The following is a 229,212-nucleotide window of genomic DNA, read 5'->3' as shown; positions in this document are numbered from 1 at the left end:
GTAATGACTGAGAGGTGCTTAGTCACTGATGAAAAAATTAGGCACTGGTCTAAAGCATTCCCAGGCATCCTTGATGAGTGCATTGCAAAACAAAGGAAACTGATAGGCATGGATGGAGACATCTCACTGCCATGGCTGCAACCAACTTTAAGCCAAGGTTAGGTGGGGACCATGGACAGAAGCAGGCAGAGTGGGCACCAAGCTAATGCTAAAATAAGCAATTTCATCGCTCCCCCCAGTCTCTCTAGGTGGAATGGAAATGGAAGCTTGTGTTACCTACCAGGGGGTTTAAAAATCATTGTATATGGTTAAGCCTGAGCTGCCTAGTTTAACACATTCACAGGGTCACACCATGGGAAACCATATGATGTATTTGGTTTGACTTTTAGTGGAATGCATCAGTGGAAATATTGTAAATCATGGTTTTTGGCCGAGGGTACTATTTGAATCCTGTCATTAGATCAGTTCTGTGAAAAATTGCTTGTTGTCAGCATGACTCAGCAGCTTCTCACCAAGAAGCCAAAATGTGTTGGCTGTCTGTTCCTATGAATCTTTATGTCTTCAGTTTGCTTGAGATTCCATTTGGCATCTTGTTTTGAAGCAAGAGTGGCCCATTGAGAAGAGAACCAGCAGGAATTAACTGTGCATGCTAATTGTTGTTTAACTGGTTGCCCACTGCTTCTTTAATCTATTATTGTGTTTATTTTTCCTGATGTTCTCTGGCCCCACCACTTTTTATTAATGTGACCATCAGCCCCACAAAATTTGACTGAACTAGGAAGACACAACAGCCAAGTAAGATGCACATTGCTAGTTGTTCCTTTTATCCTGTTTATTCTTACAGGCATTAGGGGTAGAGATTCCAAGCAAGGGATTCCCTCATTGTTCCTCTCTTTCTCACTGTGCTTCTCTCTGCTTGGAAATGTTGGCCTCATGGGGTAAACCACATAGGAATCACAGCCAGATGAGCTAATTCTACTTTATTGTAAAGCTACATTGACAGAAACTTGCAAGTCTGAAAGTACATTTCTTCCCCCCCCCCCCCCGCTTCTGAGCCTCTTGCCCCACCCGCTATCCAGCCGTGGGCAATGCTGCCCCTTATCTGACTGTTCCCTTGGCAGAGTCTCTTTGCCCAATCTCCCAAGGTTTTTCCCACATACCATTACAGGGAGATGCTCTCCTCTCCTTCAGCATGTTTTCACACGAAAAGAATACCATCTTCTTTTCTTCTTCATTCCCACCAGGAGGACCAAAAGCTTGGAGGTGCAACCTTTATGTCAGAATGTATAATTTCCTTAATAAACTTTACTTACTTGGAACTCATACATACTTTTAAGGGACTTGATTCTACTCATACAGTCTGCTCTGCTAAATACAGATCTCCGTGAACAAACTGGAGGATTCTAATGTCTACATTCTACATTTTTCTCTCATTTTCTTCTTCAGTCTCTATATTAAACTATCCTTTAGTTTCTTCTTTGGAGCTGCTGAAATGTTGCTGATTCATTTATATAGGGAAAATCAGCCCATCCCAGAGGTTTGGTGATGGTAAGGAAAAGACTGGCATAAGCTGAAAAGGCTCTGGCTACTTGGACAGTAATGATCTAAGAGTAAAAATTGACATATTCTTCTTTCTGACTATGGTTAGTATGGCCAAGAATGAGAGTTTCAGAGAAATCAGAAAGTCTTGCTTAGTATCTCAAAAAAACAAGATTTTTTTCCAGTCACATATTTCAATGCTACTCACTTTATTTCTTATACATGTATAAAAGCTCACTAATGTGGTTGATACAGTAACATTATTTCAGCTCACCTTAAAAATATTAGCAATCATACAGACTCTTTTCAAAAATTAAAACTTACACTCCTAAAACAATTGCGACTTTTCAGAAATCCAATTCAAAACAGAAATGGAAGTCCTTGCCAGGCCTAATACATTAGCCTAATAGCTTTACTGACAGTCTAAGGATGGAGTGGAGGAGAGTTTGGGAAATGGGCAAGAAAGTATCACTGCATTTCAGAAATTAAAAGAAGAAAGATGGATAGCTTAGTGAAGGAAGTCTGGGAACTTTGGAAATGTCCTGAAGCACCTTTATAACGCTAAATGGTTTTGTTAAAGAATGATGTGGGATGCTGGTTGCTTAACTAGATGTAGGAGAAGATGTTTCATAAATCCAACTGCTTACATTTGACTCTTTGAGCTGAACAATCAATCAGTTACGGCTACCCAGCTGTGGCTTAATGTGCATCAGGTTTTTCTTCTTTGCTGAGTACCAAAAACTAGAAGGGGATCAGGCAGGCCACCATATATCTGCTACATGGTCCAGCCAAAGCCTTGGTGGAAGCTTGGAATGGGAGAGTCTCTGCAGCTTTGAACTGGATCGTGCCTGAGCAGTCTCTCTGCACCCATGGATCCCAGAACTCTCTGTGATTTAGAGACAAGCTGAGGGAGATGAAGAGGGCAAAGAGACGCCTACAGCATCACTGGAGAATGTCCTGTTCAGACTATGAGGCGGCCAGGCAGAATTATTATCAAAACTCTTTATTTAAAACAACTATTTACAGTAATAGAGTCCTGGTGAAATAATAAGGCAAGGTAGTTCTAATCAAGACCACCCAGGCAATGACGGACGAACAGGCAAGGCTGCAGGGTCAGACTGTGGCAGAACAGCAGGGCAGAATTCAGCTAACTCTCTGATCAAAGCTGTCAGGCTCGGTGAAGCTAGAGTGCGTGGCAAGGCAGAAGCTGGAGGCAAGGATCTGTGAGCTGGCATGCAGATAGGGCTGGACTGACATGTGGAGGCTAGGCGAGATTGAACTGGAACCACTGGGCAAGACTTGGCTCTGGAGACTAGGCTGGGCTTGGCAGGATATTCTAGGCAAGGCTGAGAACTGGAAGCAAGGCAACACTGGACTGGAGATCCCAGGCAAAGCTGATAGCTGGAACCCAGGCTGGACTGGACTGGAGACTCGAGGCAAGACTGAGAGCTGGGAGCAAGGCTGGGCACACACCTGGATCACGCTGGAATGCGGCAACGAGGCCCAGAGCTAAACGCAAGGCTGTGCTCAGCAGGGGTGGAAAGAGGAGGATCCCCTGGAGCAGCTTGTGCAGAAGGCGATTCCTTGGAGGTAGAAGATGCTGCCGCTGGTTCCACTCTGGCTACAGGCGAGGCATCCGACACAGGTAAGGACTCTTCCGCAATGGCTGTGAGCTCGAAGGATCAGTTGTCCCTGGCAGCTTGTTCTTTGCGCGTCTGCCTTTTATGCCGATCCCTTCTGCGCCTTTTCTCTCCAGCAGCCAATCAGGCTGCTTTCTGATTCACGCGCTTCTCAGCTCTCCTGTCTCGTGTGCTGATTGGAGAGTTCCAGAGCTTGTCCAATCCCCATTTGCCATTTTTCCCGCTCTGCTGAGTCACGTCCTGGTTCTGCTTTTTCAAGACTCTCCTGAGCACTTTCGGTTTCCCCCTCTGACTCCGGATAAGTTTCGTTTTTGGAGTCAGACGTGGGCTAATACCTCACAGTAAACAACAAAGAGCAAAGACGATCAAACACAAGCTAGAGTCGCTATTAGACCCTACCTCATGGTGATAACGGCGGCAAAATGTAATTATTTCTCCGCCCTTATTGTGTCCACAGATAGCCTCCCAACGGCCCTGTTTTGGGTGACCGGTCCCTCCTTGGAGGGAGTAATACTGGAGGGAGGGAGCAATACAGGGTTGCTGTGAGGAATATGCTGCACATCTAGTGGATAAAGTTGCTCGGATTCACTCTGCATTGGACTCCAGCCTTAGGGCAGAACCAGTGGAGGTTACAGGGGCTGCGTCTTATCTGGGAGGAGTTCGAGTCCATTGAACCTGAGGAAGCAGACAGGGTTCTTGTAGCTGTTAGTTCGGCCACTCCTGAGTTAGATCCATGCCCCTCCTGGAGAGGACATGTGGTTGGGTCTGGGGGGGTTGGTTAATTCTTCCTTGCGGGAGAGGGTATTCTGGGGCATCCTTTTCAGGATATCATCTTTCAAAAGCAAAGAGAAAGAGCCCAGTGAAAGGAGGTGGCTACTAGCAGGGAGGGAGGCAGCACAAAGTCTGTACAGCAGGTAGCCAAATTGTAAGCAATTATAAGGCAAATCAAGCACTGAAGCTCCGCACAGTTTCAGAAAGTGAGCTCCCTCTATTGCCAAACCAAAATGCTGGAAATAAACCACACAAAACCCAAGGTGGCTATATATATTATGCCAAAGCTGTGTATTAACCTCCCTCATAGCTGGACAATCAACAACATCCAAATTGAGCAAGTAAAGGTCTTTAAATACCGAGGTATCTATTTTCAGGCTTCTGACTCCTGAAAACCTGAATCCTCAAATCTGATGCCCCACGCACAAAAAGCTTTTAACACAATAACCAGATATGCAAGCTATAAGGGAGACAACTACTGTATATGTCTGCAGCAATTAAACTTTCAAAGCAAAGTGCTAAGTATTTTGCTGTATGGTACACAGTGCTGTGTGTATAACACTATTCTTGTGCTAGAAGCAGTTCAGACCAAATGTCTGGACTCTGCTTTGAGTTCCTTGCTCTATCACAAATGTAGTTCCCCATCTAGAGTTTGGCTGCAGCTCAGTTGGAATTCTTCTGAGGTTCCAGCCCTTAAAATACTAGCTCAAACCAATAGATGGGAATTGGTTTCTATTGGAAACTATGGAAGAAACCAATAACATCAGTCTGGTCCACTGTGGGCTCTTCCCCCAATATCTATCTAATCTGGGCTTAGACAAAGCCTAGAGTGAGGCTAGCAGAGAATCTTTGACCTTAATGTGCAAAGGGGTAGATTTGACACCTCACCCCTCTCCCACAAATAAGTTCATCTATCTACATTCACTATCCCCAAATACTTTTGTTACATACTTGCATCCCCACATAGGAGGGCACTCACACCGGCACCCTTAAACACTTTGTCCTCCATGGTATTGACTGGGAGACTCAGTAATATCCCCTATCCAAAATGCTTCTGTGTATGTTCAGAAGCTGAAATTGAGATGGTTACACAAGTACTCTTGAAATGCCCTGCTTTTACCCTGGGAAGATGGAACTTTAAGTGGCTAAATGCTGTGCCATAGCAATGGTGGTCAAAAACCACTGGTTCTGGAGATGATGCAGGTATGCTTAGATCCTGCTGTGAAGAGGCTTTTTTTTTATCCTGGACATCTTTTATTTTAACATTGTTGTCTTCCTTTTTTGGTCTATAATTACATATTCTTTAATAAATAAATAAAACTAGTTAGGTTATGGCATGGAGTGGCCGGTTCTCTTGTTCTTGGTTTCAGGCAGCTCATTAAAATTCCTTGTTCTTGATAATAGCATTAGCTCTAGTTTGAAAAGAGTAGGCTTCATTGAACACAGTGGGATTTCTGAACAGACGTGTAACGTCATTAATTGGCCAGTCCTCCTGCTAGTCCTGCCAAATGTACTTCATTCTGACGAACTTTCACACACGTATATATGAACATATGGGCTTGTGTTCCCAAATGTTGAATAATGTGGGAAAGACAGTGCCTGTTTTGTAACGCTATAATGTTCAAAAAAAGAAAAATATTGCAATAATCTATAAAAAAAAGATATATGAAAAAATGGAAACAAAAAAGAGGAAAAGAGAGAAGAAGTAAAGATGTACAGATGCATATATAAAAGCAATTCATGCAGAAACCACAAATCGAACCTTGAACACATGGAAAATCAGCCGTTCCAGCATGTCAGTGAAGAGCTAATTCAAAAGGCAGAGAGTGAGCATTGATAACTAAGCCCTATGGATAGCTCAAAGAATTATTCTTCAGTGTTGAAAAGATAAACAAATGGACCCAATTACTCAGTAGTACGTAGAGTTGGTATTAATAGCAACTTACAGAAAGGCACTTACTGATGTAGAATAGTTATTGATGATTACAGCAAATACAGCTACCACCTGTTGAAATGCTTATGTAGAACTTTTATCCACCAGTATGTACCCTTTATGGTTTTTCTGAAGTTTTAATTTGCTTTTTCCTCTCTGTATAACTTTGTGCATTGTTTATTTTTCTTTCTGGGGTTTTTTTTTTTGCATTCTATTAATAAAGGCTAAACAATTGTAAAAAACCATAATGTAAAATTGTCAGTATATAATTCAATATCAGATTAACGTCTTCAAACTTTTTTTCACAATCCAAAACGTATTAACAAAAAATATTAAACCAAAATGGGACAACTCTTGAAAGGCCCATATCATATGTGTCAGAATCCACTCAAATATATTACATTTCAAGCATTCAAAAGTTGCCACCCAAACCTTCTTGATATCTACTGAGGTGACCAATACATATGAAAAAGAATCTTTTGATGTATTCATCATAATATTGTAAGAATAATATTTAACTTTCTTTACAGCATAAGACCTTTGAGTTGTTAAAAGAGTATATTCCATTCTTTTCTTCCAAAGTTTTTATAAATTACCAGTATCACTTTGATTACACTCTTTAGCTACCTGATAAACTATAGATCTTGCAAAACAGTTTTCAGTGCTACAAAGTGTTTGCGAGTTTCAGAAGCTGCTAAGGTGAAATGCTTACCAGAATATACTACTATTCAGAGGTTTTAAGCAACCCAAATTCTCACAAAATGTCAAACATCCTGAAAGACTGATTAAAAAACTGATCTAGAGTATTAATACAAATTTGGTTCAAGAGTTCCAGGAAAAGGATTTACCAATAATTCCAATTTTAGAATTAACCTACAGTGCTCATTTTTCAAGTGAACAAATATCAAATTCTAAATGACCCAATTTTTCCAAAGTGTTTCACAGCCTGTAATGCTGGAAGAACAGGTAAAATTCAGTCCTTACCCAGATATCAAAGAGGTCAGGTTGTAACTTGCTTGTTATGGTCATAGTGATTTTTATGAAAAATCATTTCAATTTCACAAAGAATTAGAAGTCAAAATACAACATGCTTATATGGCTGGAAATCAGGAAAATTTAGTATTTATTTTCACAAGAAAATCACAATTTAGGCTAAAAAACAAAGCCTGAAGGACTTTCCATTCGATAAATACATTCTAAGTAACATCAGTCTGTTCAAAGGACATAAGTTATATGAATATGGGAATCCCTTTTAGTAGACATATGAACATTTTAACATTTATTCTTCCCCATAAATTGGTAGGAATTTTCAACCATCTATTTATATTATTGTTAATCTGAGAAAGACAGTTCAAAATATTAGCACTGACAATGAAATGTTCCTAGGAATAATTATTCCAAGATATTTAAACCATTCAGATAATACCCACTGCAATTTTTTACAGGTTTCCTATTGATATTTGAGAGCACACTGAACAACCATTTGTGTTCAACTCTAGCCACCTTTATACTGAGAATGTCCAACTGTCTAGTGAAACAGGCCAGTAATTCCAACACTAAATTAAATATAAGAGGAGTCAAGGAACATTCCTGGTGAGTTCCATGGAACATCTTGTGAGGTGAAGAAAGAATTCCATTTGCAATAACTCTAGCTGACAACACCACATTTTAATCTAATTAATGAAAATCCATGTTTCACAAAAACAAGTTTCAAAATTTTAATTTGCACCATATCAAAGGCCTTTTCCACATCCAACAAAGCCACCACTGCTGAGTCAAGTTTTTTCTGACTGTGTTTCTTAAGAACCAATGAATAATCTATTATTATCTGAAACCAGTTGCCTTTCTAGAACACCAGAGTGCACAGAATGAACTACTGAAGATAATATGGTTCATCAACTCCTTGCCAGCATTGTTGTCAAGATTTTAGCATCCACATTTAGCAAAGAAACAGATAACAGCTTGTACTCTCCACCAGATCTTACCAATCTTTCATATTTCAGTTATATAAATCTCATCACAAAAAGGAAAAATGTATTCACAAGAATAAATCTTTATAGACTTCCTATGACATAGGATCAAAAACTATGTATGTCTTATACCAATGCCTCACTCATACTTTTACAAAATATGTCTTTTAACAATGACATGTTTAAATTCAGTCAGTAGGTCAGTAGAATGAACTTCCCTAAAAGCCATTGATAATGTTACCGGGGAATGGCTGAATATAATAATAGTACTTCAGTTGATATTAATAAACATAATAAATAAATTATCAAAACAGGAACAGGTCTGATGACACACTGGAAAAAAAAAGGTAGGGAAAGGTAGTCCCTGAATGAAATCTATAAGCCTTGAGCTTTGAGTCCACCCAGCCTCCCAAATTCCCAAATCCTATAGCTTTTGCTGTTGGTTGCAAACAGCGTGGTAGCAATTTTCTTTGCTTCTTCATGGAGTCTGTGCTTTGTGTATCTCAGCAGGTTGAGCTGCTTTTTGCTTCTTACACTTGTTTCCCTCTTTATAGCCATCATCCTTTCAGTCACTGCTCTGAAAACTGCATCTAGTGCAGACAGAAATGGACTCACCCTTAAAATCTGAGAAAAAGAGTATCAGCCCACATTCCTTGCAAAAACAAACAAAACTGTTTCTGGAATGGGAATTGCTCTTTCTGTTCAGAATCAAGCATGTCATAGTCATACTAAAAGAAAAAAATGTTCAAAATCTTTCCAAACTGTTATACATATTAAACTGGCTATACTTGGCAGAATTATCAAAGGTGCTTTTGCAAATGTTCAGGAAATGTTAATGAATCTCAAAAAAATACAGTTGTGATGTTGAGCTCTGATATATAATCATTCCTATTGTATTGAGGTGTTTTGTCTGTTTACAATTCTGCCTGTAGATCATCTTACCTGTAAAAAAAATTCTAGTCAGTGATTCATGACATGTAATCCATACTGCAAATATGAAATGGTTTCAATGTATTTGCAAAATGTGACAACTTATTTTCTAAGGTTGCACTCCTACATACATTTCTTCGGTGGTAAGCCTCGTTGAAGTCAGCTTGATTTTCTTCTTAGTAAAAAGTCATAACATGGCAGTCAAACTGTTCATGCAACACTTTTAACTGGGTCAGGTGGGGAGAGCAGGCTGTGCAAACTCCAAAACTGAATTAATTGACCTCGCCAATTAATCCTGAGGATGTTAGATTTAGCCCCAAATAGTTTCGTTTGGAGATAAACTAATTCCCTGCCCAATCAACTAACACCTCCTGTGTCAATCTGTGCTGCTCATAGCCATCATAAATAGCTGACTTAGTTGAACTACTTACTCCAGAGTTAATTGCTTTTCCAAAGCCCATGATCAAGAGGAAATCCTAGAGAGGCATCTTGAAAATGGGCTTCCTCTAGGCATTTTGTTTCTGTGGTTGTTGTTGTTGTTTTTAACACAGGTATACACAACCACATGAGAGCCAGTTTGGCATAGTGGTTAAGGCATCAGCCTAGAAACTGGGAGACTGTGAGTTCTAGTCCTGCCTTAAACACAAAGCCAGCAGGTGATGGACCAGTCACTCTCTCTCAGCCCTAGGAAGGAGGCAATGGCAAATGACTTATGAAAAACCTTGCCAAGAAAACTGTAGGGACCTGTCCAGCCACTCACCAGGAGTCAACACTGACTCGAAGGCACACACACACAACCACACTGCTTCCACTGTAGCCTCCTACACAACTAAGAGCAAAAACAGGTGAGGAACAACCTGCCCATGCCAGTTTTCTGCTCTGAATATTTTTTAAAAATATTTGGGAGACCATATAAGAAAATGGAAGGGGAAGTGATTGCCTGTCACCTGTGGTTGTGGCAGCTGTAAGACCAAAAATTGCCACTGTGTAACTGCCCTCATTATCCCCCATGATTAAGAAAAACTAATCGGCTAGGGGAGAGGATGCCTTGGATAACTACATCATGCAAACACAGCAGGGGGAAGGGTACCGATCATGACCAAACATTACGAGTTCCCAGAGGCGGCATCATTATCTTCATCGTCATCATAGTTGATCACACAGTCAACCAGATGTTCAGACTGGATCTGGCATTTTTGTTCACCTACCAAGTCTTTCCCAAGGACCTGGGATAGGCAGATGTTGTTGTTGTTGTCTTCCTTTCTTTCCAAGAATTGGGAGTGGTTTATCTCATCTCCACAGAATAACATGAGATAACTATTGGAGACGTCTCCAACTTAATGCCCCCAGATGTGTTGGTTGAACTCCCATCATACTGGGAGTTGCAATTCACCATTTGGAATGGATCAGGTTAGGTCTAGAAATTAACATCCTATCTGAGTAGTGACCCACACCCTGTCCAAGTTCAACCCTCTTCCCATGGCTACCCAGTGGCTTTGTGTTGATTATCAGGCTGGTGCTGGTAGGGCAAGCCTTTGCTATGACAACAGTTCATATTTTAAAATGCCCTACTTTCTCAATCAACAATGTTCCTGGGTTTGCAACATCTTAAGTCAGTCATCTCAAGCCACAGCAGATTTCATAATCCATTGGTCAAAAACTTTGCATCCTTGGGTTCCATAGGAAGACTGGTAGGTAAGAATCCTGGAATGCAAATTGAATATTTTTCCCAACAACATCACTATCCTCCTGATCAGACAGAAGCTGGTTGGAGTAATTCCAATCAGCAGATAAAACCATCAGCTCCCTTATCCCTTCTCTGCCACTACGGAATGCATTTAGCTGTCATCCCATGTTTCTGTTTTCCTTCTGTTCTTTCTACCTTGTTATTCTGCTGGTTTATTAATCTAGTTACACTGACTTTATTTTTAGGATGTCTATTGTGACAGCAATCTTAGAATTACCTTTGGTGTTGTCTAAAAATGGCCATTACCAAATCATAATGCCTAACCAAATGAAGTCCTAGAAGAGCCCAAGGCAATTACGAGGCGACTTCAACAGCTGCCTGCCTTTTAGTCGTGCATACCAATTCCCACCTTGGCGAGGACCCGACAGCATTATCAGGAGTGCAGGAGGAGGGAAAGGAAGGAGCATCTTTATTAAAATTTGGATTACAGCTCAGCAAAATGATCCTTACTTTATTTATGAAGGATTTTAGTTTGCACATTAATAAAGCTACTCCCTCTGCCTTTTATTGGTAAACTATGTAAAATGCAAATGATCTGGAATCCAATTAATTCCTAGAAGGTTGCAGCTGTTTTGAGTTCTATTCACAAAGACATGTGTGTAGATGTGTATGAATGGGCCTGCATTTGATTGCTAAGAAAATCAGGCCTTATTATGAAAGCCCTGACTTCCAAAATTTGAACGATTGTTCACCAGCAGTGCCTAATGCAAACAGATAATATCCAAATTCTTTTGCTTCTTATTAAAAGGGGTGTAAAAATGTGGCTTTTTCCAGGCCAAGTCAAAGTATAGAGCCACAAAGACATGTAGAAAGTTCTTCATCTGAACAAACACAATCTCTGTTCCAATATGTTCAGAGGCATTGATTGCCAAGGTATTCAAGAGGGAACATTTAAAGTTTCATTTCAAAATGGGCTGAATATTCTTTCTCCTTCCAAAGGACCATTCATTGCCTGCATACACAAAATGCTACAAATGTTCAGGCAGTGGGAAACTCTGACTGGTTAAAGATGAGATGGCCCCAACTTTTTTTTTTCTTTCCCTTTGTTTTTTCCTAGAGACATTCTGGCCCAAGAACATGAGCTCAGCCATCGGATGTCTTTTGTTTGTTAGTTAGTTTGTTTTAACAGCTGAAAAAGAATGAAAACACAACATCAAATTTTCAATCAGTTACCTTTTAAAAACAAAACTGCCCCACTCCTAAAAACTTAAAGTTTTACTCCCCAAAAAACTACTTTGATTTTCAGGAATGTCTTCACATTGCCTCCTCTGCCTGACTGCACCCACAGTTGAAAAAAATGAGAAAATATTAAAATCTACTATTTATTTCATGAAAGGACTAATGCATGAGCCTTAATGACACAAAGTTCAAGCCTATACAGTGTGTGTTGAGTGCTATGTGCACTCCTCCATTCCTATGTTATATATAATGGCATCAGGGGTGTGTGTAAAAGCAGGATAGGACAGCTTGGCCAAGACAGGGCAGGAACACTCTCAGCATTCTGCAGATGACAGATTCTCTATTGCAGATGTGCAACTCAGGGAAGCTATGGTGCAAGAACTGATTTCAGCACTGGGAAAATATTAAATGCTTACATTTAATTTAAGTTAAAGAGAGTTAATATAGATTCTTTCAACTGAGACTTAATGTCTAATCCCACTTCAGCCGTGGAAGCTCATCACATAACTTTGGGCTAGTTGGTCTCTTTCTCAGCTCACCTCCCTGAGTTCTGTTGTTGGGAATAGTAGGAAAGAAGCGCTCCATGTATAGCTTCTGTATGAAAGACTGGATATAAGTCTAACTGACTGACTGATTGAAATTTATGATTTGGTACAGTAGTGCATTTGTGAAGTTTTCAGGGGCCACATGTTGCCTTAAGGCAGCCTTTCTCAACCTTTTGACCCTGGGGGAACCCTTGAAATATTTTTCAGGCCTCGGGGAATCCCTGCACATTCAGGCTCAAATATAGGCCAGAAGTTACAAAATGATTATATTCATTTCATGTGTAGGCCTGTATATATATGCATTAACAGTGTTCTTAAACTAAAAAATAAAGAATGAAACTTACCTCTTTAATGTGAAGTTGCCCGAATTTGAAATAACTTTTTAAATAAATCATGATCTCAGTGACCACTTGTGGAACCCTAGGGTTTCATGGAACCCTGGTTGAGAAACCCTGCCTTAAGGTCTCAAGTTGTTCACCATGGATCTTCACAGTTCATGTGAATCTCTGGAACTGTCACAATGTAACCAAGTCTTATTCACTAGGTAATGTGTAGAAAAAAACCACAATCACATTCTCTACATGATCCTTAGATGGGATGAGAGATATTGTCCTCATGTCCTGGGATGTCATCATAAATACAACATTTCTGATTGATCTAGATGTTCACAGGATTTATCCAGAGTGAAGAAAGAGCTAATATTCATAGGGAGAAAAATGCCACTGTACCTGAAGTGAGTAGAAAAATTGATACTTTCCCAGCCCACAGGAAGGATGAGGAATATTTCCACAATCATTAGTTTTGAACAAAAAAATCAAAATGCAGGAACGTCCAGAACACATCTAAATGGAACATGATTATATCTGCCAGGGTGGTAAAGTTTCTCAAAAGTGGCTACCAGATCAAGTGGGGAGGAAAAAGAAGATGTTGACGGGAGTGAGATGCATAACCATTGCATTAACTGGAGCCCATATTCCATAGATGGAATTTGAGGAGCTAATGAGCATTTAGCAGATTTAGCACATCTCATTTTCTTCTCTGTCAAAGCTTTCTGTGCTTAAACCATTCTTAACTTCCTGTTTTAGTTTCATTTTGAGTATTTCAAAGTGACTAGATTAATTTTGTGCTTCAGCAGATCAATTAGAGTGTCCTAACAGTCAGAAATCACGCTGAGACGAGGAGTAGGTCTCTAGTGTTTATTACTGCTACATTAGACAGAAAATCCTAACAAACTGAAGAAGCATGGGAAAAACCCAGACAGATAAACCCCAAAAGTTAAGGCGGGTCTGATCTGTGTCTCTTTGAATGGCTGCTTAATTCCTCAGTACTACGCATGCATTTTCCCCCCTGGATAGGGGCCCCCTCCTGCTCGCCATCAGTACTCATGACATCGAGTCCCTTAAATCACTGAAATGTTATGTGATACATTTGATATTTATTAATAAATATTTAATTTATTAAAAGTATGAGATGCTTATATAAAAATTCTGAAATGCTTCTCTCTCTCTCTTTCTCACTCTTTCTTTCAATAATGTCCCCCTACTCTTCTTGGAAAGAGATCAGGTAAACTTGATAACCACTGTTTACCCTTACCACACCATAATGTGGTAGATTAAACTGGAAGGATATAATTTCTGTCCCCAACAGTAACTTGTACATAAATGAAATACCTCTTCTGGGAAAAGCAAATGATTTGGGGCTACTAATAAATCTCAATTCCTTGAGCTTTGCAGAACTTCCCCTCCTTTTTGAGAGGGGGAGGACAGATGTTTCTCAGGCAAATTACATTTTCTTGAACTTGCCAATATTATGAGATCATACTTGGCTTTTTTCAAAACGAAGGAACAAGCCAGCAAGATCCATTGGAGATAAAGGGCAGGCATGGATAAAAGTATAGAAAAAGTTTCAGCCTCAGGATCCATTAGATTTGACTATAGGTGCTGGTCTAAATTCAGGATGCCAGATGGACTTTTTGCACCTCTCTTGACCACTGGAGACCGTGAGATGTATAGAGTTAAAAAAGAAATGAAGAACTGCCTACCATCATATTCCTTGCAGGTTGCTGCACCACTATGTTCTAATACGTACTTTTCCCAGATTTCTGATAATAAATGAAATGGGCTTATGGCAAACTTGCCATGATTGATTGTTTGATTGATTGATTATGTGCCATCAAGTCATTTTCAACTCCTAGTGGTCACACAGATAGATTTTCTCTGTGGTGAGATGTCCATAACTTGTTTTTTCAGGTCTTTCAACAAGGCACCCATTGCTGCTGTAACTGAGTCCATCCACCTTGCTGCTGGTCATCCTCTTCTTCTCTTTCCTTCCATCTTTCCCAGTATTACAGCCTTTTCTAGAGTAAAAAAACACAGTGGAGAGCTTTATTGCTTTATATGGTCTTATCAGTGTATGTGTTTTTATTTTGTTAACTGCCCAGAGTTCCCTCTGTACAGGGCAGCTACATTTATTTATTTATTTATTTATTTATTTATTTATCAGATTTGTCACCGCCCATCTCCTCCAACCGGAGGGAGTTCGTTTAACAAATAACTAACCATTGGATGTCAGCTCTGAGAACTGCCAGCTGACATAAACAAAATCCAGTACTTTTAGAAGGCATAAAATTAGGGAACCACAGCTAGATGGACTAATAGTGTGACTCTATATTAAGTTTATGCATGTTGAGCAAGAACCCAAGTCTAGACATGCTGCCCCAGAGTAAGTCTGTGTTGTATATAACATGTGAAGGACTTCAGGCTGGGATCACTTATTTTCTATAAAATGTTCCTTGGAATTCTCACTCTCCCTTTTTTACACTTCTCATTTTTTAAACAGCCCCAACCTGCAATAGGCAGGGAACACAAAACTTTCTAAGCAACTGTAACCTTTCTCTGAGATATGTATCCCCTTTTCTGAAGGGTGAATTTCATGGCAGAATAAAGCTCCTCACCAATCAGAGCATCCAGAATTAAAGGGGAAATAGGATTCTCGTTCAGAGTTCCAGGACTATTACAACCTCCCACATTACTTCTGGTTCATTTGCAATCAGCTTTTTCATTATCTTTCAGCTACACCAGTCCAGAATTATGTTAATTGCCCATTAACTACAGTTGGGTGATTCACTTATTCTTTTAATTTAGAGTATCAATAATGGATCTAACCTCTATTTTGCTTTTAAAACTTTTCTAAAATACAGTCTGTACCATCCATAAAAGCAAAAGCACAATGGTCTGATTTGGCTATAAGCCAGAATTGCTGTGAATTCTGGTGTACTATGAGTAACCATGCTTTTCATCTGTGTTGTCTTTGCTTCTCTTGCAAGTTCAGAGAAGCTCTGCAGACCAAGAAACTGATATTTCTTATTTAGCTTTTTATCTAAGAAGCCAGAAAAATAACCCAATGTTTATTTTTCACTTATCACTTTGTCTTGTCAGGAGCAAGCCAGGAATTATATTGTGGATTTTAATTCTATAAGCTACTGGGAGTCACTGTGTGTAAGTTGGGCGGCCAGATAAATTTATTAAATAAATAAATAAATTTCAGTTCAAATACAAAGCAGGCCATATTTGGTCTGCAAAATTATAGATGCCCGCCACATGGCAGCAAAGAGTTGGGTCTCTTTTGGGTCTCTAGTGGGCATCTGAATTTCTGCAACCATAATATGGCAGCTTTTGCAAAATACATTGCAGTTTCTTTGGCTGCTTCTACTGGCAGGAGGAACCTAAAAGGAGCAATTAGTAGAATGCAATAACACATTTCCTCAGTTGCAATTTTCTCAACAATTCTAGCTTATTGTGAACTGAAAATTTGGCCTACCCACCATTGCTACTTTTTACAAAGAGGCACAGGGCATTAGAAAAATGAAATATCAACACATTTGAGTGTAACAAAAGGGCAATAATTTGATTTTTGTCTTGGTACTATTTTATACTCATTCCAATCATGGATGGGAAGAGATGCTTGTGTAGATTTTCTGTTTGGCTTTAGGTATGAGTCATTCTGAATCAGGAAGGTCTTTGCTGCTGGTCTCAGGAAAAGAAAAATCTTGGATCATCTCTGACTACGCAGCTTCTGTATTCTTGGTACAGGCAGGATTGCAAAATGAAGAAAACAACAACATGAATAAACTACATGATGTATAAAAATAGCTTGCTATGAAATGTTTTCAGACATCTTTTAAATATGTGCTATTTTCTCCCAGCCTGAAGCATCTTTGAGTTTTTCATCATAAAGTGACTTGGACAGAAAAGAAATTAAGAGCCATATTCCTTCCTAGCTTCTAGAGGTTAATGAAACAGATGATAGAGCCATTGTAGAGTGATGATTAATCTGTTGGTCTTGTAGAGGCAGATCTCGGTACAAGTCTCACTCAACCATGAAGCTTCCTGGCTAATTTAGGAACAGTTACTCTGATTCAGCCCATCCTACCTCAAAAGAAGGGGAAATGACAGAAGACCACTCTGAAATCTCAGAGAAGAGACAGGATGTAAATGCACTGACTAAATGAATAACAGAAGTCAGGAAAATATACTGTAAATCCAAAGCCTGAGCTTTGCCTGAACATTCAAGAAAGGAAACACTAACTCTTTATAGACAGTGTACTTAAAAGATGGAAAGATTCAATTTTTAAATGACTTACTTAGTGACGGTGTTGTGCAAAAGTCACAGGCATCATCCTTTTTATTTTTTCCAAGTTTCAAGCCAGAGTTCTGTAACACTTTCACCGCAACAACTTCAGCACTACCAAGTGCTTGCCAGTTAAGGACTCTTACAGTTTTAAATACAGTACATGTACGTGCTATTCTAGTTGTATCATGAGATGTTTAGGCAGGTTTATAATTGTTTTCATAGCTAGAATCTCTATTCTGGCTAGGCACAAAGTTAAAAAATACTTTCAGAATAGGGATGGCTTGATGGAAAATCTAACACATAGTGTGAATCAAATGATTTGGCAGTAAATAATATTACAAGACTGCATTTTAGAAGAATGTTTAATGCATTAGCTCTTCTAGTGATTCATTAGAAAATGGGCAGATTTTGCAAAATATTCATCTGAATTTTCAGTTCAAGAATTGCTTATGATAATATTTGATGCAAATTACCTCTCTAGATATTCTTCCCCAGTTTAAATGGTATTGATTACCCTCCAAAATTAAAAGAAATATCAGAATAACCAATTAATGCACCCTATCTCTCTACTATTTATTAAATCTACTTTGTTGCCTGGTTCTTTAAAACCAAAAGCATCCTTTCCTATATGGATACATATGCAGTCATATTGCTAAATATACAAACATGTTTACTAGCAAAGAATGTTTGGGTTGTACCCTGATTTACCAGATAGAATAGTAAATTTATAAATTAAAAAAAAATACATATCTATTAGGAATATCAGATCTTGGATGTGAAAATATGGATGACCACTAGATCTAGAAAAGAGATTTTTTTTTTAATCAAATTATTTGCTGCCATCTAGTGGTTAATCAGCATCTTTGCAGTCCAGATTAGGTACCCCAGGACAATACATTTCTACTTTAGAATAGTAGAATACTATTAGATTAGAATAGTTTAGGGACTACTAGTTCTACTGGTTCTACCAGTCCCCCATCTAAGAGAGGATACACTGCATGCTTGCTGTGGAATAAGTCTCATTGAATACAGTGGCTTGAATCCTAAATTATTTCTCCATTCTGATACAGCTGAAAGAGAATTTACCAACATTCCCCTTCAATCAGTAACAACTTAACTGTCACCTCTCACACTGTTCCTTAGAGGAGATTTTTAAGGGACACAGGAAACTTTAGAGGGTAAAGAAATCCCTTTAGCCAGCGGGAGTTGCCCACAAAGAGAATTCCAGTCATGACAATTTGTAATCCAAGGCTATTGGACTAAATTTGCAGTAAATATGCTCTGATTGTGTCATATGAAGATTATAAATAACTGTTTTCCATGCATACGATAAAATACAGCAATCAGATAATTGTATACAAAAAATACAGTGGAAAAGTAATAAAAAATCTTACTAGGTGTGGTGCACATGAGTTAATGTGGAGATTTTCTCTTTAGAGCTTAAGTTTCTGTTTAATAATGTTTTTTAAAAAGTCTCTCTTTTTTTTAGGCCAAAGCCAGAGTCAAAAATATTATTAAAAGAAAAAGAAAAATGTGTCATCCAGATAAAATTTACATCTGTTAAGGTAAATTTTGCTTTGTGGATTAAGGTACTTCATTAAATAGTGACCTGAATGCTAGCCTATTAACGTTTACATAATAACAAATTTATTAAAATTTGCATTCCTCTGTGAGGGCACTTTTACATTTAAATACTTGAATTACTTATTCATTATGTCTTCTGATTTAGGAAAGGACATATTTGTGTCTCTTTTCCAAATTATTAAAAGCTAGCAAAGTTTACAGAAGCAGCAACGCTAAATAAATCTGGATTTGGTTGTTTTAGAGTATGCTTAGGCCACCCTCTGCTGGAGAAGGAATAAAATGTGATATATATTTTTTTGGCAAAATATTATTATCTCTGTCCTTCTGATTATGCCTTTCGGGATTTCACATTTTCTGAATAACTGGACATTTGTTTTTGGCTTGACTGATGCATCATATTGTTTAGATTCAAAAAGTAATGGAATATTTGCAAATATAGGAAGGTCCTTTCCTGCAAACATGTCATAAACTAAATAAGAATGTTTGTGTCTGTCAGAATTTTTAATGAACAAAACAGGGAGTGCTTCAATAAAAGTTAGATGCATTTGTAGGAGAAAAACATACTAAGTTGTCTAAATAATTGTGTTATTCTAGCACTACTACATGCAGAGATTGCAGGAGGACAGTCAGGAGGAATCTGGTAGCACCTTTTCTGACTAACAATCTGTATTAAAAGGCGTAAGGTTTTGTGGGTTGCAGCTCACTTCATCAGATGCTTACATCTTTTAATAAAATTTGCTAGGGAAGGTGCTACCTGACGCTTTCTGGTTATTTGCAGAGCTGTCAGACAGAACTAAAAGAGCTTGACTGGTATATAATTTGGACGTACATCTCCAACTCTCCAGTGAGACTCTGCCATGTCTAAATCAGGGTCAAGCAACATGATGCACTCAGCAACTCTTGAACTGTGACTCCCATAAGCTAGTGTGGTAATGGCCAGGCATTCTGGAAGGTAGAGCTGAAAACATCTGGAAGCCTGCTCTTGGCATAATGCAAATCAAGCCAGTGGCATGGATGAGTTGGAGATTTGATTTGTATGGAAAAATGTCTTAAATGTAAGAGCAGTTTGATGGTGAAATTAATTACCTGGAGACTCCCCTTCACCGGGTGGCGTCAAGCAGGGGCTCGGCAGCTATCTGCTGGGGATAATTTAATTTGGATTCCTGCACTGAGCTGGGGGCTGGGTTCAGGGTGCTAAATGGCCCTTCCAGTTCTAGGAGTCATTGATTCTACTATTCTGTGTATGTAACTGCATTCCTATCAAGAAATATGGTTATGTGTATGTAACCATATCTACACACACACAGTTGAAACTCCTCCCTCCTCTACCCACAATTGTTTTCCTCCCAGAGAGAGGGACCAGTGAAGCTATGCAGAAAAGGCATAGCCTGCTGATTTAATACTGACTATCTCATCAGGCACTGATAAAGAATGCTCAAACTAATCGAAGCGAATATTTGTAGCTCAGAGTTGAACTGTGGAGTCCTTGGTGCTCTCTGAGCCTTGTTGTTTTCTTGCAGACGTTTCATTGCCAGGCTAGGCAACAGAGCAAGGCCCACTCCCTCTTCGCACTGAAGATGCTGCCTAGCCTGGCAATGAAACGTCTGCAAGAAAACAACAAGGCTCAGAGAGCACCAAGGACTCCACAATGCTCAAACTACTGAACAATTGCACTTATTTCTTACTGCACTAAGAAAGTGGCTCGGATTTTACAATCCAGACTTCAACAGTACATGGGATGAGGACAGTCAGATGAGACAGTGGCACCTGAGATCACATTGCTAACATCCAGGGGATAAGGGAAGAAGCAATGGAGTTTGAAACAGTTGTCTATTTTTGCCTTATTGATTATATCGAGACTTATAGATAGCCCTTTAAAAGATGGGTGTCAACAGCCTATTGAAGAAATTGGATAAAGGCTAAGAAGCAACAATTAGAATGGAATATGGAGCAACTAAATGCTTTAAAATTGGGACACCAAGGTAATACACAGTCACTTTATTTAATCTATATGCACAACATATGAGAAATGCTAGCCTAGAAGAATTGGAAATTGGAATTAAAACTGGGGGTGGGGGGGAACAATGACAACTGCAGTTAGGCTGATGATACTATTTTTGATGGCTGGAAATGAGGAACTCTTAGGGAATCACTTGCTGAAGGTGAAAGAACAGAGTGCAAAAGCCAGTGTGCTGCTCAGTATCTTTTTTCTTTTTTAAAAAAAGCCCTAAGGTAGCATCAACAAGTAATGCAATCCAGTGCAAATAAGCAGAGAGGATGAAGTAGTAGTCCGGCTTTCACAGCCAGATATTGCAACTGAGAAAACCATGGCCTTGTACGTATCTTTTTTTTTTGTCACTGTGATATCTCTGGATTTTAATATTTTGTCTCAGTCTGTCATAATCTTTCTCCCAAGTGGCACATTCATGGCACATTCTCTCTATTTCATGGCTACAGTCACCATATCTTTGTATTTTTGAGCCTAGGCAACTTAGGAGAAAGAATATGACAAGTGTAGACAAAATATTAGAGTGCAAAGACATCATATTGACAGTAGAGATAAGTATTGTCAAGGCCATAGTTTTCCCATATGGCTGTGAAAGCTGCTTCATCAGAAAAACCGAACAAACTAAAATAGATGGCTTGGAATTATAGTGCTTGAGAAAATGGTGAAAAGTATCTTGGACAGCAAGAAGAACAAATCACTCGTTGCTAGTTAAAGTAAAACCAGACTGCTCACTGGGCCCACTCATAACGAAATGGAGGCTTAAATATTTTGGACACATAGTGTGAAGGCAAGAGACATTGGAAAAGACCTGATGCTTGAAGGTCAACAGAATGAAAAAAACCCAAACAAAATTCTATTACTAATGACATGGTGTAGAGGACTGCAGAGGTAACATTAGTGAAGGAATGTGAGAAGTGTTAGCAGAGCCATTAAGAGAAAATAGAAGAGAAATGCGAGAAAGAGACTCAAAATCACTCTGCCTCAATTCTGGAGGAACTCTGGCACAGGCTTTCAAGATTCTGTCATTATAATATAATATGGAGCAGGGGTTTTTCAGCTTCAGCAATTTTAAGATATGTGGACTTAAATTCCCAGAATTCCCCATTCTGGTTGAAGAATTTCGGGAGTTGAAGTCCACACATCTGAAAGTTGCTGAGGTTGAGAAACACTGATGTAGAGCTCCAGTACTTTTGCAGTGTTTGTTTCCTGACCTGGCCTACCGTGAAGGGCTGACACAGAAGCATGAGCATATAAGAATTCAAAGAAGCAGTTACTGGCAGACAATCCTGACAAAACGATGCCCATCAGATCATGAAGAATCCAAAGCAACTGAGCATCTTGTCAAAGGATTTTAGCATAGATTGTTTCCATAAAACTCATTCCATTTAGGTAATTTGTCTCCCTGAAGGGATTGATTAGGACTTTAAGTTTTGCCTAAGCTTCTTGGGCCATCCTATGTAATTATCATAATATAACATATGCTTTCTTACTGCAAGATGATTAAAGCATTATAAAAGTTATAATCCTAAATTGAGAGCCAAATGTGCCAGTTGGAAGTCACCTGACTTCAGCAAGTCTTGACTCATCAGGTCCTTAAGAAATGAGTAATAATTTTAGAATGAGATAGTAATTCCAGTTCATTTCATACCTTAATGTACCATCTTTATTTAGAGTGTTCAAGCCAACTATATGCTATTTCCTTTCGTAACGGAACATTCCATTCCATTCTTCATAAGAACCTAAGAATAGAGCATAAGAACAGAAGCAGCGCCCCACAGGATTGTAGGATGAACCCCTGGCCCATCGAGTCCAGCAGTCTGCTCTCACAGTGGCCAACCAACCGCACAAGGAAGCCCACCAGTCTCCCAGCAGCTGGCCTTCAGAGGCAGTCCCACTGCCATCAAGGCTAACAGCCATTGATCCCCAGCACTTCCGTAAATTGCTCCATCCCATTTTTGAAGCCAGCCAAGCTAGTAACCAGCACCACATCTCCTGGCAGCAAAGTCCAAAGTCTAACTGCATGTTGTGTAAACATATTTTCTTTTGTCTGTCCTTCATCTTGCAGCCCCTCACCTCTTTTCTTCTTAATCTGCCTCTCAAACATAAGGTTTGTGGTGTTGGATTATTAAAGAATAAAATCTTTTTCTTAACAGAATCCCTTCATTTGCATATTCATCTGGAAGTGGGTTTTTGAAGCATCCAAATCAGAATTTGCAGAGGACGTATGTCTTCCTATCACCTATACAAGTGCCCTATATGAGGTTTGGACATTGCCACTAAATGTTATTGGTCAAAACCAGAAGTTATTGCACAACTGGCTGATATTTGTGTGCATGTGTTATTTTTTTCTCTTTTCTTTTAATACTTGTATACGACCTTTCCATGTAGGATCCTCAAAGTGGCTGAAGGACAATCAACTGTAGCAAATGTAATTGTAAAATGATTAAAATACTAATATAATTCTTAAAATGGCAAAGATGTTCTCAGCTTGTGACAAACTATCACTAAAACTAAGCAGACCTGATTGTTCTGAAATGAAATAAAATGAGTTACAGAACTTTTGTCTACATTTTGTACCATCTTTTTGTAACGATCAAAATTCATCTGAACTAAAATCAAGTTCTACGCAAGGCTTGGGACATTATTTCTATGGAGTCCTTGATGCTCTCTGAGCTTGGTGGCTTGCTTGCAGACATTTCATTACCCAACTAGGTAACATCATCAGTGCGAGTGAGTGTGGAACTTGCAGCTACTGTGTATAAGCAGGGAGCAGACCCCACACTCACTTGCAGTGATGATGTTACCTAGTCAAGTAATGAAATGTCTCCAACCAAACCACCAAGCTCAGAGAGCACCAAGGACTCCATTGTTCAACCCTGAGCTACACATATTCTCTTCTATTGGAACATTGTTTCTAATTTCTGAGACAGAAACAGTTCTTTTTGTGAGATTCCAGCCAGCCTCTGACTCAGTAAATGAAAAACTTGCTTCAAGTTTCCAGCCGTGTCCAGAGTCTCCAGTCCAGTCTCATCGTGCTTCTAGTCTGCTGCCTTGCCTCGAGTCTTCAGTTCAGTCTTGCCATGCTTCTAGCACCCAGTCTAGTCCAAAGTCTCCAGTACAGCTTCATTGCGTCTTCTATCTCCAGTCCAGCCTAGCCGTGCCTCGGTTGCATGACACTGTTCTGGAGTTTCACACCTATCCTGTTGTGAACCAGGTTTGCAACCTTGTCTAGAACCTGTGGTCCAATCCTGCCATGCCTCGAGTCTCTTGCCTAGTCCAGAACTTCCAGTCCAGTCTTGTCTTGTGCCTAGCTTCCAGCCTCACCAGGAATCTTCAGCCAAGTCCAGCCTTGCTCTGAATCCTCAGCCTTGCTTTGAGTCTGTAGTCCAGAGTATCCAGCCCAGCCCAGTGCCTCCGGCCGAGTGCAGCCTTGCTTCAAGTTCTCAGCCTTGCTCCAAGTCTCTAGTCCAGAGTATCCAATCCAGTCCTGTCCTTAGAACTAAGACTTATCCAGAGGGCTCCGTTCAGCCTTGCCCAGCGTTCCGGTGCCAGCCTAGTTCGAGTGGTGTTCCAGTTTGTGGTCATCTGATCCCAGTTCCAGTAGCGCCACATGCCCTAGCTTCTCCCAGCCTTCCAGCCTCTGTCAGAGAATCCCGCTCCGCCATTTTGCTACCGTCTTTCCCTGGAACTTTACTGGTTTCCTTGTTGCTGCCCAGTTGATCTTGATCAAAACCAGTTTACTTCTTGATTCTAAGGACTTATTTATTGTAAATAGTTATTAATAAAGAGCATTTTTTGATATTAAATCTGTCTGGCCGCCTCATAGTCTGATCAGGACACTTTTATTTGTTTTCAGGTTCCTGCTGATAACTTTTCAAAAGCTGCCAAGTCTTTCAAACTTACAGGTTTTCAGGCACAGTAATATGTCAGTGGCAGGACCCTGCCTCACCTAAACAGCAAGAAGTATCTAAATAGGAAATGCTGAGTATGGTTTCTGAAAGCAATGAGATTATTTCCAAGCCTTTTGGCTTAAGCATCTAACTTTAAACAAAGACAAGAAAGGCAGGCAATGGACAATGAATTAAATCATATTATTTAACAGAAGGTGACATTTAGAAAGCTGTTTTCTAAGGTAAGCATGAATTAAAGGGGAAAATGAATAAAGTAAGATGAAATTATTCAGCCGTATAAGTGGGGGGAGCTGCCAGTTTCACAGGACAGTCAAATAAGATCAGCTGTGGAGTCCTCGGGGCTCTCTGAGCCTTGTTGTTTTCTTGCAGACGTTTCATTGCCAGGCTAGGCAACATCTTCAGCGCGAACCGGCTTTCTTCCACTAGTGCTCACATGGTTACAGTAACTTAGGCAAATTGAGTTGCTTTCTGTGTCCCAGTTCTTTTGTTCAAAACATTTCTAACAGAAACTGCTTCTTTTATAGCAAACGTAATGTTCAGAAAAACAAATATAATTTACAAAAACATCAGCAAGTGGAGCAAAAGCAGTTCAGAAAGATCAGAAATTTAGGATATAATATCTGAATGGAACACAAGTCATTTTTAACACATTTGTATTTATTTCTGAAATTTATAAAAGCAAAGGTGAAGCCATTGATCCAAAAGTTTTGAAAGCAAGAAATAGACAGTTGTACAGTAAAACTCCAAAGAAAGTCTATATGGCCCATTATGTATATAGATGCATCCCAATCTTCATGATAACCAGGCCAATCATGTCATTCCTGATTATGTTATTTTACTGATCAAATACGTTAGAAGTAACTTATTGCCTGAAAGTAAGCTTGGCTTTAACAGGCATTTTTTTTTCTCCATTGACCTTTTTATGTGGCTGGCCAAAATCCATCTCTTTACAATGCTTTTTTTTTCTTCATCTGCCAAATTTCATATAAGCTCAAAACTTCACAAGGCATTTTACAGGTGAGATATTTGCTACCCCAAATTCTGATAATAAGAATTGACTCGAAAATGACTCAGCCACATAGGTAATCTGAAGATTTTATTGCCTGAGTTGGGGAACCAAATAACTGTATCCCCTCCAATTCATTGTACATTGCACCAAATTTGGCAAGCGATATAGAAAATCTCAGCAATAATAAACTTAAGTGAAATAAATTAACAATGTATTGCCCTTTCATGACTCACCAATCTGCTAAATGCAAACTGGGAGTCCTGCAGATTCAGACTTCCGATTACTATGGTATTTCAGAATGCAGATTTGAATTCAAACTTTCTCTGTGGGGGGATTTAAACTATTAATGCCAAGCCCTACTGGAGGTCTTGATCTTTTCTGGGGGGAAATAAATAAATAAAGCTGTTTTCAGAGCACTCAGCTTTTGTTTGCCAAACAGCATTGTCTCAGGCCTTGATTAGTGTTATTACATTGAAGGAACAGATTTTACAGGAAACTAATTGTTTTCATAGAATGTTTTACTCTTCTATGCAGAGATTATTGTGTGTCCCTTTGGTAACTATGCCCATCATCTCCTTCAAACACCAGGATATTGTCTCTGTAGTAAATAGATGATTGTTGTTAATGGCTGTTTTCCTGCAGTTACAGCTACAGCAATTTCAACTACTTAACATGGAGAAGGAGTAGTGAGGAAGAATTGAGCATAGATTTGTCTTCATTAATGGAATCCAGTATTTGGAAACAAGGAGGAATCATCACACAGTTTTCAGACATCCCTTGGGGATCTATGAACATCTGCCTATCATGCTGCTCTCTTGCGACAAGTGATTCCTACCATCACAATTTCCATAGAGTTATACTGGCAGAATAATGCAAACCTCCAGGGGCTGAAGTTACAGTATTTGTTCTTCAAAGGAGAAGCCTACGACATCTTTGATGACTTCAGAAGGAAAATGACCCTGATGTTCTATGAGCAGCATGCTCCTAAACAATTAAAAAATATGAACATCATATAAGTCAAGGCCAAAGTATGTGTGTGTGTGTGTGTGTGTGTGTGTGTGTGTCTCCCATATCTTAAAATTAAAAAACAAACAAACAGCAACCAGACTTTGGAAATATCAGTGCCAAGGTTCAATGGAATCAATCATATCTATGAATCTTTAAAGATCTGGGGAAATCATAAGCCTATTGTGATTTTATCCCTTTTTTCCTTGTCCTTTAAAGGGGCATTTGCAGAAGGGAGGGTCAAAAAAGTCAAGTTGGCATCTGTAACCATGTAATCAAAGTCCTTCCCCCTTTGTATGCATATCATATGTAAAAAGGGGTCAGGGCTTCAATGATATGGTTACAGCCACTATCATGACTTTTCAAACCACCTCCTCCCCACCCCTCCCCACAGATGTCCCTGGTTCTTTACCTTTTATATGAGATTGTGCAATCTACCTTCAGGACACATTCTTATGCAACATTATCAGACACGCTGTGTTCATTTCAATCAGCTGTTCAAGAGGGGGAATGAGATGTGGACTGGTTTTGCTTAGAAGAAATATATTTGAAAAACTGATGTTGTTCACCTCAAATAACACATTGTAAATTATCGCAATAAATTTCTTATAGGTTAAAACCCCAGCCCTTCAAATCTGGCATAATCCCAGTTCTTATTTAAAATCAATAGTAAAATGACCATTTCTTTTCATGAAGGTAGATTATATTGGCTTTGTTTTATTGATCCTAAATGCTGCACTTCTAAGATTTACTGATGACAGCAAGAAAACTGCACATGTTTATTTTTAAGGCAGCAATGTTATGAACACTTACCTAGGAAAAAATTCCATAGAATGCTATGGGATTTCTTCTTGAGGAAATTTGCAAAGGAAACTGCATTTTAAATCTCACTGATTTCAATGGCTGTTAAAAATGCTTCAAGTTCTATAAGTCATATCCATTAAAATCATGCTTAATTCTCCCATAGGATACTCCTGGGTCTTGAAGTGCTTAACCTCAGCCAGAATTCCATCTAATGTTGTTATTATTATTATTATTTATTAAATTTATATCACCGCCCATCTCCCCCAATGTTCACAGTGAAGTAGATAGCATATCCCTGATAGACATACTGTGTAGTTTGGTGCTTTAAGCTGTGAATCCTATTCAAATACCCTGTATCATTCTAGATTTACGGAAATGAACACAGACACAGACAAATCTTATGAAGGTCTTTAGAAATGAGCTGTATTAACACATTAGCCTTAAAAATTCTTAATGATGCTCTTAAAATGTTACCATCTTTCTGTGTAGATCACATCTCTTTATGAAAGCAAGCCAGTTGGATTTAATCCTAGTTGATAATTAACGTACAGTGGTATTCAGCCAAGATTAATTTTGAGCTAGGTTACAACATATGGAATAATGCCTAAGCTGCCATCAAAGTCAAATATTGACACATTATCTCCTCCCTTTTGGAGAATATAATGTTCTAGTAACATCTGATGTGTTCTGAATGCATGCCTACACTTCACTGAGAATTTCTAAGAGCTCACAGATGTGTTCCTCGGCACCTTTTGTTAACATCTCTTTAGAATTCTGCTTCTAGTTCTTCTCATGAAACATTAACATTCATTATTTGTCTGTCTCAAGATTCAGCCTAAAAATATACTTTGAAAAAATTATGAGAGGACACCTGGAATATTAACAGCCGGATAAGTCTTCAAAGCAGCCTTCAGAAATCCAAACTTATTCCATGTTTATGTAGGTAAGAAATAATTTATTGAAATTTTAATTTGTGTGTGTGTGCATGCATATGTGCATACACATGCAAGCTTTTGAAGCTGCTGCTTACAGTTAACACAAGCATAGTCGTTATAAAATATTCAACACCTCATACATATCAAATAGACTGAGATATAGTTACTAGGTCAATCTTTTACAGATCCAGTAAACAAATAGTGGGGACTGAATGTTATTCTAATTGCAGAGTAGGTCTCATTTTTATGGATTACTTGGTCAAGTGGACTTAATCTTACTGAGGTCAGTTTAAGAGGCAAACATTTCAGCTAAGATTCTATTCACTGGGTGTTCAGAATGCACCTGCTTTTTAGCTGATTTTTGATAAGCAGGACAAAGCTATAATCAGCTATGGATGCTAGCCAAGCATTGTACACCTCCTCTATTAGTGAAACCTTGCATGTTCCAATTCATATCTTAATTTACCTTGGAAAGAACTGTTGAACAGTCACACCCTTGAAGTACACATCTTTGTATAAAACTCCATGAAAAAAGGAGGAATAATTTTCTAATTCTTCCTTGCAGACTTTGGGGGTCAGACAGTAACTTGGAGATGGTATTCTAGATTTGGATTCCAAAAATCATATTAGTATGATTCTCTCAATTAGCAGTGAAACTGTGATAGAAGTTCTAAGTATGAAGTTGCTTCTATAATTGGTCTGACATAGTAATCATCTTTCCATTTTTCAGGTAGAAACATCACACATAATAATCATGGCTTGTTTCATAGATTAAGTACATTCTCCAGAGAACTCCAGATAATAAAAAAGACATTAAAACTTGATAAAGAATAAACATTTTTACCTTGTGAGGTTTCAGGCTAAAACACTAGCAACGTTTTAATTAAATATATATCTACAAATGTCAATACTACCCCTAGTTTTTTCTATGTGATTAATTTTCTGCTGAAATCTGTCTAGAATTTATTTAAGACTCATGAGCAATCAGGAAATAAAATTGAATGTGATCACTGGAAAGCACAGTCACACCGTTTTTCTGTTAAAGAAATTAAAATTAAATTGCTTCTAGAACAAAGACAGTGCGCTTCTTTCAGTTGCTGCAATCTTCTACCAAATTGTGATTATTTTGGCAGCTTTAAAATTATTAGAAAAAAAAATTAAAAATATTTTGTTGAGGGAAAAAGCAAGCTGCAATCTTAGTGTAGATTTACACAACAGAATACCTGAGCTAAGAATGAATAAAGAGTTATAGTAATGGTTATCAGCTTTCCCCAAACTGATGCTTTCCAGATACATTCCAGAGTTCTCAGTCAACATGGGCATAATCAACACTAATCATCTGCATGCATAGACCCCCAGATTTCAAGGGGATCCTTGGTTGGGAGACTAGATGCTAAGTGATTGAGGGATATACTTTTCAGGTTCAACTATACAAGATAGTCACAGTAGTCTCAAGGTCACCTCTCTCATAGCTGTAATATGGGGTGGAGCTTTTAACTCATTTCTCCTATGTCTTAATTCAGTTTGTAGCACTGGCCATTGTCATATTATTTTGTGGATCACTTGAGCACGCTCTGTAGATAAGTATGGCTTTCCTTACTTATCCTGATAAATGTAATCTTCACCCACTGCAGGCCCGTCTTAATTATTAGAAAACAGTTGGACAGTCTTAACCTAGCTTCCTGATTCTTTCACGTCCAGAGATGACAGCATTTCTAAATCAAGTCATAGACAGGGAATCCACTGATGAGATTTTTTTTAAAGAAGTAATTGTATTAAGCTTTAAAAACATTACAATTAACATTGGTTTAAAATGCATTTATTAGTTTGCAATTATGTGTGTGTATGAATGATTATATATTTTAAAGAAAATTAACCTATTATATAAAAATAATGTAGCAAAAAAAGAGAAATAAAAAACAGGAAAAAGGACTTTAAAAACCCTAAAAAAAAGAAAGAGAAAAGAAAACCTATTCTAAAATATCAAGGGGGAGGGGAATATGGAAAAAAGATTTTTAAAAACTTCGAAAGCAAACAAAAGAACTTTTAAAACAACTGAACTAAATAAAACTAAAAACTAAAAAATATCCACCTACGTTATATCTATTTCTAAATATAAAAGAAGGAAAATATATGTCTGGCTACTAAAATTACATAACTTTCTTCAACTGCACCATTATAATTTAGTTTTTAAACAATAAATTAAACCTAATTTCTTGGTCTTGCTTCTCTTTAAAGCTAATTTAAAGGATAAAAGCTGACAACTTTTGTTAAGCCAATTTGTAGAGACTGGAACACAAGCATTCTTCCAGGAGGCAGATTGTTGCTTGTCCAGCTAAGGTAGCCCTCCTAACCTGGCACTCTCCAGATGTTTTAGAACAGGCACTCAGAGAATTTTGGCCAGCATGATCAAAAGCCGAGAATTCTGGGGGCTGTAGTTCTGGAGATGATATACCAGGAAGGCTGTTTTAATAAACTGATCTTTTTAATTAAAAACACACGATAGTGATAATGGACCAAGAAAATCATCAAGGATTTGCATGCATGAAAAAAATCAGGTTGAAAAACATTTTCTTTGTGCTCATTTTCTTCTTCATATACAAATCCCTTTTGTACACTACAGTTCCTACTTTCAGGATAAAAATGAGTCCAATATTCTAAGCAACAATCATTGATTTTTTTTTCATATACATAATCAGGAAAACTCTTTTTTAGTTTTTTCTAGTCCTCAAATCAATGAAACAGAGCTTAGGGGAATGTCATATTCAATTTGCCTTTTGAAGTATATGAAAATGTCTTTTAGTTAAATTGGGTGATTACAGGTATTTAATGTTTGAGGGGACAAGTATGATGAAAGGCAGAGATGAATCTGGTTACCTTTATATTAGGAATATTCAGATAACATAGTCAAATAAATATTCTAAATACAGAATAAGGTTAGTTTTTGTTAATGCATAGTCCATTAGCTAATTTAATAATATGGGAGGGGCACAAAAGCAAAATACACCCCCTACTCTTCTATCACATTAATTTTAAACAGTTAGAATAATCATTTTTCCAGATGGCAGCATTTAAATGGCTTACAATTAAAACATTGTTTTAGAATTGGTTTCACATTTTCCAGGGTACTGACTCATAATTCACATGCTAGCTGAAATTCATTCACATTATCTCTTTGGGACTCCCAAATAGTCTTGTTAAAAATGAAAACTGGCCTGGCCACTCAGAAAAACAGTGTCATACCAGTTGGTTCCTTTTCTCTAATGCGTCAAAAGCAGTGTATCGGGCAGAAACCAACTACTTTCCTTTGAGAATGAAAGGCTTCTGTCTGCAGAATGAGGGAAGGTACAATTTTCAACATTTTTCTGAAATTGGGGGCTCCATTAGAGCACAGGTGGACTAAGGGACATTGGTGCTACAAGAGAAATTGGTGAAAATTAAAACGAATTTCATGTTGGAAGAACATTTGTCAGCAGGGAACAACTTGGTTTGTTTGTTCTGACATTTCAGAGGCCAGTTGTGTTTGCTAGTAAGAAAAAGAGCAAAGCCCAGCTGGATCAGGCCAACTGCCCATGTATTTCGGCACTATGGGTCATACAGAGGCCAATTGGATTGTGCAAACAACCACAAACGTGGAAAGTGGCAGAACTTTCTCTTCGCTGCTGGTCCCAGCACTGGTTTTCAAGGAATGTCTCTGGGGGCTCCAAAGATAGTGAACAGCTGTCTCTGTCACTGTGAGAGGCATCAACTGTTCTAAGGCACAAGCTTTGACCAAGTAGAAATCTGGTGCTTCGTCATACCATGAAAGTGTATTATGTAGTTTATGTGAGAACTGTGCCTTCTTTAACAGGTGACACCCCTTCAGTAGCACGTCCTTCTCTCTTTCCTATAGTTTCTACCATGAAGAAGCTATACCCCATTAGTTTTCTTCATCCCATCGAATGGGATGGACACCTAAGTGTCCTGGCTCAGGGTGTCCTTACAGGGTATCTTCCCCTGTTTTTTTCTGGCATGCACCTTTACCTCTATCATTTTTTAATTGACTGTAATTATTTCCTAGATTTACACCTGGAACTATCAGAATAATTCTCACTTCCTCCTTCAGACAAGATTCTCCCCAGGTCAGAATTTCTTCTTTCTGTCAGCTTCCCCCTGGGACAGGTTTAAATACTGTTTTGCAACCTTTTTGATATTAAGTATTTTATTTATTTATTACTCATATTTAGCCACCGCCCATCTCCCCCAGAAGAGGGACTCTGGGCGGTTTACAATAAAATTCCCCATAAAACATAAACATTAAAATCACATAAAACAATTATAATAAAACCCAATAAATAAATAAAATCCAAGAAAAATGTACCTGCAGTCTGATAACTTCCTGGTTCAAATGGTGCTGTTCGTAGGTCTGATTTGCCTCAAAAGATATCCTAGTGCCAGATACATCTAAAGATCTCCTCCCAGTTTCATCATCACATAAATACCCTGAAATGGCTCAGCTGTTCAACCGCTAAGCCCTCTTGTAAGGCGTGCCCTAGTACAGCTAAGAATATCACCAAATCCATGTTTTCCAATTCCTTCTGTGTTTTCCAATTCCTTCCTAACTACCCATTGCTATTCCCAATAATATTGGTTTAGGGTTGTTTGGTGCACTAAAACTTGAAAAGGGTTTGGTTCCTTTTCTCCATTTCCACACTCACTTTGGGACAACTATCCAATGCTCAGGACTATTTGTCTCTGACTGGAGTGTCATTCCCAATTACTGCAACCAAAGAGCCTCTTCCCCAGAAAAGCAAACTTTTCCTCTCTTCAGATTCCATCAGAGTTTGGACAGCAAGCCAGAGATCTGCAGAGGCCTAGTAATTATTTTCTTTGATTGTGACTAGTGTCAGAAATGGACTGCTACTTAGACCCACTACGTTGTATTTCTCTTTGCACTGAGAATCTTTATGGTGATAGCTTTTGATGACTCATGCCAAGCCAGCGGACAGAGTGTAAGTTTGAACGACAGTCATTTTATTTGTGTATTTAATATTTCACAAACATTCTTCAATGTGTTCAGTCTGCTTTGGTGTTGATACCATCTTTTAAAAACCTCTATGAAACACTGCGTTGGAGAGGAGAGCAGAAGGATACTATTACCCATTAACGTGGTCAACAACTCATCTCTTCCTTAGGGTTAATCTCTTTATTTTACTGCAACATACTGAGCATGCTTTTTCAGACCAATCTTCATACACATTTTAACCTTTTTCTGCACTTATCACCCCTGAAGTCAAAACCACTAAAAGTAAAATTTACTCTTGCCTGGAAAACTAAGGGGGAGTGTGTTGATTCTACTGAGTGCATACCATTATGAATAGGTATATTTTCATTCGTCTGTAGTTTTGTAAGGCTTAGTACAAATTCCTCCATATGACGTTCACTTGGATTTCCAAATATCCTCCCATTCAACAGAATTTACTGCGGTTTTTGGAACTGATGGAAATAATGATTGCATTTTGTTCCGAAATTCATTCATCTAAAAAAAAAGATAAATAAATGAAAAATCACCACATCAGATCATAAATACACCACAATGTTAGTACTCTTGCTCTCTTCCCCCTCCTCCATTTTGAGTAAACATACATACAAATCCAAGATTTGTTTGCAGATATTTTATGTTGACATATTTTATTTCTTTTTTAACCAACAGGAACAAAATAATGCATGTACACATTTGGTTATTTGGTGTAACTATGACATAGTATACTCCTGCTTGGAGCTAACCACAATGAAAGACAAGCAAGAATGTGAATTCTTGTTATAAAAATTGTAAGTTCTTATAGTGGGTTTAAACTCCTGGCTATAACGAAACCTAATTAATATCACCTATAATAAATATGTGGTTGCAACTTAGCTTAACCATGAAAGAGATCTTTAAAAATGTGCAATAGAGAAAAGGATCAATCTCTTAATTACAAATAAATACAAAGCTAGTATTCAAAAGTTGTAAGTGTTGCTCCTGCACTATCGTCAAAATTAGAGGCCCAACTGACCTCTACGATTAGGATTACCAACTACCAACTTTGACTGATATACCAACTACATTCTTTCCTGGATAGGGACAGCCTAATTATTATCCACGCGCTGGGAAACTCACACTTAAATCATTATAATGCATTCTATATGGGACGACCCTTCAAAAAGCTGCACTGTGCAGACTATGTTAGGCTGGTTAGTGAACTCAGTGCATATACAAATTACAACTCTTTTGAAACAACTGCACTGGCTGTTAATTAACTAGCAAGTCAGATTTAAGGCATATAAGACACTGAACAACTTGGGTCCGGGATACCTGATAGACTCTCTTTGCTACTTTGGGGCCTGGGGGGGGGGGGGGGGGCAGGGTCCTACTGCATGTGACTTGAACCACAGAGTGACCAATTGCATGCAGCTTTCCTCTATAGTGATGCCTAAACTCTGCCCTGGTCCTTCCCCTGAGATTTGTGAGATGCTTCTCATTAGATGGTTTGGATGCCTGTTGAATACCTCTCTCTTCATCCAGGCCTTCTCCACATGAACATGGGATGAATGGCTTTGTTGTGGCTATTTTAGTTTTCCTTTCTCTCCTCCTTACCATGTGTGTTTGTGAGTGCTTTGGTATAGGAAAGGACATCAAAATATATGAAATCATCATCATCATCCAGTTTCAAGCCCAAAGGTATGCTTCAAAAGGGAGGAATTAGTAAGGTCTAATTGGGTGGCTTTAGCAGCAGCCTTGCTGAAGCTCAGGAATTAGGTTCAGGTCAATAGCTGAACAAAACAATGGCTGGAAACTTCATGGATTCCACTTGAAATGGCACAATGGAAGACAGGATGTAAGTATATAGGAAACCAATTAGTAATTAACACAGGAAAGCAAAACATATCTCTCCCTAAAACTCCACTAAAAAGTGAGCATTAATTTTATTACATTCCCTGATGAAACCACCAAAAATGTGAACCCCATCGTTATTCCTTAGTTTAGGCTGATGTGAATTATTTGCATCCCACACAACATTTGTTCTAATCTCAGTAATTTTGAAGACAACTTTCTGAAGTGAACCTCACTTTGCGAACTGACATTTTTCTTATATTGCCTAAAGAAAGAAAGAAAAATCATAGTTCGTTTCCTTGGAAAAGACATACAGAGAACAATCAATCCATTTCAAACTGTCAATCTTTTTACCATAAAAAGGATTTTACTTACTTTTAGCACATCAGAATCTGCAACCGTTAGAGATCACCATTATTTTTCCCATTTTAACCAAATCAGCAGACAAAATAAAGGCCCTCTAAAAGCACTTTTATTCCATTCTGCCTTTTAAAAGTAGATAAGTGGTACAAAGCAGGTGAAGAGAACCCAAACTGTGTTTTGCAGAGTAATTAGGCATCTGTTCATACTAGCCTGAATGGGGTGGAAGAGTGAGAAAGAGGCTCCTGGAATGCTAAGGAGTTGCTCACCCTTTATGAAATTCTGCAGAGGCCACCATAGATCTTCGTAACTTTTATTTCTTTCCCAGTGAAATTAGTATTTCAGTTTCAGTTGCACTCCAGCTCCAGGGCTCGGAGCAGGTGACAAGATTTTTTTAATGACAAAAACAAAATCAGATGCTAATTAAAACAGAATTAATTAGCCAATTACCTCATTTTAAGGTAAGCTGTTTAACATAAGCTGATGAATGCCAGACCCCAAAGGGAAAATTATCAGGCTTGTAAATCTGGTTAACCCCTAAGAAAAAAGAGCTAGGTAAGAGAGAGAGAGAGACAGCAACTGACACTGCGCCTTTGCTGCTGAAGCTCTGCTTGCAGGCGGGTGATACAGCCAAGAATAAGCCCTCACTTCACCTTGAAGATCTATGTGGAAGGTTAGGTATGGGAGGTCCAAGTCACCTGGCGCTTGTTATATTTAAAACAGCACTCTTGAATTGAGTCTAGAAGAGTCTGGGATACAAACTCATGTGCTGGTTCCCTGACAGGACATGCCATGATCACAGCTTATGACTGCAGCATGTTTTTCTCCTGCCTAGGTCAGCGATGACATCAAAGCCATGTGGAGACCAATGCCAATATAGGTAGTCCTCACTTAACGACCACAATTGGGACCGGACTTTCAGTTGCTAAGTGAAGTGGTCATTAAGTAAATCTGACCTGATTTTACGAGCTTTTTTGCAGTGGTCGTTAAGTGAATCACATGGTTCCCCATTGATTTTGCTTGCCAGAAACCGGCTGGGAAGGTTGAAAATGGCAATCACATGACCATGGGACACTGCAACGGTCATAAATGCTAAGCACCCAGATTGTGATAAATGTGACTGTGGGAATGCAGCGACGGTCATGTGAGAACCAGTCACAAGTCGGTTTTTTCAGCATTACTATAAGTCCAAACCATCACTAAACAAATGGTCATTAAGCAAGGACTACCTGTACTGGCATTTGGCACACATAGTACCTGCTGTAGAAATGCTATTTCCTGGCTTTCAAAAACAGTGATTTTTCTTTTCTTTTTTAAAAAATGTTTTGATTCTTAAGTCATGGGGAGATACTTTGGTTTACCAAATTGGGCAGGCTGTAAATAATAAATAAGGTTAAGCAATTAATTTCCCTTTTAATTAGACACAGTGGAAGTACACAATGCCTTCCAACTCACAGCAGTTCTAAAGGTTAATGTATGTATACAAAACAAAGACATTATGAATTTTGTCACAAAGATGATATATTATAAGGTCACAGAATCCCTCCCCACCCTGGTTTGCACCCACCATCTGTATATGTGCAGTTCTCATAGTAATTTGGTTTTTTTTTACGATCATAAATATTTTATGACTCATCCTTGCTATAAAATAAATGATAGTATCTGCTTTGTGAAGTGATTACAAAATTGATTTATGCAGACTATCATAATCAAAAGAGCCTTTATTACTTATTTCATGTTGCTTTCTAATTGCTGTGGACCACTACAAATTATGAAAGCTATTTTGTTTCTTCTTTTTTTATCTTTAACAAAAACATTAACCAGGAGAGACTAATAGGGGAAGTTATGCTTCTATGGCTGGCAAGTGTTACAACTGCAGCTTTAATTAAATACAAAGACACATTGCTTATTTCCTCTGGCTAAAAATAAATTACAACAATTCTGCTATAACTGCTGGAAAACTATTACACATTTCTATCAAATGGTCTTTCTGTTGATATAATGTAGCTATTATCATTGTATGACAACTAAATTAAAACTGGCACAAAGATGGTCACGATTATGTATGTTCCTTTAAAGTAACAGATTTGTGAAGATCCTTGCAATTAGCCCACAATTATTCTGAAAGGGGGGAAAAAAAGACTTTGTACTCCTTTGCTGACAGGAGAACTTTTGTACAGTTCATCTCTCACTCTTTCACAGTAAATTTTCAAACAGACTGACCCTGTCCTAAATATTATGGGATGAACAATTCTGGACAGCAGAGGACTGTGTCAGGCAAAAGCAGGGAAGTTTTACACTTTGGATTCAGTGGACACTTTATTCTGATTTTAGCAATACAGGAGCTTGACAAACTTTAACACAAGTCCCTGCCCTTTACAAAAAACTATACTAGTCCATCAGGGTAGAAAAGAGGTAAAGTGTCGGTATCCTTTATTTCCTACTTCTCAAACCAATATAAATGTCAAAGCCAGCATGAGGCTACAGGACAAGGAACTAAGAGAGAGTTTGGCCATCTCACAACCCAAATTCAACTTTGGGAACTTACACTTTCCATTTACTCAGCGCATGTACCTCCATGCTACTGGTGGCCGGAAATTTGTGTCAGCTCAATGTACCTGTTATAGTATCATAATGTTGCTTATATCTGAAAAACAAATTAACTATAGTAAGGTAATGTATTTACTTGCTGGCTTCTTAGTGTAAGGCTAAATAATGAAGGTGTCTCAGGAACATTTGTTCCTACATTCCACAATTCCCTACTTTTGCCACAGAACACAACATACCAAATTAGAGAAAAACTGCTCTTTCAAATAAGCTAATCATTAAATGGACCCAGTTGACCAAGACTAAAAACATAACCAAGAGACAGAAGGAAGAATCATCATAATTTAACAGCCAGTAAATTAAAAGATTCTTAGAAAAGAACTGCTTTCAAATGCCAGAAGACAGGAATAGAAGAATACAGATTTGCTTCTCAAAGAGGGAATTCCATATTTCAAGCAGTGGAACAGAGAAAGTTCTCAGCTACTTTGCTATCAAATGTTCCTTAGCAAACAATAGCATTAATAAATGTGTACCTGCCATTAACAGACAATTAAAGATAGGCAGATCTACACTATAGAAGATACTTCAAGAAGTTAAGAACTCCAAGGGTATAAGGCTTCCGGTGGGAACATGGCCAACTGAGCAGCTGTGTCCATGGGCTCTGCAGGCAGAACTGACAATGCATGCTTTTTTGGGGGGCACGGGCCGGCTTTTTCCTGGAGCCCAGAGCTTTTTTGTGAGTAAAGAAAAAGCTCGGAATCACCCCATTTGCATTCCTGAACACCGTCTTGCAGCCAGAGAATCACAAATGGTTCATGATGATCTGGTAAGAGATGATGGGAGGTGGGGACGTCACCATTCCAAGCCACGTTTGTAGCCTTAAAGGGACATTAGGTCGAGCCACCCCATTTCTAAACCATCCAATTTATAATTTTTTAAGTTGATGTACTCCAAGAGAGGCTTTCTACAGTAACAAGAAGCGGACTCTCTTGGTAATTGTCCTGTTCAGACTATGCAGCCAGGCGGAGTAATATCAAAAATACTCTTTATTACAATAAATAAGTCCTTGATATATGAAAACTTGGGTTCAACGAACCCAACTGGAACACAACAAGGCAGCAGACAGGACTTCTGACTGAAACTGGAGGCTGAATGAGACTGGAACACTAGGTACTGAAGACAACAGTTCTTGAACTGGAACAATACTGGAACTGCTCTGACACTGGAGCACTGGGTAGCTGAAGACTTGCGCTGGACTGGAAGCAGCAACTTGAACCTCGAAGCAGGACTAGGAACAGGGAACAAGGCAGAAATTGACTAGAGACTCTGCACGGGGTTGAAGACTTGAAGCAAGACTGGAACTTGAAGCAAGGCTCGACTCGATGGAGATCTCTGAACTAGGCTGAATTCTCCAGACTGGAGACTTGGAATGCAACTGGAAACTAGGAACAAGACTGGATTAGGCTGGAAGCCCCGGACTAGGCTGGATCCTCTGAACTGGAGACTTGGAGCAAGGCTGGGAACTTGGAACAAGACTGGACTTGGCTGGAAGCCCCGAACTGGGCTGGACACCAGATCCTGAACAAGATAGGTGTGAAATGCCTGGACGCAGACTGAGCACACAAAGCAAGGTTGGCAGAAACCAAAGTCATGCAGCGGCGCTGGAGTTTCAAGGCATGAGGAAGCCACTTGGAAGATCGCAGAGTTTCAAGGACGAAGAAAAACTGAGACTGCTGGGCTTGGGAAGCGAAAGATCCTCGAAGGCAGCAGCAGGATTCAAGTCCTCTTCAGAGCGGAGCAAAGGCGCTGATTCCTCTTCAGCCACAGATGCTGTCTCCGATGCAGGTAAGGACTCTTCCGGAAACACTGGAGGCTTGGAGATTGGTTGTCTCTGGCAGCTCGCTCTCCGCACATCTGTCTTTTATCCTGATCCTTCACGCACCTGGACCCTTTTGCAGCCAATCAGGCTGCCTTCTCCTTTGCGCGCTTTTCTGTCTGTTGTTGGCGTGTGCTGATTGAAGGATTCAAATCCTCCCCCAAATCTTGACCAATCAGCGCCTTGGACTCTTCCCGCGCTGCTGACTCATCCTGGAATTTCGTTTTCCTGGTTTCAGCCCAGTAAGATTCCAATTCCTCCTCTGACTCTGAAAGGGTTTCATTTTCCGAGTCAGAGGCAGGCTTGACTCTGACAGTGCTTATAGTTATTTCTGGATTAAATTTCTAATTTTTTTTTTAAGTTTTAGTTTGTTTTCCCATTTTAAGACTAAGGAGAACTGAAAATAAATAATTGCCTTCCTGCTATCATTTTTGTACTGAATTTGAAGGATAGAATATTTTCCTACACATTGGTCTTTTGAATCTTCAGCTTTCTGTTCACTTTCACTGGGACCTGCTTGTCAGCGCACTTTCTCTTGTGCCAATTTCATTCCAAACTTTTCTATTAACTCATCAACTCCTATCTGCGCAAGTCAAGTATCTAGGGGGCACCATAATCTACTGCCTGAAACATGGAGGATTTCAAAGAGGATTTTTCAGAGTTTCATTGTGAGTTTAACCAGACCTTCAAAGAGATCTTTTCAGAGTGCTGTCAAGCTCTTCTGCAGAATATTCAGGACACTGGGGAAGATATTATCTCTAAAGTGTGTCATCTGGCTGAAGATGTTATGCAGGAAGATGAAGATTTTGGGAAAGATGGAGATGTTTCCGCTGTCAGTGAGATTGAAGTAATGCCAGACGGAGACTACATTTTGGTGTTGAAGGAGTTAAAACAACAGTCTGAGCTGCAGATTACAAGGAGAGCTGTTTATCTGAGGGATTGTTATGGTTTTCTGGGGGAATGTTTTGGGAGAGAAGAGAATCTGCTTGTGGGAGTTTTTTTGCTGAGAAGTCTGAGTTGCTAAGGGAGGCAGTTGGGCTGTTTTATTTTTGCAAGAAAAATGCCTTATGTGTAATAGGGAGATATGTAAATGCCTTGGTATACTTTGAAGTGGGGTAAAAAATTAAGAATGTGTAATTGGATTGATAATGAGGTTATTATGATTTCACTTTTCTTTAATGGTTTGGATTAAGATTTACTGGACTTCTTTTAAGGTTTGTTTGATTTGCAAGATTTATAAGTTATCTATAAAATATAAGAAATTGCTTGGTTTTTAGGTTTAATAGGGTTAAGATTATTGTAGTATTATTAATTATAAAAGTAGACAATTTATATGTTTTTACAATGTGATTATTATAGTGGACAGAAATATATAGAATACTGGTAGAAAGGAAATAATAAAATAAATGTTTTTTGGGGAGAGGGAAGTTGATTTAGAAACACATACTGTATATATATAAGGGGAAGGAGCAATTACATTAGCGATTTGTATATGTGCTAATGGAAGGATTCATAGAAATAATGTGATTTTGGTTTGAGCAAGGGATTGATTATGGAAATTGCTGAATATTCTTCTTGAAAGTTGGAAGTCACTTCTTTATGTAATCTTAAAAACTCTTTTTTCTTGTGTTTCACACTTTTTTAGGGTTTTCTGTAGTTTTTTGGATTTTTGTAGTTTTTATCTTTGTTTCAAACTTAACAAAATCTTTTATTTTAAAAAAAAAAAGAATTCTAAGGGTAATCAACATCTTGCCATAAGCAGAAGTGGCCAAGACACACTGTAAAGGGATCACATGAGCTCAGCATTTTGCTGCCAAAAGGATTTGAGGGAGATGGCATTCTCAACTGCTGTAGCTAGAACTTCTGAGGCATCTTCTACTCTATGGGAGCACTGCAGAGTCCAGTGAAGAAGCAACTCATGTGGGTATGATTATGACCAGATCTAGCCACAAAAAGTTTCAGCAGCTACACTAGCAAAGCTGGGGAAAAGCAGTCCTCCGAGAGCCGACATCACAATATTGGATAGTAAAGCTGAGTACAAGTTTACATCCCAATTCTGGTCCAGTAGGGTGTTTTTGTTTTGTTTTTTGACTCGTAGCACCTCTTCCTTCTTTAGAACTTTTTCATCTTCATTCATTTGAAATGGAAAAAATGGTTAAACAGGTCTATGACTTCCCACTGTTCCAGCATCTTCTCCCACAACAATTTACTTTAGTGGAAAGCGCCCACTTTTTAAAAGTTTTATATCTAGTTAAAAAGGTAAAGGTAAAGGTTTCCCTTGACGTAAAGTCCAGTCGAATCCGACTCTAGGGGGCGGTGCTCATCTCCGTTTCTAAGCCATGGAGCCGGCGTTGTCATAGACACTTCCGGGTCATGTGGCCAGCATGACGACTCGGAACGCCGTTACCTTCCCGCCGAAGCGGTACCTATTGATCTACTCACATTTGCATGTTTTCGAACTGCTAGGTGAGCAGGAGCTGGGATTAACAACGGGAGCTCACCCCGCCGCGCGGTTTCGAACCGCCGACCTTCCGATCGGCAGCTCAGCAGTTTAACCCGCAGCGCCACCGCGTCCCATATCTAGTTAATGCCTTGATTTATTAAAATTCTGAATATTGAAAGTATAATAATCTTCCCATTAATCTGTTACGTTGTATGAGATGACTAAGAAAGACAATGCATCAAAATCTAGAACAAAAGAAAAAAATAAACATCTGTGAAAGAGAGTCCTACAGCTGGTTCCATTTCCTCTCCTTCCAGCAAATGTAGCTGTAATGCAATAAAGGACTTTCCAAGGAGTCTTCTTCAACTGCATCCAAGATGAATTCCTGAATCATTCCTTGTTTTTATTTTTCACCTTAATGTTGATTTCCTTGTTGCGACCTCTTTTACAAACAGCTATTTAATGATAAAATGGTAATGGACACTATGCTCTGTCTCCTAGGCTGTCTAAGGCAATCAGAGCATGTACAGTTATTCTATCCAACCCCAACATTTGTGCCAACCGTAGCGATGAGTAATGTCTTTAGGGTTTGGGCTGGGGACCATTCCAATTTTCTTTCTCATTACCTTTTGGTTTAAACAGCTGTTGTAATCATTGTGCCTCATAATATAACAAGTGAATATGATTGTTAAATGTCTACTGTTAGCCAAATTATTTTTTTTTCGGAGTCCTACCTCCATTTGACAGATAGTCGATTTGAAGAACACCAGATCCTTTCTTATATGATTTTACAAGTATTGCTCCTTGTAAGTCACATCTCCAGGTTCAGCTGGGGATAAGTGTATGAGATCTCTACGCTGCAGTTATTTCCCTTGATCATTTTAGAATAGCTTACATCTCAAAGGTAGAACTTTAGGGGGCTTCTTGTTTTCTCTCTGTTTCCTATACTAGAAGATGCATACGGAGACTGGATTCACATATCATGCTAAATGTTTGTGTCATCCATGATTTCCTGAATAAAGCACAATTGCTGGGTTCACGTAACATGCTAAATAAAAACAAAAGAAAACCTGTTATAGTTAAGCACTGTGTGAATCCAATCTAAGATCACCTTCACATGCAGTCTTTTTGCCATTCTTGGATGGACACAGCTCTGCAATCCCACTTCATCATCTCCACTGGACAGCTGAGATGACTTCAGCCTTGTGAAGGTGATTTTGGGCTGGAATGCTGTAGTCCTGCAGAGCCCAAGTTTCTAGTGGTGGAACTCCTGCCCCAGCCTGCCTTCAGGTTCTTTTCCTTGTCCCAATAAAACTCCATCTGTGCCACACCATCGTTTCAAATGAGCAGAGGAGCAGCTCTTATACACCCCTGACACAGTGACCCTTCAACCTTTCCTCAAATCAGCGAACAAGCGTAACATGAACTACAAATGTAAAGAGTGTGGGGCACCAGGTGGATGCCAGTTTCTGCTGGAGGGAACGCTGATCAGCTCCTGTGAATTCCTGGCATTTCAGTTCAGCAGCAGTGAGGATCCCTTTGAGCCAGTTAGGACCTTTTTCTAAGACTCTGGGGAATGAAAACTGTATGTCAAGATGTTCAAATTGTGTTTTCATCAGAGCAGCTAATGAAACTTTATAGGATCAGCTGCTTTTTAGAAATGTATGCTGATGGCCCTGAGCAACAAAGCTTACCTCTTCCCTAGAGCATTATTATTTCCATAATGTTTACTACCACAGAGAACAATACATCAATTTAATAGACCTGATTTCTTTTTATGAAATAAAAAGTGAACTTCTGACACCCCCAACGCTCTTATCCAGGAAAATGCTTCTTTTTGTTTTCATGTCTGACAAAAAAAAAGTACGTGCGGCAACATCCTTTTTATTGAAATCATATTTTCTCCTTTCAAGATTTTTCTAAATAGTCAAGGTAATCTATGATGATGTAATCTGTTAATTGTCTCTTCTTAATTCCTTAGGGGAAATCTGCCTGTGTCTTTTGTACAGTATTTCTGGCATGCAATTGAGTCCGCTAGTTCGCCTACCCATTTGGGGCAAATAACAATTACTCCCAAAGCAGTACCTGTAGCTAATCACCATAGTCTATGTCTTAGGTGTAAAGTCTTGCATACAAACATCTCACTCTTTTTTAAGATTTACAGGGCAAGTAAAATAGATGCACTGTACCAATAACACAGCCATGTGCACTACCAAATGCAGTGCAGTCCTCCAGATGCTGCTGAACTACACTTTCCAGCAGCTCCATCCATTGTAATAATTGGTGAGGGATGCTGGGAATTGCAGTTCAGCAACATCTAGAGCACCACAGGTATTTATCTTTAATCTGAGTGGTGCACAAATGGCTATTCCTGTCCAACGACTGACAGTGGGGAAAATCCCACAGAAGTGTCTCTTTGCTACATGCCTAAAAGCCAGCGACAATGGAGCCAGAAGAAATTTATTGGAGGATATTTGAATTTCTCTCTGCCTTGCTGCTGTGTTTTGCTACAGTTCTAGCATTTGATAAATGTGGGGAAAGTATAACACAAGATAAGAGAAATGGACACCATATTATGTTGCTTCCCACATGTACTGTTTCAAAGTACCAGAGAAGAATTCCATAGTACAGCATTTCAGTATTGGGCAGAAAGTGTATTCTAATGGCTCATCCCCAAAGGTTACAGAAATTCAGTGCTTATCAAATTATATCACACATTTATATACCACTCAGAGTCATTGCTGTGAGATAGGGGACCATATAATTTTTTAAAATAAATTAACCAAACTCTGCAAGTAGACATTTTTCATAAGGATACTTTTTTGATTTGCGGGATAGGAGTCATTAGTCTGAATCTTGCAGCCACTGTTATACTCCCCTGAGAACTATATAATTACTGCTAAGAAATAACCTTTACAAACAGCTTCTAGACAAAAAATACTGTATTGCTGGCAACTCTCCCCCTCCCCAAGAACTGCTATACAATTCAAATTTCCAGTTCTTGCTTTAAAAGAGAATTTTGAACCATGTATTGGTATTACAGCTACCAGATCTGGGCAGTCAAAACTGGCCACTAGATGGTATCAAAGAAATACAAAAAAATTGAACTCTTTGTTGCCATCAAGTGATGATCCAGATTTTTATAGCCCAGATTTGGTTGCCCTGGTACAATAAACATTAATAGTTACTGTTCTGCATATTGCACTGCAAAAGGGGGGAAAAGGGGAAGAACCTGAATAAATTGCCTTAAAAACATACACTTATGGGAGGGCTTTAAACTTATCTCACTTTACAGGCCTGGCCTTTCTCGCAGATTTCGACTTGAAGCCTTCTGCAAAACAAAGAGGCCACAGAATACAGGGCCACCTTCATACAATATGTAACCTGGGATGCTGTTCCCAGGCAAACTAGCTTCTATAGTCTGTGTCTAGTTGCCCTTACTTATCTTCTCCTGTTAGCTGGTAAACAAACTGGGAAGCAACCAGCAAGGGAAAAGTTCGTATTGTGTTCAAAACATGTTACTCCCAAGCAAATCAGGAACTGCAAGCCAACTTTCTGATTATTGGCCAATGTAAGAAGCAAAATGCTGAACTGAGATGGGCCTTGGCCTCATCCAACAGGGCTGTTCTTAAGCTCTTAGGGAGAGAAAGAGCAAAAGCCTTTTGTGTGAATCAGTTCTCATTACCTAAATATAAAGAACGCATCACGCTAAACCATGATTTGTGAATAAATCACTATTACCTGGATTCACACTTTGTAGTAAGCCATAAAGTCCTGGTGTTGATTGTCTGGGCAGTTATTTACCCTGGATGTTTTAACTTACTATATTGTAGGACTTTTGCTATTGTAACCCACCAGGAGTCTAGAAAGATCTGGTGGCATGCTAATTTCATCAGTAAGCAAACAAACCACAATAGCTGTGCTCACATACCTAGGCCAAGCCCCCCCACCCAACAATCACATTATAGTTTCCTGCAATGTGCTCAACAAGTCACAATTAAAACAAACAAAAAAACCAGACTATATACATATTTAGCTATTCCCCAATATTTATCTCTTCTTTTTTTTCATCTGGTTCATTCTTCTGCTTTGCCTCTTCTTTGCTGCCTGATAGTTCTCCATTTTACTGAGCAACCCATGCAAATTTACATTGTGAGCTCCCAGGAATGGGACTTACTCAGTTCAGTTTTCTTACTAATTTTCCCTTATATATTAAAAAATTCATACACACAATGCTGCCTACATACTGTAAACAAAAACATGAGAACACTTACTGAATTTATGGAATTTCTGAAGCACCAAACCTTCAACATTGTGAAGATACTTACATTATGAACTCCCAAAGCCTTCCAGACAGCAAAACTGATCAATGCAACTCCGCTCCAGGCATAGAGTGAACCCCATCCAAGGGCCCGTAACGCAAGGGAGGAGCCACTTTCTGGCAAAGCTGCTGTGGCAATTACACCCTAAATAAATAAATAAATATTATTTATTTATTTTCTATATCACCTTTATGATTTTTATAAATAACTCAAGGCGGCGAACATACCTAATACTCCTTCCTCCTCCTATTTTCCACAAACAACAATCCTATGAGGTGAGTTGGGCTGAGAGAGAGGGACTGGCCCAAGGTCACCCAGCCGGCTCTCAGGCCTAAGGCAGGACTAGAACTCACAGCCTCCTGGTTTCTAGTCCATTCCCATAACCACTAGACCAAACTGGCTCTTTCTTCATTAAAATATACATACATACATACATACATACATACATACATATATATATATGTTAATGAAGGGAAACAAATTACTGTGTACATACATAAACACTTTCAGGAAGCATTGAGGAAATCATCTAATGAGAATATTAACTCTCCCGGCTTCCGGTGAGGACATGGCAGACTGAACAGCTGTGCTTGCAGGCTCCATGGCCAGAACTGACAACACGACAGGGTTTTTTGGACTCAGGCAGGTTTTTCCTGAAGCCCAAGAGCATTTTACCAGGAAAAGAAAACACTTGGAATTACCCAATTTGTCCTCCAGAACAGCGGCTTGCAGCCAGGAGACCATAAATGGTGTTCACACTTGACTGGTAAGAGCTGCTGGGAGGCTGGGGCATCACCATTTCCAAGCTGAGCTGTAGCCTTAAAGGGACATTAAGACCAGCCACCCCATTTCTAAATCACCCAATTTATTTTTCTTTTAAGGATGTGTAACCTAACAGAGGCTTTCTACAGCAAGGAGAAACAGTTCTCTTGGTGCTTGTTGTTATCTTTGTGATTAATTCTTTTTAAAAAGCTTTTAAAGCTTTGGATTCTGCTTTCCATCGAAATATTAAGGAGGGCTGAGACTATGTAATCATCTCCCTGTTATTTCTGTACAAAATTTGGAGATTTTAGCATTTTCCTACACATTGAATCTGCTGGTTTGAACTTTCAGCTTTCTGTTGCTACTTTCCCTGGGGAACTGCCTGTTATCATACTTTCACTTCTGTAAATACGTCTCGGAATTTTTCTATTATCTCCCACTTTCACTGGTTAAATATCTAGGGGACGCCATAATCTACTGAATGAGATATGGAGGATTTAAATCAGATTGTTTCCAACTTTCACTGAGACTTTATTTTTATTTATTTTATTTTCTATCCCAATTTTATTATTTTTATAAATAACTCAAGGTGGCAAACATACCAAATACTCCTATTTTCCCAACAACGACAACCCTGTGAGGTGAGTTGGGCTGAGAGAGAGAGACTGGCCCAAGGTCACCCAGCTGGCTTTCATGCCTAAGGCGGAACTAGAACTTACAGTCTCCTGGTTTCCAGCCCATTGCCTTAACCACTAGACCAAACTGGCTCTTTCAACAGATGCTTTCTGAGTCCTGCCAAGCTTTAATGCAAGGTATTCAAGGACATTGTGGAAAACATGAGGTTTAAAATGTGGCATCTGGTTGGGGATGTCATGGAAGAAATTGAAGAGCTTAACGATAGAAATGTTTCTTCTAATAGCAAGATCAGGGCTTCTGTCAAAATGTTGGATGATGATCGGATAGTCGAGCTGAAAAAATTAAAGGGACAGATCGAATTGCAAACCATAATTGGAACTAAATTGCTATTGGAATGTTATGGAAAAGAAGGGATTGTGTATGGGAGACTTTTTGTTGAGAAGTCAGAATTCTTAAGGGGGGCAGTTGGGCTGTCTGATTTCTTTATGAAAAATGCTCTGTGTGTATTGTGGGGATATGTAAATGCTCCGGTTTATTTGAAGTGGGGTAAGGGCTTGAGAATATTTATCTGGATTGCTTCTAGGGTTGGTTTGACTTCATTCATCTTTAATGATTTGGATTAAGATTAATAAGGTATAATAATAAATGCTTGGTTTTAGGCTTAATATGATCATTATAATTATATTAGTTATAATGGCACACAATTTATATGCTTTTTAGTTTGATTTTTATTATAGTAGACAGGAATGTATAGAATAGTAGTAGGAAGGAAATAATCAAATAAATGTTATCTTTGGAGGGAAGTTGATTAGGAGGTTTATATATATATATAGTATGTATGTGTGTGTGCATGTGTGTGTATATATTTCTTCTTTTTCTTTTAACAGAAGGGGATGGAGCAACGGTATTTAGTGATTTTTATACTCTGCCAGTGGAATGATTTATAGAAATAATGTGATTTTGGTTTAATATATTATAAGGGATTGATTATGGAAAATTTGTTGTATATCCTTGCTGTTAAAAGTCAGAAGTCACCTCTTCTTGTAATTTTAAAAAAATTCTCTTGTGTTTTCACTCTTTTTTAGTTTTTTCCTTTTTCCTTTTCTGTAGTTTTTACCTTGGTCTTAATCTAATAAAATTATTAAAAAATAATGAGAATATTAACTCTCCTTTAGGATTGTGTAAAGACTCTTAGTTTTTCCAAATACTATTATCACTAAAAAAAAAAAAGTATGGTTACAGAAGAGAAACATACTCTTTTGGGCTCCCTTCCTCTAAAATACATACTTTTAAAAATCTGTGAATACATTATATGCCAATTAGAGCACATCAACATGTTAAGATGCCAGTTTCCTTTATAAGAGCATTGATAAATTGTACCTTTACAAGGGAGATGAAAATGGGCTACTATTCATAAGTGTATGACCCATGAACGCTCTTATTCTCAGCAGCTTCTTTTTCAGCAGCTAGGCCACTTCACCAGAACTTTAAGGAACTTTTTGAAGAGAGTCAACTTGTAAAAGGTAGTTTAGAGGTACAGTCCAGGGAAGTGGCCAAGATAACACAAATTACTGAACTGGATTACTGTGACAGTGTCTTATATTGCTATTTTAAATGTTCATTTTATTATTTGTTCATGGATTGCCCTCTCCTCTGTAAAAAAAAGCCCCAACAATTGGTTTTGTTACATATAGGATAAGAATCCAGACAATACATCAAATGAAAATTCTTTCAACTTTTTATCATAAAACGAGAGAGAGAGTTAAAATGAAATCTGATATGGAAATGTCTGAAAAAATGAACGCCTCAGAAGAGAGATAATAGAAAACTGCTGACCTGGGTTTATTAGCTCAGGAATGTCTGCTCATGAGAGAACTCCTTGAGGATATAAAATACTCAGATAACTGTGTCATTCATTGTAAAATGCTGTCATATGATGTACACAAAGCTACTTAGACCCTCAAGACAAGTGTTGAAAAATGGCTAGAAAAGACATTTTGGAGCCTTCTCAGTGGTACAGAAACGATCTCATTGATAAAAGGGGGAAGGAGCCACTATTTTAAGAGAAAGAGTTTTAGTCACATGCTTGTTATTATGTGCCTGTAGGACTTTTTTTTTTTAAATCAACTCAGGGCACTTCTGTGTTTTCAAATGAGAACACCACCATCAGTCCTAGCAGAAAACGTGACCAAATAAAAAATATGTGTATTATTTAGTAGCATTTCTTACTTTGAAAGCTTGTTTTGCTCAATGATGGCAGGTCATGGGCAGCAATGTGATGGGAAAAATGTCTAACTTTATTAAATCTCTTTTATGTAGCTATTCTAGGCTATCAGTTTCTGTATCTCTAAGAGAAATATTCTGAAGATTGGGAAGTACATTTTACTACTGCTTAAGTTAGGGTTCTTTACTCTCTTCCTGAAGTCCACTGGTACTCACATAGAGATTTAATCAATTAGCAGAAATCAAAATTAGTGGGATAAGCAACGGGGCACATCATTTTTTTCATGCCTTATACCAGCTGTATGAACCAAATGATCGGTACTTGCATAACAAAGACTTTATACCAGTTCACAACCAATACTGGATCTCCATGAGTCCATGTTTGAGTGCTGAGTTGAATTATTTCTGACTCACCTGTGATATATTTAAAACTACGCTAAAACTAGTAGTTATTTGAGATAGTACAGTTCTGTAGTGTTATAGGCAATCTGCTTCCCCATTTTCAAGAATTCTTGCCTCACCCTACTTACAGCTATCCTAGCAGGTCTTTCAAGAGGAAAGGTGGCTTGGCAGTTTTGCAGCTCTGTATCCCCATCCTACAGGACATGGATCTTTTTTGGGCATACAGTTAGACAAAAGACCACAATATGAAATAAGAATATGGAAGGCTGTGTGTAAGTTATTCATTTTATTTCTCTTTTCCATGGAAACTGGGGTGGGGGGGGAGTGAACCTTTCGTTCTCCAAGCTTATAGAATTTGGGGCAGGATAATTATTCCTTGCTAGTTTTCCCTTTTGCAAGCTGGATCATCATCATCAATAATCTTCAGACTTCTGAGGAATTGGGGAGTGGAAATAGCAGAAGCGCTTAACAATAACAAGCAGCTTCCAGTTAAAACTAGCCTGGATAATTTAATACAGGAAAACACTTTCAGTCATGTGTCTACTTTGGGGAAACATCTAAATAAATAAGTACAAAATATATGCAAGATAAAACAATTGTTTGCTTAAATAGTTTTTTAATATTTTAACACTAGTTTTGCCTCTTCTAACACATAACAACAAAATACAATAGCTGTATTCCCAAGTAAGTTTGAGCTGGAATTCTGGAGAATCTGGACTATTGTTCACAAGCAAACATTCTATTGCATGCATTTAGTTACTCCCACTTATCCACTCCTTCCAATAGTAGCACTAAATTATAGATACTATCAGCATGAAAAAAATGTGGAACTATGCCCCAAACTGCCTTCTGGTTTTCTTCTTTCTAGGAGCTGTAATCCTTGCAAATGGTATTTTTTTTAGTCATTGATGTTTATTTTTCTAAAGATAAATTAATGCCAATATTTGTATTGTCTAGAATTGGTTCATGCATGAATCACTGAATTATTCCTTAGTGAATGCTGGCATTCCATTTAATGCTGAATACATTGTTACAGATCCCATATAAGCAGTTTCAGTATCTAGCATCGCTTACAGTTCTCCCATCTATTTTCTATTTTCAGCATTAAAGTTAAAGGAGTTCATTTCAGTTTACAGGAATCAGCAATTGTAGTTTTATTCCTTTAATTCTGTTGAAAAACAACACTAACATTTGGTCTGAAATAATACATTTGTTCCTCTAAAATATTAGTGCACTAAAAATGGTTTTACTGTTCTTCTATTAGGGTGGATTTATTTTAAAAAGTTTCCTGTTTTGGAATTCATATATTTCTTGAATCAGAACAGGGGGTTTTTTTTGTCCCTTTGCATTACTCTTGGCTCCTGGGAACTACATGGCAAGTCCTGCAGTTTTCTTGGCAACAGTTTTTGGAAGTGATTAGCCATTGCCTTTCTCCTAGGGCTGAGAGAAAATGACTGGCCTAAGTCACCCAGTTGGCTTTGCGCCTAACGCAGGACTAGAACTCACAATCTCCCACTTTCTAGTCCAGTGTGTTTAACCACTATACCAAACTGGCTTTCAGAATGTACATTAATTAGTTCCAATAATAGTAAAATAGTATTGGTTTTCTGCTAACCCACCTTTCATCATATAATTTACATAAAGTGTAGAACAATTTTATCGTTATATAAATAACAATATTATTGTTATTTATATCCCACCCTCCATGGCAACTATCTTCCAAAACAGGGTATAAACAATCTATACCATTACAAGTAAGGTACAATCAATGTTATTTAAAAAGAAACAAAAAGTTAGGATCATTCCTACAGGGCCGTTGGTGGTAATGATCATGAGAGTATTGTGGGGGGTTGGGGAAAAATACAGAATCCTGTTTGGTTTTCTATATATAATTTCCCTGCCTTTCACAACTGAATCTGAGATGAAACCATCTCTTTCAGTTGCAAACCTGATTGCTGTAAGCAGAGCTTGATGAATTGAAAGTCACAGGGCACTGAAGTTCTGATAAAGCTAAACTCCTGTGAACCTGTTCAGTGCCTAGGCAGGAAGCTTTCTCAGAATTCTTTGTACACAGCCTCATGGTAGAAAAAAACAGAATATAAATTTAGTAAATTTTAAAAAATAGTCTGTTACAATGACATCACTGATACAGAACTGGATCTCTGGAATGTTATCTGAACTCTAGCAATAATAAAAATAATACCAATCATTATTCTATTTATCATGCTTAATCTCACAAAACCTGCATTCCACCCATAAAACAAAGAGTTCAACAAAATGCCTTATAGTTACACTGAATCCCATTGTAACTTTAGACTTAACCCTGTTTGTTCCATTTATTTTAGCTTTCATTTTAAACTACATTTTCTTTGTGAATTACAACAAAACTTTTCCAAAGAGCTGTTCTCTTAGCAGGAACCTACAGTAACTCTTCTAGTATGGTATAGTATCGTATTGTATATTTTATTACACCATCAGTAGCTAAGTCATCAGGTTAGAATCCAGGAGACCAGGAGTTCTAGTTCCACCTTAGGCACAAAGCCAGCTGGGTGACCTTGGGCCAGTCCCTCTCTCTTGGCCCTAGGAAGAAGGCAATGGCAAACCACTTCCGAAAAACCTTGCCAAGAAAACTGCAGGCAGTGTCTGAGAATTGGACACGATTATACAGATTAAAAAAAAATCCATTATGACACTGTCTTTAAATATTTTGTAAACCACCCAGTGTCCCTCCTTTGGGGGGAGATGGGTGGTGGCAAAATTTAATAAATAAAAATAAATAAATAAATAATAAAATATCAGAGCTGCACAAAAAGTTCAAATAAACTAACCTTATTGAACCAATTGGGGCTTTTCTTCCTTGTCATGGCAAGTGTCATACCAAAACCTGCTAGCATTCCTGCAGTAGCAACCGCAGCAAGAAAAAGTCCACCTGCCCACAGAGAGAAAGCAAGGAAAGATTAAATGATCAGTCTCCTTTTATCATGAAAAAAGGAGATCCATAAATCTCTATTTGAAAGAAAAGGCTGTGAGTGCTCTCTAGAGGAAAAGCTATCAAACTGTCACAACAACTGCCAAAATATGATGCACATTATAGCTTATTTATTTACTTATTATAAATACATAGGATTAAAACCAACAGAACAAAAGGATATATAATAATAAACACAAAGTGGCATTTTAAATCTCCAGATTGTTTTGGAAACTGTGTTAGGTGGCTATCCCAAGTGTGCTCATGGTACAAATTCTGAGTGCAGAGGTGTGAATTTGGGATGAGTCTGGCTTTCTGCATCTGACAGTAAACAAAGCAACTTTTCTCTGGGAGGAAGAGTGGTAAGAAGTACAATTAATAATAACCTGGCACATTAAAGTGCTTCTGGTGCCATTACTACATACCACTATTTCCTCCTCTGAAGGCAACACCATCCTCACTTTCAGCACACAAGGCTGTGCCATAGAGCAGTGGAGACTGCAGTTTTGATTTCTTTATGTCAGAGAAACTAGTCTTATATGTTCTTTGGGGACCGTTTTTATTCTATGAGATCGGCCCGTCGTGAGAAAAGACAGGCATACACCGATTTCTCAGTGGCTCACACAACCAAGAATCAACAGTTTCCTTGTGATTAAAGACAGTCATCCAAGGGAAAGATCTATCCAACTCTCTACTTTGCCTGCATCCAGTTTGTAAAAGGCACTGCCAGTATTTGCATGTCTGTAACACAGAATCTCTACACAGAAATCATCTCCCCCCTCCAAAAGAAACAGTGTTCCACCATATCTCTGTATCTTCCAAAATGAAGGAACTCAGTTTTTTATTTTTATTTTTCCTTCTGTCTCTATTTTCCATACTGTGTAACTAATTATGGTTTATTTTGGTCAATTACGCTAACACAGATTTATTTAGTTCTGAGGTTTTTTAAGCAGGACATCTGTCCTTTGGAATTCAGTGAAATGCCACGTGTCCTAATGGTATTCATACATAGGAATTAATCAATGCCCAATTAAATTAGAAGCACTTTTTTTCATGGATAAAAATGTTTTCATTAATACACCAAACATTACAACACAACCCTAAACAAGAGCCACAATTTAATGACGTAACATAGGCTTGCAAGCTATTCATTTATTCACATCTTCTCTAGCCATTTCCTAAGGATAAAAATAAACACAAGCTTGATACCTTTGCCTCAACTTTCACAATCTCAACTTTCACAAAGGAGTAGATTTTGAAAGTCATAATATAAAATATCTGGAGGATTCTAGGTTCAGGGACCCTGGTAAAACAGCTGAACGATTAAATCTGAACTACTAAAGCTGAACTATTAAACTATTAATATCAATAAAGGCTGAAATGGTTTCAGCTCCAACACACACTTTTTCTTTTCTTTTTCATCCCATGATGGTGAACTTTACGCTATTAAAAGCAGTAAACAGCCCATGGTCTCCTGCTAACGTCTGGGCTACCCAGATCCCTAGTTCTTACTGAAGCAGGTTTTAATTGGTATCAGGATTCAGGGTGAGTCCTTCGAACACGCGCAGCAACGAAGTAGCCAACCGTTCGCTGTGCAGAAACTGCTCACTGAGGAAACCCGAATAGGATTTCGCCTAAATTCCCGCCCGCTCCAGAGGTTAAGAGCTGGGTTTCAAAAACTCAGGAGGACCCCCTTCAACTCGGCAGCACTGCGCCCCAGAGCTGCCCCTCTTTTTCATGTATTGATAACTTAGCCTGTGGCAGTCAACCTTTGATTACGAAACGTCGTTGTCGCTGCGCGTCTTCTGACGGGGCTGCATCGAGATTATTGCTCCCCGAAGCCTGAAGCGTTCGCGCATCGGCGATCCCCAGAAGGGAACTCCGCGTGTCTGCCTCTGGGGCAACTGGCCCCATGCTCCGAGGAGCTCCAGAGCCTGGATGGGAAGTATCCGAGCTTCCCCTCCACAGCTACCCGGATGGAGATGCGGCTGGAGGCGGACTCGCGCCTTTGTGCTGCCGGGATCAGCGGCGGAACTAACCGGAGCGATTGCAGCGCGTCGGCGGTGTTGGGCGGCTTTTCCTTCCTTGCGCAACTGCAAATGGTGGAGTCAGCCTCGAAGCTTTGGCCGCGGTTTGTTAGGTTCCGCATTGGCGGAGGGGCAGGGAATAAATCCCACTGGAATCACTGGGCCTTACTCCAAGTGTAAGGGATGTAGGATAATACATCCCTAAAGCCAGTCAGCTTTAGAAGGAGGTCCACCAAACTCCGCGCTTCTTCTAGAAAGGTGTTAAGTGGGACTCCCTTTTTCTCGGGGGAAGCAGCACCGCTTTTAAAAGAGCTGATCCTCCTGCAGCAGTTATAATACCAGTAACAACAATATATTTGAAAAGATGCCGATTCCTTTGAACCAAAGGAACCAAAATATGAATACAAAAGTCCTTACAGATCAGTTTCTGCTTTTGAATGGGTACAGAAAGGTCTTTAAGACAGGCAAGGGCAGCCACGGTACTCTAGTGTTTCTTACCCTCAGCAACATGAAGCCTGTAGACTTCAACTTCCAGAATTCCCCAACCAGCATGCTGGCTGGGAAATTCTGGGAGTTGGAAGTCCACACAGCTGCAAGTTGCTGAGGTTGAGAAACCCTGCTCTATGTGCTTATTTCTATGAAATTATTATGAATACAGTACAGAGGGAGAAGGGATGCCCAATATAAGGAGCTTCTCCACCCTCATCACCACCACTTGGTGAAAGAAAAGACACTCAAGACTCAGGCATTTTTACAGGTTCTTCTTTGTGAAGGAAATCCAGATCTTGATTGTGCTTCCACCATAGCTCTGTTAAGATGGACAGATTGTCCCTGAGTCTTGAGGCTGATGTTCTGCCCCTTGCAGTTGGAGGTAAGGACACAAAGGAGACTCTCTCTCTCTCTCTCTCTCTCTCACACAAACACACACAACCCTTTAGTGTATACGCGTGAAGGAATTCTGATCTGAAAAAAACACAGCTTACAAACACCTTCTGATGAAACAGTTCAATTTTTTCCCATTTTATTTGTAACGTATCCAGGACAGAAAACCTTAGTTTCTCTGAAAGACTGCCAGCCCTGCTAGGTAGGCCAAGAAGTCAATACCACAGGAAAGCTAAAACTGCTTTTATTGAGATTGGCTATAATAACAGGATCTTGCAAGCGTAACTGTGCTGCACCTCCTCCCCCTTCTTACACTTCAGTTAACTAGGGAGGTGCCTGCCTGAGCCAAATATTATTTTGTACAGTAGTTCTGGACTTTAAAAATGCATCAGTCCCTTTTGCCTAGATAAGAGTTACTGAATTGTGAACTCTCATGAGCAGGATGATTCTAGAGACACAAGACTCAAAGCATGTTTTTTTCTTTTTGTTTTATTGCTGATGAGGCAAAGGAGACATTCACTAGGCATGTTAGATTGCATCATCTTAGCTATTAAATCAAGAGTTTCAGTAATGTTATTGCTTCTGAATATAATCAGTAATTAATCAAATTCTGCAATTAATGTGGAGAAATGTGGTATTCTAAATCAGACAGACTTTGACTCTGTCTATATCACTTTAGTAAAGAGCTTCTCAAAGTGACATCAAATTACTTGTCACAGTCAGATTGTGATGTGGCTCACGCTTGCTTCCTTACTTTCTTTGATGAACTGCAAGGTCTGAGGGATCATAAGAAAAAATTCAGCAAAATTGTAACTGTAAAGATCATTGAAGAAAATTCAGTCAAAATGCAAACTAAAAAAAAGGGAGAGAATCTGCTGTATCTCTCATCCCACACCCCAATTTCAAAGCTATTTCTGAACTCAACAGAGGAAATAGTATGCTTCCAAAAACTATGATTTTAAAGTAAAGGTGTTTGTTCCTATTTGTGATGACACAATCTATGCATATAAACCACAATTTATAGACCACTCCCATGATTTAAATGAAGTCAATGCAATCCATCCAAACTGCCATTACTTTCTTGATTTGAAGAAACTCAGATCACTTGGAAGACATTACAATTGTGATATGGATGTATTTGAAGCAGGTTTATTTCCTAAAATTCTAGAGTGGTATGAACATGATTATGTGCCATCAAGTTTTATTTATTTATTTATTTATTAAATTTATGTCACCGCCCGTCTCCCCCAATGGGGGACTCTGGGCAGTTTACAATAAAACAACACTAAAAACATAGCCATCTAAATTACCATTAAGATATAAATAAAATAAATTAAAAATCCAAGTGGAGATGGAACACAATCACTAAGAGGTGTTATGGCGCTAGCCATCCCCAGGTGGAGGATTGCTGACTCTTAGTGACTCCATAGATAGACTTCCTCCATGACGATCTGTCTCTAACCTGGGAACTAAATGATATATATATATTTGCACTGTGAGGTATTTTAGACTAAATTCTGGGATTATATTTTGCAACTAGCTGCAACAGTCCAAGAACACATTCTCTGATATCACTCATCGGATACCTTTCCAAGTGTCCACATTGAACAATTTTTTGTTTAGAGATGAACAAAAGAATTTCACTCAGAATAGCCAATATGATGTCTATTTTCTTTCGTAAATTATTTATAATCATCACATAACTGAATTAGAACTGAACCCCTTTTGCCTCTCTATGGTTTGTCTCTAATTTTCTCAAGTTACTATTCAGTTGTTGTGGACGGCACTTTTGCTATGCAGAGCAAAGCAACCTGAATCATTCTCAGTAGCCTGCCTGCCTACCTATTTATCTATCAAATTTTATCACCACCCATCTCCACCACAAAGGAGGGACTTTTTCCAGTTGCTGTATACCATCTGAGTAAACATAGGCTCATCACTTCTTCCTTCCTTCCCAGTGAAACGGCAACTAACAGAGCAAACCATAACATTTTCCAGTGCATTGTATTCCAGCTAGTGATATTATCTGTACCAGATTGAAGTGAAATGATGCATAATTTCTCAGATTTTGCTGCTGGGAAATGTTTTAGCATTAGCTGCATTGACTTTTCTTACTTTTACTGTACAATGTCACTTGGCCTGGATAACTTGTTTAAATACATAGGCACACACCTCTGTTTTAGTCAACAAACTAGCACATGGCACTCTGAGTTATTTTCCTCGTCCCATTCATCCTATCCTCTGACTCACTAATACAGGTAGTCCTTGGGTTCAAGTCCTCTTTAGCTATTTTCAGTTTTTAAAGTAGTGCTTTCTCTCCTCCCCAGACACAATTTTTGCGGTGTATATGATATGACATGCTTCACTCCTGTCTGGTTGCTGATGCAGTCAGGATTGTGATATGCCCAGCTCCTCTTGGCCCCTTTAGCAGCCATGGGCATGTCCCTCCCCACAGTTGCCAAGCACTGTCCTCTGTGGCTATTTTGGCGCAAGCTCTAGGAGAGACAAGAAACATGGTTTCTGTATAGGGTTATGCCTACAAAATGCCTGAATAGCACTAAATTTATTTTTGAACACAGGTTCAGTGCTCTTTTGAACAAGTGTTGGTCCGTGCTGCTGTAAAGGACAGTTGAGATGACCTCAAGGAAGGAATGACTGAACTGTTCAAGTGTTTTCTCTGTGACGCACTATGGAAATGAAAGTTGGATTCTGAAGAAGCAGGAGAGAAAGAGTATTGATGCTTTTGAACTTTGGAGTTGGAGAAGACTCCTGAGAGTACCACAGACAGCCCAGAAAACAAACACATGGATCATTGAACAAATCAGCCCAGAGTTCTCACTCGAGGCACAAAATGTCCAGGCTCAAATTGTCCAATTCAGCCACATTATGTGAAGTTTTAGTCCAATTCAGCTCTCTGAAGAAGGCTCTAGCACTGGGAAAGGAAGAAGGAAAGAGAAGAAAAAGATGACCAACAGCAAGGTGGTGGGACTCAGTTATGGTAGCAATGAGTGCACCATTAGAAGACCTGAAGGACCAGGTTGGGAATAGATTGTCCTAGAAAAAAATTACGTGGTGGCTAAGGATCGACACTGACTTGATGGCACATAATCAAATCATCATAACTTTTCCCTAAAGATTTGCATGAGCCTGTACAAATTTCAGAATCACTTTAAGAGTCCTGGCCTCTCATTGCTGGGATTAAACTTGCAAAGGATGATCTAAGGGAAAATCACATAAAGTACATTATGCAATTTAGAGCTGAAAGGAAGAATGGAGTCTTTGTGAGTCTGATTTTAATTGGGCATTTTCTGTACTGTACAGGTCTCCAATTTATCGCTAATCAGCCTGAGACTTTTGAAATCGTTGCTTAAAATGTATAAGTAAATAAATTATGCAGTAATTCTTTCCATCAGACTTATCTGTTCTTATGTAGAAACCATTATGTAAACTTTCCTTCTTTAGCGAGCCTATCTTTAGTTTCCCAGAACCATTTCTGCTGCCCTGGCTGAAGGTTTCTAGTAAACATTTCATGCTGGCATTGATCAGTGGTTTTATAGCATCATAAATACACATAATGCTTTATCCAATTAAGAGATAAACTGCCTGCAGTAATGTACTTGCTACAGATGGAGTCATCCTATAGTTTTTACATTCAACAGGGGATCATTCTCACTTGGCAATTAAAACAATACAGCTGAGAAAAACAGATAGATACAAATAAATAATTTTTAATTCTATGAACATTTTGTATACAATATTGCCTGAGTTAAGAGGTTTATTTATATTATATTTGATTCCACCCTTCCTCCAGACAGCTCAAAACAGTATGTACCTGGCTCCTTCCTTACTAATTTTGTCCTCACAACAATCCTGTGAGGTAGGCTAGCTGAGAAAAGATTGTTTTTATTCAATTTATATCTCACCTTCATTTTATACAACTCAAGGCAGCAGACTTGATCTTCCTGCCTCCTTTTTGTCCCCACAACAATCCTGTGAGGTGGGTTGGGCTGACAGAGAGCGATTGGCTCAATTTCACCCAGCTGGCTTTCATGCTTACCCAGTGACCTGTGTGGCTGAGTAGTGGGGATTTGAGCTTGATTCTTTTTTATTCTGACATTGGAAGGAACTGGTGGTTCTGACATTGATCTTCCTCCTTCAAGCTTGAAATATCATCTCTAATCTTGGAGAGGGAATTTTGATGCATCCTACAATTGTTGGGAAACTATCCCATAGGTTTGCAGCCCCAGAGTAAGATGTATTATCTGGGAATGAATTCATTTTATTAAAGGATCCTTTTTCTCTTCCCTCAAGTCTTTCTGCTGAGCAGACACTCCACGATGTCTTGCCACATACCACAGCAGAATTATGGGCAGCACCTTGTGACCCATAAAACATTACAGCCATCCTTCATACTCCTTGGAGTTGCTTCTGAGCAGACCATTGCGCAAATCTAAGATCATCTGCTGAAGTGACTGACCTCAATCAGTCCCAGACTGATACCAAAACACACCCAAGGGAAATCAAAATATTACAAAAGATGCGAAGGGCAGACTCATTTATATGTGTTCAGATATAAAGGAAAACAGAAGGGGGACTATAATCTGCACTTTCTACATTCCATTTATCTCTTGTTTCTCTGTTTACACACCTCCAGGGCCAGCCAAGTTTGCATGTGTAGCTACAACTCAGCATTCCACACATCAGATGAACTATATCACAGCCCACCAAAGCTATTCCTTAATAAATGTGTAAGTTATTAATTGCCATATTTCTTGTGGCTCTTCAAGTAATGATATTCGCTGCATGCAAATGCTAGGCTCAACTGTCGTTGAACACTGCATGAAAACGCCTGTCCTTCTCTCAGCAAGACCATGGAAAGTTGACCAACTGGGATCAAATTCTTATTTGCTATTTTCTGCCGATTTAGGCAATGGCTGGATTTGTGCATCTTGCTGAGACATAGGATGGATTAACATCCTATGTGAATCCAACCGTGGAGGGAAGCTGCTGTTTGCCTAAAACCAGGACTGGGTAGCAAGAATTGCTTTATACATGAAAAGGGAAGGAACATACATGCTCAGGATTCCTTCAATAATTTTTATAGCTAGAGATCAGCAGTTGATGAATTATGGTTTGCATTATTTTAGAATATTTCTGCCCTTTCTTCAGCTAGAAAGACTTCTAGAATGCTTCCCAAATCAATAAAATAATTTATTCAATAATTTATTCTCATCCACAGGGGGGATCAAAAAAGACAAGTCCCCTATTTTGGCTTTAAAAAGACACAGCAAAGTAAGGATGGGGAGGGAAAAGGAATCAAGAACACAGGCGCTAATTTGTAACGTTATCTAGGTGGTTCTTTTATAAATCAGGAGGAGAAAAAAAATAAATCTGCCCTAGCTGACCCTTTTATTTCCAAGGGTTCCCCAGTAAAAAATAATCATGATAAAGTACCACTAGTCAGACTGAATTACCTGACCCTCCTTAGTCTGTCCAGCTGGAAATCTCTTGACTCTTCCACCCAGGACATCTCCCTTCAGTTCAGTGCCACAGAAAATTAGAAAGGAAGGTGTTTGAGATTCTCCCGCCAGACCCCAGAAATACAGACATTAACAAGCCTTGTGCCAGTCCTGAAACAGAAGAAGGAGCAAGGCAGTTCTGCCTATTGGGAGAGTTTTAAAGGGAATTTATCTTACTAAGCCAACGAGGCCAAATCTCTAGATATAAAAATGGGAATTATTGAAAAAAAGGGGAATATATTGGAAAAGCAAGGTAGGACAACTATCGCACACATAGATTTCTAAATAAAACCAATATAATCACTGCAGTTAAACTAGTTCCTCTTACCTGCTTGATTAAGAGTTTATGATTCACGACATGTCCAGAGAGTATTGCTAGAGATCATCTGAGCCTCCTGCTTAGATGTGCATAGACAGGCTCTTTCTGTTTCTTCTTCTTCCCCTTCTTGGCCACTACTATCAGTTTTTGTTCAGTATGGAAGATAAATTAATGCTGTTTTGGAGCCACTTTTGCCTTGCCTAGTCTGACCCAGTTCTGATTTCCCAGGTCTGATTAGCAAGTGAGAAATTATCTAGTGACTGACTACACCTTTCTAGAGTTATATATCCACACACTAGTTTTCACCAGTTTTGCCATTGTATAAATGGAATTACATGGGAGAGACTTTTTTGAGGAAAACCAAGATGTTTTTGTAGTTGTGCTATACCAAGCCTACAGGTTTTTGCCATTACAAGAAGTCAGAATGGATAGCTCAAAGACAGGGGGTTCCCCAAACTGCTGATCTCTCAGCTGAGTCAGCACAGTGGCCCTGTTCCTTGGTTCCTCCTCTGCTCCAGCCTGAAGGAATGTTTGATGACATGAGAAAAGCTAAAGCCAATGAAAAAAGCAAAGGCCTTAGAGCTGGTGGTCACATTGAAATACAGCCATAGTGGTTAGCTGGTAATTTAAATCTAGCAAGGTTAAATTAACCATGTGTTTTGAGGATCAAGACAAAAATCTGAATCTAATTTCCATAAATAAAAAAGGGTTAGAAAACTTTAATTAGCATTCTACCTTACTGACATTCTTTATAAAGCCAGGAAAAGGAGGCTGTGATCCTTAGGAGATTAATTAAAGCAAAACTTTAATGAAATCTGGTAAAGACTGCCATCTGAAGTGTGTTTAGGACTCCAGTCACAACTCTTATGTCAGCTTCTGGGCAAGCCAAGTTTTTCTAGAATAAATTTGAGGCATACCCACAATACTGATTTTTAAAAATGATCATCCTTTGACATGTGCAATCACAGTAAAGAAAAATATTGGCTAGGTTGAAACACTGTGCCAAGCCATGATTTCTATTAATTATGATTTATTGAACAAATTAGACACTAGGCTAATGCTAAGCTATGATTCATTTAACCAGATTTATTGAACAAAGCACAATTGGTACTGTTTGCTCAACACACTAATCCATCAACCATGGCTTATGAACTACAATTACTATGGTCACATATTAAGCCAAAACCAAACGTCACATTACTGTTTAGCACAACACATGAAATTATCGGTGTGTGAATTGGCATTTTCTAAGAAAATTCTTCAGTTAATTCCACAAGTACGCAGATACATTTCTAAACATCGGTTATCCAGAACTTGAGATCTGCCATGGATAGAGCTTCCTCTTCATTTCACATCCCAAAACATGGATTAGCATAACATGTTGATGCTGTTTGTTGCCAAGGTACAAGTTTTATATTCTGATAAATTCAAATAAAAAATTAATAAGACCAATTTCCTTTCATTAGATTGTATCTTCTAGCAGCTTCAGAGAATTTACAAATCCTATTGGTAATTCTCAGATTAGGGTAAGCAAAAGATTGGGATTAACCGTTAGATCATTGGAAGAACTGCAGTAATTCAGCAAAGATATTGGTCTCCCAATTGTTCAGTAGCAACAATTAAAATTTCTCCTCCCTAAGTGCCGTGGCTAAAACTTACTGCTTGAAGTAAATCCAAAGTTGCATTTCCACGTAACAGGACTTGTGTACAGTACTTGCTCCTAGTGCCTGGCCAGGAGATGTTCTCAGATGCACTAGTAAGATTCGCACATTGCACGATACAATAATGCTTAGAGCCTCTGGACTTGAGCAGCATATAAACTGCGGCAATTAATGAATTAATTAAGTGATTCATTTGGCTTTAGTTTAATGTGTTGGGTGAGCCCACCCAATTGTGCCATATTCATCTCAGCATGATGCACGCCCAGGGTTTTTCTGGAGTCGAGCAACTTTAAAAATGTAATAAACAAAGGTGACTGGGAGTAGAAATGGCGGACGGAAGACAGCTCTGCAAAAAGTGAAGCTGACGACTGTGGCGGAATGAAGAGCTGGCAAGTAGACCGGCTCGTCTTAATTCCTCTTTGGACAAGAAGAGGACTTGAGATCACCCACAAGTGCTCCAGACAGTTGCTTCTCACAAGACAGCAAGACAGCAGTCTCCAGCAGGTTTAGAGCTCCAGGAGACAAGGGAATCTTGCTCCAACTCCAGTCAGCACCTTTGAAAGGACACTGGGTTTGCATTCCTCCTTTTCTAATCACTTTTGGAAGTTGCTGCTTTTCAGCTGTTAGGAACCTTTGGATTGACAGGTTTTACAGCACCAGGTGAGTTTCCTTCAGTCCTTAGCAAAAGAAGTATTAAATACAAGTTTAAGAACTTAAAAAATTGGGGGGTGGGGGGGAATAAACAGGAAAAGGTGATTAAACTTTGATTTTAGAAAGTTACAAATGGACAAAGGACCCAGATAAATTTGAAATAAGATTTTGGAATTAATTATAAGAATCCTTCCTGTGAGAAAATGCTTTTGTTTTTAATTCTTTTTTTAAAAAAACATAAGAAGATTTTAAAAATTGGACACTAGAGGCAGTTAGAAGGAACTAAAGGTTACAATTAAAGGACAAGAACACTTAAATTTGACTTACAAATACAGAATGGAGCAAAATATTTTAACATTGGACATATTGAGTAATATTTTTGAACAATGGACCCAGAAGTTAATTTTAAGAGTGTCTGCCTCTATAGATAGACTGTGTCTAAAAGATGTAATGGAAGAGGAACAAGTTCTACCTGAGAAGATTGAGACTGAGTTGCAAGTGGATTTAAAAATGACAGGCTACAAGAATGACATGGAAAAAGATGTTATATTGGACATACAAAAGAAATTGGCTGATGTCTTAATAAGTAAAAGGGATATACAAACAACAAATAAAGAGAGTGACCTGGATAATTTTCCTATATTGGATTTACAAAAGAGGCTTGTTAAAGCTTTGAAGAATTTTGTGAGAAGAGACCAAAAAAATATGAAAAGAAATCAAGTTCTAGGACATTATTTGAAGGGACTAAAGATCAAGATTGTTAGAAGTAAAAGGAAGGAATATAAAGTTGGTTTATTTGATCAAGGTTAAAATAGGTATGTTGTTATCTCTGGTAACCATTAATGGACTTTTTTTTGCTCAGGACTGAAATAACAAGGCTTCAAGGATTTGTTTATGGATAAGAGATGGCATATGGGAAGAAAAGATGATTTGTTGTATTTTAAGAGAAGGTGATAAGTTACTAAAATTGTTAAAACTTGTGACAAAGGCGGAATTCATTTCTTTATATATTTTTCTTTTTCTTTACTATATTCTTATTTTTTCTCTTTTCTCTTTTTTCTTTCTTTTTTGCACCTTCTGTTTTATTTTATTTTTATAATTTGTATTATTGTTGTGATTGTAATTTTTAATAAAATTACTATAAAAATAAAAATCTAATAAACAAATAAAAGTAAAATAAAATAAAATGCATGAACACAACCAACATTTTGCAGTTGACTCCAGTGGTTGTATCTGTGTCCTAATTTTAAAAAAAGTAAATCCTGCAAGTACAGATATGCCAAATGATTTGAGGGAAAAATGTTTGAATGCCACACCATTCTGTTCTTATCTCTCTCAAAGTATTTTGATATCAGAATGGACTCTTCAGGCCTTCCTGAACATGTTCTAATCTTGAAATGGGCTGTTTCAACTGCTAGAACTCTTCTGGAAAGATTGGTATAGAATGTTTGAGTATAGAGACATTTTGACCATGAAATGTTACCCCAAATGGTAGTCTAATAGGTTATTCAAGTTTATACTGTAATTATATGATTTCATTTTTGTTTTTAACTTTTATTTTAGTCTCCATAAATGGAATGGCATATAAGTTGATTAAATAAATATATAAATAATAACCCTTTTGCGTACCTCTACCTGCAAGCCTGTAATCTGTCCCCACTTTCTTAGATTCTTTTCATTGTACTCAGAATTGCAAGTGAATGTAGGGATGCTCAGTTTGTCAGTTCAGAACAGAACATATAGAACGCCATGTCTGGGACATAGTGAACTACTTCTGATTTGGAGGATTTATTTCTGGGTATGGCCAAACCAGTCCTGGAACACCATGGTTCAGGAAAGGATGTGGCATGGTCCAAACTCCTCTAGAATGTTCTATTCCTGAATCTGTGAGTTTTGCAAATCCCTAATTGAAAGAAATTCGGAATGATTTGAGAGTCAAGAATCATACTTGCATGGAGAGTAAATTATTGTTTTATTTATGTACATGATACTGTATCTGATTAAACTTATCTTTCCTGCATAAATGAATATTGTGTTATGAATAAAATATTTATGGCCTCCTGGGCAATTTGCTTTAGTAGTATTCGTTTTCATATTAGACTTTTAATTCATATGATACAGGCTAAATCAACTTTTTATATTTCATAGATTCTTAATGAGTTTAATAACCAGCATGCTGTCCTGTTTGAATGATTTAAATTATTACTTTTAAAAGAAACCTATATCCTAAATTAATGCCTGTTAAGTCTTTCTGGCAGAGAAAAGACAAATAGGAGTGAATAATCTCCTTAGGGAGATAAGTAGTGCTGAAATAGCTAGAAGGGATTTCATAACAAAATGTACTGATTTTCTCCCTCCTGTTTTGTTTACCTTCTACTCCTGTTCCTGTTTATTTTTCTTTGCTGTATTTGTACTTTATGATCAATAAGGGAGACTTGGAACAGATTCAGGCAGAAGACTGATAAGCATTTGTCAGGAATGCTTGAATCTGGATTCCTGAACTTTGCAGGAAATTGGACTCTGAAGCTTAAATGCCCTCTTCCAATTCTATGTTTTTATGAACATGCTGTATATCTGGAGTGCACAGGAGTATCATTTGGGGACCCAGTTCAGACTTTAACATAGGACACACAGAGGTTAAGGTGTTGGACTAGGAATGGAGAGCCCACGTTCTAGTCCACCCCTTGCTTTAGAAGCTCACTGTGTGACTTCTATCTCATGTACTCTTGTTATGAAGAAACATCAGAGGAAGAAACACTGCGCATGCCACCTTGAGGTCCTGAATGAATGATGGGATATAAAATCTAATAACTAAATAAAAGGTTTTGTCTCATATATACTATCTCATACATCAAGAAATTAAAGTGTTTCATTTTAATTCTGAAATATTGTCTGTTTTTTAAATCAGAAACATACCATGACCGATTAGAGCTTTGATGCAAGTATGGTAGTAACCTGTTCTTGTGTGGTGTTCGTGTGTGAACATATATATGCTAAATGCTGGCTGGGTTCACACAATGTGCTAAGGAATTGCTGGCTTGTTGAATAAATTTCACTGGCTTCATACAACACGCTAAGCCAAAACAAAACAAGTTGTAATTTGACTTAAATCATATATATATATGGGGTATGTAAGTTGTACCAGGAATTGACTTCTCCTGTCCTGAAAATTAATACAACTACCTTCCAGGAAAGTGTTCATACTCAAGATTGTCTTTTTCCAGGTCAATATGGCAAATTTGTTTGTCTATAAGGTGCACAAAACATCCTGCTTTTGCTGTAACAAATTAACATGCCTGCCACCCTTGAAACAGATTATTTACCATCAGTAATTATTTTCTCCTGTACAAGGAACTCTAGGTCTAGCAGGTAAGAAGGTATGAGATATAGAAAAGCAAAGTTGTACTGTGTCTCAAAAATCTTATCTAACTTTACAGACTTTGGAAAGGTCAGTCAGCAGCTCTCTCTTCAGAATCTCATTTGTTCTGTTCTAGCACTACTTCTGATTGGCTCTGGCAAATCTCACAGGAGATTATTCTATGACAAAATAGGTATATAGATACAGGAAAATAAGTTTTGGTAAATTCTCTCCAGTGTGATATTCAACTAAGCTTAAGATTTTACTCTCATGAGGCCAGATAATGGATAATCTTCCCATTACATCAGAGGGTTTTGTATCCTGGATCCCTAAATGTGCCAGATCTGGATTTTAAACCTACAAGAAACTGATTAGGATTGCACCAATTTGCTTAGTTTTAACTTGGCATCTTGTACAAACTCAACAAATCATAGTTTGGTACAAGGTATGAATCCAGTTACCATAAGCAGACTACCGTATCATGTGTGATCATTAACTGGCAGCAAAAGCTATTGCTCTCTGTAAGTCTTTGCTGCTCTATCTGATGCTTGTCCAAATTTCTGCAGATATGTAGACCTAGCCAAGAGTACCCTAAAGAGTAGTTTAGCTGTTCAGATCCCCAGCCTAAATTAAAGCTTATGAATCATAAAAGTGCTAAAAGAGGTGCTTTTGTTACACCAATGATGGTGTTGGCAAACAACTTGAAAATCTCCACATACCTGCTCTAATGTATGTAAATGTTGTGTATTGTGGAATAATGGTATTAAATATATTTTATAAAAGTACTTCCTGAGGCCTTTGTTTTAAGCATAATTAGTGGGACAAACCAGTTTGTGTGCTGTACCACAGCAGAGCTACTAAATCTGGGCTGCAAAAATTTGTATGACCACTAGCTGACAGAAAGGTGTTAGAGTTTTCTTTATCTCATTGCCATCATCTCATAGTTATCCTGATTTTTGCAGCCCAGATCCAGGGGCTGTAAGTTTTAGTTTAATATTCAAGCTGGTCAATTCATTCCTCCTCTCATAATTGTCAAGTTGGCACTCTGTGTTTAACTCTTACTGGAAAGGGTCTTCAAGGAGCTATCTTCCAATACTACCCCTTTTTAACAACATGTTTATTTCAGGATTGTCTACTTCATCCCAACTGATACCACTCTTGTTAATGGTCCTGTTGTGATTGCTATTTTATCAGCCATCAAACACTTGATTTAACAATTGGAGGAATGATGGCATCAACAATAAGGCCAATCTAGGTTGTGCTATTTCTATTTTGACCCTTAAGTTTTTGGCTCAGCAAGATGCCCTGACAGTCTTAAGTCTTCTTGTACTCCCCTCCTTTAGCAAACAGGTAACTACTAAATTAGCTTATCAGTACCTGCTGAAGTAGAACTACATAGCTTTTTATGCCTGTGGAAATTTACCTTAGTAGTACAAGCAGTGACTAGGCTTTTTTCAGTGTTGACCTAGGATAAAGATCCATTGCAAATTATTTAAACAGGAAAAGAGGCAGCTGAACAAGCTTTGTTTGCAGGTTTGTAAATACATTGACTTAGTTCCATGAGGATAAGGAAAAAATGCCTTCGGGAAAGAGAGTTAAAATAAACCAGTGTTTTTCAAACTTGGCAACTTTAAGATGTATGGACGTCGTAAAGAATTCCCCAGCCAGAATGCTGGCTGGAGAATTCTGGGAGTTGAAGTCCACACATCTTAAAAGTTGCCTAGTTTGAAAAACACCGGAATAAACAGCAAGAAGTCTGCCATATTTTTTTCTTCCTGGCAATTGCTTTGGCACAATTCCCATTGGTGGGTGTAGGTTAGTAAATGTATTTATGTTACAGAGTTATTTATTAGGTGGCTCTGTTGCTAGGATGATGGTAGAAAGAAGAAAGGGTATGAAGACCTCTGCCTTCCCTGTATTTGATGTCAGCCAAACCCTTGTGGCTAGAGCTCATAGTGTGCCAGGCAAGTGAGCGAGCTTGTTCCAGCAGTAGCACAGCCCAGCAGCTAGTCCAGTTTATGCCAATTCTGAATTGACATTTGACTATGTCCATACAACCGCAATGACACTGCTAAATTGGACCGCCTCAGAAATCGAAGACATTTAGAATCTCTTAATCTCCCTTGCCCTGTCAACTCATGCACATGAAACACACACATCAGATTTAATACAGACTCCATTATATCTTGAACAGATTCATTGAAATCAATGGGACCTAAATTGCTGTGAAGCAATTAATTGCAATGGGTCTACTCCACAAATTACTAGTGTCTTCAGACTCATGAACATGCTGCTGAGAATAGCTGGGATAAATTGGTGGCTTCTTTTTACTTAAATTCCAATGTATTTTAATGGATCACATTAATATGAACATTACATTAATCAGACATGAAATGTTTATAGCACCTCAGGTTGCATTTTAATAAAATGAAACTGCAAAGTCAATTCACATTCCAAATATATTCATAACCTTGTAATAACCTGATAGAAGTCTGATTTTATATTTCTGTCCCTTCAAAGAACTCACAGGGGCATTCTGCTCCTATTCCTAATCTCAAATAGTCCAAAATACCAAAAAGGGAGGAAATCACTCTTTAATTTCAGCCATGGGAAGCACAGAGTAGGACAAGTACTGTCATGTGTGTAATGACATCACTGAGCAAATGACACAGACATTTTGCATGTCATTAGGTGTCATTGAGGCTTCTACTGGAAACCTAAGATTTCAGGGATATGCTTTAGGGATTCTGTGGGATTTAAGGGTGGAAATGGGAACCATTTGTTTCTAGAAGCTTCCCATTCCCATTCAATTGCTATGCTTGAAAAAAGAAAACAGAAAAAAAAAACGCTGCTGAAATTTGGCAATCTTTGCCACTCAGTTTTCAGTTGTGCAATGTTGGTATCACATGCCAGAAACTGAAATTAATTTGATATTTTATAGGCCAAACAACTGAACTGAGCAGGATTTGCCCATTTGCATGCATGGGACTATAGTCCTAATCTCTCTAATACACAGTAACTGAAACATTTTAAGAAAATAAAAGGCATTATAGTTAATTTTATTACCACTAAGGCTGACATTGAAAATTAGTAAAATACTTTCCAGTTCCAATTAATGTAGATTCTTGTACTTTGCCCTGTGAAATGAACAAATCATTAAAATTTCTCTGTGTTGTGTGTGTTTAAACTTGACACTTTTAAGATGAGATATTTTGAGCCTTTCTATATTGGGAGAAACATATTTTATTACATCACTATTTTTTGTACAAAGCTAATGTTCCATACAGCATACTTTTCCAAATTACATTAAAATGCAAATTGGAATGGTTGCCTTACATTTCTTTTCACATATTTTGTATTTGAAGTTTTTATTTGATAAAACCAATATACTGAAAATATACTACATGTTAGTATATTGAAATGATCTGTGACTAAACAAGCAAGCATGATCTCTAATTCTTGGAGCACCACAGAACTTTCAAAAACCACAACGTGAATTGCGTGCTGAATTTCTGTCTTTTATTATGGCGACACCACAAGTTATAATTAAAGTGAAAAAGTTGATAATTTTGTGGCTGGAAGATTCAGTTTCTCTCACTTCCATATTTTCTCCTTTAAGCTAGCTCCTTGCTAAATTGCTGCTTCTTCCTGCCTTCCTCATCCTATCCCATAACTATTGAAATTGTTAGCTTTGAGACTAGGCTGTGGTATGGCCATTGCCACAATCAACTAAATAGCATGGCTGGGACAGGATGTTTATAAGGTGTCTATGCCACGTATATCCAATATGTCTGTGCACTTGAAATGCTTGTATTTTGAAGTGTAGCAACACAGCACACTTGAAAGCTGGAGAGGAAGAGTACATTCTTCTTATAGGGAACCTTTTGAATTAAAACTGCAGCCTTTTGGGGCAAGAGTCATAGTTGGCTTTCAAACGGTACATTCCCTAAAAAGGTCGGGGTCAGGACAAACTAATCTAATTTAATTGATTTGATTTAGATGCCGCCTGATTTCAAACAACTCTGGGTGGCTCTCAATGTAACAAAAAAGATAAAATACAACAATTCAAAGAAGACCAACAAAACAAGAAAGACGCAAATAAAAAACAAGACAGTGAATCCAATCAACAACAAAACTCATGACAGGCTCCAGCCACCCTAGCCCAAGTCCTGGGAGGACAGTCAGGTCTTCAAGGCCCCCTGGATATGGGAGGAACTTCATTACAGAGGGCAGGTGTTGTGAGAGACTCCTGAGTCCCAAAAGATGGTACTGTTTAATTGAAGGAACCCAAAGCATGCCAATTCTGTCAGTTCATATTGGCTGGGAGGACACCATGGCAAACAGTCCCTCAAATAGCCAGACTCTATCACATGTAGGCTTTATTGGTCATAACCGGCACCTTGAATCATACCTGGAAGCAGACTGGTAATTAATGCAGCTTGTGGAGCAGAATGATCACATGGGCATACCAAGGCATGCCCGTCACTGCTCGCACTGTTGCATTCTGGACCAGTTGAAGCTTCCGGGTAGTCTTCAAGGGCAGCTGCATGTAGAGCACATTGCAACAGTTGAACGGTTGAGATGACTAGGGCATAAGTGACTGTCTGAAGAGCCTCCTGAATAAGTTTGAATAAACTAAATGGAATCCATGATGTTGCCTAATTATTTAATAGCTTAAAAAAATTAAAATGCAGTTTTATGGTCACTTTTAGAGAATGTGCATTTCTATGTTAGATAATAAGGTTTAAACCACTTCCATCTCATTTGCAACCCTAAGCAACTGGGACTGATATCTTTTGTGATTGAAGGTGTTAAGGGGCAAAATTGGAATCAATGTTTGCTTTAAGGTACCAGTGCAGCCCTTAAAAACCTGCACTGGCCTATTGTTTTCTATTAGATTAATTAGTACCAATTCACCTTTTAAAATTCCCCAACTTCCCCATAGTAAAAAAAAAAAAGGGGGGGGTCTTACCTATTCCAGCACCATCACAATATCACTAGGCAGGTCCTCAGGTATGGCAGATCTTATTAAAACTGCCAGGCTAAAAAAAGTATAGGAAAAGCCCTGAATGGGAATTCAAATGGACAAAAACTCTTGATATTGTCAAATTTTCTGAGCAACACATCAAAATCTTGTGATATTTTGTGATCTCTTGAGATATTTTTTTTTTTTTTTTAAAGAAAGATGTTTATTTTAGGGTCCCTAAACAGAGGCCATCTGCAGTACATTCCTGGACCATCTGCGGTTCCTAGATGACAGGCTGGAAACCACTGTATTAATCAAGCTAGAATTAAATAACTTCCATTATGGCTGAGTGTGATGTGTGAACCCAACCAATATATCATGGAGACATTTAAGACTTTTTGTGTGTGTGTGCCTTCAAGTCAGTTTTGAGTCCTGATAACTGCCTGGACTAGTCCCTGCAGTTTTGTTGGCAATGTTTTCAGAAGTGGTTTGCCGTTGCATCCTTTTTAGGGCTGAGAGGAGTGACTGGCCCAAGGTCACCAATCTCGTCTTTTTGAAACCAAGAGAGATAATTTAACAGCTATCAACTATGAATAACCATAGCCTTGTTGACAGAGAAGCTAATGCATACATTCAAGTGCATGTATTTGGTTCATATATTTTACTAAGCCATAAAGTGTTTTGTTTGGGTATGGCATAGCACTGTGTGTGAATCTAGACACTCTGGTTCATTCCACAAACTATGCCTAAAACAAAGTTCTCAGGAGGTGCTGATACAGAGTAAATGCTTTTCCAAAACATACAATTTTTATATATGTTAGAGCAGCTGTGAGGAGATCCTCAAGTTGCTTATCAACATCACCACTGGTGTAATAAAAACCACCTCTTTTAGCCTTTTTGCAGTGTATATTCTTTAATTTAGATGAGATCTGAACTCCAAAGCTACTGTTTAGGGAACTTTTGGACAGAGATATCATATCTGGGCTGAAAAAATCCAGATGACTGCTAGACAGGAGGAAAAGTTACAGAGAAATCTAACTCCTTGCTGCCAGCTAGTGGTTTTTGGTAGTTTTGCAACCCAAATACAATAGCCTTACTCTTGGCATAGCACCCTCATTGCGTTTTTGCCCTTTATTGTCTGAGATTTTCCATGTAAATTCATATCATTGGGGGAATTAGAGGATCTGGGCTTTTGTTTTTAATAACAATCTGAACCTACATAATGTAAACACTTCCCTCAAATACATGCAACATAACTTTCTTTTCTGGAAGATGTTTTGGTAATCTGTGTGGGCGTAGCATGGCTCAAAATGTAATGTAAAAATTAAAAAGTGTGGGCAAGTTTGTACTGTAAAAGAAAATGGCAAAATTAACATAGATATAATAGGAAATAACATGAGAATAACAGAAGAAACGTGGGGAGGAGAAAACTTGAGAGCAGATGATAAACTGAAAGAACACGGTATAAATAGCATGAGAAACCTTTGTAGGTTCTCAACAGACTTAACACAATCTTATTCAGTTAAACCGGAATAAATTTAATCTGATCCAGATTCACCAGACCCCTCCAGGGACGATGGATTACAATATCCATACTCCAGACAGGTTGGATAAGGCTTGATGCAGTCCAACTGAAACGAATGTTGTTTATTCGTTTAGTCGCTTCCGACTCTTCGTGACTTCATGGACAAGCCCACGCCAGAGCTTCCTGTCGGTCGTCAACACCCCCAGCTTCCCCAGGGATAAATACAAATTGGGCATTTTACGGGGCAAATTGACAGTATTTAGAAAGGGGTATCTATTATTGTTCTAAATTATCTTCCGCTCCCCTTCTGTTGCCCCTTTAATTGCTCATCCCTTTCCCGCCCTATTCTCGCTTTCCTCACACAGGAGACATACATTACCAGGCGATCGAAGAGGGAGGAGCGAGGGAAATGTACTTGGGATTCTGGGATACGTAGTTCCGTTCCTTTCCCCCTTCCCCTAATGGTTTCTTACGAATCTCTCCCGAACCACGCGGAAAAAAGGCCCGGCATACATTTCCCAGAATGCCGCGGAAGAGCTGGCGAGAGAGGGTGAGCCGACCACAGAGGGCGCGGGACCTTGAGCCTTCCGGCGGGTGGCCGCCGGTGGAGGAGAGGCGGAGTTTCCTCTTCGGCGTCCCGTGATCTGCAGGTGGGCGAGCGCGCGAGCGAGCGCGTGCCAGAAGGGGGAGGCGGGGGACAGGGGCGGCAGTGGGGGACGCTTCCTCCGGCGGCCGCATGGGGCGCTGGAGAGTCGCTGTCGCCGGCTGCTGAGGAGAGCGGCTCGGCGATCGTGCGCGCCGGGCAGAGCGACACGACCTCCGCGGTTGCGTGGTTGCGGATAAGGGAAGGACGAGGCGCGGAGCAAGAGCGGAAGGCAGCCGGTCGACGATATAAACCGAGCGGAGGCTGCCCCTGCCATGTGGGGGTAGGCGTCGGTAGACGCGCACAGGCGGCCGCCTTGCCTTCGCCGGCCGAGACTGAGCCCGTGAGGCGGGCGGTCACGGGCAGAGTCGCCGCCGCCGCCTTACAAGCGGCTGACAATGAAAGTGAAAGGCAGGAGCCGAGGAAGGGGAGGCGGAGGAGGCGGCTGCCGCCGGGGTTGCGCCTGCCGCCGCCGCCGGGCTGAGTGATCCCGACCTCCCGGTGCGCTCTCTCGAGGGATTCCCGAAGAAAGCTCCCGCCTTTGCTTCTGCCTCCTCATACATTGGCCGTGTTTTCCTCGGGGGTGCCCACGAAGAGGGTGCGTGTGAACGCTGGCTCGCCTCCTTTCCCTTGTCTGCAGCTGCTTTTCGAGCGGGGCCGCGTGGATCCTGGAAGGCGAGGGGAGAGGCTGCCGCTGGTGCCGCGACGGGCGTTGTGATTCAGGTTGTTTCTCCGCACTCGCCGCTCCCCTTGGCTTTAAGAGGGAAAAGGTAGCTGCTTCTGTTCAGGCTGGCTGCAGGGGATAAGCCTAGATAAAGTGGAAGCGGAAGGCCAAACCGCTTTGCCGTTTTCCTCGACGTTTCCTGTTGCTGCTGCTACTGTGTTCCCTGGAAGACAGGGCTAGGATTGCGGTAGTGTGGAGCATTTTGGGGTCTCCATAGCTTGAAGGAGAAAGGTGGAGATGCCAGCCAATACTCTTACGACTGGAAGATATTTTTGCCTGACAGCTTGAATCAGTAATAAAGTGGCATGAGAACAGCTTTTTTGTTTTTGTATTTTTTTCTCCTTTGAAATTGGTTTATTTTTATTATTAGCATATAAAAATGAATACTGGATTGAAACATGCCATGTATTATACCTTTTTCCAGGGATGGCACTGACCACATTTTTATTTTCTGTTTGAAAAAGCCTTTTATAATGACAAAAAAAAGGAACTAATGCTTTGCCATTGGAAGAAGAAAGAGGCAGTTCATAGTGGAAGAAAATTGGATATTATAGTTTATTTTTCAGTTGCTGCACTTAGAGTTGGTTTTTTGTTCAGAACAATTCATACAAATTCTACTTTTAAAAATTTATATACATTTTTAACAAATCTTTGTGACAAGGATCTTGAATAGAAACTGCTTGCCTGGAAACTTGACCCAAGCATCTTTAAAAAGTGGAACATGAAGTAAAACTGGGCACTTTCTTACACAAAAGGCAGAATGCTTCAAAATTTTAAGTTTTATGATTAATTGACAATTGATTTATATATTAGCTTTTTTAATTCCTATTTTATTCTGTGATTATGCACTTTCAACTTTGAATGGTTTTTATTTAATTGTGAAGAAGGGAAAGACTACTTACATTTCAGAAATGACAGCTTTGAAATCTTCAGTTAGGAATTTTAAAATGCCACGATAAGTTTATTTTAATAAAACACCCAATAGTGTCTTCTCCAAAAGATCTTAGGCAAGAGTTGCTGGAGGAGTTCCTCCTTATTCTCCATTAATGAGTCCTGGAGGTAGTGGTGGAGGACCCATGAAAGACTGTGAATACAGTCAGATCAGCACTCATAGCTCCTCTTCTCCCATGGAGTCTCCCCATAAGAAGAAGAAAACCACTTCCAAGAGAAAATGGGAGGTTTTTCCTGGAAGAAACAATTTTTTTTGCAATGGAAGGATCATGATGGCTCGGCAGACTGGAGTCTTCTACTTGACACTTGTTCTTATTTTGGTTACCAGTGGGCTCTTTTTTGCATTTGAGTAAGTGCGGCTAAAGTTTTTATTTTTTAACCCCTTTCTTACTAACACAACTCTGCAAGAATTCTGTTACCTCATTGATGGTACATTGTATAAGTAAATTACATTGCATCATGATTTATAAGTTTATATTTAATTCTTGGAGACTTTGAAGTTGAATAATATGCTGGTCTTTGACCTGAATATTCCTCAATTTGGTACCCTCGAGACAGACAGGATTTCAACTCTAGTTTAAAAGACATGTTAGTCTTTTACAGTGCAAAGAAGTCTTGTGTCACTTAAAAACTAATATATTGCTTCATAAAATGTTGGGTTAATCTTTAAAATGGTACAAGATTCTCTGGGGTTAGTCTTTAAAATGATACAAAATTCTTTAGTTTATTCAAATACGTTCAGCCCAACACACTTGGCTGCATATCCATAAGAAGTCTGAGCTGAGTGCAAGGAAATTACCAATTTTCATTGAAGAATTTTTAAATTACTAATTTGTCATTTCAGAAAGTTCTGGTATTAAGGGAACTAACTGTTAATGCTTGAGAATACTTCACAATCAACATAGAAGCAATATTTTTCTCTTGCTCTAATAAAAATCTTCTATATTAAGTTGTATATATCAGGTTAATAGCTTGCCAGTAGGAATAATCCATGAGGTTATATAGTAGGTTTGGGCATCATTTGCATGATCTGCCTAATAAGTGACCATTTTGGTTTTTGCATAAAACTTGCTAACTCACTTAAGAGATAAAACTCTAGGCTAAGCAAATATTTCACAATATCCGTTTTTCTTGACTGTTATTCTGTTTTTTCCTCTGTTTTGTTAATAGTACAGGTTTCCCTTTTTAAAGGGGGAAATAATATTTTCTGTAAATGCACTTGTTATCACAGATACCACTTTTGGAGAAGTTTTAACAATAGCTTTTAACCTTGTCTACTTTGAGTCAGACACTAGATTTCTTTTCCCTGTATCCCAGCCACAACATCTAGGTAGTGGTATGTTTATAGAATTTAAAACTGTGTAGATTAGGTTTTATTTTTAAAAAATGAGGAAGAAGTTTGTAAATATGGAAGGTGTGTAATCAACAAATGATCAAATGTGATAAGAAGTTATCAGTCTCATTGCTTGCTTCCATTGTATGACTTAACATGTAAACATAGTGTATTTAATTATACTTTATTCAATTAACCATAGTTGGCCAGTTTCACACAACACTTCTTTTTGAAGTGTGTCTTTTAAATCTTTAAAATAAATAATAATATGCAGTTTAAAAATCACACTGCCTTGGTTCATACAACATCCTAAGTTGAAAACTCTCATAAATCACATTTTGGCTTAGTATGTCATTTGAACATTCCAATATGTTATGTTCTTGATGTCTTGAAGTTATATTCATGGATAATAGCGTAAAGAAAAGTTAATATGTTGTAAATTTATTTTGCAGAGGTTTAAGTATGTATGACATAAGATGCAATAAAAATAGTTATGAATTTCCTAATATATATAGGCTATCTAATGTATGTAAATACGTTTTCTAATAGCAAGCAGGAATTCTGGATCAATACAAATAATTACATTTATTGTGAATCTTGATAATTAAATGAAATAATGGTTTGTTAATCAGTTTAAGTGATAATTTATTATGAGCTATACATTAGGATAGTTTTTTTCTGTTCATGGAAAATGTTTTGAGAGGAAGTAGACAGTTATCAGCTTATTGATTTAACTATGATAAAATGCCAAATTTTAATTCCTGATAGACATTGCGATGTTTCCTCATCTTATTTAAAAACACACAGTATTTACATTTGGCATAAAAGAGTAGCAACTGAAGTTATGGCTAGAATCCTAAACAAACTTCTTAACTGGTACAAACTGGGACTATTATTGGATTGCTCTATAAAAAAATATTTGCCTTGCCTGCAGATGAGGTTTTCTACAGGAGCAAGTTTTTGATAGAATGAAAATACAGATGAGTGGGGTTTTTACATAATCCTGTAATGATGGATAAAAATAGAACGTCTTCAATTTCTTACTCATTTATAAAGTGATGTAATTAATGAGAAGGCAAACTATTGAAAGAACTTTTTGGCAAAATCAACCTGCTTTTGTTTCTAGCTAGGTTACTGCATAAATGGTAGGTAAGTTATTCTGTCTGGGACTGTATGCAGGAACTGAGAGAGTTCATAGAGATCATGACTTCTGGATAGTGGCCACTTTACAGATTATATAATGATCAGTATATGTTGTTGGTCACCCTTTTTTGGGGGGTGTATTTATATACAGTAGTGATGATTACATATTTGTTTACCCAGGTATTTTTTCCCCTCACCTGTATATTAAAGCATGATGGCGTAAATAATCTAACTACAAATCCTTATCCACATAGATGGACATTGCTATAAGAAACCATATTGGTCCAACAGAAATAAGGAAGACAAGCAGTATTCAGCTGCTGGAAACTCTATTTCATTAATTTTGGTATATTGTTTTTAACATAGTTTCATTCTAATTTATTTCCTTCAAAAAGAAAAACTCAGATTTTTCAAAATAGTTGCTTCTTTCTTAGATAATGAGAAGGCATTGCATAGGAAAATATAGTTTTACTTTTAAATAACCAGTTATTTCCTCAGGAGTACGCTGTAGAATTTCTTGTGCAGTACTTTAGAATTCACTGGAAAAGTTATACAATAGAAGAGAAATAGAAAAATAAAATATTGCATTTTGTCCTACTCTGTCAGTAGGTATAACAAACTACTGAGAGGTTAGTAAACCAATAAAAACGATATGCCTGCTTTGTATGTTTCAGCTTCTTTATGAAAGCTAAGGGCCCAAGCATTGGTATATACTGAAGGACATTATTTTATTTCTTACCTTTATTTGGAAACATTTTTTTCTGGGAGGGGTTACATGCAACTTTTGTCTTCCCTGATGCACAGCACATTGCATTGATCAGTTTGGTAGGTTTTTTTGATGTGATAGATTCACTGTTTCTAAGAACTATAATGCAATAGCAATTTACTGGAATTCACGGACGTTTAATGTGAATTAAGTTTATTGACATCCAAATACCTAACATAAAATAGAAATAACTCATTTAGGTATCTGCCTCATATACTTTTGCAAGATTTTGTAGCTTTCTCTAATTTTACAATATTCAGCAGTACAAGTAGTCTTCGCTTAACAACTGCCCAGTTTAGCAACCATTCGAAGTTACGATTGATGAAAATATTATGACTGGTCCTTGCACTTACAACCGTTGCAGCATCCCCATAGTCACATGGTTGAGATTTGACTACTTCAACCAGCAGGTGTTTATGACCATTGCAGCATCCCACGGTCATGTGATCACCATTTGTATACTTCACAGCTGGCTTCCCACAAGAAGAGTCAATGGAAAAGCTGGCAGTAAAATTGCAAGTTGCGGTCACGTGATGTCTTGCTTAATGACTGTGGGTGATTTGCTTAACGACTGTGGCGGAAGTGAGGTTGCAAGTCCGTTGTGGTCACATGATATGTCGCTTATTGACCACGTTGCTTAGTGATGGAGTTGCCAGTTCCAATTGTGGTTGTTAAACAATGACTACCTGTATCTGCTACTATTTTTCATTAGAAGTGCTGATGTAAGCTGTTATCAGTTGAAATGCCTTAATATTAAATGGTCTGTAAATCACTTTTCCTCTAATTAGTTAAATTCTTAGTACAGATGGCTGGACAACTATAATTATAGCTTCCATGAATGCGGTGGAAATTCCATTTAAAATGATGGGTATGTGGAAAAATAGTATTACATAAAGAACAGGTTGCAAAAATAGGCTTAGAAATGTAGAGAGCATTTTGTGATGTGTTTTTGTTACATACCATAGAGAAGCTTTCCTAGGTTCCTTTGGGTTGATATATACTTTGAAATTGTGCACATTAGAAAACCTGTTAACAGCTATTAAAATCTATTTTAAAGTCAGCTATCTAACAAGGTAGAATTACTCTGGGTAGTGTATATTTTCATTCTTTAAAGTGGGAAGCAGGATTTCAAATACTCTGAAGTGACTTTTCTTCTTTTACATAACCCAGAGCCAGGCATATGCCCCAGAAGAATTAATCCAAAGTCAGAATATTTTGGTATCTCTTGTACTGGTAAGAAAACAGAGACATGTCAGTGAATTATTATATATCTACATTGTTAATTATTAAATATTGTTATATAATTTAAAAGTTACCTTGCCCGTAAGTAAACACACAGAACTGGCACCACAAAGTATGACCCATTATTAAAAGGCTGGTTTGCAAAGTCCTGGTTCCTTCTACAGTTTAAAAGCTATTAAAGAGTACTATGCACAACACAACTTGTAATTATAATAGAGCATTTTATTACTATGTAGTAGCATATTTCATCACAGTTTAAGAATTCAAAGCACAATAGGAAATATGTCACATTTCCATACTCTGTTTTTGGACATTTTGAAATCATTGATAATCTTGGTTACGTGTTGAATCAGCTTTAATTTTAAAAATACTGAATGCTTATGTTAATATATGACTTAAATAATTCCATATGCATTTGTGGATCAATAGCATGCTTCAACTTCACAGTTGCTGAGGGAAGGGGAAAGATTACAAATAATAACTATAACTAAGAGGATTCTTCTAAACAAAGTGTGAGATGGATCACCCAAGATTAGATGAAATGGAGAACAAGATTGTTGTAAGGGAGATGGGAAAGGATTGGAAAGACTCCCCAATCTGCATTGGATGGTGGATACCTTGTAGAATATAGTTTGGGGTATGTGCACTGTGCTGCAGGAATGTGGGAATGGGTGAGGTTGGTTGTACAATGCTGGATGAAGTAAACTTTAAAGCCGTCAGGAAATACAGTGTATAATCTAATATAATACATACGAAACATAACACAATTAGAAACAAATATTAACCTTTTTATATTTATAGCTAGGGACGCGGTGGCGCTGCGGGTTAAACCGCTGAGCTGCCGATCGGAAGGTTGGCGGTTCGAAACCGCGCGGCGGGGTGAGCTCCCGTTGCTCGTCCCAGCTCCTGCTCACCTAGCAGTTCGAAAACAAGCAAATGTGAGTAGATCAATAGGTACCACTTCGGCGGGAAGGTAACGGCGTTCCGAGTCGTCATGCTGGCCACATGACCCGGAAGTGTCTATGACAACGCCGGCTCCAAGGCTTAGAAACGGAGATGAGCACCGCCCCCTGGAGTCGGACACGACTGGACTTTACGTCAAGGGAAACCTTTACCTTTACCTATATTTATAGCTTATCATTTCATAGGCTGGGGTTCCTTTAAAGGTCTTAGCTGCTTTCCTTTTCCTAAGTCTCTGCTCCCTGGCTAATGCTGGTACGAAGTGCTGAGTAAGAAAACAGTGCTGCTGGTCATTAACATGTTCTGTTGGTTAAAGGAAACAATGTTCAGCTTACCTACCTACCTACCTTCTAAAGTTGCCCATGCGCCATAACCCTGGGCAGCTTGCAAACAACAGTGAAAACAGTAAAAAAAAAAAAAAAAGCCATGTTCATATAGTTAATTAGAAAATAGTTGGTAGATGTAAGTACCTATTTTAACATCAACATTTTTAAAAAGCACTCCTTCATATCCAAATAGGTCTATTTTCTGTTGTACAATTCATTTACTGCAGGTGATATTTGTTCTTTACCATAATCTAGTTGAGTGTATAATGGGCTCTTTATAGTTGTTCTAGCACAATGGCTGCAGTCCAGGTCATTGTGCAAATAGCTTTGCAATATCCAGCACAACTTGCTGATACATAAACAGCAACTCCACATTTTCTACATCAGTCAGGAAACTGCTCTTAAAATAGATAAATGTTCCTGTTCAAAATACTGGTATAATTATCAATGTCCGATCTCAAATTCTCATTGGGCATGTACAAATGCATAAGGTGCCAGCATTGCTATTTGGTTTGTTGCCTGCTTTTTTACATTTAATACACTTTTTATATGGTTGTCGAGCTCTGCTTTAACAAAATAAATAATTGAACCACTGTAGTTACACAGCTGTATAGTCAGTATTGAACTACCCAGACAGTTTTTGCCTCAGCTCCGCCTCCCAGGTAAATCCGTACTTGTCATGACAAACTTCTGCACTGTATATAGTTTTCTCCTTTCAGAGGCTATATGAATTGCAAGTTCCTTCAGTATTAAGCTACTGCCAGCAAATCTGTTTAATCCCACTAGCTGAGGATATGATTCCACCAGCCGTGGATCAGGGTATATTGCTTTGGTATTAATAAATGTTTTAGTTTCTGTGCAAAGACTTTTTGAATTTCATAACAAGGTGTTTTGGAAATCTGAGGTAATTTGAAGGAATAAAATTTAATTGGCAGTGGGGCTACTGTTCAAATGGATGGTCTAATATTCTTTGGAATGTTTAAGGATACCTGAAATAACTCTGCAGTCTGCACTGTGACCCATTTTGCCTCTCTTTAAAGCTTGTCCTTCAAATTCAGTATAAGCCTAAAATATCAAATAATTGAAAGATTAAGCAAACGCTTGGCTTATTTAATAAAACTTTAAATGCAGATTAATCTTAATGCCATGAATTATAATCTTTTTCTTTTTTCTTTTTTTTTTTTGTGGGGAGAGAAAATAGACTTTACACTGAAATAAGTTGCATTGGAAACTGTATATGACAACTTTAATGTGAACATGTTTTAAATTGAATTTGTTACATCTTAGGGTAAAGTCTCTAAGTCAACCTTGACTCCTTGTAACTTCATGGGTACATCCATGTTGGGTTGGTTGTGTGTGTGTGTGTGTTTAAGAACAAAATGGAAGTGATTTGCCATTGCCGCCTTATGAAATGTTTTTCAACTTCACAGTCTAGCCGTCAGCCCTGGGATTTCCTGTTAGTTTCCTAACCAGGTCTGACTGTGCTTAACTTTATGAGGCAAGATGCTGCTAATTGGCTGAGCTCTTAAATGTTGGTATATTTCAATTTCAGTCAATTTTACAGAATCACTGTAAAACTGTGACCCCCACTCTCAACCCCCTAAGCCAGTCCAGAAGGATACCCCAATCAGTGGCATCAAAAGCAGCTGCAAAGTCCAGGAGGGCCAGGGTGAATGCATGTTGAGTTCTTTGGTTTAGAATACTGCTTCCAGACCCATGATCTAGGAACCACTGGTGGCCTGCAAGGACATTCCAAAGCATATATACTTTAAGATCTCACAAAAATTTTTGATCTTCTTACCTGAAATCTCTTGATTTAAAGTGGGAATTCCAACATATTGTGAGACTTGGTAATCTCTTGACCTTTTCATTCACTGGTTCCTCCTCAGGAATAGGATCACCTCAGATGGCTTCTTCCCTCTTGGCTTTTAGAAAGTCTGTGGAGACTTGATTGTTTCATCAAGCCTTAGGGGCAGGACTGTTTTGACTTAACACTCTGGATGACAAGTTAGCTTGTGTCTTGAATGTTAACTCCTGTTTTTTATACAGGTAGTCTGTTATGGAGATCACAGGTGAGGAGGGAAGGGGCGCATTCCAGGGGGAAAAACACACTCACAGTCTGGAAGACCTTGGGCGCCCGGCCAAGAAGATCAGGCAGGACCCGCCTTAGAGTTTCTGGAGTTTTTCCCTTAGAACCTGCTAGTTTTGCTCAGTTTGGCAAGATTCTGTTTGTATGGTAGAAACAATAAAGAACTAGAGCTTCATTACTGGCTCAGCATAGTTTCTTCGCCTAAACCCTGACATAGTCCTCGACTTACAACTATTTGTTCAGCAACCATTCGAAGTTACAACAGTGCTGAACAAAGGAACTTATGGCCATTGCAGCGCCCCTGCAGTCACATGATCACGATCTGGGTGCTTGGCAACCTGTTCACACTTACAACTGCTTGCCCAGCACCCCACAATCACATGATTTGCAAACTTACCTGCTGGCTTCCCCAGAAAGTCAATGAGGAAGCCAGCAGGGAAGGTTGTAAGTCACTGGGGTAGGTCTCCCTCACCTGCGCACCCTCCCCAGCCCCTTTGCCTTCACACTGTGACAGCCATTTGTGCACCCCCGTGCACCCTTCCTGACCCGCACTGCACCCCTGCGCGTCCTTCCCAACCAATGCTGCACCCCCATGTGCCCTTCCCGACCCATGCTGCACCCTCATGCACCCTTTCCAACTCCCATGGCACCTCGTGCATCCCTGTGCACCCTTCCTGACCCATGCCGCACCCCCACACACCCTTTCCTGACATGTACCACACTGCCACACACCTTTCCTGATCTATGCGGCACCCCTTGCACAGCCCTGCACACCCTTCCTGACTTGCCTTGCACCCCCCACATGCCCTACCAGACCTTCCCCTACCTGCCTGCTGGCCTGGGACTTGCAACCTCCTGCTGGCTTCCCCACTGACTTTGGTGGTGGGAATCCAGCAGGAAGGTGCCTTACCTAACAACCATGGGATTCAGTTAACAATGGCAACCAGGACTGCAGGGATTGCTGTTGCTAAGTGATGAGGTCATGCTTTACGACTGCATTGCTTAGTGACCAAAATTCCAGTCCCAATTGTTGACGTAAGTCAAGGACTACCTGTATGGTTGTTTTACAGTGTAGTTTTTAGCTTTCATCTTAATTTACCAATTTGGGGAACTGTGCTCCATTTAGAGTTGGTTGATTGAAGAGTAATAAGCCGTGCAAATAAAATTTAAGCCAACAAGGAGGGAGTGCAGGAAGGAGACAGATTTCAGGGTCACATGTACCATGCTGGTTACCAATTCCTTGTCTTATATTGGGGTCCTTAAAAGCTTTTGATGGCAATATAATAAACTTTTTTTTTTAAAGGCTGGGAACCACTCCTTTACAATTAGTTTTGAAAGGTTTGTTTTGTCTCAGAATGTCACGATACTGTGTCAAAGTAATTATAACAATATGGTGAGAACAGAAATATGAGAAAAATATTTTAAATATTTACTTAATTGTGGGTTTGAGTTAGGTAAGGGGATGTTACATGTGATTTCATGCCTGTTGCATTTCTCTTGGTGACAATAAAGAGTCGCTGTATTGAAAGGTAAAAGTAGAGGAAGCAGTGGACAGATACTGAATTATCATTTGGAAAATACATGAGCTACATGCTACTTTTATAATTTGCTGATGAAATCAGCCATACTGAAATAAATATGACTGATATAAATGTTTAGTTTGTTAAAGTAAGACTTGAACTATTTCTCTACCTGTATATTTATTCTGCATGGACATGTTAATAGTCAATTACAATTATACTAAAAGCTGAGATTTCTTTATTGCTTTCTGCAGAAGCAACTGGGTGACTTTGGACTAGTCATTCTCTCTCAGCCCTAGGAAGAAGGCACTGGCAAACCACTTCAAAAAATGTTGCCGGGAAAACTCCATAAACTATATAAACTTCATGTATCCATGTAGTGGCCAGGAGTCAACACTGACTGAGAAGCACACCGTCCCCCACTGAAAAAAGGTGTCTCTTCCCCAGGGGAAAGCTGAAAATTGTTTCTTAAAACTGAGTGTGTCGCTCTTGAATTTTTGTCTCTGAGGTTAGCTTTTTTACATAGTTGCATCTGTGATCATCTTTATAGATTAAAAGCGATACAAGCACAAGTGATTCACTTTCTTAGCAAAAAAGGGGGCAACATGTTACCTGCACATATTATTTTGTGCTACTCTTCTAGAAGAACTGGAGTGAACGTTGGTAGTTTTGGTTAGCTATCATAAAGCCTACGGTGGTGGTGGTGCGAACTGGAAGTATTATCTACAGGTATATGAAGACACTCAGATGTCTTCATATACCTGTAGATAGTAATCAGCAAAGGCAGCAAGGTGCTTCTGCTTCACCCATGGCTTGTTGATTTTTTTTTCAAGTCGTTACTTCTCAGTGCAGCAATAGGTTGACTGTATTTTCTAAAAATGGAAGACATCCATTCATGGATAGATTCTATCAGCAATGAAAAGAGAAGCAAAGAATTTATTAGGTTTCTCTGCAATTTAGTCTTTAAATTACTGTACTTTCAGTCTCCCTGTCAGCCAATGGCCAAACAGCTTCCCTTATCATTTTCATATAGTTGTGTGTTTCTGTGTTGTTGTTTATTTTACTATTAATCCCTTTTTTCCATCTTTTATTGTTTGCTTTCCTTTTGTGAAAATGATAAATGCACTGAACACCATGGAATTGACTTCTGACATGGAATTGCATCAGAGGAATATCATTCAGTAATATTGTTCAGTAACAAACAAAACTATTTTCTTAAATATTCTTGAAGACACATTACAGTAATGCTTAAAAGTTTTGTGAACCCATTTGAATTTTCAATATTTCTGCATAAATACGATCTCAAATATGATCAGTTCTCCAGACAAGTCCTAAAACTAGATAAAGTAAATCCAGTTAAACGAATGAGTCAAAAACATTATACTTGTTCATTTATTCATTGAAGAAAATGATCCAAAGCTACATATTTGTGTGACATTTGGAACTGCTTTAGCATATTTGGAATTTTGAAATAACCTTATGCAATTTCAACATGGCTGCTGTATGGGTGTGGCCAATGGCAAAATACCCTTTATCAGAAGTCAAATTTTTGGGGATTTCTGTTTATCACCTAGCACCACTTCCAGGACTGTTGTATTCCTTTTTCTACATTTGTCTTTTTTTTGGCGGGGGTGTGTGTGAAATAACACATTTCCAAAAAACTTTGCTGGATGAAAATTTCCCATTTTTTTTCTTAATGTCTGAAAAATATGGGTGGGTTGAGAACCTGGAGGTCATCAAGAAAAGAGACCCATAGGTGTTATATTGGGTGTCCTGGCACTAATGTATAAGTTGGTAATCAAATGGTAAAATTTCATGCTATATTTCATGGTTCTCCAATTATCTTAGAAGCTCTGTAGTAGTTAATTATATTACAAAACTGAACTTATCCCCTTTGATTCTATAACCTATTGAAACCTGTCTTAAAACATTCTTACTCTGAGTTATTGTTGCAGCCCATCCAAATCCTGAGAATGTATTAGCAACTAAATAATTATGCAAGGAACATATATTCAAATGTATATTTTTTCTTTTAAATTTCCTGACTGCCCTCACAGTGTGATCCACATTTACTAATAAAATGTTTTACAGATTTATTCAGATACATAATACATTGTGTTCAGGTTGATGTGTATAGAGGTGCCAGCATAATTGGCTGAAGATAATTCTTATAATCCAATCATATTTATAGGAAAGAGGGAGAATACTATCTTACTAAGGATGAACAACCATTATAGGAGTGTTCACAGTGATTGTAATGTCAGTGAAGGTCATTGGAAGAAATTCATGAAATTTTGTTCTAGAAATAACTACTGAACTGTCCAACAAAAATGCAAATGCTTCTAGAAGCTAAATGTTCATTAATCATGCAGTTTTAATGTTACATAGTTCTATTTATCATCTATCTGATTACTTAGGATATATTTTAGGTTCTTCATGAATGTGAGAGTAAAGTGCTAAGATGCAGAATGGGACCCATGTTTTCCTACTTTGTCTCTTACCATTGTGCATAGTGAGCTGGTGTACATGATGGTAATTCATTTAACTTTATGAAGTTATTCAGACTCCAGATGCTGGCCTTTTGCTTGTGCTTACCTTGGGGAAAGAAATGAGGGGTTCTGGAAAAACATGTTGGGCATCCCTTTAGTCATGGCAATTGACTCAGTCTTTTGCTGCTGTTTTTGTTTTTGATAATATGCAAGCAGGAAGAAGGACCATTATTAGAATATAATTATAATTTTATTATTAGAATTAGAATTATTATCATTAGAACCATGAAATATAGCATGAAATTTTACCATTTGATTATCAACTTATACATTACTGCCAGGACACCCCATATAATGCCTATGGGTCTCTTTTCTTGATGACCTCCAGGTTCTCAGGCCCACCCATTTTTTTCAGACATTAAGAAATAATAAGAGTCCCTCCTTGTGAGGGGAGATGGGCGGTGTTAAAAATTTGATAAATAAGTAAATACATTTAGGCTTTAAAAGCAAATTACAGTTTATTGGATGGGGGTTGCTTCAGGCAAATGATTATGAAACTGTCTGAAATTATATACACATAGTTCATAACTTTCTTAGATCAAAATCTTATTTAGCTTTTTGCTGTTTATTTCAGATTCTTTAATTTCTTAAGCTTGTAAGTAAAGTTTCCTTTCATTCAGGATTGAAGGCAGACTCACCCAGCATTTTCAAACTTGTCATTCTGAAGGTCTGTAATAGCTTAAAAGTAGTTAATGAGCAATTTCTGAAAGTGATTAGAAAGTGAGGTTTGCAAACTTAGTATCGACTGCAGTTGTGAGCAAGATGCTGATCCTGTCATCTCTTGGCACTCAAACCTGTGGAAAATCACTGTCCTGTGGTCTCCTCATGAGGAGCAGCCATCCAGAGCATATCTCCCATCCTCTCCTTATCCAGAGAGGTTCCAAGGAACTGGTCTACTCACCAGTTCTTTGGGTTTTGCTGTGGTCGTCAGCTCTGCTTTTGCAGAACCACCTTCAGTTTGCCATGCCTCCCCTAGAAGCCTGCATTCAAAATTTATTCCATAAAGTTGGGGGATCATTCAGAATGTATTGGGGCTGAAATGAAGCAGAACATAGTATTTGTACAAGACCAGATATACTCTCACATAATGTGGATTTCACTCTTATTTGCAGTTGGTAAACTTCAGGAGTACCTTGAAGAATTTTAGCTAAGTAAGCTCTTAATAGCTTTTCCCCCTCAGGTCATATTTCCCAAACTTTTTTCCTAATCATTCACTCCCATCTAAGAAGAGCAATTGTAGAACTGTCCTCCTGTATCTCAAAACTCTTACTGCTTTAGCAGTTATTTGTTACAGTTCACCTTTTTATCAGATCTCCCTTCCTGAATACTCTTGCCTCTTTGAAGCATCACCACAAACTCTCTAGAGCTTCCTGCTTCCCTCTCTTCTTTAGCAGAAGATTGCAGGGGGTGCTCCTTTTAGCCACAAGGTCCAATTGCCAAATCTTCAGTTAGTCAACTCCTGGCTGATTAATCTGTCAGTTGTTATTTTCTGACCAGAAGTTCTGACTTTCTAAAATTAGTTCTAAAAGTTCTTAGCATTTTAGAGCTCTGTTTATGATGCTCAGTGGATCCTTGAACATCAGTCAAATTTGTGGATCCCTCCTTGACCAGTCTAAATTTCATATTATCTGGTTCTTAAAGCTGTGCAGAGCATTCGAAATGATGCTTTGAAGAGTTCCTTTGGCTGCTTCTCTGTGTGTGTGTGCATGTAACTTTCATTATTATTAGTTAACCAAATATCCCAGCATAAATTAGAATGCTAAATAAAATTATTAATAGGAATGTGGACTCTTTCTGATTTGAAGGGAAAAATGGCCCGTATGTGGGTAGTCACCTAGCACCCGTTGGCAACATTTTTAAGCAGCTCAAAGCTGTTGCATGATCCCAGAAAAAGACATGTTTGTTATGTGTGTGCCGCCATGCTCTCCAAAGGACCTTTTTGTCTTTAAATCTGAAGCACTGCACAGCCCTATTAATTACAGAGCAGTTTGCTGTATGTATTGATTCACATTTTGGCCCATTCCAGAAACTGAAAGATTAGCACATACATTTTTCTCTTTGTGTGCTCCCTTATTTTCATCATGTTCAGTTTTGGAAATACTCTGAATGGATCCAAATGATGTTGGATTTTCAGCCTGAAAGTTAGGGGAAACTCTTTTTCTCCCCCCCCCCCCCCATGAAATGACTCCATTCTCTTTGAAATTGCTGTCACAACTACTCTATGCATACAGTATAGGTTTCTGCCATAGTACTTGGGAGTTGAGAGTGCAAGAAGAGTATGTATAATGGAAAGCAAGAATGCCATTTTCCTAATGTTTCACTTTCAGTAGACTAAATTCATAAATCATTCTGTTTATTTCACAATAAAGCTTTCAGTTAAATTTAAAGCAAAAGTTGTATATCAAAACAATTTCTGCAACAATTTTTCCAAAACACTGTCTTCAGACAGTTTATATCACTTCTGTTTCCATCATGAGGTAGTCATTAGCTTCTAATCTTCTCATCTGTTTTCCAGGGTCTACTTTCTGTTTTCTTCATCAGAACATTGTATAATTTTCTTTCTCAATGTAAGGTCCTGCATCAAGGCTATCAGAAATATACAACAGAAATACTTTATAGGTGAAATCTCTTTAGGCTGGAACTTCCATACTCCCTTATATTTAACAGAATAATTCTTGTACTTTTTCTACTAGCAGGTAAATTATACATTGAAGAATTTAAAATGACTCCATAAGTAGCTCATTAAATCAAACAGAATTTATAGGAGTCGCTGGGAGTTGGGCAGCATATAAAGTTAAAATATTATTATTATTAATTCCAAACACTTCTCACAAGTGTCTTCTATTCCTCTTTAAAAGAAAAAAACTATATGGATATGTTGCAAAATAGCTGAGGACAGAATATCTTTCTCTTAGTAGCTTTTAATCAGTTGCTTTTAATTTTAAAAGAATAATATATTTTAAATCAAAGGTCAAAAGGTTTTCACATTTTATGTCCTGGTTTGATAAAGATGGAATTGTCTGTAAAATTTTACTGTAGTTCTGTTGCTTTCCCCCAAAATTAAGCAATTAAATATTTTAGGGAAATTCTATGCCAGTTAAATAAATAAGGGTTGCCTCATGGTCATGGATTTTCTTGACATTTTGCACAGTGTTTAAGGGGGAAAAAAAAAAATTTCTAGGAATTTCACGATTCATAATCTCCCAGCTGCAAAAGGGCTTTCACAGAAATGTGCTATCATAGTTTCCTCTCTTTAGTACTGAAAGAGAGGTATAAGAAGTATCTGGGATAGCTATGGCCTCTTGGGATTGGACAGATTGAGTTCTTTGAGCCCATCCTCTTACAGTGTTCATTTTACAGGGTTTTTCCAAGTGTTTTTATCTCTCCATAGTTGTCAAGATGGCCACATTCTCAAATACACTTCTGCGTATTATCGTTGGACTATAATTCTTCGGTAATGCTTTCCCTGGAAGTTCGGCTCTAGATGAGCAGAGTCCTGTATTGGCTGTTTTAATCTATTTTGTCAGCTTGTCATTTTTCATATTTGAGTTATTTTTTATTGTATGGTTTTGGGGGGGTGCGTGTCGAATAAATATTTTTGTTGCCCAAAGTCATGTTGTTTGAGTTGGGCAGCCATGTAAATGTTTGTAATAAATTAATATAACTTTTAATTGCATTTACACACTGTGCATAATTAAAAGTGGTGGCTCTCATTGTGGAAACCTTTAGAATCCACTAGGAAGTGATCAGGAACCGATCAAGAATAAGACATAGATCAACTCTAGAATTGTCAATCTATTCAACTCCTGGAAATACTTTTTAATTTCACTGTCCTATGTACTTTAATCATATACATAATATTTTAATACTTCAGAGTTTGATAGGCTCTAGTAGTAATACTAGGCCGAGGTACTATACGTAGATGTTTGGCTACTGATGCTACATATTCTTGGCTGATAGCATCACATTATGTAGGTGGCTAGAGCTATAATTTTTTATAGTGTTATGTTAGTAATGTTCTTTGTTGTATCTTATATCTTATTCTTTCGGGTGGTTTTGATTTGCTGATTAGCTTTAACTATTTAGGATTTTTTAATATAACTTTTATATCATTTTATTTTATAATATATTCTGCTATAACTTTTATAGTCTTACCAGTAATGCTAACTACAATTCCTAGTGTTAATTTTCTTTTTACAGCGTTATGTCAACAATCCTAACCGTAGTCTTTCTATTTTAAGGTCTAGACTGCTGGAATGGTTGTAGCTCTTATATTCTTGTTATGCTGGTCTGTGACTGAAATAAATATTTGATTTTGAAGTTTAAAAAGAAATGAGATTTTTCAGGAATTCCACCATTCATTCAGTCAATTTATTTATTATGGTCGTAGATCAATACAATTGATTGATTGACTGAATTCTACCATTAGGAATCTCCCAGATGTAAGTAGATCTAAAATGGTTTTGATGATGTTTTACCCAATATATTTCATTAAAATACTTCGTTGCATAAATGATATTTTGCCCTATAAGTTTATGAAAAATGCAGAAACTCCTATTTTTCTTTAATCACTATTGTTCAAAGAAGATACTATCATATATTTATGATATATATACTATATAATGATATATTAAAACATTTAAGACGTTTTAGCAGCTCCTCAAAACATCTTTTAGTCATTCTCAATTTTTAAATCTGTTTGAGGTGCAGTGGGGCTCAGTCCACAGATAAAGGCTTTTCTTTTTAAGTTGGCTATATTTATAGTTAACATACATAATGTGCAACATTTCAGAAAAAATTATGAGTATGGTGCAATTCTCCTTTATGTATCACTGTTGCATCTTAAAATATTTTGTACCTTTTCTACATGTGTGGCTTGTAGAAAAACTTAACGAAAAGGACGTATCAATTTGCTAATTGGCTGATAACCAGTTGGGTATATTTATTGTGAATCTGGTTGAATCAACTACATACTTTAAAGTAATATACAAGTACATGTGGCGTTATCATAGTGATTTAAACTTGAAGCATGGTATTTTTTGAAATAATTATAATTTATTAAAGCTATGTGATTTGCCTAAACTTGGTTTAAAAAAACCAGAAGCAACAAAATCAGCATCTAACCTTGCTGGAAAGTAGTCTTTTTCTGGTGATAGGAAGATAGGTTCTGAAAAGTTAGACTTGGCAGCACCTAAACTTTAGTGCTTGACTTCAGATCTTAATACATATCCCCAGAAATAATTTCTGGAATGACAGGCTAAGTTAGAGAAATAAGAAAACATTGAAGGAAAAGCCTTTTGAAACAGATCTTTGTGTGAAGTTATAAGAAGTGTGTTGATACTAAAAGATTAGGAGATATTTTAGCTTTCTGACCCAGCAAGTTTCATGACAAATAATAGCTGGAAACAAGATCTACTCAACAGTACCTATGCATACTACAGATATTCTCTCTCTAGTAATGGAGCGCTTGGGTGAGTTAGGGGGTATCAGCATATCTGAAGGCCCTAACATCTGTTTGTTTCCAAATAAGAGTATGTATCAGAGTGAGTACCAGCGAAGGAGAAAATGGGGGAGTGAGAAGTGACTCAACGTTAAATGAGCTTGCATCGCATTATATATGTTTGTTCAAAATTCTTGCTGTTGAGTATAACATCAAGTTTATGTATATAGTATCCAAGAATGGATAAATAAGGAAAGAAGATGAAGGGGGGGGGGATTCTCATTCTGTGCTTCTTGTTTCACCTCCTTTCCCTATCATGGATTCACCAGATGTAATTTGTTTGCCTTCGCCTGAATTAGGCATAACTAATGTGTGGATACTGTAGCCAAAATTAATGTTTAGAAACATCTGGCATGTGTGGCCGTTGTGATTTTCATTCTGGATTCAACCTTTTTTTATCTAAACAGAACTATTTATAAATCTTCTGCACATGTTATCCATTTCCTTTTATACAAAATCATTGACTTACACACTAAACAGTGTGCTGGGATTTCAAATATTTGATAATATCCAGAAAAAACTATTTGCTTTTTCCCATGTACCCTTTACAGGATGACCAGTTCTAGCAAAAAGAGAATTTGACAAAAATAATCTCCTGATTTGGCTTATTAGACAATATTTCTATTGTTCCTAGGCAACACCAGAACTATTGAGCCACATGACCGCTTGCAAGATAAAAAAGCATTTGTAAAAATATTTTTAAGATCAACTACAAAATGTCAATATAAACATGGCAAAGTGCTTTTCTTACTGCAAATTGGCATAATTCTTCATGAGGCATAAGGGATGATGTAAATCAAGATAGGACATGTCACATTTTAATTTTTTTTAAAAAAATTAAATTTTTTAAAGCTGATATTAAAATGGATGAGATGATTCTATGGTTCTTACGTAGTTTTCACTGTTAATGAATAAGCTGTAGAAATGGATAACTACTTAAATACCTCAGCTTAAAATATTAAAGGCATTCACTTCATATTTTGAATTTTATTGTAATAGTCACAACTGTAGTGGTAGCTTATGAATAAAATTAAAGTTCTTGCTGAATGAAAACTACAAATGAAAATTTTCAGATACTTGGCTCAAATTTCTCTTGAGTTTTAAAGTTAACTCTCATAATGTGTTGGTAAATAGATTACTGTATTATTATTATTATTTTATCCCACCTTTTTATATATAACTCAAAGCAGTGAACATACCTAATACTCCTTCCTCCTCCTATTTTCCCCACAACAACAACCCTGTGTGGTGGATTGGGCTGAGCGTGTGACTGGCCCAAAGTCATCCAGTGGCTTTTATGCCTAACGGAGGCCTAGAACTCTCAGTCTCCTGGTTTCTAGGCCAGCGTCTTACACCAGACTGGCTAAAAACTAAAAAAGAAAAATTAGTTTTTCTTTAAAAAAGTAAATCATAGATGGCACATTAGCATTATACGAAAATACTGTATACTGGAATGTATTTTGTGAGTCAAGAAAGGAGGGGAAATTGCAGATAGAATGTTGCGTAATAAAAATTATTGCATGTGATACAGAAGTGGGGATGGCTAGTGCCCTAAAATTGCTCCTCCAGTGCAAGGACTGAATTGGATCATAGCCATCTGGACTTTATTTTTATCTGTATTTATTAGTTATTTGTAATTGTATTTTTATATATTGTAATTGGATGGTATATTTATTGTTTTACTGACTATTTTGTTGTAAACTGCCCAGAGTCCCTCTGATGGGAGGAGATAGGCAGTGACAAATTAGATTTTTTTTTAAAAAGTTCAGCATGAGAAGCCCCAAGCATTTAAACAAATAAATATTTAATGAATAAATAACTCTTTTTTAAAGTAATATTTTATTAAAGGTTTTAACTACAATAATAAAAGATAATACAAACTAAAAGAAAAAAATAGAATAAACGTGCAAGAAAGCAAAAAAAAAAAGAGGGAGAAAAGAGAAAAGGAAAAAAAACCTATGAAAGCAACTTCCCACTCTCATCACGACAAGTATAAACAGTTTCATTATCTCTTCACCTCCCCTTAGTTAACAGATATAAAACTCTTCAACTCTTAACTATAAGCAAGTTCAATAAACAGCATTGTTTCCAGTTCAGGTGTCAGCAAAATGTCCAAAGAGCATTACAATAATTAGATTCGTTAACAAAAATAAAACTGATCATTCCATGTCTTTTTTTTAAATCCTGCTTCTTTTTTTTATGGCTAAGTATTTATTTCATTAAACACATACATGCATAGCTTTGTAAACTTATATCCAACCTCTGTTAGTTTTACATATAAATTTAATAGTTATAATTATAAATAAAACCTTAAACATGCACCCCACCCCCAGGACCAATATTTTGCTTAATCATTCCTCTTTCCAGAAATGTAATAATTCTTGTGAAGGTGTACATCCTTTCCCTTTTAATAAGACAAATTCTACAAATATGTCCATATCTCTGCAAAATTGTTTTGGCTCTGCAACCCCATTCTAACTTTAATACTGCACATTAATTTATCATTGATTGCAATATCCCACACTTCTTTATTGTTGTTTATTCGTTTAGTCGCTTCCGACTCTTCGTGACTTCATGGACCAGCCCACGCCAGAGCTTCCTGTCGGTCGTCAACACCCCCAGCTCCCCCAGGGACGAGTCCGTCACCTCTAGAATATCATCTATCCACCTTGCCCTTGGTCGGCCCCTCTTCCTTTTGCCTTCCACTTTCCCTAGCATCAGCATCTTCTCCAGGGTGTCCTGTCTTCTCATTATGTGGCCAAAGTATTTCAGTTTTGCCTTTAATATCATTCCCTTAGGTGAGCAGTCTGGCTTTACTTCCTGGAGTAACACTTCTTTATACTGTTCTTCTATTTGATAATCACCTTGTACCTTCCATTTTCTAGCTATCATTAGTCTTGCCACTGTCAATAGATTTATAATTAAATCTTTAATAGCTTGAGTGCATCTAACCTTGTCATACATTGATAACAATGCTATATCTGGACATACTTCCAAATTTATCTTAGTTATCTCATTTATCTCTTTAAATACCATTGCCAAAACTTCTGTACCTGTTTACAACTCTACCACATATGGAGATGCCAGATTCCTGGCATCCCCTCCAACGTAATACTGAATATTTCTTATTTATTTGATTTAGTGTTACAGGTGTCAAATACCATCTCCAAATCAATTTAAAATAATTTTCCTTTATCCTTGTAGACACAGTTTTTAAAATACGCATATTCCATATCCTACCCCAATTCTGACTACTTATTTGTTGTGTTAAATCATAATCCCATACTGATTGAAGATAATTCTGTTGATCTTCAATTTCTAATATCATCTTATAAATTTCACTTTTCTCATCTTTTATAGCTATATTTTCTTCTTTATCTTCTCTCTCTAAAATCATCTTCTCAAATCTTGTGTAACCTCTACATTCTTTATTTTCATTTATCCACTTCCTAATCCATTTCTCTAATTGTATACAATTAAGCCAAGATATCTTTCTTCCCCTTAGTACCTCCCTTATTCAATCTATACTATTCATTTCTTTCACCCAATCCTTTATCCAAAATATTTTCTTCTGCCTTAATTCCCTTTCCAATTCCTTATTTAAATTTATAGGGAATTTTTCCATCACCACCACTGGGGTCAATGGGGAAATGACTGGCATTAATTTTTCTTTATATTTTGCCCAAATCCTTAAAATAGGTTTTAAAAAGGGATTCTCAATCCTTTCCAACCATTTCTTAGTTAGTTTAAAAATACATTTTCCAATTTCCATTCCACTTCTTGCGTTTCCATCTCCAACCAATTCAACTCTCCTTGTCCAACCATACCATCTGTAATATATCTTATTTTATTAACTATATAATATCTTAAATTCGGGAGCCCCAATCCTCCAGCTTTTTGAGGCTTATACCATCTATTTTTATTCACCCTTGCTTTCTTATCCCCATTACAAAAATTATTAAACATGGTTTGCCAACTCTTCATCTCTCTCTCTGATAGCTTAATTGGTAACATCCTAAATAAAAAATTTATCCTAGGTAATATCTTCATTTTAATAATTGCTGTTCTACCAAACCATGATAATTTAATTTTCCTATATTCCTCCAACTACTTTTTAATCTCTTGCTTTAATTTATGGAAATTTTCCTTTTCCAAATTACCTAGTTTTTTTGTTATATTTATTCCTAAATATTTTGTCAAATTCTTTAACTTAATATTTATTTTATTATTACTCATAAACCATTGCTCTCTCCTCTTACTATAGTTAAATAACATCATTTCTGATTTGGACCAACGTATCTGCAGCCCTGTCATTTCCCCAATTTCTCTCAAATATCCTTCTATTCCCTCCAACGACTCCAGGGGGTTTTCAATAGTTAATAAAGTATCATCTTTATGAAGATCAAATGTCACTAGCCCAAGGTACAAGGCAAGGTTGTCCCCTTTCCCTGATTTTATTTACCTTAGTTATAGAAATTTTAGGCAATGTCATTAGAGAGGATGAAAGCATTAAATAGATTGGGAACAAAGGAAAAATCAAAGTTAGTTTGTTTCCAGATGATACTTTATTAACATCATTCCATATCTCAATTCTTAACTGTAAGCAAATCCAATACACAATGTCTTTTCCAATCCAGATGTCAGCAAGTCCAGAAAGAACCCCCAAAATTACAACATATCCCATATTAACCTTGATCAAATAAGCCAACTTTACATTCCTTCCTTTTACATAAAAGTCTTGCTCTTTAATCCAGTGGAATGATCATGATCCTTTTGTCTCGAATTTCTTCAAAACTTTAACAAGTCTCTTTTGTAAGTCCAGCAGGAAGACATTATTCCAATTACTCTCTTGAATTGTCATTTTTTATTTCCTTCTTAATTTTTAGAGCCTCGTCCAATTTTTTTTTTTGTATATCCAGTGATAAATTCTTGTTTACATTCTCCATAATCATGTCAGTTTTGTTCCAAGTCTTTTTCTATAATAGCATCTTCTGGTGTAACAACTTCTTCTGGGAACAGGTGTTCATAAAAACACACAACATAACTGACATTGTTGATTCAGTCCTTGTTCTTAGCTGAAGTCGTTAGCTTCGCTTTTCACAAAGCTGTCTTCAGTCTGCCTTTTCTTCCCCAGAAGTCCCAATAAATAAGTAATTCAAGATTGAATTATTTTATACAAAGAAAGAAAAAAGAAAACAATATGAAAATGTTCTTTTGATTGATTATGTGCCGTCAAGTTGAAGTCAACTCTTAGAGACCACATAGATACTCTCCAGGAGGATCTGTTCCTAACCTGGTCCTTCACGTCTTCCAATGGTGTACCCATTGCCACTGTAATTGAGTCCGTCCAATCTGAGCCTGGTAATTTGTGTCTTGAGTACAGGTACTCCTCGACTAAGACCACAATAAGGACCATAACATTTGTCATTAAGTGGTGTGATCGTTAAGCAAGGCATCATGTGACCCCACCCAATTTTACCACCTTTTTTGCTGCAGTCGTTAAGTGAATCACACAACCATTAAGTGAATCATGCGGTTCTCTGTTGACTTTGTTTGTCATAAGCTGGCTGGAAAGGTCGTAAATGGTGATCCTGTAACCCTGGGATGTTGCGACTGTCAAAAATACATGCCAGTTGTGAAGCGCCTGAAGTTTGATCACATGACTGCAGGGACGCTGCAACAGTCATAAGTGCAAGGACTGGTCATAAGTCACGTTTTTCATTGTCGTCATAACTTCAGACGGCCGCTAAATGACTGGTCATAAGTCAAGGACTACCTGTAAGTACTCTGGGTTGATTTGTTCAATGATCCATTTGTTTGTTTTCTATCAAAATGTTCTACAGGATGTAAAAGAGATACTACCTATTTTTCATTTACTTTTTTCTCCTAAGATTTCTCAGAGGCAGTATCCAGACTGTAAGGGGGAGGCGGTTGCCCCAGGAAGCTCATGTTACTCTTTTAAATTACACCATTATTGAGTATTAAGGTTAGATGCTGTGTGTTTCCCAATATGGTTTCTGGGAGAGGTTTAGACTGCAACATTAATTATCCACAACAAATATTGCCAATGTTCTGTGTCATTCCTTAGGCACATTTAATTCAGAGGGCTGGACCATTACTTCCCTCAGCTTCAAAAGTTTTTAGAAGGCTCCAGATATAGCAGACTAATCCTCTGGCATTTTCTATTTCCTTCTTACACTCTTTTGTTCAAAAACATTTTTTTAAAACTTAATTGAGTATTAAAGACAAGGAAAAGCAAAAAAAAAAAACCTTGTAGAGATTGTAATTGTAGCTTAATTTACCATCATATATCATACAGGCTAAGGGTGGGAACTTACATCCTTTGAATGGTTGAATCCCATCTTACATCAAATTCTGCCAGCATTGCCAATAATGAGAGAATCCTGAAAATCATAGTTCAGCACCCTTTCCTCACAGTGCTATAAGCTCATGCGTAACTTCTCACTCCCTCTTCCTCTCTCCTATGTAAAGCCATTTTTTCTTTTCTTAGCATTGACTGCTTCATATGTTACATTACGTCATACTGATATATGAATTTGGAGGCGACTTACAACCTCTCACTGAAGTAACCATGACATAGGATCAAATGGTTAGCACCTGAACATTGAAGTATTACCCTTGTGAGCCAGCAGGATACTTCCAATCTCTGTTGAATTTATTCTAATTGTTAGTTTGCTCCTAGCCTGAATTTAAGGGGGTTGTGCTTATTTACCATTAAAGCCCATTGTAGTGATCCCTTGGTTTCACCATATTTCAAGTGCTTTTGCCATGAGATAGGATGCTAACTGTGAGAATTCGGTCCTATACGTTGCTGCTCCACAGTTCTAAAATATTCTGTTGTCCCTTTCTTGTTTTTTTCCCCCCCAAAATGTAGAATTTGTAGATCATTCTTACTCTTGAGGGGATTTTGCTTTGTGATTTATCATCTTATTCTTATATTCTACCAGTCTTAGGTGTTACATGTTTTAGTTGGTATTTGCATTTTAAATATTTGGGTTAGTGTAATTATGGGTTACTATGAATATGAGCAGATTGGGATAAAACAATTTAAATAAATATTTTAAATTATATGTTATTTTAAAAGACATGGTATAGCTTCAGTGTATAAGTAATAAACTGGTTCAGCAAAAGTTTCAATTATATTTGTGAAGTAACTTACAGTTCTTATTACAGTGAATCCATGGTCAGTTTACACATAAAGTCAGAATTCCAGCATATCTTGATTGAACAAGCTTGCTGAAAATGTCATTTGATTGCAGTTGCTTGGTTTCTCATCCTGGCAGGAGTGGTTAAGCATATCAGAAGGCCTGTTTGCTATTTCTTTAGAGTTACTCGCACAGCAGGATTTTTTGTTTGTCTTAATTTAAAGGGAGGATTGTGTTTAACTTGTTTGCAAATGTAGCACAAAGCAAGCCACAAATAAGATTTCCTGGAGTATTTAGTAATTCCTGCTAGCAGGAGACAAGTGACAAAATTAACATAGTACTGTGTGCATTAAACAATTCTAGCTTATTGTTACATATGTACCAATATATCAGCATATTCGTTCAATTCACTATAGACATGTTCATCTGAAACAGTTCATCTGAAGAAGCCATGGTAATAAAACCTGATATTCAACAAGTAGATGAGAGTATTCTGTCAAGCTGATACTACCTTGATAATTTAACCTTTTGAAAAAAATCTAGTTATAAAAATTAGGATATCCCAGAAATGAAATTGGAATTTTCACATTGTCTGATGTATAAATATGTGTAGAATAGATATAATGAAGAGTTAATTGCACCCTTTTCTGCAGATATTTTGATGCTGTGTAGATGCTGGCTATGTTAATTTTTAAAATAATTTTTAAAACATTAATTAAAATGTTAATCAAATTATTTGGAAAATTATTTTTAATAATATTTTTGGAACATATAAATTAGTACTTAAATAGAAGAACTGTTACTTATGCTCTGAACAGCCTTTGTGTGCAATGTAACAGCATCTATATCTTTAAAGCCGAAGGACTGGAGCGAGAGAGATACGGAAAAAAAAATCTACGTTACATTTTAATTGTACTTTCATAAACAGCATTAAAAGTTATTATTTTTTGTCAACAAAAGTCACAGAAGTGCAGAGAGATACAACCTGTATTCCTTATTCTGGGAATAGTCATGAACTGATCTTTACTGCATTTCTCTTATTGTTCCATTAGTGCAAATAGCTGAATCAGAAGATTGCATGTTAATTTGAATGCAGTACTGTATTCACTGAACCCCAGAAATAAGGTGGAAGAATGATGTAAGAGTTTGAAATATTCTGGGGTGTTTTTGTTTTTTTTAGGTGCAATCCAAAGTGAGGGCAAAGTGTTATCAGCAGATTTTCAGAGTTTTTGCTGAAATGTGTATTAATGTAGATGATTTTGAAGTGGTTCATCACCCCATCCCCCACAAGATCAGTTGTGGGTACTTACTATTTTTCTGTATGACATTACTCTTAATATTTTATTTTCCTTATCTTACAGTTGTCCATATTTATCTGAGCAAATTACGCCTGCAATTCCTGCAGTTGGAGCAATTCTGTTCTTCTTTGTTATGGGGACCTTGCTACGTACTAGCTTCAGTGATCCTGGAGTCCTTCCTCGTGCAACACCAGATGAAGCAGCAGATCTAGAAAGGCAAATAGGTAACACAGAAGGTCTGTTGTAGTCTCTCTGTTTCTTGTTCTCATTCTATTTCTCTCTCTTGAATGCCAGTTGATAAGCCTGTATTTAAGCGGATTTCCTAGTCATTCTGATCAATTTTACTGTACTTACCATTTTTACTTTCAGATATTCATGACTCTGTTTCTCTAAATCTGCCTAAATTTTCTATTACATCTTATGCAAAATGTACAGCTGACTGAATGATCTGCCAAGTTAATTTTACGATTTGTGCCTTTTATATAGCCCTAAACTGTTTAATGCGGGACGCGGTGGCGCTGCGGGTTAAACCGCTGAGCTGTCGATTGGAAGGTCGGCGGTTCGAAACCGCGCGGCGGGGTGAGCTCCCGTTGCTCGTCCCAGCTTCTGCACACCAAGCAGTTCGAAAACATGCAAATGTGAGTAGATTAATTGGTACCGCTTCGGCGGGAAGGTAACGGCGTTCCGTGAGTCATGCTGGCCACATGACCCGGAAGTGTCCTATGGACAACGCCGGCTCCAAGGCTTTGAAACGGAGATGAGCACCGCCCCCTAGAGTCGGACACGACTGGACTTTACGTCAAGGGAAACCTTTACCTTTACCTAAACTGTTTAATACTATTGATTTTTATTAGTAGTAGTCTCTGACCACAATAAAGATATTTGATTTAATTTGAATTGAATGACAACATAAATTGGGAAAGAAATGAATTCAGAGTCTCCTATGGAGCAATCAAAAGGCTTACAGGTAGTCCTCAACTTACGACTACAATTGGGACCGGAACTTCCGTCACTAAGCAAGGTGGTTGTTAAGTGAGTCATGGCTGATTTTACGACCTTTTTTGCCACAGTCATTCATTGAATCACGGTCATTAAGAGAATCACATGGTTGTTAAGCAACCATTGACTTTGTTTGTCAAAGTCTAGCTAGTTGGATGACTTTGGGCTAGTCACTCTGTCTCAGCCCTAGGAAGAAGACAATGGCAAACCACTTCTGAAATCTTGCCAAGAAAACTGCAGGGACTAGTCCAGGCAGTTGCCAGGAGTCAACAATGGCTCAAAGGCACAACAACAACAAAGTGTGACATCAACAGTGTACAGTGAAAAGTCCCTTTCCAAACACCTGCTATCTTAACATATACATTAACTTGATCAGTTTCTTCTACTTACTAATAAGTGGCAATTTTTACACACATAATAAATCTGCTTGCCAAAGAGTATGTACTACATGAGATTTTATGAATTATTAGTAAGAGTAATATCAGATTTCATAGTTGTTGGAATCATGACTCATACATAAACCTGTTCAGGCTCCTACCGAGCAGTGCATTCTTTTCTAAATGCTCACATACTATCTGCTTAACAATCCGTTAGAGAGTTTTACCTACTATCATCGCCATGCTGACCAGACTGTATTTCCCCAAGTCCTCAGATAATTGCATGATACATTATTTAGGGTATGAAATTGTAAAAAGAATGAAATGGCAATGAAACTTAAAAGTATGTTGTTAAGTATATTGTCAGCTATGATCTAATAAATGACAGGATCATACATACCCATCTTGCTGTTCTGTTTCAGGGTAAACAGTGTTATGCCAAATGCAAAGAAAGACTAAGACGTAGTCGTAGTCTTTTAACGAAAGGTTAAAAGCAGGAGGTAAATGAAAAGGAAATCTAATTAAATCTAGTTTACACCAACATCATTCACTATACCTTCCCGTGCCTTTTTGTTTTCATCTTTGCTCCCAGTACATCCAAAAATAAGTATATTGCCTTTTGTTCTTTAAAAAGCTTCACCTCTTTTGAGAATCTTTTGTCCTTCTGACCACAGCTTATGGAGTCTTCCCCTTTTTTTTCAACCCCTTTACTCTTCCTTCTTATATTTGTTTTTCAACTCAGGCCTCATTCATTCTTGATCCTATCTATTGTTGTTCTACTACATACACTTAAATAAGATGGACAGCATTGGAATCATAGTCCACTGATGTGGACAACATAATATCAAATTATAAAACAAAATCCATGTAAGGAATAAATTCAGTACTCTTACACGTGAAAGAGAACCAGAGGAACTGGTAGATAGAATGCCCAATGAACTATTTAAAATTGCAGAAGAGGCAGTTAAAGTGCTAAAAATCTTAACAAACATGGAACAAATCTGTGTGATCTAGAAAATAGGTGGGGAAATGGTATACATACCTATACTAAAGAAGGGAGATGTAAGGGAGGGTGCAAATTACTGAACCATTGCCGTAATTCCACATGCGGGTAAGTTTTTATTTAAGATCTAACAAAGAAAAATAGAGTCATAGATGGAGAGAAAAATACCAAGTGATCAGTCTGGCTCCAGAAAGGCAGAGGGACATAAGAGCAGAAAACTAACAGAAAGTGAATAGCAGAATAAGAAAAGTTAAAAAGGTTTATCTTTGCTTTATTGATTATGGCAAAACCTTTAATAGTATAGATCATACCAGAATGTAGAATGTATTAAGTTCATCAGTCTGCTAGAACATTTGATGATTCTTCTGAGAAATCTTTACAGTGAACAAGCTGCTGTAAGAACTGAAGTAGAAGAAACTGAGTGGTTCAGAATAGGAAAGAGAGATTCATATTGTCTGCATATCTGATTAAGTTTGTACAGTGAATATAGTGTAAGAATTGGAAGAGATGACAGCTGGAATGAAAATTAGAGGACTTGGAACAACTCCCTATGAAAGTAAAAATGGAAAGTGAAAACATCTGATTAATGTTAAACATTAAGAAAACAATGTTAGTGAACTTATAGTTGATGGCACAGAAGTGAAGGTGGTAAATAGTTTCATTTGTGGGGCTCAACACTAGTGTTCTGGAGAAGTAAAGAGAAGATTTATCCCAGGGAGGAAGGCAACAATAAATTCAGGAAAAATCATGAAGGGTAATGCAGTGGTTTTTCCAGTGGTAATGTATACTGAAAAACCAGGGCATTAAGAAATAGCAAGAGAAATAAGATAGAGGTCTTGAATTATGGATTTGGAGAAAGTCACTAAAACTAAAAGGAATAGCAAGAAGAATTAATCAGTTAGTCCTGGATAAAATAAGATTGGTTGTTCCCTTGAGATTATGATCAACAAGCAGAAACTGGCATACTTTGGGCATATGATGGAAGTGGATGATTGTCAAGCATAGTCCTTTTTTCCAGTGAAATGTGAAAGAGGAAGACCATGGGCCAGGTAGATAGACAGAATGATGGAGATTTACTAGAATATCTTCAGAAGAGTTAGATACTTTTGCTAGGAAAAGAGGGCAGGCATTTGTCCTTAGAGTTTCTGGGAGTCACCTCAATTTTGTGCCACCAAGCTAATATAGCACATGAAGAATTCTGGGAAGGTTTAGATAAATGTATTTCATAGGTTGTACATGGAAGCAAGCTTAACTATCATTCTTGTAATTTGGGTTGAAATTGATTTTCTACTCTAAAGGCTTTACTGCTTTTTCTGAAGAGACCCGTGAGACCGGACCTTATGACTGGGTTACTTGTCAGACTGCTTATCTCCAGTTATTTCTGCCCATCCTATTACATCACAAGGAGGGATGTGAAGACCTAGCTTTACTGCCATGAATTGGGCCAGGACGGTAATTGAGTCCATTTGGTTAGGAGAGGAAATGTCTGTTATATGCAGCCTCAGCTATGCATGTAATGATTGCGTTTGCTCTACTGGTTTTACATTGGTTGGGTTCTTACTGTTTTTGGTTGTTTTTAATGTATATTGCCAAGAAATTAAGAATTGGGCAGCTTTACAAATTCCTTAAATAACAAAGATATTTAAAAAATTAAAAATGTGTTAATGTTTTATGTGTTTTCAATTAGCACAGGAAAAGTAATCTTAAGGTCCTTGACTGGGAATTGCTATTAAGTATTACCTGCTGCTGATATAGGTGCAACCTGCACATGTAGGTGAGGCTGTGCAAATGGGTCAGATGAGGACTAGGAAGAAAAGGCACTTGGGGGAAGGGGACTCAGAAGGAATTTAAGACTTGTTAGCACCATTGTTAGCACTCTCATATTTTATCCACAAGTTGCCATCTTATGATAATAGGTTAGATCTTATGTTTATTTGTTGAGTTTTGTAACACATTTGATCAATTATTTTGAGAAATTAAGTTTTCAGGTATGTTGGCACATATTAAGAGCATGTTAAACTACAATATTTTGGATTATCATAATTACCTTTTTCTATGACTTGCTAAACATTTATGTTTGTGCAAAAAGGCATATAGACTTAATGTTTTGCACACTGAGTGTGCAGAACATTTTGGGCTTGAAGCACTCCAGGCTGAATAAGTTCTGTTTCAAGTTCAGATGCTCTGTTTCAACCATCTTGGAAGTGTTCCAAGCTCAAAATCCACTTCTCTAGCAAGGAACTATATTATTCCAATGTAAACCGCCCAGAGTCCCCCGATGGGAAGAGATGGGTGAGGACAAATTAGATAAATAAAATAAAATGAAATAAAGTATTGTTTGTTATATTGGAGAACTTTGCTGGATTTGTTTTCCTATCAAAAAAATGTAAAGAAGTTGTTATAAATTAGGTGGTCTAAGTGATGTTAAAAATTATAATATTCCTGAACTATGATTCTGAGTTTCCAGGAACAGAATGACATCTAGAGGTTGGGGAAAAGGGGAAAGGTAATTTTTACTCATTCCCTAAGTGCCTCAATTCCTCTAATTCTATTCCAGAGTTTCTCTCATTATATTTTTATTCCGATATGGTTTATTCTTTGCAGATTGCAATAAGTAGAGTTGTAATGTAAAGTGAACATTTATTTAACAGATTGAAACAGTTATTTGCAACGATGCAGTGAGAAAAGAATTTTAAATATAGCAAAGGAGCATACCATTTCACTTCTACAAGCACATAGAAACAAATAGCATGAAAAACTAAGAATTAAAAAGTATAGAAAAATTCAAGGGTTTGAACACTCGGTCTCCATCTTCCACTCCTGCACAGTATAAAATAATTAACATTATGTCTGCTTATTTCTTAAACTTCTAGTTTCCAAGTAGCTTTTTGGAGAGCACAAGTGGAAAAGAGAGTTTACAAAAATCACCTTTTCCCTTCCTCCTCTTCCACCATTAGAAGTGTCATGTGGGAAGAGGATACTTTGATTCAGCAGATATGTAAAGTTGATTAAAATGAACTACTTCAGATGATTAAAAAAAGAAAAATGGTTGAAGAGCTTTCATTTCCTTTCATGTTTCATGAATGATGCACCTTTTATCCTTTATTTGAACTAGGATCTACCACTTTTTACAGAAGCAGAATAAGCAGAAATCACTCCATGCTTTTTTTTGGAATATCCAAATCGTATCAAGTGTCTGCTTTAATTTGCTTCTTCTGTCTTGATTCTCAAAAGTCTACAGACATGCTTAATTAAAATGTATACAGCAAGTATCATGACCTGATACAGCTTGTAGTATCATTTTTTCCTTCCCATACCCCACCCACACTTACTGGAAAAAAATCTCTTGTTACTTAGGTGGTCCAAACAAAGTGAGTGCTGTACTTTATTTGAATGATCCAAACATGCACATAGTATAATATACATTCCCTCTTTCACGCTGTAAATAATGAAACTACAGATTGAGACTTGGAAATTGAGGTTATTAGGAAGACATGCTTTATGATGAAAGTGTCTATCTTACATCTGTTCTTCCAGTTTTAAAACAAACTGAAATTAGACTGCATTAGACGTGAATGGAAAAAAGCAAACTGTTTTCTTGGCTAACAGCAGAGGTTAAAACTGAAGTGGATTTAGTTTTTTGTTATACAATTTTGAGGGACAAGATAAGGTTAGGAACAGGCAGAGAGGTCTGTGTATTACTTCCAACTAAATATTAGTAGGATTAACCAAATAGCAGTTGTAAGAATGAAGTTTGGAAAATTTAGTCAACAGCTTGCCATAAATATGCAATATGAGATGATTGAGGTCATATTGGTTCATGATAGGCTTCTGGATGCAATTTAACATGCTTGGTTTTATGCATAAAGCCATTTGTGACTTGTTAATTCTAGGACTGCATATACCAACTAAAATTGGCCTTACTGATAAAGTGACTTTGGGGAAAAAACAGGTACTTGTTCCCCATTTCTGGGAAGTTAATTGTAGGGAGAGGAGGTAAAGCTAGAAGGCAGTAGTTTTCAGTGGCAGTGCTGTTCTCCAGAATGGCCTTCTAGCAGAAATCAGACTAGCCCCACTCTTTGACCATATAAGAAAATGTTATTGATTGTCATGATTGGTTAAGGTGTCTTTTTAGTTATTTATGTTTTAATTATATGTATTGGGGATGTTTGCACTGAAACATAAATTAATGTCATTGATTATCTTTTTTTTTTTCAAATAACTTTATTAAATTTTAAAATAGAAAAAGTAAAAACTAACAAAAGCTAATATTAAAGAAAGAAAACAAAAAGAAAGGAAAATTAAAAAAAAGAATAACCAAGGTCAAAAATGTGAAAAAACAAAGAAGGAAAAAGAAAAGATAAAGGAAGAAAAAGAATTGACTTCCAACCCTCCTCACAACAGATATAAATAATAATATACATCGATCTCTTGCTCTACGTTTACAACATAACTTTCATTATTAGTATAAACCCAAATTATTTCTAATAGTCAAATCCATGCAACATAGTTTCATTTTTTTGTTTCCTGAAGAAAGTCCAAAAAAGGTTCCAATTAGCATTAAAATTACATGTCTTTTTTCAAATCAAAGCCATCAATTTTACCATCTCAGCCAACTCCATCAGCTTCACCCTCCATTCTGCCTTACTGCTGTTACCATATATAAGAACAAAATTCCATAAATTTAATAACGAACGTATTTTAACCTTAGTCAAAACTAAATCCATTTTATAATCAAACTTAGCATTTTCTCTATCCATCTTACCCAGTCTTTCCTCTATCTTTTTTTCAAAGGACTTGAATTTAGCTTCGAATGATTGAACTAGTTTAAGATCTAATTCATCAAACATTAATTGAAGTAAACTTACTTTTATCATCTGTAAACTGCATTTTATCATCTAACAGCTGCTCCAAAGGGCTCTTCTAGTCATTTTTTTCCCCCAAAGCAAGCAACCATAGGTATTGTATAAGTGAAAGTAAGCAAACAGTTCACACCCTCTGGTGCCTTTCATGCTGTAATTGCAGGCACACACCAGCAGAAGATAACACAGAGGGCTCAAATTACTATCTTCCTCTGTTTTGAAAATCCAGCCAATCAACAAGCATATCACAGAAAAAAAAAATTATTGTGGAAAAAATCAAATCCAATTAATACAGATGGAGTTTCATAAAATTAATTTTTTAACAAATAAATCTTCCCCTTTCACCATAAGTAACTTATATCTTTTTTGTATTCTCCTTACCTTCCAGCTTTTTGCGAATTATTCAAATTATGATAAAACACTAATTCTTTTAAAGTTATAGTCCCAAGATAATTACTTGTTTGTTTGCAAAGGAAGGTCTCTCTTTCTTTGAAAAATAGTTATATTCCAAAGTGATTTAAAAATGGGGTTTAGCCAGTTCTAGTGTCCATATTTGGGCTATACCACAGCTGTGAACGAAGATGGCCCCCGCCTCCCAGCCGCTCTGTTCGCAAGCTGTTCACAGAAGATTCTGTTTCTGCAATTAGCTTATGAGGAACAGCTGTCCTGGAGACCAAATGGGTTGATTTCTTGCTTCCTCCTTGATCTGGAGCAAGTTGGGCAGCCAACACTTGCTGCTAGCCACCAATCAAGCTGCGGCGTTGTCTCTGCTAACCCAGAAATGACTAAACTGCCATTGTTTCCATCGGAAGTCCATTAATGTCATTGATTATCAAAGGCTGAATGTCACTGATGTCAAGGGATATTCAGGAACATATTCTAATGATAAATGGTTAAAGTTTCATCTTGTCTATTAGTTGTTTGTTTAAGAATGTGTTTATTTGCATACTGATCAAATTAGTTAATTTTTTTTCCTTTTTAAAAATTCTCTCATTATATACAGAAACAAAATAAAGTTATGTGAGAAAAGGTAGCTGTCTTAACTGTGCAATTACTAACAATTTGATATTTGACAAATTGTCTGAATAACTTCATGGTAATGAATGCTGCATCTTCTTTGATGTTATGTGCTTCGATTTGAATTTGACCATTTCAGTTTATTTAAGGATTTCTAGTTTAATGAGCTGATATTTTTTACATTCAGTATTTAAATCATACCAAATAAAATTTTTATTATGATCACCAATCAGAATTCTGTGAGTTAATAAATAATTAAAAGAATTAGACAGTTTCTATTCAAATAAAATCAAGGCAACAAAATTATAACTGGGTCATTGAGGCGATCAGGTGTACCTAGTTTTGCAGACTTTGTAACATAATTTAGCTATATTCAAGGAAATAACTAAGATTTGCACTGGTCTGATAAAAATAAGCATAAATCACAATTGAGTACTTTACCAGATAGGGAGTTAGAAAGTGGGCTCTTGCATCCTCATAGAAGGTGCAATATAGTAGGAATTAGATAATTCTTTGGATTCTTCTCCACAAGGATATAGTTTTACTTCTTAAAAGATCTTTTTTGTATTTGCCCTTGAGAATAGCTATTGGGAAGATCCTGAAATGTGATAATGCTAGTGTTCTTCAGAGTTTAGGGCTTCAGAATTTAGGAACAGTTATTTAAGATATATAAGTATCTTGGCAGGTATATAAGTATCTTGGCAGCCTAAAAAAAAAAGGCTTGACTATTCAAGATCTGTTCCTGGATAAGGCTTCAAAATCTCTAGCATGTTGCTTGAATGCAGAAGTGTTTGATCACAGCCCATCATCAGAATGATGATGAGAACCCATCATTGCAGTTTTACAGGGATGTTTTTTCCATGTTGATTTAGAATTGTCTGCAATGAGCAAAGAGCATGGACATTCTGGAAAAAAACAGTAACTTTAACCAGTGGAGAAAAAACAATAACTAGTGGGCAATAATAAAAATCCATGTACCTGTTTCTGTTATAGTTAAACCTCCCTCCCTCCTTACTTAGTACCACACTAGATACCCATGGGGCCACTTAAAATATAATCCTTAAGAATTTGGACCAACCCTTTCCAGACAGGCAAAGAAGCTATATGGTCCCACCTGACTACCAAACAAAAGCTGCATGTGTGCTTAAGTCAATAAAAGCTTTAATGCTGCTGGGATGTGTTGTGCATCTCTGGTGAAGTGGAAGGATTATATAGTTATCATTGATTTTTGTGCATTTTCGATTACATAGTTTTGGTGTGCATTGCATTTGGTGTAGAGCTATGAAAAACCAAATATTTCCAATTCCAAATATTTAATGATTTTGACTTGCTCTGGCCATTTAGCCTCCAGGCATGTATTCTCGGTCGCTTTGGAAAAATTAAGCTCTTAGTTTTAGTATCGTTAATTTCAAGTGCTTCCTTAGATCAATAAGAGGCTAGGGCACTCAGAGCTCATTTTAATCCAGTTGATGTCTGCAAATGTAAGTACTACATCATAAAATACAATTGCATACAATAAGGTTGCAATATGTTTGTTGACAAGTTTTGGAGGATGATGCTCTAAATTATTTATTTTGGCCACAACAGGGTTGATGTATAAATTGAAGAGGAAGGGAGCCAACATACATCCCTGTCTACAGTGCTGAATTTTAATAACACAGTCTTTGCATAATGCTCCAGTGGATCTAGCTCTGTGATTTGCAATATAGCTTAGTTGAAATCTGTAAACTCAGATTCCCTCCTCCTGCTCTTTGCTAACGTAATTCATAAAAGCAGAGTCTCTGGCCTAGCATTCTTTCCTGAGATATTCCACAAAAGGACTGCCAGAGTTTTAGGAAAAGCCAAAAATCAGTCAGAATTTCCAGTGGAGGACATTGACAGAGATGATGCTTCCTGGATACCAGTAGCATGAGGGAATACTCTTGTCATTAGGATCATCTTTGCGGCAGGAGGGGTAACAATAAGTCAAGATGGGGCATTTTTGAGAACAGCATTCAGATCCATAACTAGGCTTTTGTCTATACATCTTTGCTAAATGGTGAAATTACTGTTCCACTTCTGTATTAGCTTGTTTTTAGAGTCCTCATCTCAGTTCTTGCACTGGTTCATGGCTGGGATGGAATACTTAATTGTGCAAGGTAGTGAAGTGGCTGTGATATAATTGATTTTACTTGAATTATTAAACAATTGGTTAAGATTCCCTTCTTATCCCAGAATGATATAACTATTTAAAAAAGCCTTTCAAAATTAGCTGATGATACAGAATGCAGCATTTGTTTTAAAAATTCTTATTATAAAGGTTACTATTTTTTCTTTGATGACTGTTCGGCATTACAAAACAGGCCATATTAGCAAAGCACATTAGTTATGTGGATTGACATATTTATATTATTACATAGTGATTTTAATAATAATTACATTTCCTCTAAGTAGACACAACTGTTTTTAAAAAGTCCTTATCTGGAAGAAGTATTTTGGTATATAATTTATTAGGGCTGGGCACTCTTCAAAATTATAAAAAAGTGCTTCAAAACTCACAAGAGCACAGTATCTCTCTGCTGTTTGTTAAATAGCTCCTCTTTGTTTTGCGTGTTGGGAGACTTTCCGTGCCAGCCTGATAAAAGGTATAATTACTTTAAGGGGTCACGTTCATGAGTAAACTCCTTAAAGCAGCTGCAATTTTTTTGAGATTAGTGTAGAAGCTTGAATAAGATCAGCTGTTTTAGTAAATAACAAAGGTGCTTCTCTTATTTAAGGTATAAAGCACTTCTGAAACATTTTGAAGGAGTGCACAACCCTAAAATTTAAGCATTCAGAATTTGCTCTGCTACAGCCATCTTGTAATGTCATTGTTTTCTAAGAGGCCTTTGCCTTTATCACTCATAGTACCGATTTAGGGAGTACCAAACAGGATTTAAGTCTTGCTTAATCTCTTAAATGTCATGGTGAGTTAAAAAGCAGTTCAGATGCCTCATTACACAAGAGTTCCTAAAAATCAGAAATATTTCTTTATCTGCTAGTGAAACAAATCTGGGAACAACATGGAAAACTGGAATAATTTTTCCATTATTGTTTAATGTAAAGTTTTTAGAAAAATAGTGGAAAAATCAGTTGTCTTGAAATAACAGGCTAATGCAAATACTAGAAATACTTAAAAATTACAGTAAACTTTGGTGATTTGAAACAGACTGTTGGTCTGCTTGCATATCCTCAGATTACACCAAACTTAATGTTGCATGCAATTCTCTCCAATCCATGCTAAAACAAATTCATGATTTTAATTCACAAAATTGAGGAATTGATATTTTTTGCTTAGTCCCATTTTAGTGATTATAGCCAATAGCAAAATTTCTATTATAAAATATTTAAGGATTATAATCTTACAGTTTCATTACATTTGATTTGTTGACCCTGCAGTGAAGGAAGTTACGTGGAAGTTAAATTCATGAAGAACATACTGTATACCTGAGAAAAAGGACTGCTGCATTGGAAGCTTTCTTAGATAAAGAACAGAATTACTTAAGAATAACCTTTCTTAAATAAACAAACAAACAAATAAGTTACTTCTGCATAATAGGCAAGGGAGTTAATACAGCTTTTTAATGTTAGAAACATGAATATCTCTACAATAGAGGTAACAGTTAATAGGAGAGAGGACTTGTTTATATGAAGTAGACAACCTTGTATGAGATATACCCCCTTTTCAGGATGGCAAATGTCTTAGGAAATTAGAAAATACGTTGTTGGTACTCTCAATATATATTACGCAATTTCAAATAACTTTTCTCTCTAGGAACTAGGAGAAGGGTTATTAGTTCATACTCAGTTACTGCATTTGTCACATCACTGCATGGCTTTTTTGTAAATTAGATGCTATGGGTTCCACCTGGACTTTTTTCAGCTCCTTTTCTTCTTCAGAAGTGGAAACTTACAACCTATATATTAATATATTGGGAGAATGAGCAAAGAGATGAGGCCTTAAGATAAAAGAAATTGAACCTTGAATATATTTAAACAAAGGAGGAGGCAGTGGCAAAGTTGGAATATCTAGAGAAGCAGTTGGATAGAGGCAAAAGTTATAGGTACAAAAATAGACAAAAGTTATAGGTACAAAAATAGAGCTGGATATCATCACTACCCAGTATATGGTTAGTACTGAAATTCATGGGGAGAGATGAAATTTTCTACAGATAAGATATAGAGACAGAAAGCAAAGGACAAGTGATTAAATATAGGAAAGCAAAGAGGCATAATGATTTTTAAAAACTTGGAAAAGAGCCAGTTAAGCCAGATTCACATAAGATATCAAGGAAATAAAATAGGAAAGAATGTTAGGTGTACGAAGGAGTAGAAGATGAATGAATCAGAAAGCTACTTTGTTTACCTGTAGAAACATCAAGCATGCAAAATGAAGAAGGTGGGGAAGAGGCAGGCAAAATTGGGACCTGAAAGAATTTGGAAAGAAGTCAGACACCACTATCAGCAGGACATGATAGTGAAGGGAAGTATAGTTTATATGGAACAAAAGAGATACAGTTACAATTCAATCTCATATGCAGGTTCTCCTGGATCATAGATAATTAATAGACTTTTCCATATGGGAAGACCCAGAGATCAATCACATCCAAGCAGTGTTGGTATACTAAATGACCTTATTAAGAATAGTTCTATGAATTAATGTTTGGACTAAAAACCTGGTGGATTTGCTTTCGCCTTTTCCCCCCTTATTTTTTTAAAAAAACGTGTTTTTGTGTTTGTCATCTGTCTTGTTGATACTGTGCAGATGGAACAGATATTTGTAGCTTTGAAAGTATGAGCGTGTAATCGGGAGAGAAAGTTGCTTATACAATATGATGTGTTTTATAAGAGTTAATCTAGTAGCATTTGGATTGTTTTATATTGACCTCTTAATGATAAATTTATTTATTTTATTTGTTATTCAAATTTTGTTACCGCCTATCTCCCCCTAGAGGGACTCTGGGCAGTTTACAATAAAATTTAAACCACAACAATAAACATTAAAATCCAATAAATGAACAATTTACGAATATAAAATTCAATGTAGATAAATCTAAAATCCAAGTGGCTCTAAGATGCCAATCCGGTGGGAGGGGCTCTAAGGTGCAAGCCACCCCCAAGAATGGCTACCCACCTTCCCGCCCCAAGCGAGATGGCAGAGCCAAGTCTTCAGGGCCTTCCTAAAGGTCAGGAGCGGTGGGGCCTGCCTCACCTCCGGGGGCAAGATGTTCCAAAGGCCGGGGGGCACTGCAGAGAAGGTCTGCTTCCTTGACCCCGCCAGATGAAATTCTTTTTATAAACGGGGTCCGTAACATCCCTCTCTGCATGATTGGGTGGGGCGGGCTGATGTTATGGGGATGAGATGGTCCCCCAGGTAACCTGGCCCCATGCCATGTAGGGCTTCAAAGGCTTTAAATTATTTTTATTTCACATCTAAACACATCTAATTTGAGTTAGGTATTTCTAATTTATATTACAATAATATATCTAAGTCAAACATAATAGAAAACACTCAGGGTTTTTATGTTTGTTTGTTGTTATTTTCTTATCTAGACATTGCAAATGGCTCTAGCGCAGGAGGATACCGTCCACCTCCCAGAACAAAAGAAATAGTCATTAATGGACAGACAGTGAAATTAAAATACTGCTTCACCTGCAAGATTTTCCGCCCACCCCGTGCCTCACATTGCAGCCTTTGTGATAACTGTGTAGGTGAGTAAAAAATAAAAAATGAATCTATACCAGTCTAGATAGCTGTGGCAGAGAATTTATACATTTCTGGTCGTTATATTCATTTGGTATTTCTCATGATGAAGGTACGGCTTTTCTGCTTTGTCACGCTGGCACATCCAAAGGTAAACTGTTAGTCTACTACACTTCTCTGTTTGTGCATCCCAGATTTTAATATGTAACTTCAGCTTCTCTATTTGATCACCTCAAACTTCCTTTCAGCTTGAAATGCAACTGCTGCTCTTTGGGTTGATTCAGAATAAAATGCCATGTCAAAACTTAAGAAATGTGTTAGCAACCTGGAACATACATTTTGCTAAAGATAATACACATTCCAATAATACAGTATTTGCTTCAATGTGGAAGGTAACAGAGATGGCATAATGCTTAATTATATAACTCAAAACATGTTTTTTTAACGTTATAATGGTTCTGGGCTCCCGTGATTAAAAAGGGTGTATGTCTGTATACACTCTTGGGTAAAAAATGGGATAGTTGGTAGAGAAATAGAGATACACATGAAATAGGGATATACATGAAGTTCATTTGTGGGGGGAAGAATATAAATCGAGAATAATCAAGATGAGTAGAATTAATTTAAATTCAATTTTTTTCCTAAATGATGGCTTCATTATTTGGTTTTTGTTGAATGGATGAATCCAGAGCCTACAGTTAGCATATCACTTTTGGTAGAGCCAGTTGGTCCATGTAAATACAGTATATCTAATGCTAAGCCAGCCCCGATGTGGCATAGAAAGTGACTATTTTTCTCCACATCCCTCAAAAATAATTAACTAAGATTGGTTATTCCAATGTTCATATAAGGTAAAGGTAAAGGTTTCCCTTGAGATTAAGTCCAGTCGTGTCCGACTCTAGGGGGCGGTGCTCATCTCCGTTTCAAAGCCGAAGAGCTGGCGTTTGTCCATAGACACTTCCATGGTCATGTGGCCGGCATGACTAAACAGAACGCCGTTACCTGCCCGCCGAAGCGGTACCCATTAATCTACTCACATTTGCATGTTTTCGAACTGCTAGGTTGGCAGGAGCTGGGACTAGCAACAGGAACTCACTCCGTCATGCGGATTCGAACTGCCGACCTTCCAGTTGGCAAGCTCAGGAGCTCAGCGGTTTAACCCGCAGCGCCACCACGTCCCTAATGTTCATATACAGTTGCTTTTTTTAAGTGTTTCAAATATAAAAAGGCACAGAATACTAAAGGCATACAAATAGGAATAAAAAGCATATAAATGAAGAATGACCCCCCCAAATGGATGCAGTTATACATTAAAATCATAGGGCTTCAGAAAGAACCACAAGAAGGCATACTGCCAATAGGCACAGATGTGAATGATCTTTGTTGAATTAGCCAGGCTGTTGGTGTTCCACACAAAAGTCCTTGTGTCTTCTGTTGCAGAATGGTCCCTAACAATGGTTTTAAAGAATGTTGTTTGAATTTTTGTAAACAAAAGCCAGCTCTGTTCATCTGCTCAGTCAGTTAGGAGATTAACCTTCTAGAATGGGTTTTCAGAAAAGGACTATTTGTTTGTTTATTTATTAAATTTATATAGCCACCCATCTCACCATGGGATCCCCAGGCCCTATGAAGGGGCCTTCGGGAAGGCCAATAGGGTTGGGGCCAATCTTACCTTGGTGGGGATAATGATGTTCCAAAGGGTAGGTGCCACAGCAAAAAAGGTTCTCCACCTGGGTCCCGTCAAATGAAACTCCTTGGCCATTCCCAACCTTTAACCACTGTCAGCCCCAGCCCAAGAACGACATAGAACCAATCCAGCCAAACTTCAGTTCTTTATTTGCTAATGCCGTATAAACAGAATCTTGCCAGACTAAAGCTACTCTACCTAACCTAAGGGGAAATAACCTGGGAAAGCTCTAGGGTGGGGCTATTCTGAATCTCTTGGTTTTCTCACAACTGCCCTCTGGATTATGATTCCGCTTATCGCTTCCCCCTTCTTGAAATGTGCTCCCTCCTTCCTGAGAACCAGCGGCACTGCCGAAATCCACCACAACTACCTAGCTAGGCATATTCTGCTTTAACTAATCAGCTCAAGGTGTTTCATTATTTAAAAAGTCTACATTGCAAGAACTTAGGAAACATGTTCCCAAGTTCCTTAGCAATACTATAGGAAATCTCGAGCAAAGCTGTTGGATTCGAGCAGTTGGCTAACATAGTAATAAAAATTTATCATTTTAATAAAGTTTAATTTGCTTATTTAAAACATTTCCACAAATATTCAGTGTATTCTACAGGATGAAAATAATAAAATAAAACAAAACAACAAACAATAGTTATTGAAAACAGAAAATTTATTCAACCAAACAAATGCTTGCTGAAATTTGAAAATGAAGTAAAAATTCTGCTGCCTACCAGAGACAGTCAGAAAGTTGTTTCAAAGCTTATACGGTATAAGCACGGTAGATTCTTGCCACATTTGAACCTACCATAGATGACATTATCGCCGTCAGTTTGAATTACATGAAAGTTTAAAACTTCCAAACCCTTCCCTGTTGAATTAGAGAAAAGTGGGGAGAAAGAACATACGATCATGAAGTTTGTTACAGTTCATTTTGTCATGCTAAGGTATATTTTAGCATGATATTCAGACAAGCTATTTTATCAGTTCTTTATGAGGGCATGGGGAAAAAAGGCTTGATTATCTGATTGTAACTGACACAGTGTAATTGTGTCTTTTTCTCACTTCAATCCCAATCATGGCAATAGAAGAAGTAAAGGCAACCTTACCTGGGATTTGCTAGTGATCAACAGAAATCTAAAAGAAATGCAGGTGGCTATGATAAAAATATAAATGTAAACATGCTGCTTGCTATAATATGTTATTAACATTAATGAGTGATTCAAAAATCAATTTAAATGGTTTAGAAGCAATTGATATACCTAAAGATGATGTAGCTGCTGTAAAAGGAAATAATTATAAATGCCTAGACTTGTAGACCAGTAGAAATTATCTTTCCTGAAATTCAGATAATTTGTCTGTGGAAAAGATCACCCATGCCTAAATTATTTGCTTTCTTTGCACCCACTTATCCTTCTGAAATTGAAAGGAATTATGCTCCAAAGTATCTTTTCTGGAACTGAACCTGTGCACAATTTAATGTTAATGGGGTATGACTGGTAAACAGATAGTTGTATGGTCAGCCTTAATTGTTTCTTTGCTTTCCGAAAAAGATTTTACATATCTGAATTAATAGTAAAAAGCAATATTATACTATTTAATATACTGAACAATTGTATCAATTGAATACTCCAATGAGAAAAAATAATTTAATAAATGTTTATAAAAGATAAAAATTAAAGCAAGTATCATCTCTTATCATGAGGAATAATCTCAATGGAAATAATTTGTATTGGTTCAAAGTAACTGCTTTTTTCTTTGTAGAAATGTAATGCATTTGTTGATTAAATCTCATGATTCTCTTTCAGAACGGTTTGATCATCATTGTCCCTGGGTCGGCAACTGTGTGGGGAAAAGAAACTACAGATTTTTTTATATGTTTATTTTATCTCTGTCATTTCTGACAGTTTTTATATTTGCATTCGTTATTACCCACATCATCCATCGTAAGTATGGTAGTACTATCACATTATGTATGTAGTCATTTCCTTGAGAATTAAATTTTAACTTTAATCTTGATCATTTGGGATATCTCTACCCTTGATAGAAAGCCCCAGTGGTATTCCTTGTTTGGCTTTCAACAGGATTTCCAGCTGTAAAAGCTTGCTTGTTAATTCAGAACCTAGTCAATTCTTTGTCAAATGTTTTTATTTATTAATCATCATGTATTAGCCTTTCTGTAGAATAGTTTATTTATAAGTTAGCTTAGATAAAAGAAGATTTGGCTATTATTGCCAGTTTTCCTGCAAGCTCTTTTCCCTGGGTTGTAGACTTTCAGTAGAAATTCAAGTCCCTCACACCTCAGAGGAGCAATCTTAAAGATCTTAACACATTCTAGTTCAAGTATATAGTTAAGCAAATAAACACCCAGTATGATGTAGTGGCTAGAGTATTGGACTGGAAGTAAAGAGATCCGGCTTCAGGTTCCCACTTGATCATGGAGGTTATTGGGTGACCTTTTATCAAGTGTTATCGTTCAGCCCAATCTATTTTACAGAACTGTTGTGAGGACAAAATAGGGGCTGCTCAAGTATACTGCTTGAGCACTTAAAGATAATAAATAAATGAGACATATGTACTGACCTGTATAAAAAAATCATAAGATGTCTTACTAGAGGTAGAAGCAGCTAGAGTTTTGTTTGATGTTAGCACAATAGCTGACGTTTGTTTGTTTGGTAGCATGAACTGATTTGACACTCTATTTTGGGAGTTGTAGGCAGTGCTATCATAGAGGGAAGAACAGATATATGGCTGAATCCAGCCTCTCATTTTCCAAAATGCTGCCCTGGACAGTTCTTCAAAGGGCCCTCCACTCAGGAATTCCATAGAATGGCCAAGAGTCTTTATTTCAGCAGAATACAAGTCTAATAAATAGACAATACGCTTGGGTCTTTGAATGCATTAAACTGAAATCTTTTACTGGCTGCTCATATCTCCTAGTAGTATCTCCAAAGGAATTTGTAAAAAGCGTGGAATTTGGGTCAAACTAGTTAAAGATCTCCTGATTCAGCCAAAACATTTTTGTTTGTGTGAGAGAGAAAATAAATCACTAAGCACATTTTTATGGAGAAAAATGAGCTTGAAATACTTCGTTCCCATATTAGGATGGAAAAAAGAGGGAAACCATGAATCTTATTTATATATAACTAATGTCTGCAGACATTTATCTGGTGTTACTGAGAAACTTTCCTGCATATGCAATTCTGATTTTACTTCCTCTACTTTTTATTGAAGAGTTTCATCAACATTTTAAGGCTGGGTTAAACAAATTATATAGTATAATTAATTCAAAAATACAATTGTATGTTGGGTTTTGAGATACTTTCACTTATGCTTGTAGTTTCACTTCATTTGACATGTATTATCTTTACAGGAACTCAGAAAACAGGATTTTTAGCTGCACTTAAAGACAGTCCTGCAAGATATCCTTTCACTGAAATACAATTACCCCACACAATGGTGGAATCTTTTTAAAGAATTTAGATATATTTTGGTCTGTTTTCTTCTGGCAGATAATGGATTTTTTAAATTAACAGATATGAAATCATTAAACTTAAGTACTTCCCTTCTGTGAGTTTATATGTAAAATTATATGACAGCTTTACAAGTAATGTATGACGGCTTTCCCCAATGAGTTGCTATTTAAAGCAGCGGCACCTCAATTTCCCAAATCCCCAACTAGCATGACCAGTCTCTGCTGGCTCAGAATTATGGGAGCTGAAATCCAGCACATCAAGAAGGCACGAGATTGGGAGAAGCTGGCCTATGAATTTTAATGACCTGAATATTTTGTATTACAGTTTTAAACATTTTTGATGAGATAATGAAATGAGTTTTCAGTTTGTAGTTTCAGGCTTATCCCTCAGCTTATATAAGAATATCATAGATCGCACATGAGGAAGGTTCTTTGTAGAATAAAATTTCCTCACATAATTTGCGTTAGGTGCTAAAGTATCCAAAAGAAACCCTGCTATACTGCTTATAAGTATTCTCAGAGAATGTACCAGCAAACCAGGAACAAAAAAGGAGGAAACCTCCCAAGAAGTAATGCCTATGCAATACTTTTTGACAGGGTTTACGTGACAATTGCTGTTTTCCGCCTAACACAGTTCTGGTAGTGTTGATTCTGCTACTGTGTTGGAACAGTGAAAATCAGTATGGAAAATGTGTATCATGCCTGGATTTTCAGTTTGACCCTTTGAAGCCCTGTGAATTCAGGAGAAAGCCCACAGGCACACGAGCTGCTTCCTTATAATGTGTACAATACAATTTTTTAGCAATGCATATATTTGGAAATGCTAAGGTAACAGATCTCCACAAAATAGCAAGCATCTAGTGCTACAGATTGTAATGGGAATTATGAAGGTAGCAAATAAAAGTTTTTCAGCCATAACATTGCTAAAACATTACTTTATTAAGCACAAATGCTGAAGCATAAATACCTAAAGGCTTCTGTTCAAACACTGTTTGTAAATAATGTAGTAGCCTCCAATTAAAAGAATCACAATTCCTTCTAATTATGTATTAAGCTTTTCAGTTCCCTGAAAATGAAAGAGCTTTTCATATGTTCTGAACAAAAAGGTTATTGATGCCAAATGTGTTGATTTTACAGGAACAATTAGTGATTCATTCATCATTTGAATTTAGGGGCTAGCAACATCAGAGGGAAAAGAGAGGAGGAGAAGGAGAGAGAAAGAACCTGATATAAGAAATCCCTCCAATGTGTTGTGTTACATAATTTAGTGATTTTCTTATCACTATTTTTCTCTCTCTCTCTCCTTCTATTTTTAGATACATATAACTCCATCACTAATAATAGGGACTTTTTCACCATATAGTCCATTCATTCCTTGTGTAAGCAGAAAGATACAGTAATTGAAGAAACGATCCCTGATTTCTATCACCTTTTCTCCTCCTCAACTCTTTGGAGTTCTATCAGAAGTAATTTTGGAGGATCTTTGATCCTAGAAAATGATTTGAGGAGGATTTAGCAGGCAGCTAGAGTATTTTATTTTGCATATAGTTTGTAGGATTGAGCCATATAGTTTGAAATGATTAATGCTCAGCATATAAACTAAAATACATTTCTGAAGTTTAATAAACTTACCAGAATTCACAAGCAGTTTTTAAACATTATTTGCATATTTCATCAAGTTTATTGCAACAGAATAGTGATTGAGGAAAGAATAGCACTCCATGCTCAGTAAAAGCAGAAGAATTATATTAGAAAGGTTGAAGATATAGTGGATTTGAGACCTTCTCATCAAAGGAGAGTTAAACTTAGAGTAATAGTATCATCTAGTCTTCAGTAGCATATATGGGCTCATGTTTCTATTACTTTTGGCCTCCTGAGAATATTTATAGTTTGTCTTGCTTCTCTGGTTTTGTGACAACATGCTATTTATTTATTGCTCATGTCAGCAAAACTGCTTTGCATTATAATCTAATGCCATTCAGTTCTTCTTTATGCTCATTTGCAAAACATCCAGTTTTGTAAATGGATGGGGAGTAGATGTGTTTTGTTTCATCAGTTTGTCTGTTTAACAGGCTTTTCATATTCAGATTCTTGGATAATCTGCACTAAATGTTGCATCATTACATATTTACATGTTACCGTATCTGCATTTCTCAGTAATACTTGAATAGTATTACTCAATGCCTAGGATTGATTGTTTTGCTCTGGCTGCACCAAGGGTTATTTTGGCCAATATGTGAATCCCAGCGGGAAATGGTAAAAATAAAGCTGCTGATTGTAAGAGGTAACCTCTGCACTGATAGGAAAAAAAGGAAAAAAAATACCCTTTGCCTGATGAGCTTAACCCTATTGTAAGGCCTAAACAGGATTTTTCTCTGTCTAATGTGTAGATTAATGGTTGATAGATTCTGATTAATTCGAAGTAGATGACTGGATTTCTGATACTTATGGTGGGATGGGATGGAGAGAAAAATGTTTTCTTTTCAGAGATAGGCAGCTTGTAGTTAAGAATCTAACTATCACTTCCATCTGGTCCCCAGTACTGTAAGTGCATTAAGTTGAGTTATGAAGAACAGTGCAACTTACTATCAGCAGCTTCACCTCTTGTTCTTGGCGATTGTTAACTAACAAGAATACTGAATAGATGATAGTGGTATACATAAGTGTGGTTGCCAGTACGTGGTATACTATATAAATTATGCAGATATTTAAATGTGAGGTATATTATTTAGTTGTCCTCAGAACTTTGGTTTTTGTGAAACAAATACTAAAATACACAAAAACTTTAGTATCTGTGGCACATAGACTTTCCAGAGTAATCATGTTGGCAACAGGTGTCTGCTTGAAAACCATACAGATACAATGTATTAAATATATCTCAAAAAAATCCAGTGATAAAATATTTGGTCCTTATGTTCCAGTCCTGTTTGCTGCTCCTTTCCTATTCTCCAAAAGATGTTTATTTGTGCATTTCTCCAGCAAAATTTCTTTAAAATGCTGAGCAAACAGGATTTTTAAAATTGCATCTAAAATAATGCAAAACTAACACCACTCTTGTCTGTTGTAGAGAAGCATTTTGAAGTTGGAGCTCCAGTACAAAAAAGACTTACTCTTTTTTTCAAGAATGACACCCTTCAGTTATTTGCAAGAAAGGGACTTGGCCTCTGTTCTACCATCTACTGTGCCTTTTTGATTCCACATTTCAAAGATCAGATTTGTAGTGTACGGTTATCATTTAGAAAATACCATAAAATAAAATACTAGAAGTAGAAAGTTCAGTAATAAAGAAGCATATCAAAAGCTGAGCCAAGGGGAAACACTTTGAAGTTAAAGCCTTTATGGTATCAGATATTACCTCTGCTTTTCATTCATTTGTTCCACTTGCCAGTTTTGTGTAGCTGAGAAGATATATTGGAAGTCAAGTCATATTAGAACAAGCTGTATTTATTTTCTCCCACATACCATCTGTTTAACTTCATATAAGAGCAAAACAGACTGAATGGTAAAGTACTGCATTAATCCAGTAAGAAGACTATTTTCCCCCCTCTGCAAATAATTACGTATGAACTGGAAGGGTCCTCCTATCTTTACTGCCAAGAAGAATAGCAGATGTCATGAATGAGTAGAGATGTAAATGGCTGCAAACATCACTGCTGGAAAGTGTAGATGTCTTTGAAGATTGCCTGAAGCTACCCTTTGCCTGATGAGTTTAACCCTTTTTCAAGGCCTAAACAGGAGATCTTTCCTTTCCTTTCCTCTCCTTTCCTCTCCTTTCCGGTTCAGTTTGCTTCATTTCTACTGAACTTTGGCTCTCACTTCCTTTTCCCTTACCATGGCAGCTACCTCTTTATTTCCCATCTCCTTCTTTCCTTCCTTGTTTTGCTGTTTCTATTAGAAGGCAAGAGACAGAGGTAACCTGCGGATCCAGTGATTTCATCATAATGACAAACCCAGCATTGTGCCATTGTGTTGCAGTCTACCCTCTTTGGTGCATGCATGTGATACCATGATACACCAGAGGGACAGAGCTGGCATCATGATGGCCTGACACTGCTTTTGTCATATGCCTCCTCTTGTGGATCTCTGTATTTGGAACTGTACATGTATGTGTATATGCATGCATGCGCGTACCTGCATGTTTCTATGTGAAAGAGTGGCTTGTATGTGAGATTGGTTGGAATATGCAGGTGAGGAATTCAATTTAATTAAAGGGATTACCTTATTTTACAACCAATTAATTTTAAACAATATTAACTCTTTATTTTATCCCAATCCTTCCCTTTTGGCAGTGTGTGTGTGTGTGTATACATACACGTATGCAGGTGTGTTAAATGCACATATTGGAAGGAAGTCTCCAGAACTGGTTTTACCTGGAGTTCACAACTCTTAAGTTCACAGAGTGGGAAGTTGGGCATTTTAAATAAATAAATAAATTTTATATGATTTTTTTTGTACATGTATATATAAATATACATGTATAGCGATATAAATATGTATTCTTAAATTTATGTTTGTTTTCTTTCAGGTAAATTTGAAATTTAGCTGCATTCTGAAAAGATAAAGTATTCTGCATTTCAGTTTTGTTCCTGTGAACATTATCTGTTGAATATTAATAATTATCTTTTTAAAAATGCCAAGGTCTTGGCCAGATTCTGAAAAATTCAGAATAGAACATTCATTTAACCACCACTCTCATCCCATTTCTTCTTACTGCATCTTACACATCTATTTTTTCTGTTGTTTTTAGCCACCGAAGTGAATAGTCTTGTAAACGTTATAACAAGTTATGAAGGATAATGAATAAACCTGTTTCCTAAGCTTTTTTCATTCTTCTCTATAAGAACTTTTATCATTTGTATGATGATGATAAGAATAAGCACAGTTTTACTGTGTCAGAATAGTTGCTTTCGTTCTTTGAGAATACTACTTAAAATTTCTTTTCTAAATAGTATGGAAAGGGCAATGTGAGACTAGAATTCCTGTTGCATTTATAGAACTGCCTTTATCACTAAATTAGAGCACAGTCTTAAGAATTCTTGTTGATGTTCTTTGTTCATATCATGAACTAATCTTTACAGCTACCTCATATAGTGAAGCCTACCCTGACTAAATAACTCCCAAATAAGGAATGTTTTGTCTACTTTCTTAAGTGCAGAATTATTGGGCTTAAAAACTGTTTGCATTACAAAAACAGATTAAATGTCTTTATAAAATTCTAATCTAACATTTCAGGAAAATATTGTGGAACTTCTCAAATACAGTGTGGTAGTAAACATAGCATGTCTGTTGTTTCCAGGTGCAATTGTGATCCTGAGTGATAATCCTGATTTGTAAGCAGGAATGTTCATTTAGCTGTTATTGCCAATAGCCTTTATCTTCACTGACTTTTCAGTTAATACTGCCTTGACATTCAGTCACTGTCCTAGAAGCTGTGGTGTGTTTCTTCTCCGTTTGGTCCATTGTTGGGCTCTCAGGTTTTCATACTTATTTGATCAGCTCCAATCAAACAACAAATGAGGATGTAAGTCCCCCCTCCCTTGCTCTAATCTGTCTCCATCTAATGACTTTATATATTTCATTTTCACTGTCTGCATTTATCTGTTTAAAAAAAAAACTTAGTTGCAAGGTTCAGTCAAATGTGCTGCCCAATTTTTGTCTATACAATGCATGTGACTGTGCTTCTGATAGCTTCTTGGGAAGAAAAAGGCATCGTTGAGAGACAGTTCTAAGATCACTGAACGTGGCTTTATCTTAACTAAATGGAGTTTAGGCTAGAGGACAACAGTGACAGCACTAATATTTAGAGCAGCCTTCCTCAACCCTTTTTACCCTGGAGGAACCCTTGAAATAATTTTTGGATCTCAGGGAACCCCTGCATAAAATTTGCAAACACTGTGAAAACTTCACAATACAGCGAACTTCTAATGTGAATCACAGCACATAAAAATTCCCACTGTGAGCACTATTTTTTTCTTCAGTCATAATCCCAGAACCCTAATTAAAAAATGCTGTTTTAGAGAATGTGAGGAAGGTGCTGGCTTGGCAAGAGAACATTTACCTTCCCCAAGCCTAAGAAGATGGTCAGAGATGCCTTGGCAGTACATTGACTAATTAAAAAACAGAACATAGTTGTTAGAAAGCTTTAAATATTTAAAATGCAGAGTGGGGTCTGTAAGCCAGGTAAGTGATAATTATGATCCTCATAATTATGTGGGGAACATTGCAAAAAGGTTTGAGAATTTAATGAAACACCCATTTTCCATAGTTTGGGTTGGATTAGGATGGAGTTCACCAGATGATTTTGGGCCTGTCACTGTCACTCAACTATATTTAATTGTGAAGATAAAATGGGGAAAGAGTAGATCCTTCTCCTATGTCTTGAGCCATACCCTGAACTGCATTGGTTATATGAAATGTAGCACATTTCTAAGGAAGAAAAATGTGAAGTGAATCCATTGCCATCTATTCTATTGTGGATGAGCATCAGACTGCATCAGATGTTTCTGGAATATCTCTTTGGGGAAGAGGTGATACAATGATTTTTTTTCTTTGGAGTTTCTGTTTGACAGAATGATATGGTGTAGAAAAGGTGTACTGTGATTTTATGGATCAAGTGATGTATTGAAATGGAGGAAACAGGTTCAAATTCATGTCACAGAACTCATGGAGTTCTCATATTTGGTACAGTTTATTTTTGGTGTAGATATTTTTTTTCTTAGAATAAGTAATGCTTATTAACTGAAGAATGCTATTAAAAATGAAGAATAATGCACCAGTGTTCATTTCTTTCTAGATCAAGGGATCTTGGTCAAATAAAAGAGGCAAAGAAAACTTCAATCCTTATAGCTATGGCAACATTTTCACTAATTGTTGCTCTGCACTTTGTGGGCCCCTCTCTCCTAGGTAAGAGATACAATGTAATTGTTCAGTATCCCTTCTCTTTTCTTGCACCTTTGTTGTGCTCATTGGGTCAGGTAGTATATATAACTTGCAAGAGTATATAAATTGCTATAGGTGTCATATGACTTTTGAATCCTCTGGCAGTATGTAATTTTATTTTACATACCTACTAATTAGTGCAACTAATAAGACATTGGAAAAACTATACCAATCAAGGCATCACTGATTAATTTGCTGCAGCAAAAAATAACTAAAGCTTCATGGAAAAAATTACCAGCTAGGATTTTTTGGTCATCCACAATAATTTGTTAGTTCTACTCTCCAGCTGTGAATGATTACAATTTAAAAATGCCTAGCAATACTTTTGAAAACACAATATACTAAGCAGAAATTGTTAATTTGATTTGGACATCTATTTTCAAAAGTACTTATCTTCAGTACCTACCACTAGTCAGTCATATAGCAAACCAAATAGGTAAGATTGTAACCTATCTAAACTACAGAGAAAGTTGGAATTATTATTAATAACTTTGCAGAGACATGCAGCAGATGGATGGAATACATTTCCTGTTGACCTAGAATGATCATTTTATGTTAATTATGAGGGAAAATGTTTTGGAAATTAGAACAGTTTTTTTCCTTATATTGTTTTATCTATTGGCTACTTCTCATAAGGTGCTACAAGGCATCAGTAAGCCAATAATAATAAAGAGCAAATTTGCAGAACCGTGATGTGCTTAATTTTGTACCATTTATAGAATTTGTTAACTTAGAAATTCATTAAAATATACAATTTAGCCAGGGGTGCCTAAACTTTTGCATGTAACTTTTAACTATAGTGTCTCAGCATTCTAGGAAGCTATTTTACTCTTCCGAATTCAAATTACTTCCATAAATTCTGTATGACTCCATGTTGTTATGTGAAACTGTATTTGTTTTGAAGTTGATATCATTACCATCTGATAAGAATTATTTGTAATGCAACTTTCTATTATTCTATAGTTTAATTGACCGAAGAGGATTTATACAGCCAGATACTCCACAGCCAGCAGCTCCCTCAAATGGCATTACAATGTATGGGGCCACACAGTCTCAGAGTAATATGGTAGGAACCATCCCATAATGTTGATCAAGAACTCTGAATGTTTTTCTTTTCTACTTTCCTGAGAACAAATCAGGTCACTAAACTATCTGAGTCCTTCTAGTACTTTATGGTAGAAGTCTTCCATGAATGTATCATAGTAGTGTTACTATGACATCAAGATTTTAATAAGCATTAATGCAAAATTTAAAAAGTACTATAAGAGCACTAAGAAAAAATTAGTAATCTGAATTGAGACTGGGATGATGAATAGAGAAGTGTCCTGTACGTTGGAACCTTTGCCTATCTTAATTCTACTTTTTGATGATTGGATGTTCAGTAGCACATTTATTGCTTTTTAAATTGTTTTCCTCAAATGCCACTGGCTGTGCTGCATAAATTCTTGCCAGCTGAGATTTTCTATATAGCTCAGCATGTCAGTATGAATATTTCAAGAGAACAGTTTGAATTTCTTGTGAACATTCTGAAAGCCACTGTATTTAACTACTGCAAAATTTTAACTCATGTTTTTATAGAAATTGTGCCAATGTCTCTTTTTGTGCCCTTTGGAGAAGAGCGCATTTTTTGTATGTGTGCCAAGGACCAGATATCAGCATAGAGAAATTTATCAACTGAGAATCCTAATTGGAGCTGCATTCTTCTGGCATATTAAAATACTGTCAAACTCATTGTATATTTTTGCTCCTTGAATTTTTTCTAGACCTCAAAAGAAGAAAAGATGTGAATCTCAAACTTTTAAAACTTTTCATTTAAGAGAAGTACAGTAATGGCACACCTTTTTTATAGCTATGTGAATTCTCTTTGTGTTTCATATAACATTAATATATTTAGAAATGAGATTCCCTTGATCATTGATTTGCTAAGGTGGGTTCATTGATCATTTTTCATATCTGCCAGCAATACCAATTTGTTATATTTTAAATATCAACCATTTTATTGACTCTGGTACCAACAGTATCTTTTATAGCGTTATTACTAAATGTTCATAACATAGTTTTATATATGCTTATTTAACACAAAGTCCCATTGAGTTCACTGGGCTTACATCCAAATAAGTGGATATAGGGGAAATAAAGCAATGCTTGCTATAAATGAATGGATTTAGTTTAATACAACTTATGCTGATAACAATATTTCTTCCTCTATTTTGGTTTTTCTCTCATGGTAGTGATCCCATATTTCCATTGTTTAGGAAGAAGTGTGTAGGCCAAACAGAACTAAGAAAATTTCAATAAATTTGTTATTTAAAATTGACTTCAGGTGTCAACTTATTTTACTATTCTTTATGCTGTTTTTTTTCTTGCTGTATTTTTACTTTTTTGCCTTTATTGGGTATTCTAAAGAAATCTTACACATTCTAATAACCATGGTTCCCACATGTAAACTGAAGAAAGAATTTGAAGTCACTCAGAAACCCGCTTCTTAGTTCAGTCCTTTTGAGGTCTGTCCTTGAGGTCATTTGGGGTCTCTCTTCCCTCAGCTGTAGCACTAATATTTTTTTCTGATCTACATTTTCTATATTCCACACCTGGTTTTAGTTTACTGGCAACTTCCTTGCTATTCTTCCTTTGTATGCTTCTCAAATCCCCTTTCATCACCAGCTATCTCAGAGTATAGTATCAGATCAGTCTGATAGTTTAATGTGGCTGCATTGTCACTGAATAATTTCATCAGCTCCCACCTAACTTGATCAGTTGACTAGAGTTTTCTGAAATAAATAGATAATCTGTGATGTAATCCTTGTTTTTTACGCTCCCTAAAATAGAGATGAAATCAACATTAAGACGTCCTTTTGAATGGTGTAGCATAATCTTGATCAATTTATTTTATTTATTTTTTATTTTTACTTTATATCCCACCTTTATTATTTTTATAAATAACTCAAGGTGGCAAACATACCAAATACTCCTGTTTTCCCCACAGCAACAACCCTGTGAGGTGAGTTGGGCTGAGACAGAGTGACTGGCCCAAGGTCACCCAGCCGGCTTTCATGCCTAAGGTGGGACTAGAACTCACAGCCTCCTGGTTTCTAGAATTATATGTTTCCTTGGTAATAGTTGTAAATTCAGATAAAGATTTGGAAATTAAATCAGCATATGTTCTGATACATTGCATGTGATGAAACTAAGAGTTATAGCCTTTTGATTTCATTTGGACAGTAATTTCTAAGGTTTCTAGATATTTCTCATAAAGTCAGTACTAACTAAACCCTTTAAAGACTTCAGAAGAGATTTTTAAAAAGAAAGGAAGAAATTCAAACCTATATTACCCAAAAATCCCAATCAAGATTTTGCTTCTATGAAATTTAGGAGAAAAAGTAAGGTTATGCAAGAGGTAAAAGGTTTATGCTTAAAGAAAAATGATAGAAATATTTTAAAAGCAACAATATCTAATAACTTTTTGACATTGGAGGCCATATAGGAACCCATGTGGATTTTTAAAAAATGCTGTAAATTAAATGAGATATTTTTATTTTAAAAAACTATTTTTAAATGTCTACGTGAAAATAAGATCTGACTTAAATGCAAACTTATTAAAACTTAAATTTAAATGGTCGCACATGGACATTTAATTAAGGTTGAGTACCATCTGGTTTATATGATATAAAAATTTCAGATGGTTTGTCATTGTGGGCTTCCCAAAGATACTAAGATTCAAGGGATGCCTTACTGTATGATTATAGCAGATGGTTTCTCGTATCATCAGATACAGGACATTTTCCTCTCTTCAGTAGATTTTCAGTGATAAGAAAAATCATAGACAAGTTAATAGGAAATAATATACAAATCCACATTAAAATATGAAATATGCTGCACAATTGCACAATAAAAGCCCAATCTGGAAGAACTCTCTGTAAGTAAGTACTTCATTTCTTTTATGCCTTTCAGCAAAGTTCTGCTTGGTTTCCCATTTTATTAAGCTATTACCAGCCAAACATAATGGGTAGTTACTTTTTGTGTTATGTGCACATTGCCCTGTATTTCAAGTCCTTGCTTTGAAAAAAAACCCTGCTCATTAACTCTGCGTGTTTTCTAAATGAGTTTTCCTTTATTATATGTGGCTACATCAAGGTTAAATAGGTGTGGATTGTAACCTAACTCTGGCTTTCTGGGGACAATTTCTAAGCACCAGTGAAGATCAGGCAATATTGAAAACAAGTCTGGATTAAATACTTTTGTTTCATTGTAAGCCAGTATGTTTTATTTGTTAAATATAAGTTGGTATGCATGCTTATTCAGTTAAAAAGTCAAAATAGAGAACTTGATTTAAAATAACAGTGATTTTAAATCTGTCCTTAACATCATGATATTCATCAATGTGATGAAATAAACATTGTAATGTTTATTTATAATCTTAATATTCGTAAATCTGGGAACAAAATTCCAGAAAGGGTTTCAATAATTTAAAATGTTCCAGAGATGTTGTGATGGTTTGATGATGATGATCGTTTCAAACTGTATATATGTTTAGATTATTACTTAAGATTTTTGCTCCTTTAGGACCAGTCTACTTTCCAAATGATTTCAGTTCCTCTAAACTGGTTATTTATGCCACTTCACTCTCATTGTTCTCAGGGTCTAAATCTGTTGAAACACTGTAAATTTGATAAGCCCTTATTGCTTCTTTTCCACCTTTTTATTGATGAATGTTAAAAACAAATGATCTCCATAGCAGCACTTTCAAGTGTCCCTCTCTATCTGAAATTCTAACTTTGTTGCAGTTAACCAGGCAACCCATCTAGCATAGTTCTTAATTCAGTCTACAGGTAATCCTTGCTTACTGATTGCCAGAACAGTTTAGGAACCGTTCAGTTACGATGGTTGGGGAAAAAAACTAGCTTTGCGACCAGTCCTCTCATTTACAACTGTCACAGTGTCCCATGATCATGTGATCACCATTTGCATGCTTCACAACTGGCTTCCAACAAGCAAGATTAATGGAAAACACGGAAGTAAAATCATAGGTCGCAGTCATGTGATATCTCACTCAGCAACCGCAGAGATTCGCTTAATGGTAGCAGAAGTGAGGTTGTGCGTCTGTTGTGATCATGCGATTTTCTGCTTAACGACCACGTCACTTAGCGACAGAGTTGCCAGTCCCAATTGTGGTCGGTAAGCGAGGACTACCTGTAACCTTTTTTGTGCCACAGCTATATTTGTGAAATAAGGAACAAACCAAGAACATGAAATCTTTTTATTGTCATCTGAACCATCTATATAATTTCATGTAAAAACTTTATAATGTAATCTGAAAAATTACAGCATCAAACCTTCATTAATATTACTTTAAATGCCCATTGCTTCACTGCCTCAGTGTTTAAAAATATTTGGGTTTTTATGCTTTTTTCTCTCAATATTTCCATTATTTTAATAGGGGACAGAAGTTAGATTAACCAGGTGGTAATTGACAGGATCACCTTTTCATTTTTGAAGGTTGGTAGTATATTTTGCTTTTTTCCCCCCTCCTAGTACACTGCTAGTACTCCATCACTTTTTTAACCAGTTCTTTTATGCCATAAAAATATGCCATGAGAATCCACTCACTCACCAATAGTCATTTCCTAAACATTTTTTCATTAGTATTTGAGGCTGCAATCCACAGTCACCCAGTTGTTATATTATGAAGGTTATTCTTGATTCAACATTGTGGATTGTGCCATCTCTTCATAATTGATTCACCTCTTTTTTATTATTTTTCAAGAAAAAATTTCAGATGTTTTAGAAATATTTGTTACTGTTGCAGTCATATGTATTTTCTTTAAAAATTCCTGGAACTGGGATAATTTTAATTCTAGGTAGTCCTGGTAATGTCAGTACCTCATTCATCTGTTCTGTGATGTTTGTATTTTTCTTAAGCACCCTAATCTTACAGAGCTCTTTCATCATTTTCTGTTTCAAATTTGTGATAAATCTTATACTTCAGTTAAAACTCATACAGATTTAGCCCAGTTCCTTATACTATGGTTTTGTTGTAGTTCATCATTTCTGTGACTTAATTCTGTAGATACTCCAAAAAAGTTTTCATAAAAGAAAACATTAAAAAACATTAAAATATAAATAAGATAAAATACATGAAGACTAAAAAAAAATGCTAGTGGGGGGAAAAGAGAAAAACTGTCACTATCTACCACTGTGGTAAGCTTCCCTTTCAGCTGGCAAAACCTTACACGTACCCAACTGCCAGAAATTATCTATTGCATTTGTCCACAGATTTGTTTGTTTGTTTGTTTGTTCAATTTCTATGGCCACACATCTTGGACAAATGACTCTGGGTGGTGAACAATCATATAATCAACTAAAACCAAGTACAAATGCAATGCAAAAATAAATATATATAGTAGCCAAGAAAAATTATAACCATAGATGTCATTATAACCAGGAAACAGCCCTTAGCACTCAGGACCCCAGGCCTAGGCACATAACCAGATTTTCAAGACCTTACAAAAGGCCCACAGAGGGAGAATGTTCCAGAGGGCAGGGGCTCCTCGTCCCCACCAGCCAGCATCCCTTGGCTGACGGGACCCGCAGCATGTCCAATCTGCCAGACTGAATTAGACAGGTAGAAACAACTGGGAGAAGATGGTCTGTCAGGAAACCCGGTCCCAAGCCATGAAGGGCTTTAAAAGTGACAACCAGCACCTTAAATTGCACCTGGATACACAGTGGCAATCAATGCATATCATGCAGTGGTGGTGTTACAGAATATCCGACACCATTTACTCATGCAACTGCGTTCTGCACCAGTTGAAGCTTCCGAATGCTCTTCAAGATTACATCTCTGTTGCTGTAACAAAACTGAATAAACTGGACAGGCAGAATTTACAGGTTTAAAACAACTACTAAGACAGGTTTAATTATTTTATGACCAGCTCCTAACCTTCTAAACATGATTATTAGAAAACATGTCTTATACTTGCATCAACAAGAGTAGTCCACAATGCAACCTTAACAGCCATTATTTCAGCAAACCTATTTATCATCGAGAATGCATGGGTTTTGCCTTTTTTATGAGCCCCCTTTGCCTCAAGATTTTTATAATCCTTTCATTTTTTCTGTGCATTTTCTTTTTTTCTGTATTACGAAGTGGGCTTCTGTAACAGCATGAAATGGGGGTAATTTTCATGCAGCAATATAGAAACCCACTAAATATTTGCTATGAAAATGCTGCTGTTTTTTCTGTACCTTAATCAAGTAAGTCCCATTGTATTTATTTCCCTTTTTCAAAGTAGTGTATTTCTTAAGTCTAATAATTTTTTGATATTTCTTCCAAGTCCCTTTCAGTGAAATGATACTCACTGATGTAGAATTCCAGTGGTAGTTAGGCAACATGGAAAAATAAATGTATTGCTATTTAATGTTTAATTGCAATTTCTTTTTGAGAAGTTTTAGATATGGTAGCATAAAGTTATCTTTTTATCTCAGGCCTAGCCAGAAAGTATTATGGAATGTAATCATCTTAGATCCTGCAGAGATGCTTCTTGGATTTTAATTCAAATTTATATATATGTTTTTGTGTTGTAAAGGAAGAGTTCAAAAATGCTATTAACTGTTGTAATTTTGAAAAGAAATAAAACCATATCTTTAAAAAAAATATTTTCTATGTTTCTAAGTTATTTTGTATCAGTAATATTAAAAAAGCAGTGGAACTGAAGTAGCTATCATATATTTAATATTTAGCTTTAGAAGTAATGTTAAAATAGTTAATTACAAATAAAGTAGCTAATAAATTATCCATACTTATAAAAAAACAATTTTCAGTAGGATAAATTTCTTTGAAATCAGTTGGCACTTCATTTACAAGATGTTAGTTATGGTCTATTTGTCTATTAATCTATTAATAGTTAATGAGCAGCAGTTATAGTTTTTAAAAGTTTGGAAAGATTTTGATGAGGTTAGTGGTATTCATATACTCATACTTTTCTAAGACTAAAACAGTGGCCTATGCATTAGTATGGCAAATAGTATATGAACCATCACTAAGGGAAGGATGATTCTCAGTCTATTAGAGCACTTTCTCAAAACAGTTATAGGAGCCAAAATGTTTTCAGAATTATGTAAGTTTAAGTGCTTTTCTGGATTGAGGCTTAAGTACACTAAACTGCGTTCAAAATTAAACTCTGTATGAAAGCAAACATTTTTAATGCTAACAACAGGATTCAGGCATAAAAATGACAGTACTTAGCTAAATGACAGTAATAGAATGGTTTTAGTACAACACATAGGCCCTATATTTTTTTATCAAGCTTTTTAAAATCTTAAGGAAATTAAACAGTGTGACTGACATCGGTCTATGGCTATATCATGTTGTGATGAAGAGCTTGTCTCTTGCAAAGCCTAGTGTATTTCATGATCAGTGAATTAATATTATGTTCAGTAGAAAATTTTGAAAATGTATATGTGGATTTGCTTAAAAGTTTAGAAACCAGAATCCTGATTCCATTTTGCCTCCCTCTCTTTCTATTCTTGTAGAAATTATTCCAAGTATTGATAAAAGTATTCTTCCCCACTACTATCTCTAATATGCCCATAGTTTACATTTCTGCAGAGTTTGAATGAAGGATGCAGAAAGTACATTATCACATTCCTTTTACAGAGTTCAAAGTCTTGTAAGGCTGGAAGCATCTATTTCACAAAATAGAAACCCCACAAAACCTCCCCTAAAATCAGGACTTACCCCACCCAGCCTTCCACAAGCTGCGCAAAGCCTAATGTGGCCCACTCCTGGACTAAGGAATTAACCATTTGGCTTCATCCAATGCCTGATTACATGGAAAGAAGGTTCGTTGTTTCTGGTGGCACTACTCCCAGTTAATCATGTTAAAGATTGCAGGCTAGTTCAGTAAGGTATGGGTTATATTTGTACTTAATTGTGGAAGGAAAAAGGGGAGGCATTGAAAATAAAAACAAGGGGGCAGAGAAAGTATCTCGTGCACCAGTAAGAAATAATTTTTTGTGTAGAAGCCCAATTTTGGACAATTTCTTTATCAAGGACACCAGAAAACAAAACATAATATTGTAAACAGCTTACACAATTTTATCCATGTAAAGGTATCCATATCTGGGATTAGAGGGACAATAAAATCAGCATTCAACATAATACATCGTTTAAACCTGCAGCAAAATAAATATATTTTATTTGCATCTGGTTGTAAAAAAACAAAAATGAAATGTAGTTATATGAAATCTGTGAGTGTATGTACACACAGATCCATCTAGTGGCCCACAGGGACATCAGCTAAAAATGCAAAGCTGCTTTCCATATCTAGTCAGTTGTGTACCCCAATAATTTTAACTGTTTTATAAATTTCAAGAGTCTAGAAGTTTGCATATTAATGTTTCATGGGTATACAGTATACTTTTTTCTCTTTTATCCTTTGATCAAGTCAATATACTGTAATAACTGATTTGCATATTCCCTATTTAAATTTTTTCTCAGCTATGATACTGAAAGGCCTTAGGCAAACCTGTACTTCTGATTTGGTTTCCCATCTGTAAAAGAGTGGGGGGACTAATACAAGCCTGTTTTTATTGGAAGTTTTGAGACTCAGTCACCTAATGCTCATGAAATGCTTTGCAAATTCAGAAAAGTTATTATGTATTTTTCTAATTGATTGAGGCAACAAATAAATCCAATAAATAAACCGGGTATTTTGTTTTGTATATCTCATTTCACAAATAGTAATAATCTTTCTTTGATTCAGACCAAAAAAGAAAAGGAATAGTAGTGAATATCTTTAATTCTGCTTTTAAAAGAGAAATCACTGTAAAAATAGATTTATTGTTAAGCAGGTGTATTATATGACATAGATATTCTAAAAAGTACATTCATGCTTACACAAAACAATGCAATATTGACTTTTGCATTACAACATGCCTCCAATAATCTCATATATTTGGACAATGATGTAGCATTCATATGTTGGTTAATTCATATTAACCAACACATACATATACTGAATATTGACATGGTGGCGCTGCGGGTTAAACTGCTGAGCTGCCGATCGGAACGTCAGCGGTTCAAAACCGCGGCGGGGTGAATTCCCGTTGTTAATCCCAGCTCCTGCTCACCTAGCAGTTCGAAAACATGCAAATGTGAGTAGATCAATAGGTACCACTTCGGTGGGAAGGTAACGGCGTTCCGAGTCGTCATGCTGGCCACATGACCCGGAAGTGTCCTATGGACAATGCCGGCTCTAAGGCTTAGAAACGGAGATGAGCACCGCCCCCTAGAGTCAGGCACGACTGGACTCTACGTCAAGGGAAACCTTTACCTATTTACGTTAGAAGAGGTTTACATTCAGTATTGGTATTGTTTTATAAACTCAAGTAGAAGAATGACTTAACTTAGGCAAGAATGTTCTGCACCTATATAGAATGTGCTCTATATTTCAGCAGGAAACTGCAGCTCTCTGGAATGTTTTGTAGGGAGAAGGGTAAGAAGAAAGTTTTTACAAGCTGACTTCTACTTGTACAAATGTCAGATACAGCCCAATGCCCTGGCTCATGCAACATGCTGATTGCTTAACCTTGGCTTATTCAATAAGCCATAATAGTTTGGATTCTCATATTGTGCTAAACAGAAACCGAACAAACCACTTTATGGCTATTGTTCACACAATATGCATTTAAAATGTATGCCTGTTCAGCTGAAATTAATAAAATAACATTTAACAGAGAATAAGTTCAGTTTTAACTGAACAAGTTCAGTTTTCTTTACTTAAGAAATAAAAATCTAATGCACAGTTATAGGATGAGGGATACCTTGCTTAGTAGACATTGTAGAAGGGGAGGTGTTTTAATCTTTGGTAGCCAAAAATCAGAAGGAATCACGTTTTAAACAGATTTTGTTAAAAGACTTTCGTGTAGCTTTCGTGAGCTACATCCAATGAGGTGATCTGTAGCTCATGAAAGTTCATGCCTTTTAATAAAATAGTCAGAAAAGGTGCTGTCAGATTTATTGCTTCATACGTAGTAGCAGTACTTGTGAAAATGATCTCAGAACAGTCATTGATTATAAGAGCCATGAAGACCTGGCTCTTCACCTTGGTCCTCACAGAGAGAATGAGACCTCTCGCTTCATCGTGCTTGCCATCTTTAACCTTTATATTTTATTGTAATTTCTTTATCTGATCGTTGTGAGTCACCTGGAGTCGTTGATAGTCAGGTGGCATACAATTTCAATAAACGATTGTTATTATTTCTATCTAAATATAAGCCGGCATACCGATGTGACTGTAAAAAGGTAAATGAAGGTTCTAGACTGTATCAGCAGAAGTATGGTTTACAAATTACGGGAAATAATTGTTACATTTTATTCTGTTTTGGTCAGATCCCATGTTAAGTACTATTGTCTAGTTCTGGATTATTCACTTTAAGAAGGATTCAGAGATACTGGAAAAAGTTCAGAGAAGAACAATGAGGTTGATCAGGAGATTACAAACTAAGCCTTATGAAAAAGAGTTTGAAGGAGCTAGATAAGTTCAGCTGCAGTGAAGATGACTCTGGGGTATATGATAGTACTCTTCAAACACCTGAGATGATGTTACATAGAACATCAAGATCTGTTCTCTCTTCTTTCATAGGGCAGGACACGAAAAAGTGGATTAAGTGACAGGAAGGCAGATACCGAGTGAATGTTAGAAAAAACATAAGAGCAGTTCAGCAGAGGAACCAGTTATCCAGAAAGGTGGTGGTCTCCCCTTCATTGAATATGTTCAACCGAATTCTAGACAAGCATCTGTATGGGATTTATTAATTCGGATTCCTGCCCTGTGCAAGAGGTTGGACTCTGTGGCCTAGATGGTCCTTTTCAACTCAGATCCTATAATGTGCTTATTACCCAAATGAAGCTGCAGTCTTGCTATGTTGCTGAGTTCTTCTCATTGCTAGAAAACTGATGGAAGCAGGAATTTTGAATGTGTACAGATTATCATGTATACAGAGAACTACAGATTTATGTGTTGAAAGCTCTTTAAATCTGGCCAGTTGCTGTTTGAAAGAGTCTCTAGCCTTAAATAATGATGCAGAGCCAAACTGCAAGACGTACACAGAAATATATAAATACCAGTATACTGTGGGGGAAAGGTTAGCATGTTTATGAATTATTTTGTCTGGCAAATGCTTTTCATACTATATACTTTCACTTCCCTGAAATTCATCAGTATATTGTGCATGCTCTCTTGGTCAGTTTAACAAGGAAGTGTAACTAATAACTCTTTTCTTTCTCTTTATGTCCCATTCCTCTTTTGTCCATACCCTTTCACCTCTGTGTATCTCTTTGGCCTTGTATATTATTTTGACACCCTTCTATTCTTCAGTGTGATCAAGATCAGTGCATTCAGAGCACTAAATTCGTTTTGCAGGCCGCTGCCACCCCACTCCTCCAGAGCGAGCCCAGCATAAGTAGTGAAGAGCTGCCTTTACCAGGAAAAAACCCTCTTGGTGCTCCCTGTGCCATGGTGACACTAGGACAACCAACACCACCCTCTTCCATCCCAAATCTCACATCAGAAACAAGTTTGGCAGAAATGATACCATTAAAAGAGGACCCTGAAAATCATCAGTTTCTTACTCCTGAAGAAGCTCCATCACCACCTGGGATGTTGCCACTTGGGTACTCCATGACACAAAGCCGTACCATGCACAGCCTCAGCCTGGTTAGCCAGGATTCACTGCATGAAGACTCAGTGCGTGGCCTTGTAAAACTCAGCTCAGTCTAAGCAATTTAGAACACAACAATGGTTAAACAGACCTTATTTAACTCCAACAGCAATGCAGCCTTTGGACTTTGTGGACATTTATACGTCACTGAAAGGACAAATTATTTTTGTGCTGTGAAGTAAAAATTATCTGTTTTATAGCCAATTTATTGGTGGCTTGGATTTGTTGGTTACATTGTTAAATAACAAATTTAGTTGAAATTTGTTTGGTGATTTATAACGTCCAACAGTTTGGAATCCTGGTACTACAAAGTTGATTATTATAGTACTTAAAACTATGAATGGATATAAGCGTCATATTCCATGTTTTATGAAGTTCCTTGTTGTAATATCTCCTTTGTAGCCAGACATTACTGTGCTACTCATATTTGAAACAGAAGATTACCATTTGATGAATGCAAAATCAGTAAAGGTTGCAATTGTGGATTTGCATGCCACGCTACGGTGGGTGTTACAGTAGTGTTGGTATTTGAAAGACAGTGCTGCTTTACTGTTTGTGAGTACCAAAGTGCTGTTCATTGTAAAAGACAGTACAACAAACAATATAACTTTTTTCAGTCAACAGTTATAAATAAATGAACTGGTGGTGCTTCAGTTATGGAGGATTACCTGTTTTTGCATATCATTTATTTTTTAGTGTGAAACATACTGTGTTGTGCCATAACATAGATTTCTTTCTACCTATCCCTACCTGTGATCACATGAGATGGGGATATTCAATAAGATGGCATCCTCTGTTTCTTTGGATATATACAGTTATATCAATACAAAGCTGACGTAAAACAGCAATGTTGTACAACAAATCACTTTTTTCCTAAGGTTATACCATTAAGCAACCCAAAGGAACCCCTAAGACCCAATTATGAATTGTTTTGAGTATTGTATACAGTTTTATATATAACCAACTTAATTTTGTGATGCTATAAGCCTATAATTGACCTGCTTGTTAAAAAATACTTGACATTAGTGGGTTGGATTGAGAAATCTTCCATTTTCAAAAGGATTTTGATCTAGCAGAGGCTTCCACAAAAAGATTGCCTCCTACATTATTTAAAAACATATCCCACAAAGGGACCATCTAGAACACCATGGAGTTGATGTGAAGGCATTGGGCAAGAAAGAGAGCTGGTGAAAGGAAAGAAAGAAAGCTTTCTCCCCCTTAATGATTTCAGGAGCCACCACTGTATCCTGAGGGATTTCTTTAAATTTCTTTGAGGCTCATAGCAAAGGTAACAAGAGGAATCTTTCAGTAGAAGGCTTGAAAAGTAAAGATACCCATGTTCTTAATTTTGTCAGTGGATGACAAAGGTCGTTAGAAAGTCCCTAAGCTGTTTGTAATTGATAACTGCCATTCAGCCATGATTATTATCAACTATGTTTCAATTTCATATTGATGCTTGATACAAGGACATTTCTTATGGCTTAAAGAAAAGACATTCCCTCAGGGATAGCGAACATAAGAATTTAAATGTTGCAAACCATTGCATTTTGTCTTGGTTTTAAGATGCTAGGACCTGCAATACCCTATTCTCAGGACAAAGTTTAATGCAAAGTTTGATTTGTGTGTGTGTATACACCGACATATATACATAGTAAGCATAACTGCAGGCAAGTACACTTAAAAATTGGAATTGTGAAGAAATGAATACATTGCATCTTGAAGACACTGAAAAAAATACCTTTAAAAGGAAAAAAGCACAATGTTTTAATTGGAATAAGGCCATCTTTATTGCAGAAATGCCAGGTGACTTATTGGGAAGAAAAACCCTCACACTGTGTACAATTTTGTATTTTTTTTCGCAGCGATAACAGATTTTCATTTTGTTTGCATGTAAAGAAAATTACCTAGAGAAAAATCTTGATAACCAGAGATATTTTTTTCCCATTTTACAGAAAGCTATGGATGGTTTGCAGTTATTTGACTGAACCATTAAAATGTTTACAGCTTTCATGTAAAGGGATATTGTCTCTTTTTCTGCCTGACCTCATGGGATTTATTTAAAATCCTGCATGTGTTACTTTAGTGCATGCACATTCCAAAGAAAAAATAACTAGCTGGAGATACATTCTCGTCATGTAAGGTTGATTACTGCATTGACAGGAGTTACTAGCAACAAACAGCTGTTAATTCCATATAAAAACAGGGAGTGGCTGATTTGGGGAAGATTTATTGAGTTGACACAAAGGAGGCCAGTTTCCTCAGAACCCCCCTGTAATGGTTTACTGTTTCCATACAACAAACGCCTCAAAGTTAACAATCCCAAAACTGGCTTGGTGAGTTCATAATAGGAAGCATGGGATGATAAACCATGAGAATTTCTAAGCACAGACTAGGTTATCGTTATTTTTATCATGAGCACTATGGGTTGGCTACACTTTTAGTGAGGAGACTCGATGAAAAAAGTGAATGACTTTTGCCTCATTACATTAAAATAGGATTTTAGCCATTCTTTAAAATCCAGGAGGCCTGCCTAGGTAATAACTTGATGTAATTTATTTTTAAGAGACGCAGATATTGGTTAGAATAGTATATCTGTTTAACAAGCTTAATATTTTACTAATTCAACTGACATCAAAAGATAGAGCATCCATTCCCTGCAGTGTAAAAAATCAACAATGTTAAATATTTTACTCTGCCATTACTGCTTCACAGCTGCAAAGCTCACACAAAGGAACAGAAGTGTTTAAAAATTCATCTGCTCACATTTCCATAGAAATGCTTATTTTATTTTTCTAGTGGTTTTTGGATATACTTGCCATTAGGAAATTGCATTGTCACATGTGGTATAGACCCATTTGGGTTTGTTTGGTTTCTTTCAGTCTGGCAGGGGTAGAAGGAGGTTGTCCTATGGTTGTTCTTAAGTGCACCTCTCATTTAAAATTTTCAAGTGCTGCACTGCAACATTGGAATACCTTCCTTGGCTTAATATTTGAGGGAAACAAAATGCTTATATACAGAAAAGTACTGTGAATACCAATTTTAGAACAAATTGATTTTTTGTTTGCATTGATGTTTAGTATTTTTTTGCTGTTTATACTATTTTTGACTTTATGTTGAAGAATAAAAATACAGCCTTTTTAAGCATTGCCTTTTGTCTTAGATTTGTTTCACTCGATTTGACTGTAAAGAAACTACTTGTTTTATTTTACCGTGATGTTTTTGATAGCCTACCCTTGCCTCATGATGACATCTGCTGGAGAATGCTGGAACTGAATCTGTCTTTTAATTGCAGCTGTTTTGTTAATGGTATGTGGTAGTTCTGGAAGACTTAATCCTAATAGTAAAACTTTCCAATATATAGGAGACCAATAGCCAAGTTTTCCACAAGCAAGACAAGACTGTTTTTCATTTCATGAGTTGTAAATAGAATTCATTTAATCTGTCAATAATTTAGCTAATTTCATTTGTTATTGCTACCTTTGAAAGATTGGTCACAGAGATCTTCACCAGCTATTTGAAGTGGTGAAGCTAAAATAGCCTGGCTGGTAGTGATACATATGGTAGCCCAGTGCATATGGAGTGTGCCCATTGGAAAAGTCTAGATTTTAGACAAAACTTGAATTTTTCTTCATGATAATGTTTTACAATTATTATTTACTAGTTATCTACCAAAACCAATGATTATTGTAAAAATCCTCATTGGCACAATGTCTTCATTATTCGTTAGATTTATACCCTATCTTTCCTCCAGGAGCTCAAGCTTTTGCCCCTCAAAAAGCAACGTGATGAAGTAGGTTGGGCTAAGATGGTAGAAGCTATTTGGGGTATGGGGCTTCATTTCATCCTTCTGTTCTGTGTGGGATACAGCAAATATGGCCTACAACATTATCATAGCTTTTGTGGTAGTTTAAAGGAATGAAATGGATGCATTAAGCCCCTGTAAAGCTTGTTGGCTCTTAATCCCCATCAAAACAAAGGGTAAAATGCTCAAATCGTAGGAAATTTGAGGATCAAAATGGGGCGCTGAAGACCTCATTTAGTGTAGATTGCCCAACCTGGGAGTGGTCCAGGTTTTATGTACTTTGTGTTTTTTGCTGCTTTTTGGATGTTGGAGTTTTTTTTTCCTTTTAAAATGTTCAATAAAATGAAATTGTACATTTTTGAAAAATTGTATGATAAAGTTAATAGGCTTGAATTATGGGATCTTTTACACAAATTAGGAATTGAAGGTTGGTTACTGAATGCAGTAAGAGCAGTGTATGATGAAAGTTCAGCATGCATGAGAATTGAATTGAATGCTTAGCTAATAGTTCAACAGAGCAAGGGGTAAGATAAGGTGTGTTTTCTCTGGGTGGTTTGAATGTATTTATGAATAAATGAATAATAATTATGGTGCTGTTAGGGGTGTGATGGTTGGGGACATAAATGCATGTGTAATTTAGGTGCTAAATGTACGCAGAGCTGAGTAACCAGTATACATATGAGTTGAGAGGAAGAAGAAGTTGGAGAAAAATGAAGTTTGTTGGCGCTAATGAGATCCTGAAAAGAGAGGTGAGGAGTATAAATTAACAAAAGGCACAAAGCACTGATTAGATGTACTGGAAGCAAGAATGGTTTACAGTAAAAGAAAGGTAAAGGAGAGGTATAGCAAATTGTGCTGTAAACTAGTTTTAGCTTTATTTCTTGTGTCTTTAATTTCTTTTGGTTTATCACATATTCCTTGTATGTGCCTTGCATAATATTGCTTATTCTGAAAGAAAATAGTATGATGGGTGTATGCTTATATGTGTATGCTTGTTTGTTTAGCATCCATGAAATCACATAATGGTATCTGCCACTTGATATGGTTGCTGATCCTTGCTACAATCTCCCCTTGAATGGAAACTGTTCTCACTTACTTACCCCAATTAGTTTAAATTGCCCTTTTCTCCACTTTTTCGAGCTCTCCTGATTCCTTTCAGAGGTACTCATACTTCCATTACTGAGTCAAGGTAGTTTTAAATGAATGTAACATACAAGAGTGTAAAGCTTTACAAGGGCATCTGCAGAGTTTTTGAGAGTCTTACTTTGACAAGAGCCCTGATTGGTTTAAGCAAGGTTCTAATAGAAGTGAATATTTGTAGCTCAGGGTTGAACTGTGGAGTCCTTGGTGCTCTCTGAGCCTTGTTGTTTTCTTGCAGATGTTTCATTGCCAGCCTAGGCAACATCTTCAGTGCGAAGAGGGAGTGGGCCTTGCTCTCTGTTATATACCTTGGTTTGTCCTCAGGAGTTCCTTGATTGGGCTGTTGTTTGCTGCTTGGTTGATTGACTGAGTTAATAGTTCCTTGATTAGGGTGTATTGTGCTGTTTGATTGTTCATCTGGTGTTAATCCTAGTGTTACTCTTCGCATATCTTGGTGTTGATTGCTGGTGAGAAGGTGTTCTGGTCTTTTGGATTTTCTATTGTCTCTTTTGAATGGTATGTAAATTTTGTTTACTTTTCTGTGTCTGTTGATGGCTGCTTTGTTTGAGTGCCAAGCTTCCAGGAATTCTCTAGCGTTTTTGGACTTGGCTTGGTTTAGGATGCTCAGTTTCCCAGTTGGAAGTATGGTTAATCCCATGTGTTGTGGGATTAAGGGGTTTTCATCGTGTCTTCTGACTGCCAGTTGGTGGATGCACTCCTTCTGCCTGTCTGTCCTACACAGTGACTGTTACAGTCCTTACACTGTATGTTGTAGATAACTCCTGTTTTTTCTTCTTGGGCTACTGGGTCTTTTGGGTTACTTAAGATGTTTTGAAGGGTTTTAGTTGGTTTATGGGCTACGGTGATACCGTGTGGTTGTAACAGTCTGTTGGTAGTTTCATCTCAGACTAACTCAGTCAATCAACCAAGCAGCAAACAACAGCCCAATCAAGGAACTCCCAAGGACAAACCACAGTATATAAACAGAGAGCAAGGCCCTCTCCCTGTTCGCACTGAAGATGTTGCCTAGTCTGGCAATGAAACATCTGCAAGAAAACAACAAGGCTCAGAGAGCACCAAGGACTCCACATAAACAAGGTTCCCTGAGATCTGGATGGCTCCCAGTCTGCTGCTGTCTGGCTCTTTGCTTAGGCTTTTGGCGAGGGAGAATGAAACCCCTCACTTCATTCTATCTGGTCTGTCACACTTGCCATCTTTTATCTTTATCATTTAAGTTTTATTGATGTTATTGTAATTCTTTGTTCTGTGCCTCCCAAAGTCATTGAGTTACAAGTTTAATAATAATAATTAGTAGTAGTAGTACTAACCTACCAACGAGAGTCAGGGTGGAAGAAGTGGGATCTAGCATCTCTGCAAGCAGCAGGAAATTGACAAGGCTTCTGCTTTCTTCAACTATCCAATAAAAATATCTATTAGAACTGTGGGGAGTAGAATGCCAGTTGAAGAATGAAATTCATTCGTATTTGTCTGAATAAAGAGATGTAATAAGATCCCTTCTGAAATATCTAATGGCTCTTGTTCAGATATTTTGAAGCAATCAGGGCTTGGTTCTGGTTCTACTATGGCTTCTATCTAGCTTGGTGTTATCTAAAATCTTGCCATTTTATTTGATCAGCTTAAACCATTTGTCACTATATCACAGCTTAAACATTACTGCTTGTTTCTGTTTTGAAGACTACATGAAAATCATGCCACATGGCTTTCTATGACTTAAAGAAAACAGGAAACATTACCCACAGTTTCAGATCTCACTGAACTATATATGAATATTGTGCTTTTGCAAAAATAATTTAATTTGTGGGTGGGGAGAATATAATCTACCTAAAGATCAGCCACAATTGTTGAAATTAATTCTCAAATGTAGGTTAATGGTGGGAAAAGTTTTGAACCTCCTGTGGGTCACATCTACTGTAATAGTAGATCACAGGTTATCCATACAAACATATACATACAAATTCACATAGTATTTCAGCCTTCCACCTTCAGGAAGATTTCCCTTCACCACTACCACCATTCTTCCTGGTCAGTAGAAACATCTCAAGTAGCAGCACTGATACAGCTTGTTATAGGGGATAACAAGATTTTAAAAGTCCAAATTGGATCTTTGCAGTAGTTAATAGGTATTACATAAATTATGTGTAATTCATATTTACATATAATGTATTTAATCCCTCTTTGTACAAATCCATGTTGTGTACCAATTGTGCTCTGACCTTGGGCTTAGTCTCCTCTCGTTTGGACTATTGCAACATTCCCAACATGCTGCTTTGAAGAGCATTCAGAAGTTGTAGCTGGTCCAGAACACAGCAGCATATGTACTTTTTGGCTGACCACGGTGCATCCAGCAGAAACAGTAATTTTCCATTGCTTTCCCCAACATGCCTTATCAGCTGTATAAGAGCTACCATACCTGGGCTGCTAGATGATCACTAGATGGCAGCAGATAGGTAAAATCTATCTCTCTCTGCCATCCAGCAGTCATCCAGATTTTTGCAGCACAAATATGGTACCCCTATTGTATGTTGTCTCTCAGTATCAAGCTTGCCATGTCCAGTTCTAGATATTCATGCTTATAGGACTGATCTGTGAAAAACCAGTCGCTCCGATTATGACACCTAGCAACATATTTAGAGCCAACTTTAATATTTTAAGAGCCAATATTTCTTTTTATATATTTTAGTAAAGGTAAAGGTTTCCCTTGACGTAAAGTCCAGTCGAATCCGACTCTAGGGGGCGGTGCTCATCTCCGTTTCAAAGCCTTGGAGCCGGCGTTGTCATAGACACTTCCGGGTCATGTGGCCGGCATGACGACTCGGAACGCCGTTACCTTCCCGCCGAAGCGGTACCTATTGATCTACTCACATTTGCATGTTTTCGAACTGCTAGGTGAGCAGGAGCTGGGACTAGCAACGGGAGCTCACCCCGCCGCGCGGTTTCGAACCGCCGACCTTCCGATCGACATGCTTTGTAAAGAGCATTCACACACAAAATACACCCTTCAAGGTTTTAGAGCAGCTATGTCCTCCAGAAGATTCACATACCTGTTTTGACAGATGTTATCAATTGTCTGCTCATGTGTTGATTTTCTTAGCCGCTTTCTTTTGTGGTGGTCCTATTGGAAAGATTATCTGTGCCGGACATGCCTGCGCAGCCAAAGACCACTGAAGCCTTTAGAAGACACGTGTCTAATGTAATAGTCATATTGGTGGAATGACACTGTAGCTGAGTACTAATTTCAGAAACGTGATTATTTGCCCAGTATTGTACATTTATTTATTTATTTTTCTATCCCACCTTTATTATTTTTATAAATAACTCAAGGTGGCGAACATACCTAATACTCCTTCCTCCTCCTATTTTCCCCACAACAGCAACCCTGTGAGGTGAGTTGGGCTGAGAGAGAGAGACTGTCCCAAGGTCACCCAGCTGGCTTTCAGGACTAAGGTGGGACTAGAACTCTGTCTCCTGGTTTCTAGCCTGTTGCCTTAACCACTAGACCAGACTGGCTCTCTGTATATATTTCCCCTGACTAAAGAAAACATTGAGCTAGTAGCCTCTAATGAAATCTGAAGAATCTTAATTTCCAAGGAACCTCTAGTTAAAATAAAAATGAAATTGGATGATGCCATCCAGTAGATGAAAGTCAAGGGTATTTAAGTATAACCTTTGTTTGCTAGGCAAGGAAGCAGCCCAGAGGGTATAGCAGTATTGTTGAAACCAAAGTATTGGGCTTGTATAATGACACACATGACATATCAAAATGGAGATATCTGGTTATTCTGGCAGTTGCAAAACCAAGGGGAAAGGGAATCTGGTAAGTAAAAGGAAACTTGAGAAATATTCTGAAATCAGTACTGTAAGGTATGAGCTCTAGGGATATAGAAAGCTGCAGCTGGGTTGATTAGCAGAGCTGCAAAGGCTTGAAAAAAAATACATACATACATACATACATACATATATATATATATATCACACACACACACACACACCCCTTTGTAAGCCTAATTGCAGAAGTGTGGGTTGACAAGAAATAGAACAGTATTTGAAAATGCTTGCTATGAAATGGAAAAGAAAGTGGGTTGCTTCCTCATTTTTTCACATGGAAGCATAGAGCATTGAGCCTTATCTGAACATCTTGAGTTGTATGAAGCCTGCTGTCTAGCCTTCAAGCCAGGTTCTAATCATGTTTAAATTTGTGTTAATCTCAGATCTCTACATTTGCTCTCAATTTCTCTGCATTAGTCAATGAACAGCATAAGCAGCATCAGATATATGAAATGAGGCTCTGATTTGGATCCAATCAAAAAACAATTTGAAACAAGCTGCTTTCTGAAACTGGATCTCTACTTAAACTTATCTTCAAGGGCAATATTATCCCCCTCCGTCCGAAAGTAATTACATTTGGCAGTCTTAAAAATGAATGGAAATAAACAGGTCTTACTCTCATTTCTGTGATTGTTTGCATTGCCAAGAGGAACATCTCTACCAATTTTTTCATGCTTCTATCATCTAAATATTATGTTATCTTTGGTCCAATATCAATGCTACTGATTGCACAAACTTCTCTGTGATGTGCGTGATGTATACAATTTGTTCCAGTATGCTGTAGAGGTTAGGGTGTTGGACTGGCACTGGAGAGAGACTTATTTTGTTTCTCCATCAATCATGAGGGAGACACTAACCGGGTGACTTTGGGCCAGTCACCATCTCTGTTGAACCAGCCTCACATGGTAACTGTGAGGAAAAAATGGGGAACTGAGTGTTCTGTATGTTGCCTTGAGCTCCTAAAGGAAAGGTGGGACACTTTCTCATTTATTTTCATTTTTTAGCATATGGCATAGTTATTTTTCAAGTTTTTAATCTACCCAGCTAATTATATTTTAATAAGAAATGTGAAACAAACATCCTCCAACCATTGCATCCCACCCCAAATAAAAGATATTACAAAATTTGAGGAAGTTATTCAAGATTTGAAATGTCAGAAAAGACCCAGTCAGTGATGGAGAAGTAGTTCTGTAAAAATCGCCATAATAGAGCTGCTTAACTCAAGGGGACTTACTTTTGAAGTAACTTGAATGGCATTATGCAATGAAACGCTGCCTGGTCAATTAGCAGATTAGCTGATATACGGTTGGATTCACTGATAAAAAATATGTTCATTTTTAAAGGAGAACTCTTTACATATATTAAATGTGAATGTTAAAAATTATAAAGCTACACTTGTAGATGTTGACAGTGATCTTTAATAGCTCATCAGAGTGCTCACTAGAGCAGCTGAAGTATAAAGCTGTGGAATCAACACACAGGACCATTCATCTGAACACTTATTTTTCTCACAAACCAAATAAATAAAGCCCCATATTTTATAGCATAATTGTATATTTAGCTATTCATCAGACATGTCCAGGGTTCTTGTGATATGTCTAGTTGGTCATGCTGATTAGAAATTCTAGGAGTTGTAATGGGGACAACTAAAGTTCACTATCATGATCAAGGACGAATTGTATCTTCTCTAGATTGAACATAAGACTCATGTTTCTCTGTACAAAAGTGTGTATCATTCAGCATAAAATTCTGTACCAAATTACAAAAGAAATATTGTTGAGTAGACTTTTTGTAATTTGAAGAAATGGCATTTAACTTTTTTTTTTAATTTAAGACCTTGCCCACCTCTTCCTAAAAAGTTCTTCAAATCTCCTTCTGAAATTTGCTTGATATTATATGTTCTGCATAAGGATAAATTTTTCTATGAAATTATTTGTGGGTGGTAGGGAAGAACAGAATTCAGTCCTGCCTTATTTCCAGCTGAGATTTATTTATTAAATGTGTATGCCACCAATTTCATTTCAACTCATGGTAGCATACAGCCAATATTAGGTAAATGACCTTCTTATTCAATTATCAGTGAGTAGGATTCTGACTTCTTGGATAGTGACTAAAACAAATTACATCTGATTACTGCTAAAAAAAAACATTTATTCATAAGGTTGTTTTATAAATGGTCATTTATAAATAGCTACTTTAATATTTTGACTATATTGTATTGATTTAAAACATATGGAAACTGAATTATGAATTTCCACTGATCATCTGGGAAGACTGATTTGGCACCAAAGGTAAGGATACCAGGGGTTTGGCATGTTGACGTTCCTGCAACACAGGCAACTGATATACCAGTAGACTAAAAAGTGTGTAGCTCTTTAACGAAGCATGTACTATAGATTTACATGACAAAGTGCCATGCTTCTAAATTGTCTAGAAACTGGCTTTTATATTAAAAAAAAACAAACCCTATTGATAATAATGTGAGCAAAAATCAGGTACAGGCACAAGTCACTATGCAATTGTGATGTCAACTTTTGCTCAGAATATCTAGCTACCAAATAACTAATGTAATTGCCAAATGTATCCATTAGATTCAGTGGGGATGGAATCATAGAGTTGGAAGAGGCCATCTCGGACATTGAATCCAACCCACAGCTCAATGCAGGAATCCAAATTAAAGCATCTCAGACAGATTCCAGGCAGAGAAGAGGGAAAGATGTGTAATCTTGCCTTTGGAAGTCAGCATCCACACTTTTTCTTGGTTGGGAGATGATCTAGTTATTTAGCTAACTAGATTGGTAATCAATTATGTAGATGACATAGTGATGTAAGTCCATGTCCAAGTTGTTTTCTTCATAACAGTATAGTATGAAAGTGATCTGCTATTCAATTTCCCAGGCTAATGCACAGCCGTGGGATTTTCTTTTCATCCCAATCTTAAATATTAGTCCATTCTGACCCCACTTAACTTTTCTGAAATCAACTAGGGTAGGCTAGATGCTGCCATCTGCTATGGCAGACCAAAGTTTAGAATATTAATAAAGCTTTCTGCTAGAATACACCAGTTTTTGTGATCTATTATTCCCATGTAATTTTTACATGGTTTGGGTGGTCAGTTTCAATCTAAATAGAAATTAAATTGTTTTAGTGTAAAGTTATGTTGAAAGTATTTAATTTATATAAAATGTTTTAGAACGTCAAAACAACTTTGCTTAAGAACGTTGAAACTTGTAACTACATTTCTGCTATAATGTATTGTATAACACTTCTAAACCATTTAATTTTGTTTTCATCTTCAGCCAACTCAGATTAGTTAATTCCATGCCATCAATCACTTTAATTTCAGAGTCACTTCTCTATTTACATCTTCCAAAGGAAAACTTAATTTACTTTTGAAATAGAGATTCATGTCATTATCTTTGGTGTGGCTTACACAGAGCTAGTGCATTTATAAACTGTTTTAAAGGATATGTTGAAAAGAACACAATAGAGTAACTGTTTTATAGAGGAAAATAAATAAATTGTTGCTTGCAGTTTCAGCATATAATTAAATTTCTATAAATTGTGTATAGATTTTGCAGTGATATAAAATGGACAAATGCTTGCCTGTAAGTCTATCATCTCATAATTGAAAGGAACAAGTTGCTTTAAAAAATATTCCAGGACTAAAATGTACCCTGAAGGGATGAAAAAAAATTCTTTATTAGGAAAAAACAACTACTACCACCTTTTAAAAAGGTGAAATTGAACATGGTATGTATCTGAAATTGAATACTGGCTAAAACCCATGTGGTTAAAATATAGAACTTGGCGTAAGGGCATGTTGACATAAAGAACAAAACATGTATGTAATGAGTACAAAATCCTAGTACGAATTCCTTGGTCTATCACCAAAGAAACTCATGCATTGATTAACTATACTGATAATATTCATTGAAAATACTGCAATAGTAATTCTGCAAGTACACTGGAAGGAGAAACTGATCCTCTCCAGAGGTGCCAGCTCTAGTGAAATAGACAATATTTTTATATAACTATCAACTGTAAGTTTTGCAATAAAATGCCACAAGGTTGTTGTTTTTATTTCAGGTATATAAACCATTTTCGGTTTCCTATCATTTTCGTAAATTCTTCTGGTTGTCAAACAATATTCTTAGCTGCAAAATAAATACATCCACAACTTCGTACTTAACCATCACTAGGCCTAGCTTCTGTTTTGTATTAAAGTTACTGTTCTCTAAAATGAGCTGTTTCCCTCTTTTTCCTTTGTTCTAGAATGACCCAGAATATTTTCTGGGTTTCCTTTCACATGAGGCTAAATAGGAAATGTAAGTTGGAGAAAGAGCTTTTTATCAGATAAAACCCAGAGGTTTTAAATATATTTGTAAATATAATTTGTCTGTAAAAAGTTTTTTGAGCATTCAGAATTGGAAAGATATAGCTGATAAGAACTTCCACTTATTTTGACTATGGTCCAAAAAAAAAAAAAGGGGGTGTAGCATTATTCCAAATTGCCTGAATGTGATGAAACTCGTGCATCCTTAATTCCTTCATGCTGCCAGGAAAATCCCAACGAGTACAGTGTGCTGTGTAGAAAGACACAATTCATCAGCCAGCTTCAAATAAAAGTTTAGGTATTAAAGAGCAGGAAGGAGTTGCCATTGCTTCATCCTGACAAATGCTTCCCTGAGCCTGAACCCAAACCTCTTCCTCTCCTTTTCAGTACTGAACGGGACCTGCTTGGAATGGAAAATAATCACCATTCCATGTGAAGTGTCATTCTTATAATACTTCTTTAAACCTGTGGGGGAATGATCTTGGAGAAAATATGCAGCAATCATTAGTAAAATATGACTTAGCCTGGGAAAACAGGAGAAAGAAACTCAAGATTGGCCCACCTTGACTCTTTAGTCTAAGAGGAAGGAAAGGGAAATGCTGTCAGGCCTTCAAAACTGTTATTACAACCTATGACAATAATGATTTCTAGTATTTTTTGTGATGTCTGTTTCCTGACTTGGCCTGCCTCAAAGGGCTGACAAAACTGGATTATTCCCATTTTTGAGATAGCTGAGAATAAAAAAGCCACACATCAGTATAAAGTTACACAAGTTTCAGATCGTTAGACAGGTTTAAGTCTTTTAAGTCTTAACATTCACTTTACTTAGATGTTGGATACTTAGATGTTGGAGAAGTAATATTACAATATTCCCTTGTGTCATGCTCGTTACTATCTCAATTTCACTGTCCATGAAGCAATAGCATGCTGCCCTCCTTTCCCCATTACCACTTCACATATTCAGTTTTCTCTAAAATATTTGGGATAACATAAAAATTTTAGGTTGAGACATTGCTCAAAATCAGATTGGTATTACCGAACTTTATGGTAAAAAAACAAAAGCAAAGACAACTGCTATACATTATTATAAAGCCCTTACTGAAGTCTAATGAACACTGCACTCTAGAACAATTAGGAAAATAGTTTCAAAAATTAAGATCTTGACACATTATTACAATGAAACAAACAGAATTCGTAATGCAGTGTTAAAGCAATAAATTCTAGTTTTAAAGAATTCATCAATAAATTTTATTGATTTTTTAAAGATGAATATGCACGTATGAAACTGTCCTAAAAATAAAAATACAAAAAGCAAATTGCTGATTAATGTAACTTGAAAATCTCCAAACATTTTTACAATTAAAAGCTGAATTTTACTGCTGCTTTTAAAATAAAGCACCAGATGAATTTGCTAGTTCATTAATATGCATCTATACAATTGATACTTCAAATCTGTGTAAAACAATGCAGAAAGACATTTTATCAAAATGGAGGTCAGGGTTTAGTATTTTTGGAAGGAATATAATCAAACTAATGAAACATCCCAGTTATGAAAGAGGAACAGGATGCTGTTTGTACTACAGCTCTGCTATCCGAAAACTAAATATAATAAAAAGGAAACATTATGACCTTAGTTTCCTTTGGAAAAACTTTTAAATTGGTTGAAGTAAATTAAAAAAAAACCCACCCTAAAGTAAAAATAAGGGTACTTGGTAACAATTCATGTTGGTTATTTTTGTTTTCTGAAATACATAAATAATTCTGGAATTTGTTTCCAAGTTAACAAAAGTAACACAATCCTTTTCTTTTATAAACTAGATTTACCTTTTGGAGATTTATTTTTTTTAAGCAAGACAAAATTGTTAGGCCTAATTCATGGGTACTACTAATAGATCTGATCTTCCTCTGCTATTAACCCTCTTGCACGTTTTCCAAATTTCTACAGGGCATGGAGCAAGAAGGAGAAGAGCAATGGAATCTCACCTGGTATGAGTAGATGCCTGCTCAGATTATGCAGGATGAAGGCTTGTATCTTCTTCCCCTTTATTTGATATCTGGTGTAGCTATTTTAAAAGTTACTTTCATTTTTGTATTGATGCCCGCTTCTAAATTAAACAAAACTCTTTTTTAACCAGAGAATGCAAGTGTTCAGTGCAATTGTGAAAATATTATCCATGCTGGTCTGATTAATTTCATGTAACTTTTATCAGATAAGTCTTATTATGCACAATGTTTTTATTTTTAGAAAGGGTGATTAAATACTGTTGAGGATATTTATTCTATTTTTATCATTTTAGCTGATTTTAGCTGAATTAAAAATATTTCACTGAGTGATGATCTCAGCATATGCTGCATTACTGGGTGTTTATGGAAATAGAAGAGGGCTGAGTAATTATGAATAAGAGGTAGTATAAGAGCTGAAAGCCACAATTATCAGAGTTCTATCAACTGGGTCAAATGACTCTGGAATAAACAAACTGGCAAGACTCTGAAATTTCAATAAATCACATTTTGTTACCGTGCCTTTCTCTCAAGAAATAAGAATTCTACGCAATTCTAATCAATTTCTGAGATACACATTACATGTGATTGATTAGATTTAAAAAATTAATAAAGGGCTTTGATGCAAATCAAAATGAGAGGTTTTAAGGGAACAATTTTAAGAGGAATAACCATGTTGATAAAAGTGGAATGAATGTAAAGGGAAGAGAAGGTCTCTGGAAATGAAGTATGTTAAACCAGATGTTTTAACTGCCATCCATCAATTCTATAAAGTCAGATGAGTAAGAAGTTTAATTAACAACAGTGCTATGAAAAACATCAGAGAAATCCAAGCACTTTCGTAACTGTGATAAAGCAAAGACTGAAATAAAGAAAAGACCATTTAACAAAAAGTGGAAGCGTTTTTGATTAGTCAGCTTATGTGGATCATTTTTACACTGTTCAGTGCAACCTACTCTACTGCCAAGAGAGGGCATGGAAGGAATGGCTAGGCCCAGCAACTATCGCTTTCCAGAGAAGTAAACAGGAAGAGGAAGAGCAGCTATTCCATTTCTGTCACACATAGATGAGCAAATTTAGCCGTAGGGATGATGCCCCATGATGTTCAGTGATGCTGAACATTTCTGGCAAGTTTTGTTTTTCAGGGGTTTTAACGGTGACAAGGGCACTTTGCTTAAAGATGTTTAGTGTTTGTAAATACTAAAGATGTTTTAGTATTTTTCAGGGGGCAATGTACAACTGATATTGACCATCCTGCTACCCATACCACAGTAGAAACAGGAAAGGACTGAAGTCGTCTAGTACTAATTCCACTATACCTTCTTCACACAGCAGCTTCCAGGGAAATGAGCAGGGAAGCACGCAAGCAAGGGAAAGCAGCAGATGCTTCCTCCTCCTCCTCCTCCTTGCTCACCTTCCATTAAAAGGTGCTTTCTGACAGAAAAATGGGATAGGAATAAATATTTGAATACATTTTCTTGAATAATTAAGAAATTATTAGAGAAAGTAGTAAGATGAACCTGTAATCCCTCTTTTGCCCTACAGATCTATATAATATGAGGTGATAGTTGTTTTAACTTCTCTGACTACTCTCATGGTCCCAACCCTGTTGTTCTTTTCCATCTCTTAAGGATGGACATCTCTTTCTGTGAACATTTCCTTCACAACTGTCCACATTCTATAAATACTGATATAAAACTTTCCTCTGACTTTGGAAAGTCATGGAAAGAGGTAAGTATGTTAGGACCTCTTGAAATCCTTACAACAGTGCTGTAAAGTAGAACAGCATGTTTGCTAACAGTGGGTGCTCAAGGACATGCTGACAATATTTGCTATCCACACCATCCACTGCCTGCCTTCTGTAACTTTTCAATGATTTCAAGAGGTAAGTTATGTTAGGATGAGAGACACAGTTTGGTCTAGTGGTTAAGGCACCAGGCTAGAAACCGGGAGACCGTTGAGTTCTAGTCCCACCTTAAGCACAAAGTCAGCTGGGTGACCTTGGGCCAGTCACTTTCTCTCAACCCTAGGAAGGAGGCAATGGCTAACTGCTTCTGAAAAACCTTGCCAAGAAAACTGCAGGGACTTGTCCAGGCAGTCTCTGAGAATTGGACACAACTGAATTGATAAAATAATAATATGTTAGGATATTTAAGCAGAATAAAGTATCTTATATGACCTTAAGGATTAAGCCTATTTATTGTGGTGCACATTTTGGACAAAGCTAAGGTCACAATTTATTGCTCTTTTAGTTGCCTCAAATCAAGCTCAGAAGAAAATTCAACTGTCTTTAACTTGGCAGGGCAATGTGGATCCTGACTTTTTTTTAATGAATCCCCCAGAAACACCCTTTGACCATGCTGTCTAATTTTAGCTGCATTACTGCCAAAATCAGTGATGGGGTTTCCTGCTATTTTAAGGCAAGAATTGCACAAAAACTGTTGTGTGAGCCATAATATAAGCTCAACACTTTAAAAGCAAAGTATACAAAAAATATAACCCCCTCTTCCTGGAAACTGTTGCTTGCCTGCTTTGAATTTGAATACTGCATACCTCTGGGACTGCAGCTACTGAAGTACCCTCGATGCTAAGAAGCTGTAAAAAACTGTATACAGATGGCCCCAATTATTCACAGTTGTGTTACCTGCAGTTTAACATATCCACAGACCATTTTTTTTTCCTCTTGAAAATCCACTTTAATGCAGAGTTTTGTTTCGAGGACTTTTGGAGTGTTTTTTGTATACTAAACAATGGACTGCTTTTTCTCACAGCTATTTTTTTTTTATTTTAATGTAATTTTTAATTTAATTTATTGAATTTGTAAGGCTGTCCAGTTCAAATTACTCTGGGTGGCATACACTATTAAAAACAAAAACAATGATCAAATGAAGCAATACTGAAAACATGGCATACCCTCACATGAGAACAGCACTGTTGAGGACCTTCCAATTGGTTAATCCAAGGCCTAGGACAAAAACCAGGTTTTAAGAGCATTTTAAAACAACACTAGGGTAGGGGCATGCTTCCTGGGCCCCATCATATGTCATTGTTTTATCTACAGGATCTGGAGCATGCTGAGTTCAGCAGTCCTTGAAGTACTTAGCTCTTCTGTCATGAAAGGTTTTCTAGATAACAACCAGCACCTGGAATTGCACCCAAAAGCTACTGGTAACTAGTGCAGCTCCTGAAGCAGGTGTTACATGGGCATATCAAGATGTGCCTGTAACTGCCCAGGCTGCCATCTTCTGCACCAGCTGCAGCTTCTGAGTAGCCTTCAAGAGCAGCCCCATGTAGAGTGCACTACCGTAGTCCACACCTGAGATGATGAAAGCAGGAATGAGGTTCTGGCACACGAAATGGATCTCTTCCTGGTTATAACTACCACCTCCTCAATGCCTTGTTTTCTACAGTTTCGTTAACTGTAGTTGCTAGGCCGGAATGGAAGGAACCCTTATGAATAACCAGGGCCACTTACCTGATTCCTACTGCTATTATTCACCGTATTAATAGTACATTAGGATGTTAATTCAAAATGGACAGGGACGGCTTCCTTCTGGCAGCCCCTAAGGCAGTCCTGGCGCCAGCCAAAAGCCTTGGGACAACAAACTCCATTGCTCCTGCCCGCTGCATCGGCCGGCGCCCTTGCACTGGCCTAATATTTTCCATACTCACAAAATACTATTATTTTTAAGAGCGGTTGCGAGTTTAGCGGATAATCGGCGAAGTCAGCGCTCCCAGGATGCCGAGGAGCCCAAAGGACGAGGAATTGGGAGGCAGCTTCACCTCGACTCCTGCCGAACCGTGGCACATGTGCCCAGGCGAGGACTGGAACGCTTGGCGCGGCGGCGGCTCCGGCTTCTTTTCTCCCTTTTCCTGCTTGGGTTTCGGGACGCCTTCGTGGAAACCCCGCCCCTGGCTATGGGCGAACCGACCAGGAAGAGACAGGAGGCGAGACGAAGCGCAGGCGGTGTTCGCAGCCCGGGCTCTGCCTCGCCGCGAGTTCAGGACCTCCTCGCCTTCCCGCGGCTGGAAGTCCGGCAGGAAGGAAAGAGGAGGGGGCGGCTGGCCTGAAAACGGAACAGGAGCCGCCGCCGCCTTCCTCCTCCCCCAGCGCCGCCGCGGCCCAGTAGGAGGGAGCCTAAGACAGAGCCGCCAGCCAGGCTCCCTCCGAGGCGGGAGAGACTCGACGCCGCAGCCCCACCATGGCTACTAAGGTGAGGAGACCCCGGCCCGCCCCGGTTGCCCTTCCCTCGCCGCCGCAGGCTGCCAGCTCCGGTTTGGAGAGCCGCTGGCTTAGCCGCCCCCGCCCCCTCGTGTTTTGTTTGCGCTTTAAAATAACTCGGGCGCCACACCAGCAAGGGGGTGGCTGGAGGGGATGGAGCTCGTGCCTCGCGCTGTGAGGACAGGAGAGCGGCGTTTTGGCGGGGCTGCATCGCCCGCTCTTGGGGTGGGCGCCGTCTAGGACGGTGGCTTGACGGATACATGTCAGAAGGGCGTGTTTGAGGAATAGACCCTACGCTTCCCCCTGTTGAACTGGGGGGGTGTGGCCCGAGTTGTGCCTTTCGTGTAGTCTGTCCCCTTGGATATACACGCGCAGACCCCATACGTTTGGGCCTTAGAAGTGTTTTCCTGCTGGGGCCAGCAAACAGAAGAAACCGAAGGCAGAACGCAAACTTTGAAATAGCGCTAGAAGAGTTCTCTTCAACTAGTAATACGTTCATTATGCTGGTAAATAGTGAAATGAGTTCTTTTGGACTGGGGAATAGATTCTGTTTTCTAGTTCAAAGCCTCCTATCCCCCGTTGTTATAGCTTAGTTCTTTTCCTACATAAGGATTTTTTTCCCTCCAAGTTCAGCTTTTAATGCAGTCCTATGACAATATTAGAAGAGCATAGTCTACTTCTTGCCCTTTTGTAGGCGTGTTCACATTCAGTACACACTCTCCATACAGTACTTCTTTCCAGATGTAAAAATAAGAGTGTCTGCTCTGTGCTGCAATTGTGTCCATGATGCAGGACAAATATTACAGGTTTTTAAAATCTAATATTGTACATGTTTATTTGGAAGTACCATTGGGTCTTGCTTGGCTAATGCTTTTAGGGTTGCAGCTTGCAAATGTAAATTACAGGAAAACATTTTGACAATATTGCTGGAGGTAAAGCATGTGGGAACTTAGTAAAAAGCAAGATCGTATTCAAATATTTAAATTTGGCAAGAATATTTAATTCTTGAATGCAAACTGTAGAAAATGGTGTGCTGGGTTTTTAAAAACCCTTGTTCTCTTGATTTGTATGCCTGAAATTAATAGAATTACCAATGCATGTTTACAACAATTGAGATTTCCTAGCCATGTGTGAAGGAAAATATGTTCTTTAATCACACTGATCTATTTTTTAGAACTGTAATTAGTAATGCTTTTACAGTCTTCATTACATTGTTTTCCTTATACTTTCTGTGTTAGTTACTATTCTCTACTGAGATTGAGAAAATGGTTGAAGTGAATAAACTCCATCAGTAATCACATTTGGACATCACACTGATGTTATTAGCAGGACTGAAGTATTACATCAGTTTTTAACTCTGTATAACCTTAATTATATAGAGAGGAAACATAAGCCAGTTTGGTGTAGGAGAAGTACGCTGGCTTTGTAAACCATGATTTTAAAAGTATTTATTTCCACTGATTGTGCTTAATATTGACTGTAGTTTATTGCATATGAATAAACTGAAATTTATGTAAAATGGAAACAAATGTTTCTAAGGTCTCACAGCTATGCTGAAGGGAGAACAAGAGCACACGATTCACTGGCTTTTTTTCTGTTGTTGAATGTGGACAAAATTCCTATTTCTATTACTTCATTTCAAACGAGTTCACACACACACACACAAAATTTACACTCTGATAATTGGTCGATTTAATCAGTTTCTTCAAAACTGGATCAAGTTCTTTGAAGGATGTCCTTTATTTTTCAGTGCTCAGCATTCTAGCAGGAAAGGAAAAAATGACTTAAGTCTAAGTTTTAAAAAGATTAATCACAAGGCATAGATGTTGAGTAATGCTGTTACCTCATCTGTCTTTGTAGACAGCTTCTCCCCCCCCCAAGCATTTTTATATATAAAAAAGAAAGTAAGAAAATTTGAAATTCCTTCAGTGAGAATTTTCAGAGCAATGATGAAATTGGAAAACATTTTTTGTTTTCTCTGTTGATTGGTCTCTCGCTTTTTTCTACCTTCAGCTAAATATCCATGATGATTTAATGTGTAATATTAAAAAGGTGAAAGCAAAAGAAACCAATAACAAAATTTAAAAGTAGCTATTGTAGTTTATTGTTTAGTAGTTGTGTGTGGTTTCATATGAAATATCCATATGTATACATATAGAGGGAGAAAAATGCCATTTAAGGAGGAAATTACATTTTCTTCATTACCAGCATTTACTGGGAATTCCTAGTAATACTTTGCTGTTTTGCTTTTATCATTTCTTTTAAGTAAGGCTTTTCCTACTATACTCACCTGTAAGGAAGGAGTTGATTTGTGGCTATTATTGTATGCAACAGTTCTGAGTTCTTTATAGAGGTGGTTCAAACTGGGCATGAGAAGGTGGAAGAAACTAGGTGGAAAAAAGTAGCGCAGAAACCTTTTGGTATCTTTTGGGCTCAGCCCCTGCATCTACCCATACAAATCAGATATACATATGTACATATACAGAATTTCTGTGCACTTGCTTACCAATTGGCAGGAACTCAATTAGAACAGGCTTGGAACAGAAGCCAAAGTTTGAGATACATTTTATGCCTTGCACATTCTGGATTCAGTGCCACTTGAGCTGAGAGCGATTTTGTTATAAACTATTACTTGCTTAGATTTTTAAGCAAAGCTTTTAGAGAATACTTCGATTTTTTAAAAAACATTAAACTGTTTATCTTGATCATAATAGTGCAATACTGTACTTAAATAGTGTAATACTTACTTAAAACAATACTTTTATTTCCAAGAGACAGGACTTTTTTTAAAACACAAAGGATTGAAGTGTATTGCTGGCTTTTGATGCTTTACAAGGTTCTGCTCTGATATCGCTTTGAACTACATTTCTACCATGCTGCACTGTGAATTTCCTTTGCCAGCTGTTGGAAACCAAAGCTGTTGAAGATTTTCCATTGAAACAATAGTCCAATCAGTGCTGATTTCCGTATCTGGAATAGGCAACTACACAGTGTTCAAAGGAAGTGAAGGGTCATTGTCTCAGTGCCAGTGAAATGCAACTTCATTCTGTAAACAGAGGCTTGTGGCATCTTTTATATAACTAGCTTTCTGGAGGGAAATGATAGACTGATTTATTCTTTATTCATGTAACATTTAACTGTAAATGACTGACCAAAACTGTTCTAAAATTCTGATACACCTTTTGGAATAAGTGAGGAGCTTTAAAACTGGAGAGTTTTGTTTTTATTTTCCAATTACTAGGGCTGACAATGTGGTTTAAGCCCTTGTTGATCTCTGGAATAAGAAAACGATGGCCCAAAAGTTTAGAAAATTACTCCTAAAAATCTACTGCTGGGTTTGATGACTTGGGATGCTTGGTATTCTAAATTGCTTAGGTAATGGATTAGATGAGAGGAGTGAAAAGGTTGAGAATGGAGAATGCATTCTGACTGTGACTGAATGTTGCCACAGAATAGCCATTTTAGTGCTTTATATGATAAGTAAGCATGAAATCTCTGCCTCTAGTACATTATTAAAACACTGCTTTCAAATTGAGTTTTTTCAGATGGTTGACAGCTGGATATTTTTCAAACTTGCAATGACATGTTAGAAGTACTTGCTGATGAAGATTCTCATGTCCATTCTGATCTAGACACCACATTCGAAACACTGATATATGGTTATATGGGTAGCTATTTGTTTGATGGCTGTACTTCATTTGATATTGCTTGGACAAATTGTTTGGAGAGATTAATCCAACCAAAATCTCTTATCTTGGCTGGAGAAAGCTTAACTGCTTCTTAATAGCAAAGTCTGAACAGGTGGTAGCATCACCATTCCATATTTTCTTGGATGAAACTGATTACCTGTATCCCTTGCAATACTGGATTTTGGGCAGAAGCAACCTTGTAGATAACTGAATAGAAGAGTGCATCTCTGCTGGACCTTTCAACAACAGCAGGACATTATGGGACAATTGGCTATTGGCTAATGTGGGATGCCAGGCATCAATTTGCCCACCCTCAGAAAACTGCATTATGGAGTCTACTGCTAGTGGTAGGTTTGTGCATGTATCTCTGTGGTGGATATGTTGGTGATGGAATATTTCTCTTTAATCGTGGTAAAGTGAGAGCTGATATTTGATATTGTTGCATGAAAAATGCTTGATGTGAAGAGGGAGAAGGTAGAGATGTTTTTGTACAATAACATGACAATTTTTGCTGGCTTTTAATAACAAAAAACCCTAGGATTTTAGCTTTCACTTGAGCTTGCAATTTGAGATCTCAACTTTGTACTTAGCTTGGAATTTTAAATATTGTAATGAAATTTGAGTTTTTGTGAAAAAACAGAAAAATTTATAAAAGCTTATATTTGCCCATATCTCCACTGGTGAGAACAATATTATTCAAAGTGAGATAAAAATAAAGATTTCAATGCTATAGTGCTATATTTTTCTTTCCTTTTGCTAAGCATGTAATGTTATTAGAAGTCCAGGTAGCAACTTGCTAAAATGCACCTCATAATGGAAGTGCAAATCTGTCCCAATAAAAATAAATGCTACAAAAGATCAAGAATTCCATGTTCATAAATATAGGGGGAGAAAGTTAAAATAATTATTTTGGTCTTGATTATGTATTTTCATTGAGCATGTTGTTCTTTATAATATATGTTCTTTATCATATCTGAATTCAGTTTCCTTATGATTTATGAAGCACACTAGGTAACAATGGCCAAATACTATTTCTTAGCTTAATTTATTTGATACAGTTTCGAGACAGTTATTTCTCATAGTGATGAAAGGAATAGCAAATATCAAAACAATGAACAGATGTGGACTACTCTGCCTCACAAAAGTGGGAAGTTCCCTCCCTCCTGCATCAAAAAAGCATGAGGAAATGGACGTTTTGCTACCTTAGATAGCCTATATATAGGTTTCTCACTTGAAAGTATAGTACTTGCTTATAGTACTTGCTAGAGTTCTTGTGTTATAAACCTAACCTTCTTTCTAATAAATACTGTTAATCTGAGCTCTTAGTCGTTTCATTAACTGTTTATGGATTGTCTAGGTTGTAAGAAGGGAAGTTGAACAAATTGCTGTAAGACTAAAACAGCCTGCCCTAGATTGCTGTGTTCCAGATACGCTGAACTATAACAAATATCATCCCTGATCATGGGCTTTGTTGAAGATAATAAGAGCTGTAGCATGACATTTCTGGAGAGCACTAGTTTGAGGAAAGCAGCATTAAATACGCCTTATGAGCTGCTTGGAGGACAGTTGGACTACATTTATAATAATACTGGAAATTATATTTTACTATAAGTGGGAAGGGAGGTTACCTTAAATATTATTGTGTCCTTATTCAAATAGACCAGTATACAGTAGATGAAAGGCTAAGAAGGAACTGGAGAAATTGTTTCTATGGGCATTTGTATTTCAGAAATTGTTTACTTGTAATTTCTCAGAAATTAGGTTACTTTTCACTGAAGATCTCCAATGCGGAACAAGTTAATCCATTCCTTTTGAATACATCTTTCCTTACTTACAGCCCCACCCCCAAACCTTAAAAGGGATAAAATGATTTCAGATTATACAAAAATAATCTTCCTGAAACTTGAGCACATTAATTCAATTAATCTCTTGCTTTGTCTAACCAGAGGAAAGTTCTGTATTTATTAGAGCTCTTAATGGACACATCCTCACTCCCTTTTCTACCTTATTTCATATGGAATTCTCAGTTTAAAAAAAACACTGTCAAAGCCTGGAAAATTACTGTTTTCTAAACTTCCTTGCTTTAAATATATTATGTATCTATATATTCATGTTCACCTGAGGATATGCTGTAGCACTGAGTACATAGGTGTCATTAATACCAATTTTATTGCTTTCTCCTTCCAATAGGGAAGACAGGACATAGGTAAAGATGGCATAAGCCAGTTCTGCCACTGCTTCAGCAGTGCTTGTAGGATTAACTAGCTACTTTCTCCACAGGCTGTCCTGCTGTTCAAGGGCGAAAGGTGGGATGATGGTGAAAGCTTTTGTGCAGGTAAAGGCAGAGAAGAGAGCCAGTTTGGTGTAGTGGTTAAAGCACCAGGCTAGAAATGGGAGACCGTGAATTCTAGTCCTGCCTTAGTCACAGAGGCATAAGACATAATGTGATTTATTTGACTATGGCTTAGTGCTGTGTGTGAGTGCAGCTTAGTCAGCAAGTGGCTTAGTCACCAAGTCATGGTTAATACATTTTGGCTAGTGTGATATAGGAAGGAAGGTTAATTGCTGTGCACTTTGCATGTTTTCCTTGTTCATTTTATTTCTATATTATTTGTAAGATGCTTAGAGCCTTTGGGGAACTGAGTGGCATTATAAGTAGCAGTAATAAATAAATGAGAGCTCCTTTGGCATAATAGTTAAAGGACGAGGCTAGAAACCAGGAGACTGAGTTCTAGTCCAGCCTTAGGCCTGAAGCCAGCTGGGTGACCTTGGGCCAGTCCTCCTCTCTCAGCCCTAGGAAGAAGGGCTGAAAAACCTTGCCAAGAAAACTGCAGGGACTCATCCAGGCAGTCGCCGGGGGTCAACATTGATTCAAAGGCGCACACACAAACAAAGTCAGGAAATAATAGAGAAAACAGAATATGCTAAGAATGGGGATTCTGTCCAGGCTCAGTTCTTCAGCATCTCATTTCCTAACTTTCAGCTCACCATGAAATATGAGGGGCTGAATCCGGATATCCCAAACTTGGTTTACATTCTGACAGTTTGGGTTCTTTTGAGAAGAGTATTAATTCAGTTCTTCAATAAAATGTTTCCAATTAGTACTTTAAATAATAACTGCCACTTTATGGTGAGAAAAAATAGGAAAGAAAACAATGAAAGTTTGGGCACCTACTGTTTGCTTCATTAGGTACTCATCTATATGTGTTTGTCTTTTATAGTACACCCTAGTCAATCTTTTAAGTGCCATGGCTGACGGAAGAAATGTACTTCTGTCCCCCTCTTCAGTAAGTCCCTGCAATGGTATTTTGAAAAATAAAATTAAACGTAGGTAGGAAAAAAATCCTCATTTTCAGTGTATATCCAAGACTGTTTTTACCAGCTTTTTTAAAAAAAAAATGCAAGCTGTTTCTCCCAAATGATTTAGTACCACATTCATCCTTTCAGCAACAGTTCCTGAACAGTTTACAGCATGGAAAGTCAATATAGTGCCCTACAGATATCTCCCTTGGTAGCTGCTAGTCGTCTTATCTGTGGGGACCAGATATCAATGTTAATTAAATAGGAAGCTGACATGTTCCATAGTAAAACACAGCCTCTTATGTTATTTTTATTTAGAAGAATGCCTCTGGGATCTATATGGTCTCATAAACATACTTCAATAATAAAAATAAGGGGACCACTGTTTTGTTCAGAAGTGTGCCCACATTTATCCAGAAAAAAAGTTAATCAGAGATGGCAGTGAATAAACTTACTAGTTTGCCTTCTGGTAAATGCATACTTTGTGACTAGCCATACCTACTATGACTAGCTATTTTGTGAATGCTCAAACTCAGGAAAAACTGTAATCAAGCTTGTGACATGGTCTTAAAATCCAAAAGGTAGACACAGACCCAAAACTTGCCTATCCTTTGTTTGCAAAAATACCTGTAAAGCAAATGCTTATGTTACAAATAATATAATTCAGTAATATAATAATAATAAAATAACATTAGCAGTTCTTAGACATATATTATAAATAATATGGGGGAAATTGCATCTTCAGAATGCTTTACAGTTAAGTTTTTTTTTTTAATCTGTTCAGTTGTGTCTGATTCTCGGAGACTGCCTGGACAAATCCCTGCAGTTTTCTTGGCAAGGTTTTTTCAGAAGTGGTTTGCCATTGCCTCCTTCCTAGGGCAGAGAGAGGGACTGGTCCTTAACCCAGATAAGAGTTTACTGAAGAGTTAAGTATGCTTACCAGTACTAATAATTATTTACTGGAGTGGCTTTTCTGTTTATCTCTGTAACTTTCAAACAAGTCTCTAGACAGTAATCAGACCAGTTTTATATGCTAAAAATTAATTCTATATCACAGTATGCTTGTATGTTAATAAATATGTATTATCCATAAGCTTTTAATGAGGTTTGTGTAGCATTCAAACAAGAAATGTTGACTGTGTGTTGGTTATGAAAAATGTAGGCCAAACTGCACTGTTTTTGTGATATTGTCCTGCAGTGAATACAGAGAATCCTAATTTGCTTATTGTAGCAAGAAGCCGATTTTGAAATGTGCAAAACTAAGGCAGATCCTCCAAATACATATATAATGGGTTTAAAACTGAGATAGAAACAGAAGAAAACATAATTTATTTTAATGCTGGATCAAATATACTGCAATAAAAGGGAAAACATTTCTACTACCTTGTTCTAGCATTTTCCTTTATGATGTGCTACTGGCAATAATTTCTCATTGCCTTTTTTTTCTCAAAAGGGTGTTAATTCTAGCAGTAGTCTACTGTATGCTCATTAACCTAAATTCTATAGCTTGAACAATTCTGTCAGTAGAGCTTTAAACATAAAGATTTATCCAATCAAAGAAAGGACACTACAACACGATCAAGCTAATAAAATTTCCAAGTTCAATAGAAGGAAGAGACAAGGAAGAGAGACCAGAAATCCTAGGCATTGAGAGGGACTGTGTGCTCAGCTGTAAGGAGTATGAAAGTCATCTCCTGAATAGCTGCTGATTGCAAGGGGTATGTCTTGAGATCTGCTGATTGCCTATCATGGGTGACTTACTGCTTCCTATTGAGTAAGCACAGAAATATTAAACATCCAGGTTTCAAGGAGCAACTTCACTAAGCAGGTGAATCAGAGCTAGCAGAACTTTGCCTGTGGTTTAGTATGGAAATTTAAGAGGGGATCTATAACAGATTTTACCTCTAAATCAAGAGTTTGGACTTGTCTACCTTTCAGAGTATCAGGTTAGCTAAGAGAAAATGGTATATGCGATTTTTGCAGTGTGTTAGTCTTCCTGCCTAAGCACAACCTGAGATATATTTGCAGCAAATGCAGGCTTGTTGTATTTCTTGAAGAAAATGTCAGTTGGTTCCATGATTGCATTAGTCACTTGGTGTCTGTTGATAGAGAACATGAAAATTTATCTTTTCAAAAAATGAGGGTCCACAAAACACAAACACAAAAACCACAGTCTCATAACCTTCATAGGGAAAAAAAAAGAGAGACACTGTAGAATAGGATAGATCTGTGAAAAATAGAGGGGATGCAGTGGTTCCCTATGAGAGGCAAAGAGAAGAATTATAGTAGCTGGTGACTCAGTGTTCCAGGGGATGAAAACATGACAAGTTTGCTTAGAAGGATTTTAAACAATCCTTTAGGAGTTGGAAATGAAAATCCTGAAGTAAGGCTCTCAGATAAGATTTATTGACTATAGACAGTAGTGTTGTTGTAATGAAGTCTTTTAAACCATGTTAAAAGAAATAAAAACATTGGACTGCTCATTGTCTATATATGGGGAATAAAGAGAAAAACAAATATAACTGAGAAGATGGGATGAATCACATGACTGGAATATAAATAGGATTTCAGGGCAGGAGAAACTAATAGGAAGGGAACTCAAGATGGGTAGACATATACGTACCTACATACATACACACACAAAACACGTACGTACATATAATTTTATTAAAGATTTTTAAAAGGAAGATAAAAACTAATACAAACTAATGTAGGAAAAAGAAAAAGAAATAAAGAGAAAGCTAAAAGTGCAAGAAAGAAAAAAGATACAAAGAAGTAGCTTCCAATCTTCTTTACAGCAGTTATAAGTACAATTATAAATTTAACTCTTACTCTATGGTTACAACATAACTCTCTTCTTTATATAATCTATCCTGTCTGATCATCAAAACCATAAATCATAAATTCATTTTTTTCTGTTTTATGCAAAAAGTCCATAAGGGATTTCCATCAGCAACAAATGTAGATATTGTCTTTTCTCTGATCAAAGAAGTCAACTTAGCCATCTCAGTAAGTTCCATCATCTTCACCAGCTGTTCCTCCATTGAGGGTAGTGCCAAGTCTTTCCATCTTTATGCATACAGTAATCTTGCTGCAGTTACGTACAAAAGCAAAGTTCCATAACTTTTTTCCAGCTGTTTGTCCATCAATCCCAAAAGAAAAATCTCTGGTCTCAATTGTGTATTAATCTTTAAAATCCTCTGAATCAGTGTGTGTATTTGAATCCAAAATTTTCTAGCTTTTTTACATGTCCACCAAACATGATAAAATGTCCCTTCTTGTTCACATTTCAAACATAAATTTGAAGTGCCTTTATACATTGTATACAATTTCTCTGGTGACATATACCAACAGTACATCATTTTATAAAAATTCTTTTTAAGATTATAACATAGTGTAAATTTCAATCCTTTCAGCCACATATTTTCTCATTGTTCCATCTCTATATTATAACCAAAAAATTTTATCCCACTTTATCATACATTCTTTCACTTGTTCTTCTGTTTCAAATTTCAATAAAAGTTTATACATTTTAGCAATTACATGTTCATCATTTGTACACAATTCTATTTCAAACTCAGTCTGACAATGTTTAAAACCATATGCTTTTTTGTCTACTTTAAATATTTCTAATAACTGTAAATAAGAAAACCATTGACAAATAGTTCTTCTCTTGATTTTATTTTACATTCCCCTTGACAAAATTCTAATATCTCACGATAGGTTAGCCGTTTGTGTTTGCCTATTATTTCTCATCTATAAAATGCTTCTTGTACTGAGAACCACAAAGGTATTTTTAGGAACAACCTGGGTTTGTATCTATACCATATTTTCAATATGGCACATCTAATATAATGATTTTTAAAATCCACATCAACCTTGACTTTATCATACCACAAATATCCATGCCACCCAAATCTCAGGTCGTGTCCTTCTAACTCCAAGAGCCTTCTATTTCTCAGCAGCACTCACTCTTTCATTCAAACCAAACAACAAGCTGCAAAATACAATTTCAAATTGGGTAGACCCACTCCTCCTCTCTCCTTTGCATCTTGTAACACTTGGACAATTTAGGGTTGGATGGACAATTTAAGGCTGGTTGATATATGGAGACAGAAAAATGGCAATTCAGGAGTGTACACATACTTTTCTGAAAGACATAGTGTAACGATTGCCTAAACCCAAATACTCAGTCTCACAAGCTCGGGCTTAAAGATAACTGATTTATTAAAGGAATAGTATGCAAATACAGAGAAAGCTGAGAATGAGCAAAAGCGCGCCAAATACAAACTTAAAAGCCTTGCTTGTGGGCAGGTCCCGCCCGATCGCCCGTCAGGACGCTCCCCCTCCCAGGTGCTGGGTGTGAACATGACATATTGCCCCCCCAAAAGAAATTAGGGAGCCGGTTTGTCAGGATAGGCAGAGTGAAATTGGGCGACGAGACGAGGAGAATGCACGTCTGGAGCAGCAACCCATTCAGGATGAGGGAAATGTTTCCAGCGGACGAGGTATTGTAGAGTAGAGCGCTGGCGTCTGGAATCGAGAATAGATGCCACCTCGAAGTGTTGCTGGTTGTCGATCATGAGGGGAGGTGGAGGAGTGGGTTGTGGGTGCCAACGGTCCGATGACAGGCAGGGCTTGAGTAAGCTGCAATGGAAAACAGGATGTAAACGTTTAAGGTTGTGAGGTAAATCGAGTTTAAACGTAACAGGGTTGAGTTGAGCAACAATTGAAAAAGGACCGACAAATTTAGGACCAAGTTTCTTAGAGGGTTGTGGGGACTTGATAAACTTAGTTGATAAGCAGACTTTATCCCCGACTGCAAAGGATGGTTCTGGGGAACGCTTTGCATCAGCATGGCGTTTATAGGCAGCTTGGGCATGTTGGAGGGCAAGTAGAATATTAGACCATGAGTCTTTGAGAGAGTCCGCCCAGCCAGCGAGGGTGGCTGGGAGCGGTTGAGGATGAGGAAGTTCAGGAATGGGAACAAATTCGCGTCCAAAAACTGTTTTAAAAGGAACTTGACCAGTGGTTTGATGAATGGAATTGTTGTAAGCGACCTCAGCAAATGGGAGTAGATCGACCCAGTTGTCTTGCTGGTAGTTAACAAAAGCTCTGAGGTATTGCTCTAAGGTAGAATTAACAGCCTCTGTAGATCCGTCCGTTAAAAGCCTTGCTTGTGGGCAGGTCCCGCCCGATCGCCCGTCAGGACGCTCCCCCTCCCAGGTGCTGAATGCCGTTAGATGCGCCTGGGAAAGTAACCTTGAACAGGAGCGCAAACCCAAACATGCATTCCAAGCCCTCAAAACAAGGGAGGGCAACAGAATGGAAAAACCCCGGGTGAAGGGATACGGAACAGAGAATGACATGTGAAACGTTACAATGTTAACCAGACATTAGAATGTGAACATGACACATAGCATCAGCAGTATTTCAAAAGAAGACATTTGCAACCTTTTAATGTGCATTTAAAGCATGGAAGTATGACTAATGACCATTGCATAACTTTAGAGTGTGGCATAATTTTAATATTTAAGGAAAGAAGCTATCATTAGCACAGATGTTTAACAATCTAGTATTTGACCTAGTATATGAGATGGGTAGACCCAGAGCTAACTTATATCAAACTAACTTTAGATTACTGATAAATGGGTATTGCTGTGTTTGGTGAAATCTATTTTATTGTACAGGGGAAAATAGTTCATCTCTGAAGTAACTGAAATGTTAATTGTTTATTATAATGAAATTCACTTTAATTAAAAATGCATTTATTTTTAATAAGAATTTTATTAGATTTAAGACAAAGATAAAAACTACAAAAAAGAAAAAAACTACAAAAAGAAAAAAGAAAACTGAAAAAGAATGAAAACACAAGAGAATTTTTTTAAAAATTACAAAAAGAAATGCCATCCGACTTTTATCAGCAAGGATATACAACAAATTTTTCATAATCAATCCCTTACTCTACATGAAACCAAAATCACATTATTTCTATAAACCATTCCATTGGCACATTATAAAAATCACTAAATACAGTTGCTCCATCCTGTTATATTAAAAGAAAAAGAAGAAATATATATATATTCCCTAATCAGCTCCCCTGCAAGATAACACTTGTTTAATTATTTCCTTCCTACTACTATTCTATATATTTCTGTCTACTGTAATAAAAATCAAGCTAAAAACCATATAAATTGCCTGCCATTATAATTAATAATACAACAAAAATGCATTTATTCTTATGCACGTAGCCAATGATACAGCAGAAACAATGTTGAATGTGAGATTGTAATCAGCCATTGAAAGCCAGTTTTGGTTCCCATTTTTCACAGCTGCAATTGTACCAGTAATTAAGCTTATGCACATATAATTGAAAAAATGGCTTTTACTGTGTCTGAGCCGCACAAATCCAGATAACAGTTAGGTGGCAGTAAAGAAACTTGACCCTTTTGCTGCAACCAATAGGCATATTTTATTTATTTTAAAATGCATTTATTTTTATTTTATTTTTTCCTTTTTGTGTTAAATCTTGCATGAAAAGCTTCTGGGGCAGTGAGTTGTAAAGTACCATGTGACAGCAGGATATAAATAATAGAGTATAATCAATGATTTAAAACACAATCTTTTCAAACTATGTTCCATGGAACCTAAAGAACTTGATGGGGTTCCATATGTTCACCACCTTAAGTTATGTATAAAAAATGTGAGATAAAATAATAATAATAATAATAATAATAATAATAATAGACCAAGAGAAAAAAAAAAAAAAAACTCAGAGCCATTTTTTTAAATCACTGCGCTTTGCTCCTTGATCAGGGGTTCCAGGATTTTTTAAGTAACAGTTTCCACGGTCTGAAAAAGTTTGAAAGCCTGTAACTAAACAACAGCAGATCTGTCAATATTAATAATGGATTTGCTTACTTGCCTTTATCTTTAAGGGAAAAAAAGTGTAAATGTAAACTGAATGGCCTAATAGCATTTAGTTTCTTCTTGAAAAAGGTTCCAAGCATTGATGTTCACTTATAATATAAGTCTGTTTTGGAAGAAATCATCTTTGTCTGTCTTTGGCTCAATAGGCTCTACAGTGGTAATTCCATTAATTTGAAAACCAGTATCATACAATTAAAACTACAGTGTTCAAATGGGGTTGGCCAGGACTGGAGAAGAGAACAGTCCATTGTACTTGCATGCACGTGGAGGTGGAATACAGTTCAGTGTGTTTCCTAAAATAGTAGCTATGTTCTAAGAAAGAGGTGTAGGGGATAAATGCTTTATATCATTTCCTCCTTGGTTACCTATTGCTGCTTCAGTGGGATACATTGGAGAATTAAAGCTCTCTCCTTCCAATTATTCCTCCACCATAGGTTTCTTCCTTGGGTGTTATGACTTTAATAAAGTATTAAAGTGTCACTTGGCCAGATCCTGGTAGATCATCCTCTTGAAGGATTTAATTTTGGATTGTTGTTGCTGTTGTTAGTTGCTGTCGAGTCATTTACAACTCATGGTGACCCTATGTATAACAGAATGAAATGCTGTTCGATCTTGTGCCATATGCCTGACTGTTCCAAAGTTTGCATTCATTGTTGCGGTAGTTGTATCAATCCATCACATTGAAGGTCTTCCTCTTTTCTGCTGGCCCTCGACTTTACCAAATATGATGTCCTTTTCCAGCGATCGGTCTTTCCTGGCGATGTGCCCGAAGTATGAGAGTCTAAGCCTAGTTATCTTCGCCTCTAGGGAACATTCTGGTTGTATTTCTTCTAAACCTGATTTGTTTTTCTGGCTAAGTGGACCAAATCTGGCATGTATTATCAAGATCCATGCTGATAACTAAAGAAGAGCTAATCTCTCATATTTTTGCCTGTTGGTTTTCCTTAGTACCATCCCAGTTGAGTGGGAATGGCTGAGATGGTCTGGTTTATCATGATTTTCTTCTCTTTGCCAGATTCCCTGGCTAAAGGTTTGCTAAATGTATGCTTGAGCTTCTCCTGTCTCACTTAGAAGATGTCAGCACTGCAATATGAACTGTTTGGGTTGTTCTTAAGAAGCTATGTTGGAGCTTCCCAGACTGATTTTCCTTGGGCTTAGAATTCTATCTTAATCATTGCTCAGGATTTCACAGTCTCTCTGTTACCAAGTCTCAGAAGGTATCTTACTTTTACACAGATGATTCATTGTATTTATGATATGTATGTTGTGTTGATTTTTTTTTAAAAGGCAAAGTTCACCTAAGAAAATTTCCCATCAGATTTTTAACTGAATAAAAGAAACAGCCCTGCCAAGTAGTAAAGTATCACCTATAGCTTGGTTCTTAAGTGGAATTGTGCTAATACTTGCTGGCATGTTTTATCCAAGTTTCAAATGGATAAAAATCATAAGCATCTGCTTCATTTTAGATTTTATGAATAAAGGGTAGGCATTGAATATGTCAGTAGCTCTTATCTGTTTGTACGGATAACTTCCACGTAGGCTGTATGGAGAACTCATGAGAGACCTTGACCTTTATATTTTCTCAGGTATTGAGATGCTCTGATAAGGTTATAGATTTTTGGTGCCTGCTTGGTGGAATGTTTAATATATACTGTATATATTATGTGATACTGGGTTTTCTCTGAGACTTTTAAAGGGTAAGATTAAGGCACCCATTTTGCATTTGGTGCCCTCCCCAAGACTCTTAATATGCAAAGACATATAGGATGAAAGCTTTGGTGTTTCTAAGAGCTATAAAGGGGATGATAGCGGGGATAAGAGACATACATGATGGAAATATTACCCTGTTGGTTTTCTTATGTCTGCTGTTAATACGGGAATTATTTGAAACAAATCTGAAATGCAGATTAATGCATTACAAGGCCAAGTCTTGGTCTCTTCCAACAAAATTTAGATCACTAACTTTCTTCCAAATGGAAGAAACAAAATATGTTCTGGACTACTGCTTATCATTTTAGCTTGCTATTATTTGACACGAGATAGAGCAACAGAAAAGCTTAATTCAGAAAATGTATGTGTATTAGGCTGCTATTAAAGCCCTAACACAAGAGTGGTAATAGCATGGGTCATTGTCCGGATCAGGGTGGTGTAACCTCCTAAAAGAGAAACAGGGCAGGGATTTCCTAACACAGTGATTTAATGAAATCTCCATGTTTAAAAGCAGAATGTCTCTGACCGCCAGGTCCCAGAGAAAAAGAATGACTTCGTGCCCTGCTTGTGAGTCTTGGAAAGCAATAATTGCATTATGTCATGCAGCATTTATCCTTCAAACATAGATAGACTTGGAGGTTTGATTCTACCAATTTAGTTTGTGCCATGTTTACTTATTTTAAGGAAAAGATAACATTTGATTTGATTTGATTTGGAGATATTGAGATATAGTTCTTGAGGCTTGCCTGAACTCTTGATACCATTTAAATATTTTTGGAATTTGATTTTTACTTGGATTTTTAGAATTCGGGTTTTCAAAATGCTGATCTTAATGAACAGCTTGATTTCCTATTAAGTTTTTTTTTATGAGCTTGAGTTAGGCATGTTGTCATTAATAATAGAATTTTTTGCATATCTACAGGCTCGGGTGATGTATGACTTTGCTGCTGAACCGGGAAATAATGAGCTAACAGTTAATGAAGGAGAAATAATTACAATTACTAATCCGGTAAGACACTTTCAGTAGATAATATGTACTAATCATCTTGAAATTTTAGTGAAGAAAATGTGTAATTTTATTGCAAAAAATCTCAAACTCTAAAGAAATAGTATTTGCACATTTTTACTTCTCTTGTACAGATTAATAATAAAATAGGCTTTACTTGATACAGGTTTATGTATTTAAATGGGAGCTACAAACTCCACTGAGTTCACCGGGGCAATTTGTTTAACTTTCAAAGTTGCAAGTATTTATTGATAAATAGAACTAAGAAATAAAGAGAACTGGGTTATAACTGAATACCTGTACTTGGGAATAAGTCATTGAAATTGGTGGAAATTATTACCAAGCAAGTATTAAGGCTATAATAAAAATCTGAAGTATTCCATAATTTTCTCCCTCACTGGATTATTCATATTAAGAAAAATAAAGAGAAAATGGGAGGAAAACAAGGAATGTCACAAATGAAAGATGACAGTTCGTGGATTTCCTATAAAATTCTGCAGGCAATTGCATAATAAAAGTAGTACCTGCAAAGGTTATTGTTTTGTACTTTTTTCTTGTAATACTAATATTCTGGTCAGAATTAACTATGAAAATATTGTTTGTCAATTAATTAGCCCATAAAATTAACCTGATTTTATTTCTGTGATGATTCTAAGAAAAAAAAACTGAGAAAAATATGTGCTTTTCAGGAAAGAAGAAACTAAAATGGGCTATCAAAGATATAACAGAATATGTAAAATACTGAGTTTGTTTCTGAGAACTGAATGTATAATTTCGTAGCTTTATAGTTTAATTGCTAACATCCCATTTTTTTTCATCATTTTAGGATGTAGGTGGAGGCTGGTTGGAAGGCAAAAACAGCCAAGGAGAAAGAGGATTAGTTCCTACAGATTATGTTGAAGTAAGATATTATAATAAAACAATATTTGTCAATATATACGATGTAACTGCTATGTAATATGTAAGTAGCTTTATTGACAGTATCATACACAGTATTTTGCACGCACTAAAAAAATGAATCCATGGGTTTAGTAGAACTCTTTTCTGTATATGGGTCTCAAAAGCTAGACTTTTGGTCGAAGAATCTGGTTTACGTCATTTTTTATTCTTTCCAGGTAAATGTAATAATGGAAATAAAGTATACAAAGACATTTGCAACTGTCTGTCTACCCATCAGCATGATTAATTTCCAAAAACTGAACAGAAAAACCAACCAAATTTGGTATGGGTAGAGAAGCCAGCAAAACAAAGTTAACATTTGAAGTTAGGCTGGATCAGGCTGGAGAGAAAGAAAATCCATAAAAATGTCCTCAGTGCATCCATGCAGGAGAAGCAATTGGACAGCCGCTTGGAATGTTGCCAACTTCTCCATTTTAAGTGCCCTTCTGTCCTGGTCACGTGACCCAGACAGCAGCTATTATTAAGGGGTTGGGGAAAATCCAGAAAACACATTCTGCATGCTTGTCCTGCTTTGTTGTTTTTTCCCAATGGAATGTTGGAAAGAGATTAGGTGAAGGGGATCAGTACTCTGTTTATCAGCATGATAACTCTCCAAAAATGGAACGCAACAGGACCAATTTGGCGTACGGGAAGAGCTGGCAAAAGAAAATTGAGTGCAAAAATGGGCCAGATCAGGCCAGGGGCTGCAGAGAAAAGTTCCAGGGAAAAAAAATTCTCAGTGCATCACGAGAGAGGTAGTTGTGCAGTGATTCAGATGACTCTTCCATTCTAAGCCACTCCAGTCATATGACCCACAGTGGAATGTATACAATTCACCCTGGGCTTTACCAATGAACATGTGCACACACAGATGCAACAGAAAAGGAAAGAAGAAACAGACACTCATGTGGACAGATGCAGCACATTACTTTACAACAGCTTTTCTCAACCTTTTGACCCTGGAGGAACCCTTGAAATATTTTTCAGGCCTCGGGGAACCCCTGCACATTCAGGTTCAAATATAGGCCAGAAGTTACAAAATTATTATATTTGTTTCATGGGTAGGCCTGTATATATGCATTTACAATGTTCTTAAACTAAAAATAAAGCATGAAACTTACCTCTTTAATGTGAAGTTGTCTGAATTTGAAATAATTTTTTAAATAAACCATGATCTCCAAGGGAACCACTAGTGACCTCTCACAGAACCCTGGGGTTCTATGGTACTCTGGTTGAGAAACCCTGCTTTACACAGAAGCAAATACATTCTCTATGGGTACTGCTGGATTAAAAAAAACCCAGAAGCCATGTTCTGCATGCTTTTCCTACTTTTTATGGGTCTGTGTCCTTCTTGCATTCCTGTGTCCTATGTATTCAGGTTGCACTCAGGGCATGTACTATAACTATCTTTTTAAAATAAAATGGTAAAGGTTTTTTTTAAGTTTGATTAAGTCATTACATTAGATACTTGTTCTAAATTAGGAAGGTATAGTCCTGAATTTTTGTGTTGTCTGAAGTTCAAAACTAGATCTTCAATAGAAATTGTTATATTTGATTTTAGAAACGTTTTTTTCAGCAATCTTCTGTTTTTCAGATTATACATGAAAGCACCAGAGATGGAATTCTGGTAGCTGATCAAGCCTTTTTTGACTGCTTCTCCTCAAATGCTTCACAGATGAATTCACAAGCTGTGAAAAACAATAGCCAAGTAGGCATTTTTAATAGTATTCTTGAGTGGTAGAAGCATGGTGAATTGTGTATGATGAAAGAAGCTTGATGAAGCCTCTTGAAGTGAGTCATCAAGGCAAGCATAGAATTTTCTTTCCTAATGTGAAAGATTTATTTATTTATTTATTTCTCAAATTTGTACTGCCGCCCATCTCCCCCCAAAGAGGGATTCTGAGCAGTCAATATATGTTTGATCTGCACTGCTAATACACCTTCACTTATGAACAGCCCCAAATCATGAAAAGAATTGATATTTTTGCTTTCCCTTTTAACTTTATTTTATTTTTTGTGTGTGTGAATGGGCACCTAATGGTTGGGAAGCTCATTTCTTTTATTATTTTGTTTCCACTGCATGCAATTGGAAGTGATTGTAACTGGATGAACCTGTAACACTATGGCTATATGTTTCTTTGACCATGTTTTTGCAGTCTCTCTAGAATTCTGACCAGCATACTTAAATTCAGCAGCATTACTAATGAAAAAAAGAGATTTCTCACAATTTAAAGATGGAAAATAATTTAAGCCCTAAAATAGACTTGAAACTGTTTTACAATGAATTAAAAATACAACCTCACAAGACCATGAATAAAGAAATTTGAATTTTAATCCCATAGAACAGAAAAAAAAATCCTACATGCATGATGAAAAATTAAGTGTGCCTTCCCATAATATGAAGCATCTGCCTGTCTCTGATTTACATGAATTAGATAGCTTTTCATAAATACTCTGACATTTTGTATTAGTTTCTCTGTGCCTCCAAAGGTTAAATTAAAGTTTTTCACTGGTTTAGTTGCTAATGCATAGTTAATGCATTTTATTATCATGCAGGTAGTAGTTTCTTCCTCTTTTTCAAAATCTGATCTCAGAATGATTCAGTCAGTAGTAATTGATTTGGTTGTATATCAGTGTATTTAATTAAAGCTTCCTCAGCAGAAGCTTAAAAGTGGCTTGTTAGGTTTTGCAAAAGGTTATAACAAATTACCTAATTGTGATATAGGCATGCTGTATCTAAATTACAAATTGCAGTTTTGTCAGCCCACCACTGGGTTAGTTCTTTCTGCTATATTCTGTTCTTTCTTAGCCTGCATTCCACCTATCCCTGAAGTCCATGTACTTCTTGCTTTCTTTAGAAAAAGCTTTCTGGCCATTTTGGTGTTGCCTATTTAATTCTTCAATACATGACTCATTAAGGCCCACAAGTTTCTTTATATAAGTCAAGCCCCACGTCCACAAAAGCCTGGATATCTGAAACATATAAATTTGTGGATTTTGAAGGGAGGACAGACCTATGGTATGGGTATAATGTTAAGGACCAGACTAGCTGTGGCCACCTCATAAAGAATATATGAATTACAGTAAGTGGAAATTTTAGAATGTTGCAAAACCTTGCATAAGCTCAACTAGTGAGTCCCCTCAGAGAGAGAGAGAGCTGGTTATTTCAAGTAAATGCACACACATACACAAACACACTCCTCAAGCTATGTGCTCTTTTTTGTTCATTTCCTTCCCATTTTTCTTTCCCTGATACTACCTTCTAACTCTTTTCCTTGTTTTGTTTGCTGTATTTTAAGGAATTGTTCATGAGTTTGAGAGATTATGTTTTGTTAAAAAGCACTTAAGATGATGACCTACATAAGCTTGTCTCTCTGGATCACTAATTTTTCCAAGTTCCAATAGTTCGTACCTATGCCTTTCAAAGTCTCCAGATTCCTGTTCTTGCCTGTGATGCCTTTTAATTTTAGTGGCAGACAGAAACTATGCATGTTCAAAAGGTTCACACAGCAGAAGTCAGAGAATATTTAGGGTATTTGGCTAGTCATTATAAAAGCTTTTCATCAGCTTTCACATTTCCCTTTACTGCAGATTGCAATGTAGATTTGGATCTGTACAGGTTTTATTTCACAATATTTAAATCTTTGTAGTCCGTAGGTCAGGAGTTGAATGATTATTTTTCTTCTTTTCAAGGATTGGTGTTCAAAGGTCTTAGCGCTAAAAAGAAATATTGAGTTAGGTACATATGGTGGTGGATTTCATTAATAATTGAAAAGTGTTTTTGAAACCTCTAAATTTCACTGCAAAGATTAAAAACCCTATAAAATTATAAACTGTACTTTTGTCTATGAAAACAGCCTCATTTGCTTTTTTTTTGCATTTGTAAATATAAATCTCTTTGCTCTTGCAAACAGCAGAAGCAAAAAAAAGTGATTAAATACAGCAGTACAGTAATACAGAATCACTTAATAGCTCAATTTGTTTTCTGTTTTTGATTTTATAGCAGGCAAAAGCTTAATCAGCAACCATTTTATTGGTACAGGTGGGAATAAGATTTATTCAAATCACTGTGCAGCTATGAAATTTTCTTAGCAATTTGCTACCACATGGGAAATAGGCTAGGTTTATTTGAAGGTCGGTGAAGAAGGATGAAATACTATACCTTGTATTCCTAAAAATCTTACACAGACAGTGAAGAGAGGTTTCCTCTTATATCTAATGTTAAGAGCTACTTATAGTGTGCTTAGTGAGATGGCTGTCATGAATTTTTATGTTATAATGCAAATTATTTTTGATACTGTCATAGAGCTGTTAGGAAGCAATGAAAAGAAACAAGTAAATGAAAATTCCCTTTGGGTTTGTAGAAGTAATTCAGTGTGATTTAAATTGTTGTGTGCATTTCTTTTTTTCTTTTAATCATATCCCTGTTACTAATCCCAGTGAAGTCTGGCTGTAGCTTAGTAGTAAAATTTATTATTACAGATGCATGATCCTCTTTAATTACATGGCTTTATAGTATTTCTCAGGTGATCTTTGAATATTTTATCTTTCACAACACATTCGCATTCCACAACACATTCTGATTCCGTGTCAGTTTTGCAGTTCAACTAAGGAAGCCGACGCCTGAGACGCAAAGCCAGCTGGGTGACCTTGGGCCAGTCACTCTCTCTCATCCCTAGGTAGGAGGCAGTGGCAAACCACTTCTGAAAATCTTGCCAAGGGAAGTGCAGGGAATAGTCCAAGCGGTCACCAGGAGTTAATACTGACTCAAAGGCACACAAAAAAAAAAAGGCACAATAGTCTCCCAGTGTGGATGGGAGATTCATACTTAATATGAATTGGAATGCTTAAGAATTTAATTAATAGATGCCACAGGATTTAATTACACATTACTTTGGAAGGAAAAAAAATTAAGTTCAGAAATAGATTATTTTTATTATTCCTTTGATATTATCCTTATTTAAGATTATGCTGATTACAAATAAAGCTGAAAGAAGGCATTCTTGCTTGGTGAATGCCTTCTTTACATATATAAGTCTGATTTAGTTGTTTATTGCCACATAAGGCCATGATTTGTAAACTGTGTTTGGTCATGTTGCACATAATTTCGCAGTAACTCTGCTTTGTCTTTTCATAGTTAAAACAGGATGTATAGTTCTGATTCTAGGTAGGTTTATGACAGTGGTGTCTAATGTTACATTATATACAGTTCTACTTCATTCTGATCTATTTTTGTGTGTGTGTACAGACACACACATTTGTCATTGTTTGCACCAAGTTTTTCAGCTGAAACAGGCTACAGGCTAGCAAAGGATACAAAGTAATATGTATCCTGTATAAAATGGCTGAAGTTCTTGCTTTGTTTGGGAATATAGAATTTGCCTTCTTGATATTCAATAAATAATTTAAAAATATTTTAGATGAGCATTTTGTTTCTATTGATTTAGTGTGCTAAACTGTTGAAGCCCATGGCATTCATATGTAGTTCCTGCATGCAGAGAAACCTGATAAGGGTCAGCTTAATTCCAATTTCTCTCCTTCCTCTCACTTACTACTCAGATAACTTGCAAGACACTGAAAGAAAGGAGAATTAGATTAAGAGAGATACTTATAGAGCACCTATTTCTTCTTTACATCCTGTCAGTTGTCTCTGCAGACATAGGGGGGATGACAAATGTATTGAGACCTATTGTATGACTCTGTAAGTAGGTAATTGTTGCAGCACTCTACTTAAACTGTTCACAACAGGATACCATTTTGTCAATTTACTAGACAAGAAAATTATTTTATTGGTAAGCTGTTTTTCTTTTTAATCTATTTTAAATATGTTCATGTATAAAAACTATGGTGTATGTTGCAATTTGCCTGCAAGAGTGAGAGTGCTTAGGCCTAAAATATGATCCTATTCTTAATTCCATTGACTCTTCTGGAGGTTTCTTGTTTAGCCCTTTTTATCACTTTGAATTTTTTTTAAAAAAATTCCATCAACATCCTTCTACATTTTCTCTGCCTCTTAATATTAACTATTCCTTCCTCTCTTTGACTACATTCTTTGCAACTATATGTGTAACTCAGTACACATATGCTATCTTCTACTTATCCTTAATTTTTGCAGCAATAATTCTTTTATATTATTTTTCTCATCCACAGCTTCTTTCACTTCATTCTGTCAAACATCCTTTTTCATACTCCTCACTAGTGTAATTACATACACATTTGTAGCACATTGTACCATTATTCTTTTCACTCTGTTACAGTTTTCACATTTTTTTCTTTATATCCACTTTCAGTTCTTCCTTTTGGGAGAATATTTTTAATATTTTTTCGTACAGGACTTAAGTATAAGTCTATTCTCTTCCTGTAGCCATTCTGCTTTTAATCCTGTTTTGTCATTTCTTTCCTTTTTTTCCATGACCATTTTTCCCAAGATCCACTCTTGACATTATCAAAGACATGATCTGTCCTCCATTCAGAAATTCTCATCATCCTTGTATCCATCACAAGTTATCTCATAAAGTATAAAATAAGCCATCCTTTTAAATCCGTATTTATTTTTTGGCCATAGGTCTGTATAAATAGACGTATGCTTAAACCATGTATTTGAAACAGAACTTCTTCTGAGCAGATAGTTTTCATTTGCTTTAATTGCTGAGTCTCTGAATGGTTCAATCATTTTCTGTACTCTCTTGTTTCTTACCTACCTATCCATTCCTGTCACCTTCATCACATTCATTCAGAATGCTGCACAATTGTCATCAAAACCCATATCTGATTCTTCCCTTTTCACCATTCACTGGAGTACAGTAGAGTTTCCAAATGCTGAACAAGTTAAGCTATTTTCAGAAACTAGGATTTGAAGTTGATTTGTTTCAACAGACCATTACATGGGATTAATCTAAAACAGAAGCGAACACTTTCAGGTTCTTTATAGCCATAGCAGAAGGCAGATGTAAGAGCCAAACGCTCACTGTAGTAGTTCATTCTCATAATGTGAAGATATAGTTCAGCATTATTTCCATTTGACACCTTTATATAAATATTATAATGTTAGTTCTGTTCATTCCATTCCATCTACAGTTAAGCTTTCTCTAGTAAACTCCTAGCTTAAGTTGACGATGACATAGAACTTGGACCAGGCTTCATGAGCCTTTCCAGTCAATTTTAATTCAGTTGGCCTGCTGTGTCCTCCATGTAGCCCTTCAATATAGAAGTGCATTTTTAAAGGTCAGGGCCAGGACATGGATTAATAATTTCAATTTATGGCTGAGATTACTTTCATTCCACTCATTACTCAGAGGTGTCTGCAGGATCTAGTGGTGTAATCAAAACGGTGAAAGCAGTGTTGTGCTGTCACAGTGCAAGTTCTGCCATTTTTGTGTGTGCTGCTTTTGTCATTTGACACCCCACCCCCAGTCCCTGTATGAATGCTTCTGCTCTTAATACTTGTTGAAATTTTACCTCCACTTGGAAATCTGAGATCAAAGAGAAAATGTTTCTGTATGGCTTCTCCCAATTGAGGGAATCAAGCTATGTGCAAATTAAGGTTGTAGTAAATCTGCCACTGGTAGATGCTAACAACCAGAGTTTGGTATCTGCCCCACCAATATTGAAGCAGGCACTAATGTTTGTAGGGAGATTGGGAAGCATTTTCTGTGTGACTTTGTTATAATGGAAGATTGTGCTTGGCTTTTGAAAGCTGTGTCTTTTGCCTGCATGGATTTATTTCAGTTAAATTTATACAAGTTTTGCTTGTATACTTTCTAACCTCTAGGATCTGAACATTATAGTATAGTTGAAGTTGTGCTGAGGGCAAGAACTTTTGCTTGCATGTGTGTCGCTTCTGATTACGTGAGTCATATGGTATGTATACATTTTAGCAGTCCACCTTGTTTGCCAGAATTTGCCTATACCAGTTTTCCTACTGCTCCTTTTTTTTTTCCTCCTTTACTGAGTGCTTCTTACTTTTTAAGGTGGATTTTCTGGCATCTCTCACTAATTCAGCCATTTTGGAACCTTTCATACAATCTCCACTTTCAACTCCTTCTACAGGAAAGGTAATTTTCAGTGTTACTAGAAAAGTAAAATAAACCAAACATTTGATCTCCTTGATAAATCTTGTTTCTTAATTAAAACTTGCATGTCTACTACAATATTGCTTTGTAAAATACAGGAACAGAACTGGAAATGTTCCACTGTAGTTCCAGGAATTGGAAATAATAGACATGTAGGAATTTACTGATAACTTATTATTTTAATATGAAGATACACTGAACTGATTCTAGGTTTTTTTCATGTTTTCTGACAATTTTTTTCCCCATGAGGAAGTGGTTGATTCAATTTTTATTCTAGTCATTTTAGTGGTAAGAGGTGCTATTGCTCATCTATAAGCAAAAACATATTTTAACAAAATCCCCATAATTTTTGGATTTGCTTCTACTATATCAATTTAAGCTTCTACCAAGCTTGAGAAACTCCAGAAGTTAATAAAGCTCCAGTAGCACTATGTAATTTTTATTTTACATACAGGTAGTCCTTGCTTAACGACCCTAACTGGGACTAGAATTTCTATCACTAAGTGAAGCAGTCATTAGGCAAAACATCACATGACTTCACCACTTAGCAATGGCAGTTCTGATAGTCCTAGTTGTGGCCGTTAGGTGAGGGCTATGCTGTTGGTAGGCGAGGTCCCCACGCTTCTCCTACACTGCCTTGCTTGCCTCCAGTTCAACTCCCCCCACCCACTCATCTTCCCCATCTCTGCCCTTTTTGGCTGCCCTGCATTCCACTGCTGCCACCTACCCCTGCTGCCCCCTGCCACCCCCAGCTGACCTTCGCTGCCTTCTTTCTCCCACTGTGGACTGGCTCCAGAGTATATAGTGCCCCTAGGTCACATTGACGCCACTTCCCAGTGATGCAAATATTTGCATTTTTAGAATGATTCGGAAGAAGGGACAGCATTAGCATCCCCTAAGTTTTGGCAACCAAGGCCGGTGCCTACTCGGTCTTAGCCTAAAGCCAGCCCTACAGTTATGAGTGTCTTGCAATGGTTTTCCTTAGAGGCTAGTTTCAGTTGATGATGTGGAGGAAGAGGTTGAGTTCTTGGGACCTCAGCTGTAGAGTGTCATAGGGTTTGGCCATTCTCCCTCCCTCCCCCCCTCAGTTATCACCTACATGAAGCCACTGGGAGAAGTCATCTGTTGGTATGAGGTGATATATCATCAGTATGTGAGTTATCTCCACCCCAGACTGGGCAGAAGATCTTAGTTCCCAGAGGCTGTTAGATTCTGGATGAGGAAAAACAGGCAGTCTGTCTGAGTACGGCCTAGAAGATCCACTACGAACAAAGGGGTTTGGGTAGTTTGGATTCAAATCTACACAAGCACTCACTTGTGTTGATTTTGTTCAGGGAAGTGTGAGGTTCCAGCCACCCTCTGACTCAGAAAACGAAACTCCTTCTGAGTCAGAAGGGGAAACAGCAACTTAGACAGAAACCAGGAAAGCAAAATCCAGAAATGATTTAGCAGCGCAGGAAAAGTTGCAGACACTGATTGGCCAGTCTTTGGAGGAGGATTTGAATCCTCCAGTCACTGCTCGCGAACAACGTGCAGAAAAGCGCATGAAGGAGAAGGCAGCCCGATTAGCTGCAGAAGGGAATAGATGCGCAAAGGATTGGCATAAAAGGCAGACGTGTGAAGAGCAAGCAGCCAGAGACAACCAATCCTTCAAGCTTGCAGTTCCAGCAGAAGAGTCCTTACCCACATCGGAAACCTCATCTGTAGCCGGAGGGGAATCAGCACCAGTGTTTCCCATCAGAGAGGACTTGGATCCTGCAACCACTGCCACAGAGGATCTTCTCGCTGCCGAATCCTGTGACCTCAGCCTCGCATCCAGCTTCAGACCTTTTCATCGCCATTCTGCGCGTTCTATCCGCGCTTCCAGCCTTGCTTTGGGTTTCCAGCTGTGTCCAGAGTCTCCAGTACAGCTTCATTGTGCTTCAAGTCCTCAGCCTTGCCCAGGATCTCCAGTTCAGCCTTGCTGTGCTTCCAGCTCCCAGCCTTGTCCAGAGCCTCCAGGTCAGCATCATTGTGCTTTCGACCTTCAGCCTTGCCTTAGATCTCCAGTCCAGCCTAGCCGCGTCCTGGTTGCCCAGCGTTGTTCTGGAACTTCAGACCTATCTTGCCATGAATCGGGTTTTCAACTTTGTGTAGGACCTGTGGTCCAGTCCAGTCATGTTTCAAGCCCTTCGCCTAGTCCAGAGCCTCCAGTCCAGCCTAGTCATGTGCCCAGTATCCAGCCCAGCCTGGAATCCAGCTGAGTCTAGTCTCGCTTCAAGTTATCAGCCTAGGTCCGAGTCTCCAGCCCTGAGTATCCAGTGCAGCCTGAGCCATCTAGTCCAGTCCAGGCCAGTCCTGTCTTTAGAGCCAAGCCTCGTCAAGTGGTTCCAGTTTGGTCTTGCCCAGCTTCCTGGCGCCAGCCTAGTTTGAGTGGTGTTCCAGATCATGGATGATTGTTTCCAGTTCCAGTAGTGCCAAGTGCCCTAGCTTCTTCCAGTTTCCCAGCTCCCATCAGTGAATCCTGCTTCACTGTTTTACTACAGTCCCTCCTGCAACTTTGTCTTTTTCTCCGTTGTTACTCGGTTGGTCTTGATCGGAACCAGTCTCCCTCTTGACCATAAGGACTTATTTATTCTAAATAGTTATTTAATAAAGAGTGGTTTGATAATAAACCTGCCTGGCCGCCTCATAGTCTGAACAGGACAGGAAGCTCCCTGGAAATCAGTTCATATTTTGCATACATTATTAAGACGTATTATATTACCCTGCTGATAAACACACGGCCTTTGAAATTGACATATCTAGAGCCCTAAAGGGTAAAATCATGAAATGCTACCACTCTTAATGTCAACAAGAGTCACAGTAGTCATGGAGTAATGGAAGTACTTTCAATGACTCCCTCACTTTATTGGAGAAATGCTTAAATTGCTCAGTATTCCTATATAATAATCTCTATGTGTCCTTTCTTCTCTTTTTTTCTGGATCACTCTAGACTTAGTTAGAACAATTTACCTTCTTGAGTTCTAAAAATATATACTTACTGTTAGATAAGGCACTCATAGTCTGTCTTTTGGTTCTTCTCTTTGCATTCCATTTCCAGCCAATTACAACCGAGTCTCAGACTGATTTTGGTGTTGTCATGGTTTTTTTCTGGCTCTTTCTCATCTTTTAGTTTATTATTGTATCGTGTTTGTGTGTGTATGTCAGAGGGAATTGGGAATGAGTATTAATAAATCAATAGTTTTTTTTTTAAAGATGTCTCCTTCTGTACTGGGTAGAAATGCTTTTGATGACTGGGTGCTACACTTAACATTCTTTTTCGCTATACAGTGAATGGTTCCTTAAGTGGAGTGGTGATGCAAACTGTATGAGGCTGGAATTTTCTCATCCCCACCCCCCCACTTGATGGGGCATTTTTCAAAAACATCTTAGTTCATTTTAGCATAACACTACACTTTTCATTTATATCCCACTTCAAAAATGCAGGAAATCATGCCATGGAGTTTCTGATGTATTGTGTCTGCCTTACATGCATGCCTCAGAATGTATACTTAGTCAAATCAAATCAAATCTTTATTATGGTCATAGACCAGCATAAGGAGGGTGGGGTACAATTAAAAAGCATGGAAAATATATAATACATAATAATGAAAAGCTAAAAGGAATGAAAAGCTAAAAGATACAAGACAGAAAGTATATATAAAAGCAAGGTTCTAAAAGGAATCTAAAGAGCATTAGATGGGTGTAGGGGAGGGGCATAAAGGTTGGTATGTGGCAGACTATATCAAATTACAGAGCACTCTAGTATGAACAACTAGATGCTCATTGGGTCTTGTTTATGGCACATCTGCCAAATTTTAAGCACTGCTGTGCAGAACCTGGCAATATTATATGTTGTAACAGGGTTTGTATCTGAAAGAAGCAGGGAGGTATAGAATTGTCCTGTGCACTCTGGGTATTTAAACAGTAATGGTGAGATGAGGCTAGTGTGAATGTCTCTGTAATACAGGCACTGGAGAAGCAGATGCTCTGTTGTTTCTGTGTGTCCCGAGTCACGGGGCCATTGTCTCTCTGGGTAAGGAACCTTCCTGTATTGGCCTTCAAGGACAGCTGAGGGGAGGGTGTGACATTGTGCCAGAGTAAAGGCCCTCCGGTGTTCAGGTGCTTTGAGTTTAGTTAAGTATGCCATAGGGGAGGAAGAGTACCTGTTGGATTCACTGGCAATAATGGTTGGGGGCTATACTTAGTCATGTGTGCAGAAAGTTCATATAGTACTTGTAATTAGTGGGTGTTTAATGAGATAATGTGTCATGAGTGCCGTTGAGCTGAAGTCATCAGCGCAATGGCACACATGACAATAGCAAGGAAACAGGGGAAGGGGCTCAAGATAAGTAGCCATCAACTCACAACGACTAACGGCCAACAAACAATAACTAAACGGATCACGGAGCACACCCAAGCCATCAGCGCCAATACAACGGAGATCGCCCAGCTGACAGCAATCACCGGATGAATAGAAAACCCGATGATGGGCGATCCCGGAACGCCAGCGGGGCCTCACAACCCCTCACCCACCGGCAGGGCAACGTATTGGACAAAGGGGAGTGACGTGACCGTGAGTGAGGGGGCGCTGACCGGCGCGGGGTATTTAAACCCCGCACCGGCGCGCTCCTGTCACTCTCAGCTTTTTTCTTCCGACGCTGTAACTGCGCTGTGAATAAACCAGAGCCTGATCCATCGAACCAGTGTCTGAGCATTATTCAGAGGCAGGCAGCGCATGACATAAAGCTGAGAGTCATAAACTCAGCCTCGCCGAGCCCCACCGGACGACAACGAGCCGCGGGAGGAATAGACGGCGAGAAGACCAGCAAGATGAAGCCGGAGCGACGCGGGCAAGGAGGGCGAGCCGCACGGCAAGAGACAGAGGAGGACCGACCAAGGCCAGAGGCACCGCGGACTCCCGGAGCCATGGACGCCCACCCCACCCGACCCGAGCCTCAGCTCCAACCCCAAGGGGAGATGGCGACGGAGGCAACCCGACCGCGGGAGGGAGCAACATGCCTTCCGAAACCAGCGGAGGACCCCGCGCCCCACATCGCACCCCAGCAACGGGCGTGGAGCGACAGCCCAACGGCGGTCAACACGGAGGAGGACAATGGAGACACCCAGCAGACGGCGGAGGAAGCGGACCAGCGGCAGAGGGAGGATGAACCCCGCCGGCAACCCACCCCCGCCGACGCACCGACGGAACCGGCCCCAGCGGCGGCACGGGCCGTGGACGAGGAGGCACGAGCTGAACTCGCGGCCATGCGGGCCCAACTGACGGAACTCCGGACCATGCTCCAGTCGCTTATGCCCCCCGCGCCACCCAACGACGTCCCTGCACAGGCCCACACCCCGAGCGAAGCACCGAACCCCCACGGGCCAGCGGAGGGTCAGCAGACGGCCCAGGCGGACGACACCACAGGCCGGGAAGCGAGAGGCAGGGCCGCGCAAAACGCCCGGGCCCCAAAGGACTTCCCCATCTTCTTCGATGGGAACCCCACGAAACTCTCGTTCTTCGTAACGAACGCCAGGGAGTTCATGGGGAGGCACGGACCCTCCTACGACTCCGAAGCCGACAAGATCGCCGCCGTGGCGATCAAACTACAAGACAGGGCGGCGGACTGGTACGTCTAACTGTACGAGTCCAGCTCCCCCGCCCTCGCCACCTTCCCTGCCTTCATCAATGAGATGAAAAACTACTTCGAAGACCCCCTAGCCAAAGTAAGGGCAAAAAGCGCACTCCAAAGACTTAAACAGGGCACACGCACGGTCCCAGACTACGCCCTGGAGTTCAAAGCACTCGCGGGGAAGGTCAGCGACTGGTCCGAGACCACCCTGCTGGAAATGTTCAAAAGGGGGCTCAATCGCGACATTCTCCAATGGGCCCTCTACCGCGACGACCCAGAAACGCTACACGGGTGGATCCACCTCGCGGGGAAAGCCGAACACGCGCACCGCACCTTCCTCATGACAACCACGGAAGACACAAACTATGCCGGCAAAAAGGTACCCGCACCACACGTGGGGATGGCCGGTCCCATATACCCAAAAAAGAAATTCAATCGGGAGCCCTGCGGGAAGTGTGGCAAACTAGGGCACAAGACGGTGGATTGCTTCGCCAACCGACCGCCGACCAGTGCGCCTAAACCCACCCCGAAAATTAGCCCCAAACCACCCAACCTGGGGCCGCCCCCTCACCGCCGAATGACCGTGGCCACAGCGACACCAGAGGAAGGCTGGGACGCCTACTGGGGGGAAGAGGATAACGTAGACCCCGACCAGCCGGCGGGAAAAGCTCCCCGCCTGCCCTGAAACGCGTTGCGAGGCAGGCGGTGGGACAGCAGCACGGACCACCTCGACGGAACGACGAAAGCCCCGTAATAATGGCGGCAATCAAACTCTCTGCCGGCAACGGAGCCACCACGGCCGCGGCACTAGTGGACTCGGGGTGCTCAAAAAACCTCATCCACCCCGACCTAGTCGCCAAACTCGACCTCCGCTGCTTCCCCCTCCCCACGCCGTTGGCATTCCACCAGCTGGACGGCTCTACAGCGGGAGGGAAACCAGCCACGCTGCAAACCGAGCCGGTCACCCTGCAAATGGGCACTCACACCGAACGCACATCGTTCGTCGTCACTCACATCGGACGGCCCATTGCAGTCCTGGGGATGCCATGGCTCGCGACAAACAACCCGCGCATCAACTGGGAGACCCGCACCTTCACATTCGGCGACGGCGAGTATCGGGCACCAGTTCCAGCGGGCAGAACCAACCCCACTGTAGGACGAGCGGAGGCGACTACACAGGACAACGCCGCTACCACAGCAGACCTACCGGAACAATACGCCGACTTCTCCGAGGTCTTCGGAGAGGCGGAAGCTGACCAACTACCCCCCCAACGCAAGACGGATTGCCGGATCGACCTACTGCCCGACGTCCCCTTACCTAGACCAAAGATCTACTCGATGACCCCGAAGGAGATGGCAACCCTCCGGGAGTTCATCGATAAAAACCTAGACAGGGGATTCATAGAGCCAGCATGCTCACCGGTCGGAGCCCCCGTCTTATTCCGGGAGAAGAAAGACGGCACCCTACGGCTCTGCACCGACTACCGGGGCCTAAACGCGGCTTCCCTGTCCAACAAATACCCCTTACCCCTGGTGAAGGACATGCTCGCCCACCTGTCCACGGGCAAAGTCTTTTCCAAATTGGACCTTCGCGAGGCGTACTATCGCATCCGAATCAGGGAGGGGGACGAATGGAAGACTGCGTTCAACTGCCCCCTAGGCGCCTTCCAGTACAAAGTGCTGCCCTTCGGACTCGCGGGAGCCCCTGGGGTGTTCATGCAGCTCATCAGTGAGGTACTGCATGAACACCTGTTCAAAGGGGTCCTGGTCTACATCGACGACGTCCTTATTTACACAAAAACGCACGAGGAACATGTGACCCTAGTCAGGCAAGTCCTCGACAAGCTCAGAGGGGCGCAGCTTTATGCCAAGCCTACAAAGTGCGAGTTTCACAAAGCGCGCCTAGACTACCTGGGGTACCGAATCTCCGGGGACGGCATAGAAATGGACCCCGCAAAAGTCGAGGCGGTGCTAAACTGGGAGCGCCCCCGCAACAGATGCCAACTCCAGAGCTTCCTCGGATTCGCGAATTTTTACGGGTCATTCGCCCGGGGGTTCGCAGAGATAGCCCTCCCCCTAACGGACCTCCTCAAAACCAAAGGGGTGGGGGACACCCGACGCGCCAAGAACCCGGGCACAGTGTTCAATTGGACTCCCGCGTGCCAGACCGCATTCAACAAGCTGAAAGCGCTGTTCACCACGGAGCCAATCCTCGCGCACCCGGACCCAGAACGGCCGTTCGTGGTCCAAGCCGACGCCTCAGACTTCTCCCTGGGGGCCATCCTGCTCCAAAAGGACCCCACGGGACTCCTGAAACCATGCGCCTACCTGTCAAGGAAGTTCTCCGAGACAGAAAGGCGATGGCACGTCTGGGAGAAAGAAGCCTTCGCGGTAAAATCGGCGCTAGAGACATGGCGACACCTACTCGAGGGAGCCACCCAACCATTCGAGGTCTGGACCGACCACCGGAACCTCGAGGCCCTCCGGACGCCCAGACGCCTCAGCCCAAAACAGGTCCGATGGGCCCAATTCTTCAGCCGCTTTAATTTCCAGCTGAAGTTCATGCCGGGCAAAAAGAACCTCCTGGCCGACGCCCTCTCCCGACTGCCCCAAGACGAAGAGCCCGCCCCAGACACCATTGGGACGGTCCTATCCGCCTCGCAACTGGGGATGGCCGTGACCACCCGAAGCGGCGCTCGGAGGCAGCTCGACTCTACGGCGCAGCCGACGGCGGGACAACCTGCGACCAGAAGAAGCCAACCGCAACTACCAGGGGGAATGCGCACGGACCTCGCCGCCGCCCTCAAAACTGACCCCTGGTTCCTGGCAAACCCCGACAAGGTAACGATGGCACAGGACCTGGCATGGGGGGAAGGCAGAATCTATGTCCCGGACTCGCAATGCCAGGTGATCTTGCATAGGTCACACGACGCCAAACAAGCGGGACACTTTGGGTTCCTCAAGACCCTACATCTAACACGGCGTCAATTCTGGTGGCCCGCGCTCAGGCGAGACGTAAAAGCATACGTAGCGTCCTGCCCAACGTGCGCTAGGGCCAAACGGGCACCAGGCAAACCCGCGGGGCTATTACAACGGGTGGCAGAACCCTCCCGCCCATGGGAGGAAATCTCTATGGATTTTATAGTGGATCTCCCACCCAGCCAGAAGAAAACGGCCATTTGGGTGGTGAAGGACTACTTCTCAAAGCAGGCCCACTTCATCCCCTGCACGTCGGTCCCATCCGCACAACAGCTAGCCAAACTCTTCCTCATCCACGTGTACAGGCTACACGGATGTCCCGCACGTGTGGTGACCGACAGAGGCACACAGTTCACCTCCAAATTCTGGCGGGCCTTCCTAAAGCTGACGGGGACCCAACAGGCCCTATCTACGGCCTGGCACCCCCAGACGGACGGAGCCACAGAGGTTCTTAATGCCACCTTAGAGCAATTCATACGCTCATACACTAACTATCACCAAGACGACTGGGCTGAACTGCTCCCGTTCGCCAAAGTCGCATACAACAACGCCGTCCACACGAGCACGGGGAAAACTCCGTTCGAAGTAGTCTCGGGACGCGACTTCGTTCCCATACCGGAGCTACCTCAACCCCCGGAATCCCAGGTGGACGCTAGCGACTGGGGACGGAAAATCACGGAATCATGGCCAATAATCACGGCGGCGCTGAAGGATGCACAGGCAGCCTACAAAGAGCAGGCCGACAAGCACCGGCGCCAACAACCGACGTTCCAAGCGGGGGATATGGCCTACCTATCCACCAAGTTCCTAAAGTCACCCCAACCCTCGAAAAAACTGGGGCCTAAGTACATCGGGCCGTTCCGAGTCACCCAAATAGTGAACCCGGTAGCAATACGCTTGGACCTGCCACACAACCTACGGAGACTCCACCCGGTGTTCCACACCAGCCTCCTGAAACCAGCAACCACCTCTCGATGGCACCCAAGCACGCCACAGCCCTCACCGGTGATGATCGACGGGCAACACCACTTCGAGATAAGGGACATACTCGACTCCCGCAAGCAACGAGGAACTCTACACTATCTGGTCAGGTGGAAACACTTCCCCCACCCGGAATGGGTGGCGGCGCACAACGTTAACGCGCCTGACCTGACCAGAGCATTTCACCGGGCATACCCCGACAAGCCACAACCAAGGTCAGCAAGCTGTCCCCTGCAAACCCCCCCCCCGCAGGCCCCCCCGCCTCCCGTGCCCCAAGGGAAAGGGCCCCCCCAAGCCCGCGACTTGGGTGGACCTCCCCCCCCGGGACTCACTCCCCCCGCCCCGGGCCCACGAGGCGGTGACAAGCGTTCGCCAGCACCCTCCCCCCGCCCCCCGGCCGCGGGGGAGTGGCAAGCAAGTCAACAGGGCAACCTGGGGGCAACGCCCAGGAGCTATAACAAAGGCGACGCACTTTAAATAAAAAAAAAAAGAAGGGCCCTACCTGGAGCTGATAAGCACCCGACCAGCCACGCCTCTCTCCTCGCCGAACTGAGCCAAACAAACAGGGTGTGGCTGGAGCATGCGCACGCCAGGACGTGACCCGGGCATGCGCACTATGGACACACCCTGGGAAGGCACGTGGTAGAGGGAGGAGCAAAGGGAGGGGCGACAACTACTCCGGCGGGAATTTCGGAAAAAAAAAAAAAAATGCCGTTTGACAGCTCCACCGAAAAAAAAAAAAAAAAAAAACGAGAAAACCGGGGGGGAGCACTATTCGGACAGGGGGCAGTATGTCATGAGTGCCGTTGAGCTGAAGTCATCAGCGCAATGGCACACATGACAATAGCAAGGAAACAGGGGAAGGGGCTCAAGATAAGTAGCCATCAACTCACAACGACTAACGGCCAACAAACAATAACTAAACGGATCACGGAGCACACCCAAGCCATCAGCGCCAATACAACGGAGATCGCCCAGCTGACAGCAATCACCGGATGAATAGAAAACCCGATGATGGGCGATCCCGGAACGCCAGCGGGGCCTCACAACCCCTCACCCACCGGCAGGGCAACGTATTGGACAAAGGGGGGTGACGTGACCGTGAGTGAGGGGGCGCTGACCGGCGCGGGGTATTTAAACCCCGCACCGGCGCGCTCCTGTCACTCTCAGCTTTTTTCTTCCGACGCTGTAACTGCACTGTGAATAAACCAGAGCCTGATCCATCGAACCAGTGTCTGAGCATTATTCAGAGGCAGGCAGCGCATGACATAATGTTGGATCTGTATGTGAAACTTGACAGGTTTATGGCTGCAGTGGCTTATTGTATCTCCTAAAAGTATGTATAAGATACTTTTCAGGTTTCTAAGCAAAAAGGAAATATTTTGTATTTCAAATTTATGGTATAAAGAGTCCCCCTGTTGGGGGAGATGGGCAGTGATACAAATTATCCCATCCATCCCGGGTGAAGTAAGTGATGCCGTGACCACCCTTTCTGAGTGTCTGGGGGCTGTGTGGGCCTGGATGGGGAACAACAGGCTTCGACTGAACCCTAGTAAGATGGAGTGGCTGTGGATTAACGGCACCTCGCATGCCAGGAACTTGTCATCTTTAGTGCTGGATGGGGTTGCACTGCCCCAGACAAACCCGGTGCATAACTTGGGGGGTCCTCTTGGACTCACGACTCCTGCTCAAAGAGCAGGTGGCAGTCGTGGCCAGGAGGGCCTTTGCGCAACTTCGTGTTGTGCGCCAGTTACACCCTTTCCTGGACCAAGAGGCCCTCCAAACGGTCACTCATGCCCTGGTCATCTCCTATATAGACTACTGCAATGCGCTCTACATGGGGCTGCCCTTGAAGAATATCCGGAAGCTACAGCTGGTCCAGAATGCGGCTGTGCAGACGATCTTGGGTGCCCCAAGATTTGCACACGTAATACCTCTGTTGCGTGAGCTCCACTGGGTCCCAGTTTGCTTCTGGGCCCAATTCAAGGTGTTGGTCATCATTTTTAAAGCCCTACATGGCATGGGACCACGATATCTGAGGGACTGTCTCATCCCTATTACATCAACCCGTCCCATCCGGTCATGCAGGGAGGGCATGTTATGGACCCCATCTATGAAAGAATTCCATCTAGCGCAGTCTCAGAAGCATGCCTTCTCTGCTGTAGCTCCTGCCCTTTGGAACATCCTTCCCCCAGAGGTGAGACAAGCCCCCTCGCTCCTGGACTTTCGCAAAAGATTAAAGACCTGGTTTTGCCTGCAGGCTTGGAATGGGAGGGGGAATAATTACACCTGGGGATGGCTAGTGCCATAAAGTGATTCTGAGGGGCCTATTACATTCAAGGACTGATTAAGATCTTTTTGCTATGTAGATTTTATTATATTTGTATTTTTACTGTATTTTGTATTGTAATGGTTTTGAATTTTAATCCTGTTTTATCGTAAGCCGCCCAGAGTCCTCCCCGTAGGGGAGAGATGGGTGGTGAATAAATTTATAAAATAAATAAATAAATATTAAACTTGTATGCCACCTGACTTTCAATGACCCTGGGCAGCTCACAACAATCAAAGAAATTACAATAAAATCAATAAAAGTTAAAGATAAAAGATGGCAAGTGTAACAGACCAGACAGAATGAAGCAAGGGGTTCACTCTCTCTGGCCAAAGGCCTGGAAGAAGAGCCAGGTCTTCACGGCTCTTCTGAACAATAGCAGAGTGGGCACCATCCGGATCTGGTCTTGGAATTGTGACAACTGTTTGCAACTGCAGATATTTGAGTTTATTAAGCCAAATCATGTGTCACTTGCTTGCCAATGCATTGCAATGCTTTTGCCCTTTTCTATTGTGATTGAATCAGGAAACATCTAATCATAAACTCCTGTTTCTTCTGAACTGAGAAGTTGTCGTTGTCAAGTTTGGAATAAATCAGGATCTTAGACCATGATTTCAAATTTAATTAGGAAACTCTGGTTAATTAAGCATTTTCTGATTTAACTACAGTACATCTGTTTTGAAGAGGAGAATAAAGATATTCTGTATACAATCAAAATGCTTGTGTATGTTTTAGCTCAGTAAGCCGAGATACAGTTTTCCATATCTGTCACCTTTCTTTTCCTTTTTAATAAGGAAAATTCTAATTTTAGTTGTATTTACAGTATAATGTTTTAAAAATATTGAACTGAAAACTTTTATTGCTTGCAGTTGGCTGCATCTTATTTTAAGGTTGAGAGAAATGTAATAAACACCTTAATTGGGCAATTATATTTTCAGTTTTTTTAATATATAATTTATACTAGAAAATAAAACTGCATGATATAATAAATTATGTACATTTCTGTTATTACTAGAAATGTGCTTTTCCCAAACAAACACCTGATTGAAATGCTAAGAGGAAGCAAAATTTCCAGATTTATTATTCATTCTCATGTGTGTTTTTGTTGTTTTCTCCTAGAATATATGTTATAATTTTGACTGTTCTCTGAAAAAATGCAATTAAAAAAAAGATTTATCTTCTAGTTTTTAGAATTGATTCCAAATACTTGAATTTTTACTTTTTATCTATCATATTTCCTAGACTAATAGACACTTTATCTCCTCTGTCCCCCATTAACATAGGTTACCAGTAATGCAAATGATCCCTGGTCAAGCTGGGACAATGCAACGACTGCTGATGCCTGGTCAACAAAACCCGAAGCTAGGCAGAAAAACAGTGTATCAAACAATTGGGAGACAGCAGCATTTGGTCATCCTCAAGCTTATCAAGGTCCAGGTCAGTAGAGAGTATCTGTAGTTAATAAGGATTTTTAGGAACGGTGGTTGGATTCCACACTTAACTTTTGATGGAATTGTATGATTAGGAATTTTCTAAGGCTTTGAAAGAACTGGGGGCAGAATATTTATTTGGTAATCTTTCATCTTGTTATATCCTGTATAGGGTTATTACTGTATCTTGAAGTCGGTGACTGGCATATGGGCACGTCAGGGAAGATTAAACTATGTGGGAAAACCAAAAACCTTTGGCATGAAAGCCAGCTGGGTGACTTTGGGCTAGTCTTTCTCTCTCAGCCCAACTCACCTCACAGGGTTGCTGTTGTGGGGAAAAGAGGAGGAGGAAGGAGTATTAGGTATGTTTGCCACCTTGAGTTATTTATAAAAATAAAGGTGGGACAAAAAAATCTAAAAAAAAAGAATCTTAGGTTTACGTTTCAACATATTTGTTTTACTGAAAAGTATTGCTCCATCTGATTAAATGCTGAATCATATTTGGGATGGGCCACACTTGTTCCCCTCACCCTCAAAACTATTGAGTGCAATCTTTGGTATGTTTCTAAACTCTTTTAAAACTAGAGTAAGCACACTCAGACAGCAGATTTTTAATACCCATTTCATTAAATTACAAAATACTGAGATGATTTATTTATGATTTACTGAAGTCTCAGGTAGCTGGCTCAGCCTTCCATCCTTCTGAGGTCGGTAAAATGAGCACCCAGCTTGCTGGGGAAGGTGACGAGTGGGGAAGGTGACAAGTGGAGAAGGCAATGGCAAACCACCCCACTATAGTCTGCCAAGAAAACGTCATGAAAGCGGCGTCCCCCCAAAGGGTCAGACATGACTCGGTGCTTGCACAGGGGACCTTTCACCTTTCACACTGAGATGTTAGAAGCTTACCTGTTTGTTTGACAGTTGGGCAGTCCCTTCAGCTTTCAGCAATGTGCCATTGTGCTTCAAAATGCTTTTTAGACATCTGAACAGCTCCACATGACGTAGGGGAAACTAAATTGGAAAGTCCAAGTTAATTATGTACGCTCTTTGTAATAATTAGCACTCTAAACTGCTCACACCGTTGGTGTCCTTTGCTCTCCAGCAGCTGCTGATGATGATGATTGGGATGAAGACTGGGATGAACCTAAATCAGCAGCTACACCCTATCTTGGTTATAAAGAGGCAGAGCCCTCTGATCCAGCAGGGCTTCAGCGTGGGAACAGCCGTGGCACTGCTATGAAATTGCCATTGAACAAGTAGGATTCATAGCATGGAGTTCTAATCAGAATAGAAATTAAAAAGAAATGTGTGAATTAATCTCTTAATAGTTTCTATGCTGTAGTCACAATCTGTAGCTTGTGTATCCTATAAATCTTAAAAGGAAAAAGTACTTGTATTCTTCAGTTGAAAGGCCTAGCTAAGTACTGTAGCAGCATCTAGCAGATCTTGGCTGTTTGCAAAAAACTAATCAGGGCTAGACTTAATTAGTATTTGGATAGGAAAGCATCGTGAAATTCTTGGGCTGTAGATTAGACTAGAATTTTTTTTAAAAAAAGGCACTGGCAAGTCAATTCTGTATTGTAACAGGAGTCAAATTCAACTCAAAGAAGAATTTATCTTAGCTGAAGGAGATAGAAAAATGAGAACTATTCTTTGAAATCCATAAACAAGTTTTTATTCTCAAATAAAAATGTAGATGAAGTGGGAGGGATCCCTCTTTTATGTAGAAACTTACTGTGCCCCTTGGGTGAAACTGAACAACTATTCAGATGGAACTCTGACTCACTGATTGTACCAGTTGCTGTTCTTCTCATTTTCTGATGGTAACAACATTGCAGTTAATTTTTTTAACAGGATAAGTCTAGTCTCCATTTAGTGAAGTATATCACTAGTTGAGTATAGCTGCTCTAAGGCTTGAATATTTATCAACTTACATTCTGCCTGAATTACTGGAGTAACCTTGGGAGGCTTTATATCCTGACTGTCAATAGCTTTCTCTATGCAGTTACCAAACACTGCACTGAGAACTGCTTTTTCATTACTGGAAATGAATATTCAATGCAGATGTGTGGCCAGATGTGTGTGTGGACTGATTAGAAAGTGAGATGAAAGTCCTGCTATAGACAAGTTTTTTTCATGCATTGGGAGTGGAGGTGGGATTCAGGACTGGAGCATAGTCTGATCTGCATGAGAATATAGCTGGTTTCCCAATTGACAGAAGAGAATTTAAGAGCCTAGTGGATGGTATTTTGGTGGCAGTTGGTACTAACTGCTGCTATCCACTGTTTGTTCTAATTGGCAGGATTCAACCAATCAGAGCTGGCTTAATTGTGTATGTAGAGATAGACACTTCAGATGCAGTTGTTAATTACTTTGAGACTGGATCATTTTTGGCTCAAGTATTTTAATAATAGGGCCATTTATCATATTGGAAAGCCAAGTGCCTGTAAATCATGGCTGGCATTTCTGAATACAGCAGAAACCCTCTGAAAGGAGACTTGAGTCATTTTATCTCTCTGATTAGATTTCCTGGATTTGCAAAACCTGGAGTGGAACAGTACCTGCTGGCAAAGCAGCTAGTGAAATCCAAAGAGAAAATTCCTATAATTGTAAGTTAATACCCATCTACCTAAATTTTTAGCCATTGCATGAACCATTAATTTAAATACTTTAAAAATATGCACCACACTTAACCAAAGCAGGTACTAATAATTAGGATAGTGTACAGGGACTATGAAACCTCAGTTCTATATTTCTGAAAATATGGAAGCCTATAATTCACTAATTCAATATTGAACATGGACCTAAGTTCTTCATTAGCATCCTAAAGCATAACTGAGGTCCCTTAACTTTTTATGGATTTTTTTCTCTTGAAATAAACTTCCATGCTGTCCAGTTGAAAGTATGTTGCATACAGTACTTTGACTACTTTGAGTTCTAAGTAATGAATTAGGAAATACTTATTACATGTTGCATTGCCAACCTGCTCCAAATCAATATCCACTGCTGTAGTAGACCTAGTAGTACATCCTAAGTTACAGAAAATTTATTGGATTTTTATATTTACAAGAGCTAATTGCTTCTAGGTGGCATTAGTAGATCTTAATAGGTGTGGGTGTGGGTGGGTGTATATAAAAGGTATGATACTGTATGGCATTCTTAGAATTGATATACAACTTTGTTATCCTGTAGATTGGAGATTATGGTCCAATGTGGGTTTATCCTACTTCTACATTTGACTGTGTTGTGGCTGATCCAAAAAAAGGTTCTAAAATGTATGGCTTGAAGAGCTACATCGAATATCAGCTGACGTGTACAGTAAGTGCGTACCAGGACTGTTTTATCATGGGCTATGTCAGTGCTCCATTTTTTAAAAAAAAATCAAGAAATTTAATAATATTGATGATATAACCCTTGAAATAATTACAGCTTTACAGAATTCATATAGTAGAGGTTTTTGTCTGTTTTACAGAATACCAATCGATCGGTCAACCACAGATATAAACACTTTGACTGGTTATATGAGCGTCTCTTAATTAAGTTTGGATCAGCCATTCCAATTCCATCTCTTCCAGATAAACAGGTTACAGGTAATTTATCAAAATTATATGTTTGGGTAATTGTGTAATTTATTTTTCAGAAATAGAGAAACACACAGTGACTAAATTTAATGAGAGAGCTTTCAAGTTATATCACATTAAAATCCAGAAAAATAGCAGAGGAATAAAAATTAATAGAATAGTGTGTATAATTGCTGATAAAACTATCACTATATTTGTTTTGCTCAGTTTTATATTTCCTGAAAATATGCAGTTTAATATTTTGTTTTTTACAGCATTCTGACAACTTCAGGAGTCTGTCTTTTCATGGAATTTTTAATGTGCTGGATTATTAATGGCATTGCCAAATAATGTTATAACTTGGTCCACTGTTACAAAAAAACAAGGAAAGGAAATTAAGTCTGTAATTACAAAACCATTGCATTATTGGAATCATAAAAACCTTTTTATGATGGTATGAGAAGGGTTACAATTTTTGCTCTGATTTGCTGTCATTTTCCCCAGCTGTCTTTCCGTGCCTTGTCAGCCATAATCTTTTAAACAGATATATCTAAGACAGCCAATAACAGAGCCAGTGCTGTAGCTCTGTGTACTGTTCAAAATGTGTCCATGCTCAGTTTTCTTTTCACATATATATTTCCTTAATGCCAAGAAAACTGAAAACGGAGAAGTGTATTTAAGTTTCCCTTAGCATTGTCTAAAGGTATCCTCTGTCACCTCCTTGGTGATCTGATCCTCCAGTTGCATTCCTAAAGGAGGAGGTTTATTTTCAGAAATAGAGTATTGGAGAAATGCAACATTTCTGAAGGGAAATCAAAAGGGAGGGGGTGATGAGACAGCAAAACAGCTCAAAGGCTGGATGGGCCAATTCTGTGGCCCATATTTGCCTACAGTTCGCATAAATCGTATTTTTTACCACATCAACACTCTTAAGGGAAAACTAAATATTCTATGTCAGCAGTCTTTTGCCTTAAGCTGAAAATACTTGCCATAATAAATTGAAGTATTATATGAAATATATGAAATGAGTATTTTCAGATTGAGGAAAAAAAGAGTTAGACATTAGGTGGACTCATGTAATATGCATATTTTCTCAGGCTAGTCAAGATATTCAGTGATTGATCTCAAAAAATACTATCTAAACATGGGTGCTAGTAGCAGTCTCTTTTTGGCTGCAGGACGTTTTGAAGAAGAATTCATCAAAATGCGGATGGAGAGATTACAAGCTTGGATGACCAGGATGTGTCGTCACCCAGTTATTTCAGAAAGTGATGTTTTTCAGCAATTCCTTAGTTTCCGTGATGAAAAGGTAACATGTATGCTTAAAGTTCTTTGACACGGATTGGTGGGCTAATCTTAATAGAAAAAAATGCCTTGTAATAGGGGGTATTTCTTGTCCAGTATGTTTGCCATGAACACTAATGCCTTCTAAGTAGATTGTAGTTTAGGACAGTAGTAAAATAGTGAAGACTGACAGCACAAGTCAAGTCACAATCCACAGACTTAGATGTATCTGCAGATGTCAGTCCTCTCCACTTTGAAATAGCTACCTCTTAAGCTTCATTAAAACACCTTCTGTAGCTCTTTCGTATATGATAGGTTGTATGGCCCTCTGGATCATGGCTTTAGGCATGCTTGGTCTGCATATCAGCTGTGAAAGAACCAGAAGAGCTATCCCAACTTTCTGCCCTAATCAAGACCATGGAAATGTGTTCAGGATGTCAATGCTGGAATATGCATCCCTCATACAATCATTCTCCTCTTTTGGGGGAGATGGGCCGTAGCTAAATTTGAATAATAAATAAATAAATTCTTATCTTTAGGAATGGAAAACAGGTAAAAGGAAGGCAGAAAAAGATGAGATTGTTGGTGTCATGGTATTTTCTACTATGGAACCAGAGGCTCCTGATTTGGATATGATAGAAATGTAAGTTGCTGGATTCTCCATTGCTATTAAAATAGAACAAAAATGCTGTCACCTGATGAAAATGTACCAACGTAAAACAAGTGTATCCTTAGTCTTGTTAAAATAAATATTTTCACTGTAGCCAAAACCTTTTGCTATTCCTTGTGAGGCTCATTTAAACAGGCTTGTATCCGAGCAAGCTAATCCTTGCAAGGGTTAACACGTGTCATATTACTGATCTGTATTATTTTCCATATTTGAGAGCAGTTTTCTTGGGCTATTGCCAAAGGCATAAGTAGAGCTCTATGGGCCCTAAAGCACTTCCTTCAGGTGGGGCCCCCAGTCGTGAAAGAGCTCAGGCCCCAGTCGGCAGCAGTGAAGCACAGATGTGAGAAAACGAAAAGGAGAATCACATTTGTTTTTTCCCTGCAGCAACAGCAGGCCTGAGACCTGTGAGGGTCTCCCCACTCCCTCAGTCCCTCAAAGTATTAACTCTCCTCCTGCTTGACTTCTGAAAAGGAGACTCCCTCCCCTCTCCCTTGGCTGCCTTTCTTTCTTAGGTATGAATATCTAGTCTGTGGAAAAACAGACAATTGCCTAAGGCAATTGTTGTCACATTTGGCCTTAATCATAATTAAGGATTACAACAGCCAATCATAGTGAAGAGATTCATAGTGCTTTTGGTTTACGTGCTTCCTATTGCTAGCCTCCTTTATTGTGAAATCTCTCTGCCTTTATCCATAATTAAATATTTTCTAGCATCAATATTAAGAATGGATAATGCTGACTGAATTACATTATGTAGAATTTTCATCTTGAACCAGTAAGCCTGGGGTGTGGATGTTGTACGCAGCCATAAAGCAGGCAAAGTAAATTTTCATGAAAAAATGGAGGGGTAGTGAAGAGAGCATGCATTCTTCTCACTCATTCCTGAATTTTTCTCCATGCTGAATAATGGCAGCATTGTGGCTACACTGGGCCAAATATGTTAAAGAATGTTCTTTCTGAGCATGTTTTTCTCCAATAAGAATTGTAAACTATTTTTGGTGATTTTGAATGGATTCTTAATGCCAGTAAACAAACGTTATTTATATACTGTATAACAGCTTGATAGTATACAAATTAAAATTTCTTTAAGTATTCGTTACACATTATAAGTAAAACTTGTATGTACAGATGTACTATTTGTCTTTTATATTTTTTATTTTATTTATTTTTATCCTGCCTTTATTATTTTTATAAATAACTCAAGGCGGTGAACATACCTAATACTCCCTCCTCCTCCTAGTTTCCCCACAACAACAACCCTGTGAGGTGAGTTGGGCTGAGAGAGAGGGACTGGCCCAAGGTCACCCAGCTGGCTTTCAGGCCTAAGGTGGGACTAGAACTCTGTCTCCTGGTTTTTAACCCGTTGCCTTAACCACTAGACCAAACTGGCTCTCTTAATTATATGAATCAGACATTGAAGAAAACTTGAATGTTATAGCCTGTTGTTTTAGCCTATTGAGATTCTTGCTGTGGCTGAAAAACTAGTTAAATCTTTTTGGGATTGCTATCATCAGCATTAAATGATTTGTCCTATATGTTTTGTGTTCTTTTCTCTCCCGGTTGTTCTTCATGGTCTCTGGGCCATCTGCATAGACATTTCTAGTACCAATGTAGACTTTTCAGACAGTAAGCTTCCTACCCAGAGTTCCTAGATACTGTTCCTGCCTTTTGTTTCAGTTTCCTTTTGACTGCCACAGTAGTGACACGGTGAAGACTTTTCTCTGCAGTAGTACTAAGCTAAGAAAGACTCTTTTGGTTCTACTCATGTGTCATTTTTTTCCTCTTCATACTGGAGATATTGAACTAGTCATGGTGATATATTCCAAACAGTTTGAGCTGGAGGTCTGTGGTTAAGCAAACTATTTGGAGGGGTATTATTTTGGGGGTAAGTTGCCACTCCCAGGAAGCCACCCCCTTAATAAGGGCGATATGGTTGACAGTTGCCCACCTTGTCAGTGTTTCACAAAATAGGCTGAGCATAAATCTTCGTTCACACTGAATGATACTTTTGTGGGAAAAAGACGAGCCTTTTTCTTTGTTAATACACCCAGAATTTAAACCTTTTTTCAATGGACAATTACTTGTGAAAAGGAGTGAGAGTGTAAGTATATGGCCTGCAAGGCAACAGAGAAATTACAATTCTCCACTGGGCCTGATTCAGTTCTTTTGTTATATAGTGAGCAGAAGTGTGATGCAGTTGGCAGGTTCACTAAAGCCATGGATGATGGAGTTAAGGAGTTGCTAACAGTAGGCCATGAACACTGGAAACGTTGTACAGGACGTAAGTTTTGAATATGTACTTGCTTTAATGAAATGTGTAATTTGGTTTTTCTTTTAAAAACCCTAGGGCTACCAGTGCAATATTCATACATCAAATATAATGGACTTTACAAAACATATTCACAGAAGTGTTTGCCGAATTAACCTTTAAAAACTCTGGCTTTAGCAAGCTTTTGGAGAAAAACTTATATTGTTGTTTATTTGTTGAAACTACTATATGTTATCTGGCATTTAAAGAACACTGTTAGAATATACCTTGATCTACATTATATTTTTATGTCTCAAGTAATACTGCTAGCCCAAGCTTAAGCATTAATAGACTGGTACCAAGAGAGACAGAGGAAGTGCAACAAGATACGGGAGATGAAATAATAAGGCGGGACGGGAGAATGCAGCCACTCTTGGGAAGAGAATTTGTCTTTGTCCCACTAGGATATTGAGAAAGTATCTTGTATCCAGTTATTTATTGACAGTGTTTACCTTTATTCAAATACATTGTGGATGTGATTTTCTTTCAGCATTACCCAAGGAATATCAGAAAATAGGAAAAGCTTTACAGGGTTTGGCACTGGTTTTCAGTACTAGTGGTTATCAAGGTACTTTTCAGTTACATTTTATATTTTATTTTTTCAAAACAACATTGACCTATTTCCATTTTGAGCCTCACAAAAAATAGTTTGTGTCATATTTTTGTAATTAAATTACCATGATTCTATCTGTAGGAATCGGATATCAGGTTTAGAAATTTGTTTTAAGCAAATGAATGCTAGCAGTATATTCTATTTCAATAATCTAGATACTGCAGTTTATGTTGTGATTTCTACTTGATCACAACAAATGCTATAATAATCAGTATACAAAAAGTGAATCAGATCACATCAAAACAGGTAATTCAGTAATTTCCACATTTTTGGATTTTGGTGCCAATAAACCTGCCCAATAATAAAGGACTGTGAGACTTGTAGTCCAAAATACTTAAGAGGCCACCAGGTTGCTTATTCCTGAATTATGTATGCTATAAGAAATGTGACTGTTTTATCTCTATATTTAATGTGTCCAATAGAAAAAATGAAAGCTACATTCTAATGTCAGCTTAATTTTGTTAAGCTCACAATTATAATTATAGAAATTATTGAAGACAAATATTTTTCCTCACTGCCTGCTTATTCTACATCTTGACATTTCAAGCAACTTCTACATAGAAGTTTCTGTTAAATATTGACATAAGTTAATGAGCATTTATTCACACACCTTTGAGTGTGGTAATAGATAATTATCTACAAACAAGTACATCCTAAATCCTACTTTAAAAATTAACTATTGTTACTCAGGATAACAGTTGTAGGCTGCACTAAAAAAAAACCTGCTGAAATACATCATTGCTGTTTTTAGGAGAGTCTGACCTCAATGAAGCAATAACTGAAGCAGGAAAAACGTATGAAGAAATAGCCAGTCTTGTGGCAGAGCAGGTATATTCTGTATTATTACAATGGAAAAACTATCTGTGTCTACATAGGGCTTTTTGTTTCTCTGTGAGTGTGTGCATGCCTTCAAGCCAGTTGTGCCTGGGCTAGTCTCTTCAGTTTTTTTGGCAAGATTTCAGAGGTGGTTTGCCCTTGCCTCCTTCCTAGGGCTGAGAGAGAGGCCCAAGGTCACCCAGCTGGCTTTGTGCCTAAGGCAGGACTAGAGCTCATGGTCTCCCGGTTTCTAGCCCAATGCCTTAACTCTGCACCAAACTCGCTGCTACATAGGTTAGAGTTACATAACTGGTTTACCATTGTCTTTTCTGTTGTTTTTTTTTACTTCATTGATTAGCTCACTTTTTTCTAGTGATATAACATACAAATACTAACCAGGTTAGCAAAACCGATTTAAAATATAACATGGAAATATTTTAGCTGAGACAAACTTCATTATTTTTTTTATAAATAATCATTTATGTGGTACCTTCCAGATACAGTAGACTTAAATTCCTATAAGTAAGAAGGGTCAAACATCTGGAGAGAACATATTTGAGAAAGATTGCGAATTCTTTTTAAAGGAATGCTATAATATGGAACTCTGTGATACTTTACACAAGTATCTATTTACATTTTGCATCTGAGTTGTCCCTTTGAGTGGTCACTATTTTAAAAGTATTTTTTATCTACATTCTGTCATTTTTACTTTAACTGTGGCATGGTATTATAGAATTAATTACTAGATATTCCTTTCTTTGTTAGCCAAAGAAGGATCTTCATTTTCTGATGGAAACCAATCATGAATACAAAGGATTTCTTGGTTGCTTTCCAGATATCATAGGTGCTCATAAGGTAAGAGACTACGCAATATGGGTTTTCTAAGACTGAAAGAAACCATTCAGTTCAAAATCAGTTTATCAGAAGTATTTTTATTAATGCTTCCTTGTACTGATATTTTTAATGTCATCACTACTGAAAATGGTATTTTTTTCCTTCATTTCTTTTAAAAGAAATGGAAACTGGCTGCATTAAACCCATTTATAAAAGAAAAAATCTCGGTCAAATATTAATGCAGAGTGCATTCATATTACAGGGAAGGCTGCTTTGGTTAATTTTTATAAAATGTAATACAATTTTAAATGCACCAGAATGCCCTAGAATGACCATAGTTTTCTTTCTTAGGATGGGTTCACATATTTCAGAATTATAAAAAGTAACAAAATCATTTATGACTTAATATTATGTATAAAATAAATAATGAAATAAACACCTTGTGTTTATATCTGACAAGCCTGTTAACTAGGAATTAAGTAAAAGGCATGCAGGGTGTAGTTCTCACAGTGAGAAATGAGAGAACTAATTGATTATTACAGCAAACAACCTATATTCAGCAGCTGTATTTCAAAGCACATTCCAACTTCTCTAAGAATAACAGTGGAATTTGGGAAGGCTTAGCTTCCTCTTTTCTGGAAAGAAACATTGTCTGTTCATATCCAAGAAATTGATCTCATTTTAGTTATTTGCTAAGAAAGAACCAGGGCAGTTGATATAAAACATAGCTGGATATGATGAGATAGGTTGGATGGATGATAGATGGTACATACTGTGTATCATACACATACACACACACACACACAGTATGTAGTTAGTACAATATGTTACTGCAGTTTTGTTTATCCTTTATGGCTGCCTGAACCTCTCACAATACTTCAGTGTCATTAGTGGCCATGCTTAATACCAGGTTTTGGCAGTTTGAATTAACTGTTATGTTTTTAAACTACTTGGGGACTGAATTATATTACTGTAGCATTTGAAATGTTTTTTCAGTGATGGCTCATGGGATATTTTTCTTAACAGGGAGCAATAGAAAAAGTGAAGGAAAGTGATAAACTGATTGCTACCAGCAAAATTACCCCCCAAGATAAACAAAACATGCTGACACGTGCAAGCACTATGTCTTACGCGTTGCAAGGTAAAGTTTCAGCCCAGCTAGCAGCATTACAGCAATATTTTCTGTGGTTCTTGGAGCCTGAACAATTAAAAATAAAACACAATGTAGACCATGACCAAAAAAGGATTACTCGCCCCTGCACTGCAATATCTTTTGACTAAATGCCTAATAATGAATAAAATTCAGTGTTTTCTCTGTCAGAATATAATATGTAATCTGGCTTTCATTTACAGCGGAGATGAATCACTTTCACAGTAATCGAATTTATGATTACAATACTGTGATGCGCTTGTACCTGGAACAGCAGGCACAATTCTATGAAACGGTAAGCTGCAGTTTGTGCAGTGCTCTTTTTATGTCTGTACTTGTTCTTCTAAACAGAGTGAAGGCTTTGTGCTCAGATTTTATTTCACATGCTTGAAATCTTTAAATAGAAAGTAAACAGATATTTATGATTTTATCCATTGTTTCATAAATCACTTGTAGTGAAAATGTTTATTTTAAAAATGTAAGTTTGTAAAATAATTATTTCCCCTTTATTCTCTTAGAAAGTGTTACTTGGCACTGCTAATCCTTCCTGTACTGCACATTTTGCATGAGATTTTGCAGCTGGCACTTTCTTTTTGACTAGGATGCACATTGAATTGAACTTGGCAACTCATTAGCAATTCTTTCATTCCTTTCAGAGAAAGAGGAATGGTTAAGATGTGTGCAGTTATTCTACTTAATTCTCTGTAATTTCACCTCCCCCTCTGCCACAGTTACCTTGGAAAATGAACATGCTAATTTTATGTTCATCTAATATTCCCACACTTCCTCCTGAACCTCAAACCAATGGGGCAGAGGAAATGTAGCTTAAATTGCATCTGTCCAGATGCTACTACCCATCTTAGATGAATATATATTTATTCATATATATTTCTTTATATGAATATATAAATATATATTTATAAATTAATGTAAATGAACCTGAATAATATTGGTGGCTGGAGATTAATATTTCCATGTATTCATTGTTACCAATCAGCTTTTTAAATGACCTGTTTGGAATGAATTGCCATTTTAGCCACAGATCTGTTATCTCCTCCTTCATCTTTGAAATAAATTAGACAAATTTGTTTGTAAGCTGCTTTTGAAGAACATACATAATTTGAAATTTACCCATGTTTAATTTTTTTTGTGGAATATCACACATGTCATGGAAGTTAGCATCACAGTCATTAAGTGTGCTAGAATATGCTTCTGAATAATCAAATTCTTAGAATTGTTGTTTGAACCTACCTACTTCTCACATGTCTTTTTCATACCAGAGGAACAAATTGCTTAAAATTCTTTCTCCCATAATCTTTAAAAGCAGATTGATGATGGGGGAATTTTGAGAGCATTACAGGGTCCCACTCCTTACCCTCTCTGTGTGTTTCAGATTGCACAGAAGCTGAGGCAGGCTCTCAGTCGCTTTCCTGTGATGTAGCTAAAGGCAGATGAAGAGCAACAACTCCAAAGTGCTTTTTTGATTTTTGGTGGGGGAAGTGCAAATAAAAGAAGTGGAAGACTTTGCCATCCAAAAAGCCTTTTTTTTTTAAAGATAATTTTTAAAAATGAACCTAAAAAAGAAGAAAAAAAACTTCAAATGTTTACTTTGTTAGCCTTAATGCCTTGGATATTTATGATTATTTTTTACCCTAAATGTTCTCCTTTCCTACTGTTATTGAAATGAAACTGGAAAGTGCTGTGTTTGATGAGGCTTTAAATTGCCAAATGGTTTGTTGCCAGATACTTAAAAAGGACACATTGTCCTAAACCAGGGGTGGGGAAACAAAAGGCCATCCGGATGTTTTTTAACTACTCTGCCCATGTTAGGTGGAAGAGCATCCTAAACTCTTCAAAAGCATAATGTGATCATATCTTAAAAGGATAAGAAAGCCAGTGTAGGATCTATAGATGCGTAATTGTTAAACTGCTTTCTAGCATTCAGAAAAGTTCTATGGAGAGGAAAGATTCATCCCATTTCTGCTATAGCCATAACATCCATTTTCTGTAATATGTATGTTTATGTGGATTACTCCTTCTTAAGGGCTGTTCTTGTACCTCAGATGCCTTGTATTATTTTCCTTCCTGGGCATATACAGTAGATACAGGCATTCTGAACATCTGGAAAATACTGTTCTATCCAGTGGTCTAAGCCACACCCACTTCTTAACAATACTCAATGTTATGCATTAGGTTATTTTTTCCTTTCATATCCCTAAATGTGCAGTATATTTAGTGGCTCAACCAACATGATAGGAAATTTTCTAAGCTCATTGCTGCATGTTGGGTCCTCCTGTAATAACATGGTGTGATCTTAGTGTTTCAATGAGGAAAATTAAGTCATTTTTCAGATTTAAAATACAAATTAGGATTATCAGAACAACAGCTACTTAAGAATGGATCTCTGCTTGCAATGTTAGGTTCAGAATCAATTTATATATGGATTATGGGTCACACAGTCCCAAACCGTATAGAAAACTGATTGAATAGACATATTCATAAACAAGCCATCGAACTAACTGCAACTATTTAATTTTTGATTGAGAAGTAAACAACTTTGCTTTTTCCATCAAACAAGTGATAACATGCATTCTGAAAGTTTAATTGTCTTATATGGTATTGTCATTTATTCTGTGAGATCAATAAAGAATTTGGGTCTGTCAAGTTAATATGCCCATCAAACCAAACCAAATTGGAATGTAATCTTGGCTCAAATGCTGCTCTTTGTTTTGTTTTCAGTGATTTTTTTCCACACACTTGTTTTATCTTTAATTTAGTTGCCTTTTAAAATTCTATAAAGTGTTATATAGCCACTGAAATAAATGTACAAATTGTAAAGAATGTCTATAAATGTTTTACACAAAATGTAATAAGATCTCATCTTGCATACAGAAGCAATTTATAAGTTAACTACAAAGCATATAGTAAATCTAAGGCACTTTTTTCACAGCACCATTTTTTCAGCATTTGTATCAATCTTTGTAACTGGTTCTCTGGTGATTACTTTTTATGAAATTGGGTTAATCCTGATGATAGAGGTTGTAGATTTAGCATCTTTTAACAGGCAAACTGGGAACAGAGGAGCAGAAAAAATTGTTTCAGTGTGGAAACTATTTGGAATTGGCAGGTCTGTAAACTTTCTCGCAAATGAAGTCTTGAAATTGATAATAAATATTTATACATATAAGATGCTTTGCTTTTTTCCTTGTGGATAATTTACAACTCAATATAAAATCTAATGCCTGCAAAAACAGTGTTTTGCCTATACTCAGAATTGGTTCATTTTTCATCATGAGGAATGTTCTTTCCAGAAAAATATGTAGTAATGGTATGGTATGCTATATTTTTTGGAAGTAACTAGCAAAGAGTGTCGAGGATTTAAGATTTTCCCTTCAAAATAAAAAGTTAAATATAACTGATTTACACTTACACATCAGTTATAATAAATAAGATCAATGCCTGCTATATGTTAAATATGATATTTCATTATAGAAGTTGTATAGACTCTGGGAGGTGGGGAAAATGGAACTGAAAATTTGCCCAAAATAACTCATGTAGTGGCATATCAGTCACAGTAGGTATATTTCCCTTTTTTTCTTTTGGAATTTGACTTAGAACAGTAATTTTTCATTTCTTAAGTTCCTCCAGTTTCTCCATCAGAGAACCCGAGGTCCACCAAAATTGAAACAAAATGTTCTTTTCCCAAGGCAGAAAATTAGGTTTATTGCATTCTCTTGCAATATATACTACATAAAAATTATAGTAATGCCATACTATTGACAGTTTTTACTGCTGTTGCATCTACCCGTCCCTGCAGGCTGGCAAGAGAGGCATGCTGCGGGTCCCATCTGCAAAAGAGTTCCATCTGACGGGACCCAGGAGGCAAGCCTTTTCTGCCGTGGCACCTGCCCTCTGGAACATCATTCTTTCTGAGGTGAGGTTAGCCCCAACCCTTATGGCCTTCCATAAAGCTCTCAAAACATGGGTTTTTCAGCAAGCCTGGGGATCCCCTGGTAATAGGGAGCCTGCCCACTGGTTATACTGTATGTAAACACCTTCCTCATGGTCTTGTTTTATCCATGTTTGTTGCTTTAATGGGTTTGCAAAATGTTTTAATTCTTGGTTTTATTGTACGGCACCCAGAGTCACTTCAGGTGAGATTGGCAGCCATATAAATCTGACAAAGAAATAGAAATAAAATAATTTCATCCCCAGAAAATGCGGGATAATAAAAATTTGTATTTATTAGCGAGACGCCTGTAGTTACATTTTACTGACTAGCACCTCTGTCAAAAGAAAATCTCTGTGCAGTCCTAACAACTACCAAAATGCTGACTACACCCTCTACTTATGTCCTGCCAGCCACTTGCAAGTCCTTACCACTGCCCAATACTGTACTCAGCTTTCTTCAGTACACACCAAGACAAGGTTGTGGGGCAGAGCATCTCCCAGCAGCAAAGCCCAACTCTTGTTCCTCATGTGGTATCCATGACTCACAAGCCAGCCTGTCTCCGTGCACTTTGAGAAAGACTACTTAACTCAGTGTTTCTCAACCTTGGCAGCTTGAAGATGTGTGGACTTCAATTCCCAGAATTCCCTAGCCAGCCATGCTGACTGGGGAATTCTGGGAGTTGAAGTCCACACATCTTCATGCTGCCAAGGTTGAGAAACACTGACTTAATCTGTTTTCCCCTCTCTCCCCCATGCATACAGTATATTTGGAAAAGCCAGTTTCATGTCTGTCCCCTCCTTCCCCAGATTGTTCTGAATATTACCATGGTACCAGAGGTATACATAGTAGTTGTTGTAAAAGACAAAAAATTGCTATACTGTGCCTCTACACAGAACACACTGGCTTATGTTCTGATTGTAATGAGTTATTAATTCAAACTGGTGGTCTGAATATGTCTGAATCACCTGCCTAATGCTCACTCTTAAACTTGTAAACATGAGGATCTATGCTATTTAAGAATTTCAGAAAAGGGAGCATTTCCCTACCACCAGAATGAGTCACATTTTATAAGCTTTCTTTTGAAAAAGTTAAAGGGGGTTCCTACCACATTACAGAAACTGCCTACCTGATAAAGTGTGTGTCTTAAGGTCAGAAACAGTCTTACTGTGTTCAAAACAAAGATTTCTTTTAATTCAGCTGGAATATTGAAAGTGTCTTTGCTCTTTATACTGTCATATGACTACTCATACTGAATTTGAAGTTAAGTTTAAACTTTATTATATAAGATACTTACACAGGCTGCCTAAACATTTAAAAAAATTCTCAAGGCAACTCAAAATAAGTTACTGTGTTTTAACCTCCAGTTAGTTTTTGGGACATACAGTACCTTTCAGAATAACAAAAGCTTATCATAGGCCTGAGGCTGACAACGTTTTTTGGTCAGGGGATGTAATTCCTTGTTTTTGGTCTCCAAGGCTACTGAGGGTGCAACAGTGACAAGATGATGTTGCTGAAAGGATTGGGGTAAAAACTTCTAGTCTGTTTTTCCACTGTAGGTAAAATTGAAATGTAAAGTAGTTTTTTTTAATTGTTTGTGGGGGCCCATACAGGTTGTAGGTCACTTATAATTTTGTTTTGTGTGTAATTTCCTCGTCCTATGACAAATGTAGATAAAATATTACAAATATCAGATTGACATCAAATATATGTATTGGTAAGTCTATAATTTTCTAAGTTGTAACATGGCTGTGAAAGCTGGACATCAGAAAGGCTGAAGAAAAATGTACGTCTTTGGATTGTGGCATTGGAGAAAATTGATGAAAACGCCTTGGGCCGTGAGAAGAACCAATCACTCAAGGCTAGAGGAAGTGAAAACAGACTGCTCATTGGAAGCACTAAGAGTGAAATTTCCTGAAAGGGGAAGCTCAGATACAAATGAGTTAATCAAAACTAAACCGCAGATCTTGACAGGAGACAGAAACCAGCAAAGCGCTCAGGACAAGAAGCTTTCCCTGCCTCTCAGGTGAGTTATTAAAAGGGGATGGGAACAATTTGTTTTGCCTCTGTTCATTTGTCCATTTTGGCTTCATTTTTGTAAAATAAATAATGACATGGTGTAATATGTATTGTTGTTCATCTGAGGTTGTATTTATCTAATTTTAAGACCTGCTAAGGACCAGATGATTTTTATTACGTGCTGATAGGTAAAACCATAGAACTCAAAGAGGGCGTACTTTCTTTTTCACAAGTAAAGAAAACCTACCACTTCTCTGGGTAGTTGGTTCCGCTATTGAACTGCTCTTACAAATGCAACCAAGATCCATTAATCTGTGTCCTGTACTTTAGAACAAGAGAGAATAAATCTTGACATTCTATGAGACATCCTTTCAGATTTCAATTTCAGTCTTTAAAGTGTGGTGACCTAAACTGGACATTACTTGAGTTGGGGCTGACCAGCACATAATAATGTGGAATGATTACTTCCCAAGATTTGGAAACAATAGATTGGTTCATGCAATGTAAAAATGTATTTGCCTTTTTCAGCCACGGGACATTGCTACTCATGTTCATACTATTAGTAAGTCAGGTATTTCGCCGCTCTATACCAGTACATTGGATTTTTGTTTCCTAAATTTGCACTCTTCTCTTAAATTTCATTCTGCTACTTTCAGCCTACTATTTCTGCCTTCTAGGGTATTAGCTCTCTAACTCAATTTTTGTTATCCCTCCACCTCTTTATCCAACTTAATAATCAAATAGGTATGTCATGTTATACTTGCCAAGATTTGTTCTTGAGGAATCCATGCCCCATCTCTTTGCATAGGTACTGACAAACCAAAGCTGACAGGAACAGGGCCATGTTCATAAATCATCTGAGGTTCATGAAACACCTAATGTACAATTCCAGAAAGAGGTCAAATACATGGTTGAAAAACAGTGGAAAACAACGTAAGTCCCTTGATCTATAACTTTGTAATCCAGCCAGCAAATTCAATTTAAGGTGCAAATTGCTATTTATTATATTTTTAATCACCCAATTATACTTCATGTATACTATATACTTCAAATATAATATGATAACCATTGCTCCATTCAAAAAATTTTGGGGGTCCTTATTAAAGGCCTAAATAAAATCCAAGGCAACTATTTTAATTAAATGGTTTATGATTCAATTTTATTTATTTACAGGACTTACATGGCAACCTATCTCATTCAATGACTCTAGGCAACTCACAACTATCCATAAAATATAGTTAAAAACAAAGGTACCATTCCCCCCCCAGGTGCCAGATCAAACATCCTCACAGCTCAACCCCTATCCTGGCCCAATGCTCGGGGGAAGAGTCAGGTCTTCACAGCCTCCAGAAGGCTAAAAGGGTAGGGATCTCTCTGATCTCAGGTAGGAGGCTGTTCCAAAGGGCTGCCAAGAAAGCACACCACCAGGTCCCATCAGGTGGCAACATTTAAGGGAGGGGCACACCCACTAGAGCACACCCACTCTATCTAATCTGTAGGATGGACCAATACCCTCAGGGAGAGGTGGTCCCGCAAGACATCTCAATTACTATGAAGCCTACTCAAAATCACTGAACAGTTTTAAGTGTCTATTGCTATATCAGTCAACTTTTAGTGAATAATGGCCCACCGTTGCTTTAAAATCTAAGTATCACTGTTACTGATGCCATCCCATATCTGTATGTTGTTTTTTAACACACATTTACATTGACAGCAAATGTTTCACTCACTCTCTCTGCACATTCACCTTTAAGTAGAATTTAAAAGACGTACAGAAATTGTAGGTAAGGTCAGGCATTCATGACTGAGCCTAAACTATCATTTATATCTAAGTAGCTTTAGGATTCTGTTATTAACTTGAGAAGGGATTGAAACTGCCTTTAGTTTAATTATGTGTGTGATCTGCTCTTTGTTAATGAAGAAAAACATTTTTCACTGACAAAAAACCTTAGCATTCTGTTTTTAATTAATTTACAGAAAGCTTTCATCTAAAGAAATAATATGAATTTTCTGAGAAAAAAAACATGGAGGAACTTGATCTTGGTCATTTATCAATATGCAAAACTGTTCTAGGTAATTTTCTACACACTTTATTTTCTATGCACATACAAAACTGGTAGCTGCAGTATTTGCATAGGAAAGATATGAAGACACACAGTTTTTAAAAAAAGTGATAATTTACAGGGTTTTTTAAAAAAAAAAGAGGTATTTAATAGCTGCAGTTAATAGAGATAATTGAAACTCGGTTTTTCCACTGATTGCTCATGCAAAAAGAAAGTTACAATTCAGTGAGAGTTGAATATATTGTTAATAATGGGAGCAATTTATTAACTAAACAAGAAAGCTTTATTTCTACTACTTCTAATTTGAAGCATGCCACTTTGGATTTAATCTTTTCCCATACTTGTACCAATATGTACCTTTTATTCCTGCAGAGACAACATTTAGCTCAGAAATAGTACTGCTGCTTCTCTTACCGGTTTTACAATAATATAATGGCTGAGGATCAGTATACGGTTAATGCAAAGCCTTCAGGGATTCTCCTGGAAGAATGTTTCCCCCTGTATTCTCCTCACTAATCCCTGGCATAATGGTACCACTTGCATCAGCTTGTGCTTATCATGACGTTATAATACATTCCTCTTGCTGTCATGCTGCATTATTAAGTAAGAGGCGTGCCTATCTTTTTTCTCAACCCTGAGCATTCAGATTGGGAAATAGCAGTTAGAGGCACAAAGACAAATCTTGAATAGCTTAAAGGCTATTTACTTTACTGGACTTTTATTTAATGGAAGGATAACAGATAAGCGCACTAAAAGCCCATTAAGATCCTATCTCTAGCAAAGACAGGACACAAAGGTATCAAGAAAAGTCAGCAAAAATACTGCAGAGTCATAGTTTCTCAGTATATTACAGATTAAAATATATGGACCCCTCTCTGCACTATTTTGCATAAGTACCTATTGAAAGAGAGAGAGTCCCTGAACTGTACAGTACTGCTATTAGAGTCAGAACAGTAAGGAACAAAAATCAGCACTGTAAATTAATTTTTTTTTAATCCATTCAATCCTATCTGATTCTCAGAGACTGCCTGGACAAGTCCCTGCAGTTTTCTTGGCAAGGTTTTTCAGAAGTGGTTTGCCATTGCTTCCTTCCTAGGGCTCAGAGAGTGACTGGCCCAAGGTCACCCAGCTGGCTTTGTGCCTAAGGCAGGACTAGAACTCCCGGTTTCTAGCCTGATGCCCTAACCACTGCACCAAACTGGCTCTCTTAGAAATTATATCTGATGTCTATTGAGAAGCCCTATTGAGCTCAGTGAGGTCTGCTCTCAACTGTTTATACAATTTTTATACTGTTTATTACAACTGTTTATGAAAGGTGAAAGGTCCCCTGTGCAAGCACTGAGTGTCATGAGTAAGGATGGCGAGCACTGAGATCAGCCATTCAAAGAGACACAGATTGGGACCGCCTTAACCTTTGGGGTTTATGTGTCTGGGTTTTTTCCACACTTCTTCAGTTTGCTAGGATTCCTGTTATGTACTAGCAATAAACATTAGAGACCAGTTCCTTGTCTCAGCGTGTTTCCTGGCTGTTAGGACACTGAGTCATGTCTGACCCTCTGGGGGGATGCCGCTTTCGTGACGTTTCCTTGGCAGACTATAGTGGGGTGGTTTGCCATTGCCTTCCCCAGCAAGCTGGGTGCTCATTTTACCAACCTCAGAAGGATGGAAGGCTGAGTCGACCTGAGCCGGCTACCTGAGAATCCAGCTTCCGCTGAGATCGAACTCAGGTCGTGGGGAGAGTTTCAGTTGCAATTCTGCTGCCTACCACTCTGCGCCACATGAGGCTACTGTTTATACAGTTTATACAGTTGCCTATTATAATTAGTTCTTTGCAATATACAAACATGGTCCTGAAATGATACAATACACATAGCTTTGTGTATTCTAAGTATTTTATAAAGAACTAAATACAAGGAGTTGGCTTTCCATCAGTACAGTATATAGAAAGGACATGCCCTGCTGTTTATCACAAACAGTGCAATCTGGAGGATCATAAAAGAGCAAAGTCTGGTTGACTGGTCATTTTTGCTGCCTAAATAAATATGGTATAACTGATTCATCTACGCATAGTTTTGTGATGAAAGGAGCTAAGCTCTAAAACAGCTGCTGCTAAAAATAATCTTTTATAAGAAAAGATTCACATCTGCCCTAGTGAGTCTGTTTTTGCTAAAGGATTCTTCATGCGCAGTATGATGGAGTGAGCAGCATTTTTGACAGCACTTTAGGCTAGGTAGAAGACATAAATAATTTGAGAAACCTTCTTAGGAAATGAAGACTAACAATCAGATAACTGAACCATTCTTAACCTACCATGAAAGGTAAAAGGTCCCCTGTGCTAGCACTGGGTCATGTCTGACCCTTTGAAGGGACACCCCCCTTTGGGGGGATGCCGCTTTTGTCGTAACCTACCATGCCTCTGCTTAAAATTACAGGCTTTCAGTGCTGTTTTGCACTAAAAAATTCATTGGGGGAAACTAATGGCTCAAATGTTCCAAATCTAGCCAAGTTCTGTCTTCTCCATTTAACCATCACTCCTTAAAATCTCAAGAAGCCCTTTCCTTTCCTCCATAGTTTTACCACCAAATGTTGCAACCATGTTGGCTTTGGAATATTCATCAGGACTCCTTTCTAGCATGTCAGTTTCACACTTGGAAGAGGTGGCACAAAACTTGAAGATTATGTAGATAGGTTTGGAGGGATACAGAATCATAGAATTGGAAGTAACCAGAGAGGCCATCAGTGCAGGACGCATTAGACCACCCCTGATAGATGCCCATCCAGCCTCTGTTTGAAGATCTCTAGAAAGGAAAACTCACCACTTCATGTGATAGCCTTTTCCACTGGCTGACAACTCGTACAGTTAGGAAGTTCCTCCTGACAGGTAGCCTAAACCTACTTCTTTGTGGTTTAAATCCTTTGGGGTAACAGAGAATAAATCCATTTCCTTTTCTGTATGACAGCCCTTCAGTTATTTATTTATTATATTGATTTATATAGCTGCCCATCTCACAGACTGGGAGGCTGAGCAGCAAACATTGGATTAAAACCCAACATAATAAACAGAAGGGAAAAAAAACAGAGATAATAGTGATAACACTGGCTCCTGAGGACAATCCAACCCATCTCATGTAACAGCAATCACAGCAAAAAAAAAAAATCACATGGATGAGCTCACCCAACCTCCAGTCCCCATGCCCAAGGGAACAGCTAGGATTTGTGAAATGCCAGCAAGGCCAAACAAATTGGGGGATATGGCATTCCAAACAGCAGGCACTTTGCAAGAGATACTTGAAAGCTACACTTCTATCTCCACTCAGTGGTCTCTTCTGAAGGCTAAGCCCTAACCCTAAGGACTAGTTTCCAGATCCTTCACCATTTTGGTAGCTTTCCTCTGAAATGCTCATTCGTTCATTCATTCATTCATTCATTCATTCATTCATTCATTCATTCATTCATTCTGTACAGCCACTCACTCAATATATGACAGTTGACTCTCAGTGGTAAACAAGTTAAAAGCAACAATAAAAACATCAATGAAGAATCCAAAACACATCATGCCTGGAGCAGCACACACATCAACAATCCCCTGAAAATGGACTCAGTGCCATTTCCTGGCTCAGTGCCTGAAGAAAAAAACAAGGTTTCAATGCCTTATGGAAGGATGTTGGAGTTGAGGCCATCCAAATCTCAGAGGGCATGCTGCTCAACAGGTGAGATGCAATGACAGGGAAGGTACCCTTCCTAGGCCCCATCAGTTGGCACTTTTTAATCAAATGTCTGTAATGGTTGCCTATTCTAAAAACACTCTCAGACTCACAAGCAGAAGCTTAATATCTGGTTTATTTAAGAACAGTATGCAAGTACAAAGAAAGCTGAGAATGAGAAAAGCGCGCCAAAATCGAACTAAAAAACCCCAATACAAGTGAAGTCCCTCCCCCTGTACAATCGTCTCAAATTCACAGTCCCAGGTGCTCCTAACGAGTTCTGCTGATCAGCGGGAAAAGACCTTGAACAGAGAAGATAACCCAAACGCATTCCATCTAAATGAACACAGACAGCTTGGTACAAGGTCCCACAGCAGCTCCCTCCCAACCAGAAATGCGTGTCAGCGCCTTGGCATGTGAAACGTTACGATGTACAATGCACATTGAAACAGTGAACATGACTTACCGCCCCCCTAAAAGAAAAAAAATTCCTAAGCAGAAGGCTTCAAAGGGTAAGCTAAGTGGAAACGGTTAACTAAATCAGGAGCATTAACGTGCTGAGCAGGCACCCGCTCAGGGTGAGAAAAGTGCTTCCAGCAGATCAGGTACTGGAGGGAGCCTCGAAGCTTGCGAGAATCAACTACCTCCTTGACTTCAAAGTGTTGTTGCCCATCAATCATGATCGGAGCAGGAGGAGGAAGTTGGGGATGCCAGTGGGAGGATTGGTAGACAGGCTTAAGCAGGCTGCAATGAAAAACAGGGTGCAAGTGTTTCAAATTGTGAGGCAGATCCAACTTAACAGTAACTGGATTAACAAGACCAACAATAGGGAAAGGACCAATGAATTTGGGAGCAAGTTTTTTCGAGCGTTGTGGGGATTTTATGAATTTGGTAGACAGGTAAACCTGATCCCCAATTTTGAAATCGTGCTGTACAGAATGGTGTTTATCGGCTTGGAACTTGTAAGCAGCCTGGGCATCAGCCAAAGCCTGCTTAATCACCGGCCAGGAATCAGCCAGCTGAACAGCCAGCTGAACAGCCCAGAGGCAGAACAAGATTGGGGAAGGGTTTGTGGTAGCTCAGGGATGGGAACAAAGTCATGCCCAGAAACCACACGAAAAGGGGTCTGCCTAGTGCTCTGATGGACAGCATTGTTGTAAGCCACTTCAGCAAAGGGCAACAAGTCAACCCAATTGTCCTGATGGTAATTTATGTATGCTCTAAGGAATTGTTCAAGGGTAGAGTTCAAAACCTCCGTAGATCCGTCAGTCTCAGGATGTGACGATGTGGACAGCGCCTGTTTGGTGCCAATCAATTTTAAAAATGATTTCCAGAACTGGGAAGTGAACTTTGTTCTGAGGTCGGTCACCAAATGGGAGGGGCAACCGTGGAGATGGTAGATGTGAATGAGAAACAGGCGGGCCAATTGTGGGGCTGACGGGATGGAAGCACATGGAATGAAATGGGCTTGTTTGGAGAAAAAATCTTTACAACCCAAATGACAGTTTTCTTCTGACTGGGTGGTAGGTCTACGATAAAATCCATAGAAATCTCATCCCAGGGACGGGATGGGCTGGCCACTGGCTGCAGAAGCCCCTGTGGTTTACCCCCTTTTCGCTTTGAGATGGCACAAATAGGACAGGAGGCGACATAGTCTTTGACATCCCGCCTTAAGGTTGGCCACCAAAATTGACAACAAACCAAATGCAAGGTCTTGACAAAACCAAAGTGTCCAGCAAGTTTGTCATCATGGGAATGCTGCAAAACAGCAGCCCTCAAAGTTTCAGGCACATAAAGGTGGTGTTCCACTCATGCCAGACCGTTTTCAAAAGAAACATTGTCTCTATTAGCTAGCAACCAAGTGTCAGATTTCAGCGCCTGGAGAAAGTCCTTCTGTAACTGACAAGGAACTTGCATTTTCCACTTCCCAGACGGGGCTGGGGGCGGGGTTGCCTGCGCACGGGTCTGGCTCCGGGTGACAGCAACCAAGCCCAGTTGTGGTTCAGCGAGAACAGTCCCAGCTATATCTGTCACGTGGTCAGAGTCCTGAGGCAACCGTGACAAAGCATCGGCCAGAAAGTTTTTCTTTCCCAGAATAAATTTTAATTGGAAGTTAAAGCAACTGAAAAATTGAGCCCAGCAAATTTGTTTAGGACTAAGACGCTGGGGGGTGCGGAGGGCTTCCAAATTCCTGTGATCAGTCCAAACCTTGAAAGGGCATTTAGCACCTTCCAGGAGGTGACACCAGGCTTCCAAAGCGGCTTTTACAGCAAAAGCCTCCTTTTCCCAAACATGCCACCAGCGTTCCGTTTCAGAAAATTTTCTGGACAGATAAGCGCAGGGCTTTAAGTGATTTTCAGAATCTTTCTGTAACAATATAGCCCCAATTGAGAAGTCAGAAGCATCAACCTGGACCACAAAGGGGTGGTCAGGATCAGGGTGCTGTAAAATAGGCTCAGCAGTGAAAAGGGTTTTTAACTTTTTGAATGCTGCCTGGCATTCAGGTGTCCAATTCAGCACTGCCCCAGGATTTTTCACCTTGTGTGTCTCTCCCAAACCCTTGGTAAGTCAGTAAGGGGCAGAGCAATCTCAGCAAACCCCTGGATAAATTGGCGATAATAATTACTGAACCCTAGAAAACGTAATTGCCGCTGGGTGCGAGGGCGTTCCCAACTTAAAATCGCCTGAATTTTTTCAGGGTCCATCTCAATGCCTTTGTCAGATACCCTATAACCTAGATAGTCAAGATGGGTTTTGTGAAAGTCACATTTAGAAAGCTTTGCATAGAGTTTGGCATCTCTAAGCTTGCTTAACACCTGTTTGAGGAGGCGTTCGTGTTCCTCCTCGGTTTCAGTGTAAATGAGAACATCATCTAAATAAACCAGGATCCCTTTAAACAAATGATCATGTAACACTTCATTAATCAATTGCATGAAGACTCCGGGTGCCCCTGCTAACCAAAAGGGAGGACTTTGTACTGAAATGAACCCAAAGGGCAATTAAAAGCAGTTTTCCACTCGTCTTCAGCTCGTATGCGGATGCGAAAATAGGCTTCACGAAGGTCGAGCTTGGAGAAAATTTTACCCGTTGACAAATGGGCTAACATGTCTTTCATTAGAGGTAGAGGATATTTGTTGCAGATCGAGACAGAATTTAACCCTCGATAGTCCGTACAAAGTCTAAGCATGCCATCCTTCTTTTCCCAGAAAAGCACAGGGGCCCCAACTGGGGAATTTGCAGGTTCAATAAACCCCCTTGACAGATTTTTGTCAATAAAGTCACGCAATGCCTCCAGCTCTTTCTGAGTCATTGGATAAATTTTTGGCTTGGGCAATTGAGCATTGGGAACCAATTCTATTGCACAGTCAGTCTTTCGATGGGGCAGTTGGTCCGCTTCCACTTCCCCAAAGACGTCCGCAAAGTCTCGGTATTGCTCGGGCAAGCCTTCTAAGTGTGGCAAGCTGGGGCACGGCGTGGCGATCGCAGCTCTTCCCACCCCCACACGTGAAGGTCTCTCCGCTGTAGGAGCTTGGTAAAACCCATCCTTAAAAGTAACAGTCCGGTGTTCCCAATTTATATATGGGCTGCGCAAAGTCAACCAGGGAATTCCCAGAATTACCATGGGATTGCCAACAGGTGCCACGATAAATTTTAAAGTCTCCCTGTGGCTGCCCATTTGCATCGCTACATTTCCAGTGAAATGAGTTGCCAGACCCCCACCCGCCGTTGACCCGTCTAACTGGGTGAAGATCAAAGGCTGCTGGAGGGGAAAGCTAGGCAAGTCCAATGCAGCAACCAGATCAGGGTGGATGAGACACCTTGAACACCCAGAGTCAACTAGAGCCCAGACTTCCGTAGTCACTTCACTTTCACTGCTAGAGTGGGGCAATCGGCACTCACCATAGCGTCCTCGCGCCCATCCTCCTCCACCTGCCCACAGGCGCTTTTCAGGGCAGGTGGCTGGCATTTCCTGCCAGCTCCTTAGAGGCAACATCAGCCTCTCCTGAGAAGTAAATCTCTTCTTCCGCATCAGCAGCCCCCTTGGCCGCTGTCATCCGTTGCGATGAGGGTGGCGATTTGGCCTGCACTTTTGTTGCCTGATCTCCAGCCTTGGTTTTTGGGCAGTCTGCGGCTCGATGCCCGACCTTTCCGCATCGGATACACTGGCCCCGCGTGTAGCACCGATGCCTCTCCTTGTCCCACGTTCTGTAGCCTGATGGGGCAGCAGTTGCCCCACTTCGGGGTCCCCGCATTGTGGTTGGTGGTCTCTCGGGCCGTCTGGCTTGCATGTAGGTGCGCTGGGCATGCTCAGCCTTCCCAGCTAGACAGATCCAGTTGTGCAACAACTCTGGGTTGTCTCTGCATAGCGCCCATTTTAGGATGTCCCAATTGAGCCCATCCTTAAACCTTTCTACGAATGTTGACTGAGACCAATCGGGGACCTTGCCTGCCAAAGCTTTAAATTCCAGGGCATAGTCGGCTACCGACCTGGGGCCCTGGATGAGATCCTTTAGCGCCTCCTTAGCTCTTGCCTTGGCCAGAGGATCCTCAAAATGCAGCTTTAATGCTAACACAAAGTCCTCAAAGGACTCGAGCTCAGGGGCGTCAGCCTCTGTTAATTGGACATACCAGTCCACCGCTCTGCCTTTTAGCTTAGTGGCCACTGCCGTTATCTTAGCCTCTTCGGAAGGGAAGCATGGCCCGAATTGCCTCATGTAGCTCTTCTCATTAGTTAGAAAAAAGGATAGCTTGGTGGGATCCCCATCAAATTTGACAGAAAAGTCCTTCACCGCCCCTCCTGCTGGAGTGGAACTGGCGGCAGCTCAAGTGGTGGGGCCCCAGGTCACGGTAGTGGTCCCTCTTTGGGGCGGAGATCCATCCCGGAGCCGTCTGCGGCCCCGCTCCGCCGGCGGTTCAGGGGGGAGGATGGGGGATGGTTGCATGAAGCTGGGACTTCCATCGTACCTCTCCTGGCCGCCCACCACTAAAGACAGGTTTCTTAACAGATACTCCATCGATTCCATTTTCACCTCCAGTACTCTCAGCCTCTCAGGGGTTTGAGATTCCTCCCCCTGTCGCACATCAGGCTGTCTCCTCATTGCTACCATGGTAGATTCCACCTCTGGGGTCAGCGGAAACCGGTGCTTCCAGGATGCCTGGGACGTCCCTGGCTGGGGCTCTCCCATCGTATCCCAGGTGATCAGCTCCTCGGGCGGTCCGCTCGGTGCCGGTTGCTCTGGTTCTCCCCCATCACTAGATCCCCCCAGCTCAGGGCTGGAACTCGAATCCTTCTGGTAATATGAAAGTTCGGGGGGGGGGGGTGGCTCGGCTCTCTACTCCGGATCATCGACTTGGGTAATGGGTTAGTCGGCTCCTCAAGTTCCCCAGATGCTAGTTTCAACTCTGCCATCGCTAACTGCTTCGCTCACAAGAATTGATCTTGGTAGGAACTAATGGTGTACTCTGGATGATTCTCAGCTTTATGTAATGGTTGCCTATTCTAAAAACACTCTCAGACTCACAAGCAGAAGCTTAATAATATCTGGTTTATTAAAGAACAGTATGCAAATACGAAGAAAGCTGAGAATGAGAAAAGCGCGCCAAAATCGAACTAAAAAACCCCAATACAAGTGAAGTCCCTCCCCCCGTACAATCATCTCAAATTCACAATCCCAGGTGCTCCTAACGAGTTCTGCTGATCAGCGGGAAAAGACCTTGAACAGAGAAGATAACCCAAACACATTCCATCTAAATGAACACAGACAGAGAGCTTGGTATAAGGTCCCACAGCAGCTCCTTCCCAACCAGAAACACGCGTCAGCGCCTTGGCATGTGAAACGTTACGATGTACAATGCACATTGAAATGGTGAACATGACAATGTCGTGGGGTGTATCCATCCTGTTAAGACTGTTTGGGATAGGCAAAAATAATTGAACAGAGACAGTCCAGCAGATAACTTGGCTTGGAGAATGAAGAGTTTTATAGATGGCTACCAGCACTTTGAAGTGCACCAGGAAACCTACTGGGAGACAGTACAGTTTGTGTAGTACTGTTACACGGGCATATCAATCTATGCTTGTAACTACCCGTGCCATCACATTCTGGACCAGCTGCAATTTCTGAACGGTCTTCAAGGGCAGCCCCACATAGAGCACACTGCAGTAACCCAGATAGGAAGTGACTAAGCTGTGAGTGATTGTGAGCAGGGTCATCTTAAACGGGGCTACCAGCTGGCAATTTGCAAATGCAAAAGAAATAGAAAAATGCATTTTGCCATTCTTACTACAACAAGTCAATTTTTAACTGCATTTGTTGGAGTTTGCTCTTTGTTCTCTTCAGGTGGCAGCTTCTGCTGCTTCATCTCCTGGAGTGAGTTCTTCTGAAAACTAGGGGGATCTCCGGGATCCACAGAGGCTGCACACAGGCA

At 38.3% G+C, this 229,212-nt stretch overlaps 3 protein-coding genes and 1 long non-coding RNA gene across 17 annotated transcripts; 2 read left to right on the top strand and 2 right to left on the bottom strand.

The window, feature by feature from the left end:
* Positions 1 to 33,134: 33,134 nt before the first annotated feature.
* TMEM242 (transmembrane protein 242) lies at positions 33,135 to 55,570 on the bottom strand. Its single transcript, XM_063308249.1, has 4 exons — positions 55,304 to 55,570; positions 53,395 to 53,495; positions 46,550 to 46,687; positions 33,135 to 33,660 (listed from the first exon to the last, which is right to left on the bottom strand). The coding sequence occupies exons 1-4, from the start codon at positions 55,446 to 55,448 to the stop codon at positions 33,562 to 33,564; spliced, it is 483 nt and encodes a 160-aa protein (XP_063164319.1). The 5' UTR covers positions 55,449 to 55,570; the 3' UTR covers positions 33,135 to 33,561.
* A 1,412-nt stretch (positions 55,571 to 56,982) lies between these two features.
* Positions 56,983 to 74,990, bottom strand: LOC134500821 (uncharacterized). Of its 2 annotated transcripts, XR_010068299.1 has the most exons (4): positions 74,916 to 74,990; positions 72,924 to 72,993; positions 71,051 to 71,088; positions 56,983 to 57,219 (listed from the first exon to the last, which is right to left on the bottom strand). It is a non-coding gene; the product is annotated as an uncharacterized LOC134500821 (long non-coding RNA). The 2 variants fall into 2 exon arrangements; XR_010068297.1 differs by lacking the exon at positions 56,983 to 57,219 and having other exon boundaries at positions 70,995 to 71,088.
* On the top strand, positions 74,989 to 155,042 carry ZDHHC14 (zinc finger DHHC-type palmitoyltransferase 14). Of its 9 annotated transcripts, XM_063308229.1 has the most exons (10): positions 75,413 to 77,109; positions 102,716 to 102,888; positions 116,482 to 116,640; positions 120,119 to 120,256; positions 121,684 to 121,732; positions 127,204 to 127,306; positions 128,579 to 128,688; positions 129,688 to 129,790; positions 134,162 to 134,220; positions 141,105 to 141,174. In XM_063308229.1, the coding sequence occupies exons 1-9, from the start codon at positions 76,856 to 76,858 to the stop codon at positions 134,189 to 134,191; spliced, it is 1,119 nt and encodes a 372-aa protein (XP_063164299.1). In that variant the 5' UTR covers positions 75,413 to 76,855; the 3' UTR covers positions 134,192 to 134,220; positions 141,105 to 141,174. The 9 variants fall into 9 exon arrangements, with proteins under 9 accessions (XP_063164281.1, XP_063164299.1, XP_063164308.1 ...); XM_063308211.1 differs by lacking the exons at positions 75,413 to 77,109; positions 134,162 to 134,220 and adding an exon at positions 74,989 to 75,092 and having other exon boundaries at positions 141,105 to 144,588; XM_063308238.1 differs by lacking the exons at positions 134,162 to 134,220; positions 141,105 to 141,174 and adding an exon at positions 154,959 to 155,042.
* A 5,494-nt stretch (positions 155,043 to 160,536) lies between these two features.
* On the top strand, positions 160,537 to 214,235 carry SNX9 (sorting nexin 9). Of its 5 annotated transcripts, none has more exons than XM_063308129.1 (19): positions 160,537 to 160,786; positions 177,346 to 177,432; positions 178,256 to 178,330; positions 179,963 to 180,076; positions 186,339 to 186,422; positions 199,667 to 199,820; positions 200,919 to 201,069; positions 202,338 to 202,422; positions 203,006 to 203,131; positions 203,286 to 203,403; positions 204,552 to 204,682; positions 205,197 to 205,300; positions 207,505 to 207,608; positions 208,126 to 208,203; positions 209,000 to 209,076; positions 209,830 to 209,919; positions 210,925 to 211,039; positions 211,252 to 211,343; positions 212,442 to 214,235. In XM_063308129.1, the coding sequence occupies exons 1-19, from the start codon at positions 160,775 to 160,777 to the stop codon at positions 212,487 to 212,489; spliced, it is 1,845 nt and encodes a 614-aa protein (XP_063164199.1). In that variant the 5' UTR covers positions 160,537 to 160,774; the 3' UTR covers positions 212,490 to 214,235. The 5 variants fall into 5 exon arrangements, with proteins under 5 accessions (XP_063164199.1, XP_063164191.1, XP_063164207.1 ...); XM_063308121.1 differs by having other exon boundaries at positions 160,539 to 160,786; positions 200,916 to 201,069; XM_063308137.1 differs by lacking the exon at positions 186,339 to 186,422 and having other exon boundaries at positions 160,542 to 160,786; positions 200,916 to 201,069.
* The last annotated feature ends 14,977 nt before the right edge of the window (positions 214,236 to 229,212 follow it).

This window comes from Candoia aspera, chromosome 1 (assembly GCF_035149785.1).
Source record: "Candoia aspera isolate rCanAsp1 chromosome 1, rCanAsp1.hap2, whole genome shotgun sequence".
NCBI lineage: Eukaryota > Metazoa > Chordata > Lepidosauria > Squamata > Boidae > Candoia > Candoia aspera.
Note: the sequence above shows the minus strand (reverse complement) of the source record. Positions and strands in the feature narration are given on the sequence as shown.

What these genes read in the sequence shown, in the direction of transcription:
- TMEM242 (XM_063308249.1), bottom strand. Translation starts at nt 55,448, where the DNA reads ATGGGGCCAGTTGCCCCAGAGGCAGACACGCGGAGTTCCCTTCTGGGG. An exon ending in ACGACGTTTCGTAATCAAAG is followed by an intron (nt 53,496 to 55,303) that starts GTTGACTGCCAC and finishes CTCTGTGGGCAG; the next exon opens with GTGGACTTTTTCTTGCTGCG. An exon ending in GCCCCAATTGGTTCAATAAG is followed by an intron (nt 46,688 to 53,394) that starts GTTAGTTTATTT and finishes TTATTTATTTAG; the next exon opens with GGTGTAATTGCCACAGCAGC.
- ZDHHC14 (XM_063308168.1), top strand. Translation starts at nt 76,856, where the DNA reads ATGAGTCCTGGAGGTAGTGGTGGAGGACCCATGAAAGACTGTGAATAC. An exon ending in ATCAAACAACAAATGAGGAT is followed by an intron (nt 127,307 to 128,578) that starts GTAAGTCCCCCC and finishes ATTTCTTTCTAG; the next exon opens with ATCAAGGGATCTTGGTCAAA. An exon ending in TGTGGGCCCCTCTCTCCTAG is followed by an intron (nt 128,689 to 129,687) that starts GTAAGAGATACA and finishes ATTATTCTATAG; the next exon opens with TTTAATTGACCGAAGAGGAT.
- SNX9 (XM_063308121.1), top strand. An exon ending in ATATCATAGGTGCTCATAAG is followed by an intron (nt 209,920 to 210,924) that starts GTAAGAGACTAC and finishes TTTTCTTAACAG; the next exon opens with GGAGCAATAGAAAAAGTGAA. An exon ending in AGGCACAATTCTATGAAACG is followed by an intron (nt 211,344 to 212,441) that starts GTAAGCTGCAGT and finishes TGTGTGTTTCAG; the next exon opens with ATTGCACAGAAGCTGAGGCA.